This window comes from Peromyscus eremicus, chromosome 13, assembly GCF_949786415.1.
Source record: "Peromyscus eremicus chromosome 13, PerEre_H2_v1, whole genome shotgun sequence".
NCBI classification, from domain to species: Eukaryota; Metazoa; Chordata; class Mammalia; order Rodentia; family Cricetidae; genus Peromyscus; species Peromyscus eremicus.
The window spans coordinates 9,333,350-9,614,875 of record NC_081429.1 but is presented as its reverse complement, the minus strand read 5'-3'; the positions used below and the strand labels follow the sequence as shown (position 1 = coordinate 9,614,875).

The following is a 281,526-nucleotide window of genomic DNA, read 5'->3' as shown; positions in this document are numbered from 1 at the left end:
CTCTCCAGCCCTAGATAAACAAATCTTAAAAAAAAAAAAAAAAAAAAAAAAAAGGCCGGAACAGGCTACCAAGCACCCTAAACCTGTCCCTTGGGCCCAAACTAATGACTTTGGGTCATTGAGGGTGTGTGTGTGTATGTGTTCATATGGGCTTGTGCACATGTGTGTGCAGGTACATATGCTTGTGCCTGTGGAAACTAGAGGATGCTGTATATCGTCCATGATCATTCTCCACCTTAGGGTTTGTAAAAATTTATTTTTATTTTATGTGTAAGAGTGTTTGCTTGCATGCATATGAGTGTACCACATGCATGCTTGGTGCCTGCAAAGGCCAGAAAAGAGCTTTGATTGGATCCCCTGGAACTGGAGTTACGGAATGTTGTGAACCACCCTGTGGGTACTGTGAATCGTACATTCCTGGGTTCTCTGCAAAAGAAGCAAGCGCTTTCAGCTCCTGAGCCATTTTCCCAGCTCCTCCACATTTTTTGAGACAGGGCATCTTACTGAACCTAGAGCTCATTTATTCCACTAAGCTGGTCGGTCAATGAGCTCCAGGAATCCGCTTGCCCTCTCTTCGAGGCTGAGGTTACAGGCACACTGCTGTCTACGTTGTGCTGGTTCTCCTATCTGATCATGCTGGCCACCACGGTTTTAATATTCTCCTTCAAAATTTTGTTAGCATATCTCAAATATTATCTACCCTGTAAATAGACAAAACCAAACCCAAAGCGCCCAGCCAACATGCAACCATCAAGCCCACACAGAAATAAAGACCCACATGAAATTGATCTAAGCAAGCCATCCTCTGTGCCAGAGCCCAACCCTCCAGGGAGCATGTGCGCAAGGGACACACAGCAACAAGAAGTGACAAAAGAAGCCAGGGACACCGGGAGAAAGGGTGAGAATTTATACTCCAAACTTCAGGAAGACTGGGATGTAGCTCAGTGTGTAGAGTATGTGCCTAGCATACATGACGTCCTGTGTCTGATCCCTTAGCACCACATAAACCAGGTATGATGGTGTCTGCCTGTAAATGAAGTGCTTGGGAGGTGGAGGCAGGAAAATTAGAAGTTCAAAGTCATCCTTAGTTATGTACCAAGTTCAAGGCTAGCCTGGGCTACACGACTCTGAGAAAACAAAACCAACCAACCAAACAAACGAATGAAAGCCACTGCAAGGACACACACCAAATCACAGCTAGGGAAAACGGAAAGAGAGCTCAAACACCAAGAGATCACTTTAAAGAAGTAGGAAACTGCAGCAAAAACAATCAGATATGGTATTATTAGTGATAAGAGCTGGAATGAGTAATTGAGATGGAAACGGGAGAAGAGATGAAAGTTGGTTATTTGAAAAGACAGACTTGGGGTAAGGCAGATTAGGAATAACAGAGTAACAACGACAGCAAACCCTGCAATGGTCAGGGACTATGGGGCATACGATTCCAGACACACCTCCACCCAGTAAACCATTGTGCACATACATTCATGTACCACATTTGCATACATGTGTAAGTCAACTGAGGCCCAGGTTGATATACATACAGGTTCTTGGCATGCCTAACTCCCAAATGACATACTGATCCGAGAAATGGCAGAGACAAAGACTGGCCAGGACCGGAGGGGATAGCGTGCATGACAGGAGCTGTAGGGTGGCATAGTTAGCCTTTCTTGAAAAGCTAATTCCCGTGCAGTTTCTATCACTCCAGTGATAGACAAGGATAGGAAGCTCAACACTTCTTTTTATAGCAGGACATATTCTTAGCACAGATAAATCCAAACACATGTGACATCACTGAGGAATTACAGCTGCAAACATTGACAGCAGCTGGGCCCGCATGCCCGCGATGTGAGCCCCAGCAAACGTGCGCCCCCAAGGCAGACCAGGTGCGCCCAGACTTGGAACCCAGAGCTTGGTCCTAAGGCTTCTTTATGCCAGCAGGAGAGCGAGCGAGCGAGCGAGCAGTGGGCTGTGTAAAGCCAGTGGAGATGTTCAGGGTGTGTTTGCCACAGGGGAGGCCTGGGCAGGAGTCCAAGGACTCTTCAGGCGCTGCTAGGACTCTGGGGCTGTGACCTGGTGCCAGTCCCACAGAGAATGTTAGTGGCCTCTCCACTGGGGCATGAGGAATGTGTGCACAGGGGGCAGTTCTTGGTTCCTCTGCTTGAAAGCCCATCCAAATGCATGTGCCCTGGTGCTGGTGGGTGTATGTCCTCATGCTGCGGACATGGCTGTACATGCAGCTGGGTCCCCGGGGTAGTCCTGTGTCCTGTCCTTCTGCTGGGTCCCTAGGACAGTCCTCTGTGTCTATCATTCTGCTGGGCTCCCTGAATAACCTTTGTGTCCCATTTTTCTGTTGGGTCCCAGGATAGCCATGTGTGTCTTGTTGTTCTTCTAGGTTCTCAGGGCAGCCCTGTGTGCCCTGTTGTTCTGCTGGGCCCAGGAGTAGCCCTGGCAACGGGAAGGAGTTGCTCTCAAACAAGACTTGTACTGTTTGCATAGCACAGCCTACCATTTAATTAGAAAAATATGTTTTTAATTAACTTTTTCTTGACAAACACATTGGCTTATGTGAACGGGGGTGGGGGGGGGTGGGGAGTGGGGGGGGGGGAGGAATCAGTCCATGAAAGTGAAAGAAGTTGTGTAAAATGCAGGGCTTGCTTTGGAATATGCCCTAGGTTTGGCAGAACCAGGAGGGCACTAGGCCAGCCTTGTGGGGGCTGGCAACAACCCAGCTGTGGCAAGGGGGCACTGGGAAGCCATAAGAGTAGCCATGTCCCCAGGCCTCCAGCTGGCCGAGAACAAAAGGCACTTTTCTAGGATTATGAGAAAAAGATGGCATAATGTTGATAGGTTTTAGGAGACTTCTATAAAAAAAAAAAGTGAATCTTCATTGAACTGAGAAGTGGCTATGGACAGAGGAGAGCAGAGAGACAAGGGGAGATATCCAAATCCCAGGGAAACTGACTCATATGGATGAGGTGGCCCCCCAAGCCCCCCAGGACCCCACACTGGCAAGCTTGGAGCAGAGGGCACCTCAACAGCAGCGTCACTAGGAAAGCAAGCCTTTGTCTCTTTGTTCCCAGGCAGAGGGTCTTTGGAAGGGGGAGACACTGCTCTGATGCAGGCCGACATGGTTCCCCACACCTTTCTGCCTTTTCCCTCAGCCTGAGATGTCAGGATGGAGTCTCCAAGTTCCCACGGACTCTTCTCCCACTCTAACTTCCAACAATAGCAGAGTTCTCCTCCTTTCAAAGACAGGCAAAGTAAAAAAAACCATGGAAGAGTGCCATCCAGAGGGGTTAGGTTTGCGGTCTGCTAACCAAACTGAGTATTGTTTTTAAGGTGAGATAGGGCAGGGGCCAGAGGTCCAATGATCAGAAAAATGACAGTCACAGCCCACGATGCAGGGAAGACTGATGACCCAACTTCTGGATTTGGAGGAACAGTGACAGGAAGAAGAAGTGGGAGGCAGGGCCAGGAGTCCAGCTTAGGACCCAGTGTCAAGAGTCTTGAGTTAGACAAAGCACTAAGAAGAGACTGGTGAAGAAAGCGGGGTTGTTTGTTTGTTTGTTTGGTCTATTTTTACACTGGAGATTGGGCCTAAGGCCTTGCATATGCTGATGAGAGCTCTACTCTTGAGTCATATCTTCGGCCATTTTCCTATTTGGTTTCTTTTGAGTCGGGGTTTCATGGCTACCCAGGCTGTCCTTGAACTCCATCAACGTTTTAGGTAGTCCTTGAACTTCCTCAGCCTTCCCGCGTCAGCATCTGGAGTGGCTGAGGTTACAGCCCTGGCTGAGATGCTTCTGAAGTGGCAAGGACTGAGAGCAGAAGGCAGGTGCCTGGACCCTGCTGGTGCAGAAGCTCACAGCAGACAGGAAAAGGTGGTAAGAGGGACTGTGGCAAGCCAACATTTTGGTAATTCACATGGCCCTGGCTAACTTGGAGCTCTCTTGTTATACAAAGCAGGCTGCCTTGGAACTTGTGGCAATCCTCCTGCCGCTGTCTCTTGAGTGCTAGACTCACCATCACACCCAGACTTGGCAACATTTTTTGAATTTTAAAGACAAGCGAGCCTTCTGGCTTCCACCTTAGAGAGAGCTCTAAGAGAAACCTGCAGAACTGTCGCATCTTGGTAATGCATCTGAGACGGTGCTCAGAGGGCAACAAAGGACCTGAAGTCTGAGAGAAATCAGGTCCCTCCCAGGGGAGCAGGGCCACACAGTGCTTCCTCACCAGAGCTATGATGTCATCTGGAATGCCCCGTACAGTCGAAACCATACCAGTCAGGTTCTGAGGGACCCTTGCATCTCCCTGCTGTGCTAAGATCATGTGAGGTCACAGAGCAAGGCACGATGTAGGGGGTGTGAAGGCTACAACTCTGTTGGTGGGTTAGCCACACAGGAGGCCTGCTGCTCAGCTCCATCTAGTCACACAAGAGCTTTAAGCTGGGATCAGAAGAGGAGCAGGAACTGTCTTGAGTTGTCTAGCTCATATTGTCCTTCTGTGAGTCAATCCAAGAGGGCCCATGGTTGGGAGCCTGAGTCCTAGAAGCTAAATGGTACTTGGCCCAGGCCCAAAAACCTCAGCCTTAGAATGGCAAAAAGCTGGACTTGCCCTAGCAAGCCTGGAGGGCCTTCTACGAGGCCTTTGGTGGGGATTCTGCCAGCTCTCCCCAGAAGAGGCCCTCTGTGCCAGTGCTGTCTCTGATCATGGGCTTCCTGCATGAGGGAATTTAGATCATCGGCTCATGGTCGGTCACACGCTGCAAAGTCACGGGAAGCTTTTGGCCAAGTGTAAGCTGTAGCGGGTAGAGAGCCCAGGTCTGTGGCAGAAAAGGACATGGAAGCTCAGGGCGCAAGCGTGGGATGTGGTGGCAGGCAGCCTCCCAGAGGTCCATCTAGAGGAGATTCAGGAACAGACAGATCCTCGGCACCAAGACACAGGCAGAAGCAGTAGGGAAGAGAGACAAAGACCCCTGCTCCGGACATGGAAAGTGGACCTAGCCCAGCGGTGGGAGGACCCCTGAGCACAGCCAGCAGTGACCACCTTTCAGATGACCCTGGAGGAAGATCTGAGAACTGAGGCTGGAGGAAGACAGGAAAACCAAGAATGAACTTTCTGTTCACGGATGAGAAAGCACAAGTCTAAGAAAGCTCAGAGAAGCAAGCGTGGACGCAATCCGAGGAGAAACCGTTTTCTCATCACGTGGCCCTTGTCAATAGGGTAAATGCCTGAAAAGGCGAAGGTGTATAGAAACAGCTGTGAATGAACATAAAGGGCAAATGAATGCAGCGGGGGCCACCGTCAGCCTTGAGTCAGGTAGGACTCAGGACAAAGCACTCAAGTGGACCCAAGGCCATTCTCCCCTGTGCACTGGGGTGGGAACACTCCATTAGGAAGAGCACACCACACACACACACACACACACACACACACACACACACACACACACACACTTCACAGCAGCTGTGTTTAGAGGGGTCTTCCTGAAACCTCCTGGGCAGATGAGGAAGCTGCTCCTGGAGGCAGGACAGCCTCTGTCTTCTGCCCTTTATCTCCCTGCAGGAGGCTCCTGCCCACCCGACTGCTCTGTACAGAAGGTCTCTGAGGGTGGCTAGACTCCCCCCATGATCCCTGCGTGGGGGAAGGGAGTGTAGCCTAGGTAAGGCTGGTGACCAGTTTGGCCTAGTATTTGTCTCTTCAGCTGATGCTTAGATAGAAGCCTGTGGAACCCATGACATCTAAAAGCTAGCATTCACCTGCAGCCCCCTCCATGGAGGGGTACTTGGGGACAAGTGACCTGTAGGTTTTTTTTTGTTTGTTTGTTTGTTTTTTTGTTTTTTTGTTTTTTCGAGACAGGGTTTCTCTGTGTAGCTTTGAGCCTTTCCTGGAACTCACTTGGTAGCCCAGGCTGGCCTCGAACTCACAGAGATCTGCCTGGCTCTGCCTCCTGAGTGCTGGGATTAAAGGCGTGCGCCACCACCGCCCGGCGACCTGTAGTTTTTAACTCCATTCCTGTCCATGGTTGCCAACTTTATCCCCCTGGCAATAGACCTGGGGATCCTGTTTCCCTGATATTTGGGGGAGACCTTCCAGCTGGGCATGCTCTTCCCTACACATCTGGGTCTGCCCAGAACATCTGGGAAGGCCTCAGCTGTTCTCTGGAGTCCTGCCCCTGGGCAGGGGAGGCTTAGCACTTGCTGCGTTACTCCATCTGTGGTCCATGGTAGAGCCCCTTACTGAGAGGGCAGAGGGAGGCCAGAGCTAGGTCCTGACCTATGGCCTGGCTGCTCCCTCTCTAGGGTTTCTAGGCCCCATTGCAACTCCAGCGGCTACCCATGACACAGCACCCGACATGGGAACACGTGCTTGAGTCCCTCGCAAACCCTTTTGTGATGGAGGGACACAGAATGAAGGGCAGGCCAGGAGCAACAGCAAAGAGCCCTGTGAGGATCTCAGAGCTAAGCAGGACCTCCCTGTGCCTGCCCATGGGACCTCAGATAAAGGGGTGGACCTGGAAGGCAGGAATCCATCCCTAGTTCGGCCCCTTGCCAGCTCTGCCCTTACCAGAAGATCTCAGTTTCATGGATTTGTAAAATAAAGTTGAGGACCACTTCCAAGATAACTGTGCTGGGGAATGGGCCCAAGACCCACGTTCTGATGACCACATCTCTGATTTGTCTGTAGCCACCTCCCAGGACTCCTACCTGCATCCTCCGCCTCTCCTGGCTCGCAGCTCGAGTGCTTGCCAGGTGCTCTGCTTCCAGCCTCTGGAGTGCCTCCTTCTGCAGGACCTGAGCTGCCTGGGCACTGTGCAGTGCACTCTCTGCCCTGCGCTGGCCTGGATGGGTTGGGGGGAAACAATGTGGCTTGAGGCTCCCACGCTTGGCAGATCTATGGGGTAACTGCCACTTGGCTGTGCCCCTCCCCAGTTCACAGGCTGCAAGTAGACTGGGTAAACTGAGGCGAGTGACACCTGGGTGCAGGGCTGAGAGAGGCTCCCCATCTCAGGTGGGGTGCGGGGAGTGGTCCTGGGGCTGACCTTCTGAACGTGGGTCACTGCTCCCTGTGTCTGCCCTGCTTTCTCTACCCTTAATCCTTCTCTTCTTCTTTCCTGGGCTTTGGGCCATGCCTCCCACTGCCTTTTTAATGGGGGGCAGTAAGTTTAAAACAGCGGGGGGTGGGGAGAATTAGCAAAGGGCCTCTCTGAGGAGGTGACAAGCAGAGTCATGTGGATTTCTGGAAGGGAGGGTGCCAAGTAGAGGGCACAGCTGCAGCTGGCCCGAGGCAGAACTGCAGGAGGCGGGGACATGGCCAAATTCAGCAGGTCTCAGAGGTCTCTGGAGTCCACCCCTCTAATGGGAAGGCATCAGTGAGGAAGGTGGAACAGAGCCATCCTGGGCATTGGGCACAGTCCCAGGCCTACCCCAGAGCCCTCCTGAGGCCATACACTAAAAGAAGGGACACGGAAGGGGCCCCCCCTCATGGGAAGGAGAGGTTCACCTTCCTCTGCATCGGCTAGGTCCCTCTGTAGCTGCTCTACACGGTTCTGTAGGTGGATGCGCTCACTCTCTGCCTCACTCAACCGGCTGCTCAAACTGGCCACCTGGATGCTAGAGTTATCCTAGGCAGGAAGAAAGAACTCAGCAGGGTGGTCTGGCAGGCAAGAGGGAGGGGGCAAGATATTTACTAGTGAGCTGGGAGGCCAGGCAGGCAGCTTCTGGTCTAGCCCATAACATAGGGGGCAGGGTAGTGGGGTGAGGTAGTGGAACCCTACACTGTAGGGAAGGCCAGCTATAGTGGATGGCCGAGCTCACACACTAGCCTGGGAGGCTGGAGAAAGGGCAGAGCCTGAAGAACCTAGATTTGGAGCATGGACACAGAGTTGGGGAGCTCCCAGGAGCGGCCATAGGAGGCTGGAGCAGTAGGCTAAGGATTAAAGCTGAGAAACCTGCCCCCAGGTCTAGCACTGCGGGAAGGGGGAGCCCAAAGAGAAGAGACAACCCCTGTGGTCTCTGTGATTGTCTGTTTGTCCCAAGGAAATCATAAGGGGACAGCCATTGTGTCCCTGGTGGATTCCTGGGACCAGAGGCATCAGTGAATAGGAGAGGAGGGTGTCCCCCTGTGAGAGACTGTGGGGGAACACTCAGGTGACCTGGCCAGGTGTATAATGCAGTGTCCTCAGACTCTGGAATGGCCCAGCAGGGCGAGCTCCAGGGCATTTGCTGCTGCCTACTCTGAAGGATGGTGTAGCCCTGGGCCATGGGAGGCAGTTGGATTTGAGAGGTGGTGGCATTGCTGCTGTTTATCAGCACAGGGCAGTCTAAAAACCAACCATAGAGTATTTCCCAGGGTCTCAGCAGGCCCAGGAATGGACAGCAGTTTTGAGTGAGTGACTGAGTTCCTCCCTGCCTCCCAGAGTCTCTGGGGGTATATGCCCATGTGGGTGTAGAAGATCTGAATCCCTCTTTACCCGCTCCTGCTGGGCTTCCTGAAGCTTTTGCACCAAGTCCCTCAGGGCATCCCTTACAGAGGCCACATCTATTATCTGGGAGTCAGGGTCTCCAGGTACAGGTGAGGGCCATCGGGATGGAGAGTAGGATCGAATAGTGGGGCTGGCCCTTTGCTGTCCAGGGCGAGTCTGGGAGCTTCCTGCAGGAGGTGAAAGCCGAGGGAATGTGGGTAGGGACAGACACATAGATGTCCTGCGCTCTTCTCTCTGCAGCTCCTGCCCTGTAGGAGCGGGTAGCAAGGCTATAGTAAACACAGACTCCTGAAGTTGTCGGCACTGGTCTGGTCTCATCATGTATGTTGTGAGGCCTCAGGAGAGGTTGGGGAACTCAGGTTGGGGACAGAATAGAGTGGAAATCACTGACCTGTTGTGGGAGAACGGGACCTCTCTGGAGAGGCCAAGTGGCTCTGACTCCGGAGCCCTAGGCCACTGCGGAGTGTGGAGCAGAGCCGACCCAGCTGGGCCTCCGCATTGCGCCTAGCGCCCTCAGCCTGGGCCAGCTCCTGCTCCAGGATGTGCACTCGGCTACAGGCATGGTCCAGGCTGGCCTGAAGGCTGTCGGCCTGGCCGCTGGCCTGTTGTAGCTTCCTGGTGAGCTTGCGCAACTCGGCCCGCAGGGTCTGCTCGGCCTTCTGGCTCTCACAGAGCTGCCCCTCCAGCTGCTTTACCTGGGCCTCCCTGGCTGCCTCGACTCCAACCAACTTCTGCTGTAGCCCTAGAACCTGTAGGAAGGACGCTGGGACTCAGGTGTAGGATTCTGACTGGATCTAGGCTGGCTGGACCAATGGTTCAGCCAGGCCAGTGAGAAACCCTGTTCTGCACTCAGCATCATCCCAAGACAGGCTATAGCTGGAAGGTACCCTAGCTCGGTCTCCTAGTGTATTTAGCAGGTGGCTATACCTAAGTCAGGTGAGATCTGCCCCTCAGCATCGTGGCGTATCTTTCAGCCCCAGAGAGCTCTGCTGGCAGCTGTCTGCAAAATCTCAGCTAGCTAGGGCCATAGACCGGCTGCCCTCTCCTGCTAGGGACCCATCCCAGCCTCTCCTCTTCATCTGCCGCTTCAGAGCCTGGTCGTGACCAAAGTGTGCTTTGTTACGTTTCTCACCATGGAACCATAGCTGTACCCTAGATACGTGTGCATGCATGATCAGGGGATGTACATGCTGTGGGGAAGAGGGAAAGGCAGCCTGCCCCCTTCCCCTGAGCCAGAGCAAGGGGGCCTGGCCCCATCTCCCTTTCTGGGTGGCTGCAGCGTAACAATGGCCTTATTCACGGAATGAGGTGTGGGGCTGAGGTCATTCTGGGTCATATGAGCTTGGGAGCTGAGTCCCCACATTCTAGGCATGACTGGTGTTCAAGATGGCCAGGCATGCCATTTGGGTCTGAAAGCTGGGGACTGCTGGGCTCAGAAAGGCCGCTCTGTCCCTGGAGGCATGCAGTACCGTTAGCACACTGAGCTACAATCTCGGCTGTGGCTAAACAGTGTCTTGGGAGCAGGCGTAGGGGCTATGTGAGTCTGGGGCGCGGGGGGTATGTGTGCATGGGTTAGGCATGTGTGATGTGGACAGGCAAGGGTCTAGGCATTAACTAACTCAGTGTCCTGAGGCCTCCCAACCTGGCTCCTGCCCAGAATTCTGCCCAGCACCTGGGCAAGATTTGGCTCTTTCCTAAGACAGATCTGGGTAAATTAAGAGGCTACAGCGTAACCAAACCCTTGCCCCCCTCAGATCCCTTTCACTTGCCCCCTGCTGCACATGGTCAGGCTATCACGGGGACAGTGGATAGAGAGAGGAAACGGGCATCTGGCCTCTTTCCACCATCCCTACTCACTGCCTCCTGCCTCCCCCATAGGGGTTCCCAAGGACCTTGCTTTGGTCCCCGTTTGTACCAGAGCTCAGTGGTTCCCCCTCAGAGGGACAAACAGCCTTCCTACCTCCTTCTGGGCACCGTCGCGGGCAGCCTGGGACTCAGCTACCTGCCTCTGCAGCTCCAGTGCCTGCTGCAGGTTCTTCTGTCGCTGCTGGGCATCCCTGGAGGCTTGGGCCTGCAGCTCACTCACCTCCCGTCTCTTCCTCTGGTTCTCAGCTTCCAGTGTCCTTACCTAGAACATGGGGGGCAGTGCCGAGGGGTCAGGGGCCCAGCAGCTCCAGTGACCTCTGCCTCCATTTAGGACCTGTTCACGTTCGAGGGACCTCAGTTCTGGGCAGAGGGTTTTGGGATCCAACCTTTCTTACTCTGCAGACATACACCTTGGGCTCCTCTTTGGGTGAACGTGCTGACTGGGGAGTATGGGAGGCTTCTGTGAGTTAGTTATGGCTCTCACTGGGGGGGGGGGCTCTGGCCAGTGTCACTCCACACAAAGAGCGGGGTAGAAACTGGCCCCCAGGGTGCCTATGAAGCAGGAACAGGGGAGGGGGACCCGGGACAACCTGGTTGGGTGGAGTCCCCCTCACCTGTCTGTGGCGCTCCTGGAGCTTCCGGCGGGTATCCCCCTGTGCCCTTTCCAACTCCTGCAGCCTGGCCCTCAGCTCACAGGCGTCCTTCTGAGCTGCTGCGTGGGCCTCCTGAAGCACCAGCAACTTTTGCTCCTGCTCCTCCTTGGACCGCTTGAAACTAGGCAGGGCGCAGGCTGGCTGGACACTGGGCCCAGAGCTCGGCAGACAGACCCTCCCCAGGGAGGTGCTGTTCTCAGAGTGCACCCTCCACACTGTCCTAAGACATAACCTCCGCGGGGCTCCCCTTACCTTTGGCTCAGAGGCTGTCCAAGTCTTAGTAGCCAGAAACATGCCCCTGTCCCCTTTCACCTCTCAGCTCCCCTTTAGCCCACCCTTCCTTACCTCTCTATGACACCCCCAGAGACCCCATGTCCAGCCCACTCACAGGGACTCGGGTTCCTTAGCCTGTTAGGCCTGCTGGATGGGAACTCCTTGAGGACGGGAACAAGTTGGCTTGGTCCCTAGCCTCCCTGGATAGGCTGGCATTTGTAGGCATTTTAATCTGGGCAGCTGAAGGTTGCCTTCACTCTCTTTCTGGCCCAGCTCATTGGCTACCCCTGCCGTGCCCTCTCCCCACGGCCTGGTTGAGCAGCAGGGCTGCAGGCTCCTCCCCTAACTGGTCTATAGGGTACCTGTCCTACCGTCCTACCTGGCTTTCTCTTGCTCAGCCCTGTGGATGGTGGCCCGCAGCTTGGTGTTGGAGTGTTGCAGCACACCCTTCTCTTGAGCCTCATCGTCCAGGGCCCGGCGGGTCTCCAAGGCCTCCCTGCGAAGCCCCTCCTGACTCTCCTCACTGTCCTGAAGCTCTTGGCGCAGTTCAGCCAGCCTTTCATGGGCCATGTTCAGCTGTGCCTGCAGCCCCTCAGCCTAAGGCAGAAATATGCTCTAGTGACCAGCTTGGGGACCATGGGGCTGCTGCTCCCGGAACCAGAGGGAGAAGAGGATTCTGACTCTGCCTGAGCATCCCTGGGTCACCCAGCACTTGCAAGAGAAAGCAGGTCCCTCAGGTACAAGGCCCAGATAGTGTTCACCCTGACCCTTCCTGGGGCTGGCTCTGTCCTGTGTTCACTCTGAAGAACTCTGAAATGTGGATTGGTGGTCACCGGGCTTTCCTGGGGCATGGCTTTGTCCATACATCAGCTTCGACTACAGATAGCCTTTCCTGCTTGCTAACCCAGGGCCCACACCTCCCTTTGGATAACTATGTAGGTAGTGGGTCAGCAGCCTGGTGCTTAACACCAGCCTCAATAGAGTCCTGAGCTCAACCATCCCCTCCAGCCTCCTTCTCCTAATAGTGTGTGGTGGGGGAGATGGAGTGGCAGAGGGAGAGCTCAGGCACCCGTGCCCTTCAAATTCTCCAGTAGACTCAGGGCTTCTCAGGCCAGGCTGCTCTATGAAGCAGGAAGCTATAAGCATCATAGGAGTCTTCAAGGCAGGGCTCAACCCATAGGAGCATGGATACACTCAGACATGAGGGTGACCACTTAGTACCTCCGTGAGCTGACCCAGGGAAGGCAAGGGGCCATGGATGTAAGTTCCCATCTCCTGCTGGCTGGCCCAGGGTCCAGAGGGTGACCCTATCATGCCGGAAGCAAGGGTAGTGCCTGCACACTGCAGGGGTACCAAGTCCTGGTTTCCTGCCTTGGAGCATGGAGCATCTCTGGGCATCCAGGTTCTATATGGAAGGGTCTGGAGGAGGGCAAACCCACTCTCAACTTCCAGGCTATGGGGTAGGGACTTTCTGAGGCCTCTCAACCTACAACTCTGACCAGAAGCATCAGAGGAGGCTCCATCCTGGCTCTCAAGTGTCCCTGGGGAGGAGGTGGAGGAAGCCAGCAGGGACATGTTGAGAGAGGAAGCCACAAGAACTCAGTGATGTTGAGTGGCTGGTTTGCCAAAAGCAAACCCCTCTCTGCTAGCTGTTTTCACGGGACATTGTCCAGGCCCCCGGCCGGCCTGGCTCCAGAGTCCGCCTGCTGTTATTGTTGTTCTGTTTTTGGGAAGGGCCAGGGCCTCCCCACTGCTCCCCACCCCACCCCCCCCACATGTGGGAGCCACAACCGTGCCGAGCATTTTCCGCTGAGCTCAGCAGAATCCACCCAGAAGGTCAAGGACCAGGGAAAGGGCCTGTCCATCATAAAAGGAGCTGTACTCATTTCCCGGAGTAGGGGAGATGAAAATAAGCAAAACAAATGGGGGAAGGGCCCCCCTGCTGCTAGGCCACCCCCTCCCTCGCTGTCCAGCACCCCCACCCGCCGCCTCCTGAGGACAACCATCCCTTTTGCAGGAATTTTACAGCCAAATCGCTTAATGTGATTATAATAATTATTTCTTTACTAGAAGTTGTATAAACAGTCTCTTTTGAAATTTCCTGCAGGGAGGCAACTCCAGAGCTCTGCGGGGAGGAGGGCAGCAAGGCAAGCAGGGGAGAGGTGGCAGTGGGGTAGCCTGTGTGTGCATACATGCATGCATGCATGCATGCATGAATGAAGGTATTCATGTGTGCTTTGGTGCACACCCAAAAGATAGGTGTGCATGCATATAAATGTATGTTTACACATACACGGTAGGTATGCTTCTAAGTGTACATGTGTGTTTGCTGTTCATCTTCATGCACATGCATATGTTTTTCGATGTTCGTATGTGCTTTCATATGGGAGCCCCGCATGTGTGTGCAAATGCATATGTGTGCATATGCATATTACTTAGTGTGCACGTACCACTTAGTGTGTATCTGTGTTCATAGATGTGTGTTGTCTTAAGTTGCACAAGATGTGCACATATGTGCATACAAATGGGAGGCATCAACATGTAGGTTTACCTGTGTGTGTGTGTGTGTTTACATGTGTGTGAACCCCAAGAAAGTCTGTGGGAACATGCTAGTTCCTCCAGTTGAAAGTGGGGATATTATGAACCAACCTGGCACCTGGGACGCTCTTCTGCAATTATTTCTCTTTTCCACCCCATCCTCCCACCTTTTCAGACTCCCATCACCCCTTATCACTTTCTGGGGGGCTTCCTTACTGAAAACTTGACCTTGCTGTGAGGTTCGTATCCTTCCTCTGACCAGAACAAAGGGGCCCCCTCCCCAGATTCTTCTCTTTCTGCCCCTAGTTTTGAAATTACACTTTGCTTCTCCATGTGGCCGCTGACCAGGCCTCGGCTTTGAAATCTGTTGGAAGGAGCCTGTTCTCTTTGGGGCCAATATAAACAGCCCGTCATGTTCAGTCATGCTCTCTTCCTCTCCCGGGCTCTTGGCCGGCCCCTTGGGGTGTGCTTGGGGAGGGAGAGCCTCTCTCCTCACCACACCAGGCCAGCTGCCCTGCCTGCCAGCCTTGGCACACAGCCCAGAAGCTGTGAAGCTGCTTTGTCCCCACAGGCCCCACCTGGGTTCTGGCTGACCCCCGCCCCCATCCTCAATCCACACACCCTCCTGCCCTTGCCTCTCCCAGGCTCCCCCAAGTCCTGTCAGAACTCCTCAGAAACACCTTTCCATCTGCTTGCCTGCTGGGCCCCTGCCTGGCCTCGCCCTGGCCTCTTCTAGCCCCGCCCAAGACTGTCCCCCACCCTGTTGTGGCCATGTGGTTCCTGGAGCCTCTGTGTGAGCATCAGGGCCCATGACTGACCCTGAAAAATCCCACCACCATCCCACTTCTCCTGCCTTTCTGCCTTGGGAACCCTAAACTCAGCTTCACTCCACCCTAGCACCCCATCCAATGTAGAGTCTAGGCCTCTAGTGCAGGCACAGCCTACCTCCCTGGGGGCTCCCCGTGGCTTGTTAGGTGACAGATTTTTAGATAGACTCTTCTCACTGCTGTGTCACAGTGGCCTCTCAGGCCGGCTTTGGGAGGAGGCTATAGCCCCTGTACAATGACAGCTCCCTGTATCTGAGTCCCAGTCTCCGAACTGTGTGGAAGTGTAGGTTAGGCTGGGGTGACCCTGGGGAGCCCCTGGGGGACCCCTGGAGCCTGTGCCATGGTTCTGATCAATTGTCCAGGGCTGGTGTCCCTGGGTAGCCAGCCTCTGACTGTCCCAACAGGACCACAGATGCTCTGTGGTCTTCCTGGGAAGAGGCAGGGCCCGTGGTAGCCATAACTGGGCCTCACAGCTACCCATAGCAAACCATAGCAGCTGTGCTTTCTCTCAGCAGTGGCTTCTTTCTGTCCTCTCAAGCCTCTCACAGCCAAATCTATCACTTTGGGCTAGAAAAAAACCTTCTTCTACGAGGCCATGGTCAGCTTTCCCCAGCTGATGCTAGGAGAGCCAGGTACCATTTCACCCCTCTGAGAGATGCCACTGGTTGCCGAACCAAATGGGTCCGTCCGTTTGACTCTTGCTGGTCTTGCGGTACCCTCCTTTCTCGGCATCCTGACTCTCCCAGTACCCTCTTCACTGTACTCAAGAGGCACATGTCCTCACCTCTCTCCTCACACTGCTCCGCTCGGCTGCTATCTCCCGGAGCTTTTCTCTTAGAGTTTCAGCTTCTCTCTGGTGGGTGGAGATGGCCTCCTCAAACTGGACCTGGAGAGTTCTCAGCTCTGCAGTCATGGTGGTGATGGTGGCCTGGAGATACAAAGACCACTGGAGGCTGGTCTGAGGCCTGACTGCCAGGTCATGAGATGGAGCACTGTGGGATGAATGCTCCCCATGAAAGAGAGCTTGGGCTCTGAAGTTCCATGCCCATGTCTCTTCGCTTTCCTTCTGGGGTTCCTGAGCCATCAGATCATGGCAAGTGAGTGGGCATGGCCTGGTTGGGGAGTTTCAGGTGTCCTTTTTCTGCCTTACATTCCTGTTTAGCCTACTTTATATAGAGAAGGACAGGAACAGCTGCTTAGCAGGTCCGGCCCTCAATGGCACTAGCACGTGGGCTACCTGTCCAAACAATGGATCTGGGGCTAAACATCTACCCCAGTGAAACTTTTTGGTCACTCAGGTCACCCAGGTCTGCTTGGACCTAGGGCATCCTGAGCCCTTGGCTCTGAGACCTGCAGCATCCACTATGGTCAATGTTGAGTCAGTGTTGGTTGAAGAGGCTGAAATCCCAGTGGCGAGATGTGGTGAGGGGCCGGACACTGCTTACCACATACGTCCTGTCCACCCGGCACCCAGTTTCCTGACCTTTCCAATGGGTAGGTGGCAGGTGGGGACACCTACCTTCCTGCCATCTACAAATACACGTGCCCCAGTCACATATGCAGAATGCTGTCGTCCCTGTTTGGCGGTAGGACAGTGCTGTGAACTAGGTGCAGCCCAGGTCTGCTGTCCTGTTACACCACAGCCTGTTCCTGTCTTTCCAGGGGTCTGTTAACTGCTGAGCACCCAAAGGAGGTCCTCTAGGCACCAGCTCCCGGGTTCAGTCTGAAGCACTTCCTCGTCCACAGACAAGATGTTACTCTCCGCACCACGATGAGGCCCAGCGCGGTCTCTGGTTAGGACTCTTCCCCACTCACTCTGGGCCCCATCCCAGGCCTCATGTGGTTCTTTCCCACGACTGTAAGGTCCTCAACATTTGGAAGAACACACTCTTCTCTCATGATAGGCTACTGTGTCTGAGATGCTGGGGACCATCTAGGCCAACAGTTGGGCCCTGGGTGGTGTCAGGGTCCCTCTAGAGACTGCATTGCTACAGAGGGGCCAGTGCAATGCGGAGACCCCACTCCCACACCTGCATTCTGCAGGCCTCCATCTGGGGTTACAGCTGGATCGAGGCTTCCATCAGCCCCACCTCTTGCTCTGACCCTTGGCTGCTGCTCTCCTTCTCAAGGGGCACGAGTCACCCAGGATGGCTAGGTCATGGCTTTGTGCCCACAGGGTTCAGAATTGCTTGCTCAGGGAGGCTGCGGTTTTCTGTGAATCTTGGGGACCAGCTCCCGGAGGCAGTGGTGACTCAGGCCAGCAGGCCCCTCCACCCATCGGTGGCTCTGTGCCATGTCACCCCACAGCTGGGGTTCCTTGGCTGTACTTCCTCTCTCTCAGCGGGTTTTAATTTCCATTTTCTAAGCTGAGGTGGCAAAAGAACCCTTAATGAGCTCCCCGAGGAGCCGTGCTGGCTGGAAGGCCTGGTCCTTAGCCCAGGGGGAGATTTGGCCAGCATGAGAGAAAGCTCCAGAAGCCAGTGCTGGCTCCTGCAGAGGCTGGTCCGTGAGCAGGAGGTGCCAGCTCCCAGGGTCTCAGGATGAGACTGGTAAGGCTGCGTCATGGAGAGAAGGGCATGGCCATAGACTGAGACCCCTCCAGGCCTGTGCCAGGGAAGTGCTGTCCAGCCCTGGTGAGCGGCCGAGGGTGAGAGAAGACAGAGCAGGATGGATAGGAGCAAGGGGGAGCTTCTGGAGCCTGGGTACCACTTAGGTTTCCCTATTATGTGATGTGGAGTCAGAGTATATGTATGGGGGGGGGTCATACCTTATTGCCATACCGCCTCCTACGACACAGCACTGGGGACCAGCCCCTGTCTACTTCTATCTGAGTCACCAGGACGCCCTCCCCCAGGGCCTGCCACCTCTGCACCCCCGCCTCTCACTCCAGCTGGGTGGTCTTCTCTCACTCCCCAGGTGGGCAACAAGAACAGATCTCCAAGAGTCAAAGACCAGCCACAGGGACAGCCTCAGCGCCTCCTCTGGAGGCCATCTCCAACCGTAAGACAGGAGTAGTTGTATGCCTGCTCACAACTGGATTTTACTAGAACTAGCCTGAGCACAGGCAGGCAAGGCTGGTGCTATACGGATCAGAAGGTGGGACACAGGCCTGGGTCTACCCCTGTCCTGGCTGTTGATATTCAGTATATGGTCCAGCCTGGCCCTTCCGTCAGTCTTGATCAACTCGGATTCCCAGGAGCACCAGCCTAGAAGAGTCCCAGTGCCCATAGCCACCACAGGCAGGGGCCGAGGCATAGACAGCCACAATCACTTGGCTATTTGAGATAGTAGCTTCTTCCAGCAGGAAACTTGGAGGCCCCAGGGGGACATCAGACTCAGGAAGACACAGAGGGTACTATACTTCTAGGACCAGACAGAAAGGGGGTATCCTGGGGGCTCTGCCGGGACTTGCTTGGCCATACATGACCAGGCTGGGAACTGTCAGTGGGGCTCACCTCAGCTTGCGCTTGCTGGTTCTGGGCCTCTTGTCGGGTCCGTTCTAGCTCCTTATTAGCCCCAGAGAGCTCCTTGTTCAGCAGGCTCTTCTCTGCTTCCTTCAGAGACATTGCCTGCACATGAGGAGACAGAGTGCTTGTGAGGGAGCTGAGGAGCTGGGGAGCTGAGTGGAAGTGCGGCTCCCTCTCTGAGGCACAGTAGAATGCTCCATGTTAACTTTCCTGCCAGGCTTACCAGCTTTTCTTTGCACACCCAGCCACTGGGCAGGGGTGGGGGTGGTTCTGAGCTCAAGCCTTTCCTGATAACATACTCCTTCACCCTACTCTTCCCCTTCAGGTGTTCAGCAACCCTTCATGCCATTCCCGTCTTTCCCTGGCCCTGGTTCTCACTGGGCAGGCTGGTGTTTCATGATTCCTTATCCTCCTAGGCACTGCTTCCTATGGCGATCAGGAAGAAGCCACTGATGGCACTGTACCCCAAGGATGTCTGTCTCACCAAGGGTGTGAGTGGGACAGAGCAGCCAAACTCGGGGAGACCCAGCTCCCAGAGTGGCGGGGCAGGAAACAGACTTCAACCATATCCCAGTCATACCATAGATCATGCCAGCCAGGGAAGCCCCAAGAGCCTTGGATACCAGCTCAGGGAGAGTCCTGGCTGGTGAACACAGACAGGCCAGGGGTGTGATGGGCCAGTCCCACCGGGAGCTGAAATCAAACTGGTTCTCTGACTTGTCCTGGTTATAGTGTCTGAGGTAAACTATGGCAGCAAGCACAGCGCCTTCCTGGCATTCCAGTCCTTCCGCTGAATCCCTAGTTGAGGGTCATAGCACTTCCTACACTTGTAGCCACTCTGGTCAGAAGGATGGGTGGTTAGCTTCCAGCCAGTACACTTCTAATCTGTGGGGTCTGCACTCATTCCTGGAAGCTAGGATGGGTTGCATTGCTGAGGAATTTAAAAATGACAGTAGTCCCTGAGAAGGAGGGGGCGAGAACCCCATTCTCCATGTTTTGAAGAATTGAAAAACAAACAAAACCAACCAAACAACCCGGTGCTCCTCACATAGCCTCTGCCTGTCAGAACCCAGGCTTGCTTGCTTCTGCCTCATTCTGGTAACCTGCCCACCCCTGGCTGTGAGACCTTGGAGGCCTGGGATCTTGATCTGCCTTCTTGAAGTTCTCACTAAGGGGCAAAGCAAGAGTAGCCAGTGTCCTGTTCCTTTGAGACTCAGTCCACACAGACTCTCTTATTGCCTGAGGCCTCCCGGAGACTGCCTTCTGGTTTAAACTGTCAGCTTCCTCCAGGAGGTATGGCATGCGAGATCTGCCTGCCAGATCTTCCCCATCTGGCACCGTTGACATGATTGGCAGCGGATAGTGCAGGCAGAGGGCCAGGGAAAGTCCACTGGCTGCTGCGGTGACCATTGCCCACATGCCTGGCTTTCTGTATTATAGCCCAGGAGCACAATGTTATTGTGGTCATGTTGTGGGCAGGGAAACCATCTTCTTAGCCTGTTCTGCTCTTACTGACTCTCCTTTCTTGGGACTCTTCGTGAAACCAGGAAGCTGAAGTCAGATGAGAATAGGTGGGTGTGGCCTGGTGGGTGGTCTCAGATGGCAGTGAGGGACTGCACAGGGCCTTACCACTGCCCAGGCCCCAGGTAAGTTGTTTCTATGAGCATCTTCTCATACACCCATAGGGGTGATGTCACTGTGTTCCAAGTGTCTCGGGATCCCCCACAGCTGCACCCTCAGCTTCAAGCTCTCTCTGTTCTCCCTGACTCCAGCCTCATTACCCCAGTCATGTTACTCCTGCTTGGAACAGCCCTGTTTTCCATACTTGAACCTGGTGTGTAGGACCTTCAAGGCTCCTCTGAGGTCCTTGCCATCCGGCTCACACAGATTCTGGTGGCCACGCTGACACATGCATCCCAGATATCCCTGAATGCTCTCTTCCCAGTCTCTTGCTCCCATCTCAACACCCTGCTCCTCTGGCGAGGCCTTAGCTTCCTCCAGGATAGGCCACAGTTAAAATCATGGCTCCCATGCCCAGACTGTACACTGTGTAGCTTTGGACAGGAGACCAACATGTACACTTCTCAATTTCCTACCAGTCAAATAGGCTTATGAGGCTTGTGCCCTAGAATGTTGACAGTCAATTAGAAACAGTCTGGTCACAAACCCTGCCTCTTCCAGCCACACACATCCTCTCCTTGCAATCTGTGATTGGTGCAAAGGACAACAAAAATTTATTGTCCTTACTGACTGTGGTGGCATGCTTGTGTGTGTGTACTTTTCTGCTCAATTCACTAAGCAATAAACTCCTTAGGATGGCCCAGTTCCTTGGAGAAGACTGGGCTCAAGGGTAACCTTTCAGAACTAGTATCTAGACCTGTAGGATGGAAGAATGGCCAGGTTGGATGAGCACTATGTGGCTGGACCTTGCAGATGATAGGGTGATTGGCTGATCAGGTGAGTGAGTTGACAGACACATGGATGAATAGTTGGGTACATGGGTAGGTAGCTGAATGTATGGCTAGCTGGAAGGGCATCTCAGTGGGTAGACAGGTGGATGGCCAGGTAACTTAATGGATGGATGGTCAGCTGTGTGGATGGATAGCTGGGCATATTTCTGGATGGCCATGTAAGTGAATAGAAACTGGGGAGCGTAGAAAGAAGGATGTATAGCCAAGTAAGGAGAAGGAAGATGGCTGAGCGGAAAGACATTCAAGTGCATGGATGGGCAGATGGGTGGAAAGAAATATATAATGTATAGATGTGTGTGTGTGTGTGTGTGTGTGTGTGTGTGTGTGTGTGTGTGTGTGTGAAGGGGTGGTTAGATGGTGTATGAATGTGTGGATGGATGGTTGGTATTTGGGCATGTGGATGAATGGATGGGTGTGTAGATGGATGGATGAGTAGGTGGGTGGATGTCTGCTCAGCAGGATTCCCGTGGCAGCACAAAGCTGTATCAGTCTGGAAAGGATGCACCTGCTTGGGGGAGGCTTCAGCGCAGCCCTTGTGCTGGGACCAAGAAGCGTGAGGTGGGCGAGGCTCCCAGTTCCCATGCCACCATCACCTGCTGCATCTCGTGCTCCAGCTGGAGGAGGCTCTCGTCTCGCTCCTGCTTCAGGCTCTGAATTTCCGCCTCCAGAGCCTCCCTCCTGGCTGTACCTCTTGTCACCAGCTCTTTCTGCCGTTCTATCCACTGGGCAGCCACCTCTTTCTCCTCTGCCAGGGATAAACTGAGGGTCTCCTGGCCAAGGCAAAGGATAGGCTGTGAGGTCAGGGCTGGGGGACTGGTAGGCACTTGAGGCTCTGAGTTAAACCTCTTAGCCCCCGAAGAGCTGGGGGCTGGTGGTCCAGCATCAGCTCTCCCTTTGTCTTCTCTACAAGATCCCCCAGACAGAAGCTGGGAAGGGTCTCTCTGGGTCTCAGCATCTACCATCCCACACTAATCTAGCAGATCTTAAGCTGTTCCTGAATCTCTACCGAGTGCCACTGGTACAGCGGCATGGACATAAGGAGGGATGAGTATATAGATAGGTAGATGATGGATGGATGGATGGATAGACAGGCAGGTTGGATATACATATAGATGGAGGGATGGTTAGATGGATGGATGGATATACATATAGATGGAGGTATGGACAGATGGATGTGTGTTTGGATGATGTATGGATAGACAGATGGGTGTGTGTCTATATGGATGAGTAAATGTGTGGATAGATGCACAGATGGATGGATGAATGGATGGAGGGATAGACGTGTGAGTGGAAGAATGGAATGGAACACACAAGGCCTCCAGGGCCACATGACCCTGGTGGTACAGCTCTGACAGGCACGAGACTCTGTTTGTTCAGCAAGGGTAGTGAATCTTCAGGATTGGTCCCTTCTGTGAGCAAGAGCCTGCCCTGCACATCAGCTGCCCCTCTCCCATACTGCACCAGGCCTTCCCGGACTTCTTAAACTACGGAGAGCGGCCAGGTCCCGCCCCTGCTCCTCCATCTCTGCTTGCTGGGAGGACATGGCAGACCGGTGGCCAAGTGGGCCCTCGGGAGACAGACCTTCTCCCTCTGCAGCCGGGCCAGGTCCTCTCTGTGGGCCAGCGCCTGGCGCTGCAAGGCCAGCTGTGCCTCCTGCTCCCGCTGTGTGGCCTGCTGCCGCAGCTGTCCCAGATCCCACTGCAGCTTCGTCTCTCGGACTTCCCAGTCACTTTTCAGCCGCTCCATTTCCACTGTGAAGGGTCAGGTGTGTCACCATGGTGTCCTCTGTCCTTTGAAATCGCCCACTTAAGAGGCCGCTGCCTGCTCTGCTAGCACACGGCGGGTAGGCCAAGTGGGGGCACCGATACTGGGAATGGGTAGAGGGCAGGAAGCCACTGTACCAACCCTGTGGCTGCACCTCAGGTCTGAGCTCAGAGCTGGCCACAGAGCAGGATGGGCCAGGCATCCCCCTGTACATCACTCACAGTCACACAAGCTCCAGATCCCCGGGTCTTCCCCTACAGGGTCCAGGGAGGGAGAACAACACCTCTAAGGACTGAGTTCACCCCAACAGTGACTTGTGAGTAGGGACAGGGAGAGTCTACCTAGGACAGCACCTTGCAAAGCCCTGCGAGCGAGCTGAGCATCCTGGGCCTCCCCTTCCAGCTGTTCCTGCTGGGTCTGCAGCTGAACTGTCAGCTGTTGGGCCTCCAAGAGGCCGTTCTCCAGAGAGTCCCTCTCAGCCCTGTGGAGAAGCATCGGACAGCAGACATGTCATAACCCACGTGGTCCCGAGCTGTCTCAGGGTTTGAACGCGTAAGAATCAGTTGTACCCTACACAAAAAACACGTTTCAGGCCAAATGAAAAACCAAATCCAGAAACAAAACAAAACAAACAAGTCATAGCAGAATAACTCAGAATTGTAAAATGGAACAAATGCAGAGGATGTTTTAATCTTCTTAAGCTTGACACGAAAGTCAGAATAAAAATAAAATAAAGAGGCCAACAGATCTGGATATACTTAAAGGAGGGAGGGATAGTTTTCCATAGAAGAGATTTCATAAATCAAATTGGAAGGAAAGGGCAGGTAATGAAACCCATCACTTTGTCTGCTAACTTAAGAAACTGATCTTTAAAAATTATAAAAAAATAAGGTGACAAGGGGCAGAATTGGAAGAAAATCTGTGTTTAGTATGTAAACATAGGGGTAAGCATCCATCATATGTAAAGAGTTCCTGCCAATCATTAACAAAATCAGCAAATGAGAAAAATAACAGTTACAAAGAAAACATCAAATAGACAAAAGCACACAAAGTGTACTTTACCTTACCTGGAGAGATCAGGGCCCAGGGAGATTCTAACCACAGCCAGGCTGTATCATTAATCATACACCAGATTAGCAAAGGATTAAAGGCAATCATGTCCAGTGTTAGTGAGAGAGTGGAGGGGGAGACTAAGTGTGCCGACTTTGCCCTGGCAAGACCACACCCAGGTGCCAACTCTAGAGACACCTCACAGCCAGGGACAGGACGCTCACTATGGCTTTATGCAGGGTGTTAGCTGGAATGCCAAAAAACGGGAAAATGTGGCAGACATCATGGTGCATCTAATGTATGCAGCAACATGCAATTGGCAAGGGAGGAGTCACTCACAGAACAACCACCAGAGCTAGAGTGCTGCAGGCAGTGTGACTCCACTGCAGGGAAAAGGAGCCCAGATGCATTTGCATGCAGAGGTCATCATTCAGAAAACACATGGAGCGAGGTATCCCAACCCACAACTTCCGGGGTTCTCGTGGGGGTAACTAAAAACAGCTTGACTTGCTGACCATAAGTGACCTACCAACCCAACCCACCAGCACGATTTGTCACTGAGCTGTGATTACACCACGACACTCCAATTTAATGTCCTCATAATGCAGCATCAAGGTATGTTCTCAGTGGGTGAGGGAAGCCATGGCCCTTCAGTCTGACAGTCTCACCACAGCTCCTGGGTCGTCCTGTAGAGCACCAGAAGCCTGCCAGGACCTCCTGATGTGTGAGGGAAAGGTCCTCTGGGCCCAGACTACAAGCTCTAGAGACCTCACCATCCGCCACACCACACCCCGTCCCTCTTGTTAACTACGCATTTCCCGCTCCGAGGGTGAACATGTCCTCTGCCAGAGTGTTCTTCCCAGTTGTGAATGGAGAACATTCTTCCGTTAGCTGCTTGAAGCCTTCCTCCTAGAAGTGTAACTGGTTTTGTCTAGGGGACATGGCCTCTGACCCTTTGGTGTCTGCTCACAGCCTGGGGACCTGAGAATGTGTCCAATTTCTTCTTCCACAGAGGCATCTCACTGGGTTTGAGCTCGAGAGTAGAAGCCTGGTATCACATAACGGGTCAGCTGCAGCCTGAGGTGTAGGTGGGAGCCTGGCCCATCCTCCTGAGGAGCAGCCAGCACTCCATCAATGGAGAGAGGTATGGTTCAGGCAAGCCGCCGGCAGCCCTGCCACCAAGGCTTTAGCTGGTCGTCATGGTACACTGATGGTTCTTCAGGGCTGCCCTGTGCGATGGCTCTGGGTCCAGAGGTCGAGGCTGGAGCCGGGGAGTGTGGGAGTGGGATCCTACCCATGGAGGGCTCTCACCAGACTCACATTAACCAGGCTCACATTCTGGGCAGCATATGTTTCCAGGGATGAGGACTCTTGTCCACCTGGGAAGCCTCCCCAAAACATGCCATTTGGATGTCTGTACCAGCTTTTATTCAGAAAGTTCAGTTTTGACAAGTTGAAAAGCTGGGTCCCTCTAGTTCCCTATGGCCCTAGTTTCTGGAGTTCTGGGAGGAACTCCTCCAGGAAGCCTTCCATGACTGAGTAGGCTCTGGGAAGAGAAAGCACCAACCAGCCTTGGGTCTCTGCAAAGGCCTTGGGACCAGCCTAAGCTACCACTGTTCACGCCTCTGCATTCCCACTCCAAGTTCTGGATGCTGTCCTGCTGGTTGTGGGGGTTCCCTCACCTCCACTGTCAAGACCATCGTTCCCTGGGTAGACCCTACTCCAGGCTGCACAGCTTTGTGCCTCTGGCTCCTAGGACTGCTAGGGAACAGCCACTGGGCAGAAGTTTCAGATGGGCTCTCTTGCTACCTCTAGGTATCTCTCTGGGAATGAAATCTCAAAGCCACTCAGCAGAAGGAAGCGGGGGGAGGGGGATTTCTGGGGTTGTAGAAGCTTCCAGACACAGCCAACCTGAAGCTCCACCCTGAACTCTTCATTCTTCAGGAAGAAATTGCATATCTTTCTTTGACTGGGCTGAGCTGAGTTTATGGTCTCACAGGGTTGCCCCCCTGTCTTTAGAAAGCTGACCCCAGGGCACCCCATCTATACTGAACCACCTCAAAGGCACAATGTCTCCTCTCTATACAGGCCCATAACACCAATGCTGACAGCAGACATACCCTGCCCTACGCCACTGTGTCAATATCGCGCCCCTGCAGTCATAACCCCACGGGCTGTCTGAAGGCAGGATCATGAGTCAGGGCACACCTCAGATCAGCTGCCTCCTTAGTCACAAGCTCACGATGTCTCTCCAGGGCTTCCTGCTTAGCTAGTAGTTGGGCCCGCTCCTCCGACAGAGTGTTCTTCTCGTGGAGAGCTTCTTGAAGGATGTCCATCTGGGCCTCCTGGTCCTGCAGGCTCTGCGCCAGCTGCTTCTCCAGGGCCTGCTTCTTGCATGTGACCTAGGGGAGGAAGAGGAACCATCGGACAACGGAAAGAGAGTGAGCAAATGGGAAGAGGCTGCCGAGGGTAAGGGAGGCATGGGAAGAAGATGGCGTGGAGGTGACAGGTGACACAGTAGGCTGACATAAGGGGCATCAACACTCATAAACTCATGGATGGACTTTCCAGTAGAGGGGATGGCCACTCTGAAATCTTGGAGGACGTGTGATAGAAATGGGTGTTTCTAGGTAGGAGCCAACTGTCAATCTCACTGGCAACCTTTGCTAGACTTTGAGTGCCCAGGGAGCTGGACACGTGGCACAGGGGTGCCGATGCAGCACAGGGCACAGTCTAGTGTTTCCACCAGTAGCCTCAACAGGGTCTGGACAAGGCCTCTGGGAGCCCTAGAGCTGCAGAAGCGGCAGGGACTGGAGCAGCTGAGCTCCTGGAGCAGGAACAGCTCCTTGGGCCTCTTCTCTCCTCAAGACGTTTGCCGCTTTGTGGTCTGGGCTGGGAAGAGCCTGAGGAATTCACAGCTACCAGGAACACCTTAAGTCTGATTTTGTTCCATTGTCCACAGAGGGCTTGACTTGAGTCATCGCTGTGAGCCAACTACGGGCCGGCCACTCCTGCAGACGGAAGCTTGGGAGAGACACTTAGGAGGCAAGACCTAGCAAGAGGAAAAGGTCACTAGGAACAGGCCCTTAGGGGGATCCTGTCCCTTTCTTGTCATTATCTCCCTGCTCCCTGTCCTCTATGAGGTGAACTGTCACTACCTCCTTCTCCTTTTCCTCTTCCCTATTTTTAAGACACGATGGTATTTTGTCTCAAAACTGGCCCAGAAATATGGAGCCAAATGACCATGGCCTGAACCCCCTTGAAATCATAATCCCAAATGCAAGGTCCTCTTAAATATCTTTGTCACTCTTTTATTGCTATGAAGGGACATCATAACCAAGTCAGCTCTTATAAAAGAAAACATTTAACAGGGGGCTCGCTTAAAGTTTCAGAGGCTCAGTCTATTATCATCATGGCAGGAGCATGTGACCCTCATGGCGCTGAAGTAGCTGAGGGTTACATCCTGATCCACAGGCACGGTGTGTGTGTGTGTGTGTGTGTGTGTGTGTGTGTGTGTGTGTGTGTGCGTGCTGTGGGCTTTTGAAACTTCAAAGCCCACCTCCAATGACACACTTCCTCCAACAAGGCCACACCTCCTAATCCTTCTAATCCTTTCAAACAGTTCCACTCCCTGGCAACTAAACATTCACATATATGAGCTTATGGAGGCCATTCTCCTTCAAACCACCATGATTAATACGTCAGATGTTTTGCCACAGTGACAGGAACGTAACTCACCCAGCAAGGCAACCCAAACATGAGAGTCCCTTTCAAGCAGGGCCTGGGCAAGTGAAGCTTAGCATGAAGGACAGCAAGTGTTAGTTTCCAGGCTGTCCTGCCCACCTGTGCTTCTCACACTCTGATGGGTATCAGAGTCAGCTGGAGGCTAACTGAACTCCATATTTGAAAGTCCTCCTGAGGGAGTGTCTGACTCAGTGGATCAAGAATTTGCATTGTTGCACACTTAGAGATCCATGTGAAATTGATATGAGATGTACTGAAGGCCTCACCCAAGGCCACATGAAAACACAGAAGGCTAACTTTTTGTTCTTGGGCAAACTTCAGGACCTAGGAAATACTTTTCAGAAGATTAAAAAAAAAAAAAAGAAAGCCTGGCCTGGGTGTTCATGCATATAATCCCAGCAGACGGGGAGATTAAGGCAGGAGGGTTGCTACAAATTTGAAGCCAGGGTGGGCCACATAGTGAGAGTTTCAGGATGCTGTCTCAAAATCAAATCAAACCAAACCCAAACAAGTCCACCACAACAAAATAAAGCAATAATTAAAAATGTAAAAGAAATATGTCCAAGTTAAAATTCTATGTTCTGAAAAAAATACTATTAAGAAAATCAAGCTGGGTGGTGGTGGTGCATGCTTTTAATCCCAATATTCAGAAAGCAGAGGCAGGCGGATCTCTGAGTTTGAGGCCAACCTGGTCTACAGAGAGAGTTCCAGGACAGCGAGGGCTACACAGAGAAAGAAAGAAAGAAAGAAAGAAAGAAAGAAAGAAAGAAAGAAAGAAAGAAAGAAAGAAAGAAAGGAAGGAAGGAAGGAAGGAAGGAAGGAAGGAAGGAAGGAAGGAAGGAAGGAAGGAAGAAAGAAAGAAAGAGGCTCCTGGGGCCTTAGGCATTTGAGAAAGAACTGGGTGGGCTATGAGGGAAGCTTCTGGACATATTCTCTGTCTTGACTGGTCATCCACAGGGGCACACCACTGTCAACTCATTGTCCTGCCTGTCACCAACACTGGACACTGATTGTATCTTAACAAAAATGGGGATCATGATGGCAAGAATAGGGGCCTGAGGATGGAGAGAGGTCACGCTGTCCCACACGAAACAAGGATGCCTGGATGTCACCGGAGGTCTGAGACCCACCAGAGACATGGTTTCCACACAAGACACATTGTCAAAGACCAACCAAACGGCTTCAGACTCAGTCCACACTGAGTGATTCTTCTGTAGCTCAGTGGGAAGCACAAGAACCTGAGTTCAACCCCAGAACCCATGTTTAAAAAAAATCTGGGCATGGTGGTGTGCTCTTTTAGTCCCAGCATGGGCACTGGTCACTCATCAGCCAGTCTGGCTTACTCAGTGAGCTCCAGACCATCGAGAGACCCTGTCTCATGAACAAGGTGGATGGGGGCTGGAGAAGCAGCTTAGCTGTTCTTCCAGAAGACCCTGGTTCAATTCCCAGCACCCACATGGTGGCTGACAATTATCTGTAACTCCAGTTCTAGGACGACCTCTTCTGGCCTCCACAGGCACCGTACACAGTTGGTGCACAGACATACATGCCGGCAAAACACCTATACATTTTAAAATAAAACATTAAAAAAAAAAAACCCAAGGTGGTGGGTGAGGCCTGAGGAATTACATCTGAGGTTCACATGGATGTGCACATATAAATGCACACACATGTGCATGTATACCTGTACATAAACATAAAACAAAACAAAAACCCCCAAAGATACCCAACAACCAAAAGACAGGAACTAAACAAACACACAAAGGCTTGAACGACGAGTAGCAGGAGAGTTCAACTGTGCACACACAGACTGGGCACCAGAGGCCAGGAGCAGAACCCCAATCGAAACGTGGAGGACATACCTGACTCAAAGCTCCCTCCTACCCACTCCCCACGCCTGCCCCCTGGAGCTCCAACAGGGGATCCCGTGTGCTGCTGTTGGCTCCTCCGTCCTGTGGATCCTGACAACTTCAACTCAGGTCCTCAGCCTTGTGCAGAAGGCACTTTATCCATGGAGCCATCTCTCTAACCCCCTTCAGAGGTACAATCAGCAACAGCAGGACAGATGTGTGACTGCCCACAGCCTGGCCTCACCTGGCCCACCTGCTCCCGGAGCTGGGCACTCTCCTGGCCAAGCAGGGCCACCTGCCCCTCTAGATGTTCCTGCTTTTGCTCCAGGTGCCCACAAGTCTCCTGGAGACTTCTCCGTTCAGCCCGAATGAGGCCTAGCTGCTGCTCCGCCTGCACCAGCTGCTCCCTGACGCCGGCTTGCTCCTGCTCCAGCATCTTCTGCTGCTCCCGAAGCTGATTCCTCTCCTGCTCCAGCTGCAGAGCAGGTACGAAGACATTTAACCTTTGGACCACACACCCTGAGTGCCCACAAGCCAGCCACCCACGTAGGCCTTCCATGGAGATGCTGTGGTCCCTGCTTCGGGCCTGACCAGGATCAGTGGTCAGCTCCTGCATCCCACCTCCAGCACCTACTCTTGGGATGGTGGCCTCAGTCCAAGCAGGAAAGAGATCTGGGATATGCAGATGACAGGACAAGCCCACAGAGAAAGTTCAGGGGCACCCTGGCGGAAGTGAGGCCTTGGCTCTTGCCTTACCTGAAGCACCAGATGGTTTAGGGTGCCTTTGTCCTGGGAAAGCCCTTCCGTCAGGGCAGCCATCTTGGCCAGTGAGTCCCGCTGCTCTGTCCCCTCCGACGTCAGCCGTGCCACCAGCAATTCCAAATCAGCATTGCTAGATTCAGCCTGTGAGGCGACCAGCAATTCCAAGTCAGCATTGCTAGATTCAGCCTGTGAGGCGTAGTGATCACCCAGAGATGGCTCCCGGGAGAGGCTTCAGATTCTTCCCAGGAGAATTAAGGTTCTGACTAGAGTTAGTGACTGGTGGCCCAGGGAGATTCCCTAGGAGCAGATGTGGCCATCGGGGTTGGGAGGGCAAGGTGTCAGGAGCGAGGCTGGTGTACAATGGCGGTGACTAGGAGCCCTGGTAGTGGTCCAGGCCACGTGGGTAAGGACAGAGGCAAGGACTATGTGTACTGGGGTACATACCCGGGCCAGGGCACCACGCAGGCTCTCCCTTTCAGCCTCCACGATGTCCCTCTGCAGCTGCATTGAGCTGAGTGCCTCCCGGGCCGTGGCCAGCTCCTTCCTGAACCCAGAGACCTTCTCCTCCAGCTGTTCCAGGCGGCCCTGGCTGAGGCCCCGCGGCCAGAAGGCAAAGTCGGGTGGTCTCTTCAGAGATGCCCCCACAAAACTTGTAGGCAGGGAACTTCTAACAAACCCCTTTAAGACCAAGGAGCCCCAAAGCTGCGTGGTGCCTCTGGTTGTATGCCTGGGTGAGGTCTACACAGGGGTGGATTGTGTACACGGGGCCAGGCATTGGGCTGATACAGGTGGGGGAATATGGGTCGTGTGGTACCCTGCTCAGGAGGAGCTGCCCACCCCCTGCCCCTGACGCACTGTTTTGTGTCTCACCCGTGGTGTCATAGTCCAAGGGACCCTGCTGGCCTGCAGGCTCCTCCACAACCCACCTGGCCTCCAGCTCACGCAGACTCCGCTCGCTCTTCTGGGCCAGCTCGGCTTTCTGCTCTGCCCTCAGCAGGAGGCTTCTCCGCAGCTCTGCATTTGTGACCTCCAGCTTCTGGGTCTCCGCATCCCGAATGTCTGCCTTCGCTCTTAGCTCCTTCATGGTTGACTCCAGGGCTACTTTCTCCCTGGGAGCAGGAACAAGGGCAGAAGCAGCCTCAAGCCATGCTTCAGGAGAGAAGCACTTGAGGCCATCAAGACTCACTGGACTGGGAAGGGTGGTCGGGGTGAGTGAGTATGGATCAGTAGGAACAGGGGAGCATGTGTCAGTAGGGGTAGAGTGGGTACAGGTCCTCAGGGGCCTCAAAGGCAGATGGGGTCCAGGGAGGCACAGGAAGAAGAGTTGATACTGTGACCCAAAGCCTCAGGTCTTCGCTAGGTGGCTGAGATGAGGTGGCCACTGCCTGGCTTGACCAGCCTTCGCCTTCCCTTGTAAGAGCTTAAGGCCCAGCTCTCTGCCACAGAAGCCAAGCCTGGGCAGTCGTCACAGACCTCTCTCTGCCACACAGGTAATGTCCACCACATCCTTGCAAACCTCCACCACAGGAGGGACACCTCCCTGGCCACTGTCTACCTGCTCTGTCCCTCAACCCTCAGGTGCACACACTCTGTGGGTCCTGAAGCCCCTGTGCAGCGGCCATGCGGCTCTGGGTGCTTCTCCCCGTGCCCCCTACCCCGTGCACAGCCACGCCTCGTCGTTCAGCTGGGTCTCTGAATGCTAGCCTCTCTCCTCTCAATAGCGGATCCTATTTCCCGAAGGGCTTTTGGATCTGACACTGCATGGGTTCACTGTGTCCTGCTGAAATCCTCCCAGCATTCCCCTGCCGCCTCTGCTCTGCTCCTGCCTCCCACAGACACCCCATCCCATGTGGCCTTGTGTGCCCTCTGTTTTTGGAGATGTGGATAGTCCTTCTGTGACATGGTCCTGCCTGCCCAATAGGCTCACCGAAGACTCCCTATGGACTGCCACACAGCGCTGCCTCCCTCTGGGAAGGCCTCCCTGCCTTCCTTGAGTTTATTACTGCTGCCTTTGGATTTCTGCCCACTCCTGTGCAAGGCTGCCCTGACCTGCCCACCCCTGTGCCCTCCTGCTCTGTGTCTCTCCAGGATAGGACTGATTCATACTCATTTTGTGTGCCGAAGCACCCAGAATGTGTATAGGCTGCTTGGAGGAGCTGTGAAGGATGTGTGGTCTGTCCCCAAACCATGGGGTCAGGGGGACAAGGGGTCAAAGCTGTCTCCGCTCCCTGGGACATTGCACACCTCCTTCAGGAAGATTCCCAGATCCATGGCTGACACCTGGCTCTTACCCAGCCTGCATCCAGTAGATCCCAGAGATTCCCTGTACACTCGGTGGCCCTGATTCTTGCCAGCCCCAGGTCAAAGAGTCACGTGTAGAAAGTATCTAGAACTCAATGGTAGCTGCAAAGGAGCCATGGAACCCACAGGGTATGTGGGAAGTGGGGTTCTTTTGGCCATGGTGAAGGGTCACTGGTAGGGGGAGGTCACCTAGAGGGGAGTCTGGAGCAGGGGTGGTAGGAGAGCAGAGGTGGATGAGGCCAGAGCTTCTGGGGATAGGTATGGGCTGGCCCTGCAGAGAGCTAGGGCATGTGCAAATGGTGCCTTTGCTTTTTAGGAAAGGGAAACCCAGGTCAGGTACAGCATAGGAGCACAGCAAAGGGAGAGGAGCAACTCAATCCAGGCAAAGGGGGTGCAGAGTGACAGGCAGCCTGGCCCCCAGAAGGTCTTATCTGGAGATGGGGCCTTTTCCTGTTCCTGCTGTGAGGTCTCACAGAGGACAGCTGCCCCGAGCTGCCCCGTCCTGCCCCGCCACTTCCGTCACCTTTCCAGGAGATGGATAGATGCCTGGCTGTGCTGTGCCTCCTGCCTTTGGGCCTCCAGCTGGCCCAGGAGATCCTCATGCTCCCGTGCCCTGTCCTGCAGAAGCCTTTGTGAGGCCCGCAGCTCCTGCCGGTACCCAGACAGCTGCTCCTGGAGCCTGGCTACTTCCTCTTGAGAGGACTCCAGCCTGAGACGCAGCTCCTGCCGGGGTCATGGAACCCACAGTGAGCATCAGCAGCTACCCAGAGCACCTCAGTTCTTCCAGAAGGGCCCCCTGGCACATGAAGTTCCTTCCCAGGCTGTGGAGCTCAGGTGTAGGCTCCATGGAGACCCAGCCATCAACACCTCCCCCCCCCCCCCCCCCGGGAAGGCTGTGGAAAGTTCCCACACCCAGCTGGGCAAGGTTTGTGACCCCGGTGGCCCTGTGGGCCATGGTCACACACCTGCTCCCTCTGCTGACGCCTCTCAATGGCTGCCTTCACGGCCTGCAGTGCAGGGTCCAGGCTGGCTGGAGAGCTGGTCCGTGTTGGGGACAAATGCCAGTGGGGTGATAGAGAACGTGGGGGGCTCCTCAGTTGGCCCGGTAGCTCCTTGGCTTCACTACTGCTGCTCCTGGTCAACTCTGGGCACACTACATCTGACTGGGCCACCTTCAAGTCAGAGAGAGAGAGAGAGAGAGAGAGAGAGAGAGAGCGAGAGCGAGCGCAGAGGGAAGAGTGCAGGGCCACGATTAAACAGGACCTTCTTCTCATGAGGACCAACTAGAACCAGTGTCCCCACAGGTCTTCTGCATCCAGGAAGGACATCAGGCAAGACCGTACCTCCTTGATGCTGGCCAGGACATGGTGCAGCACTTCCAGCTCATCCCTCAGTTCGTCAGCAACCAGCTGGCCCCCACTGCGCCGGGATTTCTGCGGACGGAGACTCCTGAGCCGGGCAGACATGCACCCATGGCAAAGCACCCTATTCCCCACCCCACAAACCAGTCTCTGGATGTCCGCCTTGAGTGTCAGGATGGTTCTCTCCCCTTCTTCTTTCTGCTCAGAGAGCTTCTCTACCAGCAGTGTCTGCTCTGAAAGTCTGGAGAGAGAGGAGGGTGACGATGAGGGGCCCTGTGCGTGCTGTGGGTCCATCAGGACTCCTCCCTATGGTACGGCCTCCCTACAGTGCTGAGGCTATACCTCGGTCCATGTCCTGACTGCATACCTTCTCTGCTACAGAACTCGGATGACTCCCACTATCTTGGGAGTAAAACAACAATTCCAAGCTCAGCTGTCATGGCTCATGCTCTCATTCCAACTCAGATCTGCAGCCCCATGTCAGAATGCTGGGTGCGATCACCCGGGAAGCTGGAGCTGCTCTCTTCACCTCACCTCAAGTCCGTGCCTCTGGGGCATCCCTGCACCAGCCACCCAGAGCCCAAGGCCCACCTGGCTTGGAGCGCCACTTTCTCAGCAGCCCAGTGGCCCTGCAGCTGCAGCATTTCCCTGGCCTGCTCCCTCAGCCTCTGCTCCAGGTCACTGGTCTTGCTGCTGGCTGAGAGCTGCAGGTGGGAGTCGAGGTTCAGGCAGGCCACATGCAAGCGTTGGGCCGTCCGGGCCATGTCCGCCTGAACATCAGTGAGAGCCCTGCAATACACGAGTAGTACCTTGGCTGAGCCTCATGACCTTGCTGTGACCTTGGGGCCCAGGATGCTGCAAGCCAGACCTCAGAGGGAGAGGCAAGTCACATGAACATTTTCAGGAGAAGCCCTACTCTATGCTGTGCGGTAGCTTATATGTCGTAGAATGGTGAAGATAAGAGCCAAGGAAGAGTGAGCAGGGATGGGCCTGACCAGAAATGACAACTTTGAGTAAGACACTGGCCTCTGGGCTTTTATCTCCTCCTGTGTAAATGGGGGTGCAAGTACATCGAGGGCCACTGGGCATGCATAGGACAGATGCCCATGAGATGCCCAGAAAGGACTAGATGGGTCTCTGAAACCTGAAGGCCACTGTTCACCGTCCATACAAGTGTCAATGTCCTGCTCTCCTCCTCCTTTTTCTCCACTTCCTCCCTCCTCCCTAGCTGTCCACCTTCCCACAGGGCAGTCAGAGTCAGCATAACTGCAGCCCAGGAGGAACCAGTCTTACCACTTAGGAGCCACGAGGTGGGCACTTCTGCTTACCTCTCAGTGGAAGCCCGAAGCTCAGCCAGGTGTGTCTGCAGAACCTTGGCTTGTCTCCACAGGGGAAGGATATCCCGAGGCTCTCTCAGGCCCAACCTTTGGGTCTGGTAACAGGAGGTTGTGCTTACTTGGGCCATGTACCTTTCCTCTCTCCTACCACCCCACCATGGGCTGGAAGGGGAACCTGTATCACCTCTTAGGTATCCAAGCCTCATATCCATCCCACAGGCTTCCCAACCCCACATGAGAGACACTTCCATGCCCTCCTACCATAGCAGCAGGGAGTATTGTTCCCACAGAGGGCAGGGCGGCTGAGAATCAGGTCTCCCCAGAACAGAAAGGCTTTCCTAGGAGCTGGTGCTGCCCCTCTGTCCCCTCAGTGCCATGGGAGGTCTCACGCTAGGGGGCTCTCCAAGATGTGCAGGACCCCCACAGATAGTGTAGCAGCAGCAGAGGAGTCAGGAGGAAGGAGGCTGGTGACAGTCACGTGACATTGCCAATCATAACATGGGCCCACAGCCTTTGGGAACAGTGGGCCCAGAAGGCTCTTGGGGTCTATTTGATACCTTCCTACCATCACACCCCACTGTGTCCTGTATGCTGGCCTCTGGGACCCACAGGGTTCCCTGTACCAATTGCTTTCCTATCGCTTCTTGCTGGTCCCTGAACAATTTAGCTCTACCCAAGGCTCAAGCATGGCTTTCCAATGGACACACTCTCCTTATGCCTGTCAAAAAGCCACACTTCTTCCTGTATAAGGCCATTCCTGACTCTTAAGCAGACCCTGTGTCTGAGCCCTCTGTGGGCCCTGATCCCAGGACCATGTGTCTGTACACCTTGGGACACAGAAAGGGACACTTGACGTCACATCCCAAGGATGAGACATCTTAGCTCCTGTCTCATGGGAGCATGAAATTCTAAACTTTTTCCTCTTCTTGACAAGGTTGAGTGGACTAGCCCAGGGAGAGCGTGAAGCCAGGACATTTTGCGCAGGTGAGGAACCCCCAGCACCATGCAACTTCTTTCTAAAAAGAGCAACTTGAGCATCAGTTTCTTTACTCTGGAGAGCTGAGCAATGCCCAGAGTGGGGGTCTTCTCAAACATGGAGCAGATCCCAAAGCTGCACTCAACACATTGAAGGTGAGGACTAGAGAATGAACAAGAATTCCTCTGACACACCACAAGCACATGCTTACACTTCCATCCTACTCTCATACACCAACACTCACCTAGAGCTACAGACATGCAGATTCACACGCATACAAATTCAGACCCAAACACTCCACTGCAACACACTATACTCACACACTCACATATCCTTACACACTCAGACTGTCACTCACCACAATGGACTCCTACGTGCACGCATACCACACTCCCACACATGCACACATACACAATACACTTGTATCTTCACATATACACACCACTCACATCTATATAGGCTTGTACACCCACCCACCCCCACACACACATACACACTGTCTTGCAGAGAAACAGCCTGTCTAGAATGTTAGAGCTGAACAAAAGCAACAGCTCTTTCCTGTGCCTGGAACCACAATGAAACATCATGTAGCCTAAATGCACACCACCTAGGTTTTCACAAACACAGAAGCTGAAAGCCTACTGCAGTGTGGTTCAAAGACTAAGGGAGCCTCTAGGTACCCATCAAAAGCAGTTGAAAATCCTTTCTGGAAAACTCCTGCATTCACCCTACTTTCAAGGAATTTTCGAAAAGTTCCAAGGGAAATAACCAGCTCCCTGATACAGAATAAAAGATTACCAATGGCACAAGGAGACGGTGCATGGTGATCAGGAGTCAGCAGAAACATGGGATCAAAGTTTGGAGGAATGCAGGCAGTGGAACATCAGACACAGAGCACAAACTAGCTGCTTAGGATACACCAACCAAGGAGTGGAATACTTAGAAAAGACTCAATCTATTCTCCTGAAGATGAAAAAACCTGCTATTTGTAATTTCAGTCAAGGAGGCAGAGTCCGAGATGATTAGAAGTCAAAAGCAATAGTTATGAACAAGAACACAAGACTAGGCCAGACATTGGTGTCGCACGCCTTTAATCCCAGCACTCAGGAGGCAGAGGCAGGCGGATCTTTGTGAATTTGAGGCCAGCCTGGTCTACAGAGCGAGCTCCAGGAAAGGCGCAAAGCTACACAGAGAAAACCTGTCTCAAAAAACCAAAAAGAACACAAGACTGAAGAAATTAGCCTGGCTCAGGGTAAGAGAGGAGAAGTAACTCAGAATGATTCTGAGCACTGGAGATGGTGTAGGACACCTTGTTGGCATGAGAAGAGGGAGAGGTAGGCATACACAATACTGAAAGGGTTAATGGCCCTTCCCAGTCATGAGGAAGGATGGATGCCAGATAAGCCTTAAGCAGGATAAACAGGAAGAACCCACACTGGGGTGTGTCATAGAACGCTGCAGCCTGCCAAAGCCAAAATGAGGTGGGAGAAGTCCCCAGAGCAAGGAGACCAACAGCCTCGGGTCGAGTTAGGGTCAGGGGAGGCCATAGCCTTGTGGGCTGCAGCAAAGAGCCCAGAGGCAGGGCCCTGCACAGGCCTGAGAGGAAGGACCTGACCCATGATGAGCAAAGCCAAGGTGACTGTGGACACTGTTTGTACAGCATTGTTTGGTGGAAGCCACTCGGGTGGGTGGCATGGGCCACACCAGGTGCGTAATGTAGACAGAGCAATGGCTGACATCTGCCTCAGCAAGCCTGTGCCCAGATCTCCTGGGATGACAGGCCCGGCTCTCTGGTGACACTCTATGAGACAGTGCACCCCCCCCCCACACACCTTAGCTGACACCGATACCCTCTTGTCTCCTGCAGAGGCGGTGACAACAGGTGTGTCCGTTGTAGCTGCCACCAGGAATGACAGGTGTGGGGCAGGGGTCTCTGTGGTTGCCTTTCCTGACCTCTGAGGGGAGGGCAGCGATGGCCTCTCTGAGATGGACTTGTTTGAAGGGACATATGTGGACCTAGGCCCAGGGGTCTCCCTCAGCTCCTGCTTTTATATGGAGAGAGCATATTTTTCAAGTGGCTTCAGAAAGGGAATCTTGCCACTGGTGTGTGCAGGACCTTTGGAGGTGCATTCAGACCCCTTTGGAGCCAGGCTGTCAAGGGGCTATTTTAGCTTCAGTTGTATAGGCCACACCCTTCTCTGGAGGTCCCAAGACCAGACCTAGACATCTCCCAAGGCTTGTAACATTGTTCCCTGATGCTACACTTTGAGTGAGCCAGACTGTGAGTCTCTGGCCAGGAGCTTAAGAAGAGCCGTGAGACCCAGGTCCTTTGAGCAGTCTTTCTGTGCGGCTAACAGTGTCACACATCAGAGCCAAGAATGGCCCAAGAACCATCCAGTCTTATTCTCTTTTCCCCCATGACACAGGCTGCTGTGACCAAGCAAAATGGATGGTGAGGCCTCCCACCAGGAGGGGCTGCATGGAGCCAGCATCCACCTTCCCGATCCTTGCTGCCCCACCTACCACCATTGGCTGCAGCCACCAAGTCAGACATGCAGAAGCAGGGACAGGGTGTGGGGGCACCTCTCTCTTGGGCCAGTGACATACCTCCCGCAGCTCCAGCTTGCCCTGCAGGCGGAGCAAGCTGTGTGTTGTCCTGGCCAGCTCCCTGGCCAATGTGTCATTGGCCTTCTGCATGTGCTCCAGCTGTCCCCGCAGGAGGCTGTTTACTTGGGAGAGGCCCATGCTCCTAGATGGACAAAACCCACAGCTTCATGCACAGTGACGTCCTAAAGAAGCACACAGAGTCCAGGGGGCCTAAACCAAGGGGGTCTAAATGGTGCCCGGAGGTTCCTGAACTCAGCTCAGGTGCACAGCCCCTCCCCCTCCCCCTGCTGTGCTCCCAAGCAGCTCTGACCACCTGCAATGAGCCCCACACAGAGCCAGCATCAGAAGGAACCCCCAGGACCAGCTCCGCATCATCTTTCCTTCCTGAGAATCCTGTTCTCCCAAGCTCTCCCTCACTCCTAGCCACTCCTCTGCCTGTAAGAAATTTGCAGGGTACAAGAGGCTCAAAGGGAGCCTCAGAGGGAGGGGCAGGCTGGCAGGAGCTGGGCACCTCTGGGAGATGCCAGCCATCCTGTCAGCTTTTCAGGCATCAGGCTCCCCAGGGGCTTCTCTTTCCCCTCAGAATGGGTTTTCAAAATGCTTTTCAGCATTTTCTCCGTTCGCCAGATTCCTGGAGGCTAAGCCAACCACAGGATGTTAGTGATGGTGAGCTCGGCTCAAGTGGGGCTCTAGGGCTGTTTCTGGGACCGGGGTGTGGTGCATTCTTGCCAAGTACGAACAAAAGGGCCTGCTGACAACAGAGAGGCTTGAAGCCAAAAGTTCTGGAGCTGTGGTTGGGGTGGTATGGAGAGCTAGGGAAGGGGCATCCAGGATTGTGTGTGCCCACGGCTCGTGGTGGACTGTGGTAACCCACCAGCAGGGATGGCCAGGCAGCACCCTGAGCAGGCATCCTGGCATCGCACTCAGGGGATGGGGTCAGGGAGTCCTTGGCAACAGCTGTGCCTTGGGAGGCTGCCCATAGGCCCAAACCTAATCCTCACGGGGAGGGAGCAGATTCACCCTCAGTTGCTTCGGGCTAGACATGGACGCTCCCACGTCCAGGGTGTGGGGATATATACTGAGGAGTGTGGGCAGAGGACAAGGCCAACTCTGATGCCAGCTCTCACTTGTAGGTGGCCTCTCCTAAGAGACCTGATCCCAACTCTGGGATGTTATGGCTTCAAGTCTCTCTGATGGCTTTGCTTCTTGTACTCAGGGGTAAAGATAATCACTATTGAGGAGACTAGGAGGAGTCTCACTCACCCAGGAGTGATAAGAGAGCTTTCAGCTCTGCACTATCAGTCCCCTGGCAGGGAAACGGAACCTGTTGCCCACTCTTCAGACTACCCTGCCTGTCCCTTCTCAATCTCCCTGGCCCCGAGGTGTGAGAAATTGCATGTGAGGATACGGGAGTAGTCTCCAATGGAAGGTAAGGGAGAACAGCATGGTACCCAGCTCTGCTTGCTACTGGCTCTTCCTTCCCAGGGTCCTTCCCCTGCGCCAATTTTCACAGGCAAAGTTAACTCCGAATAGCTTCGATTGGTTGACCAATAGCTGTGAGGCACAGTGGGGTCTGCCCTCTTTGGGGAGATGACCGCACTCCTGCAACCCTGACAGCGTGTCCATTGGACCTCACCTCTGCTGCGAGGCCTCCAGCCGGCTAAGTGCCTCCTCCAAGTCCATGCTATGCTCCAGCTCTGACTTCCGAAGCCGGGCCTCAGTGGTATCCAGGCGGGCCTGCAGCTAGGAAGGAGTGTAAGCCCACCTGGTCTACCCCTCTCTAGTCAGCCAGGTAGGACATCTTTGACATAAAGCCCACTCTGGGCAGAGTCAGGATACAGGGCTTCCCAGGAGCCTGTTCATACCCTGCTTCTCTGTCTGTCCTGCCCACAGAGGAGGGGGCGGGGAAGCATGCTGGTTGAGCGGCAGATGCTTGGATACTGTTAGGCCTGGGAATGCTATAGGAGTGGTTGGAGGCAGGGCTCTGGAGGTCCCTGGAGACACTTCACTTACAGGTTAGTAAACTGAGGCCCTGGTGCCCCTGGTGTCTGGGGCAGTCCAGCTTTTAGCATAGGGCCAGGTGGACAGCTGAAAAGTAGGCTCTACCATGCCTCCATGGGGCATGAATCTGACTCTTCTGGCCTATTTCCCAAGCTGCGTCTCCCCTCTCAACTCTCATCCTTAGCAGGTGGGAACTAACTCATATGGGTGCCAAGTCCCCTTGCTACCAACACAGAGCATTATCCCAAGGGCTTAGGAAAGGGGGCTGGGAACCATGGGGGAGTCAGGAAGGCACACCCAAGGCCTACTGCCCAGAGCCACTCAGCCATTACAGTGGGGATCTGAACCCACAGCCTAGGAAGTCACAGGGTCAGGAAGTTCTGGGAGGAATGTACAAAGAGCAGGTGGGGAATGGAGATGGGACACAGGAGTGGCCGATGGCCAAGGACCTCTTTCTCAGCCACCAGCAGTGTGACAGTTGGGATCAGAGGACTTCAATTATAAGGGATTGTAGTGTCATCTGGGGAGGACGTGCTGGACACCCCTCACCCGGTTCCACCTGTGTGCTGGGAAGTAGTTTGGGGCAGGGTCTCCTGGCACCCCCATCTAGCTGGCTGCGAGCTGAACTCTGACTCATAGCTTATTAGTTTACTACTCTTTGGAAGGACTTCTGCAGCGTCTATTCCCTGAAGTCCATTCCCAACATCTCCTGCCCCGTGCTAGGAAGATCTCTGTCCCCAGAACGCACCACGGCAGAGGCTTACAGGAAGAGCAGCCTCAGGGAGCTCCAGAGCCAGAGCACGATAAGGGGGTCCTCACAGTCTTTCTTAGAGGGACTCTTGGGGTGGGGGTGGGGCTAAAGGAAACAGCATTTCCCATGTAGGGTAGTTTGGTGGAAAAGGGTATCAGAGAACTGGGACCATTGGCAGGTGGGCACCTTCGGGCTACTGTGGTTGTACCAGGAGGCATAGCCAAGGTATGGCCAAACATGGCCAAACCTCTGGCTTTTCACGGGTTTCTCTACATGCCATAGAAAGAGCAGATTCAGGCCAGGACTGGGCCTGGGCATGGTTGTATGGCCTTAGGACAGTGGTTCTCAACCTTCCTCAGGCTGCCATTCTTTGATTCAGTTCCTCATGTTGTGGTGGCCCTCAACCATACACGGTTTCATTGATATTTCATAACTGTAATTTTGTTGCTGTTATGAATCATAATGTAAATATATGATATGTAATATATCTGATATGCGACCCCCTAAGGGGGTCACAAGAACCGTTGCCTCAGGAGAACACTGGCCAGAGCTGAGCCTGAGTTCCCTCCTCTGTCCTGTACTCAGGCCGGGTCCATAGACGGCCTGGGGGTTGATGCTGGGGACTCGGAGCCCCACACGGCATGCACTGTTCTCCCTTATCTTGTGCCTATCCTGCCCAGGTCTGCTTCTGAAGCTCTCATGACTTGGAGAGAATAATGCATGAAAAGGGCCCTGGCCTGGAAAATGCCTTAATTTTTCTGCCTGGGTTTCTCTATCTTCATAGAAAGATATGATGCCTAGCCCACAGGCATCCTCCCCAAACCTCTGGCTGCAGAGTCACCCCTCACTTCTCCCATCCTGAGGCCTGCCTGGCAGGCAGAAGGTGCACATGAGAAAGGCATGGGCTGGAGCAGAGCTCCAGGCTTTGCCTGGGGTCTGGGGCCAGTCCTCCCTGGCTTTCTCCTCTGTTCAGAAGCTGGCTTTGTGATTATGATTGACAGAGTCCTGAGACCAACGGGTCATCACTGACCAGGCCCCTCCACAGGGCTCCTGGAGCAGATGAGAGACATGCATCTGAAGGGGCCGTCTCTTTCTTCACCTGCTAGCCTGCGTCTATCTGTTGCTAATAGCCTTGCAATTATAATCCCCAGTTCTGGGAAGTGATCTCCAATAGGGGCCAGTCTGTGCGCACTGGCCTGCAGGTACCAGCTACACACTTACCCTCTGGCTGACCATATGACACCTGCTAGCCAGTTCCTCCCTCTCAGCATCTGCCTGAGCCAGCAGGTCCTCCAAGCGGGCCAGCTCCTCTTGCAGGAGCTCACTCTCCTCCTGTGCGTGGGTTGTAGTAGCTGGCAGCTCCCGCAGCCCTGTGGTGAACATAGCATTCGGATCAGGCCAGGGCCCTACCCAAACATCCCACTGCTACGTCTGTACCAACAGGAAAGGGCTTCCATGGGGAAACTCACTTCCTCTCCTGTTCCTGAGCACCCACCTACCCTTATTACCCTTGACAAACATCTTTAACCCCCTTAGACTAATGGCCAGGCCAAGCCCCTGCCAATCAAAGTGTGTGCAGGGGACACTGGGCACAACCCGTCATGTCTAGGTCCTGAGCAGTAGTGGGCTGCTGCTTCGGGGTAGCAGGACCCTGCCCACAGTAAGGTTGCTTTCCAAATATGCAGAGGTTTTTCTCTGTCCTTTCCATGCACCCAGCAGTAGCCCGGGGCCATTAGAAGATTAGACAGACCCTTATGACATAAAGGGGTCATCAAGACCCATGCAGAAGGGACTCATGAGCTCAACTGGGGGTCAGAGAGCCTGACTCCTATTTGGCCTCCATGCAGGGATGGATTCCTTGGAGCCTGTTCCTGTAGTGTGATGATAAGAAAGCTGTGTGCACGGGGCTGGACGAAGGGCAAAGGCAAAGCTCAGGATGTCTGTGCTCAACCTAAACCCAAAGTGTCAACCTTTAGGATTTTCACTCTGGTGGGAAAAAAAAAATGAAGACGGATAAAATCAAGACACAACGGCTTAACAGGGTCACAGCACAGAGGTCAGCTCCATACAGCATTGATAATAGCCTCGTAGCTATCTGCATGACTCCTGGGGACCCAATGAGGAGAGTGTGGTCGGGAAAAATGGGGCCAGGAGAGTCTGGGATGGGCAGTAAGGGTCACAGATAGTCCTAATGATGTGGCTCCCTAAGGCCAGACTCCAGGGTGCTGCTCTGACCGCCCCCCCCCGCTCCCCCCCCCCCCCCGGTACCTGAGTAGCTTTAGCACCCTCACCTGAGAGTGTCTCCTCCACCAGGCTGCCTGACACAATCTCTCGGATGCGGGCTGGTACAGGGGTGGGTAAGGCGCGCTGGCCTTCCCCACGCACAGTCAGTGTCCGGTCTTCCCTGCTGGCCATGGGGCTCAGGATGGTGTCCTCCAACTTCTGAAAAACACCCCAGAGCTCTGGTTCTTGCAGGCCCTGGACAACTTGCAGGCGCCTCACACCAGTTCACTGGTATCAGTGGGAGCCATCACACGGTCACTTCAACGTAGCAAAGAGTCCCGGAGACAGCAAAGTGGGGCCAGGCTGGTCACTCAAGGCACATGCCTTAGTCTCCCCACCTGTGGGGTGGGATGTTGCCAGTTGCAGACTGAGCTTTGGCAGAAATGAGGAAACCAAGAAAATGGCTATTTGAGAGGATTCCTAGCCGAGGTCAGCACAACTCACCTCTAAGCCTTTCCCAACGCTAAGCAGGCTGAGCTAAGTCCTAGGGCGATTCTTCATGTCAGCCTCTCTGGGATGTCAGGAGCAGGTGGCCACAGAAAGACACCCAGCCTCCTGCCCCACCTGAAGCAGTAGTCTCAGGTGCACAGTAGAGATGAGGAGGCTCCCGAACCCCACCCAGAGATCCCAGGCCTGGGGATTACATGTAAAAGGATTGAGAGTCCACCCCCTGTTCTGAGAGGCCCATCCATCATAAGGGGTGTGTTGGGCCCTGTGAGGCAAGACAGGCACAAGGTGACATCAGTGAGGACTCAAGGACTAGCAAGGTCAGCGGGGTCATGCTAGTTTCTAAAATGTCTCCCTCAGGCTACCCTAGAAGGTAGCTAGTGTAGCCTACTTCCCTAGTGGGTTCTGGAGCTGCTGAGCTCTCAGGAGAGAAACCACACAGGCCCAAAGTGAGCATAAACTCCAGGGGTCCCGGTGAGAGAGAGCAGAGGGACCTGGCCCTCTGTGAGGGCATCTGATGAGGAGTAAGCACCTTCAAACGTTATGAATGCTAACGATCACTCTTCCCTTGTGCCTAGCTGCCTTGAGCAGAGAACCGTTAAATTACCAACCCCATTCTTGGCAACCAACTGGACTGTTATCATGGTAGCCTGGCTGCTTTGAACATTCCACGAACATCTCCACGAGGCTACCCCACCCCCCATAGGTGCTGGGAGCATCCCAAGCTGGGATGCTGGGGCTGCAAGCCCTGTTTTAGAGGACTACTCCAGATAACCTACACCAACTCGGGGGAACGTCACTTGGGGCAGGACAGCCTCGGGAACTCCAGAGGACACCGTGTCCTCTGTAGGGGTTATCACTCCAACTCAAGGGTGGGCGCTTTCTCTAGGAACTCAACAGAAAGCGTGAAGCTTGTGCTTGGCTGACCACAAGTGTGGGGTGCCCTGTCCAGCGTCTAAGCAGCTTGCTGGTCACTCTTTTCAGGTTAAAGCCCTCTCCTGTGTTCAGCACTCTGGTGCCGCAAGATCAGAGCCAAGAAAAGGCTCATTCCATATGGGTTCTTGGCCCATGTTGTGGTCTTTATCATGAGTGACTTAGGCTGGACTGGTTGAATGAATTGTAGGCAAGACCCCAAGCTTCCAAGTCTTAGCGAAAGTAGAAGCAGCTACTTTGAAGGGTACCAGGAGCCAAGAGCCCAGACACTGAAGCTATGAGCTATTATATAACACCCGTCTTGACAGCTGACGTATTCGAGAGAGCAACTGAGGGCAGAAACTGAGAAATTAAGAAAGGTGACAAGGAAGCCAAAGGGCAGGGCCTATAGACTATGGGGACTGTAAGCCCCAGAGGAATCTTGGAGGGCTGTTGAGGGTTCTAGAGGTAAGTCTGGGTACCTAGAACCGAGGACACGAACAGGTGCTCTGGGCCCAGAGCAAAAGACCTCTGTCTCCAGCACCTACGGCAATAAGCTTCTGACCATGAAGGCTTGGAGCCAGAAGCCTCTGGTCCCAAGGCTTAGTGCTGTGAGCCTCTACACCTCTAAAACTCAAGGTGATCAACACCACGGGAAAGCTTCTTGTCTACCTATGACTCCTACCTAGGTCTTTGGGCTCCCAGATTTCTCAGCAACATTTTGTTGGGGGAGGGGAGGCACATGTTTGGGGGAAGGAATGGACCTGGGACTGAGACCTTGTCAGGTCCGGTGGACGGACTTGTTCTGTATCAGCTGGAAACTTCCGGATATGGGACAGGCAGACAATATGACGGGGATTAAGAACAGCCCACAGTGGCCCACCTGCTCTGTGCATGAAGGGTGTTTGAGTTAAAGGCAGTGGGCTAATGACTGGTGATTGACGTCGCCCCCACCACCACCACCACCACCAGAGCTTCCCAGGGCAGCAGCCACAGTGGGAGCCCTCAACCTCCTGACTTCCATCTTCCAGCTCTCACTGATGACTCCAGTCTGGAGACCTCCTGGTTCTGACTCTCAGGCCGGCGCTCGTGGGGAGTCCCTGCTTCTCCAAGCACCCCACCTTCCCTACCCATTCCTCCTCTTGACTGTAGCCAGGACTCTTTCCACTCCGAGTCCTGAATATCTCCGTGGAGAAAAACCACGGCCTTCACCTAGTCCTCCTAAATATACTGCCCCCCGCTCCCTTTCCAAGACAGGGTTTCTCTGTGTATGTAGCCCTGGCTATCCTGGAATTCGCTCTGTAGGCCAAGCTGGCCTCGAACACAGAGATCTGCCTGCCTCTGCCTCCTGAGTGCTGGGATTAAAGGCCTATACTACTGCCCAGCTGACTCCTCTCTTAGGCTAGCCAGTTTGGAGTCACCCCAATAGCCAGATTCTGCACAGCCCTGGACAGGGCCTGTTCTGGTCCCTAAGAATCCTGCAAAGGTCAGATGCTGCAAAAGAGTGAGCTCAGGGCCTGGTTAGTCTGCCCCTCGAGGCTGCTGCGCAAAGACTTACTTTCCCAAGGCTTTGCACTTACTCCCCTAGGTGGTCCTGGGAAGGTGTCCTCACTTCACTTCCCTCCAGAGGACCTCCCAGTCTCGCTCTGAGTGGGTGGTAAACAGTCTTCCTTGGGTGCCGCAGCTCCCCTGGTGAGGAGCAGAGCTGCGTTTGCTGCTTCTTCCCAAGACCACCACGGCCTCTCCTGCCTTTCTAAGAGTTCCGCTTGGAAGTGCCTAGCCATGGCTGCCCTGTTTTGCACAGGGGGAACCTAAAGCCTAGCGGGGGTAGCAAACAGCAACCCAGGCCCCCAGATTAAAGACGTGATGCTGGGCTCCATTCAGAGGTTCCCTCCAGGCCGGAAGGACCCTGCCTCCCCTCCCTCCTCTCCCCGGAGCATCAGCGGCGCCACCCGCTAACGGGAAAGCAGCGGCGCAGCACAAACTTGACTCATTCCTAACGTTTACAGAGGGTCACTTATTAGCCGGGACGTCCCGAGAGGCGCTGGGGGCGTAATAGGTTCCAGCTGTGGCCGGGTGCCTGCGATGGGTCGACGCCCAGCCAGAGCAGGAGGGGTGCGGAGGGGGAGCGGGAGGGGCGCGTCCCTGGCAGCCCGCCCTCTCCTCCCGCCTCCGGTCCCCAGCGCGCGGGAGGATTGCAAGCGAGGGCCGCCCCGCCTCCACGCAAATAGCGCGGGGGAGGGGCGCGGGGCTCAGCTACGTCGTGCAAGGAGGTCTGTGCTGACCCGGGCTTGGATCCCTTGGGATCTCATCTGGGACTGCCTCCTTCCGCATCCCCAACTCTGGCCCGTGGTGAGGAGTGGGGCTAGGGAAGTTTCCAGCATCCGCTCCACAGACTCTGTCCATGTTGCCACCAGTGGCCCCCGAGCCTGGGTGGGTCACCATCTCCAGGACCAGAATCTTTCCTAACCAGCCTGGTTCTTCTGGGGGAAGGTTCTAGCGGGGCAGTGGGGGGCCTGGATAGCCTCTTCCGGGGAGCCTCGGACTGTGGGAAGGACACCAAGGCTTGGCAAAAGGGACTTCCAAGGTCACTTTTCTAAAAGACCCCAGACTCAGATGAGCTGGGGCATGTTTGTTCCTTCCTATTGCTCAGTGTGCTCCTCAGCTCAGCCTATGCCAAAGACCCCAGGGAGGCCACTGCCCCTGTCGATAGCCTATGCGGCTAAATCTAGCCCCAGATGGGTCTATTTGAGACTCAGTGGGGACAAAGGTCTGCCTCCCATTGTTCTGTGGTTGTGTGGAGGGAGTCCCATCTAGGGGACTGGCCTCTTTACCTCACTCTCTGGGTCAGAGCAGGACTCCCTTCTAAGACAACTGAGGAAGGGTCCCCACTGTGCCGTCAGTGTAAGGTGAGCATGGATATATCATACCGTGTCTGTGAAGTTGTGGAGTATGAAATGCAGGGTGGTATTACAGGCCATCCTGGGTTCCAGAGCCCCAGGGGCTGTTGCTGAGTGAAGGGTGGGGTTCAGGTCTGGAAAGGAGGGAGAGTGAGCAGGAAGAAGACCTGGCATCAGCTGCCTAATAGGTTTTCTGTACCCTGATAATAGGTCGAACACTGCCCGCCACCCCCTGGCCCCATGGGGATGGGAACTGCTCAGATCTTCCTTGGTAACTGGCCTCCCTATCCTGTGGCCTAGGAACCTCACACTGCACCTTTGCCCTTGCCTGGAGACTGGAATGGGGAGTTCTGGGGGTGGGGGTTGTATCCTCCCCCATTCTGGATCTTGACTCAAACATGTTGTGACTGAGGGCAGGGGCAGGGCTCTAGCCCTTGGTGTGGGGCCATATCCAGGAAAAGAGGCTGTCACAAGGATGGGCTTCAGCTTGGGGCCTGTCCTATCCTCCAGCCCTGCCCCACAGGCATGACCCTTGTATGTGTGTCCTTCCAGATTTGGGATGGTGATCACCCTGAAGGGGAGTCCAGGCAACATCCGAGCACAACCCACCGGTAGGGAAGGGCGAGAGCTCCGGAGCCCAGACTCTGAGGGGCATGGCTTTTCTTAGCCCCCAGGTGCTCTGCCTGGGCTGCTGTCTAGGTTGGGCAGGAGGAAGAGTTAAGTGTGTCCACTGCAGGGGGCTTCTTGAGGAGGGTTTGGGTGGCCTCTCAGGAGAGCATGCTGGTACAGGTACCCCAAGTGGTCCCAGCAGGTAACCCAGCACTCTCCTGCACTCTAGGCTGCAGGTAGAGGAGGAAACCAACAAACAAAAAGACAAAGCAAAACAAAAACAAGCAAACAAAACCTCTTAAACTCTCTCAGATATAATGGAGGCTGTTTTCCATTTTCCCAGCTGAACCACCACCAAGCAGGGGCTGCAAAGGTGAAGGTGTGAAGCTCCCACTACTCGCTAAGTCACCCCTTGGTGGACTCCCTGGGGTCCTCTTACAGTACCAGAAGCACTGGCCCATTCCCTGAAGACCTGCAGGGTCTTCCTGTGTCAGGGATGGTGTGATGCAGAGACAAGGGATGGGGTCAGTAAAAGAAATGACAAATTCATGAGCTAATTCACGGCCTCTTGCTCATCACTATAGCCACAGAAGATGGACCGTCTAGGTGCTGGTCCCAGGGGAGGGCAGAATCGATTTAAAACGGAACTTGGCTGCTTCAGGTATGGAGAAAGGCAGGACTCAACCATGTCTTCCAAATAAAGAAATCAGCAGCAAGCCGGGCGGGACCCCCAAACCCCCGTTTAAACTCTCTGAGGGAGAGGACATTCAACAGACAAGCCCAGTGTATCTCAGGCCCTAACCTAGGCAGCAGGCAGGACAGGGCTGGGTGACAGAGGTGGAGCAGAGATCTGTCTTATATCTCAGTGCAGTGCAGTCTGGATGCTGCTAATGTCTGGATGCTGAGCTCCAACAGTGCCCCCATGTGGCCCCATCCAGTAATGCAGAAGGGCGCAGGGCCTGCCCAACGTCTGGAACCGAGGCTGGGCTCAGGGGCTCCAACATGATGGACAGTAAGAGAACCTGTGATGGACAGGGTGTGAGTTGAGGCAGGTTAGGTGGGTTGAAGTTTCTTAGCACTATCCACTATCTAGGAGCAGATGTTCTAAAATCAGTTGTCTTGACTTGGAAACTGCCCTTCTCCCTCTGTGTGGGCAAGCCGGGGCTAGGCAAGTTTAGGACTGCTGATGGGGTCTGTGTTAGGGCTGAGACTCAACCCTGGGTCCTCAAACACTTATGGGGCTACTTTTCTGGATGGCCAGGTCTCTGGACAATCCTTTGCCTTGTATGCACCTGGTTGGATGACTATGGACACTCCTGCATCCCCTTGGTGAACTAGCCTGGCCAAGGGCAGGCCCGACTGGAGGCTCAGAGCACTTTGTCCTCATGCAGAGGGTTTGGTCGGTACCTCTGGACTTGGTACCTGGTAATGTCTACTCCTGTGCACGACAGGCTGGCTTTATATCTGCTTTGATTGGCAGCCCTCACCCCCCCCCCCCACAACTATACCTGCCAAGCTGGGGCATGGACATTGGCCCTGGAGCAGAAGTTTCCGAAGCCATGAGGGGACTAGATGTTGGAGCAGGGGATGACAGTGAAGGACACAACTTATCCATCCACCCCTAGTACAAATGCTTGACATACAAACAGGCTCAGACAGGTTCTCAACACAAGTAATTGATGTTGGAATGGCCGAAGGTATGAATCACTAACTATAAAATGACTCAGAGCAGGGAATGCTCAGCAGGATGAGGATGCTGTCTGTCTTGTCTGCTCCTATGTCCTGACACCCACACAGGCCTCCTGGGGAAGGCAGCAGGCCTGCAAAGCAGTACAAGCAAAGGCCCAGGATAAAGAACAAGGGGTGAGGAGTAAGGAGAGGGGAAGGTGGGCTAGACAGAGGAGAAAACTTGAGTGCCGTTGTCAAGGCCTAGAATGTTCTGCTGAGGAGAGTGGGGTCTGTCTCTGGACCATGGGTAAGAAAAGTCTGAGAAGAGGATGTGGCCCATCTGGTCAGTGCAGTGGCACTGGTGTCTGGACATGTGGCCGGGAGATAGTCAGTGTGTCCTTCCCTGGCTGGCATGTGATTAGCACTGTGGCCAGGCCACACTTGGGCCACTGTCAGTTCCTGTCCCTGGTGGGCCTGCACTCCTGAGACCTCACACCCTTGATCTTTGGAGTGAGGAATGCCTTTGAGAGGGGAGTGTGAGGGGAGTGGCTGGGTCCCTGGGGAGCTCCAGAATGACAGAGCAGGATGAGAGCTCTGGACCGTTCTGCCCACCCCCAAGACATCTAGTGATCTAGTACTTCAGTCACCACCGGGGCTGTCATCAGTAGTATTTACACAGGAAGCACCCATGAGAAGCCCCATAGGGCTTGGTGTAGATGCAGGGCTGGGACAAGCGTGTACCCCAACAGGGTGCTTCAGCTCCACCTGGCATCACTCTGTGGATTTCCTTGATTGAGTCCTTTAAGTCAGGGATGTGGTGCCTGAATGTTGACCTGTTTTGGCAGATGACTGAGCTTGAGGAAACCTCAGATGTAGCTGGCCAGGCAGAGGGCAGAGGGCAGCCTACGATGGCATCTGAAGTGTTTCAGATGTGAGGCTGGGCCCCAGCATTTCCCCTGGGTAGCTGATGTTAGAACAGGGGGGACCAGAGGGTTGAAGAAGCAGTTGTCGACAGCAGTTGAGTGAGGGAAGATGGTTCCTACAGCTACAGTCTTGCTTTAAATGCACGCATTCACAGAAGAAAGCGGGAATGTGAAACAGTGGTGTCACTGAAAAATAAGGCAGGGCTCGTGTAGAGTTAGAGCTGGGTCCCACAGTTCTTCTAGAACAGACCTGCACGAAAGTGAAACCAGAGTGGATGAGCCTGCATCCTGACGATGCTCACAGCGGTGAAGCGGCTCAGTGGAAATGACTTGGAAAAATGACTTGGTGAGCGATGCACAGTCCATCCATGCTGTGATTTGGGAGGACCTTGAGGACACTGTGCTAAGTGAAATAAGCTGACAGATGTTTCCATCCCTGTGGGGTTCCTAGAACTGTCAGATACACAGAGACAGAGAGCAAGCTGGTGGCTGCCATGGGCTGGGTTGGTGTATAATGGTTTCACTTGAGAAGATGAAACTGTTTGGGGCCCGGATAGTGAGAAAAGACTGACCTGTGGTGTAAGCCTGTGGGGGTGTTGTCTGGATTAATGACTGATGTGGGAGAGCTCGTGCATAGAGGACAGTGCCACCCCTGGCCAGGTGGTCCTGGATTGTGTAAGAAAGCAGGCTGCGGCTGGAGAGATGGCTCAGCAGTTAAGAGCACTGGCTGCTCTTCCAGAGGTCCTGAGTTCAATTCCCAGCAACCACATGGTGGCTCACAACCATCTGTAATGAGATCTGGTGCCCTCTTCTGGCCTGCAAGCACACATGTAGGCAGAACACTGTATACATAATAAATAAATAAATCTTAAAAAAAAAAAAAAAAGAAAGAAAAAGAAAGCAGGCTAAGCAAGCCATTAAGAAGCATTCTCCCGCCGGGCGGTGGTGGCGCACGCCTTTAATCCCAGCACTCGGGAGGCAGAGCCAGGCAGATCTCTGTGAGTTCGAGGCCAGCCTGGGCTACCAAGTGAGTTCCAGGACAGGCGCAAAGCTACACAGAGAAACCCTGTCTCGAAAAACCAAAAAAAAAAAAAAAAAAAAAAAAAGAAGCATTCTCCCATGACCTCTGCATCAGTTCCTGCCTCCAGTTTCCTTCCTTGACTTCCCTGGATGCTGGACTACAAGCTGTAAAAAGAAATAAACCCTTTCCCCCCTGGGTTGCTTTTGACCATGGCGTTTTATCACAGCAATAGCAACCCTAACGAGGACAAGAACCCATTAGTCCAGCACTTTCTTGTACTTAGAGTGTCTTAAGTTCTGGACACTATTTTCAGACCCTTTGGGAGTGAGCGGTGGCTGCCCTCCCTGCTTCAGGTCCTATGGTATTCAAAAGACCCTTGTTCATGTGCTGCTGCTGTGGTGAGGCTGGGCCTTGTGTGGCATGGGGGTCATTTAGCTCATGGAGCTGGAGGAGTGCCTCTGCTGGGCACTGGTGAGGGGCCTGGCTGTATTCCAACATGGCAGATGCCACTGTGATGGATATACGTGTGGAAGAAAAGAGTATATGGTGTATGGAAGGAAGGAGCCAGAGAACGCAGGGGCTGGATTTGCTGCCTTTTTTTTTTTTAATAACAACTCATCCTGGATGGAAGTGGGGGCCAGAAAGAAGTCACCAATCCCTTCTGGGGCCAGTGCCCTATGACCTAAACACTTTCCGCTCTTCATTACCGTCACCCCCTAGACTTCCAGCTCGTGAACCCTTTGGGGGCACATTCAAACCACACCCAAACCATAGCAACAGCTTTTGCCAACAAATATGAAATTTTATAATGGACAAGTTCCCAGAAAACTAGAACTTAACCCAAAAGAAACAGTTTGAAAAGTTGTATGTTATTCAAGCCACCAAGTTGAGGGTGGGAAATCTTCCCACACTACTTCCCATCTGCCTTAGGTATACTATCAGTTCTGGGTCTGAGAGGGCTCAGGAAGCTCCATCTCCTGGTGCACCGTGAGCCTCTCATTTCCTATGTAACTTTAGGGGTCTTTTACCTCACAATGAGCCAATGTGTGTCCCTGCCCCCTACTTGGGACCAAGCCCAGGGCTCCCAAGCCTGGACCTTGTCTCCAGTTCTAGCTCCCTAGAGGCCCTTGGGGCTGGATGCTCTGGGACACCGTGCAGAGGCTGTTGGGGGAGGGTGTGCAGATCAGGCAAGGGAAAGGGAACTCTGGCCAGAGGAAGAGGGATGCCGAGGTGCTCTTCCCGGCACAGGGAGCATGTTAATGTCAAAGGCTATGCTCCTGGTCATGTAGGAGGCTTCCCCGACTCAAGCTTTGCCCTTCTCTGGGTGCCACAGTACCCTGTGTGTAGCCAGAGGAGCTGGAGGTCCCTAGAGTCCTGCCACTAGTCTGATACGCCTATCTGGGTATCCCATGGCGCCTTCCTGCTGCATGCTCACCTGATATAATTGCACAGAGATCTCAATCACAGCTGTGCAAATAGCAGGTGTGGCCAGACCGACGGAACAGCCCCACCAGTCTCTGTATGACGTTCAGGTGGCAGCTTCCCAGGGACAGTGGGATTAGGTTCAGGCAGAAGCCCCCAACACCCGTATCCAGAGAGGTTTGCATTGTTCTGGATTTCTCCCTCAGGTCCACTGGTAAACACACAGCCACTCACTTCCTCCCTCAGGCCTCAAAGGAGCTAATCGGGTCCTTGCAGGGTGATGCGATGCACGGATGTGCTAGGCTGCGAGCGTTTTGTGAGCTGAGCTGTGCGGACCACGCTTTCTGAACCCCCACCATCAGCCTTGCCCTCAGAACTCAACCTGATACCCCATCAGGCAGAGCTCGCAGAGTGGCCTCTACAGGTGAGAGTCCCTACCCAGGACAGTCTCTTGTCTTGTTGCATCGACTAACTTACTTTCTAAAGTTACATTTAGTTATTTGTGTGTGGGGTTGGGGTGTGTGTGTGTGTGTGTGTGTGTGTGTGTGTGTGTGTGTGCCATGGTGTATGTGTGGAGGTCAGAGGACAAGGTTTGGGATTTGGATCTCTTCACCATGTGAGTCCCAGAGATCACACTCAGGTCATCAGACTTGATGGCAACTGTCTTCACCCACTGAGCCATTTCCTCCACCCCAATTGGCTTTAATACTCTGTTTGTGTCACGGTCTGTCCTCTGTGGGCAGATGTGTGGGCCTGTGCGTGCAGAGGTGCTACCGTGTCATTTAGACACTTGGCACCAATCTCTGCGGTTACTCCTCTCAGGGGACTCGATGCATTGTTTACCTAGGACCGCGTCAACCCCCTGCAGCATGGCTCCGAGGGTGTGAGAGCTGGGTTAATGGACACTCTGGGTCATCAGGTCCATCTGGGGTACACTGAGATCCCCCAGGGGATGAGGACTGCCTGGCTGGGGTGGCTGGCTGATCACAGTGCTGGGGAAGCAGAATGTGGAGGCTGAGAATGAGGGGCATCAGGGCTGGTAAGGGGGTGAGCTTGGAGGAACGGGATGTGGCGAGGAGGACAGGGATGTGGGGACGGATGATTCCATCAGTACTGTTCTGCAAGCAAGTGCCATGAAGCTAGAAACGAAACTTCTGTAGCTTTCAGAGTGGGCATTGGGGATACCCCCAAATTCAAGTCCTCCTTCCAGCTCAGACCCAACTGTTTCCATACCTGGCTACCAGAGCAGTGGAATCTCTGTTCTTTATACCTTGCAGGCTGCAAGCCCAGGGCTCCACAGCGGCTGGCCTTCTGAGCTGCTTTGCCAGTCTAGAGGTCTGCGCTGGCCTGCTCATATTCACACTGAGCACGTGCAGAGGAAGAGCATGCTCCTGGGCGGTGCAGCAGCTTGCCCTGCAGCGTCCTATCTAAAAGTGCTCTCAAGACCTGCTCTCCAGGGGTCACAGAGGGCAGCCACTTCACTGACCTGGATCACGGTGTCCAGCCCCAGCTGAGACTGCTCGGTGGTGTCTCCATCTTCAGGATTGCTGGAAGTGGAGCTCATCCTGGGCAAGAGCACAGAACCTCAGATCAGCAGTGCCTGGGCTCCTCAGCATGCCTCCTCCTGGAGTCTTAACTGCCCAGTACCTTCCATCTGTGTGCCTCCCCGCCCCTGTGTGCAATACCTGGGGCCGCTATGCTGGTTCTGCCCTGTTGAATTCTCTTGCTCCTGGACACCCAGCTGCCCCACCTTAATTGTGGAGACCACATGCCAAACAAGCCCATGAGTGTTGCTGAGGCAACCAGGACGCTGAGGGCTGGGTTTCCCTGGAAACAGGAGTAGGGCTTGTTGTGAGGACTAAGGAACACTGTTGGCCGAAGCCGTTTCCCTGGAGACCTGGAGTGAAGCTGACCTGGGGGAGGGACCAGCCTCTTGCTAGAGCCCCCATTTACTGTCTAGAGAGACTGTTTGCTTGCTGACCACACCCCAGAGGTGCAGACCACAAGCCCATTCTCCATTCAGGGTCACAAACAGACTTGGTTAATGTGTCAAGGAACTTTACGACCAGTAGTGAGATGTGTGTCATGGATGTCTAAGGATTAGAGAGGGACAGACCTTTCCCAGGAGCCAAGGTGGCTCCATCTTCTACATCCTTCCCCCTTGGAGCCTGGCAGGTTACCTGCTCTGCAGTGTGCTCTGCTGAGGCCGTACAGAATTGCATCTCTCCCCAGTTATCCTCTTGGCACTGGTCTGGTTCATAATCTTATCAGTACAGAGTCTTAACCTACTTCTGAAACCTTTTGAACTCTGCCTCAACCTCGTTCTGTACATCCATTCTGTAGCCTATACATATGCATGCAGATACAGAGATATATTTACTGCGTGCTATGTGGTATCCAAGTTAGTATTAGTAATTAAAATTGGAATCTAAGAATCTGCCCTCACCTTGGGCCTGGCGACCAAGGAAGGTGGAATTATATGAAAAATTTATGCTATTGAAACTGCTAAACCTGTGTCCTTACTGTTATTCAAAATTTGACATGGAAAGCATGAATGTGTTCATCTACTTTTCTGACATGGCATGCTCATGACAAAGAGGCATCTTCAGAGTGTCCTAGGAATCAGAGGGCTGATTCTCAGGTGGGGCCACCCTGTTCCCTACTCAGGCATACCGTATGACCCCCATATTCAGTCTCTGGGTCCAAGGATGCACTCCATCATCTGACGGCCACCTTGGTCTGCCCTCCTCTGGCTTGTCTGAAAGGCCCTTGGCATTGCTCATCAGTTCTCCCCTCCCAGCCATGCACAGGAGCCTAAGACCCTGACTTTGCATCCACCCTGGATACTGGGGTTGGCCTGGGATCTATGGGGTCCATGAACGTAGCTTCTGGTCCACGGCTGTTGGTGACAAGGAGAATCTTCATGGCAAGCCTGGAGCATGATCCAGAGTGAACCTTGTTAGATTGGCCACTGAGGACAGTGGGGCTCAGGAGGGCCTGGGCCAGTCCTGACCCTCCTCCTCACAGACTGGACCGTTGGGCCCAGGACCCTGAGCCTCCTGTCCTGAAGTCTTGGAGCAAGTTCTGCCATAGTTGTCAAGGACATGCTCTGGCCCTACTGTCCATCCTCCCAGCATGTGGCTGATTTTGCCCCGGTCTGTGGCCACCTGTCTGGCAGGCTGTTCAATACTCCTGTCCTCAGAGGGAGATTTCTTTTCGGAGGGGCTTTTGTCGCCATCCCTTCCTCCATACCTGACACCTCACCAGAAACAGCCCCGGGACACAGCAAACCCCGGATTTCCAGTTCCTCCAAGGACAGTTCATAGCTGTTTGGTACTGAACATGAGCACCATCGTGGTTGGCCTCAGGCATGGAGAGGCACAGACACACTGGTGGTAGTGGGAAGTGAGCCTTGGCACAGTGAGCAGGGCTGTGGTGAGTCAAAATAAGTACAGTGCACAGGGTCCACTCCCTGCGAGAGCCTACGGGGGCATGTACTTCAGACAGCAAAGGGGCTGCAGCCCAGGTCAGCCCAGACTCGGTTGCCCTCGAGAGCCACTCCCTATGAGCAATGGCTGCCGCCTCTGGACCTGTGAGCTCAGCACGCGTGCAGTCCACCCTATCCCCGGGGCACAGAGTCACCAAAGGGACAGAGATGGCCACAGAGAGCAAGTCAGAGTCCAGAGCAATTCTGGCCAGACAGGCTATCCTGGGGCTGTGAGGCAAGGACAGGACACGGCATTCCTCTGTGCCCTCCACCCTCTTCACAGCACAGGAGTTGTCCCCCACATGAACTGTGCTCGAGGATATCAGAGTCCAGCAGGGCCAGGCACCAGAGCTACTTCTGAGGCTGAATGGCACCATCCTCATTCCTGGTTGTTGAGTGAGGTAGGGAGGCCAGGGCAGGGTTGGGGTGAGGCTGTGGGCACCTGGCCTTCACACAGAAGGCACATGCAGGACCCTTCATGAAGACTTCTAATGTCCCTTTCCTACTCCAGGAAGGGTTTGGGTCAGGGATGGCAAATTATTAGGACCAGTCAATGATATTTGAGAGGCCAGCTGTGTCTGAGGGATCCAAATAAGGAGGACCTGAGGGTCCCCTGGGCAGAGGAGAACCTCACTCTCTACCTGCTCGGTGCTCACCTGGCCTGTTCACGGGATGGTTGGTGGAGCCCTGGAGAATGACTGCCAGGATGGCTCAGGGTGCCTGCCCTCTGTCACTCAGTCTCAAGGAATGGAGAACACTGAGTACCAAGATACAACCAGGAAAAAAACTGGGAAGGCAGTTCTGCCTTCGGTGACAGGAGAGGGTGTGGTCATTCACAGCTTGGCAAGGACCACAGCATAAGAGCCGAAAGAAATGAGGAAGACCCCACATACCGGATCTGGCTGTGACTTCCTGGATACAGCCAGGCAAGCATGGATGTCAACAATAACAGATAACTTGAACTTCATAAACATTAAAACATTTCATACCTAAGGACAATATTAAGAAAGAGAAAAGACAGTTGGTTGGTGGTGGCACTCAGGAGGCAGAGGCAGGGGGATCTCTGTGAGTTCGATGCCAACCTAGTCTACAGAGGGAGTTCCAGGACAGGCACCAAAGCTACACCGAGAAACCCTATCTTGAGAAAACCAAAAGCACAGAGAGAGAGAGAGAGAGAGAGAGAGAGAGAGAGAGAGAGAGACAGAGACAGAGACAGAGACAGAGACAGAGACAGAGAGAGAGAGAGGACATCACCCAGAATATTAAGTGAGAAAATGCTTGCAAATCTAGAATGAAATCTAGAATATATAAAAATTTCTTAACACTCAGCAATAGAGCACAGTTAAAAAAACAAGTCAAGAATGGGAATAGACATTTCTCTGTTAGACATATATAAAGAGCCAATAAGCCTACAAAAATATTTGACCTTACTAATTAGTAGGGGAAAACTGTCCTGATGAACGTCACACCCATTAGGGTGGCTACTGTTAAGAAAATAGAAAAGTATGCTGATGAACAGGTAGATGAACTGGAGGCCTTGGATGCTGCTGGAATGTGAAATGGTGAAAGCTGATTGAAAACAGCATGGTACTTCCTCAAAAATCAAACACATGCCACGTGATCCAGCAGTTGCACATCTGGGTGTGTACCTAGAAGAACAGAAAACAGAGATGGAGAGATCTGGCTGCCACGTTCATAGCAATCGAGTGTCTGCAGGTGGATGGCTAGATAAGCAACATTTGGCTGTTCATACAGTAGATGATTGCTGAGTACTTAGCAGGAGGGACGTCCTGATACATGCCGTGGCAGGGAGGGACCTGGAGGCCACCAGGTTGAGTGAAGTGAGCCAGTCACAACAAGACAGGACTGTGCAGATCCATCTATGTGAAGTTCCTGGAGCCGTGAGGTCTACAGACAGAAGTAGCCATCCTCCCCATTCGCTGCTGAGTCTGGGGAGGAGTGGGGGGGGGGGGGCGGTAGAGTCTCATGGTGATACATTTTTCTGTTTGAGAAGAGGATAGTCTAGCCCAGCATGGTGGTGCACACCTAGCACTCAGGAGACAGAGGCAGGTGGATTTCTGTGAGTTCAAAGCTAGCCTGGTTTACATAGTGAATTCCAGGCCAGCCAGGGAATCATAGTGAGACCGTGTCTCAAAAAAAAAGAAAAGAAAGATGAAATTCTGAAGGTGGATGGTAGTAGTGATGGATGCCCAGTGTGAACATTTCAATGTCATTTTAATGCATACTTTAATATGGTTAAAATAATAAATTCTATGTTTATTTATTCAATAAAATCCCTATGCAACCCCTAAACTCAAAGCCAACAGCAACGACAATCTTTCTTGTGAGCACGGAGATAAAGGGAGACCTAGCAGAGAGTGCACCCACAGATTCTGAACTCAGAACTGGCCAGCTTCTAGTCTGTCCTGGGCTGACTAGATGGCCTGGGTCAGGCAGAATGGCCTTGTGTACCCCATGTGTTAAGGTGATCTACACTTGTGCTTCCTCGGCCTCAGACTTTCCCCCAGCACTCCCTTTCACACTGATGCCCCTCTCCTTTGCCAGGGCATCCCCTATCTCTTGGTCCCATGCTCCCCTGAACAGGTGGCACGGCCCCCCCTACCCCCACGTGCTCAGCACCGAGGCTGCTTGGAACCCCATCGGGAGACTGTGGGGTGATAGTAAGGACATTCTGAGGGTGAATGATGGGTGCTGATCCCAGTCCTGGGTCAGCAGAGTGTGTGCCCTAGAGCCCTGTAGAAGATGCCCCCCAGTAAATCACCAGACACAGAGGAGTTTCACATATTATATGTCTCCTCTATATGGTGTCAGAGGTGCCTCAGGCCCAGATCATCTCTCTGATGGAGGCCTGAGGCCTGAGGTTGAGTAACAAAGGGGCGGGTGGAGAAGGTGAAGCCTGAGCAGGGAGATGGTACCTCTGTCCCTGAACCACAAGGGTGGGAGGAAGGTGTAAGGAAGAACGCAGTGGAGGACAGATGGGAAGATGGTCTCCTCGTGTGGCCTTGACCCCACCTGGGCAGGTGGAAGGAATAGGCGGGGCCCAGACGCTCTCTCTTACAAAACCTTCCCACCTAATGCAACCTCCCTCTTGCATTATCTTCTCCCAGACCAAGTGAGGCGTGACGGGAAGGGTGAGGACAGCAGGGCTTTTTCTACGGCTTGAACCCTTCGTGGGGCGTGCTCTGGTGTCCTCGCTGTGTAAGAAAAAGAGACAACCGGAAGCTGTTGCGTCAGCTCCTGCGTGGAGCCCATCTGAGGTCTGTTGGTGGAGCTGAGGCTACTGGGAGCTATCATCCTGCCTGCCCTTCAGTCCCCATCTGCCAGCTCTAAGCTTGGATTCCACCGCACCGGTCCCAGCGAACACACAGCGGGGTCAGCTCCAGGCTGTCAGTTAACTGAACTCAGCCTTGAAGACGTCTCATAGACTGGTCTTCCCCGCAGTTCCTTCTTCCTTACCGCCTAGGACAGTGGTTCTCAATCCGTGAGTCATGACCCCTTTTGCAGGAGTCACACATCAGATCTCCTGCATATCAGATACTTACATTATGATTCATAACAGTAGCAAAATTACAGTTATGCAGTAGTGACAACGTACTTTTATGGTTGGGGGGGTCACCACAGCATGAGGAACTGTATTAAAGGGTCATGGCATTAGGAAGGCTGAGAACCACTGTCCTAGCATGACTGTGGACATCTGGCTTCTCTTGAGATCCAGCTTGGTGACGAGCAGATCCTGCTCAGCTCTGCTCCTGGCTGGATTGCCACCCGACAGATACTCTGGTGTGGCTAGGGTTACCCAGGCCTGTCCCTGTGCTGGAGCTCATCCTGTTGGCTCCGTCGTCTATCTCAAGTTATTATCGTCCTCCAGACCGTCCCCAGCTCCTTGTCCCCAGCGTCTGCACTTCCTGAAGATCATTTGCCTTGGTTGCTTGCTTATCCCACCAATGATAAGCCTGGAGTTCTCGTAAGCACCCTTAGGTGGGCTGTGGGGCTGGTGTGTGAGCCAACAATGACCTCAGCTGCTGTGAGCATTAGGTCACTAGGTTGCAGACAGTTGTCTGTCCTGTTTTGAGCCTTCTCAGTGGGCACACACACACTCCACTTCTGAGTAGCTCATGGGGTGGGGGCACACTGAGCAAGTAGAATGCAGGTCTCTCTCACCGTTCCATTACAAGTAATGCTTACGACTTCCCCTGCAAGTTCAGTGTTATTCTCAGAGAAATAGCTGTGTTCTGTGTGCATTATTAGCCATATCCACACTGGGCTTAGACTACGATGCCCCGTAGCAGGCAATGTGGGAGGAGACTAGGGTTTGCTCAGCATGGCGAGCCCTGCTGTTCCATCGGCGATCTTGAACTATCCACCTCATCAGGGCCACTTGCTTCCCCAGCAGAGGCCTTGTATCAAGGACCTCTGGGTGGTCAAGAATCTGCTGGACGCTGTTAGAGTGTGGAGGGAGCTAGGAGCACATGTTGTGTGACCTCCCATTCTTGGTTAAGGACTTTGAGCCCAGAAAGCATAGTGACTCTCCGTGGACACATACAGAGAGGGACTCCGAACACATGTGCTCTGGAACCTGACTTCCTGTGTCCATACCTGAGCTTTAACAGGCAACAGGCACTCTGGGCATAGGAACCCTGTCAGACCACAGAGTTCCGGAGAGAAATAGCACAACCCACACAGAGGAGGGTGCCTCCCGGAGTCTGTCATGAATGTCAGTGGACCTCAGTTGACCTTTCTCAGGGCACCAGGTGGCGTCTGCCTTCTTGTGTGTTTCCTTTTGGTCATTGTTGCAAATCCTGGGGGTTGGCACAGAACTGCCTGGTAGAGAGTTGAGATGCTGGCCCGGGAAGTTGACATGGCCGTGCAGGACTGATGGAAAGGTAGCTGGATCCTGGTGTGGTGGTACGTGACTCCAGGTCACAGGAGGGGAGAGACAGCCAGATGACAAGGAGCTTAGGCAGACCGTGCTCAGGGGTGGCTGGGTCTCCTGAGTGACTTTAGGAGGCTTCTGTGAGGTTGTATGGAGATCAAGACTCAGAAAGCCCAGGCTTTGCCAGGCCACTGGACAGGCTGACAACTGGCCACTTGGAGTGCCAGAGTCTGCATGTGGTCCTCATAAGGAGAACATGAGGACTGGGAACTTTATTTGGTGGCCTTGGATGCCACTTCAATTTTCCTCTCAAGAGAGACCGAAGGCAGAGGAACACGGGGTAGGATCTCCAGAGGATGGGGGCAGAGGCAGTGTGATGCCACTGAGGCAGTGGTAGTTGGATGCAGAAGAAGCCCACAATGCTTCTTGGAGCTTCCTGAGAGAGCTCAGCCACTTTTACCCTGACCCAGGGCTTCCAGTCTCTGTGTCCTGGAAGGCAGGTCTGCTGTGGAGAGCTGGTAGCCAGGGAACCCACAGTGGCTCTGAGCAACATCCTTGCAGAGACTACAGTCATCGGGCCACGTGTGAAATGTTGAGGCGGTGTGGAGCCTGCACCTCATACTTCCTGAGCTCCATTTCATGCAGTCCATTTAGACTGGAATGCCCCTCCCTGGCAGCCTCTGCCAGAGCACTTGGGAATCCCCGAGGTACAGGAGCAGCATGCTTGTCCCTGTGCTGCACTGAGAGGCTAAATCAATACGTTTGTGGTTGGTCAGAGTCACCAAAGCCTTGTGAAACCCGTAGGCTCTGACAGCTACACTGACCACTCTGGTTCCACTCTCCCTCTATTTTCCCTGTTGTACATATTGACACTCAGGGGTCTGCAGGGTGGTAGGTAGGCTTGGGTCCCTCCTGTGGGTCCCTTCAAAGTCAAACCCTGCCACCAGCTCCGTCTTCCTCTCTCTACTGTCCCCTTATGATGTCCTTAGACATCCCAGCAGAGCCCAGGTCAAGCTCTGCCCTGTTCACCTCTCACAGTGCTTGCTGTCCATTCTGTGTGCTGACATCAAGAACAGATGAGGAGCTCACGGAGAAGGAGGAGGATACTGCCCCAGCCCTGGGGAGCTCACGATGGCTTTTACCACCCTCCAGAGGGGCCAAGGAAGGAAGGACAGAGTTCTGGCCTGCTGGGCACTCGGGGTCACAGAGGGGAGGGGCAGCATAGAGGGGGAGAAGCTTAGGCAGCACCTTGCTTGGGGGTGGCTTGGTCTCCTGGGTGACTTGAAGAGACTTCTGTGAGGTTGTGTAGAGATGCTAGAAAAGCCCAGGTTCTGAGCAAGGAAGGAGCTACCTGGCCTGGCTGCTGACCCTGCGTCAGAGCTGGGCTGTCTAGGGCTGCGGGACCCACTGCTCACAGACTACAGTGCCGTGGAGGAGCTGGGTGGGGCATAGCATGAACAGTGTGAAGGCCAGAGGTAGCCCTCTGGAACCTGAGCAGCCTTAGCGAGGATGAGCCGCATGCTGGGCAGCCCTGTAGCCAGAGCTGGACCAGGCTGTTGGGAAGCCTGTCTCTGTCATGGAGGCTGACAGAGGCCTGTTTACAGGTTGCACCCTCTCAGAGGCTCCGAGCAGCCAGTCCGAGAAGGGTGGTTTTCCTACCCTATCATCGGGTAGCTCTGACTTAGTGCAGGCGGCTGAGGCCCGCGGCCATGCGCGGTGTGGCTGCAGAGATAGCATCTCGGAGACACCCGTGGGGCTGTTGCCGTGTAGACTGTTTGCAGACTCGAAGCTAAGCCGCCTCTGTGCTGGGGCTTCTCTGAGGGCCAAGGGTCGCTAGGGGCGGCTCCCTCCTGCCAGTCTGGACTTGCCCAACCCTGAGCAGGGAGGAGGCGGTGGGCAGGGCACTGGCAGGTGGCTTGTAGAGTAAGACTTTCCAGCCATGAGGCAGAAGCAGAGGCCGCTTCTCCTAGAAGGCCGCAGCTCCTGGCCAGGTGCGTGCTAGCTCTTCTCAGAGGGAGACTGGAGGGATGGGACAGGCAGCCTGAGGGGCCGAGCTGGAGGAGGCCTGATTTACACTGGTAACTGGGGGATGCTTAGGAGGCACTGCCCAGGTCTGGCCTGAGGCTTGTTCCTCTCCAGGCTGCCTCAGAGAGGACGGGAGCCACACAGGTTCTGGTAGCCATTGCCTTCCCATCTGAACCATGGGAAAGGAGGCTGGGCAAGGAAGGCCCACTTCGCAGAGGCACTGTGACTAGCTTTGGGGTTGGGGTGGGGTGTGAAACATTAGATATACACGCCCTCCTCCAGGTTAGGCCACTGTGTTCGGGGCCTAAGATTCAGGAAGAAGAAGGGAGGGGGAGAGTGGTAAGCCATTGGGCCTCCACCTCCCTGGACAGCCCCCTGTGATACTCCTAATTGTTAGGTACTGACTCACCCCACTTCAAAGGCCTTGGCCTCCGTTCAGGTATTTAACCTGCTGCACGGAGCCTGTCACTCTGGAATTCTGCTCATGGGGAGCTGAGTCCGACCTACAGATCTGCTCCTCACCTGGACAGGTACCTCTTCCTTCTAACCGGTTCACACCAGCTGAAGAGCAGTCCCCAGGGGCCACCAGGGCCCTGCTGCCCACCGCTGCTCAGGGATGCCAGCCCCCTGTGTCTTTGCTCCAGACATGACTGAGCAGGTGCCCCTGTGGCATCACTACCTGTTGGCCATCCAGTCACGGGAGTCACCCCGTGTCCAGGACTACCAGAGAGCAGAGAACATCCTGCTCACTGTGCTGGAGCGTGTCCATGCCTTGGACCCCCGCTTCGTTGTTGACTATTCTCGAGACCTGGAGGCCTTCCAGTTTGCACTGCGCTCCTCGGAGGACCCGCTGGATGTGGAGGTGCCCCTGGGGGTGGACGCCGAGGCTCTCCTGATTGAGGATTCAGAAGCCACTGAGCCAGGAGATGGGCCTGCGCTCTGTCGCCTGGGTGTCCTCAAGAAAGCGTCTGGCCTGGAGCCATGGATGACTGATGACGTCTTCAGTGTCTCCTCGGAGGGCAGAGACAAGTGCTGTGGCCACATTGTACCCAGTAAAGTCCTGTGTGTCCTTAAAGATCTTCTGGTGGCTGCGATTGTACACTGCAAACACCACAGCCTCATCCCACCAGGTAACGGCATGGGGGTGGGGTACGGAGGTTCTCTGCACATATGCGCAATGTGTGAGTGCATGTGTGTGACCACTGTGTCTGAGTCTCAGGGTATGAACTGGCCCATGGGGGCTGCATACAGGTCCGTGTGTGTGTGTGTGTGTGTGTGTGTGTGTGTGTGTGTGTGTGTGTGTTCCTTGTGCATATGAATGCACTGTGAGTTGTCATTGTGTGTTGGGTGTTTCCCTGTGAGCCAGGAGACTTTACTCTGGCCCTTGAGCCCCCAGCATCTCTGAGAAAGCAGATTGTGAGTCACGTGTGACCTGTTTCTGCACAGTGATTTGGGGAAGACATTTTAACGACTGTCACTTTATACATGTCTGAAAGTTTAGGACAAGCCTGCTGTTTCGTTGGCCAGCTTGCTGCACTGGGTCTCCGGCAGGGTTCTAGGAAATCAGTCTGTTACCTGTTACAGTCTGTTGTGGTGATGCTCAACGTCTGTTACCAGTTCAGCTTCAGTCACAATCTCTCAGATTGTGTGTGAACACGGCGAATTGTCTGAGTCAGGATGTAAACACATGCTAGTGTGCACACATATGAGTGTGTGGGGCTGTGAACAGACACGAGTATGCATGTGAATACATACATGTGAATGCAGGCTTCTACATATACAGGCATGTGTGTGTGCATGCCTGTTCCAATTTATGACCGAGTCGCTAACTTGGTATGTTGAGACCCAGATGGCTCCGAGGCTGTGTATTTTCAAATGTGCCAGGGACCCAGCCTCAGTCTCTTGCTGGACATCTTGTTTATATAATCTGGGGTGTCAGAACTCCAGGTGGGTGGGGCTCCCAGCAATGACCAGAAGCAGCCAGTTTCTTTGCACATAGGTGGCTGGAAGGGTAAGTATAGCCTGTGATGAGCAAGGACCTTGGGGACCTTCAGTGATGATGCTCGGTCTCTTGGGTTCAGGTGTAGGACACCAGGTTGATAAGGCGCTGGAGGCTGAAGCAGAATGGTCTATTTTTCTTGGGAGGAGATGGACACGTGATGGTGGGAGCTGCTCCTTTCTCACATGCTTGTCTTCCCAAGTCAACTTCCTGGTATTTGTACTGTGTCATCAGTGAGTGGAGTAGTTGTCTCTCCTGAGGGCAGTAACATGCCTGGGATGCCTAGTGTGTGGAGTCCTGGTCTGACTGCGTGTTTAGGGACCTGGGAGCCTGGGATAGTGGACTGCTGTTTCTTCTCATGCTTCCTAGGGCTCTGGGAAAGGAAGTCCAGCAGAATCCATGACTGGGCACCTAGGCTGCAGTCTGGACGGCAGGCTTCGGGAAGCCCTGGGCTCTTAGACGTCTAACACTAGGAGGTCAGCTTCTGGGGGCAGTCCCTCCTAGACTGCTAGGCCAGGTGTCCTGGAGCAGAAGACTGACCTTCAGGTGGCCAGAGTCATTAAGTGTCTGGTGCTTTGTGGCTCCTTGGGCATCTTACCTGGTCATCTCTTGAACTCTCTAATTCAGCAGGACCATTTCTGCCTTCCTGCTTGACCTAACACAGCCATTGTCAACTGGCCCTGGCTTCTGCAGGCTACTATTTAACTGAGGCACGGACCCATCTGTTGGGGTAACTAGGAGACTTCCAAGTTCTGGGCCACTAAGGACCATCCAGACCTCTAGGCCCCCACCTTGCATATCCAGGTTGCCTGCTGGCTGAGAAAGGAGACCCCCACAGTCAAGGCCCATTCCTGCTGTTGTGGCTGAGCTGGGCCCATGGGAAGTTCCAGGCATTGCTTCCAACACATTCCTTAAAAGGGAAGCTGTTGCTGGTGACAGGGTTCAGGTGTCCACTCCTTGGAACCGGTGAGACCAGCCAGGCCTGGCTTAGAGGTAACCTAGTGAGAACAGGTGTGGTTGGCTGTCTTCCAGGCTGCCATTTCACAAATAAAAATGTGTGACTAGAGGAATACAAGGAGACATTTAAACGCTGAGCTGGGGAGGTCCCCTCCCCCCTTCACAGGGAAACTGAGGCTCATTTGGGATGGAGAATTCCAGAGGTTGCCTAAGAGCTGTTCTGCAGATGGTGGGGGCTGAGGGGATATGCAAGACGGCTGGAGTCATTCCTTACAATGGAGGCCCTGTTACAAGGCTTGTATTGGGGGTTCTGTTTTGAGCACACACAGCTCCCAGAGGGTTGGCTGTTCTGGCCTCTGACCCAGGCCACTCAATGGACATGGGAGGATAGTGCTGGGATAGGAGGAAAGATGGATACACCCTGAGCCTGTGTGACGGTGTGGGTGTCTTAGTTATCCCCCTCACCATCTCTGGTGCTGACTTGTTTTGAAAGGAAGAGAACACTGAGGTAGAAGGTGCACGAACACACCATCACCCAGCCCTGTCTCTCCTGAAATGTTCTCTCTTAGGTGGCCTAGAGGTTCATGATAGGGACGTGAGCTCTGGTTGGGGTCTCAGTAGGGAGGGGAGAGAGAAATCTCTTGGCCATGGTGTGTCATTCATGAGGTGATGGAGATAGCCAGTTTCTGGAGTGTTAAGTAGATACAGACCTCATCATACAGAATGTTCAGGCTTATCCTGGATTTCTGGGTCATGGCAGCCTGGAAATGGGGTCATCCAAGCCGGTCGGTACCTACTCCTAGGACATCAGGGCCGTTCCCAACTCTGACAGTAGTCTCCCATGAACTGGATCCTAAACTTTTCCTGGCCTTTGTTGCCCAGTCCTACCTGTATGGTATGAGGACCAGCATGCATGCGTGCATAGGGTGACTATGACCTGAGCTGTTTTGGAGGCTCTTAGTGTGGGGGATGCGGTGGGCACAAGCTCCTCACCAGCTCATCAGGAGAGGTCCAGCCTGGGATTGATCCCCACAGCTTTCTTTCTTCTCAGGTGGGCTGGGCTATGTCTGTTTGTTCTCCTTGGCCACACCTGGCTGGAGGAGGGGTGTGAGTCTCCAGACACTGTAGGTGACACCGTAGTTAAAGGCTATCCTTTAGAATTATCAGTGTTCAGAGGGTACAAAGTCCCTGGAATGGGGTGCTGTGCCCAAGAGCACCCCACTGACTTTCACTAAAGACTGAAAAGATTCAGAATGAAGCCAATGGGATGTCTTTATCACAGCCATCCAGCAAAAGAGCTGCAGGCTTTGAACTGCCCAGGGTGGCAGGGGTCAGCCCAGCTCTTCACACTCCAGCTTTAAGCACCAGCCATGTCCAGTGCTTCTCCTTGGGACCTGGTCTCTCTCCTGGCTCCAGCCTGGACACTGAATGGAGCTGAGCATGCGCGGAGGTGGAACAGACAGGGGGCAGATCCCACAGGTCTGGGAGGTGTGGGCAGCAGACTGAGGGAGGAGCCCAGCAGAGGGAAGGATCCCGAGGGAAGCTGTTGTTATGAAGGCTGCTGTGATGTGGCTCAGCTGGCAGTGCTCTGTGAATAGGGTTGTGCAATAGTTCAGTATGGACGGGCAGGTAGAGAAGCAGCAGATACAGGGAAGGGCAGTCATGACGGCAGGTAGGGAGTCCCGGACCAAAGCAGTGTTAGACCCAGAAGAGGGGAGCTGGATTGATGGCAGGTTGTTGCAGGTTCACTGAATGCTGCTAGCCTGAAGGAAGGGCAGCTGCACCTGTCCCTGCTGGTGTCCAGCGGCTGGAGGAAGATCCGCTTCAACGTTGTGCCTGTGGTGAGGAAGAAGCACAGTGTGCCTGCCTTGGAGAGGGCCCAGTTGAAGCCTGGATTCCCTGAGGGCATCTTGAGAAGAATCGCCAGCCATGGGGTGGACCTGGTGCCAGCTACTGCCCAGCACTGGAGGTAGATGTCACTCTGGACCTTTGGGTCCTGAGGGAAGGGGGAAACACCTTAACGTTCCCTGAGCCCCGTGTAGGAGGATCTGAGGGGTTCTTGCCTGCTTCTGACCTGTGGGTATCCGTGTCATGCTAAGGTTACTAGCATCTCTGGGGACATTCTAGTGTTCAACGACTCACAGGGGGCTCTGGGGAGGGCATAGTCATCTTCTGCATGGGACATGACCAGTAGCATAAAGCTGTGTTGAGATATCCAGTGTGGGAGGGGGTCCTTCACCAACAGTCAGGTAAACACTAGCAGAGATGTTGTCTAAGGTCCTCACACAATGAGGATGCCCACATAGAGAGGATGCCCACACAGCAAAGATGCCCACATAGAGAGGATGCTCACACAGTGAGGATGCCCATGTAGAGAGGATGCCCACACAGTAAGGATGCCCACATAGTGAGGATGCCCACACAGCGAAGATGTTCACACCAATGAAAGTAACTGGGGCTTGCAAATACCTTTCACCTGGGGTGGCCTCACCAGATTTACAGAGCCCTTCCCAGAATGTTCCTCTACCTGAGGTATTTAGTTATAGATGTTTCCCCTCGTCTGCCAGCCCTTATCTCCAGCACTGGCATCTTTGAGTTTCTCAAAGCCTGTGAGTTCAGTGAGGGCCACCTGCTACCAAGTCAATGTCTGTGAGAAGGTGAAGGGAACAGAAACGGAGCCAGCCGGATTCAGGGCCTGGAGCCCATCCGAGTCTGGCAACACTGGCATCCACATACAGAGCCACAGCGATTCTGCTGGGGGACTTAACAAAACACGTGCCCAAGGTACTGCCAGTTTAGAACCAAATTGTTCCTTATAAGTGACATTTACAAGTTGCTGTGGCATTCTGAAGCCTTTGCAGAGCTCTGTGGGCCCCATCCCCCACACCCTTGCAGACCCATTCATGCAGAACAGGGCCCGTGCCAAGCATGCTGAGTCACCACCAGCCCACCGAGGCAGGTGAAAGGGGGGGGGGGCCCGAGCAGAACCATCTTACACAAAGAAGAGAACATGGCTTTTCTGTTGCCCCATCTCTGCCCATCCTTTAGGACTGAGACTCATAGGCCGTGGAGGTCCTACCCTCTGATGGTCTGGCAAGCACAGAAGTGAGAGCCTGTGACGTGACGTGCCCTGTGCTGAGGGTCGTAGATGAGGCCTTGCCCTGTGCTAAGAGTCGTAGATAATATCTTCCACATATTATCCACCCTCCATCTTCCATGGAGGGGGCGCAGGCTTTGGTTTCCCTCATAAGCCCAAGAGCGGAGCCCACACCCTCTGCTAGCCTGGGGCCCCACCAACCTCCAATCTAAATAAAGAGTGAGCTGGCTGAGGTCTCCCCTAGTCTCTGCGATCTTTGATAGGGAGTCTGAACCCCAGATGTTCAAGCTAGCAAATGGAATCAGCTGCTGAGAGACAGGGCGTGGAGCCGCAGAATGGCCACAGTAAGAGTGAGCCCCTCACATGGGGCTCCAGAGACTCTAGTACTGGGAAGCAGCAGCAGCCTGGGAAGCAGCAGCAGGCTGGACTTTTTCTCTCTGGGGGTGCACGGGGTACTGGGCACTGCGAACCCCGGACCTGACAGGTGGGTCTGGCTTTCAGGATCTCCACTGGCTACCTGCTCAGCCGCCTGCTTGGTGCATTGGGCTCCTTCCCTGGCCACCGCCTGGACAGCCTCTCCATCCTCGACCGGGTGAACCTAGAGAGCTGGCGAGGCGGCAGCCAGAGCCCTGGCCTAACTTTTGACCACCTGAAGGTATGCGCGGTAGCTCACCACCCGCCTCGCTCTGTTGCTCGCATTTGTGACTAGATGACAGAGGGCAGGGACCCCCTACGTGTGTCCCTCACACCAGCTCCCATGATTAGCAATCACAGGTATTGAGAGGATTCCGGGTTCACCGGAGGAAGAGATCACGGCTCTGAGGTCTCGTAGGCTGTAGAGTGGTGCTGTAGCGCATCAGGCTGGCCTTGGCCATTTCAAGACAGGTGACATGGGAGGCCCTGCAATCCAGAAACATGATTGGGTTGGGCCACACAGGGCTGAACCTCTCCCCAACATGAGTCCTCCCTGTATCTATGAACAATCCTGGCCAGATATAGTTATAGACTGGGGTCAACTGGGTACCCATGGGAGCACTGGCTCCCTTCCCATGCTCCCTGGGGCAGGATGCTCAGTCACCTCACATCTACATCCTGCTATGGCTTTGTAATAGTCCAGTGCTGAGAAGAACAAGAAAGATTCTTATCACCCCGAACCCCCAGGACAGTGAGAAGAAAGTAGGTAGGGCTGTGAAATCTTGGGATCCTCCTGGAGTGTGCGTTCATGATTGAGAGGACCCTCTGCTTGGTCCAGGTGTTAAGAGTCAGGTGAGTTGATGTGTCATTGACACTGGCTCTGGGGAGACTCCCCTGTGTGGACTTCGGTCGTTCACTGCTTTCTCAGACCTCTGCCTGAGTTGGGGATCCAGTTTCCAGTGGTCACTGGGGTCTGATACGCAGAGGATCCTAGACGAACTGAGAGGTGGTGGAGGAGGAAGAGGTTCTGAGGACACAGACATGTGGTTGGGTGATGGGGGCTGGTTATCTAGTAAGGGCCTTGGAGCAGAAAAGAGGAGGAGGATTTCTAATGCCCTGGGGTGGGCCCTTTGGGTTGCTTCTATGGAGGAGCATGAAGAAAGCCTCAGGGATGAAGGAAACCTCAGATAACCCCGAGGGAGTTCTGAAGTCTGGACTGGGGTTCAGCAGAGGGTAGAAGGAGAGGCCCAGAGGAGAGGGAGGCCAGAGAAGGTGATGGGAGCCTCAGGAGCTGCTAGGGTGGCAGATATAGGAGGGGCTCAGCACCCGGAGATGTTGAGGAGGGGTGGTGAACGTAAGCCAGTGCAGGTGGTGGGGAACCGGTCCAGCCGCCCACTGACAGGTCTGACTTTGCATTCTGCAGACGGTGCTGCTATGGGCCTCGGTGCTCTTCCCAGCACCCGAGGACTGGGAGGACCTGCAGGGCGCAGTCTACCGCCTGCTGGTAGTGCTGCTCTGCTGCCTGGCTACCAGGAACCTGCCCCACTTCCTGTACCCGGAGCGCAACTTGCTGCAGGACAGTGGTCTGGACCTCGGCGACATCTACCAACGTGTGGAACACTTCGCCAGCCAGCCTGAAGAGTCCCTACGGATCCACATCACCCACCTGGGCCACAGCCGTCCGCCACGCATTGACAACGGAGTCAAGGCACTCCTGCAGCTGCCTGCCAGTGACCCTACCTACTGGACCACTGCCTACTTTGATTTTCTGCTAGATAAGGTGGGTGCAGCTGTTTCAGGGGGGCGTGGCTGGAGCTCTGGTCCTGAACCCTAACCACTCCCTCCCAGGTCAGGAACTCAAGGATGGCTGGGGTAAAGCCAGACCTCTGGATGGCTGAGGGTCAGATGGGACACAGAATGCCACCTCAAGAGAGGCCCCACGAGTGTAAGAGTGCTCTCTGGAAGCCAGGGCAGAGTGCCTGAGATTGCCCCTGTGTCCCACAGAATTACCCTAAACCACACAGAGCGAATGCCCAGAACCCTTCTCTACCTTGGGCCTTGGCCTTCCCTGGATCTTCTGGGGCCCATTTCCTGTGTCTTTCTGGACTTGGCATTCTGATGGGACCTTGTGTTCGCTGGCCTGCTGTTTAGAGGCGCCTACCAGCTGCTCCTTCTACACCTATAGAACCCATTGCTCCCCTGAAAAGGCAGGGACTCACCCCACCGGGCCCAAATACTGCCTCCAAGGCATGGCTGGCATTTCTTGGTTAGGGACGTGCAGGGAAAGAGCCTTCAACCAGCATTAGTGGGGCCTCCTTGGGGGTCATTCCTGTGTCAGGGATACGTTGTGTGAGGCAGGGCTGCTGTGGGGGAATGCTGGTGTGGTCCACCTGCCGGGATGACAGACAGGTGGATACTCACAGACAGGGTCTGTGGTCAGAGAGGATGTGTGAGACAGGTGTGGCCTCGCTGCCTGTGACCTCTGTCCCTGCCCACTCCAGTTCCAGGTCTTTAACATCCAGGATAAGGACAGAATCTCAGCCATGCAGAACATCTTCCAGAAGACCAAGACCATGGGAAGTGACAGCGGCTGAGCGGGGGTAGAAGGCCAGTCTCGACCAACCTGCAGAGCTCCCTGGAACTTCTGGGAAAGGAATGGGGATCAGGGGTATCTCTTTGAGTGACTGGTGGAGGGACTTAGTCCCCAAGGACTCCTGTTCAAGGGACGCCTGTGAGAGTCCAAGGACCTAGCTCTGTGGTCTTGAGTCAGCTGCCATGTTCCACACTGGGACTGAGGTGGACGGTTACATGCTTCCCAGAGACCCGTTGATCCACCCATTTGACAGTCAGAACAGGTATAGGCGTGAGACAGCATGGGCGTTTGCTCTGCCTATGCTCCACACTTCTCCTGGGGGTTGAAATCCTGTGTGTGCAGTGTTGAGCACATTAATGCCCCAGTGTACCCCGTGGAGAGGGTTCCCCCAGTTTCTGTGTCTCTCGGTGCAAATATAGACTCCTAAGACTGTGAAAGGCGTATGTGCAAAGGATGCTTTCTTTCAATCTTCTCCACTCTCAGGTAGAGAATGTCCCCCAGGACAGATGTCCTGACTCTCCAGTTCAGAAGAAACTGAAACCAGAAGACAAAATTCCACAGCTCCCCTTGCCCCATACCAGTCTGTCCCACTTCTCTGTCACTGGAGGAGTGTCCCCTGTTCCCAGAATCCTGTGATTCATGTCTTCTCATTAGCTTGAAGCAGCTTCCCTGGAGCCCAGGGACCTCTGAGTACCCCAGCTCAGAGACATCTCTCCTCCATTGTCTTTGGAACTTGGTGACATTTACTCCTTGGCTTCAGAACTGCAGGCTGCACTCCAGGCCCTGAGGGGGGAACCCAGGGTCCCATGTGTGTGCAGGTCATCCAGTGTCCCTGTGTCCTCCAAGGACTGACAGCAGATGTCAGAGTAACTATACACTGAGCAAGTGGCCAGGGCCTCTGAAGGCTGTGAGACCAGAGCCATGTTGTCTCAAGAGTAGGACTGAGCTAGACCCAGGCCCACTTGGCCACCTCCTCAGTGATGGCTATAAATCACAATGGCTGCTCTTAACAGAAATGAGAGCTGTGAGTACAGGAAAGACCAAGAGGACATGAAATTGTTTTTTTAGACAGGGTCTTACTATGTAGTCCTGGCTTGCCCAAAACTCTCTATGTAGACCATGCTATCCTCAGACTCTTAGAGAGGTCTGTCTCTGTCTCCTGAATGCAGGAATTAAAGGTGTGCACCACCACATCCAGCTAAAAATTCTCAGAATTATATTGGATATATTTATTTTGCTTGTACCAGTGTGTGTGTGTGTGTGTGTGTGTGTGTGTGTGTGTGTGTGTGTGTGTGCCACTGCTCATGTGTGGAGTGCAGAGAATAACTTGTAGGAGTTGGTTCTTTCCTTATGGTCAGTCCAGGGATTGAACTCGGGACCTTTACCTACTCAGCCATTTCATCAATCCTCAAGGGAGTATTGAAATCATCCCTAGTCCACGGCCCTTTAAATAGTCTACCCAAACACACCACATGAGGGTGCAGGAGCAGAATGTAGCACTCCTTAAAGTTACCACAACACCCCCAGTAAGAACCAGGTGGACTGTGGTGAGTGTTGGGGTTCAGAAACTTTGCCAAATGGTGATTTGTCACCAAGATGCTGTGCTAGACATGTGATCTATGGTAGCATGGGATGACTGTTGTCTCAAGAGTAGGACTGAGCTAGGTCCCAATACAGGAGGCACATCCTCTCTGGTCCCGTGAGAAGGGGGGACTAGACGGGGTGTGTCTATTTGGAAGGGGGCAGTGTAAGTTCTGGATCTGGCCAACGCTAACCCTCCTGCTCTGGGCATGAGACAGGCCTTGGGAGACATGCTACAAAATGGTTCTGTGCTGATGATGCCATGCAGATCAGGGCCAGGAAGGCTCGTTGGCAAGTTCTTCAGTGCCTTCTACATGTGTCCTGTCCAACTTTTGACATTGCAACATGACATTGAGGTCTACAAATGAACTGGGTTGCATTCCTAGCTATTCTGGGACACATGTGGTCAGCGGGCCAGACTAGACATGCCTGCAGGTTTATAAAATGCACTCATTCCATATTTCAAATAACAATTCATAATTCAAACAGGGAGAATCTTTGTATCACCTCAAGGTCTACCACACAGGCAAAGCCCTTGGGCTCAGAGGCTCAGCATAGGCTTTGTCCCATCTGCCTTGGTGCTTGGGGACCTCTCTGGATTTTGAAGACTATGTATGACTCAGCTAGGAATGTCCATCAACTAAGTGACTGGGAAAATTACCACTTCTGAGTGGGATCAGCACACAAGCAGCTTCCACAACAAATCTGTGTTGTAATGACCATAGTGTCAATGACATTATGGGGATCCCTGCAAGCCTCAGCATAGGAGCTGAGGCCCTAAAGCAAGACAGTGTCATGCACAACAGAAGGAGCCCCAAGATACCATGTGACCCTGTTGCCACTGCCACAGGCCCCCGTGTGTGTTGGCACTGGTGGGGGATGACGGTGGCACAGCATGGATCTGGGGGCAATGGGTGCAGTCTATCTGGGCCAGCCAAACAGGGCGAGGGACAGATAAGTTACAAGAACAGCGGCTTGGACCTTCCTGTTATCACACCTGGTGACCGGGCTTTCCCCTCACCTCACACTGACCTGGGTGACTTCTCTGGAGACTTAAGACTCCTGGAAGGCAGCAGGGAGGAATGGTCCTCCCAGAAACAGAGCTTCAAGAAGCAGAATTATTCCTTAATTGCAGAGACAAGAGGCCCATGGGAAACACACAGATGTAAGACGGGAAACGGCAGAGGTGGAGGCGGCGGCAAATGACGTACACAGTGAGTTCCGAGCCCAGAAGTTCTGAGGTTGAACAGTCTCCATAATCCACGAGGACCCACGAGGACACAAGTACACTTGGAGAACACCCCACTCTCAGTACCTGATGGAAAAAAAAATCAACAAGTGCCTACTGTCACCAACCAGCCTGAATGCTGTCTGGAGAAGTCCACTCTGCTTAACAAGATCAGGTTTTAGTGCATTTACACAGAGCTAAAATCCATATGCAATATGCTTTCGGATCTCAACAGACACAGATTAAAAAATAAAAACCAAGAGGATATTTCCAAATATATGGAAATTATATAACACACATAATAATCTATGGTTCCAAGAATAAGTCCCAGGCGAAAAAGTCATAAAATATTTTGACTTGGGTGGTAATGAAACAGGTCCATCAAAGCTTGGAGATGAAGCCGACACCGTGCTCAGAGAGAACACTTTAGTTTGAAACACGTGGCGAAGCTTAGAGAGAAGCTGTGTTTCAAAATCAACTTCTTAGGCTTCCAATGTAGGAAGCAGGGAACCAAGAGCAGCCCACAGAGGTATGGACAAAAATTGCTTGTCAACCAAGAATTGGTCAAAAATTTCAAAGGAGGGCCAGTGGGATGGCTCAGCAGGTAAGAATGTCTGCTGCCGAACATGACAACCCGAGTTCAAGTCCCAGGATCCGCATGGTAGAAGGGGAAGACCAATTCCTGCCAGTTGTCCTCTGGCCTTTACACATTGTGGCATATGTACACACACACACACACACACACACACACACACACACACACACACACAGAGAGAGAGAGAGAGAGAGAGAGAGAGACAGAGACAGAGACAGAGACAGAGACTGAGAGACAGAGACAGACAGAGACAGAACAAATGAGAATGTAAAAGAATTAAAGTGAGTAAGTTAGAACCGAAAGCAGTCAAATGAGGAGGATAACAGAGTAGAAATTAGTAGAGGACAGACCACAGAGAAAAGCAACTCAAGCGAACAATGGTGTTTCGGGAGACCGACAAAAGCAATATTTTCAGCTGGGCGGTGGTGGCGCACGCCTTTAATCCCAGCACTCGGGAGGCAGAGGCAGGCGGATCTCTGTGAGTTCGAGGCCAGTCTGGTCTACAAAGCGAGTTCCAAAGCTTCTACAAAGCTACACAGAGAAACCCTGTCTCAAAAAACAAAACAAAACAAAACAAAAAACAAAAAAAAAAAACCTTAAAAATCAATATTTTCTAGCAAGGTTAATGAACAGAAAAAAGGGAGAAAATATAAGTCACCAATCTAGAGGATGATGAAAGAAAAGTCACTACAAGTTCCACAGACACAATGAGTCTGTAAAGGGACACTGTGAGTTTCCTCAACTAGAACATTGAATAGCCGAGCTGAAAAGCAAGCATGCCATGAATAGCACCATTATCAAAACTGGTGCAAGAAGAAGATAACATCTAAGGAGCCCCACATCTAGTCAGCTCTCAGGAAGCCCAGGCAAGAAGACTGTGAATCTGAGGTCAACTTGAGCTCCATAAGGAGACCCTGTCTCAAATGGAAAGAAAAAGAAGGAAAGAAGGGAGGGAGGGAGGGATGGACAGACAGACGAACGGACAGAAGGACTCATACGTGCAGAATTTTTTTTTAAATTTTTCCATAAAGAAAGTTTCCATCCCTAAGTCCTGGGTTGTTGAATTCTACCAAACACATAAGGGAAAGAAAGTATGTCTAGTTGCAGAAAAGCTTTATCAGAAAATAAAGGAGGAGAAAATGATGTTTAAATCATAACCTTAGTGCCTTAGAAGGACTGCAGAGCAGCAAAGGATGGAGATGCTGTGAGCGCCATGCTGACAGCACACTCCCCAAACTGAGGTAGACAGCAACTACAGGAAACCCACCACTGACGCCATTCACAACCTGAACACACACGAGCGCACGTGTGCACACGCGCACGTGCACACACACACACCAAACAGGTAAATAGTTTAAGATTCAAATATTAAACACTTTCTCTAAGACTGAAGTTCTAACCATTTTTTTTTTTTACATTGGGTTTATGGTCCTCAGCAAGGTGAGAAAGAGAGCCAACGAAAAGTATACATATTTGGAAAGATGTATAACTGTCATCATTCATAGGCAACTTGATTATCTACTTAGAAAACCCAAAGAAATCTACAAAGACGTTATTAGAAGTGTGAGCCTAGCAAGGTCCATAAATGCAAGACTAATATTAAAAAACCATATTAAGAAGAAACAATTGGAAGTGTGAAAAAAATAAATAGCATTTATAATATCAGCAAAACAGCAACCCCTTAGGATAAATCTAATGAAAGACATGCAAGAACTCTACAGTGAAAATTTGAAACATTGCTTAGTGAAATTTAAAGTCATCTAAATTAATGCTTGTGAATTCAAGTTTATCGTATTTCTAGGATTCCTACTGTCCTTAGCTTGATAGTTGGCAAATTCCAGTCAAAATCCCAGGAAGCTATTCTATATAAACAAACAAAATAAGCCCAAGATTCATGTGAAATTCAAAGGTTTTAGAATAAGAAAAGTTGTGTGTGTATGTGTGTGTTTGTGTGTGTGTGTGTGTGTGTGTGTGTATGAGAGAGAGAGAGAGAGAGAGAGAGAGAGAGAGAGAGAGAGAGAGAGAGAGAGGAGAGAGAGAGAGAGAGGGGAGAGAGAGAGAGAGAGAGAGAGAGAGAGAGAGAGAGAGAGAGAGAGAGAGAGAGAGCGCTTCATATTTAGACTTACTGGTGACTGCACATTCGGAGATAAGGAGATCGACCTAGGACCAAAAAGGCAGCCAGAGTAGAACAGACGCCAGAAACCAAGCCACAAATACGTAGTCCGTGATCCTTGCCAACTTGGCAGGTCAACTGAACGGAGAAAGCAAGGTTTGTTTAACAAGCGTACCGTACCGTTGGGACAACTGTGTACTGCTATGGATAGATTGCACTTTGCCCCATGTCCACACCACAAAACAAATGATAAACCTACATTATAACTCCAAAAGAAAATACAGCAATATCCACAACAGCCCCAAAGTAGGAAAGATTTCTGGGGCAAGGTGCAAATAGCCCAGACCACATAGAGAAAACCCATATGACTTTGCCAAAATTAAACACTCCTGCTCTTTGGAGCTATCAGCAGGAAAATGAATAGGTGAGCCACAGAACAAGGAAACCCTTGGGACACAAACATCTGGTTGGGTTGAGAACTCATTTTCTAAATCTATGATGGTGCTGGTGAGGTGGCTGAGTGGGTAGAGCGCTCACCAAGCAAGCACGGGGACCTAAGTTTGGAGCCCCAGCACCCTCATAAAAGCTGGGTACAGCTGTGTACACCAGTAACCCTAACAGTAGGTAATGGGAAGGGGCAGAAACGGGTTCGCTGGACAGCCAACCTGGGCAAAATGTGAGTTCTAGGTCCAGGGTGATTAAAGGTGTCCCCAAAATTAAGGTGGAAAAACTCTGGTGGGAGACATTCCAAGTTTACCTCTGGCCTTTATATGCTCCTGCATAGGCAAGTGCACCCCATCACACACACACACACACACACACACACACACACACACACACACACACACACACAGAGGAACTCAAGGACTATTACAAACCCCAAAGAAAAAAATCCATATTTGAACTGACATGTCTCTAAAGGTTTGCAAGCGTCCAGTGTCACATGAAAACATACGGACATTGTCAGTCACCAGGGGAGGGTACATTCTAACGGTTAGTTTGACAGCTACTAGAGCAAAAGGACACCAGCCACCCGGGCAAGGATGTGGAATGCCCACAGCTCCTAGGCACAGTATCTCCTCGACAAGGCAGCCTGTGACTGAAATCCTTGTCATTTAATCAAAAGAAGTGAAAGCATACAGTCACACGAAGCCTTGAATCAGGAGGCTGTTACAGCTGTATTTATCAAAGCCCCAAACTAGAAATGATCAGGTGTCTGTCCATCACCAGCAGGTAAAGGAACAGAATTTCTACAGTGCGGTCGTGCACATAAGGACAGTCAGGCACACACTTGCAGGAAGGTCCAAGATGCTGGGCAGGTTTTCATCAGAGAATGTGTGTGATCCATAGTGACACAGCTGGACCAGAGCCAGGAGATCTTCCACTGGGTGATTCCTGGGTCCATTCTCAGCCAAACCACGTGTATACCTCAGTGTCTACCTCTTGGGAGAGCAAATCAAGATAGGGCTGCTCTCTGGACAAAGGCCAGGGTCCAGGTGATTACATGGCCCTGGGCCCTGGACTTCCAGAACCCTCTCCAAGGACCCTCTCCTTGCTCTGCTCCAGGTCCCTGTGTGGCACTGATCACAGCTCTTAAGACTGTCCCTTCTGGTCACTAGGAGCCACAGGGCAGCAGCCTCTTTTGGCTGGGGAACTTAGTCCAAAACACAACTGTGACCAGTTGTACCAGGGATGTGGACATAGTCAGGTCAACCATTCTCTCCCAGGATTCCTACTGGTAACCTGGTAAGAGGGGGGGCTCTCCAGCTTTCCTTTTTGGGGGCTCTGAGTATAGCTGTCCAGTGTGTTCCAGCTCTGAGCCTGCTGGACAAGTGGGCCAGAAGTGAGGTTTGGGAGACAAGCTGAGCAGGGAACTGGGTCTCAGGGGGCCTCTTAGGTGAATATGAAACATCAGAGTGGAGGGCCAAGGATGTGGGCCCTCATTGCCATGAGCTCAGGTTCTGGTCATGTGTCTGTGGGTGCCTTGTCTTTATGAGAGGGGTTTCTTGTAGATTCACTTGAAGACAGCATTATGAGAGTGTGTTTGGGGGGGGTGGTGAGTGACATCTGGAAACTGAAGACAGTATCCCCACCCTGGGAAAGGCTCTAGAACAAGTGACTTCCCTCAGAAGGCCACTCTGGGGCTGTACAGGCAGCCGAGGGGTCCCATTCCCTCTTCCACACCGAGTCGGACACAGCCAGAGGAGAGGTTTGACCAGCGCTTTATTGACTATTCCCAAAGGCCGGTGGCCTGTAGACTGCAGTGTTGTCGGAAGGTGATTACCGTCCTGTGTCCACAGGGTCCCATCTGTGGGGAGAGGGGCAGCTTTTCCCTGTTCCTTCCCGCCTCACCAGGCTGTATCAGCAGCTTTGCCGTCCCCAGGCCTGGTGGCCTTGCGCTATCTTTTGGTTCCTGCTACACTCCCGAGCCCCTCAGGAGGGCGTAGTCTGGTGAGAGGATGCTCACAGCTTGTTCTTAGGACAACGTTGCAGGGCCTCCCTCAGGGCCTGGGCCAGGCGGTCCACGTTCTCCATGGTGGCATTGTAGCCCAGCAGGCCAATCCGCAGCACCTGGTAGGCACGGAACAGACAGATCTCAGCCTCTGCTTGCATCCCTCTTCCTTATAGCAGCTGGTCAGGGTGGGGTACATTTACCACATGAGATCACCATCCATCCGGTATGCAGGAGGGAGGTGGCCTCATGCATGCCACACAGGGGCCAGAGCCAGCCTCCCCTTCTGTACCCGAAACAGAGAGAGAGAGTCCAGGGATAGCCAGGGAGGGTCACTCAGCACTCAGAGTGGACCTGGTAAAGCTGGTGATGTGTGACCTTCCTGGTATGGTGGAGTGGGCTGAGGACATTCTACCTGAGGTGATGGTGCTGCTCTGGGCCCTGCAGTGACCCAACACAGGGGGTGTGTGTGCAGCAGGACTCAACACCAGGTGCCTCGTGCCTCTGGCCACAAAGCCCTGGCACTCCAGGAGCCTCCTCACCTTCTCCTCAGAGGGACCAAGGCCACCAGAGATTTCAATGTGGAAGTGGTCCAGCACGTAGCTGACGATGTCCCTCCAGTTGTAACCAGCAGGCACAGTCACGGTGGTGATGGTGGGTAGCCGGATTGCCTGCAAGGAGTGCCAGCCTCAGCCATATAGGCTAGGACCCTTTGTACCCTCCAGGGCCATTCGTACCCTCTAGGATGATGCTCAGGTCTTTTGGCCTGTGCTGGCTCTTAGAGTCCAGAGAAAGGGCCAGAAACTGGTGGCTGACGCAGGGCTCCCTTGGCACGGAACAGAAACTGTCTGGAGATTGCCAAGATGCCCCCAGCCTCAGGAGGCTCAAGTCCCACCGAAACATGGCATTTGTTTTCACCAATTGGGTATAGCCTCACCCTCCCCATTGGACTAGTGCCTGGGTCAGTCAGCTGACACCCCCTTCCTTTGGGCTCCTCACCGGGTCCTTCACAAAGAGCTGCAGGCCCAGCTCCTGCAGGCGTTTGTGCAGATATGCTGTAGCCTCCCTGTGCCGCTGCCAGGAATTCTCCAGGCCCTGTGGGGGAAAAGGTGACCGTGACCAGCAGACAGGGTGGGAGCCCCTCCTTGAGACGGCAGGGCCCACAAGGCTCTGTGGCCTAGGTGTACTGGAACCCCAGGCCCTGAGGAGACAAGAGGGTCTATGCTGAGCCAACTTGAGGAAAGAGGATATTTTCTAGGTCTGGGAGGGAGAGAGGTGGGTACCAGCCTCCAATGGGTACCCAGTGGGCCCTGGGGAGACAGGCAGGACACATTTCAAAGTGTAGATTGCCACTCCGGGAGGCTGGGGTTGCTGGCCACATGGGTGTGGCATGATCAGTCAGGTCCTATTCATTCTGACCCTGGACCTCAAGGAAATGTGATACATGACCTCTAGTAACTAGTTCTCTCCACTCTAGCCCCATAATTACTTTCAGGTCATATCTTGCCAACCAGCGACTGTTCATCTTCTTAGCACACCAATCCACAGGCAAACGCTGCCAGAGTCCACTGAGCTTACCTCTTTCCCAATACTCTTCCTACTTCTGTTTTAAGGTCTCAGGATGTGGCCCAGGCTAGCCACAAACTCTTGATCCTGCATCAACACCTGGGGTTCTGAGATCACAGGTAGGGGCCGCCACACTTGGCTCCCCATGACTCCTTTCTTTTCCTTATCCAGCTCAGCCCTAGCTGCTGCTCCACAGGCATGTACCCCCAGTTCAGAGCCCTAGCCAGGGTGTAGGTGACCGTCTAGATCATGGGTCACCACATTTCTAACCCATTCCTCATGGAGCGATTTTTATGAGCGGTCCTAAGAATACATACATAATAACCACAGCTCAGGGGCTCTTTCTGGCCTCTGTGGCTGGCAGTGGTCTATAAGGACCCAGAGAAGGACCCAGAGGAAAGCGGCCAGGCTTTGGTTCTTTCTTCTGTCCTGTGACCTACACAACCAACTGGGCCTGTAGCCACACTTCACCTCCATTTCCTGAGAGTGGACTCTGCACCGGACACAGGCACTGACCTAGTCACACCCAGCAGGCCTGGAACCTGCACATGCCTGCAGAGTGCCAGCCCCTTCTCGACTCTGGTAAGTGCCGCAGAGGCCAGGTGTGTCCCCAAGGCTCGTGTGGAAACTATCTTGGCTAGCAGTACAGGAACCATAGTGGTGTTGGCTTCTGTCTGATGGTGAAGTTTGAAACCCAAAGTAGCCGGGCATGGGGGCACATGCATGCAACCCCAGAACTTGGGAGGTAGATGCAGGAGCAATGGGAATTCAAGGCTAGCCTGGAACTCAGATACATAACAAATTTGTGGCTAACCTGGGCTACAAGAGACTTCAACTTTAAAAAAAAATAAAGTCAGAGTAACCTTTCTTGTTCCATCTGGCTCTCTGGCCAATGTTGATGCTTCAGATATGTTATGATGGAGTTAAGTGTAGGCCCTGGCATTGAACTTAGATTTTCCAGCTACCAAAAACTATCATCCAAATAAATTTAACTATAAAGTACCCTGCCTGTGTCATTCTGTTGGAATGACAGAAACTAAGATAGCCATTGCTTTACCAACCAGGGGCTGCATAAACCCCATCCCTGAGACCTCTCCCACCCTGCCTACCTCTCTCAGAGGCCCCCACTCTGTGTTGGGGAGCCTCCCTCTTACAGCCTCCCCTGTGCTCAGTGGCTGAAGGGTCAGATAAGAGTGCCTCTGTCTGTCCTGGGCTCTGTCCTCAAGTCTGCCCACAGTTAGTGCTCCACCCTCCTTGTTAAAGAAGCCGTTCCTTCCTTGGTCCTCCATGGGAAGAGCTCCATCTTCCCAGTTACACCACAGCTTATCCTACCCGGAAGCATGGGCCTGTCGGCAAACAGCGTCACTGCTGTCTCAGGAACCCTCTTGTCCCCTTTCTCCAGAGCAATCTGAGGGAGTCATGAGAAAGGAAGAATCCCACTGGTACCCAGTCTGAGGTGCACTCAGGTCTGAGGGGCTTCCTTCTCTTCCCTTTCTCCTCCTCCTCCTCCCCATCTCCCTGGCCGAAGTCCCTCCTATTACCTGCTCGGAAATGAGCGCCAGGCTCTCCCTCAGGCAGTATAAGCTGGTGACTGGCGTGGTATGGTGAATTCTGGGGAACAAAAGAAGAGCCTGGTCCAGTGTCATGGTAAGGACAGGGACAGGAGCTGATTGTCCCACCCCAGCAGCTCAGGCTCTAGGGCAGGAGCCAACCATTTCCCAGGGACACTTTCCTGCTTCAGAGTCACAGAGTCAAGGATGCCGAGGAGGGAAAGCCCCCCAGGGCCTGGCAACATGGAGGGGAAGGGAAAGGGAAGAAATACAGAGTTGATCGCCTTCCTACCAAGACTCCATCCTCCTGTGAAGCCCGCCCTGGACCCCTTGCACCCACTAGTCTCCAGCACCATTCTGGTTCCCTGGCTTGTGTTTAGCACAAGACCACTCAGGATTATGACCACGGTGGACTACAGAATCTCTGGCTAACCTTCCAAGAGGGTTTAAGTAAACTGAGGCCTGAAATGGAAGGCTATAGCAGAGCTGGGTGCAGAAAGCTGATGGAGGACAAGGATTATGGAAATGGTTGTGGGGGCTGTTTATTGGACCTGAGTCTCCGGGTTAGGTGACAAGTGAGGCCTGAATGTAATGGTTAGCACAGGAGTCTCCAATTAGAGCACAGAGGCTCAAAGGCACAGAGGCATGGGATGCAGAACTTGGCATGCACAGCTGATAAGAGGTTGGATGCAGGGGGCAGCCACCCTCCCACCCTCATGCCTGCCCGACACTCACACTCTGGTCTTGCCCTCACAGCCCCACAGCTTGGCCAAGTATGTGATGTCTGTGTAGAAGGAGACAGGCTTTGTCCGCCGAGTGTAGACCTTGTGTCTGGGCAAGAGAAACCGGCCTGAGTACCCGCCCCTGGCCTTGGGGCTGTCCTGTGTCAATATGGGAGTTCAGGGGCAGAAAGCCTACGGCAGAGCTGTGCTCACGGGAGCTTGTGAGCATGTGCAGGCTGCCCAACCCTCTGAGATCCGAATGGATGTGACTGTCACGTGGGCCCCTAAGCCCACGGCCCCACCACGCTTAGTCTCTTCGTTTCTTCAACTTCTGCCCACAGGTTTGTCCTGCCTCATTTCTGAGGGAAACTGAGGCTCAGGCTTGGGTTGCACACGCTTTCCAAGGCGGGACTCCCCAACCCTCCACTCCGCTCCTGGTGAGTTTCCTCCCTTCCTACACAGCTCTCAGCTCCCACTTTCCCTAAGGCACCGCTGGTGCCTGATATGACAGCCAGGAAGAATTCCTGACCATACCAAAATCGCCTCATTTGGGCTGGCACCCAAGGGCTGTTGGCAGCTGATGGTCATTGCCTGCTGATGTCTCTCTCTCTCTCTCTCTCTCTCTCTCTCTCTCTCTCTCTCTCTCTCTCTCTCTCTCTCGACCCTGTCTGTCCCTCCAACCCCCACCAGCCTGGCTCGGGATCTAGACACCAGGAGCCTTAGATGATGATGGAATTGCAGAGTGAGGGGCCGTTTGTGCCTGTCTCTGGCAGGCCCTGGAAGCTGGGCTGGGCTCTGAGCATCCAGACACATTGGATCGATCACCTCTTAGCATGACACTGGGAGTCTCCAGACTGCCAGCCTTTGATCCTACCCACAGCCAGGGCCCTGGCATGTGTTTGCCTCCCCACCTCCACCCCCCAGCACTACCACTACCCTGTAAGCCAGCTTTGGAGCACATCTTGGCTTTTAGGACATCCCAGCAGGGTGAGCAGGAAGAGGTTTCAACATGGAAACTTTCCCTCCCTCCCTCCAAGGGCCAGCAGCACCCCAATCTGCACCCACACCCCAAGGTGAAGTGTGGACTACTCACTTGGCCTTGTCACTGAAGGAGATGAGGGAGATCCCTGGTGGGGCGTTCAGGACCTTCTGGGAGCCAGAGTACAAGACGTCAATGCCTAGGGTGGGGATGGAGAAGGGGATGGCTGAGATCCCACAGAGGAATTTACCAAATAGGTGTGTCTGTCCATGCCAGACCGTGTTCTGTGACTGGCGGACCAAGATTTCACTGAGATGTGGAAACCAGGAGGCATACGGAAGAGCCCGAGTTTCAGATCTTGGCATTGTTTCATCATACTTATAACCCTGTGAACAGCCAGGCCTGGGCAGCACAATGTGGTGTCTGAGGGATGGCCCTGATACCTGCAGTGCTGGAGTTGCTGCATCTGATACACAGGGCCCAGCCTTTCCTCCTCCTGTCTCTTCCTATTGCAGCTGGAAAGCCTCCCAAATACTCACAGGGTAGCATCTGCTTCCTGAAGCCCCCCCACACCCTATCTGATGGCCTGGCAGAAACTCGGGCTGTGATATATATATATATATATATATATATATATATATATATATATATATATATATATATATATATATATATAGTGTGCCCCTCAAGGGCTTACGTGTTGGAAAGTTGGTCCTCAGTGTGGTGTGGGAGGGTTGGGGCCTCTGAGAGGCCAGGCCTATCGGGAAGTGATTGGGTCACGGGCTGTCCTCAGGAATTGGCCCTGCCTAGTTCTCAGGAAAGGGTTGTTAGGAAAGAGCAGGTCTTTCCCTTCCTGGTCTCTGGCTTCTCATTCCACCCTGTGATTGCTTCCCTTGTTTACCGTGTTGCTATCTTCTATGAGGTGATGCAGCCAGGACCTACGCCAGAGACCCTGCCATGCTGTTTGGGCCTTCTGCCTAGCAGACATCAAGCTACATGACCTCTTTTGCCAGGGCCTCTGGAGACAGGGCCATAAACCCAGTTACCCAGGTCCAGTGATGGACCTACAGGAACTGTCATACTGAGCATTCTGTAGCCTCACGGTTTGCCAGTGTGTGTGACCCGGAATATGCGGGAGAGGGTATCGGGCATGCTCTTACCTTGCTGGTCCATGTAGATGGGTACTCCGCCCAGTGACGCCACAGAGTCCACCAGGAATAGGCACTGGTACCTGAGGAGTCATGGGCATTGAGACAACACAGGGCAGCAGGAGGGAATCCTGGGAGTTCAGATTTCAGCCTGGACTGGGTGTCTGGCAGGGGTGGGGGTGGGGCTTGAAAGTCTTTGGAAGGGCAGCAAGGAAGCAGAGAGGGCTCTCTCTCACTTCCTACATGGGGTCCCTTCCCTGAGGTAGCTCCTTGAAGCTAGAAGAGCTGTGGGGTTGGGTTGGGCCGGTGTCTATACCGGGGCCTGAGTGGGTGGGTCATGACCCAGATGGCTGTGCCGCAGGACCTCTCAGAGAGAGATGAGGGTCGAACTAAGCAAGCAGAGTTCTGGGTGCCAAGAGCCAGCGTGGGCCCCAGAAACCTGGCAGCACAAAGGTCTGGGTCTCCCTCTACCAATAGCTACACACTTGGCCACCTGCCACAAACACATGGCCTTTAGAGGCCAGAGTCCAGCTCGAGTAACAGCGAGTATGTTCATCCTCTTCTACCTAGGTTTCCCCACAGAACCTGTAGGCACAGCCATGGGTCAGTCTTGAACCCCACAGTCTAATCATGCATAGGCAGGACTCAGTGTGAGGGACTCTTTCGGTGGGGGCCCTGCCCATATGGGCTCCATGTCCCTGAGGACCATGGTAACCCTGCCATGGTAACCCTGCCATGGTAACCCTCTATGGCTGTGGAGAGGTCCTCTTCTGCCCTGTGGTCAACTCTACAGACAGCAAGGTTGGCTTCCAGAGGGGCTACCACGTCCTGGAGCAGTTCTCCTGAAAACCCCTGTGTGGGAGTGGGGAAGAAGGGCAGGCAAGGGGCAGCTTTGGTGCCTGGAGACTCTGAGTGAGGTGAGAGCAGGCTTTGAGATGCACACGGTGGGCAGCACCAGCCCTTGCTAGCCATGGGACCTCCAAGGTCAGTACCACTGTAGTGGCGTCTGGCTAAAGGGTACTTGGTCCTACTCCAGGCCCTGCATCCTCACCCAATAAAAGCTGACCACGCATATTCAGCCTGGAGCAAACCCTCCCACGTCATCGTGGGACAGCGGCAGGTGAACTGGGGACAGTTGGGATACCTCGCCACTGTCAGCCCTGCAGCTCCCTGCAGGCATCATCCAGCCAGGTTGCATGCTTCGCTTTGCCCTGATACTGCCACCCTAGGTCAGACTCACCTGTGGCAGAGCTCCCCAAAGCCATCTAGGGGTTGCACTACACCAGTGGATGACTCCCCGTGGGTCAGGAACAGCAGTACTGGTGTGTGCCGGGCCAGGCCCTGAGGGACAGAGGTGACAGCCGTGAGCAGAACTGCTGGGGACCTCTGCCTGGACCAGCCAGCCCCTTACAGAGGGACATTGGCATGTGAGGGCAGGGTTGGGATCTTCCACATATACCCAGCTCCCTCCAAAATGGAGCAGGCCGACTAGAAAGCAAGACCGTGACGTGCCTCAACTTTCTGTCAGTGAGTGCTGATGGGGGAACTGGGTGGAAGTCTTTGCCAAGACAAAAGGGTGGCCAGCATCCTGCCTGGTGTGTGGGTTGGGACTGGCCTGACCCCACAGGGAGGGGCTGGCACCCTGGAGTTCAGGAACGAGTTGTGCCTCCCTGCCCCCACATAGCCTGCAGCCACACCGGCCCTGCCCACGGGGCTGCATCCCAGACTCCATTTCATTTTCAGACAGAGGTAGGCTTCCCACCTGTTCCTAAGTACTGGATCCCCTTCTATGGCCAGTCATAGACACTAAAGACAGACGTTGAGCAAGCCACAGGCCTCAGCCTCCCAGCCACCCACTCCTGGGATAACTCAGTTCTCAGTACCTCCTCCACCTCCTGCAATGTGTAGTGTTCTCCAGGGTCCTTGATCATCTGGTGCACACGGGCTCCTGAGGACAGGGGCAGAATGGGGAATAAACAAGAACTGGCGTGGGGGACCCCATTCATGCTGGCTCCCAGGTGGCCGTACCATAGAGGGAGAGGAGCATGCTCAGTGAGGGCTGATTTTCGCTTAGATGCAGCACTGTCCTGGCCTCCAGGGCTTTGAGTCTAGAGCTTTGAGAAGTCCCTCCTCAGGCTACGGTACCTGAGGCTCTTGGTGGCCTTATCATATAGATAGTGTCTATAGAGGTCACTTTGATCACCGCAGGTGGGATGGGATCCCACCTAACCCAAGTGTAGTTCACAGAGATCCCACACCATTTGATGAAAGACGGAAGGAATGAAGGGTGAGAGGATGAAGCAGGCCTTGATCCTGAGAGTCTGGTGACTCCAGGAACCGAGCATATGTCCTGATGGTCACACACTCCTACTCACAACCAGTGTCCTAGCAGGAAAGGAGCATGAACCACCCACGTCTCAGTGAAGGATAAAGAGGAGCCTGAATGACTGATGTGCCCTTGGGTCCCTAGCCCTATCCTACCTTGGCTACTTTTGAAAAAGGTGGCCTAGGGGCTGGAAAGATAGTTCAGTGGTTAAGAGCACTGGCTCCTCTTTCAGAGGACCTGGGTTCAATTCCCAGCACCCATGTGGCATCCCACCACTGTCTGTAACTCCAGTTCCAGGGGATCCGATACCCTCACACAGACGTACGTGCAGGCAAAACACTGATGCACATTAAAAAGAAAGGAAGGAACGAAGGAACGAAGGAAGGAAGGAAGGAAGGAAGGAAGGAAGGAAGGAAGGAAGGAAGAATGGTGGCCTAACAGGAAGTGACTGAGAGCTTCACACCCTCCTGGGCTCTCTGGCTGTCCATCAACACTGCAACTATGCACTTGGAAACCGTGCAGGCCATTTGCAGAGGCTGGGGTCTACCAGGAAGTCTGGGGGCAGGCATGCCCTCTTCCATCCTCAGACTGTGGAGGGAGAACTGTTCCTAGGTCCACATTTTACAGATGAACAAGGCTCTGAGATTTGGGGAGGGAGTAAGCCTCTGAAATTCCAGTCTTCCTGAGGCCCCCAGAGAGTGAGCTGCTGGGGCTCAGACAGGGGGTGTCCCTGCAGAACTTCTTCCATGCATTCCAGAAACAATCATGCTCTAACTCTGGAAGGCCAGGCTGCTGTCATCTGCTAGGGTAGGGAGAAGACCCTGGTGCCTGCCTGGAGGAAGCAGCAGCTGGGGGAGGTGGAGGCATGAGGTCCACAGGAAGGAGTGCCCGGCAGGATGGCACAGGTCTGACCTGTTGGAGATAGCTTCAGAATTTCCCCAGGAGGTCTTTGGAGGGATAACATTGGGGTGGGGGGGATAACACGGTGTCATAGGCCACTCTCTCCCTTACCAATGCGCTCAGCAATCTCGGCAGCCCGCATCCCCCAGATGCCGTTGGCTCCAACTAGAAAGGAGTCCCCAGGCTCTAGGAGGTTGAACAGGGCAGTCTCCATGGCACAGTGTCCAGAGCCGCTGACAACCAGCGTGAGGGGGTTCCTGGTCTGGAACACGTACTGGATGCCTTGCTTGATCTCATCCATGATCTAGACAGTGGGCACACAGGTGAGACCCTTTCCTTTGCCCGCCACCTGGCGATCACCACCCCTAAACAGAGACTGTTGCCACCAAGGCCTACCTGAAACATCTCTTTTTGCATGTGGCCAATCATCCTCAGCCCTCCGGCCGCCAGCACTCTTGGAGTCAGGTTGGACGGCCCTGGGCCCAACAGGAGCCGCTTAGGAACTGACAGGGGCTTGCTCAGGGCCTCTGGTGGTGGCACCAGCAGCTGGTGGGAGCCCATGGTCCGTACCCAACCTGCTGCTCTGGTGCCCAGCGTCACACTGGTCTTGGTCAACATCCAGAACATTTCCCAACTAGCTCTGCGCTGGACTCAGAGGTGAGGCCTGGTTGGTGAGTCCCTGTTGCTCCTGCCCTTTTATTGTCAATTTAACCCTGATCGATGTTTGTCCTTCTGTCAGGATGGACAGGATAGTGGAGATGTTGGACTTTCTGCAGGGGGTGGGGAACCTCTGGTGTCCTGTCGAAGAACAGCAGTATGACAAGCATCCCACCCGCTCCCTGGGTCCCCACGCAGCCCAGCCAGGGGTCTGGAAGTTTCTTCAAGAGTCAGAGAGCAAGTGCCTGAGGCCTGTAAGACCAAAATATTGCAACCACCTGACTAAGCAGTGGGTCCCATAGCAGTCAGGATGGATGTGGCTGCATTCCAATACAGCCTCATTCATTGGTGCTGCCTGTGTGTGAATGGTGTAGGACTACCCTCTGCATCATGGGTTAGCCTCTCAGGGGCGTGAAGAAAACGGACTGTCTCTCCCTCCATTATCAACCACCAATAACTCTTCAGCTGGGGTGGGATTTGTGAGCTCCTGCCCCATTCACGCTGGAAGTTTGGCTGGCTTGAAAAAAAAAAAAAAGAGCACGTGAAGTTGGTTAAGGGGTGGATTTGGTCAAAACACATTACACACATGTAGAAAATTCTCAAGTAATAAAAAAGAGTCACTCCTTAGGTCAGAAAAATCAATCAATAAATCTTTCTAAAAGATTTCAAAGACAAAACACCATATGGTTTTGTTTTTTATATGCTGATAACTAAAAATGGTTTGTTGCAGACATATATTTATATTGGTGGGTAAATCTGTCCATTGACTCTCAGAGGTTAGAGAGGAAGAGAAAATAAAACTACTATTTACAGAATCTTACCATGTCCTAACTACAATGCTTTGTTCATATTCTGCCTTCCAGTAAAGGAATATCTTTGTCAAGAATATGTGTGCGTGCGTGCGTGCATGTGTGTGTGTGTGTGTGTGTGTGTGTGTGTGTGTGTGTGTGTGTGTATTTTATTCACATTCCCAAAGCAGGGTATGGGGCCCAGAGACTGTAGCTTGCTGACCCTGGCTTGGCAGATGTGCAGGTGCATTTCAGCAAATGTATATGTGTGTGTGGGGGGGGGCGGATTTCACCACATCCTCCCTCACTGAGAGCCTGCATGGAGACACGGAGACTTCCACCTCACTTCATGCACTCACCGAGACACTGAATGGAGACTGGCGCCCCTCAAGATCCCCTTCATGCAGTTACCCACACGACTATACCCTCACACAGGTCATACTCATATTCACACATTAACTCTCACACTCATGATCACACACAGACTCACACAAGTCACACTCACAGAACTCACATTCACACACACACACACACACACACACCTCTCACACTGACATACTGACTCATATATGTTCCACACACTCATATACAAATTCTCACACTCTTGCACATGTGCCAACTCACGTACACTGACTCTCACACTCAGGCACTTGCACAACCACACACCTCTCTCATACATGAGCACGTTAACTTCTATATTCACACCAGCTCTTACACACACATCAATTCAAACTCTTTCTTACACTCACATACCCGCCAGCTCACCTGCTGTGAACATGCTGAGTTCTGATCTTTTGAACATAGGGTTTTCCCACGTCCCCCCTGTCAGAAGTCTCTTGAGTCAAGTTCACACTCATAACCAACCAGCTCTCACAGAGCTCTCTCTCTGCTTGCCAGGTCAACATTGAGGAAGAATGAATGAAAACTCAGGGTTTAGTGATGGCACACGCCTTTAATCCCAGCACTTGGAAAGCAGAGCCAGGTGGATCTCTGTGAGTTTGAGGCCAGCCTGGTCTCCAGAGTGAGTTCCAGGATAGGCTCCAAAGCTACACAGAGAAACCCTGTCTCAATAACAACAACAACAACAACAACAAAACAACAATAACAAAAGAAAAAGAAAAAGAAAACTCAGGTTCCTAAAGAGGAGGAGCCAGCCTAAACTTAGGGTCCTGGGAAGTATGGAGGCTTCATAATCCCCCCTCCCTGCTTTGGTAAGGCCCCGCCCCTCTAACCCAGCATGAGAGGAGGCGGGGTGTGGACGCTGTCCTCTGAAGACTAGGTTTGCTGACAGCAATGGTTATTTCTTCATGGTGCTCAGGGGCCAGGCTGTAGCCTCATAGGACCTGAGGCCCCTCTGATGGGGCAACCCTGGGCTTTGACAGTTGAGGTCACATGAACCCAAACACAACAGGAGCCAGCACAGTGTCTGGGAAATAGTGGTGACCCAGGGACCTGCTCTGAGCTGGACAGAGCACAGGGTACAGGGCTGACTAGTCAGGCATCAGGTTCATTCTGTGGTCAGCCTGCCCAAACCTTAGAGGACCAAGCTTCCAAGCCCCAGGTCATCCCCTTCCTTCATTCCAAGTGTCCTCAAGGTGTCATCACCAAGCCCCTGGACTCGGGGATATAGCTGAGGACGTGCTGTCTTTGGAGCAGCCCCTGCTTCCTCAGGGACAGCCCTCCCGCTCCGCTCAACCTTCCTGTAGCCTCCTTGCCTCTTCATTCCTCCAGGGTCCCTCCCCGGTCCATCAAGCCCTAATCCCAGAGATTTTCTGGACCATTGTCTTTTGCTAGCTCTTTGAGTCATGGGTGGCTTTTTCTCTTTCATTTCCTCACATTCTCGTCTGCCCATCTAGCAGATACATCTGAGCTCCTAACACCATGGTCTTTCTGCCTGGGATGTTTGCCCCCTTCTTGGCTCTGCTCCCTCTTAGAATTCTGGGAACTGTCCTTTACTGGAACTTCTGCACGCTTTTGGGTGACCTTCCTCAGGGCCAAGGGCACCTCCTTCAGGCCACGTGCGTAAGTGTGACATTGTGCATTTACCACCTGTGGGGCACTCTGTAGTTCTGTGTGCCCAGTATGGCTCACGGGAGGTACAGAGCGTGAAGGGCCACTCTGAGGGGTGTGGGTGCAGCCCACCTTGAGTCAGGAAGGTCTGCACTTTGCTCCGGCCAAAGCAGGCTCACCTGTGCCGACAGAGCTAGGAACCAGAGGAGCTGTTGCAACCCGGGAGGGCGTTGTCACAGGCCTCACACTGATTGGGAGCTGGGGCCCTGACAACACAAACATCAGGCCAGGTAACGACCTCGGTTTCCCTGGAGACAAAGGCCACTTGGGCCTGGTGGCTCCAGCTTCCACGTCAAGCTGGAAGAAGCATCCTGGAGTTGGTGTGTCAGATGGGAGCCAGAAGTGTGTCCAAGGGTGGGCGTGTCAGATCCCCAGAGCTAGGAACCTGGGTAGCTGAGGTCCCAACAGGCTCCTAGCTCTCCACAGAGTCCCCGGTGGGTCCAGCCCCTGTCACGCTGCACCACAATCTGAAACAGAGAAGACAGCTGCTCTGGTCTGCGGGTCCAGAACTTGTGTGCCAAAGGAGTGCGCTCCATGCCACACAAGCTATAATGTCGCCTGCTCCTGAGGTGGGGTCCCTTACTTCTCTTCCAGGCTGCTCGCTCCTGTCAACAGCTCTAAGAGGCATTGTTCTGTGGCATCCAGGCTGGAGTGACCATTGAGAGCAAAGAGTGCATCTCCCTGACAGCCAGTATAAATGTACGTTCTGCAATCAACAATATTTAGTTATCAACACATAAAAAACAAAGAACATACAACATTTTATCTTCAGAATCTTTTAAAGATTTATTGATTTTTCTGATCTAAAGGAGTGACTTTTATTATTTGAGGATTTTATACATGAATGTAATGTGCTTTGATCAAACCCATCCTTTCTCTCCTCCCCCAATTTCTCCCTTATCCCCCCTCCAGCAGAACTAACTGTGTCTATTAGTCAGCTGACGGCTGAGCGTCTCTGCAGAGGGGGAGGGTCAAGCTGCCCTCTGTAGGTCAGGGGGATCTGTGTGGCAGACATTGGTCTTTGTCAGGTGTATGTCTCCAGAACCAATCCCACCAAGCAGCCTGTAATCAGACCGCCGGACCTGGGTGTCTGTTTTGGTGGGTGGTGATAAGTACCACAGGCCAATGTCCTGACCACCTGTGGAGTATGACACAGTTTCTTCACCTGTCCTTGGGCTCAGGACACAAGGCACTCAGACATGAAATGTGGACACACATGCCAGACTCAGCATGGGAGAGAGGACAGCGGAAGACCTGAAATCCAGTTAGAAAAAGGAAACACCAATCTGGACTTCTTTTCTGAACAGCGGTATCACATCCTGACTTAGGGTCCCAGGGTAGATGTCAGGGGCCCAAGGGGATGAGTTGGAGGGAGGAGGTGGGTAATGTAAATACAGTATTTATATGTAAAATTCTAAAAAAAAATAAGTAAAAATTGCTAAAAGACAACTTAAACCTTTAAAAGAGACTTGTGGTCTATCGTAACCTGTCTCCCTCCAGGCCCTGTAGCTGGACCGTTTGTTTATTCAGGGCCCTGTTCCCATCCATGTTCTCTTACCCCACTATCCTGCCTTATACAAGTCTTGCACATCTGGGTTCCAGACAACATCTGTATCAATGCTCTGTCTTCAAAGGGATGTCTTGGGTCACAAGGCAAACACAGGTTCAAAGTAGGAACCAGGTCTCCCTCCTGGATCCTATCAGCCCGAAACAGTGCTCATTCCTCATGCCACCCTTGACAGCTTGATAGACCTGGGCAAGGAGCAGGGGTCCTGCTTAGGAATTTGGTACAACCCCTAAACCCGAAAGCTCAGGAGCTGGGCTATTAGGGGTTTCCAGGAGGCCACCAGTGCTCCTCTCCTGGTCTTACTGGTCTAGGCATGTTTTCATGGGTGTGGCACTAACTGGGTAGAGTTGGGGTTCCTAGAACAGGGAATCCTCAAGCCCATCTTCAAGACCCTCCCAAATCTCCCACCTCAGGGACTGTGAAAGGCTCACTGTGGGCTTGGAGAGCATAGGGCTGGCCTCCTGGACATGGTAGTGTAGGGATGGCCTTGAAGGGTCACTTCAGCCCTCCAGTCTGAGATCTGGACAGAGTGGCCTTGGCTCTAAAGCAGGAGGAGACACTCAAGTCCCAAAGGCTTCGGTGGCCAAGGAGATTACAGATGATGGTTTTTGCTGGATCTCCTGCTGTGGTCTCAGAGGCTTGGACCCCACAAGTCTAGGAGGTCTCCACCCCAACCCCACAGGACAGCCTATCACTCATTTCTGGCCAGTGACACAGACATAAACCGGAAGGTGGAATTTCCCAAGGTACCTTCCAGGCAGGTGGGCTTGCTGCCTCAGCCAGTCACATCTAGAGTCTGCCCGCACAAGCATGGTAGCCAGCATCCCAGTACTGTCCAGGAAGTGGGCAGAGTCCACATCAGTCCTGGTGGTTATGGTTGTTATGACCTCCTAATATGTGTTCTAGTCCTGACCCCTGATGCTTCCGATGGTGACCTTGTATTTAGGTCTTTACAGACGTGGTAAGATGGGTCATTCTGCATTAGGGCGGGCCTAATCCCATGACTGCTAACCATATAAGAAAAGGGAATTTACACACACACACACACACACACACACACACACACACACACACAGAGAGAGAGAGAGAGAGAGAGAGAGAGAGAGAGAGAGAGAGAGAGAGATGCACAGAGACTGAGAGATGCACTGAGAGACAGAGAGAGATACAAAGACAGAGACAGAGAGACAGAGACAGAGAGAGGCAGAGACACATACTGAATCATGCAGTGACAACACAGAAACCACAGCCTGGGACAGTTACAGTCACAGGAAGCGGAGGAAGCAGGTAGGACACTAGCCTGGAGGCCCCAGAGACGGGCCTGCAGACACCTGGATCTTGGACAGCTTGGCATTTGTCATCACAGCCACGGGGGACATTGGCCAGCGCTGAAGTCTGGCCTACCTAGGGTTTTGTTATCAGTACCTGTAGGCACCGACCGAGCTCAGTGTTGCCGCTCACCTCCTAAGTGTCCATCCCAGCTTCCACCCTGCCTGGGTCCTCAAGCCTCGGGGCTGCTGTCTCCAGGCTCCCCTGCTTCACTTTGACTCCTCGGCTCACGTTTAGCTGCTCCTCTGAGGCCGTCACTGTTGCTTTCTCAGTCCCTCACTGTTCTTTTCCTGGATAAACCCCCAGAGAGTTGTGAAATTCTGAGGCAGGGAGCACACAAGAGTGGGAGCAACTCCTCATTCCAGCTCTCACAACTCTCACAACCTACCGAGTACTATGTCAAGATCAAACCGCAGCAAGAATGTACAATGCCTTGTGGCTGCCTGCCAGGGAAGTGCAGGCTGAGTAACCAGGCAGGTGCCTGCCACGCCCAACCTTGCCTCTGGAGCAACTCCCCTCCTCCCCCGGTTTCCGTGGAAAGGTCTCAAAACTTTTTGTGTGGCTGTGAAGGCTTCTAATCCTGAGAACTACTATCCTGGCCCTTCAGTCCTTCTGTGCCCGGCCATTAGAAGCATGGAGGGACACTGTCCAAGAGTTAGAAAATCAGATCCATTGTCTTTACCTGCGTGGGATCTACATGGTATATGTGGGTGGGTGGGGGGAGTGGGGGAGCGGTGCCTCTGGAGCTGGGTGCTGTCTACCAGCATCTGAGGGATTTTGAAAGATTGACAGATACAACTTGAGGGAAGATGCTGGTGACCCATTGCCATCAGAGCTCCCTAGCCTCTCCTGGGATCCCCTAACTCTCTTTTGGGTCCTCTGGCCTTCCCTGAACTCTCCTGACTTTCCCTGGACCCCATAAACCTCCCTAGGTTCCTCTGGTCTCCTATGGAATTTCTCGGACTCTCCTTATTCTCCCTGGCCTTCCTGGGGGTCCATTTGGGCTCCTGGTCCCTTTTTAGGCTCCCCTGGTCTCCCTGGAGTTCCTCTGATCCTTCCTTACCTTCTGCTCCCCTCTGGCCTTCCTTGGATCCCTGACCCTCCCTAGGTTCCCTGAGATTCTCTTGACACTTCCTGATGCTCCCTGGGATCCTCTGACCTTCCCTGGGATCCCCTGACTGCCCTCAGGCTCTCTGGGGCTTCCCTTGGGATCCCCTGACCCTCTTTGGGTTCCCCTAACCTTCCTAGGCTCCCCAGGTCCTAGTGCCGCCTTTCCACTTTGGCTTGAACTTTGGACCCTTTCCTTGTAGTAGGTCACAGCTGTGAGTGAACTGTTCTCTCCAATTAAAAGATGTGTGCATCCTGTCCTCACAGCCAGGTAAGTCCCTGAGAAATACAATGATTCTATGCCAGGGGACTATGGCCTCAACATAGCAGGCACCGGTCCGGCACCCACATCTGCAGGGGTCCTGGGATGGCCAGAGTGCCCAACGCATCAGCCCAAGACAGGAGGGCTCAAAGGGTCGCTCGGGAAATCATGAGACTCAGAAACCTGTACTTGAACTCACCCTACCTAAGGAGCTCTCAGCCAAGAACTGTAGGAGATAGACAATGTGTGCTCCCCTCGGAAACAGTGACACCCAGTGGCCACACTGTAGCAACCGTGTGTCACACACCGGCTTCCTCACAGGCTAACAACTTCCTTTTTTTTTTTTTTTTTTTTTTTTAAGGCAAGAAGAGTTGCAGGCAAAGGCATGAGGTGTAGAGTATTTTGCACAGGCTTTTTAAAAATCACCGTGACAAATATGGAAAGAAACAGTTTGAAGAGTTTGTTTATTTCCTTGTTTCAGAGGTTTCAGCCCACAATCAGCTGGTTTGGGCATTTCTAGGCCTGTGTGGAGCTGAACATCCTAATCGCCAGGATGGAACAGAAGAACCTGCTCACACTGCATGGTAGCTGAAGAAGCTGAGAGACGACAGAGAGGGAGCCAGAGAAAGATAAAGTCCCCTAGGAACATGGCCCTGTTGACCTCCATCATACCTCCATGTTTCCATCATCCATCAATGGATTAATCTATTGATTATGTCAGAGCTCATGATTCAAATTCCCTCTCAATGACTGGGTCTGCTCGTGAAGGCAAGCCTTCAACCTGTGGGCACTTGTGAGGTGGGGGCACTTCCAAACCATAACATGGAGGGACCCAGAAAGGTCCAAAGAGGACCTGAACCTATGCCAGCGCTGCACACAGTGCCTTGGACATGGCATGTGGTTGCAGATTCTGCAATCGACTTGTGAGAGGGCAACCTGGGAAGCTGGACACCGACCTTCTGCGTAAGGAACTCTGAGCCCAATGGCAGTGGCCTCTGGCAGACACAGTCTGTGAGCAGACAGATGTGTGAGGCAGTGACAGGTGACGTGCTCCTGCAAGGGCAGAGCAGGGAGCCTCACCTCACTCTGACCCAGCTGGACCAGAGTTTGGCAAACAGAAACATCCAGGGCAGCGTAAGTGGGACAGAGAGGCAGTCACGTGGCCTTCAGTCCTGGGGGGTGGAACAGCCTCTAGAGAGGAGCCAAGTTGGCTGGGACATGAGCAGCAGGCCAAGCTCTAAGCCAGGAGTACACCTTGATGAGTAGGACTGTCAGGGATAACGGGCAGGAGGGAAAGAGCCTACACAGGCTTGTGCCCCCGGCAGAGTCACTCAGAGTCCAGGTGGCTTTGGTGGGTTCAAAGCCCTGGGGGAGGTGCTGGTGGACATGGCTGTGGGTTAAGATGCTTCCTGCCCTCACTGACAGGGCTATGCCGCAGGTCTCTCAGAGCCTCTGATTCAATGCTCCACCTGTCACCCTCACAGAAGCTAGAAGGGGCTTTCTAAAGTGGGAGTTGTCCCCAGATCCACCTGGCCAGTGGCCTAGTGCCCACACAGCATACAGATTCTATGGGTGCTGCCCAGATGGTTTCAGATGTACCCTTCTGGCTGGCCCTGTAGCATCACTGAAGCCCAGCTCTTCATTGGCAATCTAGCCAGACCCTGGGCACCACACAAGTGTGGCTGTATCTGTCATCTTGGCATCCCCTGTCCCTAACTGGGACGCTAACCCTTTCTCTTGGTAATCCATGTCCCTTGACCAGTCTCAGCTTATTTTCCTGTAGGATAAGAATAGAGCACGTGAACCCTGCTTGGGGGTCCCCTTATTCCCTAGTTGGGAAAGGGAGGGCTCTCTCCCCTGTATCGGGACTTGGCTTGGCAGAGTCTGAGAAGAGAGGCATTAGCGGGGACCTTCCTTGGACAAGTCCGCCTGGCTGAGTGCAGCACACACCCTTCAGTGTGGCCTGTGTGACCTTTGTCAACCTCTGACCTGAGACTCCAACCATTCACTGTTGCCAACACCACAGAACGGGAGTACCCCCCATTTCCCCACCCCCCACCCCTCCGCCAGCAGCCCCGCAAACCCTCACTCTCTTCCCGCCATTGTTTCTCTCCCCCTGACACCTTCTCTGGGTTTTATTTCACTTCGCCGGCGAGTTTTATAACAAACCCTAGACACTATTTCAGAGTACGTTAAAAAACAAGGAGCATTCTTACAGATCCTCGATGAAGTCATCATCAGCTTCACCAACCTGAAAGCAGCTACTTCCCTTCCCTAAGTGTCTATCCACAGGCACATTTTCCCAACTGTCTACAAAGTATCTCTTGAGAGACGCCTGGGCTGATAGAACCAGGATTCAAATGAGGGTAGGCTGTCTCTTCTGGACTTGGTCTCTTCTTCTGGGTAACACTGGGAAGCTTCTCTGATTTTAAGGGGGATTCAGGTCAGCAAATGGAGCAGAGGCCCTGGCTCCGGAACTCAGGGTGGGACTGGCCTCTCACTTACAGATGTCCTAGGGTGTCAGAGCCCAGGGCTCACATTGGAATGAATCCCTGTCTTCCCTTCGTTTTTTTCCTATTGCTGTTAGAAATACTCGGATAAGAGCCATGTAAGGTGGAAAGGGTTTAGTTCAGTTCTTAACTGAAGTAAAGTCTATTGTGGGAAAACCACAGCAGTGGGAGCTTGAGGTGCCTGGTCAGATCCCATCCACAGTCAGGAAGCAGAGAACAGTGGATGGACTCCTGTTGCTGCTCAGATCCTCTCTTCACCTACACCGCCTAGGTTCATTCAGGAAATGGTGCTATATACAGTGGGCTTGTCTCCCTACTCTAACCAATGTAGTCAAGATATATCTGTTGGGGGTTATCTTGATTAGCTTGACTTGGGAAGTTAATCGGCTGCACGTGGCCCACCGTGGGAGGCACCATTCCCTGAGCTGGGATTCTAGACTGTAAATAAAGGAGAGAGAGCTGAACTCCAGAATTCTTCTCTCTTGACTTCTTGACTGTGAATGTGATGTGACCAGCTACCTCAAGCTCCCGACTCCATGCCTTTCCTTCCATGATGGACTGTACCCTAGAACTGTCAGTTAAATGAAACGTCTCTAAAATTGCTTTGTCAGGGTGGGGTGTTTTGAATGTAACTGGCCCCCATAGGCTCCTAAGGAGTGGCACTATTAGGGGGTGTGGCCTTGTTAGAGTGGGCGTGGCATTGCTGCAGGAAGCATGTGTGTTTCCTGTTCACTTCCTGCTGGCTGAGGATCAAGATGTAGAGCTCTCAGCTCCTTCTCCAGGACCATGTCTGTGTGCATGCCACTATGTTCCCCACCAGGAGGGAACTAATGGACTAAACGTCTGATCTGCTAGACAGCCCCAGTTATATGGTTCCTTTGTAACAGTTGCTGTGGTCATGGTGTCTCTTCCCAGCAATAGAAACCCTAAGACACAGGGGATTTCATCAACAACAGGAAAGTAACTAAGATACCTGGTCTCCACATCACAGACCTCTTGAGGAAACTGGATCCAAGGGCCTAGCACTGGCCCACAATTTGGTCTCAGCATTCACAGTGGTCTCCCCACAATAGTCCTGTGCTCACCAAACTTGATTGATGTCTACTGGCTCCCTTTAGCTCAAATACTTGTTTCGGTTTTATCCATTTCCCACACAACCTGTCTGAGGAAGGCTGAGTCTTTCTGCCGTATGTTATCTGCCCCATTGGAGACAAGTGGGTAGGGATTCCTGTCATCTCTACTTTGCAGTCACAACCAGCTCTTGTGCAGGGTGGATACGATTTCCTGAGGGTGGGGAGCCCTAAGACAAGTTGGCAAACGGGCCCAAAAGTGATGTCCCCTCTGAGATAGGGGGCAAGTATGCCAGTGTAAAGAGGAGGCAAGAGCCAAGCCTGAGCCCGTGGGTTTCATAATCCGTCTCTTTCTGCTTCAGTCTCCCCACTAGGGAGAGACATCGAGACACGAGGTGACTACTTGAGTCAAAGCCTGAGATCTATTAAGCCCAGAGGAGGAAATCAGCCCCACTAGGAAGAAATTTACCACAATGCCTGGTCAAGAGCCAGCTCCAGGAAGGGGGCAGGTGTGTGGGTGAGGCTGGGATAATGTTCCTTGTCCTCCATCCTGCTGCCCTTGGCCCTGGCCTCCAGAGCCAGTCTCCTCTCTCACAGGCCCTCTCACACAGGAGCCTAGACCTCCTGTCTCAGAGCTAGGAGACCAGAGAGACTCATTGCCATCCAGAGGTTGAGCCTCAATCCTATAAACCACAATCTGAGGTCACAGGACCCAGCTAACCTTTATCTGGGAAGGTGTCCCCTGCGCAGCTGCTGGAACCTCAGACAAGGCATGTTGGCTGCCACAAAGCATAAGCACAGCCCCAGGACCCCCGAGAGAGACCTTGGCTTGGTCCATTTAGAAAGGAATGACCACAAAACTCCTACAGGAAGCAGAGTATCAGCATATTCTAGACCAATCTCTGAGTGCCCTGTTTCCAAGTTCTGCAGGTCCTGCTCAGCCACACCTCACAGCTCCCAGAAGACCTTCTATCCTTCCTACAGGTGAAGACACAGAGGTCCAGGGCAGGGGGGTGATCTTCCCAAGAGCATCCCGAGAATGGGATAGAGGTCAGATAGGGGAACCTGAATAGTGCTGGAATGCAGACTGGGCCTCTCCACTTGAGATTTGGGGTCCTGTGTATGCTCTGACATGGCTTTGACAATGAATTATGGCTTCCTATCCTCGGGAGGCCAGTTTCCAGTCACTGCACTGAGATACCCACTTCCCCAGGAGGACATTTGGACAGTGGGTGGGGGCAGGTATTACCCCAATGGGATGTATTCCCTGTGGGTCTGGCTCTCTTTCCTGACATGTCTCCATATATTAGAGTTCACTTCTTTTACCCAGGTGTGACACCGGATAGGCTACTTGGCTCCTTCCTATTTGGTGGGCTCAGATGGCATCATCACTGGATCCCGGCTGGAGAGTCTTTTCCGTCATTCTTATCCCAGGCTGTGCCTTAGTTTCCAATATTCCCAACGAGTCCCTGACTCTGACCCTTCTTGCCTCCCTTGCCTTTCTTGCCTTCACACTTTCTGATTGTACCTGGGAAGGAAGAGGGGGACAGAATTGACCCTGGAAAGCAGTGATCAGTGACACCTGGAGAATGCTTTGTGAACCACAGCGTCATCTGCAGTGAGGGAGCCTCCTGGGAAACAAAACAAACAGGAATCGATCCCTAAACTCCTTCCTCCAAGGTCAGCCTCTCTTCTGCCAAGATCTAAGAAAAGACTTGACTCCAGCAGCTTCTGCTGGTGGCTTGGTTCTGCAGTGTCATCGGCTGACCTGGGAGGTTGGATGGAATGAATTCTTGTGCGCTGTGTGGAGGTGGGAGTGGCGTCCAGTCCCTGTGATGGAGCCCCAGAGGCTTTCTGGTTTACACGTGGAGAGATCAAGGCTGGAGAGACAGAGCTCTTCCCAAAGCCAGGAAATACATGGAAGGGGGCGGGGCTCAGGTATCCCCTTCCTGGGGGTTTTTCAGGGTGGGCTCTGAGGAAAATCATTTCCTGGTTCCACAGAAGACGCTTAGAGGAAGTGGGGCCAGGTAGCTCAGTGCACATGGACCCCAAATTGCCAACACAACCTTGCACAGGGCAGGTGCTGGAGGCCATTCTGACAAGTTGACCAGGCACAATGAATCAATCCCATGGTAACTGGGCCTCCGAGGAAGTCTGATGGAGTCTGATTCCTATCTACAGATGAGGAGGCCAAGCCTGTGGTGTGAGGAGGGGATGCACCCAGTGTGCCGCACCGCCCCCCCCCCGCCCCCACAGCAGCTTCCTCTTTCTGCCATAAGTTGAAGCAACGTGTGTGTGTGTGTGTGTGTGTGTGTGTGTGTGTGTGTGTGTGTGGTTTATTTGTTGTCCCGTGACTTAGAGAATGCCATTGCTATGGTGTATAATCTGCCTTCCACATGTTCATGTGTCAAAACGTTTGGAAGGTTTCAAAACCACGTATCCATCACCAATTTAGTAAATGTTAAGGATTTCCTCACTTTTTGCATCAGACCTCCCCTCACTACTTTTTTTTTTTTTTTTTTTTTAAGGAAATGGTGTCAGTCACCAGCCAATGTGGCACTGGCAAGAGGAAAGACAAACGGATCGATGGAGCAAAGTTTCACAAACAGACGCAGCACACTGAGCAGGGCAGGCCCTAAGAGAGAAGTGACGCTGTGAGAGGGAGAGAGATGTCTTCAGTGAGGGGGTCGAGCTTCGTCATGCTGCGTCCGTGGTTCCCACACTGAGGCTGACAGATGGGCGGCCAGAAGATGACACTGAAGGTCGTCTTTGTAGCCTCAGAGACCAACAGTTTTTTTCAGCTATACACACACACACACACACACACACACACACACACACACACACAGCACTGGTACTAACTGTAAAAAGAGAAAGTGGAGCTTCAGTAAATTAAAAACTTGTTCACCAAAAGCATCATCAACAGAATAGAAAAGCCACATACTGGACTGGCAAGATGCTTGGCAGGCAAAGGCACCTGTCACCAAGCTTGATGGCCTGCAAGACTCACATGGTGGACAGAGAGCTCTGACCATTACATTACATGTGTGCTTACACACACACACACACACACACACACACACACACACACACACACACAGAGTCATACAAAATAAATGTAAAAAATGTAATAAAAATCATCTAGAAACCACAAATTGGTAGAAATATTGATAGCCCAAGTAACTGGTGAATGCATTATCTCTAAAATTTGAGTCTTGCAATTCAGACATAAAAAGACAAATATCCAGGTGAGGTGGCGTATGTCTTTAGTCCTAGTGCTCAGGAGGCAGAATCTGGCAAATTTCTGTGAGTTCCAGGCTGACCATGGTTACATGGTGAGACCCTGGACACCCCCCCCCCCAAAAAAAAAGGAAGAAAAAGAAGAAGAAAAGACAGGTGTTCAACCTTTCTTCTGTTTGTAATGGGCAAAATCTTGAGCAAGCCTTTCACAAAAAGAATATCCATGCACAAATGAAAAGATGTATATGAAAAGGTTCTCAGTATTGTTGGTCACAAAAAAGTCTCAGCCTTATTAGGAAACATACCTTCTAGAATGGCAAAAGTCATGCATATGGACAAAACCAGTGAGAATGTGGAGCAACTGGAACCTTTGGGCAAGGGTGGAAATGCTACAAACACTTTGATAACCCACTACAGCTCCTTCAAGTCAACCTGGACTGCTACGCCAGTGTCTACTGCCCAGCAATATTCATAGCCATAAAAGATCGGAAGTAGCCTACAAAGCCAACAGAAGAACAGATCAAAACATGGTGGGAAACTGAGAAGTGATTATACACAGGAAGAGGAAGATGCAAAGTTCAGGAGCAGCAGCAGCCTGGGCGAGCCTTAGATGCATGTAGAGAGAATCCATCCGGGAACGCACAGGAGTGCCAGATTCCAGAGTGGGAGCCAAACCAGAGGAGGTTACCTCCCAGCTGGGAGCACATTGACTGGGGGCAGAAAAGAGTCCTCCTCCTGCTGTGCATTTCAGAGTGCATTAAATTCTACGTACCTGAGCTATCTATGTACACAACTTGTATCTCAGGAAAAAAAAAAAAAAAAAAGACCAAGCCCTTCACCTTTCTCCTTTTTTTTTCTTTTTTCTTTTTGGTTTTCCGAGACAGGGTTTCTCTGTGTAGCTTTGTGGCTTTCCTAGAACTCACTTGGTAGCCCAGGCTGGCCTCGAACTCACAGAGATCCGCCTGGCTCTGCCTCCCGAGTGCTGGGATTAAAGGCGTGTGCCACCACCGCCCAGCCCTTCACCTTTCTCTAGGGATGATGCTGAAGACCATCTGAGCTTGAATCTTTGAGGCTTTATATTGTTGTAGATATATAAGCAACAGACTGCACTGTCCGTAGGAAACAGGTCAAGTTAGTGGCTGGTTGTTTGACTCACCATCCAGCTTTGTGTGGGGAATTTATCGATGTAGTGCGTCCGTCTTGTGTGCTAAGTACATGAGCATCCACACTTCCTTTGCCCTGTCTTCTGCTAAGAGACTCTTCAGTGCTGTTTTATTTGGAGATGTTCACTAACACAGCAATGAGCATCCTTGAGCACATCTCTGCTCTCCTACTGAAGCAGGAACACTGGGTCTTTGGGAAGCACGTCCTCACTCCTTGGTCCTTAGGTGTGTGGGACTCAGCCTTGGCCAGCAGCTTGCCACCTGGACAGATACATAGGCTATGAGGCTATATTTTGCTTAAAATTCTTACGTTTATTATTGTATGTGTGTCAATGTGGGGTGTGTGTGTGTGTGTGTGTGTGTGTGTGTGTGTGTGTGTGTGTGTATATGGCACATGCCACACACTGTGTGGAGGTCAGAGGACAACTTGAAGGAGTCGGTTCTCTCCTTCTGTTGTGTGAGTTCTGGACATCAAACTCAGGTCATCAGGCTTGGTGACAAGCATGTTTACCAGCTGAGCCATCCTGCCTGCCCTTAATTTTGATTTTGGTTAAGCATCTTTCCGTGTGTTTTCCTGTGTTTACTGGCCGTTCACTTTCCTACCTGTCGTTCTCATCCTGGCCATTGCGTTTTCAGGCAGCTGCTGAAACTTTTCTGCTTGATCTAGTATCTGGTCACTTTACTAATGTGTTTATTCTCTTGCACTTTCTAAGTAGCAACAATATTTCACTTGGAAATGGTCATCAGTTTCCTTCCTCTTGATAGTTAAAGCCGGCACCTTCTTGTCTGCACACAGAGAACAAGCACTGTGGAAATACTGAGTGTGGATAGTGAGAGTGGCCAGAGCAACAGCTTAGTTTTAATTGATTGGAAATCCGCCTCAGTCACTTCAGTTCCATCCACCCATCACTGCCATGTATTTACTGCCTCATGCTCTTAGAAGGTACTTCTTTTTTAGAAATTGGCATGTAGTATTTGCATATATTTATGAGATACAGTATAATAATCTGATGTAGTCAAGGTGTAACAATTAGTATTTTCTCTCCTTAAATATTTATTCATTAAATATATGTACATATATACACATATGTATATATAATATATGCAATATGTAATTATATATGTAAATATATTGTAATATATATATAAAACAGTGCTGGCAGTTGAACCCAGGGTCTCAGGCATGAAAGGTCAGCATTCTACCACTGAGCTGTGTCCTAAACCCCACTGAACAGCATTTCCAGCCCAACATTTATAGTTCCTCTGTGTTGGGAACACTGGGACTCTTGTCTTCTAGTTCTTTATAAACTATACAATAAATCATTGTAACCTATAGTCCCACATTGTGCTGTAGAGCTGAACAGTGGTCCTTATCCTTCCCGTCTGTGTTTCGACTGTCACCCCGCCTCTCTCCCCAGCTTCTCCGTGTCTTCCCAGCTTCCAGCGCCCGCTGCTCCGCCATTTCCACCAAATCAACTTAAGCATCACTTACATTGGTGAACATGCGGCACTCGCCTTCCAGTGTCTGACTTGCTCCATTTAACAAATACCATTTCACTCTCTTTTTTTAGACTATACTTAGCCAAGGGTGACCTTGAACCCCTGTCCACCACGCCTGCTTTATGCTGTGCTGGGGTTTGAGCTCAGGGCCTGGTGTGTGCCAGGCAGACACTCTGCCAATGAGGTTCACGAGTTCACCTTCTTTCCTTCCTTCTCTAGACTCTGCATCAAGCTTGGTTGTGATTACTCTCTAGATCTAAATGAGTCACAATTCTCACCCTCCCTAACTTGTCCGAGGGCTTGTGGTGTGCCTTCCCTTGCTGTAGGTGCTGTGTTCCTCTAGAATGTGAAGGAGAACCCCCCTTTCACTCATTTCTGAATGATTTTCTTTGTTCCTTACACTCAGTAAGTTTTTCAACTTCTAAGATGTTGGACTTTTTCTCAGCTGTTCTCTTACTACTATGAGCGCAGAGACCAGTGACCTGCGTCGTTTCTCTGTTGACACTTTTTGGGGGGCAGCATGACTAGTTAAGTGACGTCAGTGCTCTTGGGTTCTAGAGACAGCCTGTGCCTGTCAGGGAACTGCAGCGGAAACCCCTGGGGACACTGCAGATGTCAGCAGGGCGGGGACTCAGGGGAGCCCAGTTACGAGCACCAGCCTGGAGGGCGAGGGACAGAGCCATTGCTGCAGTGGAGGAAGTGACGAAGGATCCAAGGCCCCCAGCAAGAGCCTGCAGCCACCTGAGAGGACTAGGCAGAGGGGGGTTATGAGGCCTAGTGGAGCTGGGCTACCACACTCCACCACCTCTACAGCACACCCAGCACAGCCCGGCCCCTCCACAGAGCACCCAGCACAGCCCGGCCCCTCCACAGAGTACCCAGCACCCCAGCTCCTCCACAGAGTACCCAGCACAGCCCGGCCCCTCACAGAGTACCCAGCACCCCAGCTCCTCCACAGAGTACCCAGCACACCCCAGCCCCTCACAGAGTACCCAGCACAGCCCAGCCCCTCACAGAGTACTCAGCACACCCCAGCCCCTCACAGAGTACCCAGCACAGCCCGGCCCCTCACAGAGTACCCAGCACAGCCCGGCCCCTCACAGAGTACCCAGCACAGCCCGGCCCCTCACAGAGTACTCAGCACAGCCCGGCCCCTCACAGAGCACCCAGCACAGCCCGGCCCCTCACAGAGTACCCAGCACAGCCCGGCCCCTCACAGAGTACCCAGCACAGCCCGGCCCCTCACAGAGTACTCAGCACAGCCCGGCCCCTCACAGAGCACCCAGCACAGCCCGGCCCTTCACAGAGTACTCAGCTCACCTCAGCCCCTCCACAGAGTACTCAGCACACCCCATTCCCTCACAGAGTACTCAGCACACCCCATCCCCTCACAGAGTACTCAGCATACCCCATCCCCTCACAGAGTACCCAGCACACCCCAGCCCTTCACAGAGTACTCAACACACCCCAGGCCCTCACAGAGTACTCAGCACACCCCATTCCCTCACAGAGTACTCAGCACACCTCAGCTCCTCCACAGAGTACTCAGCACACCCCATCCCCTCACAGAGTACTCAGCACACCCCATCCCCTCCACAGAGTACTCAACACACCCCATCCCCTCACAGAGTACTCAGCACAACCCATCCCCTCACAGAGTACTCAGCACACCCCAGCCCCTCACAGAGTACTCAGCACACCCTATCCCCTCACAGAGTACTCAGCACACCCCGGCCCCTCACAGAGTACTCAGCACACCCCAGCCCCTCACAGAGTACTCAGCACACCCCAGCCCCTCACAGAGTACTCAGCACACCCCAGCCCCTCACAGAGTACCCAGCACACCCCAGCCCCTCACAGAGTACTCAGCACACCCCAGCCCCTCACAGAGTACCCAGCACACCCCATTCCCTCACAGAGTACTCAGCACACCCCATCCCCTCACAGAGTACTCAGCACACCCCAGCCCCTCACAGAGTACTCAGTACACCCCATTCCCTCACAGAGTACTTAGCACACCCCAGCCCCTCCACAGAGTACTCAGCACACCCCAGCCCCTCACAGAGTACTCAGCACACCCCATCCTCTCACAGAGTACTCAGCACACCCCATTCCCTCCACAGAGTACTCAGCACACCCTATCCCCTCACAGAGTACTCAGCACACCCCAGCCCCTCCACAGAGTACTCAGCACACCTCAGCCCCTCACAGAGTACTCAGCACACCCCATCCCCTCCAGAGTACTCAGCACACCCCATTCCCTCACAGAGTACTCAGCACACCCCAGCCCCTCACAGAGTGCTCAGCACACCCCATCCCCTCACAGGGTACCTAACACATCACACACCCTGACACCTCATAGTAGCACCTCCCGCGCTTCAGTTTCTGTGTCTGTCTTCTGCAAGACTGGAGAGTTCCGGAGGCAGGTGCCAACCTCCAGCAGTGCATTCCAGTCCTCACAGATACTTGTTAGTGTCCATTCCCTCCTCTCTACAGGCCAACAACAGAATCTGTGCTGTGTCGTTGGGTGCTTCCAACATACCTCCCACCCTCGGCCAGCTCAGCGTAGATGGAGGGACTCACGTCTAACAAACTTCACGTACGTCATACACAGAGGGACAGACTTCCTGTCCTCAAACCTTAGCCCAGAGCAAGCTTAGGCATATGTGAATAGAGGAGGAAGCATCATGGGCCAGGGCTCATGAAAGGAGAAGGTTGTGGCAACTTTGATCTGTAAGCAGTCACTCCTCCAGGCTGGGTCACTAAGGGATAGTGGAAAGTCGCTGCTTTGCAGACCCAGGTGAGTTCCCACAATGAGTTCTGGACCAGTGCACATCGCCGTACCCTACACCAGCTGCTTCTGGCCAGGTGCTGAGTCAACAATGGGTGATTCAGTGCGTAGCAGCAGAGCCCAACCAGTCTACGCATCACAGGTCTCCAACCTCCCCAGCCTGGAACAAGGTCATTCTTTGGAACCTTACACAATCCACCATCAGCCGACCCCCGTTCCAGCTTCCCTGAAACTCCTGTGGCTGAGCTGGGTGAGCAGTGAGGTGCGGATGGGGCAGTAGTGAGCCAGGATTCCTGAGAAGGTGGGAACCCCAAGGTGGGGCCCACTAGCTCTTTCCTTTCACTATCAGACCCCCAACACCCACTCTAAGCCGGGGTGGGGGGTCTCACAGGCCTGTCACTCAGCAGCTCTTTCACCTGTGCACATTGATGTACGCACACATGTGCTATCTAACTGTGGGTCAGCGTTCATGGCAAGAGGCTGTGACCATACAGGCTGATGATGGACTAGCATGGCAATGATCTGGAGAGGCTGAGATATTGCAAGTCCAGAGGCAGATTATGTTAGGCTACCTTCAGCCCCCTCATCAGCCATACATTACCCACCTGTGCTGGCTAGTTCTATGTCACCTTGAAACAATCTAGAGTCATTTGGGAAGAGGGAACCTCCGGAGCTGCCTACAAGAAGAAAAGGCACCCCAGTGTTAGTGGTGACCAAATGCCGGGTGGATGGCTGTAATGGTGTCACGTCAGTGATGTTTGACTCGAGATAAGACAGGCCAGTGATGGGGCTGGGATACAGGAAGGGAATCATATCATAGATTTGCCCTTGGGCAGAAGATGATGCCCAATACAGGAATCTGTACCCTTTTTTCTTCTCTCTTCATCTGCTTCTTTGCTTTTATGTTTTCAAAAGGTCCTCAATAAATAACATTAAATTTTTTTTTTTAGTTAAATCATAATTCCATCTGTACTGGCTAGTTTTGTGTCAACTTGACACAAGCTAGAGTCATCAGAGAGGAGGGAGCCTCCGCTGAGAAAATGGCCTCCATCAGCTAGGGCTGTTAACAAGCCTAGGGGCATTTTCTTAATTAGTGATTGATGGGGAGGGCCCAGCCCATTGTAGATGGTGTCATCCCTGGGATGGTGGTCCTGGGTTCTATAAGAAAGCAGGCTGAGCAAGCCATGAGGAGTAAGCCAGTAAGCAGTATCCCTCTGTGTCCTCTGCATCAACTCCTGCCTCCAGGTTCCAGCCCTGCTTGAGTTCCTGTCCTGACTTCTTTCAATGATGGACTATGACCTGGAAATATAAGCCAAATAAACCCTTTCCTCCCCAACTTGCTTTTTTGGTCGTGGTGTTTCATCACAGCAATAGTAACTAACTCAACTAAGACACCATCATTTACCCCCTTTCCTTCCTCCAACTCTTCCTGTGCCTCCCCCTTTAATCTCAAACTCACCGCCTCTTTTCTATGATTATTGTTGTTACATATATGCATAACTATATAAACACCACCTGATGAGACTGTTTAGTGTTGCTTGTATGTACATGATGTCAGGGCTGACCATTTGGTATTGGGTGACCAATTAGGGGGCTCATCCCTGGGGAAACTAATCCTCCCTCTTTATAAAGTTCTTAGTTACATATAGTTCTTTGTCTGGAGGTGGGGCCCTGTGAGATTTTCCCCTTCCACATTAGCATGTCTACAGGGGTGGGTGGCATTGTTTGAGTCTTGCTTAGTCGTTTTGTTGAAATACAGGTGTAGCTTCCATGTCATTTCTAGGAGACACAATCTCACAGCAGACTTCAGTTTCCTCTGCTCTTTCAATCTTTCTGCCTCATCTCCTGTGGTGTTCCCTGAACCTTAGGTGCAGGAGTTGTGTGTGGATATATCCCCTGGGGCTGGAAACCCCAGGATTAGTTCTTCTCTATATTTTGACTGGTTCTGGGTTTCTGTGATGGTCTCAGTCTGCTGCAACAACAAGCTTCTTGGATGTGGTACGAGAGCCACACTCACGTGTGGATATAGTAATAGGTGTTTAGAATACAGTGGGAACTGTATTAATTCAGGAACGTGACAGTAGGAAGTTCTCCTGTAGAGTCTATGACCTCACCAGCCACGGGCAGAACAATCAGAGATGAGAAAGTAAATGATGAGATACAAATAGGAAAACAAGAAGTTAGACCATCCCAATCTGCAGATGATAATTGTATTATACGTAAGAGAGCCCAAAAGTTCTGCCAGGAAGCTTCTAGAGATCATCAACATTTTCAGCAAAGTGACCAGATACAAAGTCAACTCACCGCCTCTTTTACACCAATAACAACCACTCTGAGAAACAGGCCGTGGAAACGTGAATGAGAATTCAGTCGCCCCAGAAAATTACCTAGAGATAAATCTAACCAAGGAGGTGAGAGACTTCCACAACGAAAACTTTAAACCTCTGAAGAAAGGAATCGAGAGGCAAACACTGGAAGATAGGAAGACTTCCCAGTGCTTGTGGATTGTTGAACTCAACATTGCAAAAATGAGCATCCTACCTAAAGCAATTTATAGACTCAGTGTGACCTCACCAAAATCCTCACAACATTCTTCACAAAAGTAAACAATCCTCAAGTCCACAAGGAAGCCCAGGAGACCCCAAGAGCCAAAGCAATCCTGAACAAGAGGGACAATGACCGAGTTCTTTCACTGGGTGTGTTCCTAAATGATAAAATAATGCTAATCTTGATTTTGATAAAGTCATAGATGAAGATTTTGTACTGGCTGGTTTTGTGTGTCAACTTGACACAAACTGGAGTCATCAGAGAGGAAGGAGCCTCAGCTGAGGAAATGCCGCCATGAGATCCAGCTGTAAGGCATTTTCTCAATGAGTAATTGATGGGGGAAGGTTTAGCCCATGGTGGGTGGTGCCATCCCTGGGCTGGTGGTCCTGGGTTCTATAAGAAAGCAGGCTGAGCAAGCCAGGGGAAGCAAGCCAGTAAGCAGCTCCTCTCCATGGCTTCTGTATTGGTGAAATTATTAAGGCCATTCCACATAGTTAAAAGGGAGGTTTATTTTGTGGGGTAACTTACAAATGAAGGAATAGTTTACAGGGTCTGGAAAAGGTGTGGCGCAATCCTACGGCTCAGTCCAGCAGTGTTCTCTGGAGAACTCTGCTCAGTCTACCTCCAGCATCCAGGGTCCAGGAACCAAGAGAGCCCATCTGGATCTCAGGTCTTTAGGGTCCTCCCTTGGCCCCGCTTTGTAGGTGTGACAGTTACCGAAGCCTCAATGGGGGTTGGAACTTCCTGATCAAAGCTGGAATAGCTACCCACTATACCTCTGCATCAGCTCCTGCCTCCAGGTTCCAGCCCTGCTTGAGTTCCTGTCCTGACTTCCCCAATGATGGACTATGATCTAGAAGTGTAAGCCAAATAAACCCTTTCCTCCTCAACTTGCTTCTTGGTCATGGTGTTTTGTTGCAGCAATAGAAACCCTAACTAAGACAGATACTAAGTCCTTTCATTAATCAAGGTTTTGTTAGGAGTATTTGTTCACCTAGAACAGGAAAACTAGACTTGAGTGCAGTTTTCATGTTTAAAAAGAGTCCAGTTTTTTTTCCCCCACTGTCTTACAAGAGAATTTCCTTATTATTCAGTATAATTTGGACAAAAGAGATCTACTCTTTAAAATAACCAAAACTTACTTTAAAATTTCCAAAGGAAACTCTATTTGGGGGTTGCTTATACTTTAAATCCAAACTCTTACACAAACTTTTTCCAAAAGGGAAAGCTATACCTGGACTCTTCCTTTCTTTTTTATTTTTTGGTTTTCCGAGACAGGGTTTCTCTGTGTAGCCCTGGCTGTCCTAGAACTCACTCTGTAGCCCAGGCTGGCCTCAAACTCACAAAGATCTGCCTGCCTCTGTCGCTCCGCCCCACCCCCGAATTAAAGGCGTGTGCTATCCCTGCCCAGCTAGGGCTAGCCACTTTTTATGAGGTCATAGCTATAAGGTCAAACTGGTCAAACAAACAAAAAAACAAACCACCCCCCCCCGCAAAAAAAAAAAAAGATTAGTTTAAATATGCCAAATACAAAATAGCTCAAAGAGCACAGAACAAAAACAAACGAACAAAACCCTGTAAAAAACACAGGGAACGCTGCTTGGGAAAAAAGCTGAAGACAAAGTATGGTCAGTCGTAGGGCTGGCCTGCCATAATGGCCCAGCAGTGGGGCAGCCGCCTGGAGCAGAGCAAGCAAGCTGAGACCAGGAGGTCTCCGTTTTCCTATCTGTACCATGCCTTTGAATCCCTACAGGCTTCCATTGTTCAGTCTGCGAGGCTGCACCCCAACCCCACCGTGAGCAAATGCAAATCCTCAGAGCTCCACAGGCTCACTGGCACTGCAGAAACCTGCTGAATACAGCAGGAAGCCCTCCAGCAGCCAGGAGCCCAGCGCAGGCAGGACCAGGCACTGGCTGCAGTTTACAGAGAGAGCCCTGGGGATCTCAAGCCCGCCTGCCTCACAGTCGCTAAGAGCCACACTGTAGTAAAGGGCGGGGCAGGGAGTCTAGCAACTACCAAAGAGATTACCACGGCAACCGGGCCTCCTGTGGGAGTGACTTGAGGGGCGTGGCTGGAAGCGGAGCCGGGCGGTGGTACCTGCTGGAGTCGCCAGCATCCTCTGAAGCTCAGATGGACTTGGGGCTCACAATCGGCTTCTGTCCAGATGACCTGTCTTCACTCTTCTTGTTTACTCCTTGATCTCTAGGTTTGTTTTTTTGTTTGTTTGTTTGTTTTTGTTTTTTCTAAGCCAAGACAACTTCAAATACTGCTTCAGTACCTATACTCTTAAGCTCCAGGGATCTTTCTTAGCCCTTCCCTTCTCTGCAGGGCCCGGGCCTGCCTCCTGACCCGCCTTGCATGGATGCCCAACAGGTCTTCCTCCGCAAGGCTAATCTGGGTAAGACCTCCCATTCCCATGTCCACCTAATCCCCGAATGCTTCCCCTTATCCCCCAGATCTGCAAATCTGCACAGTAGCTGTCTGAATGCCTCATTCTCCCCATCCCTGGGTCAGCAGCCTCTGGAGGGTTGTTCCTTTCAGATGGTGAACTTAGGCTCCTCTGATGACTTGTAATTCTGACATTTATGTGGTTGAACCTTTAAATTTTTCTTTCTTTCTCTTATTTTTGATATTATAATACAATTACATTATTTTTCCTTCCATTTCTTCCCTCGAAACCCTCCATATACCCTACCTTACTCGCTTTCAAATTTATGGCCTCTATTTTTCATTAATTGTTGTTACATGTATACATGTATATATACACATAAATTCCTAAATACATAATTACAGCCTGTTTAGTCTGTGTGTTACACGTGTGTATGTTTACAGATATGATTGTTGGATAAACAATTGCTGTATTCTTTCCTGGGGAAGATTATTTCTCCCTCTCCTTGCATTCTTAGTTGTCTGTCATTCTTTGTGTAGGGTAGTGGCCTCCAGGATACACCCCGCCCCGTCCATGTTAGCATGTCCACTGTGTCACCCTTGTTCAGCTCATGTTTAGAAAGTCATAAAACCAGCTCAATGCGAGGGAAATCATGCCTGGTACCAGAACACCGAGCCAAATAGCCAGGGCTAGTGAAGTCATGGATCCTGGAGAAGACACAACCACCACTTTACTAAAAAAGCCTAATCCCCAACTGCATTCTAAATATTTATCCTTATACCCACCTCTCATTAAGGAAACTTCTCTTTGCAACATGTGGAGAGCATCCCAGAAACCCACAACCAATCAAAATGCAGAGTTGTGGAGTTCGATCTCAGTGGACACATCTACAACACCAAGGCTCAGGGATGATTTCGGAAGAGGGGTCAGAAAGATCCTACGAGCCAGAGGCCTGGGAGTGTGCTCTGAGATTGAGTCTCCTATGGACATCAGATGCTGCAGCCACAGCCTCACCAACATGACTGCCCACGTGAGCTAAGCAAGAATAACAACAGAGATATTAAGTGGGTGGAGGAGAGCCCTCGTGCCTCACCCTACACTAAGAACTACAGGTGACTAAGGAACACTGAGAGTGGCTGGCCCTTTTTGGATATGGTCATAGCCCCAGACACCAGGAATTTCATAGGATTCAACCGACCCATTGTTCATCATGGTTTGATTTTATCTAGATGTCTGAATCTCTAGTAAGATGTTTAAAACTTTTTCTTGTTTTATTGGAAGGTCTTTTTTTTAGCAGTTTAAACTCAGAACATTATTAAAAAATTAAATAGAGTGAAAATTTGCCTTTATCAGTACTCAAGTCTACTGGTGAGAAAGCGTTATATCTGAGCAAAACCTAAAAATTCAAACTACAGACAGAGGGAGAGTATTTATTTAAAAAGTGAAACAGAGAATGCCACCCCTCCTTCCATCAGGTTCTGTAGTCTTGCCAACCCTGAAAAACCAGAAGCAGGGTTACCTATTCATACCTGTCTCTAAATAATTCATCAAAACACCCCAGTGTGCTAGCCAGCATTCATCAACGTAATACAAACTGCAGTCACCTGGGAAGAGGAACTTCCATTGAGAAAATGTCAGGCTGGCTGGCGGGCACATCTGAGAGGCATGTGATTAATGATTGACGTGGGAGGGTTCAGCCCACTGTTGGCAGTGCCACCCCTGGGCAGGTGGTTCCAGGCCGTATGAGAAAACAAGCTGAGCAAGCCATGAGGAGCAAGCCATTAAGCAATGTTCCTCCATTGCCTCTACTTCAGTTCCTACATCCAGGCTCCCGCCTTGAATTCCTGCCCTGACTTCCCTTCACGATGGACTACAATTGTAAACTGAAATAAACCCCTTTTCTCTCCTTATTACTTTTGGTCATGATGTCTGTCACAGCGATAGAGAGAAAACTAGAATATTTGGCCATCTTTCTCCATCATCATACACTGTACACACACACACACACACTCTTTTCAGCAACTTTGGGGGGATCACCCCAATTCATCATGCCAGTTCCCACACACACACACTCTTTTCAGCAACTTTGGGGGGATCACCCCAATTCATCATGCCAGTTCCCCCCCCCCACACACACACACTCTTTTCAGCAACTTTGGGGGGATCACCCCAATTCATCATACCAGTTCCCACACACACACACTCTTTTCAGCAACTTTGGGGGGATCACCCCAATTCATCATGCCAGTTCCCAAAAATGAACACCCCATCAGCTCCAGTTTTTGCTTCCATTGTGGTTAATATTCTTGTCTGTTTGAGCGATATTCCTGTCTACTTGGTTTATATCCTTGTCTACTTGAGCGATATTCCTGTCTACTTGGTTTATATCCTTGTCTACTTGGGCAAATCTCTGTGTGCATAGAAAAGAGGCGCAGAGCAGGGATCAAGTGTAAGCTCAGTTTAAATGCGGATGTATCGGGACAAACTTCCTCTAGGGGAGTGGCACTGCTTTTCCTGGAGTGACAGTGACAGACAGCTGGCTTTGCTGAATGTCACCAGACATGCTCATCTCCAGAGGCCATATAGCTCAACACAGATCTCTCTGTTTTGATCTGAATTTCTCTGTGATGGTCTTTTTGTTTGTTTGTTTGTTATTCATGTGTTTTCTTTATGTAAGTGCTCCATCTCAGTCTTTGTCCATTTGGCTGGGGATTACATGTATTTCTGTTTTGCTTGCTGTTGACCTGAACAATCTTTTCTTACAATTAGGGAATTCTCGTTACCTTCACGTGTGTTGAAACGGTCTTTCTGGTGTGGGGTCGCCTTTTGGATTCTGTTCTTGGCTGGGTTAAATAGATGTTCAGGCATTTTTTTTTCCTCTTCAGCCCATCTATCTTCTTTAGAGAGTTCAGGTTACAGGCTATATCCTGCACTCTCCACTCCATCCAGCTCCCTAAATGTTCTCATTAGGGATTGATCTCACCGTCAAGTATCAGGTGGAATCCAGCTTTATAGCTTCATACAGGTCCCACCCACTTCTCCCAAACGATGCCTTCCTCATGCGAATTTGATGTCCTTCATTCTGGCATCTTTGTAACTACCAGAGTTAGGTGTTTTGAGACAGTCTGTCACTTTGTAGCCCTAGCTGTCCTAGAGCTTGTTGTGTAAACCAGGCTGGACTTGAACTTGCAGCAATCCTCCTGCCTGTTTCCCTAATGCCAGGATGACAACGTGTCCTCACGCCTGGTCTGCGATTTGATATATGAGTGGCAAATCCTCCTAGACTTCCTTATTGTTTTTCCCATGTAAACTTCGGCTGCTGTTTTAATTGTATATTGAACATGGATTTTGGACTTGGGGGAGTCCTCCCTTTTTACTAAGCTTTAGTGGATTCTGAGTCTTTTCTATATTCAAAAATAACTGCATCACACTTACTGTGTCTCCAAGCTCTCTACTTGTCATTCAAGTTTTCTAGATAGATCATCACATCATCTGAAAATAATAATTTTGTTTCTTCCTTCCTGGTATTTTTATCTTGTGTTTAAATAGGAAAAAAGCACACCTGTGTTTTTCTTCAGAGTCAATATCTCTGGCACTGAGTTTGAAGTGAGATCACCCCCACATCACAGAGTTCGTTAGCTCTCCTGCAAACCAGCCAAGTGTCCCACAGCTCAACTCTGTCATGGATTACCTAAGCCAGAGTGAGTCCCCACAGGGCAGAGCTAAGTTCCTTGAGATGGAGTCCTGCTTCAGTGCCAACTACAGGTAGTGAGTTATAGGTCACCTAAACTCTGACCTTGTGGTAAACCAGGGACTCCTGACTCCTCTCCAGAGCTTTGGTAATTTTCTCTGACAGCTCACAGAATTCAGAGCAACATAGAGGTTCACCCATGTGTTAATAGGACATGGTAAAAAGCCGGGTAAAGAGGTCACAGATGAGTCTAAAACAGTCCTGGGTTCAGCAGCTTCTACCCCCATGAGGCCATCCTTCTGGCTCGGGGATGTGTTTACCAACTTTCGAACTTCCCAGTCCTGTATCTCAGATATTTTTGTGGAGGCTTCCTGTCTTGGTCTGTCTGGGGTGCCATAACAGTATACCTTAAGCAAGGTAATTTAGAAACAGCACATTTTTTTCTTCTCAGTTTTAGAGACTGGAAGTCTGAGAAAGGAATGCCAAAAGAGTCATTGCGCCAGATGAGGACCTGACCCTCATGCATGGAGACTTCCTCACATGGTGGAAGGCACTCCCTCGATCCTTTTCACATGGGCACTGTATTGGTTACATGTCTCATCTCTGTGGCCAAATAGCCAACTAAAGCAATTTAAAGAAAGGAAGGAAGGAAGGAAGGAAGGAAGGAAGGAAGAAAAGAAGGAAGGAAAGAAGAAAAATGAAGAAAGAAAGAAAGAAAGAAAGAAAGAAAAGAAGGAAGGAAAGAAGAAAGAAATGAAGAAAGAAAGAAAGAAAGAAAGAAAGAAAGAAAGAAAGAAAGAAAGAAAGAAAGAAAGAAAGAAAAGAAGGAAGGAATGAAGGAAGGAAGGAAGGAATGAAGGAAGGAAGGGATAAGGGCTACCAAGCTGACATCTGTCATCTCATTGTTCGCGATGCTTACTTAATTCAGCTGATCCAGCCGCTTATGTGGCCTCCCTCACTACTCTGCGTGTCCCTCTTGAAGTGTTGTGCTCAGCAGAGTAGGATGGCCTTCCCTGATAAGGAGAACGCCTCTTCAGTCCAGAACGTGTTATAGGCTATGATCTCTCGGCAGCACCGACAAGCTCTGAAGAGTGGAAGTGTCAGTTTGGCGCACTGTTTGAGTGAATGCATGTCAGGAAAGGCATGCCAATGGGTGACTTCTTGGTGACTGGAGTCAGATGTAGCCAGGTCTCGGTGGAATAAAGAACCTAGAGGCAGACCAGAAACAAGGCAGGTTACAAAGCTCAAAGCACACCCCAGTGGCCCAGTTCCCTAGGCCCCTCTTTCCTAAGGTTCCACAACCTCCAAAACTAGCTCAGAAACCAAATTTCAAACATACAAGCTTGTGGGGACATTTCATGCTAATGGTACCAAGCAAGAATCTCATTTGTGAGGGCTCTGCTTTTCTGACCTAATTTCCTGAGACTCCATCTCTCTCTCTCTCTCTCTCTCTCTCTCTCTCTCTCTCTCTCTCTCTGTTTTTTTTTTTTCAAGATAGGGTTTCTCTTTGCAGTTTGGCTATCTTGAAATTCACTTTGTAGACCAAGCTGGCCTCGAACTCACAGAGATCCTCCTGCCACTGCCTCCCTAGTGCTGGGATTAAAGGCATGCACCACCACCATCCAGCAAGACTCCACCTCTTAATCCTAGCTCATTAAGGGTTAAGTCTACCTGGATGGCATAACAGAATACCTGAAACAGGTATAAACTGTGGTGAGGGGCAATATTCAGTCCATTGTCTTCATCCAGTAGGTGTGATCCACGATGAACTTACCTCTCTATCCCCAAGGATAAGGGGATGAGATTGAAAGTTCCCAGCTCCCAGTATGGCTTAAGCTTTCTATGACAAGCCTTGGGCCCAAAACTGTCCAGGAGCCCAACAAATTTTGCTCATTAGAGCGAAAGGCATTCCATTGTCCTGTAAGGGCCAAGATGAGAAGTCAGGTCTTAGAACCAAAGATCTGGTCTAGGAGAAAAATATGGAACAAAAGATGGTCCTGTACTCAATAAATAATAAGAATTTTAGAAACTTTGGTGGGCAGAGGTGGATATGAATATTTATCTTCTTATGTCACATTTTCTTCTCTTTATGTATAGGATGATATTTGAGTTGAAGCAAGAGTGTGCATCCTTATGATAATGGGAATTACTTTGCTTTCTCACTATTTGTCTTGTGTATGTGGGTTTTGCTGTGTGCCCAGACCCAGGCTCAGCATTCATATCTGCTAATTCATTGCTAACTCAGCTGCCTGAGGGTGCTCTTCTCCCACCAGGGAAGGACTAGCCCAGGGCTGAGTACCTGCGGAGGTCACACACTTGATGGAGGATTGGGTTGACCTCTGCCCCTGGCTGCCCCAAGGCTGAAATTGCCCAGTGAGATGCTGCAAAGCTTCTCTTTTCTCCAGTAGAAGAGGAGGTCAGCCTTCCCCAAAGGAGATGCTTATTTATTGTTTTTGTGCTGAGCAACAAAGCCGGGGCTCTTTATCCAAGGTGGACACACCTTTGACTGCTTAGCTACCCTAGTCTTGACCACTTCAATCCAAAGGCTTAGCCATGGTGTAGCACGGAATGTAGTACTGGATCCTGCCCGGTCATGGTGTTACTACAGTGTTAGCATCACCAGGAAACCCGTGGAGGTCACTAAGGCCTCCCCAGCAGGCATCGTTGTTGTCCTGACTTTGAAAAAGGGTTTCATGAGCATCTTCCATTTTGCAGCTGTAAATCACTTTAGCCAACACCAGACGACTCTCAACTATTTTTATGTTTGAAAGAATGTGAACTTCTCCTGGCCAAGTCTGTGCGGTGCTTCTCTGTGAAAGTGTCCATTTCCTCCATGATGCCCGTCTATTTGAGTTTCAGTTGATTTATTCACAAAACCATCCACTTCATGCATATTTTTCAAGTTATTTGTGTGGAGCGTTTCACTAACTCTAAATCTGTTTTCTCTTTTGTTCTAATTTTGTGTTTCTGTGTTCTTCCATAATTTCTTTGAGCACGCCAGTCAGCACGGCTTCTACCCCGCCTCTTCCTTTGTAAAGTGTGTGTGTGTGTGTGTGTGTGTGTGTGTGTGTGTGTGTGTACATGGCAAAGTCTCACTGTGTCGGCCACATTAGCTTGGGACTCACTGCATAGCCTAGGCTGGCCTGGAAATATTGCAATCCTCCTGCCTCTGAGACATCAGAATAATTTCCAGCCAGGATCCATGTTAGAAGACTTTACATGTCACGAATAATGTAGATATAAAAGAAGCTTCAAGAAGTATGGAGCTAGACAAGGTGATACTCACCAAGAAGATCAGAGGCTCAAGGTCATTCTCAGCTATGTAGCAGATTTTAGTCAAGCCAGGGCTAAGCGAGACCCGGTCTCAAAGCAAACATGGAAAATGAGGCAATAAGAGGGTCAAGTATTTCAGAATGTGCATCCACTGGTTTAAAGCAAGGAGCCAGGGGAAGAAGACTGTGTTTCTGCCATAGCTATAAGTCTAGACAGACTCAACAGTGCCTGTGATAGGGAAGAAGGGACCAAGGTGATGCCCAGAGAGTGAACATTGAGACTATGCGTCCTCTATAGGTGTGTGAGTCCTGTGCTCTGCACAGTGAGTGTTCCACACAAAGTCCTGACCCCAGGTGGCACTGTGGGGAGAGGGCACAGATTTTTAGAAGGTGGAGCCTAGTGGGAAGCCCTTAAGGCATTGGAGATAAACACTTGGTTCCAGCACACTCCGGTCATGATCTGCAGCCCTCACCAGAGGGTCAAGGCAGAGGAGTCGCCCCTCCCCTGTTGTGCCCGGAACCTCCAGAGTCATCTGCTAACACTGAGCCTTTTCTTTCTGTAATTTCATTGTTTTAAATATTTTATTTTTGGTTTTTGGTTTTTCGAGACAGGGTTTCTCTGTGTAACTTTGGAACTTGTCCTGGAACTCATTCTGTAGACCAGGCTGGCCTCAAATTCATAGAGATCCTCCTGCCTCTGCCTCCCAATGCTGGGATTAAAGATGTGCACCACCTCTGCCTGGCAAATATTTTATTATGGTAATAAACAGACAAACAAAAAAGCAGACTTGTTGGGACTGGAGAGATGGCTAAGCAGTTAACACTTGTTGCTCTTCCAAAGGACGTGAGTTCAGTTCCCAGCAGCCACAGTGGGTGGCTCTCAATGGCTTGTCACTCCATCTCCAGGGAATCTGATGCCCTCCCTTGGCCTTGCACACATGTGTACACACACTCAAACACACATATAATTTTTAAAGAAAAATTTAAACTGGGATACAGGATAAATCAAAATGAGTCTTAAGTTCAAAGCAATTGTCATAGAATAAAAGTAAGAATAATTTAGCAGAAGAAAACTCAGATTATTCAATGAGAAATAAGGAGAACACCATTGAATTAATGGACATATAAAATATGGTGTTAAAACTGGGTCTTGATATAGCTGATTATTATAGTGGATTAAGTTAGAAAATTAAAGGTTGAAACAAAGTAGACTTAAAAGTTCCAAGAATTGTGTGTGGTGGCACATGTCTTTAATTCCAGCACCTGGGAGGCAGAGGCAGGCAGATCTCTGTGAGTTCAAGGTTAGTCTGGTCTACAGAGTGAATTCCAGGGCAGCCAGGGCTTTACAGAGAAACCCTGTCTCAAACAAGCAAAACAAAAAGCAAGCAAACAAACAACAACAAAATGATCAGGATCTGTAGTGGCTCAGCTGTTAAGAGCACTGGCTGTATACAGAGGACCAGGCTCCAGTTCCCAGCACCCACAAGGAGGCTTACAGCCCACTGTAACTTCAGTCCTAGGTGATCCAATGCCCCCTTATTGTCTCTTCAGCCTCCTGAATTCACACAGTGCACGTACATACATATACTTCTGGCCAGGACCTTGACTGAACGTACTTTGTAATGTAAGGAGGTTTAATTGGAAAGTGGTAACAAAAGATTACAAACACACACTACAGGGAAGTAAAATTATTCAAGAGAGGTCATTAGGCACACAAGCATTTAGATCAGAATGACCATGAAAACACAGGAGCCAACTGGTTAGATCAGTCTGAGGCAGGACTGGAGAAGGAGTTCTGCAGCTCTAAATAGATACTGAAATTTTAGAATATGGAAAAGCTTAAAGAGAGACACAAACAGAATCCAAAGACTTGTGAAGAAAATAACAGACGGGGACAGAAATAAGTAAAATAAAGGGGAAACCGAGAAGATTCAGAAAACTAAAGTTGGATTTTTGACAATATTCAAAACCACATCAAAAAGAAGAAATGGGGCTGGGGAAACGGCTCAATGGGTAAGTGTTTGCTTTGAAGGTGTGAGGGACTAGAGTTCCGTTCCTCAGGATCTGTGTAAATGCTGGGTAGGTGTGGTGGCCCACCTGATCCCATTGCTTGGAAGACTGAGACAGGAATCTCTGGATAGAGCTGGATAGATAGACTCGCCCAATCAGTAAGCTCTGGGATCACTTGAGAGACCTTACCTCAGCACACAAGGTGGGTGGCCAAGGAAAATACTCTGTGTCAGCCTCTGGCTGCTACATACAAGTGCACACATGCAATGCACTTGCACACACATGTGGCTTCACTCATAAATGCATATAACACACACACACACACACACACACACACACACACACACACACACACACCACAAAGTGGAAGGAACATATATAACAAAAAAGTACAGAAACAATGGCATCTTTTTTCATTGTCAACCTGGCTGGATTTAATATCACCAGGAGACACATTATGGACTTTGTCTATGAGGTCTTTCCAGAAAAACTTAACTCAGGGGAGAAAAACCCTAAATGTGGGTAGTACCATCTCAAGGGCTGTAGTCCTGAATTGAATAAAGCAGAAAAAGTAATCCGGTTCAACATTCATCTCTCTCTGCTTCCCGACTGTGAACACGGTGTGACCGGCTGCCTCAGGCTCCTGCTAACATGTCCTCCCGGGAACACAGCTTCCCACTGCCCTGACAGTATACCTTCTTAACAAAAACCATTCCCTTCTGTTAGCTGGCTTTTGTCACAGCGGCAGCCAACGGTAAGGAACATACTTCCATATGATGGCAATTCAAAAACTCAAACGACATGAATGCTTATTAGCAAAAGCTCAGCTGCCTGGAGAGCCATTGGCTTTGTCTGGATTAACAAGCAAAAATGGAGTCATAAACATTATGACATTTTCTTCTTACCATCCTTGAAGATTAGCTGCCTATCAGCTCTATTGTCTATAGCTGTCCAGTAGCTTATTCGGGTGATACTGGGAAACAAAAAGGGGGGAGCTTTTCCCCAGCTTTGGAGGGGTAGGGTGGGAGCGGGGGTAGTATCTGCCGGAAGATGGAGGGTCTGGGCCCACGCTGCTTACAGGGAATCTTACTGCACAGTGGCATGGCGAGCTGAGGTGGAGCACCGCCTCCCTCAGGCTGCTGTGGATTAAGTGGCTAACAATTTAAAGTGCCCAGCAAACTGCCCGGAGCAGGAGATGCTGCGGGCAGGGGCTCTGTGGAGAGGAAGTCTGGAGCCCTGGTTTCATGGTCACATGACGTCATCACACCCACCACCGCAGTGCGGGGAGTCCTGGTGGGTGAGCGACATAGGCCCTGTCCGAGTTACTCAGTCCTGGGCCGTGGTTGGCCCCATAGTGCAACGGCTACCAGCTAAGCCCTACTGAAAAAGGAAAACGGAGGAGAGTCCGTGAAGGCTGGGTTGGCCATTGAGGATCTAGAGACGCGTGTGGGTTAAGGGCCAGGGAATCTAGACCCGAGTAATAGTATGTGATGTCAGCCATGGAATAGGAGGACAAGGATGGAGGTCTCCACCTGCAGGAAGGAGGTTCAAGTCAGCTCGCCGGCTGTGGCGTCATCCTGGTTAGCAGCACTCCCTGCAATGTTCTGGCTTTCTTCTGATGATCTGGGCCAGACACCAGAAGCGATGTTAAGACCCACCTGTTAACTCCCTGGAGTCCAGATCCCTAGCCCGACCCTACATACCTTCTTCAGTGAAAGAAGCGCCCTAACCCCACACCTAGCTGTATTTTTTTTTTTTTTGTTGTTGTTCCCTATGACGCGCCTGTGTTGATGTCCCGGGGCCCAGCAGGTGGATGGTTCACAGTTTTTATGATTTCTGTTGAAAGCAGTAAGGGCTTGGTTCCCAGTCTGCAGGCAGGTTCAGCTGGGCGCCACCGAGTCCCTCTCTGGGAGTGAAAGGCAGTGCTGAGCGAGGGGATGCTGCCTCCGATTCCGGGCGTCTGTCCCCCACCCCTCACTGGTGATGTCACAGCCCAGCCCCAGCCCCCTCCCGCTCCAACCCCATCTCTTCTGCCCGTCCCTCTCCGCGCGCGACAAACCAGCTGGCGGCTGAGCCTCGGACGCAGCGCGCAGCCAACCAGCGCATCGGGAGGGGCTCGGGGAGGGCCGGGCCGGGGGCACGGAGCTCGTCACGCGGCGCCACCGTCACAGCACCAGCAGCAGCCAGCGAGCAGCATCAGTTCCAGGCTCGGGGACCCTCTCCGGTGCCAGTGCCCATGCGGGGCCGCCGCCAGTGACGCCTGAGAGGTAAGGCTACCGCCCGCCCTGCCTGTCGCCATCCGCGTTCATCATCCCGCACCTGTCCGTGGCATCCGGCACCCGCACTACCAGCATCGGGTGGGGGATTCCGGGCCATCGCCAATGTCCTTGTCGCAGCCCAAAGCGCGGGCTTGGAGCTGCGGCTTCCCTTCCCCCGACCTTCCTCCGCCTCTTCGAAGAACAAAGGGGCGAATTCAGGGGTGTCGGTGCTCCTTGCGAAGCTTTTCAGGGCCCTCAGAAAAGACTCCTTTGCTGCTGAGCGACCCTTGGCCCGTGTGGGCGGAGGTCGCCAGCGAGAGGGACCGGCCGATTTGGTCACAGTCTCCTTTCCCCCTGTATCCCTCCACTGCAGAGGAGCTACCCAGAGGGATGCGACGGATCCGCGGGGGAGGGGAGGCAGAGACGCCGAGTAGGGACCAGGACAAGGCTGCGGGGCGTCGGGACGGGGCGCGGCTGCTGATCCAGGCCCTAGGGAAGGGTGCGCGGGGCAGCGGCTCTGGTCCCCGGTGGGTGGGGGAGGGCCGATGCTGGAGCCGACAGCAAAACAGGCGGGCGGGGCGGGGGATGCGGCGCCACGGCCAGGCCACTGGCTTAATGCGCACTTCACCGGTGACTGCCCGTCACTCCTATTGCTATATATATGCCCCTCCCTCCAGAGACCCCATTTCCCTTCCAGAAAGACACAGCGCGGGAGGAACCACCCGCAGACACGCCTGGCAGTCACTAAGCCAGCGCCCCAGTAACAGGTGTGGCCCCCGGGTGGAGGGAGGGGGCTGAGGGACGCGTCGTCTGGGCTAGCAGAGGTCCCCGGGCGTCTGGCAATGGGTTGACTCTAGGAACATTGCCTGCGAAGACCCTCGCACTCCCTCATTAAGCCACTCCTCGCCCCAACTGCTTCCTAGGGGAAGGCCACCGCCCTCTGCTCCCCAAGGGGCAGGGACCGCATTCGGGCTGAGAGGGAGAGGGAGGGTCTGCGGTGCGGTGAGGTGCAGGCTGCTGGGGGCCACAGGCGAGGGGCGGGGGAGGGGAGAGAGGGATTGCCAAGTCATGGGGCCTGCTGGGCGCCGGCGCAACGTCGCCCGGGCGCGGACCCGATGCGCGCCCACGTCCCCAGGAATGGGGACTTCACCCCCGCCCCCCATCCCCGAAGGCCAGAGGACCGGTCCCCCAGCGGCTAGCCTACCTAAGAGGGGACCGCATTGCTGGGATTAAAGGCCTGCTAGGGCAAGCGGATTGGATCACGAGGCGGAGGGAGGAGGAGGTGCGGAGAGTTCCTGCTGCGCTCAGGGCTGGTGCGAGTCCAATCCCGGGGACCCACAGACTCAGCGCAGGCTCCTGCGGAAGACACGGTCACACCAAGCCGGCCGAAGGCGGCTGCCAGGGCAACGTGCCCAGCGCCTCTGTCTAAGGAGGCAGCGCAGGCTGTAGGGAAGCTGTTGGGGTTCGGGGGGCTGGGGCCGCACCTGCGGCGGCCATTTTGCAGGTGTGGCTGGTCACCTGCCCTAGTCAGGCTCTGGGGAGGGGGTGGGCAGGGCAGGTGTGGAGCAGCAGGGTGAGGGGTGCTGCAGGGTCCAAGGCAGACCTCTGCACAAGCGTGGTCCTCTGCAGGTTCCTTGCTTTTGGTGGGTGGAGTCAGCATTCAAGCCTTCTCAGGCGGAGGGCTGCGGGGGAGCTATGTGTCCTCGGGGTGTGAAGCCTGGGGAGGGCCCTGTTCCCAAGGCAGAGACCCCCTACTAGCGGCTTCCTCCTGCAGTGAGGATGGATCTGAAGGACAGGTTGTCCTTCTTGGTTTGTGGGCCACTGGTCAGAGAAGCCCTGTGTGGGAGCTTGCAATGTGACCACGGGGGGTGGTGGTGGTGGTCCCCCACTGAGACCTGTCAGGCTGGATGCCTCTCTTGCCGTGCCCCCTGTCCTAATGCCCTACCCAGATGGAGCATGGAACCTGTAGACTGCACTAGCCTCAGACAGGTGGAGGTCTGAGCTCTGCACAAAGCCAGAGCTGATGAGTGGCTGAGTAGAATTCAAGATCAGGCCAGGAGGCAGCGGGCAGGGGGTGTCTCAGGATTCAGGATTCAACCTGTACTGTGCCTATTTTTCTGTCTCTTATGATGATTGTGTGCTCTGCAAGGCAATTCTTCTGTGGGCTTTGTATGGGGTTTTGGGGGGGGGGCAGCAAAGACAGGGTAGCAGGTGAGTCTGACCAGCAAAAGCCCAGAAGGACAAGATTGTTCAAGGAGGGTCATCCGGCACAAAAACTGTACCTTGGCCAAGCCTTTGTGCAGAGCTCATCTCTCCAAGAACTGGGGGGGGGGGGGGGGGGGGGCGGGGACGGGGACGACTCAGTGGTCACCTGTGGAGAGTGATGGGCCTCGGCCACTGAGCTAACAGATGAACACATAATATGCAGTGTGCAGAGGTCCACATGTTCCCTAGAGCATGGGCAAACACCTTAGGCCCAAAGGACACAGAGCTTCCCACAGCCCGCCCCAGAGGTAGTAGTCCTGCTTTACCCCTGAGCCCAACCAGGGTCCTGGATCCACACTTGGCCTGACTGACCGCACCTCCCCCAGGGTCTTGGTGACTCAGACTGGCTAAGCCAGGCCTGCCATGATGTAGGAGGGGACACTGTGGGGATGGAAGATGCAGTCAAGGTCAGCAGCAAAGGCCCTCCTGACTCCTCTGAGCACCTACCCAGTCCCTCCGGCTGGCACTTAGTTCCTGAGTTGCCCTCAGCAAAGCCTTTATACCCTATGTTTAACCTAATCCTGGGTGCAGTGTGGGCAGGCCGAGACATTCAGATGGTCTGGAGGTCCCCCTGTGCACCCTCTCCTACTCAGATTTCAGGACTCACATCCACCTACCTTACTCCCGCCCAGGGACCTGCAGCAGTGGCAGCCCTGGTCCTAGAAGCAGGTGGGGAGTTGGGACCAGGGACACTAAGTAGCTGAGTCTCCCCTTGCTTGGGTTGGCAGTGTCCTTCCATGCTGGCTCCCACGGACCTCTCACTTCTCCTCATCCTGGTTTGAGCTGGAGATAGGTGGGGAAGGCAGCCATGGCCCATCTGAGGGTGGCTGGCAGGTGTAGACAGAAGCACGAGTTCTGGCATCGATCTAGGACTTCCCGGGTACCACTAACCTTATGCTGGGACAGACCAGAGGTCAGCTCAAGGGTAGGGGACTGCAGGAGCAGTCAGGGCCATTGAGACCCTAAGGGTTTCATCTCCCCCCCCCCATTCACCTGTGGGGCTGCAGCCACACACACCAGATACAAACACATCATGGAACAGTCACATGTACACACATCTGCACAGGTCACACTCATGCACACAGACGCACATGTGTAGACACACATGCATTCAGCATGCCTGGGTCCCTGCTTTTCCCTACCGTTTGGCTCTTCTCTGGGTCGCTGTCTTTCCAGGCCTAGATCTTCCTGAAAGGCCTCTTGGGTGCTGCCTCCTTCAGAAGGCTTGCTGAAAGTCACTAGCACACAGGATGCAGACCCCTCCCCCTCCCTTCCTCCCCATTTCTCCTCTCCCCCATAGGCTTGGGGCTGAGAAGAAAGCAGGGGACATTTATATGACATAAACTGCACTGTGCTGTTGTGTGCATTCCATTATCCGATGCTCTCAGATGACAGTGAGGAAGTGATAACACGCCCATTACTCAGATGCAGACACTGAGGCTCCTGAAAAGTCATGCTTGACTTTTCCAGGCACCAAACAGTTGCTGCTCTTTTAGTGCCTTCTGTCCGCCTCCCACCCCTCCCATCTGTCTTTCCCTTTTCTCTTATATCCCCATTCCTTACCCCTTCTGGGGGGCAGCATAGTGTCACCTATCCTCCAGTAAGACTCAGTGAGTACCATCTTTGATCTCCAAAGCTCAGGATAAGCAGCTGCTACACTATCAACTGGGGGCAGTCTTAGGTCTGTGAATTTTTTAGGCTGGCTAGGCAGGACATCCTTCCCTTTGGTGGAGCTTTAGGGGTCACAACAGCTTCTGATTGTCCCTGTGGCCCCCTCCCCTTGAGTTGACCTCTGGGGATGATGGTGCCCAGAAGTGTGCTAGAGGGGTGCCAGGACTCCCCACATCCATTCACCTTCAAGTGGGCCTCAGTTGCCTATCCCATCGGTCACCCGTTCGAAGTAAGACAGTAAGATACAGGGCCAGTGGGCACCATTCTGAGGCTGCTGCCCTGGGGTAGGGGTTGGAGGGACTCAGCGGCTCTGTGTGATTGGCTCTCACTTTCTGCCCCCTTCTCGGTCTAGGGTCACTGTGGCTGCAGGTCCCCTCCCCAGCATGGGGCAGAGCTGTAGTAACTGCAGCAGGCAACTGCAGGGCATGGAGGAGCACGGAGAGGCACTGGCCTGAAGTTTAGATGCTTATTCATTACTTCTGTGCTTTAGCAGGATTTTCTTTTAAATTTAATTTAAAAAAAATTTTTATGTGTGTTTTGTTTGCATGTATGTCTGTGCGTGCTTGGTACCTCAGGAAGCCAGAAGAGAGTGTCCTTGAAACGGGAGTTACAGGTGATGGCGAGCCACCACGTGGGTGCTGAGAATTGAACCCAAGTCTTCTGGAAAAGCAGCCAGCACTCCTAACCACTGAGCATCTCTCCAGCCCTGGCAAGACTTTCTCGGTTAGGGTTTTCTTTTCTTAGACCTCAGATATCTTTGCTTTTTAATGGAATGGATTTCTTTTGTCTCTAGGGTCCTGCAGCTCTGCTAAGTCCCTCTTTCCTGCCACCCCATCTCTGTCTGTCTGTCTGGTTGCTGTCAGCCTGGTGCTCATCCCCTTTGTCAGTTCGTTACCGCTCCCATCAACCGAGTCTCTGATTCTTGGCCCACCTGGCTGTCTGTTTATGGTTTTCTATCTTGCTTCGCTGGGGTGTATCCTTGTGAGCCGTATTGAAAATGACGCACGAATCTCTGAGTGTGTGAGGGGGCTCTGCTCCATCCTCACCCGATGCTGAGTCATTTCCTCAGAACTTGGGAGGCTATGGCTTCACAGGCCTGGGCATCCCTGGCTCATGAGTACCTTCTCCTGTGATTCTCTTCCCTCTGGACTCTCCATTTTTCCATGAGAGTCTACCATGCTCTTGGAGAGGTCTCAGTGGGTTTTGTTTGTAATGATGCTTGTGGGCCGTTCGGAAGGAAGGTTGGGTCTCTTATTTGTAGGTTTACGGGTCTTCCTACCTTTTTCCCCCTTTCCTCCTCAAATTTCCTCAAATGCTGCTTTTCTCTCTCATATTTGTCTCCTTGTCTTTTCTGTTTCGTGGACACCTCCTAGTTTTCATTTTCCAGTTCTTGGTCTGAAATTCTGTATGCCGCCTTTTCCACGGCTTGCCTCCAGCACGTTGCCTTCTTTAACTGCTTCTATCTCAGAGCGTCCTGCTCCTATTGCTGAAGGTGACTCTTTCTAGAGCACCCCAGTCTGTAAGCGGAGGTTTTGTTTGCTTGCTTTGTGTGTGGCTCCCCTTTCCCAGGGGGACCCGTTTCCTGCTGCTTTACTCAAGCTCCCCACTTTGCGCATTTGCAGTACTCATAGACGCTGTAGTCCTCGTCGGTACATGTAGGACTTGGAGGGGGGCCCAGCATCAGAGAGTGCTTGTGATGCGTCTTCTTCCTCCGAGTGGGGCTCTAACTGGGGCACGGACCCTTTGCAGGCTCAGGCCCAGCACCACCCAGCACCACCCAGCACCAGAGTTTTGGTCTCAGCCTCTGCCCTGAAGGCTGTGCTCTTTAATATTTGTCAGGGTGGGGGGTGGGGGGTGGGGGAGCATTCTGCTGCCTGCTGATGGTCCCAGTAATGCTATCTATTACGAGGTGGGTGGTCGCAGAGGGGCCGTTTCCTTTTTAGCCCTATGCCTAGCACCTGCCTTCCTCCAGATTCTTTTGGTGCCCAAACATAGCCCTGGGAAGAGTACCCCGCAAGCACCTTCCTCGCTTCCCTGCACCCCTGCAGGCCATCCAAGCCCTTTATTCTCACCACTGGGGTGACTTTACTGTGCTCCTTCTCTCGTTCTATGAGGTCTCAGTGTGACTGGCAGGCATGATGGTTAGTTCGTTGAGGGCCAGGCTCCTCTCTCTTTGGGGGTCTTGGGTGTGAACTGGCTTTGATTCTGTGCATCCATTGTGATAAGAAGGGAACCCATTTCAGATGTTTTCCCTCTCGTACTTAGGAAGAAGAACCTGTTGATGCCATGTTCTTCAATGTCCTTGGCATGTTTGTGTGTCCACAGATCAGCCCATTGACCTATCTTAAAGGTAGATAGATTCCAAAGTAAAGGTTGCTGCTAGGTTGCCAGGGAGGCCCTCATGTGTTCTCTGTAGAGGCTCACCCTTCCCTAGTGGCTAAGAACACCTGCTGCTCATGCCCACCCCACATACTTGTCTACCTTCTGTATGTATCTTGATCCAAGTTCTGTAGCTATCATGAAATACCTGGGACCATGTAACTCACAAAACATAGGGCCTTATTTGGCCCATAGTCAAAGAGCATGGTGCCTGCCTTTGCTTAGCTATGGTGAAAGACTTATTATACTGCATCTAACAGACAAAACTATTCCCTTCAAGACAGAACAAGTGTGCCAGAGAGCTTGATTTTGTATTAAAGTTGATCCTGTGATGAGCCGTTAAACCATGAATGCATGAATGGTCCATTTCTTCATCCTGAAGCTGTTGTTAACATGTGGCTCTGGGGATTCGGTTAGATCCACGGCTGTGTTCTCAGCCATTGCATCATGGTTGTCTCCTACCCACTGTCCACAGGGATCTGGCATTTCCTTGCTCTCCCTGTGCACAGTCCTGTCCCATGTTGACAGAGAAGCCTGAAATGTACAGATGCACCCTGGTCCATGCCACTCTCAGACACTGGTAGCAATGCTTCTGATGCCCCAGTATGGGCCCTGTTCCCTGGCTTAGGACCCCCCAAGACAGCTCAGTTTCCTTTTGACTTTGCTGTGACAATGCTCCCCATTAGTCTCCCCTTCCATTGTGCACAATGACCTATTCTCTTTGCCTCTGAGAGAATTCACCCTCCCCCCACCCTCTGGAGAATGGTGTGATGACGATGTTACCCTAACTATCTTTTTTTAAAAATTAAACATTTAAAAAAAATTTTGTATATATGTATGTGTACGTGCACATATGTGCAGGTGTTTGTGACCATGTTTGCACATGCAGAGAGGATGCAGAGACCAGGGGAGAACTTTGAGTGTTCTGTTCTGCTATTCTCCATCTTACTCTTTTTGAGACAAGAGTTTCTCACAGACTCTAGCTCACCATTTGTTCAGCTAGGCTGGTTGGCCAGCAAGCCCCAGGGATGCTTTTGTCTCTGTAACCTGCCTCCTCAACCCTTGTTTGGGTTACAGGTGTGCCTGGCTGCTTCCATAGATGTTGTAAAGGTGGACTCAAGTTCTTACGCTTGGTTAGCAAGTTCTGTTACCTACTGAGACATCTCCCTGGCTGTGGCTACATACCACATGTACCACTGTACTTCATAGGTCTGTTTCTGATCCTTTCTGTTTACATGGTGGGTTTCTATCCCTCTCTATACCACATGTCTGTCTGTCTGTCTCCATCTGTCTGTCTGTCTATCTATCTATCTATCTATCTATCTATCTATCTATCTATCTATCTATCTATCTAAGATTACACATAGATCAGACTGGTCTTGAACTTGCTATGAGTAGAAGATAAACTCCTGATCCTCCTGTCTCTACCTCTCAAATGCTGGCATTACAGAGGTGGGCCCACCACAGCCAGCTTTCTACTCAGTCCCAGCACTGCATTGTACCTCCTGATCTGCAGGGGACACATTCCAAGACTCCATGTGTATGCCTGAAACTATGGTAGGATATGGCTCCATACAAACTGTTTTTTCCTACACATGTGTATCTGATAAAGTTTTGTTTATGCAGTGGGCACAGTAACAGGTTAACAGTGGTTCATAATAAAATGGAGCTGTTATAATAATAAACCTTAACAAAATTTGCAACTTAGAAACTGCTTAGTTTTGCAAATTTCCATTTAATATTTTTAGGCCATGGTTAACACCAGGTAACTGAATCCAAATACATTAGCTGTTCTTACAACAAATGCCCTAGAGTATCAACTGATAAAGGGGTAGGTTTAGTAAAGCTCAGAGTTTGGGTCCAAGGTTGCATGGCTTCATTGCTTCGGGTCTGGGTTGAGACATCACTGCAGGAGTTCACTGCGAATGAAGCTATTTATGTTTAGGAGAGAGGAAGAGAGGGGTTGGGATACTTTTATTCCTGTCAAACATTTCCCCAGTGACTGGGAGACCCCCCCCTCCCCAATTAGGTCCTTTCCTAAAGGTTCTGTCACCTCCCAGTAGAGTAAGCTCAGATCACATGGGCTGAGTGTGGGAAGTTCAGATCTAAATTGTAGCCCAGGGGACCGTGAATCCATGGTCTGTTTCCCTTCAGACTTGGTATTGGCATTCCTAGTATCTTATTCTCCCACACACATTTTTAGAAGCAAGTTGCCAAGTTTAATAAAAGAGATTAAGATATACTTGAAATTACACTGGCGCTTTAGATAGATTTACATAAAAGTCAACATTTTTGAGATGGTTGTTTTTCACAAAAGGTCATAGCTCAGGCCGGGGAGGTAGCTTAGCTGGTAAAGCTGGTGCCAGGCAAACATGAAGACTTGAATTCAAATTCGACCCCCAGCACTATGGGGGGATGGGCAGTTGTTGCTTGTAATTTGAGTGCTGGGGAGGTAGGGACAGGAAGGCTCCTGGGGCATGCTGGCCAGCTGGTCTAGCTGAATGGGTGAGCTCCACGTACAGTGAGAATGCCTATCTCAAAAGATAAGGTGGAAGAAAACACCTAATGTAGACTTCTGTACCTGCAGGCACCATGCACACAAACATGGACACAGTAAATGTGCATGGAAATAGACAGGAAAAGGTTAGAGTTCTTTGTCTAGATCTTGGTAAAGTTTAACATTTTTCTTCCTGGAAATTTCATGGGATCTTTAGTCATGAGCTTTAGGTACTTCATAGTTTGGTTATTGTTTTAAATGGTAAAATGTTAAATGTCAAATGTTCCTAATTCTCTGACCTGGTGTGCATCAACATGTAGATTTCCAACAATCTTGCTGAAGCTTTGCACTTACCCATGACTTGTGGGAAATATTGATGTCTATGCAAATGAGCAAATGGGCTGAGTGGTGACTGTCCCCTCCCCTCATCTTTGTTTATTGTTTTTCCTGTCTTAGTGTGTGGCTGGAACCCCTGTGACAGTTAAGCAGAAATGGTAGCAGTCTTCCTGGGCTGGCCCCAAACTTTTTAGAGATGGAATATTTTTTCCCAAGTCACTGACAAATGTAACGTTTGGGTGGGTTTCAGTGGATGGCTTCTGGGATTTAAAAGTCTTTTTTTTTTTTCTCAAAATATTTCCCCAAATATTGCTGGGAGAGTTCTCATATGTGGGTCTGGAAGACTACTGACTTGTTGTTGTTTTGTTTTTATTTTTAGTATCTATTGAGGATGTCATACATTCCCCATTTCCCGGGTGTGTAATGACTTACAATGACAGCTGTCCCCATTGTGCTTTATGCCAATATTTCAGGAGTTCCAGGTTGTTTTGTTTTGTTTTGTTTTGCTAATTAAATGTTTTAAATTACATTTATTTTCTTTTTATTGCGTGTGTTTGCAAACTTGAGAGCCGTAACCACACCTGTGGCGACCAGAGGACCCCCTGTGTCAGCAGGTTCTCTCATCCCACCACGTAGGGCTTGTGACTGATGTCAGACACCAGGCTTGGTGGCCAGTGCCTCCACCCCTTGACTCATCTTGTCAGCTCTGTGCAGTCTTCTGGGCTCCTGAATCTATTGTCATTGGTGAAATCAACCTATAACATACATTTTTCTAATTTTCCCCAATTAATCTGTCACCAAAGTCTTGCTAGTTTCAGTGAACAAATCAGAAATATATACTTTCTCTCTGCATCCCTCTCTCTTGCCCACTTCCTTTCAAGGTCTATATAAAATTTGAATTATTGTTTTTAAAATGTATGGTGGACCTCACTTATAAAGTACTTCCAGTTTTTTGTCTAGTTTGTTGGCAATATTTTTATATTATTTAATTTAATTCTTTTCCTGAGGTAGAGTCTTGCTCTCTTGCCCAGGTTGGTATCAAACTCCTGGGCTCAAATGACTCCCACCTCAGTCTCTTTAGTGCTGGGAAATCACACACACCCCAGGGTGCCTGGCCTGTGGGTAAAATTTAAAACCACTGACTCAATTTTATCTAATAATGTAGAAAAATGTGTGTTTCTGCTGGCTGGCTGGCTTTTCTCTAGTTACAGGTTTTCCTGCTTCTTGGCACATCTAGTGATAATTTATTGGATACTAGGTGTGGTTTTTACACTGTGGTCTGAGTTACAGGTTTTACCTCTAGAGCACACTGGATGTTGCTCTGGCAGCTCCCTGGAGGGATGGCTTTGTCAGTTAAAGCCCATTAAACTTTTCTGGGGTAGGTCTAGAGTAGATTTCCTGCAGGGAGGTGTAGAGTCACCCAACAAAGACACGATTCTTTGCTGTTTCCACGGAGTTCCTGGGATGGAGAAGACCCTGTACCCTGGCTGATTGGATCACAAATACCTCTTTACCCAGTGCAAGCTTTGGGGACTGTTTAGCCTTCAACTGCTCTGTCCTTTGGTCTCTGGATCACATGGCCATAGACAGAGACTCTGCAAGGCTCAGGGGCATCACTGACAAATACCTGGAGTTGTGAGCAGTTTCTTCCGTCCAGAACTATCCAAATTTCCCACCTACCCAAACCCTGAGAGTTAAGTCTTGGCCCTGTGGCTCCATCCTGGTTGGAAGTGGAAAGTCCATATGGTTGCCAGTAGTACTGTTGTTATTGTTCGCCAAGCATTTCTGTAGCTCCATTGTGACTTTGGTGTATCCATTATTAAAAAGTTTATTTTTAAAATTTCTAAATATGTGGGCTAGGGTTTTGTTGTTGTTGTTAATATTTTGTTTTCAAGTGAAGTGATCCATTTGATAGAATATGGAAGTTATAGAATGTGGCCTGCTAAGTTTTAGATTTTTAAAAGTTCATATTTTACCCTATTGTTTTTAATTACTGCTTTTTTTCAGTAAACATTAAGACAACTAACTCTATTTGGGCATTTAAAAAAACAAAACTTAAGCCTGGACTGGAGAGATGACTCAGAGGTTAAGAGCACTGGCTGCTCTTCCAGAGGTCCTGAGTTCAATTCCCAGCAACCACATGGTGGTTCATCAGCCATCTATAATGAGATCTGGTGCCCTCTTCTGGCATACAGGAGGAACACTGTATACATAATAAATAAATCTTAAAAAACAAAAAAAACAAAAGAAAAACAAACAAACAAAAAACCTGAAGCCGGGCGGTGGAGGCAGAGCCAGGCGGATCTCTGTGAGTTTGAGGCCAGCCTGGGCTACCAAGTGAGTTCCAGGAAAGGCGCAAAGCTACACAGAGAAACCCTGTCTCGAAGGAAAAAAAAAAACCTGAAGCCTTTCAGGGTATGAGTCCCTGCCTACTTCCTCTCTCCCTGTCTTGACTCCAGTGGAATGAATTGCTTTTCCATTTGCTTGGCAATCTATGACTTTGAGCTTACATGATCATCTGCCCTGGGGAGACTGGAGCTGGGAAGTGTGGATGGTGATAATTTGCTGGAAGGCTTATGGCTGTTCTCACTGAGGATTCAGATCTGATGCTGAGACCAGCTTGGGTGCCATGGGTCGCCCAGATATTCTCAACTTGAAACTGAAACTCCATGAGGACAGGCCATGACCTTTGACTCTTAGCAACTCTTGCCTTGCCATTCCTGTGTCTGAATGTCATTGAGTCAATCCCCTGTGACCCTTTGCTGGTGTACCCTCTCCCCAGCCTTGCACACTGAGAGTGTAGCTTTGAGGATCTGCTGTCTTGAGGTGATGCTTGTAGTCATGAATGGTCTACCTCCTGCCACATGGTCCCAGTGCTCGGATGCCCTTGCATCAGCAAAGGCCCTTGCCTTCTTGCTGACATGGCACCCTTATTTTAGTAATGCTGTGTACGCACTCTCCATTCATTTTTGTTTCCTGAGTCGTTTTCTCGCTTGTTTCTGATGTGTGTTATTTGTCCTGGATTTCCAGGTGCTCTGTCACGTAGGCCAGAAGTGGCCATCTCCCCTCCTCTTCTTCTCCCTCCTGAGAAATGTCCATTTTAATGAGAAAACTTTCTCTTGTCTTCACACACAGACACACAATATTTGCTGATTAAAATGAGTCCTTTTTTTCTTGATTGTTTTAAGACATATAGCCCAGGCTGGCACAGCCTCCTAAGTGCTGGGATTACAGGTGTGTGTGTGTGTGTGTGTGTGTGTGTGTGTGTGTGTGTGTGTGTGAGAGAGAGAGAGAGAGAGAGAGAGAGAGAGAGCACCAGCTGAGCTCTTATTTATCTGAACTACCTATAACATTAAAATAATTCTTTTTAAGTAAATATGCGCACAGAAGAATCAAGAGATGTACCTAATTTAGTTGGAAAAACCACTAGTTTTTCCTTCCATCTTAATTCATTTCACCCATGTAAATTTTTTTTAAAGATTTATTTATTTATTATGTATACAGTGTTCTGCCTGCATGATGTCTACAGGCCAGAAGAAGGCACCAAATCTCATAGATGGTTGTGAGCTACCATGTGGTGGCTGGGAATTGAACTCGGGACCTCTGGAAAAGCAGCTAGTGCTCTTAACCTCTGAGCCATCTCTCCAGCCCCACCCATGTAAATTTTTTAAAGCTTTCTTTCTATAGCAAAATAACAGGCTCACTCAGTGGGTTCTCACTATTTTAAGCATTGTACAAAGACGCAATGAAGGCATTTTAGCTTTTGTATTTTGTTTGTTTCAAGGTCTCATTTTCGAGATTCATTCATTCATTCATTCATTCATGCTCTCTACCCTGAAATTCCACTGGAAAAGACAGCAAACTAGAACCAAAGAAAAGAGCCGGGCTTTCCATGAGGATGCCGAACAGGCAAGAACACAGAACAGCAGAACAACCAAATCAGTACACATCCGAAAGAAAACTACCACTAAGAAAAAAAATATCCTTAAAAATTAAAAAAAAAAAAAGAAAAAGAAAAGATTCTTGATGGACAGAGAAGAAAAAGTCTTCAACAAAATACCTATGGAGCCAAACCCCATAGCACTGGAAAGAGTGTCAGTCGAACAAAGCAGAAGGGATTATATCATCTGAATTCAAATGGCTATGTGTCTGTTGTAATCCAAACAGCACGACAGTGACGTAAATGCAGATACACAGACAAATGGAACAGAACAGGGAGCTAGAAGTGAGGCCCGCATCTGCAGCCAACTGCTGTTGACAATAGAACACGCAGTGGACTGAGAAAGGGGGGATGGGGGAGCATGCCTCTAATCCCAGCACTCGAGAGGCAGAGGCAGGCGGATCTCTGAGTTTGAGTACAGGTCTATGGAATGAGTTCCAGGACATCCAGGGCTATGTAGAGAGACCCTGTCTCAATCAACAAACAAAACAAACAAACAAACAAATAAAACCAAACAACAAAAAGAACACGTGCTGGGAAAAGGACAGTCTTTCATAGTGGTGCTCAGACAATCAGTTATCCATGTGCAGAAGAATAAAGTTAGACCCTGTCTCTCACTCAGTATAACTAACACCAAACAGGTTAAGTACTTACATGGAAGATCTGAGTTGTGAAAGTACCAGATGACATCGGAGGAATGCTTCCGGACACTGTCATCAGCAATGAGTTTTCAGAGAAGACCCCAGAGTCCAGGAAGCGAAAGCAATGATAGGCACATGGGGATTGTTTAGCTGCTGTATAGCAAGAGCCTCAGGAACCCCCAGCCGACAGAGCAGGCGGCAGTAAGTAACCCTTAGGTAGCAGCTCCCGAGGCTCATGGCCATGCTAAATGTTGCTCTTCTGCTGTCTCTGGACTGCTTTGAAACAGTAGTGATTCATTTCTTGCAGTTTTGGAGACTGGAAGGCTGCACTGAGGTGTGCTCAGTGTCTGACACAGGCCTACTCTGGCACCTTCTTGCTGTGTCCTCACAGGGACGATGGAGCCTGGGCTCTCCCTCAGGCCTCCTTCATAAGTGAGCTAGGCCAACACGGAGGTCTCCCCCTCTTGACTCAACTGCTTGGCAGGTGTTCCAACGCTTTGGAGGTTAGGACCTCAGCGTAAGAATCTGAGAGGGACTTTCAGACTATGCCTCCCATTCCACCGACCCCCATATTGCTACTTGTCCTGCCCCTTCACAGTTCTATCCAGTGTCTTCAGCTCTTCATTTCAGTCAGTGTATTTTTTTTTTCAGTTTGAGAATTTTCTTTTGATTCATTATAGTTTCCAATCCTGGGGCTGGGGAGATGGATCTGAAGTTAGAGCATTTGTCACTCTTATGAAGGATCCAGGTGCCATTCACAGCATCCACACAGTTGCTCACAACTATCTACATATCTGATGCCCACTTCTGGCACCCTGGGCACCAGGCAAAACACTCATGCACATAAGATAAATATTTTTTTGAACTTTAAACTAAAACTGAATCTTCTGGTAAAATTCTCCTCTTCACTGACGTCTTCTCCCCTTTACCCTGGGATTTGAATGTGCAGGTCATGGTGCTCCTAAGTCCATGTTGGTAATTCCTAGGTCTGTATAGTGTGTAGTTCCCCCCCCCCGCCCCCATTTTAAAGTTTTGGTGGATCTCTGTGAGTTCAAGGCCATACTGGGAACAGTCAGGTAGTGATGGAACACATCTTTAATCTCAGCACTTGAGATCTCACGCCTTTGCTTGGAAAGCACACACGCCTTTTATCCCAGGAAGTGACATGGCTGGGTGGAGAACAGTATACAAGGTGTGAGGAGACAGGAACTGAGCAGCAGTTCAACTGAGACCCTCAGGAGTGAGGACTCAGAGGATTTCAGTCTGAGGATTTGTGGAAACAGGATCGGCTGAGGAGTTGGTAAGGTGAGGTTGGCTGTGGCTTGTTCGGTTTCTCTGACCTTTCACCCCAATATCTGGCTCTGGGTTTTTTGTTTGTTTGTTTGTTTTTGTATTAATAAGATGGTTTAGCAATTCATGTTACATCGTCCCTCTATGTCCTTCTTGTTTTAATGACATTTCCCAGACTATTTAAAAATATTTATCTTTATTTTATATATATAAGTGTTTTGTCTGCACATCTGTATGTGTGTGCACCATATGCATTCCTGGAGCCATTGGAGGACACCAGAAAAAGGCACTGAATCCTCTGGAACTGGAATTACAGATGGTTGTGAGCTGCCACATGGGTGCTGGGGACTGAATCCAGGTCCTCTGTGAGAGCAGCAAGTGTTTCTAACAGCTGAGCCATTTCTCCAGCCCCGAGCCTTGTAATTTTTGATATAAGGGCTCACATTGCTGACTGAGATGCCATCCAGACCCTGACATTGCTGTACCTCATTGCAGAAGGCTCATCTCTCCCAGGAGCTTCAGTCACAAGCAGCTGAGGCCAGGCTGCGGCAGGTCTCATCCGTGGGACCTCGTCTACTGGGCTCTGCGGTACATCCCTGGATTTCCGAGACTGGCCTCCATGACCCCTGTAGTCTGTAGTGCTGGCCTACCACTGCGGAAATTTCCTTTGGCTTTCAGAGGCTCTTGGCTTGGGCTCTTAAATTCTATACCTTGGATTCAGAACTTGCCAAATGTCTTCGGGGGAGAGCTGCCGGTGTGTCCACCTTGACATTCCACTTCCTTATCTTGGCCTCCTGTTTGTTTCTACACCACAGCTCTGCAGGTTTTCCTGTCACTCGGCAACAGCTCTCTGCCTGGAAAGACTCCAGCCTTTCAGCCTCTCGCCTCGTGTCCAGAATGTAAATGGGCTGGGAGCCAGTGCCGCTCAGTGTTCTCTGTCCCTGCACCCTCTAGCCCCCTGCCGCAGAACCTTGGCCTGTTACCCCCACGGCTTCAGTAGCTCTGATCTTCACCAGCTGCCCACCTGCACGCAGGAGTGTTTTGCTGGCTTCCTGACGTGGCATTTTTTTTTTGCTTCGGAGTGGTACTAGCCCTGTGTGTTTGTGCTTCCAGAAAGGAAGTTCCAGTCTGTGGTTCAAAGGGGCCATTTGTCCAATACTGACCTTAATTTATTTTTCACTGTCCGTGTGTGAGTGTTTTGCCTGCATGCATGTCTGTGTACCACATGTGTGCAGTGCCTTTGAAGGCCCAAAGAGGACATTGGAACAGCAAACGATTGTGAGCTGCTGTGTGCGTTCTGAGAATCGAACCTGGGTTCTCTGGAAGAGTAGTCAGTATTCTCAACTGCTGAGCCATCTCTTCAGTCACCCAATACTGAGCTTATAAAACATTACTATTTCGAGAGAGAGAATGAGAGAGAGAGAGAGAGAGAGAGAGAGAGAGAGAGAGAGAGAGAGAGAGAGCCGGGGGTGGGGGGTGACACATGCCTTTAATCCCAGCACTTGGGAGGCAGAGCCAGGCAGATCTCTTGTGAGTTCGAGGCCAGCCTGGTCTACAGAGCGAGATCCAGGGCAGGCACCAAAGCTACACGGAGAAACCCTGTCTCAAAAAACCAAAGAGAGAGAGAGAGAGAGAGAGAGAGAGAGAGAGAGAGAGAGAGTATGGACGTGCTCTATCTGCTCCACAGAGCCTCCCTATGTGGGTACTGTTCTAGTCAGCTTTAATTGTCAACTTGACACAGCCTTGAGTCGTCTGAGAGGAAAACCTAGATTGGGGAATTGCCTAAATCAGATTGGCCCGTGGGCCCGTCTGTAGGGGACTGCCTTGATTATTAAGTGATGTACGAGGGCCCAGCCCACTGTGAGTGGCACCATCCCTAGGCAGGTGGCCATGGGCTAGATATGAACCTGCCAATGAGACAAGAAGCAGCATTCCTCCATGGCTTCTGCTTCAGGTTCCTGCCCCGACTTCCCTCAATGATGGGCTGTGACCTGGAAGTCTTAGCCAAGTAATCTTCTCCTCCCCATGCTGCTTTCGGTCTGTATGATCACAGCAGCAGAAGTAACTAGAGCAGAGCCGCTGTTAGCCCTTAAATGAGCACGGCTTTGCGGTGGAGGTGAGGCCGGGAGGGGTGTGTGGCCCTCCTTTGTCCTCGTTTTCCAAAAATCTCATCTTGCCAGATTTCACTGAACATCCTGCTGGAGTATCTGGGTTACAGGAATTGAGCATCTGTGCAGCTGAATTTGAGGAGAACAAGAAGCTTACCACGTCGTGTATCTCATAAACATTTTCTTCCTCGCTGATGATTTCCTGTTTCTATCACAGATACCACTTAAAGGGTGCAGTGTGTGCTGCAGCATACACGCTGCCCAGGACTCTTGTCCTAGGGCTTCACGGGCTTGCCCGGGCCACACCCTCATCCCTGGCCAGGATGTCAACACGAGGAACCATGGTTCACCTGCCCTTCCTGGGTGGTCACTCATAGACTTGGGGAACGGGGCACATGCTCTCAAAGAGTGACTGACACTCTGCCTTGCGGCTGCAGGGATCACCATGAAGGTGGGAGTCCAGCCCCCACCAGTTTCGGTTCCAGTGTGGATTTGTCCACCCTCAGTGGTAGGGAGGTCTGTGCCTCTCCTGCAACCTCTGAAAGAGCTATTAATGAGGGGCCATCAAGCCCCAGTTTCACCTGTGAGTGGGGTCATCGGCCTCAACCCTGCCCTTTCAGCACACCCATAAACCAATGCCCAGAGGTGAATCACACAGCCAGAGAGAGGCAGGAGCAGACTGACACCAGTCCATCTTTAACCCTTGCCCAAAGAACCCTGTAGGTGTGATGGTCCCCACTTTGTTCTTTTTTAATTCAGCTAAAAGATTTCTTTCTTTTTTTTTTTTTTCTTTTTCTCTGTGTAGCTTGGAGCCTGTCTTAGAACTCACTCTATAGCCCAGGCTGGCCTCTAACTCAGAGATCCACCTGGCTCTGCCTCACAAGTGCTGTGATTAAAGGCCTGCGCCACCACCACCTGGCTCAAAAGACTTTTTCATACTTGGGTCATAATCTTTCTCCTTCCGCAGCTCCTCCCAGCTCCCTCCTCATCCCGACCTACCCACCTCCACAGTCTTTCTCTTAAAAATGAAAACAAGAATAAGCATACTGCCCCCACCCCACCCAGGACACACACAAGTAAACAAAAACAAGAAAACAATAACACAGAGTCTGTTTCGTGTTGACCAACTATTCCTGAGCACGCAGGCTGCCCTGGGCTGTGTGTGGTTGATACACCCATTGGTAACTCATGCTCAAATTCCGCACAAGTTCAATCCGGACAAAATCCCAGTACTGGGAGAAGGAAGTGGGCACAAAGTCCATCCCTAACCAAGAAGTCATTCGCAAATTATGGCTGCCGGGAGAGGGGGACGGTTTTCTTCACTGGAGGGACAGTTTGTTCCGGCGTTGTCAGGATCCTCACCCTCAGCTTAGCTTTGTGCTATTCACACCAGTGCCTTTTCTTACCTGTAGTTACCTGCTCCCACTTCCGTGTCCTGTTGGCTGCTCACCACACTGTGTCACTGGGGAGGCTGAAGGGAGGGGAGAAGTCCTGTGGGTATAGCCAGGCACCCTTGTACTGCCTCTTTGAATACTGCTCCTAATTTTTGTGTCCCCCATCCCCCCAGGTGACTCTGCCCTCTCTGGGGCAAGTGCAGCGGCTGAATTACCAACCCACGCCACAGAAATGGCCGGGGCTTCTGTGAAGGTGGCGGTCCGCGTCCGCCCCTTCAATTCCCGGGAAATGAGCCGTGACTCCAAGTGCATCATCCAGATGTCAGGAAGCACCACCAGTGAGTACTGGCCGTAACGGCTACCATCAACTGCTGGTCACATGCGACCATGGGACCATGCCTACTAGCCAGACTCAAGAGCCAACCTAGCCTACGTCCAAGAGCCCTGAGCCTTCCTCACCCACATGATGTGTGTGGGGATCCCAGGGCTCCCAGATAACACATGACCACAGATGACGGCTTGTGGAAACAGAAATTTGTTCGCAGGTTCCGGAAGCCAGACATTCAACATCAAGGCACGGGCAGATGCTTCCCCTCCATTCAGGGGACCATCCTTTCTGCCTCTCCAAGCGTCTGGTGGTTGTTGTCTGGCTGGGCCTGTGGCCACACTGCTCTCCCTTCTGCCTACATTGGCCCTTGATCTCCGTGCTCTCCGTGCCCCTGCGTTCTGGTTGTTCGTTTGAGATAAAGTCTCAGATTGTTTCTTAAGGTGGATTAATATTCACAATGTAGCCCAGGCTCTCCTTGAACTCTTGCCTCAATCTCACGTATTGTAATTCCAGGTTGGCCTGAGACACGGGCATGCGCCACCCTACCTGGATGTATCTCTGTCCTCAGTGGGCCTTCTTTTTTTTTAAACAAGGACTTAAGGCATAACGTAATTCAGTATGGCTCCACGTTAAAGGCTAATCATATCTTTACCATCTTGTTTTCAAGCCTGTAACCTCAGCTACTCAGGAGGCTGAGGTGGGGGTACCACCTGAGATTAGGAGGGCCCAGTTTAGGCACCATAGTGAGGTCCTATTAAAGGAAAACAAAACACAACAACAAAAAGACCTGTTTCCAGCTAAGACCACACGCTAAAGTTCCAGGAGTATGAATTTGGGGGTAGAAGCCAACACTGTTTAACTCAGGGTATGGTTACAGCCCTGGGTTTCCAGCTCCCCACTTGGTCTGTTCTTTGCTGTGTTTCTCATTTTGGTCGTGTCAGACCCCAACAAGTGGGAGGTATGGTCGGTCTAGCCTTGGGGAGGTGGGGGACAGTCCTTCCATGAGGCCAGAGACATAGACCTGCCCCAAAGGGCCCATCCACAGCGGGCTTTGACTGCTAGGGTGGGAGGCAGGCCCAGGCTGTGAGGCTCTTGTCTGCTCATTATTTTATCGGGAAGATTTCTTAATGAGATGTTATAGAACGGCAGAGAGGTAGGCAGAGGCAGATCACCGTGGGAGGCTCGCTGGATTTTTCAAAGCTCTGACAACCACACCCAGACCTGGAACAGTACTCTGGGGGGTGGGGTGGGGAGTCAGCTGCTGCTGCAGTCCCCCCATCCCACCACTAGGGGAGCTGTCAGCCTAGCTTCTGACTCACTAGGCTGGGTGGGCTCACTTTGGGGTCCTCTATGAATGGCCAGTGTCTGAGGGGACTATGTTGATGACAGTCCACCCTAAAAAGCTGAAATCTTAGGATGAGAATTGGCCATCACCTCTGTTCAGGGTTGGTGGACCCGTGAGCCTGGGTCTCATGTGGCTTCTGTCCACTGTCTTCCACAAGCTCCTGCTTGTCCAAACTGTACCCAGTGCTTGGCACCAACAGTGACCTGGTGCTTCCTCAGGGTGTCAGATGATGACAGGGAGTCACCACACAGTGTTCAGCCACCTGGCCGGTCACTTCCTGGCTCACAGGTGGCTGCTGGAGTCAAGGGTCCCAGAGGTGTCCATTGCTGCCTCCTTGGGTGGTCACTAGGCCTACTGAGGGAGGGAGGAGGACCTTGGAATCACTGTGGGTGCTCCAGGCACCTTGAGGTCCCGTTAGTCTGTAATAGTCATCGGGGTAAATAATGTTTTGTATGCTTTATTCATGGTCTATATCCTCAGTACACCCCAAAACCTCTTGGGTTTTGGTCTCCCTAAGTCATGTTCTGTTCTCACAGAACAAAGAGAGGTGGGCTCTGGTTCAGCCATGTCCCTGGGCAGGCCTTAGGGTAGGCTGACGACAGGCCCCCTCACACAGAAGAGTCAGCCCAGGACGAGCCTCTGAAGTGAATTCCTGGAGAGCCAGGGACAAAGAGCCTGAGAGGGAGAGACTCTGCTGTGCTCTTGGCTTACTTGGGACCGACCTTGGTGGATCATCTCTCTAGTGATGCTGGGTCCTTCTCACAGTCCCAATTCCAGGTCACTTCTGAACCCTCTAGCCACACAGAAAAACCGCTGGGGTCAGGAAGCAACGCCCCCCCCCCCCCCCCCGCCTCCGCTCACTCTGCCCCTCCACCCCCACCCCGCCTCCGCTCACTCTGCCCCTCCACCCCCACCCCGCCTCCGCTCACTCTGCCCCCCACCCCCCATCCCCCGCCTCCGCTCACTCTGCCCCCCCACCCCCCACCCCGCCTCCGCTCACTCTGCCCCCCCACCCCCATCCCCCGCCTCCGCTCACTCTGCCCCCCCACCCCCCATCCCCCGCCTCTGCTCACTCGCCCCTTACTCCGCCGCCGTGTTACTGGTTGCAGGAGCCGTTCTGATCCTGAGAAGACTGCTCAATAAATTTCTTTCCCTCTGCCACTGTGCACATTGCCCCCACCCCCACTTTTGTCCTTCCCACTGGGTGGCCGCCTCTGTGCAGTCCCCACAGGCCTTGCATTGTGCATTCCTTGTCTTGGAAGAGCCTGGCTTCCGGGGGGGGGGGGGCCCAGCCAGAGTAAAGGGTAGAAGGGATGGAGCCTTTAATGAGCTGGTCCAGTGGACTGGCTTCCAAGCCTAAATGGCCTCTTTTCACTCTGCTCCTGCTTCCACAGGACAGCCAGTTGCTTTCTGGCCTAATGGGCTCTGCTTTTATGAGAAAGGGACTGTTGGGGGAGGGGCTGTTGGCCCCAAACAGGGCCTCTCTGCTGGTTGGGCTGGGAGCTGTGGTTGGACTGGAAGGCCTGATGCACTCTGGGATCTTGGCCTTCTGTGTTATGTGAACTGTGGGGAATCTCCCCACTCTCTGGAGCTCGGGCCCCGTGTATAATGAGTGAAGGCATTTCCAGTAACATACTGCAGCATCCAGGAGACAGGTTATGGGGGACAAGCCCAGGGTTCTATGCCAGGGGGGAGCCCACAATAGATTCTCCCCATGGATCACTTACAGCTTGAAATGAAGACCTGTCCTCCCCATTCATTGTCTGCTGCCCCATCCCCACTGAGCTTGTGCACTTCCTATGCCCTGGGAGGCCCCCATCCTAGGGAGCTTAGGGTCCATATGGGGTCCAATGATGCCACTAATACCAGGACCCCATCAGAGTCAGAGAGGATGGGGAGGTTGGGGCATGGAGTCTGGAGCTCAGACCTGTCCAGAAGAGAGAATGGGGCAGGGACAGGGAATCTGGAACTATGTGAAGGTCCTGACCCACAGTACAAGGGGCAATGGAGCAGAGCCAGTGGAAATGGGGCATTAGTGGCGTAAACAGAGGGGTCCTGGCCTCCTCGTCGGGGTTTCGGAGGCCTGGTTACGCTGCACTGAAGAAGTACCACAGCAGTTTCCACAGCGCCAGCCTGATCTGTGCTTGGGTTCTGGCTGCATTGAGGCCACCATTCCTGGGTCAGAAGGACTCGAAACTAGGTCAGCTTGTGCCTCTGCCTCCTTGAGGCAGCTGTGGTGGGACATACATGGTCAGTCAGTGTGTTCTCCCACTGGCCTCCCAAAGGCTGGACTCGGGAAAACTCCAGTCTAGGGGCCTAGGTAGGCTCTGAGGAGAGAGGGCTCCCGGTGATGCTTGGGCCAGATGTTTGACCAGAGGGGTGCCACTGAGCATGTTACAGCGGTAGAGGACTTCGTGGCCATAGGGTGTTTGGCTTCCCAGAGCTGCCATGACAGGTCACGGAAGGGTGGTTTAACTTCAGGAATGGACTACACAGCCACTCTGCAGATTTACAGTCTGGGTTGAGGCCTCCTGGGGCTGGAAGGGTGGATCCTCTCCAGCCCCTGCATAGCTCCTGAAGTGCTGATGGATTTGGTGTTGTGGAGTTCTCACCCTGCTTTTCAACTTTATCTTAAGGGATGCAGTGTCCTCCCTGTATGTGTGTGTCTCCCAATTTTTCTGTCTCGTAAGGCTATCTAGGTCATACTAGACGAAAGTCCACTCTGACGACATCATTTGCAGTGACCGCCGTCTCCAAACAGTCATCTTGGCATACCAGGGGGTTCATTCTGAAGTAGATGCAGGTTTTGGAAAAAAGTTCAGTCGTGGCTGAGAAGAGGCGTCTTCTCCCTCCCCATACCGTAGCAGGAAGTCATCTTAGATGCAGGCTGGTGGATGTACCAGGGATTCTAAGGGCGGCTATGTTGTGACTCTCACTAAGGAAGACTAGTCCCAAGGTGACAGAGTCCTGGGGGTGGGGAGCTTTGCTTTCCAGAATTGATGATGACTAAGATTGGCCCATGTCCTTTATGGATGTGAGAACCCCGGGCAGGGTATGCATCTAACCTGGGGGCCTCAGGTCTACATCATACACAGGTATTTTGTCTTTGATAGTCTGGGGAACACAGCCTTAGGGTGTAGGAACCAAGTCCCCTCTCTACGGCTACTGAGCACAGGTGCTGTGGGTCAGGCTTGTGGGGGATGGAAGTTGCAGGCTATTGTGTGGCCTTGCAGGCCTCCTGGACTACTGGGGCCTCTCTTGGGAAACTTCAGGCCCTAGCTGTGGGTGACACATCAGTGCTCACTCAAAATTCATCCCTGGCTATAGGGCTAAGATGATGCCTCAGCCATCTAGGTCTCTGGGGTTGGGATGGGGCCTCTGTGAGGATGGGAGGAGGAGGCAGACACTGTAATACCTCAAGAGGAACAAGTCAGGGGAGAAGCCCATGAGCTTGGGTCATAACAACAGGCTAGAAGGCATTCACTGACAACAGAAGAGGAGGGGATTGTGATATGCCTGGCAATGAGTACCTCCCCTGGAGGACAGTGAGCATGCCCACCCCCCCACCCTGCGCACACACACACACAAACACCCAGATGGGCTGTGCAGGTATGAGAGTGCCTGCAAGAGGTACGACTGGGAGGGTGACAGGGTACCCTAGACATCAGCTACTTTGGAGGCACACATGTGCCTGGCAAGGCAGGTAGACCAGTAGGCTGTAGAACCTTAGAACAGGGGAGCTGGAGCATGCAGTGTGACTATCTTCAGGAGGGATTCACCAGATGACAGGCCTGGTCTGGTGATGCTCTCTGGCATCCGTGAGTCCACCCCAGAGAGAAGGGCAGAGACTCCTGTGTGTCTGCAAGTGAGTCTCTTGTCCCATCTAGTTTGGGGGTCGGTCTGACTTGCCTGGGACTCCGAGGATTAGGTGTCTACTTTAGTCAGGATGGTTGGGAGTCCATAGCATAGAACTAACCAACCTCATTATCTTTGTCCATTGCAGCTATTGTTAACCCCAAACAGCCCAAGGAGACACCCAAGAGCTTCAGCTTTGACTACTCCTACTGGTCACATACCTCGGTGAGCTGCGTCTGGGGAGAGGCAGGCTAGGCTGGGGGTGTGAAAACTGGTCCAGCCCTGACTATAGTGTGACCCTCGGGAGTCCTGAGATCTCCCTAAGCTGCATGTTCTCCTATAAAATGGAATGAAGACTCTACCCTATTCTCGTGGAGGGTCACTCTGAGTTGACCACCAACCTCTAAGGACCAGATCCTTCTGCTCACAGTATCACAGCTATGACCATCCACTTACGTCTTCTCCCCTCTCCCAAATATTCCAAACTCAGAAATCCCAAAGCTGAGCCCTACCTGTGAGCTCTAGTATCCTGAAAGCTGAGAGATAGAAGGACTCTAGACTCCTCCCTCCCCAGCCCCCACACCCAGTCCACACCAAGCCCTGCCCATGTTCCACCTCTTCCTGGCTCCTTCTAGAAGCATGCCGTCCATTCCCTCAAGCTCCTTGGCCTCTGGATCTCTGAATGTAGTCCCAGAGTTCTTCAGTGCTGTCTCACCATCTAGTCCTCCTTCATGGTTGTGCCCTTTGGCTTGGCCATGTCCTCCCTCTGCCTGAGGAACCCTCTGCCCTCAGGATAATGTCCAGCCTAAACAGTCCCTGAGCCCCTGAGCCCCTGAGCCCCTGAGCCCCTGAGCCCCTGAGCTCTGCCTTCTTTCAGCTTTTGCTATTGCTAAACCCAACCCTGTCACAGGAACCCGCTGGGTTGAGCTCTTTTCTCTTATCTCTGGGTCTTCGCACATGCTACACTCTGCTGTGATTTCTTTACCCCCCTCTGCTGCCCAGCCACCCTCTGACTCTCGTTTGTGACTCAGAGGACCCCTCAGAAAGCCATTCCCAGTCAAGATTAGGATGTACTATAGCATAGCCCTTCATCCGGAGGCCCTGGCCCTACTTGGGCTCCGAGGATTCAGGGACACTCTCAGGGCCCATAGCCTTCTACAGCCACACCTCTTCTCACTGCAGCCCGAGGACATCAACTATGCCTCTCAGAAGCAGGTGTACAGGGACATCGGAGAAGAGATGCTGCAGCATGCCTTTGAGGGCTACAATGTGTGCATCTTTGCCTATGGGCAGACAGGGGCGGGCAAGTCCTACACCATGATGGGGAAGCAAGAGAAGGACCAACAAGGCATCATCCCACAGGTATGCGTGGGGCCTAGAAAGGGTCATGGGAGGTGGCCTGGGAGGAGGAAGGGGTAGGGCCTGGGATGCGCTACAGGAGGGGGTCAGCCTTTGACAAGATAAGGCACTGGCTGGGGAGGTGTTCTCTGTGGGGGATGTGAGGATTGGGGGCAGATGTCAGGTGGCCTGGACAAGGGGCGATGACATGTTTGAGATATTGACGGCTCCTCAGAAGCCACTAAAAGTCTGACCTCTCCCAGCCCTTCCTCTCCTCCCAGCAGGAGGTCTCTGGATCCAAGCTGGGCCAGCACTTGTCCTGGTCAGAGAAGGAGGAATGCTAGGTCCGCTGAGGAGCCATGGCCCCAGCCTGTATGCAGATGAGGACAGGGTGACAAATAGATAATCTCGGAAAGGGTCAGATACTAACCAGGAGGACACTAGAGTCAGAAGATGGGGTGCTTGGATTCAGGCCTTTACAAGAATGCGTATCTTGGAGGGACCAGAGGGGTCTGACCGAGCAGCACCCCGTCTGGGTACAAGCTGCCCACAGCACCATGAGGGACAGGGATCCAGGCCACCAGCCCTCATCAGCTAACATGTTTTCCTCCATCCTTGAAGCTCTGTGAAGACCTCTTCTCTCGCATCAATGACACGACCAATGACAACATGTCCTACTCCGTGGAGGTAGGACCGCCTGCATGCTGCCTGCTTCTGAGTGTAGATCTGGGGAGTTCTAGGCATGGTCGGTGATGCTTCTGTGACCTAAAATGATTATCTATTCCTGTCACTTATCCGCACAATGACTGTGTCAGCATGCCCACATGGGACTTGGAAACTCTCAGAGCTCAGGGGTGATGGGAAGTTGACCCCTGGCAGGTGTTTATTACATAGCTACTCATTCTGCCCAGTGTAGGGGAAGACACCATGAAGCCTGGGCTGTACTGTGGCTTCATCCTTGAAGCTGAGGTCGCTCCAGGGTGACCACAGCAGTTTGTGCTATGTGGCTAGTCTCAAGATGGCTCTGAGTGGGAGAGGGCTGGGTAGGTGGAAGCAGGCTGAGCCTGGCTGAGGACCTCTGTGTGTCCTGCTCAGTAGGCAGGCAGCCACTGTCCTGCTTTGGAGTCCCTGATGATGTAGCTTGGTCCTGTCAGTTACATGGAGGAAGGGCTGGACAGTTAGAGGTGGGATGACATCCACACTCATGCAGAGGCCACAGGCTGATGCCCTGTGTGCCCTTTCCAAGGATCAACTCTCTGCCATGCCACAGGGTTCTGATGATGCAGCTCAGTCTAACTTGGGGTCCTGATGGTGCAGTTCAGCCTCACTTGGGGTCCTGATGATGCAGTTCAGACTCACTTAGGGTCCAGATGCTGCAGTTCAGCTTCACTTGGGGTCCTGACAGTGTAGTTCATCCTCATTTGGGGTCCTGATTGTGTAGCCTAGCTTCACTTGGAGTCCTAATGGTGCAGTTCAGACTCACATGGGGTCCCGATTGTGTAGCCTAGCTTCACTTGGGGTCCTGATGGTGCAGCCTAGCCTTACTTGGGGTCCCGATGGTGTTGATCTTCAGGTCAGCTACATGGAGATTTACTGTGAGCGGGTCCGTGACCTCCTGAACCCCAAGAACAAAGGCAACCTACGTGTGAGGGAGCACCCTCTGCTGGGGCCCTATGTGGAAGACCTCTCCAAACTGGCTGTAACTTCCTACAATGACATCCAGGACCTCATGGACTCAGGGAACAAGGCTAGGTAGGTGGGATGACTTGTTCTCTTTAGCCACACTCTCACCTCTGGCCTGGTTCTTGGGGACACTATTGATTTCACCTTCTGATAGGTCTGTGTGGTGGCTCCCAAGGAGGCATGGGCCTCATGTGCCAGACCACGGAGGGCATGTGTCAGCCTGAGAGAGGCATTGGCTTCCAGCTGCGTGAGGGTTGCTCATAGGCTGAGCAAATGGGCTGTGTGGCACTGTCACCTCCAGCAACAAGGCTCTGATAGCAATACCAATAGCTCCGAGCCAGTCTTTGAGCCCAAGGGCAGTTATTCTGTTAGGCCTAGGTCTAGACACTGTGAGGGTTCATCATGGTGGCCATAAGCAATCCACTCCCTTTGGCCTGGGACACTGATTGTCCTGATGGTCCTTCTGACACACATTGACTGCCCCAGATTGCTCAGGTGATTGCCTTCAGCTCCTGGGGTAGTGTGTGTGTGTGTGTGTGTGTGTGTGTGCCCTGAGCTACCCCAACAGTCCTTCAGTGTTGTTCATAAAGCCCCTCAGCGCATGTAAGGGACAGTGTGACCTTTGCAGGTTCTGAGCTGCTGCAGTGAACTCCATCTTGGGAGATTCTATGAAGTGTTTGGCAGATTGGGGCAGTTAGGGACCAACCCCCACCTGTCTCAAGCAGCTTTGGGCTCTTTCCCTGATGGGCCACATAGTTGGCCCATGTTACCTTCTGTGGGGTATGGCTACTGAGGACATGGCACTCTCCTAAGAGTGGCTGGAGTGGCATGAGATGGGTGATGGGTATTTTTCCCTTCCAAGGGGCTTTCCCGCATCAAAGCCTGTGAGGACTTCTGTCCAGTTGGGTGACATTGAACCTTAGTAGCAGGAAGCAATGGAGACACCGTACCCCTGCCCCCATATATATGACATTATTGAGGGTTGAGCACGTCCGTGATGGACCAGCAGGTGGGAACTGGGCTTGAGTTTTGTCAGGTAGTGTGGTCATAGCAGGGCTGAAGAATTTGAGTTCCAGCGACCTAAGGGAGCACACTGCTGCCACTAGTGACCCTCATGCCTGACCACCGGGTAAGGGGCAGAAAACCTCAAGCAGCTTCTTGCCCCCAGGACTGTGGCGGCCACAAACATGAATGAGACCAGCAGCCGTTCCCACGCTGTCTTCAACATCATCTTCACCCAGAAGCGCCATGATGCAGAGACCAACATTACCACAGAGAAAGTAAGCATGTGGAGTGGTCTGGGTGGGCAGATTCCACCTAGGGTGGTAGCTGTCACTGGGCTGGGGGTGGAAGGTTACAGTGGTGTTTGTGGACTCTTGATAAAGGCTGGTAGGGCAGGGTCTCCTGCTGTCCCTGGAGAGACGGGGTCCCAACTGGGAATAGGACACGTGGTGGGCAGTGTTTTCTTAGATAGAGTGCCTATGCTGAGGGAGCACAGCCCTGGCAGTCCATGCTCCAGATGCCCTTCCTACAAGGCACACCTTGGCATTCTCAATGGATTGGGACATTGTCTGGGTGTTGTTTCTGGGGGTCTTCTACCTTAATGATCCAATCTGTGAGCTTCTGGGAGGGTAGCGGGGTCATTCTGAGCCTGTTGGTCTGTGTCTCTTTGCCTGGAGGTCTTTCTGTGCAAACAGTCTCTCAAACTCCTGGGGAAAGAGCTCTGAAGAGGAGCTAAGTGTCCTCTAAGGTCCATGTCAGTCTCTGACAGTGGTGGGGTCACCTGGGCCTGGTGCCATGCTCCCAACTGTGTCCCCATGAAATAGTCAGGGGCTCAGGAAGGTAGAAGAGGGCTGGGGCCACTGGAGAGGACAAGGTTTCACTGCCAGGGATTCTCAAGAAGATTCCTCTTACATCCACTTACATTCCTCTTACATCCAGATGGTCAGGAGAGGCTGTGCCTTCCTGGAGTCATGTAATTGACTACATCTCTGTAGGGAACCTGGCCAGCGCCCTATGAGGCAGCCAAGGCCTTTCATGGATCTGAGTTCAAATTCCATGATTAGAGACATCTGTGAAAATGGGTGACTGTACCTAACTGACTCTACCTCCTGTGCTGCTGTATAGCATGCCCAGCCCAAGGAGGCAGGGCCGTGGGAGATGTGCATAGTTTCTGAAGAGGTGGTGTGGTACCTTGCTGGGATAGAACATTGAAAAAGCTGTGAATGGGGATGAAGAAGGAAACTGGGGGGATCAAAGATGGGAAGACCCCAGGGAAGGGGTGTGGCCATAGCTCCTCAAGTGGTTCATGAGACTCTCCTCAGAGGGACAAGATGCCCCTGAAGGGGCTTGCAGCAGGAGATTGCATTTGATGCATCTGCCATTTCAGGTGAGCAAAATCAGCCTTGTGGACCTGGCTGGCAGTGAACGAGCAGACTCCACCGGAGCCAAGGGCACACGACTCAAGGTAGGGCCAGGCTATCACACCCAGAAAGGGCAGTGAGTCCGCTCAGAGGCCCAGTGTCCAAACATTTGCTGCTCCAGGGTGGGCCGGACAGAAATTCTGTCAAATTCTGTCAAAGGCAAGCCTGTACAGGAATGGTGGGGTACACAGGCTGGAGCTTTTGGTCTTCAGCACACAGAATACCAGTCTCGGCACCCCAGCTCTAGTATACAAGGACAGATACCAGCCAGAGAGTAAACTCATAGTGCCCTTCACTGTACTTCATATCAAGTACGTTTTATTTCCCACCCTAGAGGAGACAGGCTGTGGGGCAGCAGTAGACTGAGCTGACTAGCCTGTGTCCTGAGGGCACACCCTTTCTGAAAACAATCTTGCATGTCAGGAAGGAGCATTTTTATTTTTCTGAGTGTCTCCTACTTTTGACTCATCATGCCTATGGTCTGTTGATTGGGAAGGGCCCCCTGTAAGTTGAACTGTGTGGGGACATCTAAGAGATTATCTAGGATGCTGATGGGAGCTGAGCAAGAACTCTGGACCTCTGAGCAGCTAGCTGCCTGCCCCAGCATCCTCTGTGCCTAGTGACCTCAGAGATCAGCTTCAGATCCTCAGCCCCATGCCACACGGACCAGACCCCTGGGGATCATACTAGATCAAGAGGCTGCGGGTACCACCTGCCCCCCTGATCACCTTCTCTACACACAGGAGGGAGCCAACATCAACAAGTCTTTGACCACCCTGGGAAAGGTCATCTCTGCCCTGGCTGAAATGGTGAGCGTGCTCCGGGCTTCTGGAGCTCAATTGGTGGGAATGGGCTACAGAGGTGTGACCCTCACCTGCCCCCAAGGAAAGGCTGGGTGTCTTCACGCATGTCCCTAGGTTCTATTTTTAGAGAGAGAGCTGGGACTCAAGGGTAAGTCTAGAGATGGAAATGAAATAATGATCCTTGTTACTCTCTAGAACCCCGATTTCCTTACCTGTAACAAAGGGATGATGTGCCTCCTTCATCACATCTTTCTAAGGATTACCACATGTCAGCTGTGAACGTGTTGGCTGGCGTCCTTGTGGACGGGTAGTACAGCGCTTAGCTCTGACCAGTGCTGATCTGACAAAGACCATCCCCTAGAGGGAGCCCACAGTCCTTGGAGGCGAGGAGCTAGGTGTGACAGACACTGCAGGACAGACAGCAGCGTCTACCCACCAAAACATCCAGGGAAGGATTCTAGAGACTGTATCCTATTCTGAAATTATCAAGAGTATGTGAAGACTGCTGTGTGACAGCAGCCTGAGAAGTCACACTCTTACTTGATTTCTGTGTCATGACCAGCTCAGGGTGGCCAGCTGGGTCTGGGCAGTGAATGACAGATACCTGGCTTCTGCCTACAATCGGTCCCTCTGGAGCCAGCCTGTCCTCCCTGCCCACGGTACCCCTGGCCCCCTAGAACCTCTGGGTTCTTAGACTCTCTGTTCTTTGTTTTTCAGGACTCTGGACCCAACAAGGTAAGCTGAGTTCTTTAACTTCAAGGGAGAGGGGTTGGAAACAGAGTGCCCTTGGCCCCAGCTCCCTACTGTGTACACCTCAGCAGCAGAGTCTACACCCCGTTCATTCACTTCATGAAAAAACACAGAGTGCACTTCTGAGCTGGGGACCTGTGCTAGCAGCCGGGTCTCAGGATGAACAGCACATATGGCTCCATGTTGGGGAGGGGCACAGTAAACAGAAACATGAAAATGTAATTACAAATTGGGATGAATTCTACACAGGGTGGGGAAGGTCTTCAGTGGTGGCCCCAAAGTGAAATTCTTTCATCTGAACGGATAGAAAGCTTTCTAGAGAAACATGGCCTCAGGCAGAAGACCGGAGAACTGGTGGGGAGCCAGGAGGGCTGATGGAAGATGCTGAGGTGGTAGAAGTTTGGTATGTGTAGGGAACTGTGGGAGCTACTAAGAGGCACTATGAGAGAAAGCAGGTGAAAAGCGCATGGAATTATATGAGGAAGTGTGTGAAAAGGTGCAGGAATTGTGTGAGGGCAACACAAGGAACTGTGTGGGCAACTGTGAAATACCACATGATAGACTGTAAGGAAGGGTGTGAGGAAGTGAGAGTGAATGCCTTACACTGGGTGGGGATGTGCAGAAAGCTGTGAGGAACTGTCCCGGGTTTCTTTGAGGAACCATGAGAAACCTTGGGGGAAATGCCTGAGGAACTTGATGATGGCTTCTGACGGGGACTGACAAACTATGTGAATTTTGAGAAACTGTGGGGTATGTGAGGTATTATGGGAATACGAGATGAAATTGTGAAACTGTGGGGAGCTCCGTGGAAATTTCAGGAGGAATCATCAGAAACATGAATTTTGTGGGACTGCGAGGAGTATGTGAACAGTTTCGAAATGACAGAAGCATTTTAAAGAAACTGAAATGAAGCGTGTGCATGTTGATTCTTTTCTCACTGCTGTGACAAAATCCCCAACAGCAACCTGAAAAGGGAAGGGTACTGGCAAGGTGGCCCAGTGCGCAGAGGTGCTTGCCACCAAGCGTGACTGACTGAGTCTGAGCCCTCGGACCTGTGTGGTGAAAGAAAAGCCAACTCCCACAGGTTGTCCTCTGACCGCCACATGTATGCTGTGGCACTCCTGTGTAAACGGAAGTTTCTGTCCTGCCAGCAGCTCCCAAATACCTGGCAGCTGCTTCTCAAATTATTGACTCAGAGGCTTAATATTACTTATAAATGTTTAGCCATTAGCTCAGGCTTGTTACTAGCTAACTCTTACACTTAACCCATAATTCTTATCTATGTTTAGCCATGTGGCTCATGGCTTGTTACCTCATTTTCTACACGTCTTGCTTGCTCAGCGGCTGGCTGGCATATGGCCCGACCCTGTCCTTCTTCATCTCCATCTTCAGTTTGAATGTACTGCCTAACCTTATTCTGCCTTGCCATTGGTCAAACAGCTTTATCATCAACCAATGAGAGCAACACGTAGTCACAACATATGGAAGGACATCCCACAGCACTCCTGTGTGTAAATAAATGAATGAGAAAGGAAGGGTTTATTTGGCTCAGTTTGAAGATATAGCCCACCGTGGTGGGGAAGGCAGGGCAGGGACTTAGGAAGCAGACAGTAAAGAATACTACAGCTCAGCTCCCTCCTTTTTATTCAGTCCAGGACCGTGTCAACCCTGTGAGGGGAATGGTGTCACTCACATTTATGTTGGTTCGTCACACTTCAATTAACTAGAAACTCTGTCACAGCTGTGCCCAGAGATTTGTCTCCTAGGTGATTGTAGATTTCCTTTTTTCAAGTTGACAGTATTTACAATCATGCTGTGGTTTGTGAGCACCCAAGAGACATGAGCGTTGTGAGGAGCTGTGAGAAACTAGGAAACTGCATGAGGAAGCATGTCCAGGACTTTTGAGGATTTGTATGAAGAATTTCGGGGAGTTTAATTATGTGGGCAACTGAATGAGGAATAGGAGCAGCATGGACATACGTGAAGGAACTTTGAGGTTCTGTGTGGGAGCCTGTGTGAGGAACTTTAAAGAACTGTTTGAGGAACTGTGGAGAATTTTGAGAGAAAATGAACTGTGGAGAGAATGTTACTGAATTGCATAATTGCTGTGTCTAGGATTGGGGAATTATGTGGGAAACTGTGAGGGGATGTATGTGGGTTTAGGAGAAATCGTGTGGGGAACTGGGTGAGGAGTGGTGTCTAAAGTACCTGTGTGGCCATGCTTGAAGACTTGTGAGGAGCTGTGTGGACAGTTGGTGCCGGAACTATAGAGAAGCTGATGACTCAGAGTAGTTGTGTAGAATGATGTGAATACTGTGTGGAAGAACAGTGTGAGGTGTGTGTGTGTGGTGTGCATGCACGTGTGTAACTTATGAACACTGTGAAGACTTACGGGGAAACTGAAAAAGGGGTGATGATGTAAGGGATTCTGTGAGAGGTTTGAGGGATAGTAAGAAACTTTTTTAGGGAAAAAGTTGCATGATGACCCTTCAGCAGCTGTGAGGCTGAGAACTGCGTGAGGAACCCTGAGCGGAATGGTGTGGAACTCTGAGGATCTGTGTACACTGCTGTGAGGAACAGCTTGAGGAATGGTGTGTTTAACTGTGAGGGACTGAGGGAGGAGAGTGAGGCAGTGGGAGACCTTGTGAGAACAGTGTAACGAGCTGCGTGAAGGACCTTGATTAGAAACTTCTAGGAACAGAGTGAGTTCTGAAGTTGCTGGTTGAGGAACAGAACCTGGAGAGGAGGCAGCTGTAGATGAGGAAAGACAAAGGGTCTGAGGACGAATGTGAGGTCTTTGGTCTGCAGTTTAGAGTTTGGCTGATTGTGATTTAATAGGAAGCAGTGGGTGGATTTTCAGCAGGGCTGAATCAGATTTAATCTGGGCCGTGCTCAGACATGAACACAGACTGGGAGTGAGATGGTCTGGCATGGTAGTCGGCAGAACAGAAAGTCAGTGTGGCAGTGATCTAGGCTTGAGATGGCAGAGAGAGAGAGAGAGAGAGAGAGAGAGAGAGAGAGAGAGAGAGAGAGAGAGAGAGCAAGTGGTTCTGGGAAGTGGCAGAGATGACTGGACAGGGCTCCCAGGGGCTGAAATGAGAATCATAGACTCATGGGTACTGCTGGGCTCCTTGGCTGAAGCGACCAACATATGCTGCGGGAACAAGAAATACAACATATGACAGAGAAGTCAACCTCAGGAAATAGACATTAGAAAACCAAACCAGAAATTTTTTTTTCTTGTACTGAGTTTTCAGAGGCAAAGCAGAAAGCGCCTGGTGTGGTCAAGCCTTGGGGGGGGGGGCACTCTTACGAGCCACTCAGAGAAATTAGTGCCGCGGTTCTGAAACCCACTTTGATGGTATGGCTTCAGGACATCCAAAATTTACACCCTTGTGAGGTAGTGGAGCTCGTCCTAGGGATGATGATGGACTGTGTCTGCATCCAGGGAAATGGGACAACCCTTGAGATGGTACCTGTGTGCTTCCCTTAGAATGGAGGCTCCAGGGGACAGGGGCTGTGTCTGCTGGCCACAACTGGTGCTCAGGGGAGGCACAGAGAGAGTGAGTTATTAAAGGAGGGGCTCAGAGTTGACTTCTGAGGGACAGGAGGGAGTTTTGTGGGGAACAGAGATTGGGTGGACATCGGAAATGTCTCATTAGTGGAGAAGACGTTTCACCCTGCTGGAAGGGGTTGCTGTCCCAGCAGAGTAGGGGAAGACACAGTGGCCAGTGATGTCAACATCCCTGGTCTCGAGTCCATTTGAGTGGCCCAGACACATCGGAATGGGTGAGGGAGGAGCTGGAAGGATGTGCTAGCATGGCCTTGATTCCAACTCAGATTTGAGTTACCTGGAGGTGGCACCCCAGGATTCAGGTGAAGTGTAGGGAGGCACTGAGAACATGGTACTTGCCTCCCTTCCCCCTCCCCCTTTCCCTTCGCCCTTCCTTTCCCTTCCAGTAGACTCAGGCTTGACCTTGAATGTCCCCACAGAACAAGAAAAAAAAGAAGACAGACTTCATCCCTTACCGAGACTCCGTACTGACCTGGCTTCTCCGGGAAAACCTGGGTGAGTATGTGCCAGTTCCCTGGTCACCGGTGGGTGAGCTGCACCAATTCCCTGGTCACTGGGCTTCTGACTTCCCCTCTGCGCTACACCAATCACCTTGCGAGAAAAGAAACATTTCATTGCTCAGCCACAACGCAGCCTCTTGTTCTTCCTGGACAAGTCCAAGTAACCCTGGAAGGGCCAGTTGGTTCATAGTACAGCCCTTCTGGAAGGCCTAGGGCAAAGGCGGGTGAACCAAAGCAAGTTTGGGGGGCACAATGGCCCTTGGGACCCACAGAATACATGCTCTGGCGTCTACCTTCGTGAGAGAACTTGTTTAAAGCACCTGAACAAATTCCCACCCTTCTTTGGACCTTTAGTTTTGTGTCTATAACACGGACCTAGTTCTTGGTTCTGGGAGTCCTGCTGACCTGCTAGGATTTGAGGGACTGACATTAACCTCCTCCTTGCTGCCTGAATTCTGAGTGGGGAGAGATGATGGAGAGATGAAGGCTGAGAGATGAAGGCTGACCTTCATCTTTTCCATGACCTCAGGGTCCCCTCTGAATACCCTTATAGCTGGAGAAGCTGACACCCGAGGTGATAAAATAGATCTTGGTTGGGACCCCCTGACTTCCTCGGCTACATGACTCTGCATCCCACAGCTGGCTACGCTGATGTGGATCTCAGGCCAGCATCGTGTGTCATGGCAGCCTCACGTGTATGAAAGCATGTTGGGTCCTAGTGAGAGGACAGGAGTGTTGCCACAGTCACCTGTTCCTTCGCCTGAGATGAGACCTAAGTAAGAAGCAGGCCTCTCTCATGGGGCCACAACCAGTTTCAGCACTAGAGGAGGTCCTCGGGGAGAATCCTCTCCTATAGCCAATCTTGGGGTGTGTGCCCAAGCCCTTCTCTCCTCCTCACAGTCTCTATTGGAGACTCACTGGAGAGCCACACATCAGGGATGTGGCCCCAGGACACAGTTCTCTGAGGTAAAGCAGGCAAGCCTGGGCATACTTGGAGCATGGATAAGTGTCAGTCCTGAAAACTGAAGGAGGCTCAGCATGTAACTTTGTCAGAACCGCTGAGACAGCTGAGCCTAACAGGGTTCACTCTCCAACACTCAGACAATGAGGAATCCAAGAACCGCTGTTTCTTTAGTTATTACCCACTCTAAGCCAAGAACCCGATGGCAAATATTCAGGCGAGTAGTTCAAATGGAAAGATAAAAATGAGTAGGAAAAAAAATGGTCACAAATACTGAAATAAATACCAAAACAAACAAGCAAATAAATGACAAAATCAAAACCCAAACACACAAAACACAAAACAAAAAACAAACTCCCCTCAACTTATCTCTGCTGTAGGGAAAAGGAGGCCCATGGTTGGAAAATGGCTAATGGGAGCTGAGAGGCAGCCAAGGAAGGCCCGACCCGCCACTGTCTACATAACACAGGACTGTGACTCAGTTTCCTCTCCGGGCTTCATCATCTCTTAGACCTGTAGCTTTGGGAAGAGGACCTTGTGTACACACTTATTGTCTTCCCACAGGTGGTAACTCAAGGACAGCCATGGTGGCAGCCCTGAGCCCTGCAGACATCAACTATGATGAGACCCTCAGCACACTGAGGTATGTTCTGCAGGGGACCCTGGGGTAAGAACATGTCTTTCCATGTTTCAGCCAAAAACACCAGAAAAAGGGTGTCCCTTTGGAAAGCATTCTGCAGGAACTCAGAGGCCAGCAGTAACGGTGCTGGAGCTCCAGGGTGTTTGTGGGCCCTGTTCTGTCCCTAGTATCCTTTGGGGCACATATCAGGGCTGCAGGTGGCCGAGACCTCTGTGGCACCACGCTGGAAAAGACATACTTCTGGCTGTGGGAGTGGAGGACTTTAAATTCACAAAGAAGGGCCAATGAGCTCTCCCAAAATCTCCCACTAAGAGGTGGGCATTTGGGCATGGGAAGCCTGATGCAGAAGGCAGCTTGATTGACTGGGTTGGGAGTGTTTGGCCTCTAGAGAGTGTACACTTTCTGTGGAAAATAGAACTTGTGTCACGGCAAATTCACATGTGCTTCTGGGATGACAAATAGCATGCTGAGTTGTGATATGTGTGAGTGGCCATTCTCACATACACATGCATCTTGCACCCCTGTTCTAGAATAGCCCTCTCTACCCTGGACTGTCAGATTCAGGTCCAAGGGTGTCAGTATGGAGTAGGACACTGCCCTGTGCCTTCTGCCTCGGAACCTCAATTTCCTAAGTAGACAAGACAGGCTGGATTATCCTACCTGTAGCTTGTTCCTGGTCAGCGGTCCCAGAGCCTATCCTTTAGGGCAGTGGGGCGATTTCTCATTCTGCCAGCCTAGGTCAAAGATTTTCTCCCCAGCTGAACTCACCAGGCAGAGTTCTGAGCACCCCTAGGCACGCTATATGGACCTATCCCCCAACTCCTACATCTCTTTGCTGCCCAGATATGCAGACCGGGCCAAACAGATCCGCTGTAACGCCATTATCAATGAAGACCCTAATAATAAGCTGATTCGAGAGCTGAAGGATGAAGTGACCAGGCTGCGAGACCTGCTGTACGCCCAAGGTCTTGGCGATATCACTGACAGTGAGTGTCTGTGCCAGCCTGCCCTGGGTAGGGCAGGGGCCTCAGACTTAGGGAGCTCTTGGGCCTCACGCCCTCTCTCCTGGGGCTGCCTCCTACTCATGTGCTGTTGAATGCAGCCACAGTTGTCGGGAAGTGTTTAAGCTGTCCACAGCCTCATCCCTCCTCCAGCTCCTGGGCAGAATGCCTCGGGGTGGGAGGCCTGGGCGGGCAAGGACAGGGCCAGGTTTTCTGGCCTTGGCCTGGAAGGATTGCATGGTTTGGGTTTGGAGCTGGCCCAAGCAGGCCAGGGAATGTTTCCTGGAAGCCCACAGGCCAGCCAGCTGCAGCTGCTGGCATTTCGGTGGGTACCATGTCCCTACACTGAAGACCCACTTTACCCTAAGCTGTTCACTCTGTGAGATGGGTACATGAACCCTTGGGAGACAAACCGCTCTGTTTCTCTGTCTCTTCCTCCTCTGCCTGCCCTCCCCATAGCCAACACTGTGCCTGGAGGACCCAAATGTGTGTATTCCCTACTGCCGCTCCGCACCCCTGCTTTCTTCCCGGCCATGGGGCCACAGGGCAGCACGGGTGGGGAGGGAGACCCCACTACCTCTCCTGCCTCCCCTACCTCAGGGCTGTAAAGCGATGGGGGATTGCATCTGCCTCCAAGCCACGTTTCTGGTTCATCCCTGCCTGTGTGGGAAATGAAGGCCATAAATAGGCAGAGTGCAGCCAAAAGTGGCTGGGGCCAGACTCCTGAGAGCCCGTGGGCCTAGAAAGGTCAGATGTTAGAGCCTGAGGACTTGGAGGACCAGAAGGCCATGCTCTCCTGGCTCCTGGCCCAGACAGACCTACCTCTGCCTGCTCCTGCTCCAGCTACCCCCACGTCTGGGTCCCTGAAAGTTTCTTGAGGCTGAAATAAAGCAATGGTTGCTGCCAAGTCCTGCCCCCACAGTGTCTCCTCCATCCTGAGACCTGGATCCTTGGGGTTCACCTCCCCAGTGTCCCGTGCTGTCCTGTGCTGGCTGCTGCTTTGCTGTGTGTCTGCTTCTGCTGGGAAGGGCCTGGTACTTCTCCTCCAGGCGTCATAGTCCAATTCCCCATCTTTAAGGGCTGACGGGATTCTGGGATGGTGGAAGAGTAGGGGCCTCCCTCAGGAGTGTCCTCCATGCTCCCTTCTCCAGGTAGTCTTTGGGCCCATTCTGGGTTCAGTGGGATGCTGAGCACAGCTCGGCTTGCAGCAGAGGTGCAGCCCATCCGCAGAAGATGGACATGAACATTGGGGTGTAGGGAGGACAGGTGCCTGAGTGAGCTTAGGTGAGCTCCTGGCCTCAGGTGCAGGGGTGCTGTGAGGCGGCTAACAGTCGTGGGCCTTGGATGCAGGTACAGGGGCTGCAAAAAGGCCCTAGTCAAAGGGAGAGTGGAGTGGAATATGGTACAGAGGGGCTGTGGGTGCTGCTGAGGGGAGAGAGAGCCTGGGGGTCAGGCAGGGGAGCGGCAGGGCCGAGGGTAGCAGAAGACCTTGCATGCGCTTGTCCTGGGCGGCTGGGCCAGGCTGCTGGGCCTTGCCTGTTTCCCAATTCTTGCCTTCCCTTCCCCTGCCTCTTGCTTCCCCCAACTGCTTCTTTTTCTTCTCTCTCCCTTTCTATCTTGCCTTCCATTCTTGCCTTAGACATGTCCGACCTTGAGAACAGGAACCATAACTCTGGTGGGGCCGAGCTAAGCCAAGCCCCTAACAATCTCTCCACAGTGACCAATGCCCTGGTGGGCATGAGTCCCTCATCTTCGCTCTCAGCCCTGTCCAGCCGTGCGGCCTCTGTGTCCAGTCTCCATGAGCGCATCTTGTTTGCTCCAGGCAGTGAGGAGGCTATTGAAAGGCTGAAGGTGAGGGCCGCCTGGTCCAGGGCACTTCGGGGTGGGAGTGATGGGCATCAGCCTGTGGGACAAGGCTGGCTTAGAGAAAGAGAGAGGACTCTTGCCTGTGACCTCTGAGATACCCCTTATGTACAGCCTCACCTCTCAGGATCAGAGTGATATAATAATGGAAGTCTTTGGGATGTGGCCACCCTGGTGCACTGTGGCCAGCCCACCCACAGCAGCCAGAACAGCTTGTGCCTTCAGGCATCAGACTCACGAGGTTCAGATAGTGAACTTCTGGGCAGTAAGTGCCTTCAAAAGTTCTCGAACCTCTCTGGATGGCCTTGACCCTGAGTGCCAAGGGAGGGAAGCCCAAGTGAGGAATGTCAGGCACAGGGTTCACACTGAGTCTTGAACTGGGTGAGCTGGTGCTGGCACAGGAAACAGTGGGATGTGCAGTGGCTGGGGTGGGGGCGTCGGGTTCCAGCAGCACCTCTACGGTGCCGTTGTGGGTCTTGGCAGCTCTACCTGGTGTCCTGATGAGCTGCCTTCGCCAAGATGGTGTTCAGGCTCTTAGCTACTTCCAGGCTGTCTGTTTTCCCCCTCAGATGTGTTCCCTGCTCCCCAGCACTGTGCTTGGCTAGCTCCAGCCTCACACTCCTTCCGAATGCAGTGTGGCCCGGTCCTAGGGGCTGAGGGCCAGGGAGACAAGGGACAGAGGAGTAATATAGGGAGACCAAGAAGCAGGGAGCATAAAGCTTCAAGGTGTGGGATAGATGGCCCATTTGGGACTTGGGGGCCCAACTGAAGTGTTGGGGAGGAGGAGCTAGAGCATAAGCGGGAAAGGGAACAAGGGACAGTGCCATGGATGAGGCGCGTGGCCAAGTCCTGAGAAGGGAGCTGCGTCCAGTGTTTTCCAGGGGCACTTGCTTCCTCTACCCTCCTGATACATTTTGCTGTCCTTGTTCTATGGGGTGTGTTCACAGCAGAGTCCGCTGTACCTCCCCTCGACCCCTCAGAATCTCGCGTTCCAGGAGGTGCCTGGGAGTCAGCCCAAGTTCTCTGCAGCCCCTCCCCTGTCTCCCCTGCATCCTCTGACACCCCCCCCTTCACACACACACACACACGCACGCACGCACGCACGCACACGCACACGCACACGCACACGCACACGCACACACTCCCTAGGATCTCACTGTGCTTGGTCTCGCTCCCCAGGAAACAGAGAAGATCATCGCCGAACTCAATGAGACCTGGGAGGAGAAGCTGCGGCGGACAGAAGCCATCCGGATGGAGAGGTGAGCAGTGTGGGGGAACAGGCCTGGGGGTGGGGGCAGGGCCGGAGAGTCCTGGCCTCCAACCCTGGAAACCCAAACCCTGGGGGAGGTTGCGTGCCAGCCGTGGGACAAATCTGTGCTGTCCGACCCAGGCAGCTAATGCGTGGCACTGGCCACTGGCCATCGAGGCCTTGAGGAACAGATCTGCGGGTGAGCACAGTCCCACCGGTGGGCACTGTCCAGGCATAGCTGATAGTTCCTGGTTGGTGGGTGGGTCGGGCAGGGTGAGGCTAGTCCTGGAAGCCTCTGAGCCTGTGCTGACCGCAGCTCTGTCTTCCAGGGAAGCCTTGCTGGCTGAGATGGGTGTGGCCATGAGGGAAGACGGTGGCACCTTGGGTGTGTTTTCTCCCAAAAAGGTAGGAGCTGGGCCACGTGCCAATGTGGCAAAGTGGCACTACCACGGATGGATGTCAAAGAGGGGGGCTGTCCTGGGGGAAGGTGTAGCAGGATGGAATTCTGGCCCAGGCATGAGTCAGCCTTACTTAGACTTTCCATTGCGTGGTGACATCCTGGTGGCTGAGTAACATCACGTGGGTCTCTGAACTGCTTGAGGTTTAGACTGGATCCCTCAAGAGTGGAACAAGACTTGGGAGTGATGCCCAGGCTGGAGAGCTGAGTGTTGTGGACCTACCTCCACTCCTGGTCCGCTGCTTCTGGAAGTTTCCTCCCCAGAGCAGTTCCGCTGGCTACAAGGCAGAGTGGCAAAAGTCCAGGAAGATGGTCCCCAGCCACAGCCAGCTTCCGGGCCCTGCTTTGTGTCAAAGAAAACGCTGCCCTGGGGGAAGTGGAGTTAGTGACTTGGGCATCTGAGAGATAGGGCCAAACACCTGTGGTGGGGGGTCAGCCCCCCCTAGATTCTGCTGTCCTGTCTTGGTCTGGGACTGCTTAGAAACAATGCATCAAATGATAGCTTGAGGTGGGGGGCATGAGAAAGGCCCAGGTGTAGGTGTCCCCGTGGGCTCTAGCCAGGCCATTCAAGACACTGTAGCCGATTCAGTGTGCGCACACACAGAGGGGCTCACTTCAACTTGCTCAACTGTGAAATACGTTGTCAGAGAGCCTTTTTTGGCATTATATATACATATCTCTGGCTTTCAAGACTAGTGTACTACCCAGAGGAGGATACAGAACTGCAGAGTCCCCACCATGTATCCCCGCCAGTGTCCAAGTGAGGGGCGATGTTGCCAGGACATGACATTAGGGGGCTGATCACGTGGACAGTCACCTCTGCGACCAAAGCTTGGGGAGGGCTGGGAAAGGCCACGATCGAGCTTGGGACTCTGTGAGGACCTCGGAGCTCCCGAGACTCGGGGAAAGAAGTGGTCCTGCTGAGTCATGATGGTACCACCTCCGCTCTGCTCTTCCCATCCTGGCACCACTTCCTTGTTACAGGACCCTTGCTTGGGACACAGGTAGAAGATGGCTCCTTAGAAGCTTGCAGGAGGGGTCTGAGGCAAGAATGACCTGGGACAGGGGGCAGAAGGCAGCTGTCAATGGGTGTGGGGTACAAGAGGCAGACACCTTGACCCAGACGCTAACATGCAGGTCCTGGGTAGGCCAGTGGTGACTCCATCGGCTGGTTCTTCCCAGGCTTCCGGAGAGACTCTTCTTGGCCAGGGCACTCATCCCTTTTTACTGTCCCCCTGGAATGAGATTTCTGGAGCCTCCTTGTATGGTGCAGGGTCAGGTGCTTAGGACTCTTGGGATGGGGTGCAGGACCATCCCTGGAACCCAGAGTGTACCCTACACATCCAGGACCCCCACACGCAGATTCCATCTAAGCCTTAGATGGGGCCTTCCAAGAACTGATCCCCTTGCAGCCCAGCTCCCCACAAAATCTTCAGGCCCTTGAGCCTGCTGCTGTCAAGATGGGCTGAGCCTGGACCCAGGGCTTTCTTTGTCCTTCAGTTCCCTGCCAATCTGGTGAGGCCAGCTTGAGCTTGGGGCTCTGGGGTTCTGGATGCCCTACTAAAGATTCCATGTCCTCCATGTCTCTTTTCTTCTCTGCCAGGCTGGGGAGGGCACTATGTCCCCAACAAGGCCAGGTCTGAGAACGGTGGTGGTCTGGTGCCCGAGCAGAGGGCAGGCGGGATGGCCACTGTGAGGATTCTGCTCCTCCCCAGGAGAGTGACCCTTCTGTTTCTCCCCAGACACCTCATCTTGTCAACCTGAACGAGGATCCATTGATGTCTGAGTGCCTCCTTTACTACATCAAAGATGGAGTCACCAGGTAGGGACTAGATGGGTCATCAGGTGGAGGGAAGGGTATCCAGCTGAGGGAATCACAAGGTGAGGGTGCTATAGCATCTCCAGCCAGTCTGGGTCTACGGGTTGGGGAGTGTGGGTCCCCGGTTCCCACTATCCTGCACTGTCCCATAAGAGCTGAGTTGGGTATCAGCCCTTTGTGGCCCACACTGCTTTTCCAAAGTGCTTCTGGGGGCCATCTGGATTTCCGTATAGCTGGGCTGCACTGGAGGTCTGTTGCCCACTCTCGCTTCCCCATAACCCCATAGTACACATACCCTGGTATTTAAAAACAAAACCAGAAATGAAACAAACAACGAAAACCAGCTGGGCATCCCTGGGAGGCTGCATGTAGGAGTGAGCCAGGCAGAGTGGGTGTGCTGGGGCCCTGCTGCTAGGCTGCCCCTGATTCCTCAACAGAGTGGGCAGAGAAGATGCAGAGAGGCGGCAAGACATCGTCCTGAGTGGGCACTTCATCAAGGAGGAGCACTGCATCTTCCGGAGTGACTCCCGGGGAGGTGGAGAAGGTAGTGTTGTCCTGCCTCCCCCCACACACACCCATCCTGCCCACCCCCATCTTGCTGACCAGGCATCAGTGAGACCTAGTGGGTCCGCCCTCGGAGGGCACTAGCCATCCACCCAGCTTCCTGGCTCTAAGTGGAACCTGAATCATACTTCTGGACAGGAACTGTATGAGCCTTGGGGATAGCTGAGTGACACCCTCTATTAGAAAGGTATTTGGGAAAGGCCTGGTTGGTTCCTGTGGCCAAGAGGGGGTTGCTCTGGGGAGCCAGCTGCCTTGAAGGGTGGAGCCCAGAGGTATGGTGGGATTCTGGGACAAGGAGGGTGCTAAGTATGTTAAGTAAGCAGGTAGGTGTAAGCAATGCTTACAGTAGGGGTGTGTGTGGGCAGAGGGACAGCAGGCCACCTGGATGGAGCCCACTCTAGGGTTGAAGGGGTTTTGAGAGCATCCTCTCCTGTTGGCTGGGGAGCAGCTGTCTGTTTTTTTGGCCTGCCCACCACTGCCCTGCAGAGGATGGTGCTGCCTCGGAGCTGGTGTGCAGACACTGTGTCCATGCCTCCGAGTGCAGGGCTGGTGTCCAAGCCAGGAGACATCTGACCATCCTCAGGCCTGCGAATCCATTACTGAATCCGTGTCTAACTTTGCTACCTTGGGATGGTGGCCTGAAATGGTGCGCGGGACAATTGTCACTCCTAGATTTTCCCGTCCACAAATCCCCATTTCTGTCCTGTGCAGATGAGTCAAAGGGATCTAGGGCCTCCTGGGGACATGTTAGCCACTATTTCTTATTCTTGTCCACTTAGAGATCTGAATAAGAACATGAGAAGTGAAGCTCAATATTGCCTCTCCAGCCTTGGCTTGGGCCCAGGAGTCTCCCTCTTGACATTTTTCTCCTTTACTAAGTGATGAGACCCTCAGTTTCATCCAAGGGGTCTTACTCAGGGTCAGGTTCTATGGCCAGCCTGGAATGAGGAACCTGAGAGGTGCCCACCAGGGGCCAGGAGAGCCGAGCCCCTGAAGTAACGACCTCTTACAGTACCCCTCTCATGTGTCTTGTAGCCGTGGTGACCCTGGAGCCCTGTGAAGGAGCCGACACGTATGTCAATGGCAAGAAAGTCACTGAGCCCAGCATCCTGCGGTCAGGTATGGCTGGGAGCACCAGGGCACTGCAGGGTAGATGAGGCAAAGCCTTAGGGCTCGTCTCTCGGGACAGTTTACTCCCGACAAAAGGCAGCTTTGCTAGGGGGACATGAGCATCCCTGAGATCCTCTAGTTCCCAAACTGGGCACTTGAGGACTAGAGTGCCTGGACCTGAGACTATAAATGCAGAGGAGGTCCGAATGGTCACTTTGTTGGACTAGGCTCAGGAGAAAGGGCAGGAGACGACACACGGTTGGCCAAACTGTGGTGTTACAGAGCAGTCAATGTGGGACAGGTCACCACCCTCTCAACACCAGGTTCCTGGGATTCAGTACTGTGATCCCCAGCCTGCTGCTATAAAAACCATGCATGGAAGCGTTAGTCTCTTTCGGGAAAGTCATTTAGGATATATAAGGTGGGTCCCCAGATGATGTAGCTCTTACCTGCATGATGGGAGGCATGAATGTACATGTGGCTGAAGACAGAGCTGGGCAGAGGAGTCTGAGGCATACACACATGAACAAGGAGACTCTCAAGGAACTGACTTACAGGAGAGTCAGTCACCATCTGTTGCTATGACAAAGTATCCGAGGAAACAATTTAGAGGAAGAAGGGTTGCTTTGGGCTCACAGTTTCCAAGTCTGTAGTCCATCTCCATTGCCTTGGGCCTGTGGTAGTCAGAGCATCATTGTGGGAGTTTGTGGTGGAACAGAGCTGCTTACCTCTCGGTAGCCAGGAAGCAGAGGAAAGAATAAGAAGGTTCTAGGAACAAGATATACCCTTCAAAGGCATACCCTCTACTTCCTCCAACAAGCCCCGCCCCCTCGCCACTCACTCATCCACCGGTGAACTAATGCATAGATTAATCTACCAATGAAGTTAGTACTCTCATGATCTGATCACCTCTCAATAGTGCCACTGGCTGGACCCCCAACCTTCAACATATGAACCTTTGAGGGAGACACCATATTGAACCCATAACATTCTACTCATGGTCTCCCAGCCTGTGTCCATCTCACAATGCAAAGTGCATTCCGTCTTGTCTTCAAGAGTCTCCATGCACTTAAAGTTCCGTCATGGCTTAGGAGCCCGAGTTTCAAGTGCCCTCTTAGACTCAGAGCAAACTTCAGGACGAGCCTTTGTAAAATCAAAATGACACACTTCCGGTGTATGATGAGATGGGATGTACACTCCCACACTGCAGGGGAAGAATAGAAAATTAGCAAGGAGGAACGGGGCTGAAGCCAGACAAAAACTCAGCAGGGCGAACGTTCCATCCTATCGCTCCATGTTCAGAAGCTGAGGCATGCGGTGGTGTGATGTGAACTTCAAAGGCCTTGGTAGCCCTCATCCCTCTGGCCTCTCCAGCTGTAGCCCACAAGGCTTAGTTCCTGAGAAGTCTTGGCTTGTGGCTCATGGCTTTCCTCAGAAGACATTCTGTGTTCTTGGCATCTCTAGCATCCTGGGGTCTTCTTAACAACACAGTATTTACTCTCATGGCTTTATATACTGTCCTCTCGAGGTCTGCCTGGGAGGGATTTAACCCTACTCTGTACGTATTACCTGACCTCTCAGGACTTCCTTTGAAATCTATTTGGAAGCCTCTATGACTACACAACCCTAATGGTTCATATATCTGCAAAATCAGCATCCCTGGACAATGCTAAAACCAGCTTGAGAGGTAACGGGGCCTGCTTGGATCATGGCTGCAGTGGCCACTGAGTTCCTGGATGGTTGGACACAGGGAAGTACTTACTGAGACAGCCTGTGTACACACCTTCCTTGGCTCTACTAGAACTTCCAAGTTTTCAAATCTTTCTGCTCCCCGTTCTTACTGAAAACCTGGCTAACAGCAGTTATTAAAGCCCATGCTACGGCTGCCTGGATGCTACGCTGCCTTGACATGTCTTCCGCTAAATTAATTAGTCCAACACTGAAATCCAGCCTCTCACACAGTCTTAGCACATGGACAAAGTGGAGCCAGGTTCTGGCCAGAACATAGTGTGAATAGCCTCTAGCCCAGGTCCTAATGGAATCCTTGTTCTCATCTGAAACCTCACGAGCAGTCTTTACATCTGCTTTCCAATGGGTGTTCGAATCCTTTTAACTTCTGCCAGAATTAAGCTTCCCTTACAGCATCCTGGGGCTTGTATAGCCTGTGTCTCTAAACTTTACCAAATCCCTCCTACAAAAACCTAAACTACATAATCAAGGGGCTAGATTTGGGAGACAAGAAAGGGACCCATTCCAAGGAGAAAGATCGGGCTGGAGAGGTGGTTCAGAGGCCAAGAGCACTGGCTGCTCCTCCAGAGGTCCCAGCAACCATATGGTGGCACAACCATCTTTAATGAGATCTGGTGCCCTCTTTTAAATCTTTAAGAGGGAGAGGGAGAGAAGGAGAGAGAGAGAGAGAGAGAGAGAGAGAGAGAGAGAGAGAGAGAGAGAGAGAGAGAGAGAAAATCTAAGGAGAAAGGTGATTTGGAGCCAGGGTTTTGGAGGTTAGATGCTCTTCACAAGGTGGGTGATGCTGGGATACCCAGGCAGATGAAATGCCTGCACCCCTTTCTCCCTTCTCCTTCTCCCACCCCTTGAGGGCACCTGGAACCCACAGGCACCTCAAGGCTGGTTTTGCCTCCATCTCCCAGGAAACCGCATCATCATGGGTAAGAGCCACGTGTTCCGGTTTAACCATCCTGAGCAGGCCCGCCAAGAGCGGGAGCGAACGCCCTGTGCAGAGACACCTGCTGAGCCAGTGGACTGGGCCTTCGCCCAGCGTGAGCTGCTGGAGAAACAGGGCATCGACATGAAGCAGGAGATGGAGCAGAGGTGAGGCCTAGGGTCAGCCGCCCGCCTGCCCAGTCCGATGGCCCAGTCTGATGGCCTTGTGTTCACCGGACGTGCTCTTGCAGGCTCCAGGAGCTGGAAGACCAGTACCGGCGGGAACGGGAGGAGGCCACATACCTGCTGGAGCAGCAGAGGCTGGTGAGGATGCCCACCCAGCTTCACAGGCCCCTGTGTGCTCTAGCACACCGGGAAAGTGGATCTCTGCTCCCTCTGGCCACCCTCCCTGCTGGCCTGGCCCCTCTCTTGCGCTCCAGTGGGCTGGGGTGAGGCTGTCTCCGTCTCTCTGGTGGTGCCATAGGCCCTGCCTATCTCTTCAGGACTATGAGAGTAAGCTGGAGGCCCTCCAGAAGCAGATGGATTCCAGGTACTACCCAGAGGTGAATGAGGAGGAGGAAGAACCAGAGGATGAAGGTAAGGACTCTTGAGATGGCATGTCTCCCACCAACAGGGCCTGAAAGAGCAGGTCCCAGGTGGCTCACTGGAAGTCAGCCGATCTGAACTTTGTCCCTGGGAGATAGACCTCCTTAATTCTGGGTACTATCGTACAGACAGGATTGGGGAGGCCGTACCGAAGCAAGTGACCACACATCTCACACACTCAGGCACATGTTTGCTAATGGGAGTGGGCCAGAACAGAACCATGGGTGCTGGTGAGGGCTCGCCTTGCTCACTGTGTGGTAGATGGAGACCTTGACCAAAGTCCTGGTTCACTCTGCACCTCATCTGAGGATTCCCTTTCTCTGGAGGGCTCCATGAACAAAGGGCATGTCAACCTCCACTCTGGCCTTCCCCACTACCAGCCCCACAAGACAGATGTGGCTGTCACTGGTGATATAGCCCCTGAGCTGCTTTGATTTTTAACCTATTAGGGAAGCTCATTTGCGGGGAGTCTACTTTATCTTTGGGTGAGCTGGGGCGTTTCCACACTACTTGTTTGGCTGGTCTTTCTGCTGGGCTCTTCTTCCTCCACACTAAAGGGACTTAGGATGAAATTAGGAATTCGAGTGTGGGGGCCCCGGCCCAGCATGGAAGGGGCTGATCAGAGCCTTTATCTGGGGAGAGAGGGCCGGAACCCAGCAAGTCTTCCAGTGACTATGGAAGGGCTACTTTATTTAACAGACCAGCTATAGTGTGAACTGGGTACAGGGTCCACCCAGCTAGTCCTCTGGCGTTGCCAAGCCGTCTTGATCTTTCAAGACTCGGGTTGTAGTAGGCTCTATTGTGGCTTTCTTTGCTGACCCACATGGCTTTTCTCACAGTCCAGTGGACAGAGCGGGAGTGTGAGCTGGCATTGTGGGCCTTCCGGAAATGGAAGTGGTACCAGTTCACTTCTCTACGGGACCTGCTGTGGGGCAATGCCATCTTCCTGAAGGAGGCCAATGCCATCAGTGTGGAGCTGAAGAAGAAGGTGGGACCCATCAGAGGGGGTTCCTCACGAGTGATGGTCTAGTTGCTTATGGTCACAACACAGGACCAGCACTCAGCCAGCCCTAGAGTTGACTGGGGGCCCTTGCCTGAACTAGGCACCAGTGTGGGTAGATGAAGGAAGCACCGGCTGAAATAGATATCTTACTGGCTTTGCTTGAGAGTCGACAAGCAGTGGTGGACGGGGGTGGGGATGGGGTCAGCCATTCTCAGTGGTTAGTTGAAAAGATTGGTGAACTATGGAGTATAGAGCTGAGATCTCAGGGGCGGGGGGAGAAGCCCCCTGGAAACCTGGCTTCCGCTCAGGAAGGGGTGGATGCATGGCCATCTTCTGCCCCTCTTACAGGTCCAGTTCCAGTTCGTCCTCCTCACAGACACCCTCTACTCCCCGCTGCCGCCAGACCTACTGCCTCCAGAAGCTGCCAAAGACCGAGAGACACGGCCCTTCCCTCGAACCATCGTGGCAGTGGAGGTCCAGGACCAGAAGAATGGGGCCACCCACTACTGGACGCTGGAGAAACTCAGGTGCTACTGGTGGGCAGTGAGGTGGAGGATCGGGGTCTTCCCAGGGGAGAGGACGGACTGGGCTCTGCTTCACAATAACGCCAGTGGGTCTCCCGGTGTCCTGTTTTTGTTCTGAGCAAACACGTAGACAGCAGAGGGGACTGGAAGGTGGCTCAGTGTCTCCAGCCAGGTCTGTGCCAAGGGCCTCAGAGACAGGGGGCCCTGGCTTCTCCACTCTGCGTGTCTGAGGAAAACCATCCTCCTCGGCCCCCAGAAGGCTGAGGACCTGGGAAGGTGGAAGGGCATCTGGAGGGCTCCGCCATCACTGAATTTTTCCACTGTGTGTGTGTTGTAAGAACGCTCTGTCTCCTTGGACTCTTCCTCTAACGTATGCCAAGTCTCCATGTGTGAAGGTGACCGGGTAATGACAGAGACATCTGCCATGAGAAGAGTAGAATGTACTCACAGGCCTGGAAATAGGAGGCACAAAGCCTGCAGGGCCGTGACTGGGCACCAGAGCAGGCCAGGAAAGCCAGAGGGTTTCCTGGACTTCTGAGGGAAAAAATGGAGCAGCTGGTCTCTAGGGACTCCCTGGAATGAGGCTAGACTTGGGCAAGGGGCTTTCCTAGTTTCTCGATGTCCTGGGTGATTTAAGGTGGAGAGAACGCTGGCCAGGTGCATGAGACTCTAGAAAGAGGGGAGGTGGTGTGGACTTGGAGTCTGTTGGTTTGTGTGTAGAAGGCAGGCTCACTAACGAGTTGTTAGCTATCTCTGGGATTAGCTAGATCAGAGGTTCCCAACCTGTGCATCGTGACCCCGTGGGGATGGATGACCCTTTCATAGGAGTCACCTAAGACCATTGGAAAACACAAATATTCATATTACAGTTCCTAACAGTAGCAAGATTACAGTTACGAAGTGGCAATGAAAATACTTTCACAGTTGGGGTCCCCACATCTGACTATATTAAAGGTTCTCAGCATTCGGAAGGTTCAGAATCACTGAGCTAGATAGAGGAACCTTCCCGGTCAGCCAGGCCTCCTGGAGATAGCGGATATGGACGGTAAAACATGATTAGTAGGCATGCCCTTTTCTTGTTCCATTTGTGTGTGCTTACAGGCCCTCCATCCCTCCTGTGTTCTTCTGCGAAGTTAGGTTGACCGTAACACCATCAGAGAGGATGCGTATCCCTCTAGAAGTCAAACTCCGTGTCCCCTAGAGAGCACAATTTCATTTTCTCCTCCCTACGTTTTGTCCTCCCTGGGGGGTGAGATCTAAAAGTACTTTGTCTTCTCCGCTCCCTTCCCTGCTTCACTTGAGCTCACTATAGGAGCTTTCAGGGCTGCATTACCAGTCCTACTTCTGAGTTGCCATAGGGTGCCTCCCTGCTCCTCTGTCAGCTTCCCAGCTGGGCTCTGCCTCGTCATGCCTGTTCAGTTCACCTTGCTGTCACCAAGGAAGACTTGGGAGGCATTTGTGGATGCCGAATTCAGGGCCACAGAGGGGTTTCTGGCTGGCAGACCTCTGAGCCTGTGACCCTGACAGGCTGATGGTGATGGAGCCAGGCCCAGTCTGGTGCCCTAGGAGGAATGGGGTGCTGGGCTACACCTGGGCACTGGTCTGAGCCTACATGATCCTTGAACCCCGACAGGCAACGCCTGGACCTGATGCGGGAGATGTATGACAGGGCCGCCGAGGTGCCCTCCAGCGTCGTTGAGGACTGTGACAACGTGGTGACTGGCGGGGACCCCTTCTACGACCGCTTCCCCTGGTTCCGGCTGGTGGGCAGGTGGGCACCTCCTCCCTATCCTTGCAGAAAAAGTGAGGGACAGAGGTGGCATGGGGTCAGAACCCAGACCCTGGACTGCCCTGGCCTGAAGTCAAGAAAGAGCCAGATTCCATTTTTGTTCCCTACCCCCCCACCCCAGTCATTCCTCATCATGTACCTATAGGGCCAGCTTTTTTAGGAGACCTGGGGTGTCATCTTGTCACTGCTGCTACACCTGCTGTGATTCATGTCTGTGAGTGTGAGTGAGTATGTGTGTGTGTGTGTGTGTGTGAGTGAGTATGTGTGTGTGTGTGTGTGTGTGTGTGTGTGTGTGTGTGTGTGTGTGTTGCCTAAGCACCCAGGGGCCTAGAACAGGCATTGCAGGTCACTGGTGTTTTGGGGGTGGGGACACAGAGGCAAGATTAGAGACTACCAGCCCCTTCCTTGTTTTCCAATCTGGTGTCTGTACCTAGTCTCCGCCCCCGGCGTCATCCAAGGAGAGGTCCTCAAAGAGCTTTGGCTAGGGCCAACCTGGACCCTTGTGCTCACTCATATCTGTTGGTGGTGCTTTCCAGAGTCTTCTACTGACCATGGATTCTGTTGTCGTTGTTAGTTTGGGGTGTTTCGTTTTGTTTTCTCTCCCCAGCCCTGGAGACTGGGTGCATTTTTTGTTGTTTTTTGTTTTGTTTTGTTTTGTTTTGTTTTTTGTTCCTTGTCTTTTAAAGCAGCGTCTCTTGATGGTTGGTGCTTGGTTTTAAACAGAAGTCCTCCTTGTCCCACCTTCCCCGGAGTAGCTGGTGTTAACTTCTTTCTGTCTTGTCGCACTAACCTCAGTTCAGTCATCTCTGGCTGCAACAGCTACCCTCTTCTCAACACATGCATGAGCGAGCGCATGGCTGCTCTCACCCCCTCCCCCACCTTCTCAAGCCCCGACTCCGACACCACCGAGCCTGCCGAGGAGCAGAGCGTGGGGGAGGAGGAGGAGGAGGAGGAGGAGGAGGAGGAGGAGGAGGAGGACCTGGAGGACGACGTCTTTCCGGAGCACACGCTGTGCGACGGCCGGGACCCGTTTTACGACCGGCCCCCCCTGTTCAGTTTAGTAGGAAGGTTGGTGAGGTTGAGGCGCATGCTGGGGAGGAACCAGCTCTTTTGCGTAGAAGCACTGCTGTGGCACTATCGATCGGGGGGATCAGGGCAGACACCGGACCCTCTGGGCCGGGCAGGCTAGGGCTAGTCTCCGAGGAAGCTGAGAGAGCCAGGCTCACTTTGTGTCTTCACGGTGGGACATGTGCACATCTACGAGATGGATGCTCTGGCTCGGCGGGGAAGAGTCTGAGGCCCGGGGCAGGAGAGGCTGGGGCTTGGAACACACAGCTACAGCCAAGAGCTCCTGGTGCCCACTCCGGATGGCTGGGATAGTTCCTGTAGGATAGGCCGTAGGAAATGACCAAGACTCCGTGACTCCTTGTGCAGGGCTCAAGGGGCATTTGAGAAGGGAAGAAAGACGTCCCCAGGCAGGGTGCCCCAAACCCTTGTCTTGGGAAGCAGCTTGGTTCAGCTGAGGTGGCTTCTGTTTATTCCACTGTAGTCCAAAGAGAAGGTACCCTATGTATTCAATGCCGCTCTGTTCTGGGAAAAAGAGCAGGTCTGTGAGCCACCCAATGTAGGGGAGGAAGGGCTTCTACCTATCTGCCTTAATTTTGTAGAGCCTAGCAGGTGACAGTAGCTCCAAGCCCCTGACCTACCGGGCCAGCTTGATGAGATGGGCATGCACCCTTTGCAGAGAACCCCCCGGGCACTGAGTTTCTGGAACAGGTGAGAGAGGCTGAGGATGGGGCCACAGGGAGGCAGGTCTAGCTTCTGGCTGCAGCAGTAAGGCAAAGGTAACTTAGAAATGCTAGGGTTTGTATTCTACCTGCTTGAAACAGCAACAGCAGCATCCTCTCCTGGAGTTTGAGATTGCTTCTAGGACAATGGGAGTCTCAGAACTCTTGATCTTGGAGCACAAGTATTGAAAGCTAAAGGCTGAGCATGGTCCTTTACAGACTATGGACTTTCTATGAAGTTCCTTCCTTCCTTTCTTCCTTGAATGGAGGTGATGGTGTAAGCACCCCTCTCCCTGGGAGGTAGCAGGTCCCAGATCACTGCCTAGGATCTTCTCTGATTAGTTTTCCTAACTGTCATTGGCTGGCATTAGCTATGATGAGCTAGCCAGGTGGACACAAGTGGGTAGCCTCTCCCTCCGAGATAGCCTGGGTCTGGACTTCCACCCTGCTGGGCCTGAGCAAGAGGTACAGATTCCAGGCCAGCTCTGTACGGGCTTCTCCCAACAAGCCTTGGGCTATAGCACCAGACCTCCCATGCCTGCTGGGCCCTGGGAGTGGTTCCGGGTGTCAGGTAGGCAAGGGGTCAGGAGATACAGGGGACAGTGACGTGAGGAGAAATGGGGTATGGGCTCTGCAGTCTCACGAAAAGAGCTGGGTCCTTCCAACGTTGTTTCCCCTCTTGTGGACCTGAGATTTCACAAAATGACCAAGCTTAGCAAAAGTCATCCATGAGAGGCCCGGCCCCCTGTATCGTGGGGTGCTCTGTGCAAGGCTTCATTTCGGCAACATCCTGACCTTTTCGGTTTGGCAAGAATTGGCTTCTCTGCACAGCAGCTATGCAGGCCCAGTCCTGAGGAGGGCTCCACCTTGGTTTTCCTTTTATCCTCTGGTAGCTGCTGGCTCTCTCTCCAAAGCTTAAGCGAAATTGGGGTGCCCACTCTCGTCCCCTGTGGAAAGGCTTCCCTGGGTCCCAGCATGCGTTTCTGCACCTCACCAATCTGTGGTTAGCGCTGCCTCCTCCCTCCCGCCTCGCCACACGTGCCGCTCTGCCCGTTCTTCCCTCCCCTCCTCTTTCGGGTATCTGAGCCTGCTTCAAGGTGCTCTGGATCCGGGGCAGTGGTCTCATGGCCATAACCAGGGCCCCTCCTCACATCCAGGGTCTCTGATGGTTAGGCGTCCGGTGGCCTGGGGATGTGGGTGAGTCAGCTGATGCAGTGGGCCCAGAGGCTCCCATTTCCTAGTTAACATACATCCAGAGGATGGGGGCAGGGGGCAGGGACTGCAGACAGGACAAGCTCCTCTGGGGGAGGAGCTGGGGAGGGCACCAGATGGGTAAATGTTGACCCAGCAAGAGCCTGCACTGATAGCTCCATGCAGCCCGGAGCCTCTTAGCTCCATGCTGGGCCTCCTTACCTGGACCTCCTGTCTTTGTCGGTGTGGCTGTGGACAGTGTTCTTCGACCTTGAGAGCAGCTGGGTGTTTGGCTGGTGTGGCATGCCAAGGTTGGCAAGGGCTGTGTTCTCTGACCCTGCAGTGGCTTACACTGTCTTCTAGTTGTTTCTGGGGCCCAGAGAACAGGTAAGATGAAGGCTAGAGTCTATTGTCCCCCTGAGCAGTGTCTGCCTGGGTGCCCTCATCCCAGGGGTGCTGGCTGAGTGAGTTCTACTCAGACTGGGGCACAGAAGTCTTCCAGATTCAGCTTGTGGCCTCTTCAAAAACCAGTGCTGCCCTTGGGAGGCATTGCAGGCCCAGAGGTCTCTTCTAGCCGACTGACTCCACCACAGTGCCAAGTGAACTGGGTTGGTCATGTAGATCATATAGAGAAGCGGGGGGGGGGGGGCATTGCATCCTTTTTGTCTTCTACAACATCTGGCCCCACAGCTGCAGCTAGACCCTCAGTTCCCATGAGCTGTGCAGGGATCGTGAGGTCAGGGAGGCTCCAGGGGCTTTGGTCACAAATGGGTCTCTTTCAGTACATAACCCCAGCCTCCAGCGGGAGATTAGGGTTAGGGTTAGATGTGGGCCACTTAGTTCCTACAGTTTGGATATGGGCCATGGCAGCCTATTAGAGACAAGATTTACACATAAACAGAGTTGAGAGCTACCTAGAGGGCAACTTGTAGGTCCCATCCTAGCTCTGGCCTTGCTGCCACCCCTGGCTACTGCTTGATATGCATCAGTTTCTTCTCTTGTGAAATGAGCCTGAGTGCCATATTCTACCAGCTCTAATGGGCCATGCTAGACTCCAGACTCTTTACATCCATAAAAGAGGAGAGCACAGATAGCTAAATTGAGGGGCATCACTGTTAAGACATACTTGATAAACTACCTTCCAGGCATCAGGGAGCAGGAGCTGTCCCAGGATGTGTATTTTTTCTTTGGGTCCTGCGGTCTCTGGGGTCAACCTCATTTTACAATAGGCCCCATAGGGAGCCTAATGTGGGGATTTAACAAGGCAACTCCACATAGTTAAAAAAAGGTTTATTTTGGGGTTAACTTACAGCCAGTAAAGGGGTTGGGTACAGGATCTGGGAGAGGTGAGGTGCAGTCCAGTGGGGTTCTCTGGAGAACTCTGACTCGGTCTTCCAACCAGCATCCAGGATCACAAGCAACCAAGAGGCCCGGCACATCCTGATCTCCGGTCTTAAGGGCTCCCGTCTCAGTCCCATCCCAGGGGCAGGTCATAGGTAGGCATGGCAGTTACCAGAAGCCTCACTAGGTCAAAGCTGGAATAGCAACCCACTACAGGAGCCTTACCATATGACTTGGGCATGGCCTTGCCCTGCCTCAGTTTACCTATCTGAGTACTTCTCCAGAACCGCTAGTTCTGGACAGTGGGGGAGGGTTAAGCAGTGAGTGTGTAAGATCTATGAGCCTCCCTATGGGTGCTCACAGAACTGGGGGTATCTCTGTAGTGCTTAGCAGGGCACATCTGGAGAGCCCAGAACCTGTGCTCTGTTGATTCCAAGCAAGCTCTGTGGCACTGCCTCCTGGGCCCTCTAGGATGTCTGGGCCTTGGCAGAGGTAGGTTTCAGTCTGGCTCAGGGGACCTCAGCAGCCAGCACAGTCCACATCCTTTCCACAGCACTTCCCCAACTGATACCTTGAACAGAGGGGGTTGGGCTAGTACTCTTCCTGAGAGGGCACCGTGCTAGGGAAAGTTGGGGGAACCACTAAGGCCCCTGGAAGAGGGCTGCCTCCCACCATCTGAGGCCTGACTTTGAGGATTTTGCTAGAACAACTTGCTGAAGCTCGGTCATATATCAAAAGCACAGAAAACCAGAAAGTCTACAGACAGATTCTTAAAGTCGGAAGATGTCGCTGAGAGGAGAGTGCAAATGGGCTCTTGTCAGGAGAGTAGACAGATAACAGGGACCCATCGGCCCCTGTGGCCAGATGGAGGCTGAACGTAGGGGCAGTAAGATGGAGCTGGCCGTCTCGAACCTCTTAGGGCTTAGATGGTTCTGTAAGAAGTTCAGGCATCACAGAGGCCCTTCCCATCACTGGGAACTTCTATGTGACAGGTTCCCTACAACCCTCTAGGGACAGTGAGAGAGGCCGGGTGATGGAGAGGCCAGCTGAGGGAGCTCCAGCAAGACTCTTGAGAGAGGTGGTATCTATAGATAGTGAGGATCAGGGCAGGGCACAGGCTTCTGAGTGATGGGCACACGCTCTGAGTTGTACCTGCCCTGAGAAGGGTGATGCTTAGCACTGGCTTGTGTCTGACCTCCAGGTCAGCTGAGAGGGCACAGGTGTTTGTAAAAGGCGCTCCGTGGAGGAGTTGCTTGATGGCGCCCAGTGGGAAGGAGGGCATCCGTCCTCGACGTGTTGAGGCTTGTTAGCGTGGCCCTGTTCAGCTCAGGTCCTCCAGCCCTTGAAGCAGGCTGAAACCCTCTCTTCAGCTGCCCTCAGACAGCCATGTCCAGGCCGAGCTGGGCTGCGCCCTCCACCCGCCGAGGCCCCCTTCCTTCCTCTCTGTACCTCCACCTCGTGTCTCCTCTGAGCACCGACAGCCCTCCTCCCTCCCCCCCTTGCCTGTCCCCAGCCCCACCTCGCTGCGTTCCGCCCTGGCTGTCCCGCCGCTTTGCTCCGCTTTGCAGCTTCGTGTTGTGTGTGAGCTGGCCTTGGTGTCACTGCTGTAGCTCAGAGTCACACACCCTGAGGGTCGCCCGTGACTATGGCTCTGCTCCTGCAGGGCCTTCGTGTACCTGAGCAACCTGCTGTACCCCGTGCCCCTGGTGCACCGCGTGGCCATCGTCAGCGAGAAGGGAGAGGTGAAAGGCTTCCTCCGTGTGGCGGTACAGGCTATATCAGGTGTGTGTGGGTCTAGGTGGTGTGTGCCTGAGTCCCCTGGGGGGGGCTTTGCCTTCGTGGGCCGTGGCGGGAGGAAGAACACTGCGCAGGATCCAGTGTGAAGCTGGCCTTACCCGGGACTCCCAGCCTCCCTGTGGCCAACACGAAACCTTTTCCCCTTTCACGCACAGGTGGGCAGGTGGGGATAGAAGCAAAAGTCTCCTGTGCTGAGCCCTTGGCTCTGGCCTCCTAGACTCTCCTAGACTAGATAGAGACATCTCAGTCATGCAGGCTTAGCCCAGGATGCCTCGAGCCTGATCTGGCTTGGAGTCCTCGCCTATCCCACAGATCAGGTGGACCCAGAGATGGCCTTGTTAGCAACCTACCCACTATCCGCTTTTCCCCATATTCAAGGGAGCCTGCAGACTCCGAGTCCCTGGCCAGAGTGGCTCTCAACAGCTGCCTCAGTTTCTCTTCTATGTTCCTCCCTTAGGTCCTGGTCTCAGGCACAGGCCTAAGCTGGAGGCTGCAGACTCTCCCTCCCCCTTTGTGGCCTAAAAATAGAGGCTCTCACGCTGTAAAAGAGAGACACTTTTTCACTACCCCATCCCTCTGGAATGACCAGGAAGGACCAGGGTTAGCCAGCTGCAGAAGCCCTTGTGCCTCAGTTTGCTCGCCTGTGGGCCTATAATGCACTTCCTACATGGTGAGAACATTTGTAGGGCCACCGAGAACAGTATGAGGGTCGCGACTCAAAAGGCATCCGCAGGTCAGTGGTAACGTCTACTGTAATGGCAGCTCGGAGACTCCTTCCTCTGCCTGAGACCATGGTCTCTCTTCCTGGAGTACTCACTGTCTTTGTTCCACGGCTTCCTGGCACCTGGGGAGAGAGGGAGACAAAGGAACAGGGGGGACTAAGTGGGACGCTGCAGGTTGGCCATGGTTAGTCTGGGGCTGGCTCAGGGTGGGCACATGGAGGATCTGGAGAAGGCCAACCCCCCCAGTGTGTTAGACACACCCAGGTTCTCATATGCTCCAATTGTCTGCTCCCCAGGCTCTCCTACCTGCAGGTTATCATGTCCTCACTGCCCCCTCACTCTCATACTCTCAGATCCACAATACCCCAAGTTCTCCTACCGCTACCGCATAGCTTATCACACCCAAATACCACCAATGTACCCCCAGGTTTTTATGTGCCACAGGTTTTCAGACTACCCTCCCCGAGGTTCTCACACCCCAGGTTCTCACACCCCAGGTTCTCACACTCCAGGTTCTCACACCCCAGGTTCTCACACTCCAGGTTCTCACACCCCAGGTTCTCACACTCCAGGTTCTCACACCCCGGGTTCTCACACCCTGAGTTCTCACCCTCCAGGTTCTCATACCCCAAGTTCTCATACCCCAGGTTCTCACCCTCTGGGTTCTCACAACCCCAGGTTCTCACACTCCGGGTTCTCACATCCCAGGTTCTCACTCTCCGGGTTCTCACACCCCAGGTTCTCACACTCCAGATTCTCACACCCCAGGTTCTCACACTCCGGATTCTCACACCCCAGGTTCTTACATTCCAGGTTCTCAAATCCCAGGTTCTTACACTCCATGTTCTCACACCCCGGGTTCTCGCACTCCGGATTCTCACACTCCAGGTTTTCACACCCCGGGTTCTCACACCCCGGGTTCTCGCACCCCGGGTTCTCACACTCCATGCTCCCATGCTCCTGAATTCTCATACCTCTGACCTTCAAATGCCTCTTCCTCCTCTCCTCTGAAATGTCTAATCACTTCTTCCCTGGCATTCTGGCCGCATTAGGTGACTTCAGTTCTACTAATTAAGCTAATAATTGGCTGTATTTTCAAACTCTCCTCAGCCTGTGATTTCTAAATGTTCTCCCCCACTCCCACCTATTACCAGCCATGACATACCCATGATTGCTTAGATGAGCATAGTCTAGTCACTGTTTTCCTCAGTGATGGCCCAGAGGTCCCATCTAGCAGGGAAAGCCAGGAGTGGATGGATTATGAGCTGCTAGAAGAACCCAGACTTCAACACCACCCTGGCCACACTGCTGGGAAGTGAACGTTACTAAGATGTCCTCACTTAGGGGTGCCTCCTTCCTGGGGTCCTTCCTCCTCCATCTTGCAAGGCCCTCCTTCTCCTGTCTGGCCTAGCAGCTCCCAACCACACTGGGTAGATGTCTCCATTTTGTCCATGTATTCCTAGAGGCCAAGGGGCTCACCTATGGCCCTTGTAGAGGACAGTGGCTATCTTGCTCTGTTCTTGGTGAGAAGGGCCCTCTAGAGGGTCATTAGGAGAGCTGGTGAATGACCCTATCTCCAAATTTAAGCTCAGGTTTACCTCCAGGGTCCACCACTCTAAACCCAGTGGAACTCAGTGGGTCCTCTGTATATCAGATAGTTATACCAGATAGTGTATCAGATAGGGATGATCGTTAGGAAGATGTATGAAGCTCAGAGCCCAGGCCTGTGAGGAGCCACAGCCCTGCTGTCCTCCAAGTCACATTCAGGAAAAGAGGATATGATGAAGTCTGAACTGTGTGGGTCCCCAAATCTTATAAGAAGATAACTAGGCTTCAGTGTATTTGGGGTCACAACTAATATTTCCCCATCTGTGGCCATGGAAGAAAGGAATTTAGGAAACACACAATCTTGTCACCCCTGCCATGCCCTGTGGCCAGGGGTTGGGGTCAGCTCATCCACTGAGCCCCGTTGGGGCTGGCCCTGGCTATCAGACACTGTTGGCTGACTGGGTGGAGCAGAGGAGTAGCCACAAGGCTGGAGGTGGCATGGTAGGGCCCATGGGCTCTGAAGAGGGTGGTGGAGGGATATCAAGAGCCTCCCGTGCTCCCTGAGCACCTGGGACAGGCAGGTCAGGGTCAGAGACTGTAGGCTCGTGGCTCAGGATGAGTAGGTCTTGACAAGGACATGTCTCTGGGTCCCTGAGGCAACATAGGCTGGTGGTCAGCGTGTCCTGGTGACTCCTGAGCCACTCCAGGTGAGGCTGGCTGCCCAGTGCAGTTAAGAATCTGGTCACCTGGTTCCTATACCCTCTCCAGGGTCCTGGGCCATGTGGCCCGGCTCTGTCCACTACGGAAAGCAGGTTGGCCAACCACCTACTTATTCCTCTCACAGCTGACGAGGAGGCACCAGATTACGGCTCAGGTGTCCGTCAGTCAGGAACTGCTAAAATCTCCTTTGATGACCAGCATTTTGAAAAGGTACTGTGAAGGCTTGCCTTGTGTACTGCGAGGAACCCCTTCCACTGAACCCTAGGCTCTAAGGGCCAGCCCTGGCAGGGTCCCATGGCCTTGGAGTCTTTTCTCTCTCCCTGAGCGCTGTGCCTGCCCCATCCCTGGCTGTCTAAAACACACAATGTCCCTCCCCCAGTTTGTCAGGACCCACTTGGTCCAACCATCTTCCTGAGTCTCACACAGCAAGGCGTAGAGCTGGTAAGTAGAGCCAGCTTTTAGAATAGGCACCCCCCATTCTCCCTTCTCTTGGGTTAGCTGTTCTTGGGGTCCCCAAAGCATACTATAATTTCTACCATCCTTCTTCCTGCCTTCCCCAAAACCTGTGAGAATGAGGACAACCCCATTGAGGCCACCCTCTGACCTCCACAGGAAAGGCTCTCTGAGGAGCCGGTAGAGGGATTGATCCCATGCAGTGCCCCTCCCCGGGTGGGTGGCTTATTTAGCTGTCTGGCTTCAGATCTCAGTCTGAGGATGTTCAAGATGGAAGAGCTGCCTGTGACCTGCTGCAGGAAGTGCCCTGGTTGGTAGAACTGAAGGCCAGGAATGGTTCCTGGTTTCCCTTCACTATGCCTCTTGCGTTGAGGCAGGCAGAGTGTTCTTCTCAGGCAGTTCACACCTCAGCTCATCTAAACCAGAGAGTCGGAAGTAGAGTGGTCTAGAGAGGTGGGTGCTTCATCTAGAGGTCAGTGGCAAGGCTGGCGCCGGGCCCTAGAGACCCAGGCCCCGGGGCACAGATCTCTATAGCCTGTGACAGGGAGGCTTTAGCTTAGCCATCTAGCTCCCGGGCTTTCTCAACCCTGTGTCTTCACAGTTTCAGTCTGAGTCCTGCCCTGTGGTGGGGATGTCCCGCTCAGGGACCTCCCAGGAGGAGCTGCGCATTGTAGAAGGCCAGGGTCAGGGTGCTGACTCCGGGCCTTCAGCTGACGAGGTCAACAACAACACCTGCTCAGGTAGGCGCAGCCCCACTGTGTGGAAACACGGATGTGTGGGACCAGGGCTCGAAGAGCATGGAATCTAAAGGCCCCGCGCTCTGCTCTGGCTCCCAACAGCTGTGCCTCCTGAAGGTCTCCTAGATAGCCCTGAGAAGTCTGCCCTGGATGGGCCCCTGGACACGGCCCTGGACCACCTCCGTCTAGGCAGCACCTTCACCTTCCGCGTGACAGTCCTGCAGGCATCCAGCATCTCTGCTGAATATGCTGACATCTTCTGCCAGTTCAAGTGAGCCTGATGTCCATACCCTGGGATCCTGGGAAATAGGATGCTCTCCTGAGGGGCATGCAGCCCACATAGGCTGTGCTGGGGGCCATGCAATGCCCAGTGAGGCCACAGGTCCTTGGTGCAAGTCCTTGCTCCACGTTCTTCTTCTTGATCTGCAGCTTTATCCACCGCCACGATGAGGCCTTCTCCACTGAGCCCCTGAAGAACACTGGCAGGGGACCCCCTCTTGGCTTCTACCATGTCCAAAATGTAAGTCTTGGCCCTTATCCCCCAACACCCAAGGGCCTTCCCATCTATTCTTTCTCCTCTGAACGGACTGTCCTGGGGGCTGTCTGGCACCAGGTTATAGAACCTCCATGCCATGCTGGGATACTGACATTGTGGTTAGGTAGCAGGGGGATCTGTAGTGTTTAAAATTGGAGCCTAGGGTCAGAATAGAGCGCCTGAAAGCTGCTTACAATGAGCCTTGGGCAGACACAGACGCAGAGCATCCAGGGATGTCATGGCTGGAATTGGTGCTGAGGGTTGGCTGGGGCTGGAGTGCTGTGTTTTCATGGACACTGAACATGTTCAGATATGATCCATTCTTTCCCTTTTTCCCTCTAGATTGCGGTAGAGGTGACCAAGTCCTTCATCGAGTACATCAAGAGCCAGCCCATTGTGTTTGAGGTCTTCGGCCACTACCAGCAGCACCCATTCCCACCTCTTTGCAAGGATGTGCTCAGGTCATCTGCCTAGGTCACCCAAGTGTCCTGGTCTCCAGGCTACAGAGCCCATGTACCTGATCCCCTCTCCTTAGCTTTCTGGGATGGTCAGAGCACGGGCCGGCCTGCCTCTCTCCTTTGGAACTAGGTTCTTTAAAGACCATCGCTGTCAGAGCCTTGACATCAGCCGAGCATGGGAAGCATCCAGGGCATAACCGGGTGTTGCTGCCCACTGCCCACTTCCAGGAAGGGAACATCTGTCTGACTCCCTCATTCTTTGCGGGGGAGGGAAGGGAGGGAAGTCTCAAGAGGCTAGGGTATAAGGGTAAGGTACCCGTAAGTCATCTCACCCTGTATCCAGGAGGTGGGATGGGAATGCCAGCCACCCTGGGGCCTAGAGACATGTTGAGAGGCCTTCCTTCCTCTCCAACTCTGTCTCTCTTCAGCTGAGTAGACTTCACAGCTGAGGGATAACCGGGATATGATAATGGAAGAGGGAGGCAACAGAGATTATTTGAGGCACTGCATCCCTGGAGCCTCTGGGATGGTGTCTAGGGCCCCAAGGGTTCCTCCTTTCACGTCTAAGCATATACGGAGACCTGGGTTCTTCCTGGGTCTGATGAACAGGGGAATAAAGGATCCACGAATGGGCTTCTGATCAGCCTGCCCTGCCCTGGGCTGCCCCAGGACTCACAGACACCAGCCTAGGTCTGCTCACTCTGGCTTTCCTCCACAGCCCCCTGAGGCCCTCACGTCGCCACTTCCCCCGGGTCATGCCACTGTCGAAGCCAGGTAGGGGAGACTCTCCCGAGTCCAGTGGGGCAGTGACGGCCCACACTATGGGTGCGAGTGTGGTTGGACCTGCTGTGAATGTAATGATTCTTCAGGCTGCAGATGACACAGCAGATGTCTTCTGGCCTGTGGAGTGTACAGCTTTCAGCTTTGTGCTCTGCTGTTCAGCCCTGTCCACAATTTAGACCCAGTGACAGGTGACATGATGAGCAATCGAAGGGGACTTCGAGGAAGGGCCCAGAGCAGGGGCTGTGGACAGACATGGTTGGGCCCAGGAATCTGGGGGTGGGGCGGGGTGGGCAGAAGCGGTCAGGAGGTAGACATATTGGAGAGCCAGCAGAGGTGAGTGTAGGGCGTCCTGGGTGAGGTGTGGGTGTTGGCAAGACACACTTGGACTGATACATTCTGCTGTGGTAAAGTGTAGCTCAGGTAACAGGCCAGGCAGCGGGGTCCTGTGATAGGACCTCTGAGCAAATGTCTCTGCTGCCCTGGTGGTGCTCAGCGTCTTAAGCCACCACCCTCATACCCAGCTGTGTAAGGCCACGTGCTCCTGCTTGGGTGTAGAAAGCGTAAGTGGCCACTCATGTGAGATCTGTGCCAGATCTCTCATGCCTGACTGTGCAGAGCTAGGGGGACCTGGCCGTGGGTATGCCAGTTGGGCACCTCTGTTTGGGCGATGTGTTGCCGGTGCAGCCTGTACTGCGCTCTCCCTGAGTACCCCCACGACAACACTGCTTTCTTGTCTTCCTAGTACCTGCCACTAAGCTCAGCACCATGACACGGCCTTCCCCAGGTCCCTGCCATTGCAAGTACGACCTGCTGGTCTACTTCGAGATCTGCGAGCTGGAAGCCAATGGCGAGTGAGTTGGTACCCAGAGTGCCCATGTCGGGCACCAGCTTGGGGTCCAAAAGTCTGTGATGACGAAGAAGGGCACTGGGAACGGTGTTCTGAGGGCAGCTGAGAATCCACAGTGGCTAACATGGGAAGGGAAGGTTGGTGGGCTCTGAGCTGATGGCTGGGGAGGCCTGGGACCAGGTTCTCCTTGAGTGCCCCGATCTTAAGGCATGGAGCACAGAAGCCCTTACACACAGTACCTAGGTCATTGGGTGTAGATTTCTGACTTGCAGGGTGTGAGAGAGAATATGAGAGCTGCTGCAGAGAGCCAACCCAGAAGGACCTGCTCTCCTCAAGGGGTGGTCAATGATCCCGTTTTCAGCTCTGCCGACTCTGGGACCAGGTCCTAGGCTGTGGGTGGGACAGAGAGGGGTTTTGCACCTCACCGTCACTGTCTTTTCCAGTTACATCCCTGCTGTGGTAGACCACCGTGGAGGGATGCCATGCATGGGGACCTTCCTTCTCCACCAGGTGGGAAGGCCTTACCTGCCTGCCTCAAACCTTGCCCTATTCCAAAGTCCCCCATGTCCCCAGTGCCACCTGACGGTTCCCTCTCCTGGCATGTGACAGGGCATCCAGAGACGGATAACTGTGACGCTGTTGCATGAGACAGGAAGCCACATCCGCTGGAAGGAAGTGCGAGAGCTGGTTGTGGGTGAGTGGTGCGGCCGGGGGTTACCTCAGGAGGGGACTATTTTGGACAAAACCCTGGGTTCTAACCACAGTTCTGTCCCGTGCTGTGTGGCTCTGGCTAGGTCACCAAGCCTTTCTGTGCTTCAGCCCATCGCCTGTAAGGGAGAGCCCTGGATCTGTGCTATAGTCCCAAGTTTCTACCTAAGCTGTGTTGCCCTTCCAGGGTAGTCGAAACAGTACAACCAAATGGCTTAAAACAATGGAAAACTGCCAGGTGTCACCGTTCTGGAAATCAGGGTGCCAGCAGCAAAGCATGCTGTCTGGGGTGCTGCAGGGTTCTTCTCTGCTTTGCCTGGTCTTGGGAAATGGCTGTAGTCCTGAGTGTCCTTAGCTTGTGGAAGACTACTCCAACCCTCAGCTTTACAGGGCGGGCTCCATGCGCTTTGATGGTACCAGACATGTGGCGGTACCAGACATAGGGCTGCCACACTCACTCCAGGACAACTTTTAGCTTGGCTAATGGCACCGCTGTGCTATGGGGTTGGGACTCTAGCACATCTTGTAGGGAGGAAAAGAACACTGTCTTTCTCTGTGACCTCCCCTTTTGAACTCTGCTTTACCAAGCTGTCCTCTAGACTCTCATTTGGGGACATGGATAGACATCCATCCCAGTACGTAGCTCCTCTACCCTGGAGCCAAGGCATATCTATCTAGAAGCTCCTCCCAATCCTGGGTAGGCAGGATCTCAGGACCAATGTCCTTAGACTGACCTGTCATTCTGTGTCCCAACATACAGGGCTGTGGAGAGTTGATCTGGGTACCAGGATGGACACTTGTGTTTTACAAACTTTGTGTCAGGGATCAGAAAAAGCTGAAATCAGTGACCAAAGTGTCCTATGGGGAGAGTCCAAACTGAATCAGTTCCAAGACTAAGGTCAGGCCTAGCACCTGGCTTCTGAACCAAGCTATCTCTGGAGTGGGGGCAGCTCTGCCTATGCTGTCATCCAGTGGTGTCCCACCCCACCATGTCCTCCCCTTTAGATGGACAGCCCAGACTGCCTTAAATCTCACCTTCTTCTCCTCTTCTAAAAATGCAGACACCAAAAGCTGCCAATTTGGGGTTGCAATGGGGACTTAATGGAAGTAGGGGAGATACTGCTGTGAACACTCAGTCCCATTCAGGTTATAGCCAAGCCTGGCATGGCTCCCAGGAAGGCATGGGTCTTTTAGGCCCCGTGAAGTGGACATTATGGAGATGGGCCAGCAAAATAAGGAAAGATAAGAGACCCTGGGGCCATGAGCTCCATATAGGTGGCCTTTTGAGGAATACAGATGACCCTAGTCAAGTCCCCACATCCCTCTTGTGTCCTGCCAAGTATGTCCATCAGATCCTCAGGCAGAGAGCTCTATGAAGGCCAGTTCCCAGGGTTGAGTATCTGCTCTGGGCAGGCTTTCCTTGCTCTAAACTTCTCCTTGCCATGGGTATCCCAAGCAATGGAGAGTCTGGCATCAGGACAGGACTGGCTGAAGGACCCCAAATTGCCTCCTCCCAGAATCCTCATGCTGTAGAGCTACAGGGAACTGGGCAGGATTGCCCAGGATGTGCAGCAGAGGAGAAGGAAGCTGGTCACTCTGTTGCTGGAGCAGAGGACTTGGGAGTCATCTGTGTGCTCCTTTCAATGGGCAGAAAGTTGCTTCCAGGGTGAGGAATTATGAGATGAAGTGTCTCTCTCACAGACAGACAGATGGACTCCAAAAGCAGGCATCTCCTAGGCCCTGGAAGAGTGGTTAGTGTTCAAAGGGCGTATACATGGACAATGCTGCCTTCTCCATTCATTATTGTTATGTTAAGCATAAAATGGGGTAGGTTCATCCCCTCATGGCTTAGATCTCCTCGTCCCACAGGTAGCTTGCTAAGCTAGGTAGCTGAGATCCACCAGAAAGTGTAACTAGAGTTGAAAAATAGAATGCAGCCCTCTCCTGGAAGGAGACAGAGAAGGGAGACATTGACTCTGTCACAGGAGCCACCTGGTCCCCATCAGCCTCCTGGTCCACCCTAGTGCCTTTTACTCACGCCCAACAGTCATGTAGGGAATCCGCTTGCCACCCTGGCTTCTGTCCAGAGGCCTCAGCATCCCTTGATCACTAGCCTTCCTGGCAATGACACCCAGCCACTGCCCTTCCCACAGGTCGCATCCGAAACACTCCAGAAACTGACGAATCTCTGATTGACCCCAACATCTTGTCCCTCAACATCCTCTCCTCGGGATATGTCCACCCGGCCCAGGATGACCGGTGAGTCTCAAGAAGGGTGGGGAGAACCACAACTCCTGCTGACCAGCTCCCACCCAGGTCAACCGCCAGCCTGCCATGGTCTCCACTGACCCAGCCACTCACGCCCCGGCCAGCTCCAGGCCTACACACCCTCTTTCTAACACCTAAAGGGACAGGCAGTGAGCGATGGCCTGTGGCCTCCAAGTCTCTCTGCTCCCTTGATTGCATGTCCCCCATCCCTGGTTTTATACTCTTCATGTCATCCTGTCTGTCGCCTGGTGAGTGCCAGCATGGGTTCAGAGTCCTGTCCCTGGGAGTTTGTGGGTGTATGGTTGGTGGCATGGGGTGGGAGACTTAACATGCAGGCCGTGTTTCTGAGGACCACACTGGTATGAACAGGTCTGAAGTATCTAGCAGGGGTCCCAGGGGTGTGGGGATCACGAAGGCAGTCCAGAGCCCACAGAACCGGCAGTTGAACAGCTTGAACAGAGGGGTGACTGTGGGTCACCACTGAACACATGCTTTTCATCGCTTTCCAAGCTCCAGAGAGTCCCAGCTCCCACCTTCATTTGAACAGTAGAGGGGTAGTGGACCCCTGAGATGTTCGTGGCAGCCCTGAAGGGTTTGCCAAGGTGCATGGGTATGACAAGAGTCACCCTGCCAAGGCGGGTGCCCAGCTGGACAAAATTGCCTGGGACACAGTCTTCCAAGGATTTGTGGAGTGTTTGTCCGGGGCTGAGCCCCAGCCTGGTTCTTCCTCAGCCTGGCCCAACACCAAGGAGCCAAGAGCTGACCCAGGACCTATAGCTGAGGCTGTTTGTGGCAAAACATTTTTTGAGGGTGTGACAGACACCCTTGGAGAGGCGCAGGAGGGGTTGTACGGACCCAGAGCCCTGGGGTGTGGCCTGTTCTTCCAGCTTCTGGGTCCAGAGCTCTACTTCTTCACAGACACCTGGGGAGACACCAGAACAGGTCCTCCCCAAAGCACCATAGGCAGCCTCAACCGGGAGCCCGGGCTGGGCGGCAGTGGGGACAGTGAACAGGACAGGACAGAGACTAGGGTGTACACATGTGGCTCTGCTCCTCACCCTGTGCTCCTGGAGGTGTTCTCTTGGGAAGATGGCACTATGAGGGGTAGGCTGGAGTTCACGTCGAGGAATAGCGGGAGAGCCAGACCACGACATGAGCTGGGACCTAGAGCGTCCTCTGGTCTTCCGTTGCCTCTTGCTCTGCAAACGGACCCTGCTGAGGCAGGGAGACCTATGACCCTCCTAATATGGGTGCTGCCCCTGAGTGTAGGCCACGGTACCTGGGCATGGGAGTTCAGGGCCACGGAGGCAACGGTGGGCACTGGGAGGCCCCGTCTGACACTGAGTGCTAAGAGGTGCTTTGGGGTCTGGGAGTGACTTAACCCCCTTGACCTCTGACTACCCACTGCAAGACATTCTGGGAGCAGAGGAGGAGGAGTGGGACCAGGAGGCCAGTGGGTAGGTGGGAGCCTTCCGGGCCTTCCTTCTAGGTGTCTCCTTGTATTGAAGACCTTGTGGCCAGTGTCTTCTTGTCATCCGCTCCCTACCAGCTCAGCTGTTGAGGTGCCCTTGACCCTGCAGAGGGCAACTAGGAGGCCAAGACTCATTGTCCCTCAGCTGACAGAACTTTGGTTAACCAGGCTCGGCCCTGGCCCTGGACTGCCTAGCTTCTGTCCTATTCCGTGTCCAACCCCACACCTAGGCTGGAGCCCCGGGGTGCCAGGAGGAGGGAAGACAGATGTGGCCGCTGGCTTGGCTCCTGCCCTTGCTGTTCCTGCTGGTGCAACCCCAGCCTTCCCAGAAAAGTCTCAGGCACGCTCCTTAGTTCATGGCCTCCTCCCCAGGGCCCACTGGGGCCAGCTTCCTGTTCCCTGGACATGGCTGACATCTTAGGAGCCTTTGAGGGCCAGGCTGCTCAGAGACCAGCCACTATGTAGAGGCTGAGGCTTGGGCCTGGCCTAGCTCTGCCCAGGGCCTCAGGCTACCATGCGCTTTACCACACCTGGGCCTCTTCCTGCTCCATGGTCCCTGCTTTGCAGCCCCCCCGGCCCTGAGTGGGTCTGCCAGCCACAGGCAGCTGCCCGCCACTGCCGCTTGCTGCTGCTACCCCGCTGTCCTGCTGCCCACCCGCAGCCCTTCACTAACGTGTGGTTGTTTGTGTTTTGCAGGCAGTTTCTTGATTCGGACATACCTAGGTACCATTTCTGTCCCTCGGTTTGATTTCAGCCTCTTCCCTTCCCCTTCCCCTTCCCCGGTCACCGACACAACCCTGGAATTTTTAATTTCTAGCTTTTTCAACTCATAACTTGCTCACCTTTCCTTCCTGTTTCTCCCTCCTTTTAATTTCGTTTCCTTGGTATCATAGCTTTCTGGTTTTATTTGTATTCTCCTCCCCCAGCCCCACCTTCCTGGCTGAGTCTCTCCCGCCTCCTCTAGCCTTCACTCCCGATTTCGGCTGCTTTTGTAGCTCCCTGCCTCTGTAGACACTGGCCGGCTCCTGCTCCTCCCATCCCAGCCTTGCCTTCTATGCCAGCCTCTAGCCTGGCCACAGTGGGTGCAGGCATCTCCCGCATGCAGGCTGGACAACCCGGCTGCTGGGCTGCACCAGCTCCCAAGGGCCAGCCACTTCCTGCAAGGGGCCATAGCAGGCAGAGCCGGACGCATGGGGAAGGGGCAGACAGGACCCACTGCCAGGAGACTCGAGCTCCCATGTGCTCCACAGCTGCCAGGGAGCCCTTTCCAGGCCAAGTCAGGAAGAGGGACATCACTCTAGCCTCACTTTACCCCAGCCATGGCCTCGGCCTCGCTCCATGGCAGGCACTAACTCCACGAGGAGACTAGCAGGCCTTTGAACGTGGCTTGTGCCCATTTCAGACTCACTTATCAGCGCTGAGTCCTGGTAGGGGAGATTGCTGCGGCTTCCTTTCGCACTGGCCTGTGCTGGGACTCAGTAATCACTGGGAAAGGACAGCCTCCAAGTCCCGAGTCCATACTGAGTCCAGGGAGAACTTGGGGCTGTTCTGAATGGAAGGCCAAGTAAGGTGTCACCTTCTGGGCGCTGGCAGGACGGTGGCCAGAGCTTCATGGTGGTTATCTGTCTCACGGGTCAGCTTTCTTAAAGTCATGAGCGCTTAAACCTGTAAGCTGCTCCACCTACACAGAGCTCTAGGGTGGAGTGGGCATAGCCAGGACTTCAGGTGTGTCCTTGTGGTCATGGCTGTAATGGTCTGAGCAGAAAGTATTCATTTGCTGTCTTGCCTGGGTACCTGGGAGTGTGGGCCCCAGAAGGAGACTCTACGGGGTTATAGAACAGAGGTTCTTTGGAGCATGTTCCTTGGGCCATAATAGATGTGGGGCACATTTAAGTTATTGACCAGATCTTTTTCACATGATACTGTGGGCCAAGAGCCGAGTGGACACTCCCTGGGGACCTGGGGCTAAAGGATGCAGAAATCTCATTTCTCCCTACCAAGATCAGCTGGGTGGGCTCACTGGAGGAGGTGGCATGTGGGCTGGCTCTGGAGGCAAGTGATCTATGCTCAGACCAAAACAGAACTGGGCATCCATCTGCTGGGGCCTCTGTATGTTAGAGAGGTCTTCTTAACTGGACCAGGTAGCTCCAGCAACAGACATCTAGTGCCTCAAGGGTTGTTAGTAACCGGCCTGGGGCTTGACCTCGTGAGAGGGAAGGAAGGAAGGAAGGAAAGAAGGAAGGAAGGAAGGAAGGAAGGAAGGAAGGAAGGAAGGAAAGAAGGAAGGAAGGAGAGAGGGAGGGAGGGAGGAAGGGAGGGACGGAGAGAGGGACAGAGGGAGGAAGGAAGAAGGGAAGGAAAGAAGGAAGGAAGGAAGGGAGGGAGGGAGGAAGGAAGGAAGGAAGGAAAGAAGGAAGAAGGGAAGGAGGGAAGAAAAGAAGGAAGAAGGGAAGGAGGGAGGGAAGAAAGGAAGGAAGGAAAGAAAGAAGAAAGGAAGGAAGAAGGGAGGGAGGGAGGGAAGGAAGGAAGGAAGGAAGGAAGGAAGGAAGGAAGGAAGGAAGGAAGGAAGGAAGTCTTTCTGTCCTTAGACTGGAACTCAAGCTTCCTCCCAAAACCAGTTCTACAGGACAGGGATCCATTGTGATGGCCAGTAATGCATCATGGTTATGAAAAGGGAGAAGCCTTATCCCATGTTATCCTGGGACCACACAGCTGTGCCAGAGGCAGCCTGATTGAGTCACTTGCTAACTAAAGAGGGACATGAAAGTGCCAGAACTTTCTGGAGGTTAGTCCTGCCCTGGGCATGGGAGGTAGTGATAGCTGCAGGCTGTGATGAATTAGCTGATTCATGCAAAGCTCTCAGTTCAGAACCATTATTGTCACTGACAGTGGCCTTTGGTTTAAAAATGCAGAGCTCCTGAGCGAATTTGTGGTTTTTATCCTGATCACTGAGGGACCACACCAAGACACTGTGGGTCACACACAGGGACTCCATGAGAGTTGTGGAGTGTTAGCATGGGTGTTTATGACTTCTTATCCACATTTTAAAAGACACTCAGTCTGACCTTCTGCCCATCCTGTGCTCCTTCAATGGCTTCATATCCTGCCTATGCTGAATTATGGTGTTCTCCTGGATGGGTATAAGGGGCATCAGGTCCTTTAAAGCCGGGTCCTTCTGAAGCATCCACAGGAAGTAGAGGAGTAGCTGTATCTTGGCTCTTTTCATCTACCGAGCTTCAGAACTCATGTTCCTAAAGCTCTGAGAGTTCTCTAGCCTCCTGGGGAGGGCCGGATGTGGGGTCTCATGGAAACCTATTTCCCTGTCTATCTCCTCTGGTGTGTTTGTGAGCTCATAGCATTCGTTCTTTGAGGCATCCCTCCAATCTTCTCAGCTGCATCTGGAACTGTGGGGTCCAGAGACACTAAAGCCCATTGGACACTCCTTCACCCCATCCCCACTGCCGTGGCAGACTGAGCAAGCTCTGTCCTTGCCTTGAGGCCCTGGAGTGGGGGTGGGGGATAGTAAACAGCTTTGCATCAGGATCCAGCTCCTGAACTTCCTTGATGAGGGCGGGGCCCTACGGAGACATGCACCAGGAAGGAGGAGTTCAACCAGGCTGGGAGTGGAAAGGGGTCCCATGAATACAAGAGGAGAGTCGGGAGCAGCTAACCAGGATTTCCCTAAAGGTGGGTCTGGCCAAAGTGAGTCCTCCCCCAAGGATAATGACTATCAAGACTGGACGTGTCAATGTGGAGGGGGGGAGGGTCATGGAATGAAGGCCGTCTTCCAGGTACAGAAGTCATTACCAGCTCTGACTGCCTCTGCTGGGCTGTGGTCCCAGCACTTGCCAGGCACATCTTAGATAGAGCCACACTCTGTTTTCCTGGGTTCCTGTACATCTCTATGGTCTGTGTATCAGGAAGAGGCTCTCCACAACTACATGCCCTCTCTCTGGATCGCTCTGCCTCTCCTCAGCCCACATCCTTCCTTGGCAGGTGTCATGGTGAGCAGCACCTCCTGGTCTTGGTGTCCTCCTTACCTGCTTGTCTCCATCTCCCCTTTGCCTGTCTGGATCTGCTGAATATGTCTTCAGGTTAGGGTTCAGGTTCTAGCCTCGTAGTTCCCCCAAAGGATGGGACCCTTGAAGGAACCACAGGTCACCTTGAAGAGTGAGGAAAGCAGGCCAGGATGATCTGATCAGGACCCAGCCAGAGAGGTGGAGAGCCACCATTAACCGGCAGGGAGGGTTCGGAGTACAGCTTGCTAAGGTGGCTGGTCCAGCCTCCCGAGAGCTACTGCTATTTCAGTCCTCGGAGAGGGTCCAGCTGCGTGTGGCCACTGTCTGTCATGGGCCATCAGATCTGGAGCTATGGGTGGGATTTGTGCTTGACCGTGCATTGTGTCCTATCTAGACCTTTTACACAGGGTCTCCAAGGTGATCCCTGGAACGCTTCCCTGTTCTCAGTTTGTTATCAATCATGCCATCAAGCCCCTCCCCCATGGCGGAAGGAGCTCCCTGGCTGTGGCTGGGATACCGTCAAGATCTAAGAGGAGTCAGAGTCATGGTGCAGTTTAAATACACTTCCATAGCTGGCAGCAGCAGCAGGAAGAGCGCGTCGCCAAAAAGTGACAACATTTATTTACAAACGTGTCATCGTAACCCACAAGCTTATTCAGAGAGCATGAGCAAGAGGAAGCTTTTTTTTTTTTTAAGGGTTTTCATTTTTTGGATTGCATCAGTTATTTTGAAACAGTGATCTTTAGTCACAGTGATCAATACCAAGAGACGTCAGCAGCAGGTTGACGAGACATGCTTGCAGCAGCACCCATGCAAGCTCCTGGTTGTGACCATATTGTGACAGTCACTTGCAGGCAGTTGTGATGAGAAGTCTCCCTCCACCGCCTCCTGGGTTTATCTTTTACGTGTCATAGTTGACACAGGGAATCCATTTCAATCCGTCGATGTCCTCTTTCCGTTCACAGTATCGCAGACTGTAGGATCTGCTGCTCTCCAGCACCTATGTGCTCATGCCTGCCCTCTGGAGGCCAGGCAAGGAAGTGCAGCTACCTTCACAAGGATATTTACAAGCATCATCTGGTCAGACTGGGAAAACACATGCTCCTAATTTACAAACACGCAGTGGTGTGGAGTCACTTGCCCAGGTCCCTGCAGCCTGTCTGTGATGATAATGGAGGTAGACAGAGTGGTTGTTCCACCGTACCCACTGTCCTCTTTGTGACCAATCCTTGTATAGTGAAATCTGCAGTACTCTCACATGGCTCATTCCCTGCTTGAACACTACGCCTGCCGTATTACAGGTCTGAATTTGTCTGTCCTGTTTGTAGGCTTGCAAGGGCAGCTGTGTCCCCTTAGGAGAGAAGAGAACCATGCAGTAGGCCTCCTGGTGTCCCTCTGGGTCAAATAAGCCAGTTGGAGGCAGGACACTGCCCAGAAGCCCAAGCTACCTACATCCTTAGGCTCTGGCTTTAGAAGGAGCCTTGCTGGCCAACCTCTCATTTTGAAGACCCTATGTTACCGGCCCCACACGCTGCATGGTGCAGATTAGCCATTTCACGTCCCGTCCATTGGAATGGGGTCCCAGGAATGCCATGTCTACAGGGAGGCCAAGGGAGTATGCACAGTAGACATGGGCTCAGGAGGCACCAGAAGGGTCGCAGCCAAAGCAGTTGGTGATGGGGCTTGGAGGGACTTGGCCTGCCCTAGACCTGTTTCTTCAGCTGTCCTTGGAGGGTCTGCAAGATGATGGAGGGCAGAGCAGATAACAGAGGCCGTTTGGGGTCAGCTGAGGTACTCTGCTCAGTTTCTGACTCAGTGGTCTGGGGTGAGGCTCAAGAATGCACACCCTAGCAAGTTCCTGAGTGGTTCTGGTATAGGGTCTTGGCTGTTTGGACTGCTCTCGTAGTGTATCTGAGAGCTACTGGTCCATTTCCCGACACTCTAGGAAACTATCTGAGGTTGGGTGACTTGGAGAAGAGTGTTTGGGCTCGGAGTTCTGGTCCATTACGGGTTGGGATCAGGGGAGACTGGCATCTGGAGAAGGCTTCTTGCTGCAGTTATAAAGTGACATAAAGGCATCATGTGACAAAAGGCAGGAGACGCACGTGCATGCTCTGTCTCCTCTTAGCCATCAGAGTTCTGTCATGGAGAACCCCTGGCAGCCTATGTAGTTCCACTCGCTCCTGGAGGCCGCATCTCTAGACACTGTCTTCCACCCTGTGGATGCCTCCCAATAGGGAGTACATTTTGGCCCAAAAATGCTGGGGTGCCCATCTCCGAGCCATTGGCTAAATGTCAGCCCATAAGGAGTGAGAGGGTGTGTGGAGGGGGTCCCGGCTTCCCCTGAGGTACCTGATGCCCAGTAATCCAAGGGGATCCTGAACTCCATGTAGAGTGGGGGTCCACTGCACCTCCAAGGGCTTCCCCATTGTCTTTGTCCTGGGCTTTCCTATGTAGGCCACCTCAGCGTCTCTGAATTCTATTTTTCTGCCTTATTATGGATGGTAATAGATCGTGGGTCTCACCTAATGGCCTGAGTATTTGGTGGGTCCCACAAAGGTGACAGTCTCTCTGCTTCCCCTGCACCACCCCCAGCTTGCCCATTCTTGAGCAAGGTGATTTCCCTCAGCAGAGGCTTCAGGAACACTGAGAAGCTCCAGATCCTCCAATCCTTGGGCCACCACAGTCTGTGTCCCATGATCTAAGCCATGGCTGGTAGAGGATAAAGTCTGGTCACAAGGCCCCATGTGTACAGCCCCCAGGGGACAGCAGATGACCTCCAAGGCGAGGGACCGACCACCCTATGGAAGTGACTTGTGTGAAGATTCATGGCTGTGTTGTTGTGGGAGCCTGTTCTGGTTGGCTACCTGGCTACTGGGACAGTGTTTGAAAAGGCCAGTCCTGCTACCGGAAATGGTCCAAATGGAGTCATACCTGCCTCAAATTGGCATCCCCTGGTCAGGCCGTCAGAGATATTCCAGGTTGCTGGGGTTTGCAATGTCCTCCACCAATACACTCAAGGGCAGTAGTTTTGTTTTCTCTCACCTGGGCCCAGGCTAAGGCCACTTTAGACCAGCTGGAAGAGCCCACTCTTATTTCCAGGAGCACCCTAGATAACTCCGAGACCACACTAGCCTGGCCAGACCCGTCCCTTTGGGTGTTTTACTCAGGGCCAAGAGGCAAGGACAGGCCTGGGGCTCAGTCCCTGAGGGAGACCCCAAGCTGGAGAAGCCATACTCTTTCCAAGGGCGTAGAGGGACTCTGACTACACACACATACACACACACACACACACACACACACACACACACACACACACACACACCCTACATTTGGAAACTGCAGGCCACTTCAGAGACTTGGAAGGCAAAGGATAGTAGATACAGGTGCAAGGTCCAAGTAAGATGTGACAGTGATGGTCCTGCCCTGGCATCCTTGTAACGGTGACGCTGGTTCGAGACGGCCCACGCCCACCCTACGCTCTCCTCACTCACACGTTAGCTCCTTGGTTCTGAAGGATAAGGTGGGGGACAGTTACTGCCCTACGTACCGCCAGGAAACAGAGCCAAGATGCAGCTGACCCCTGTGGTCATAGCTGGAGGCAGTTTTGTGAGGATATGGGGCATCTGTGGGGCTGGGCTGGGGCTCCAGGGGACCCCTCAGCAGCTGTGCCGGCCATGGAAGGCCTTTTCTGACGTCTCGCTCTCTTCTGTGTGTGTGCGTGTGTCCTGGCTGCGCCCTTAGCGTTTCCTTCGGAAATGACACTAGGTACAGGCACCATTCTCCCCTGCCCCGCTTGCTCCGTCCCCTCTACTCTGCCCCACCCCCCCTCCTCCTCCAGTGCTGCCTGCTCTTCGCCCTGGTCTGGTTGCCCTGCTGTCTCCACCTGCCTTAGACCTCTCCTTAGTGACATGTGTCTGACGGTGGTCCTGTCCAGCCTGCTTTGTTCCATGTCCCTGACCCGTTGACCCCCATATCCTATTCCCTGGACAGTGTCCTACAGGAAGAAAGGCAGCACCCAGCCAGGCTCTCACATGGCCAGGCACCTCAGGGAGCCTGCTGGCGTCCTTGAACGGCCTGGCCATGAGGTGGTGGGAGAGTGTGCTGCTACCTGGCCTGTGAACTGTGTGTCAGTGAGGATGCTTGGAGGGAGTGGGGCTGTGGGGTGGCCATGCTGTGAGCTGAGGCAAATTCCCCCCGCCCCCGGGGAACCCTGGAGGTTTCTGGTAGGATAAATGAAACAGATCCTGTCACACAACCGTCATCGTCCAGAGCAGGGGTCCCTGGGATAGATGTAAAGTCCTGGGCTCCTGATAGCCACCCTGAGCCATTATCCTGGGAAAAATCTGAGTCCTACTGACACCCCAGCTGGATACAGGGACAGAGGAAAGAGCCCAAGGTGGCTATTCTCATGGAATTGCTCTCAGGAGCCCATGGGAAGCTGCTTAGGGGCCACTGTTTGCACTCCAAGCATCCTCCTCCAGGGCCTTCCCTCGGCAGCGGGAGTCTCCATGGAAGGGTGGGCTGAGGAGGGTTGGGCTCATTTGGGGAGATCCCTGGTGATGTCTCCTTGCTCAGACTGAGGCCAGGGCCAGCTCCCGCCCCTTCCTCGACCCTCTTCCTTACCCGTGGTGTGTCCTCTGAGGGGTCGTCCCTTCCTCCCAGTCCACACTGTGGAGCTGAGGAAGCTGGGGCTGGCAGGAAATGGCCCCAAGGAGGCCCCTGCTTGGTCCTAGGTCTGAGTGAGGAGGGGTCAGCCCTTCTCGGTGCCACCCAAGCTTCCCAACCTGTGACTCTAGTGATCTCCCTGCAGTTCCCCTCTGTCTGTCTGTCTGCATGTTCCCATTCCTGCTGAGAGCAACCCCACACGTCCTCTTTTAAATCCTCTGCTTTCTTCTAGGACCTTCTACCAGTTTGAAGCAGCCTGGGACAGCTCCATGCATAACTCTCTCCTGCTGAATCGTGTCACCCCTTACCGGGAGAAAATCTACATGACCCTCTCTGCCTACATTGAGGCAAGACACCCACATCCACAGTACCCCCTATAGCTTGAGGGACTTGCAAAGTGACATTGAGGTCCGGTGACCCCCACTCTCTTCTCAGAACGCCTCAAGTCCTTGAGTAAACCCACATGCCTTTGGCAATGCTCAAAAGTAGTGCACACCTATGTCTTTAGTGTGTGGGTTTCAGCTTTGAGACTCCAAAATGGCTGCATCATCACCAGACATTACATCAACATTCCAGAAAGTACAAAAATAGAAGCCCTTCGCTGCCACTCCTAGCCCCAGGCCTGCAGCCACCAGGCTATGGCCAGATGTGTGCTGTGGCCCTTTCTGAGGCACAGGTAGAGACCAGAATGTGAGTGCTTCCGCTTGGGCACAGCATCAAAGGAGAAGTTTGGAGACAGTGGGAGCCAGGCCTCCTAAAGGCCAACACTTCTCCATGGAGACAAATCACACCGGATATCAGGTGTGAGCTGCCTCAGGGGCAGTGACGCAGTGAGCCTGGGAAACACCAGCCAGGCCCATACTCAGGGCACATTTGCTGTGATATGCCCATCATGCACAGCTGGAGGGGCAAGCATCAGCAGAAGGGAACTTGCTATGGCCTGTTAGAATCAAGAGTGAGAGTGGCCAAGTTCAGCCTTGATCTGCAAGAAGATTTCAGGCTATGCCCCTGGTTTATGGTTACCCAGCCAGGGAGCAGGTAGAGCTAGTGCCCTGGAGATCCTTGGTAGCCTCTGTCTTCAGCAATGGGGGCGGGGGGCACGCAGAGCCCTGTTTCCCTCCCTTAGGACTCTACCAAGGGTCAGGAGCAGGCATTAGCAGCCTTCAGTGAGTAGCTCTTATGTCCTAAAGGAAGGGAGGGAGGGAGGGACATTGTACCTAGTTGAGCTGGGCCCGGGCACTCTGGACCATCTCTATGCCCGTGACCTCTGTCATCTGTCACAGATGGAGAACTGCACCCAGCCGGCTGTCATCACCAAGGACTTCTGCATGGTTTTCTACTCTCGTGACGCCAAGCTACCCGCCTCACGCTCCATTCGCAACCTGTTCGGCAGTGGGAGCCTGAGGGCCACAGAAGGGTGAGCTCACTAGGGTGGGCAGAGGGGGGAGCTTACGCTTTAAAGACGAGAACCCACCAGCGGGATGGGAGAGGACTGCCTCTTCCCACCCTGGGCATAGCAAAAACTATGTTGGACTCAAAAACAGCCTCACCCCAGCAGACTGACACTCCTGTGTCAAGAAGCCCCTGAGCTCCCCAGCATAGGCTGCTGGAGTGAGGACCAACCGCCCACCCTCCAGCTCCCTGCCTTCAGTTGCTCCTGCCCATCAGTGAAAGCACATGTAGGAAACATGTATCATGTCAAGCAGGCATGAGGGCGTGAGCCCTCTATTCTCCATGGGAAGTAGAGACAGACGCCAGCCTCCCCACGGGCACCCTGCAACTCTACCCCAGGAATTTCTGCAATTATGTCTGCTTGCAGCTCCCAGGAGAAGCTGAATGAGTGTGTGCATGTGGGGGTGAGTTAAGTGGCTTTGCTGGACACTGAAAGGCCCAAGGAAGTTGGGTCTCAGACACTGGACCATCTCCCCCATTCTTGCCGCTTACTATAGCTTCAGTGGGAGGGCCTGAACTAGAACCATGGGGGAAGAGAGGCCTCTACGGCTCAGTGCAGGCCACTAATCTACCACATGGCCCAACTCTGGACACAGACAAAAGGAAGGTGCTTTGGGATCAGGACTCAGTGGCTATCAAAGCCCATCTCCATAAAAGAGCTGTGTTGGTGACCTTGGCATTATAAGAACAGGAGGGCTTCTCTGTGGGGTGTGAGGACTTCAGGGAACTAACGATGCCTGGTGCTGAGTATAGCAAGTCTTTCTCTGTCCCACCAGCCAGCTCCCAAATAACCACATGGAGACATCATTAATTATGAAAGCTCGGCTGGATAGCTTGGGCTTGTTTCTAACTAGCTCCTATAACTTAAATTAACCCATTTCTATTCACTTCCATGCTGCCACGTGGCTCATCACTTGTTACCTCATCTCTTACCTGTCATGCTTCCTCCATGTTTCCCCACGACTCCTTCTTCCCAGCATTCTCTCTGCCTGGAAAACCCTGCCTAGCTATTGGCCATTTAGCTTCTTATTAAACCAATCACAGTGTAATCACAGATCTTCACATAGTGTAAAGGAATAGTCCACAATACCTGAGGATCTGGGGTGAGGGTGCAAATGTGTTCATGTCTCTGTGTACCTCAACTCCCCAATCGGCTCCAGCTTCCAGAAGGGCCATTTAGTTCACAAAGCTGAGGTCCCATGGGGTCTCGATCTAGAGCTGAAGACCAGCATGGGGACTGCAGCTCAGGATGTGACATACCACAACCTGAGACAGGCTACCTGCCTTAGGCTTGTGATGAGATCTGTGCCCAAAATGCCTCAGTGGTGGTGATCTGTCCCCATGTGCTTACTAATGATGTGGCCTCTCCCTCTGCTCCCTCAGCAACCGTGTGACGGGTGTGTATGAGCTCAGCCTTTGCCATGTGGCCGACGCAGGTAGCCCAGGTAGGAGACTGTCTTGACTACTCTCTGCTGGGGCAAGGGTCAGGGTCCCGGGATGCCTGGCTTGCTTAGCCTCCGCCACTCTCCTTGGCTTGACCTCTGCTAAGTTGGGAGCCTCACCTGCAAAGTACAAGTGTTTTCTCTCCAGCCTCCAGAATGTTCTCCGATGGGAGGGCAGAGAGGAGGAGTCAAGTTTGCTAGCTGCTGTGGCCACCTACGGCATAGTCACCTGGGAGAGGGACTGTTAGACAGCCTCTTGTGGGTGAGGCCCAGGGGAGCCAGTCTTGAACCCAGAAAGGAAAGAACTTTGCCGCCAGCATGGGAGAAGCCTGACATCTGTCAGAATGCTAGAGTGTCGATCCCCGTGCAGGGATGCAGCGCCGGCGCCGGCGGGTGCTGGACACATCAGTGGCCTATGTCCGGGGTGAGGAGAACCTGGCTGGCTGGAGGCCTCGGAGTGACAGCCTGATCCTGGACCATCAGTGGGAGCTGGAGAAACTGAGCCTCCTACAGGAGGTGAGTGTGGGAGCCACTGGGGACTGAAAAGCGAGTGCAGCTAGCCAGCTGTGACCCAGAATGAAGCCCAAGTGAAGCCAGGGAACCCGCCCTCGGGAGTTGGCACTGTTAGTCTATCCACAGGGTGCACATGGGAAGCGGGATACAGAGGAGGCATAGTCCCCTCCTGCTCACGGCAGGGCCCGTGAGCATCGTGGGGATGGCTAGCTATGAAGGAGACCACCAGGTTTGTCTGGAACTTCTGAATCCTGCCAGCAGTGTGCCCCTCAGGTTACCAGCCATAACCCAGGCAGGGAAAACTTCCCCACGCTTTACCAGAGGACCTTGCTGCTGTGCGGGGTGGCTGGCCACCTACTCTGGCTGGTGCCATCTCTCACCGTGGTTCGCCTTACAGGTGGAGAAGACACGGCACTACCTGCTCCTACGGGAGAAGCTGGAGACCACCCAGCGGCCTGGCCCTGAGGCGCTGTCCCCAGCCTCCAGCGAGGACTCTGAGTCCCGCAGCTCCTCGGGTGCCTCTTCCCCACTGTCCGCTGAGGGTCAGCCATCGCCTCTGGAGGCCCCCAATGAGAGGCAGAGGGAGCTGGCCGTCAAGGTAGGTTGGGCTGGTTGGGTGTTGTGGCCATGGCCGTGGCCCAGCCTGGTTTGTGGCCAGCTCCAGTCTGAGTTGCCAGGAGCCAGGGGGTGGGGGGTAGGGGCCAGCTAGTCCCTTGCCTGCTACCTCGCCTCACTTTACTGTCCTTCAGAACCCTCAGCTGGAGGCCTTTTATAGGTTCCTCCCCGGTAGTGACTTGCCATCTCTTGAATCCTTGAACTGCTGGGGAGCTAACTCCCTGCCTCCATGCAGAGCCAGGCCGCTAGGGAGGCCGTGTGTCTTTAGGTGATGCTCAGTCATAGCCTTCCTGGAAGCAGAGTGTGGGAGTGCTGCCCCCTCCGCCCGTTATTCTTCAACAACCCCCGTCTGACAATGTCTGGGACAGGGCGGATGGAGGCCCCACGCTGCCCCGGGTGCGGGTCTAACCGTGTGCTCTCTGTCTACAGTGCTTACGACTCCTCATGCACACATTCAACAGAGAGTACACCCACAGCCACGTCTGTGTCAGTGCCAGCGAGAGCAAGGTGGGTACAGGCCCCAGGTGCCTATCATCAGGGGCGGTCCTGGTCTTGCCAGGCAAAAGCCAGGAAGGTCTTCTTGGGAACTTAACTCTCAGGGCCCAGTGAGACGCCTCACAGCTGAATAGCTGATTTCCTGGGCCTGAGATCTGAGCAGGCTGGCGTGTGAGGGAGGACCTGACCCGGCCCGGCCCAGAGCACGTGGTGTCTACCCAGGCCCTGTCTTCTGCTCTCTTCCTAACCCCTTGACATTTTTACCCCCATGGGACCCTCATCCTGCAGGCTCCTACCAACTCCAGAAGCTCATGCCCCACCCCACCCCTCATAGCCTCTGAAGGGGGAACCCACCTGGGTCAGGGCAGTCTGAAGCCCTGGGAGAAATAGTTGGGACTGTGTAGGAGTTAGAAGAAGACCAGGGGTACAAAGATAAGGAGCACCTTGAGCTGGAAAAAGCGGGAGTGAGGGCACACTAAACAGAAAATAAAACACAGGCCAGCCCCATCCTCCTTGAGGCCCAGAGGTCCACCTGAGAAAGATTTTTCTGTCTCCTGCAGCTCTCTGAGATGTCTGTCACCCTGATGCGGGACCCATCCATGTCCCCTCTGGGTGCAGCTACGCTCACCCCCTCCTCCACTTGCCCCTCTCTGATTGAAGGACGCTATGGTGCCACCGACGTGAGGTGAGTGAGCTCTGTACTAGTGGGTAAGGGCTGAGGCTACAGGGCAGGGCGGGAAGGAAACACCGCCTCCCATGATGTTGTAACATCACTATCTGGCTGCGAAGATTTCTGGCTGTTTTCGTTCTTTTCTTTAAAGAGTGTTTTGGGCTTTCCGATTAAAAAACAAAACCAGGAGGGATGGGGCCTTCATTTGTCCTCAGCCACCTTGCCCCGTCTCGGTCGTCTCCTGCTATGTACCAAGAATGCAGAGCCACCATTGAGCAACAGTGGCCATTTTAGACAGGAAGGGGAAGCTGTATGGGCTTTAAACAGGGCAGAGGCTGGAGAATGTCCTGAAGGAGGGGTAGTGCCTCCCCAGCATCACAGAGCCTACCCTGGCTGAGCGGCTGTGGAGCCTTCTCACCCAGTCCAGCAGCCCTGGAGCCAGATGGACTCTGAAACCCAGGAACTCCTCTTGAGGACTCGGCCAGACAGTCCCTGAACTTTTCCCTAGCAGCTCTGAGGAGGACATTCCCAGGGAACACCAGGCCCTTGAAGGACCCTGGCAGAAGGCAATGTTACCTTCCATTTCTAGGACCCCCCAGCCCTGCTCCCGGCCCGCCAGCCCAGAGCCCGAGCTCCTGCCAGAACTTGACTCCAAGAAGACTCCCTCCCCTACTGGAGCAACAGAGGCAGACAAGGAGCCCCAGCGTCTGCTGGTCCCCGACATCCAAGAGATCCGAGTCAGGTATGCAAGGTCTTTGCCTCGATCAGAAGCTTTCTAGCAACAGGCACCCAGCCCTGACGTGTGTGCAGGGCAGAGCTTGGTGTTGGGGACCTCTCACCTATGTACAAGGCAGACAGGCCCCTCTGGCCCTTGGGAACAGAGCAGGTAACCATCAGAGTAGAAGTCAGGTGAATGGGGCAGAGATGGGGACCTAGTAGACACTGGGCACTGGGCAACTGCTCTGGGACTTTAGCTTTTTTTTCTCCCAAATCTCCCCACTGAAAATTGGGGAACTATCCCAGATATGAGTTGGTGGTTCCGTTCTTGGATATCCCAAGGCAATCTGTCAGCTACCCTTTCATACCTTGTCTCCTTCCTTCCCGAGGACCTAGTGCAGGGTAATAGAGTGCGAGCCCCCTTGTGGGCTCCCCTATCCCGACTGCCCAAGGTTCCTGAGCCAACAGATGTGTCTCTACCTCGTAGCCCAATCGTCTCCAAGAAGGGGTACTTGCACTTCCTGGAACCGCACACGGCTGGCTGGGCCAAGCGCTTCGTGGTGGTGCGGCGCCCCTACGCCTACATGTACAACAGCGACAAGGACACCGTAGAGAGATTTGTGCTCAACCTCTCCACTGCTCAGGTGGAGTACAGCGAGGACCAGCAGGCCATGCTCAAGGTGCGGCCAGGGCCCAGCTCACGTGTACTGGGTCCGCCGGGGGAGGGGCCCACTGTTCCCTCTTAGGCTGTTAAAGTCCCTGACCTGTCCTGTCTGAGCCTCAGCAAGGCTCCTGGTAACCGCTCTTGGTGATTGATAGCAAGTATGGCCATTCACCCACGCAATGGTCAACAGCTAGGTCCTGTCCGGGGGTCCCCGAGAACCCTGGCAGGTGAGGCAGAACCTCACAGCCCCAACAAGCTCTCTTGCCCGAGGCATTGACCCAAGGCCCTCAATAGTGGCCTAGAAGAGTGGGAGCCAGCTCCTTGCCTCTGGTTAGAGGGAAGGCGCTCCAAGACTGTGGAAGGAGGCTCCAGGGCCACTGGATATTTTATTCCCTGTGGTGAGAATTATGTGAACCTAATTACTCCACACAACCAGCCCAGAGGGTGCAGATGAATGGGGCACTTCAGCCAGGGTCCCGGGCTCATGAAGGTTGGAGTCATGCCCTGGGGGATACAGAGCAGCATGAACATAGAACTGGAACAAGTTTCCAGACCTCAGAAGCTTCCAGAATGGAGCTGCATGCCTGTGTGATCAGGACAAAGTGTGTGTTTTACGGAGAAACTAGCCGCCCCCACCCCCAGGGGCTGCTGTGCTGTGGAAGGCTGGCCTTCTCTCCCACCTATCCACTCTTAAAACTTTCCAAACTGGCTCTTTGTGTGGGACGGGAGTGACAGTGTCACCATGGAGCCTTCTCACCGGCAGCTTCCCTTTACAGACACCCAACACGTTTGCTGTGTGCACTGAGCACCGAGGCATCCTGCTGCAGGCCAACAGTGACAAGGACATGCACGATTGGCTGTATGCCTTCAACCCGCTCCTGGCTGGGACCATCCGGTACGGGCAAGGTGGAGAGATGGAAGAAAAAGGAAACATCACATGGAGAGCTAGCCTATGTCCAACCCTCCATGTGTTTGGGGCTGGGGCAATCTTGATCATGCTGGTACCTAAAGTGGCAATTCCACGGAGTCTGTCTGGTAGTCAAAAGGACTTATTCTGGGTTAACGCACAATCTGTATAAGGGAGTTGGTCACAGGATCCAGGAGGGGTGGGGCATAGTCCAACGCGGTTCTCTGGAGAACTCTGCCTTGGTCTGCAGTACCAGCATCCAGCATCCAAGACCACGAGGTAGCCAAGAGAGCGAGTGTGTACACATTCCAGGTCTAAAGGGGTATCCTCCTTGGCCATGCCCCAGTGGGTGGGCAGGTACCTAGCAGTTACCTGCTGCCTACTAGGGGTGGTGCTTCAAGGTAAAGCACAGACAACCACCCCTACATGTGTCCTCACTGCTAATGCAAAAAGTCGGCTGGAAGACTTTCTGAATGGACGGATCTAATGGACGGATCCAGGCCCTTCTGGGGGGGGGGGGGATCCCACCTCTCCCATATCACAGACTTGATGAAGGACCGTGGGGAGGGCTGAGGTGCCCTCCCAAAGCACTGCTGTATCAGATACCAAGTCTCCACGAGTCTAAGGGGCTGAAGAAGATGCGTGACTATGGTGTGGTGTGGGGTCTGCTGAGCTGCCCATGGCTGCTGGAGGGCCCCGGGGGTCAACGCCTGGCTCTGACTGCAGGTTCTTTACCCTCACCCTTGCAGGTCCAAGCTCTCCCGGAGGAGATCTGCGCAGATGCGGGTCTGAGCCGAAGCCTTCCGGACATCCAGTGGCCCAGACCACTCCCCTGTCCTTCTCATCTGTCCTGTCATCTGCCACTCAGCCCTTCCCCCACCAGGGGACACCTGTGCTGGGCCCAGCAACCCCACCTCTGGCGGGAGGCCTATGCCACATGACGAATTGTGCCCCCAGAGGCTGTGTGTGTTGTTGTTTCTTCCAAAATTGCTCTGGTGGGAAGTTCGGAATGCCAGGAAGGTCAGAGGGCACAAGACCCAGGGTATTGCCGCTGTTCTAATATTTTTTTAAGCATAGACAGACTTATAATTAATATACATTAGTTAGTGGCGTTGAAACAGTCCTCTGAGACATTAACTATAAGACTGTGTTCTGTTTATAAGTATTTATTTCTAATGCCTCCAGGTAGGACTGTAAGGTTCATGTGGAGCTCTCCCCAACACCCTGCCTCCCCCCACACCCCAGCCTGGGCCCTGTTGGTTCCCACGTACGTCTCCAGCCTGCTAGGAGCATTGAGGGAGGAGTGTGAACAGCCACGGCTCCTAAGAGCTGGCCCAGGGATGCTCCGCCCTGGCCAGTTTTGTCTGAGATGCACCCACCAGGGTATGTATGTGAGGGGTCTGCAAGTCCCGACCGAGACTTAGGCAACTCAGAAGGTGCTGTCTGTTGCTTCTGAGGGAACAGTTCCCAAGACGGTGCACGAAGGGGTAGTGCAGGCGGCTTCCGTCCTGGAGTCCCAGGGAGGATCAGATGCAGTGTACGGAAGAAGGTCAGCCCCTCCTGCTAGGCAGTGCAGACTGGCTCCAGCTGGGCTGTGTCCAGGCTGCTGGGTAAGGTGGTCGGGTTTACACAGGGCTGTGGGGGCGGGTTGGAGGCAGAGTCCGCTGGTGTTCGGGATGGGGTCTCTGACTTTAGCCTTGGGTGGCGTCGTCGTCGGTGAGAAGAGGGGTGGATCTGTATCTGTGGGCAGGTTCTGTGATCAGCGATCCCTCACAGTCTCTGCCCAGCGGGTAGAGCTTCTCTGTCAGTCTCGGCAAGAGAACTCAATGAGTGATGTGTGTCCTTGTCAGGCAGATGAGGGTGACCTCGTGGTGGTCTTGGCAAAGGGACTCTCCCCTTTTGCATCTGGGGGAATTTCCATACCACGGGCCCATTTGGAAAACCAGAAACCAAACCTCAAGTCCCCAGCGCCCATCAGGGGCAGTTACACTCAGCTACTTCAGGTCTCTCTTGACACCTTAACCAGCCCCTCCCCCTCTAGATAAACTGCTGGGTCTGAGCTCCCTGTCAGCCCAGGCTGTCTCCACATGACATGACATGGATATTCTTAAGACCGTTCACAGCATCTCTACTGACTGGAGAGCCATAAGGGAAGGCTCTGGTTTTCGAGGTCCCTCAGCATAGTTATCAAGGGCCCTGTCCTTCATCCAGGCGTTAAGTTCAGAGTGGTAGCAAGGTTCCTACTGGCAGCAGTGTGTGCACCTGCCAGCCAGTGTGAGCCCTGCTGAAGCTGAGAATTCACCATCACTGGGGTCAGGTGCCACATGAGCGGCCACCCTCATGCTTGGCCTAACCTCATCCCCAGGACCCGAGGTAACAGTCCTTAGCATCAGGTCTCAGGAAACCCTATCTTTGAAATGTAGGATAAGACTGACTTCTAAGAATCCAGATCAAGATGTCCACCCCAGACCAAAATTAAACCATAACCAGAAACCAGGTGACCTGTGCTGTCCAATGTGGACCTTGGAGGCAGGAGGCTGAGATACAGAGTGGAGAGGGGACATCTGGGTCCTTAACAAGCTCACTCTGGCACTCATGAACTGCTCAAAGAAGGGATTAAGAGTTGCTTAAATTTCTTGGTTCCCAAGAGAGAGCCACACATCCACCCAGCCCCCAGCAGGCAGAGAGGCAGTAAGGCCTGCCATGCTCGCTCAGGTCAGCCAACCTGAAGCTGAGGCCTTGGAAGAGTCCGGCTCCACCCAGCATGTGGGTATCTGAGGCCAGCCAACCTACAGAGCACCTGTGCCTGGGTCGGGTTGTAGAAAGGTTAAGAACTCTTACCCCCGCCCCCCAACACACACACCATTCAGGGGCCATTCCATTTCGGCCCAGTGCTATCTTGGTATTGTTTGGGAACCAAAGTGGGCTTCCTGCTTTTGTGGGAGACCCTGAGTCAGAGCCTCGTAATCAGAACTGATTGAGCAAGAACTCCATCCACAGTGCAGGGAACTTGATTTCTTCATGCCCTTCCTACCCAAAACTATCATGTCAGCTGAAGGTCATTCATCCGACAACTGAGACACAGAGGGCTGACTTGGAGACTGGGGGTGGTCTCATGTCGTCAAGAAGTCTTCCTAGCTGAAGCCTGTTTCCTGCTAAGTGCAGGGAATGAGATGGGTCCAGAAAAACACTACCACAGACAGTTTGGTTCTGATACTTGATGCTTCCCAGGCAGTAACCTCAATTTAGTTTGAGATAATCATCTTTCCTGGAGAAGGTGGGCTGCTTCTGTGTTCTAGGAGAACCCAGGGCTGGGTTCTTGTGATACCCTGCTAACGCCTGGATAACACATCTAAGGCCTCCTGTCCTGCTCCAAGCAATCATGCCAACATATTATTCAACACACACACACACACACACACACACACACACTAAATTGCTCTCCTCATCTATTTCGGCCCCTGGAGACCCCTGGGTATCTTGGGATTACTGAATATGACTGATGTTACAGATGTGAACAAGGCTAAGATGTTGATCCTCTGCTCCACCCAGCATGGGGACCTCACAAGACACATTCCTTTACCCCTGGGTCTGGAGCCATGCAGTCCCCCAGGATGGACAGATGCTGTGGCCGACCTGAGTCTCCCCATGAGCCCGGACCTCCTGTAGTTTGTCTATCCTGAGGGCTCCCCTGCAGCTCAGAGGCTGTGTCCCTGACTTGTACATATGTGATTGCTGTGGGCACCCCCTGGCCCCCGTGTCGTAACCATCTGACGTAATGACTAGTATCCTGCTGTTTACACCTGAGTGTTAGCTGTAGCCTCCTGTACTGTTTGTGTGCACTTAGGGCTCTGTCCAATTAAGAAATAAACGTGGCTCTCATGCAACACACAACCATTTACTTACGTCTTTGTCTACTCGCTGCGGCTGAAAACGCGCATGGGTGCATTTATCCAACCAGAGATGGTACCGGCCCCTGGTGGTGAGGAAGGGAGGAGGTGGCTTCTCGGGGGTCAAAGAGGCAGAGGAGAGAGCTTTGAGGGGTTAGAGGTGCATGAGGGTGCCAGCTCTGAGCCCACCTGCTTCCCTCAGTACCCACTAAACCTATTCCAGACATACCTGTGTACCAGGCTCTAGGCAGCTGCTACTCACTCCTCCCCTCAGCAGCCTTGTGGGTTGTGGTCCCTCAGAACCTTTGACCCACGGGGCCAGGACCTGATGGGAGGCTCTCACTCACAGGGTCCTGCTCTTTCGATCGGCTGAGAGTTTGGGGTCCCCATCGCACTGGTGATTCATGGTGAGTCTTAGGCTTCAAGAGAATGAATGCACAGTCCAAAAGCATACTGACAAGTCAAGAGCCCAGCACCTCACTCTGGCGGGCATCGCTTTTCCTCACACTCTTTGGTGATTGGCTAATACAGAGCCGCACAGTTTCTGGGCAGAAATGAAACTTCAGCATATATTTTGATTCCAAGAAATGCTGATCCTGTAGGAATTTGAATTTCTGCCAAGTGGCTTCTTTACATTTCTCTTTAAGTGGAATTTTGTCTTATTTAACCCTTTGAGAGAAAAGACAGTCCATTTTGCTTCTGTCTGTCATGGGAGGATGGGATCTGTGTGGCTGCAAGTGTTAGCTGGTTACCTCGGAAGGACACCAGCTTGGCTGGGACCCTGGGGAGCAGGGATGTACTCTGGAGTCTCCTGTTGTGCCACCCTCTGGCTGCAGATGGTATTGCATCAGCCTGAGGTGCTACTGTGTCAGTCTGGAACGCTGAGGTGGGAGTGTTGGGTCTCAGGCCTGGTAGGCTCTAGGCTTGTGGTCGGTGGGGACCAAGAAGGCATCAGAGGGCATGGGCTAGACTTGCTTCCACTTCCTGAGCTGGATCACCGTGTTATATTCTAGCCCTGACCTCATTTGGCCTGGCTAGCCTGTGCGTGTCCCAGTGTTATGAGACTAGATCCCTACCAGGTGCGCCAAAGCTGGGCTCCAGATTCCCAGAAATGTAACATGGCCCTGAGACACTCAAGCTCCGGAAAGCTATACTGTGACTGGGTCACTCCAGACTGAGCAGGGCTCGCTTTGAGGCCACCAGGCACCAAGAGTAACAGGTGTTTTCATAGAGTAGGGCCAGCCTGGGTCTGGAGTCAACTCAGGGGCTTAGCACGGGGCCCTACTCCTTAGGATGGGTTTCAGGATCCACTTGGCCCCTAGCTTCAGGGTCCTGACTCCTGTCCACAGAGGATCTGAACAGAATCACACTCTCTCCAGCCCGAGTCAGGCTCTGGGATAGCAGAACAAGGGATGCAGAGAAGGCAGAGGGCCCAGCAGGGGCAGATGGGAATCAGGGGCCCCTGTTGGTTGGCTGGGGTGACCTGAGTAGCTTGGGGCTTGGGAGTTGTGATCCCAGGCTCTTCTGCCCCGAGTGTCCTAAAGCCTATGAAAGCTTTAGTCTAGACTCGTGCAGGACCCAAGGCAGATGACCTTACACCCAGGACTGACAGTGGCCTCCCTCTGATTTAGGATGAGTTGCTACTGCCAGATACTCTGGGAGTAGAATCAAGCGTTGAGCACTCTGCCTGAGAGGACTGGCCACCAGGGGCCTGCATGGAGGAACCAGCATGGGGGGGGGGGGGGACTGTCTAGTCAGGAGGGGCTGTGGCCCAGGAGGAGGAAGAGGTTCCATGGGATACAGGGTCACAGTGCTCAACCGTTGGACACCACCTGGGAGACAAATGGCTCTAAACACCAGAAGACAGCCACACAGAAGGTGGCACCAGCTGCCCAGCCCGGGGTCATCCGGTGGCCTTGTGGCCTGACTCATGGTTCCACTCCTAGGTATTCCAGAGTCTGTTGGCGGTCACTTAGCATTTGTGGGTGTCCAAAATGGAGTCAGAGCTGGGCAAAAATGACACGGTTTATCCTTACAAACGAAACGTACGTTCATTTTTAAATTTTACATTTTCATTTTCATTTATTTATTTATTTATTTTTTTTGCAAAAAGCAAAAAGCTTATTCCAGACTCATGTGGTATATCCAGCCCTAGGCTAAGCCCTCTGAAAATATGAGCTCACCTCCTCCTCATCCCAAGCCACAAGGAATCTGCCAGGCTCAGATTTCTGTCTTGGTTCATGTCCTCTTTTCATCTTGAAAGAATTAAGCAATAATGCAAACTTGTTGTAGGGGCAGTTTTCAGAATGCGAGTCACGGCAGATTCACGGGAAACTGCAAACAACAACAAACTCACCACACACAGTGGAGAGGCTGTGTCTCTCCTCCCAGCCCATCAGATGTTGACAGGTCCGTCTCAGCGACCAGAAGGGAGAGACCCTGCAGAATGCACCCACTGGGACAGAGGACCACACAGGCTGAGCACCTGCCAGCCTGACACAGGCCCTCCCCCTCTCCTGCCAGCCTGACACAGCACACGCCCCTCCCCCTCCCCCCCCCCCCCCGCCAGCCTGACACAGCCCCCCCCCACCAGCCACTCCCCCCCCCGCCAGCCATCCTGACACAGCCCCTGCCCCCCAGCCAGCCTGACACAGCCACTTCCCAAGCTCAGGCACCAATGTCCTGGTTTCACAGTTCTGTAGAAGGCACTGGGGTTGGACTGTCCCCACAGACAGGGGGCGGGGGGTATTTCCTGAGGAGATTGCCCATGGCCACTTGGCTTCCTCCAGCATAGATCCGGCAGGCTGCCTCTCTGCATCCCTCATCCACCTCCTCCTCTCCCATACAGAGGAAATCAGTGTTTCTCTGCCTTTTCCAAGCCAATTTTTAGAAAGAAAGAGGGGAGGCAGGAGGGACAAAGTGAAACTATTCTGATAAACAAGTGGACATTTCTTGCTAGAAGTAATTTGTTTTCCACAAAAATAATGCATTTAATTTTTCGACAAATCGTAATCTATGGGGTTTTAGAGACTTCTCAACGTGTCACGTCATAGACATACCATAGTGAAAATGGTCTGTTTTCAAAAGTATTGTAAACAGTTGGGCAGCAAACATCTATATACCAAAGACTAGGAACATACTCTGGGATAAATTCCTATCAAAAATTGTGTGTGGATATCACCCCTCTGCCCTGTGTATGTGGGTGTGTATGTGTGTACAAGCATGTTCATACAACACACAGCTTCTAGAATAGCTCCTCCGTATACATCACCATATACATCACCCTGTACAGCCAGCCTATACATTAATGTAGTATTTTCTCACTTTAAATGTCCGACCCAAGTTCTGCCACATCGTGTAATAGGACTGTGACCCTGACACTTTAATCACAGCAGGAGGATTCCTGTCCTGGTCATCTGTGCAGGCCATGAGGACTCCAGGCTGCCAGCCTCGCTGGGTTCAGTGTGGCCGTGAGGAGCTGTCTCTGCTCCTGGGATGCTGCCGCCTCTGATGCAGCAACTACCCACCACCCAGCCCCCATCTCTTGCAGGGATGATCCTAGCTGTCCTGCTCCATCAGGACCACCTTCCGACACCGCCCCCAGCCCTGATGCAGGATGCTGGTAGGCTCACAGCCCTTATCATCATCCATGGCAGACACACTGCCCCACATCACCACCTCTGTGGTCCCACCCCCCGAAGTCAAAGGCCACACAGAGCTGGCTCTCCGGCCCCTTCCAGGGGCCATCAGGGAACTGGGATCCTTGTCACCCATTCCCAGGCTGGTCACACCAACAAAGGGAAAGAGACTAGGGTTCCAGGCAGGGACCTCTGCTAGGATGGGTAGGCAGAGGAGCCTTAGAGAAGGTGAAGGGGCAGGCATGGAAGGGCCTGGAAGAATCTTCTTTTGCCTCCATGTGGCCTCACCAGTATCTGGGAAACCGGGACTACCCCCTTGTTTTGTCCTCTAGTCCTACCCCACCACAGAGCAAGTGACCCAGGAACTCACGGGATAAGGGTTGGCCTAGCTTTGGGGGGCAAATAGCCTGTGTCCTAAGGGTAGGAAACTTGATAGATGGCAGCACTAGGTTCCTTGTGCCAGGCCCAGACCCCTGAAACATTCACTGAAATCTCCAGTGTTATCTTTGGGGTCCCCAGAAAGTCTTAGGCCTCTCTTGACGGTGGGTTCCCAGGCATGTACCAGGTAGCCAGGCCCATGTTAGCTCACCCTGGGCTTTCTGCCAGTCTTTGTAGCCTTACTTTTAATTATCACTCTGTAAACATGAATCAGGAAAGAACGTGTAATAGGTAAAAAGGACTCACCCTCACCTGTCCTTCCAGAAGCTTCCGTCAGGCCAGGGAGACAGGCAGGTCTTAGCAACGGTTTATTGGCAAACGATTTCATCGAGGGGAGCTGAGAAGTTTTAGGAGGTGACTGAAGCCTCCGTGAGCAAGACAACTCAGCTGGACTCCAGTGCCTACAGCCCTGGTGTGCAAAGGCCTTTTGCCACTCTACTCCTTTGTGAGCATCTGGGTGTCCACAGAACCTGGGGACAGCTTCCCTCTGGGAGTTCGGTATTTGTTTTTCTGCCGGTAGAACAGATTTCTCTGGAAAAGGCGGGGAAGGTGGCCCTGATGGAGTAAGACAGCCAGGGTCATCCCTGCAAGAGACGGGGTCAGATTATGGAACAGCCGGACATAAGAGCCCAGGCCCTCCCGGCAAGGCTCTTCCTGGCCACATCCTTTCTCTGGGTCCTGCCCCTTGGTGCTGAGAACACGCTGCCTAGACAGCCCATGGAGCACTCATGGGAGGTTAGGATCCTTCTAGATTATGCTCTGGGGACCCAGGACTCAGGATGTCCCACGTAAATGTCCCATGCCATTTTCCGGTGCTATATTTTACAGCCTCTCTTTCAGGCTGCCTCTAAGGGCGGTGTGGTGGGCAGAACTGCTTTCAGTGAGGAGTAGTTTGGGGGAGGGGGCATGCTGGATAGTTTTATGTCAACTTGACACAAACTAAAGTCATCTAGAGGAGGAAACCTCAGTTAAGAAAATGCCTCTGCCTGGCGGTGGTGGCGCACACCTTTAATCCCAGCACTTGGGAGGCAGAGGCAGATGGATCTCTGTGAGTTCAAAGCTAGCCTGTAGAGCAAGTTTCCAGGACAGCCAGGGCTACACAGAGAAACCCTGTCTCAAAACAAAAACAAAAACAAAAACAAAAACATCTCCATAAGAGTGGGCTGTGGGCAAACCTATAGGACATTTTCTTAATAAACGATTAATGGAAGAGGGCCCAGCCCAAATTGTGGATAGTGCCATAAGAGAGCAGGCTGAGCAAGCCAGAGGGAGCAAGCCAGTAAGCAGCACTCCTCCATGGCTTCTACATCAGCTCCTGCCTCTATGTTCTTGCCCTGTTTGAGTTCCTGTCCTGACTTCCTTCAATGATGAGCAGTGATATGGAAGTATAAGCCAAATAAACCCTTTCCTCCCCAAGTTGTTTCGGTCATGGTGTTCCATCACAGCAATGATAACCCTAAGACAAGGAAAGAGCAGGGTTAGACCTGGGTTGGGAAGGACAGCGGGAAGCTGGCTCAATCTCCATGTTTTCACTGATATTTTAAGTCCCACCTCCTCCAGGTCCTTAGAGAGACCAGCTAGCCAGGGAAGGAGGAAAGATCCCAAACAGCAGGTCCCACCCCCCTTCCCCTCCTCCCCCTCCCCACATCCACTCCTCTGTTCAGAAAAGGGCAGGTCTCCCATGGATGTCAACAAAACATGGTATATCAAGTTGCAGTAGGACTAAACTCCAAGATGGACAAGGCCACTCAGGGTGAGGAATAGGCTCTCGCTGTTAGGAGTCCCACAAGTGGACTGAACTACACAACTGTAACATATATGCAGAGTGTCTAGGTCAGTTCCATGCAGGATCCCTGGTTGTCAGTTCAGACTCTGTGAGCCCCTATGAGCCTAGGTTAGTTGATTCCGTGGGGTTTTTTGTGATGTCCTTGACCCCTCTGGCTCCTACAATCCTTCATCCCTCTCTTCCATAGGATTCCCTGAGCTCTACCTAATGTTTAACTGCCTTGGTCTTTTTGGTGGGGGCAGTGTTTTGTTTTGTTTTTTCAAGACAGGGTTTCTCTGTGTAACCTCTGGCTGTCCTGGAACTCACTCTGTAGACCAGGCTGGCCTGGAACTCACAGAGATCCTCCTGCCTCTGCCTCCTGAGTGCTGGATTAAAGGCGTGCGCTACCACTGTCCAGCTCCTCAATGTTGAATTCTAACTAAACTTTGTAAACTTTTGTTTTTGTGTTGGCGACTTCTAGATGAAGATGGTGGCCTGAGCCAGGCATGGTGACATGCCCGTCATTCTGTCACACCAGGCAGGAGGATCACAAGTCTGAGGCCAAGCTGACCAGGCCAGAAGTGACGCCCACATAATGAGGGATGAGCATGGGGGCAGCCTACCCAAAGTTATGCCAAAAACTGAATTATTAGGGCTGAAGAGATGGCTTGGCCCATAAAGTGCTTGTCTTGTAAGTACGAGGGCCTGCGTTTGGTCTCTAGAACCTATGTATAAAAAGCCAGACAAGCCACATACAGTGGTGCAAGCCTTTGATCCCAGCACTCAGGAGACAGAGGCAGGTGGACCTCTATGAGTTTGAGGCCAGCCTGCTCTACGTAAAGAGTTCCAGGACAGCCAGGGTTACATGGAGAGACCCTGTCTCCAAGCTCACCCCAAAAAAGCAAGATACAGTGGTACGCACTTGTAATGCCAGCACTGGGGAGGAAGTGTCAAGATCCCCGGTGCTCGCTGGCCAGCCAGTCTACTCAGAGAGCTCTCTCAAAACACAAAACACAAAGGAATGACATCCAAGGTTGGCCTCTGGCTTCCGTGTGCACCTGCATGTGTGTGTACTCACATACATGAACACATGTACACACATGCACATAACACCTACACACAAGTTAACTAAAGCTGAAAAATCATAGAGGAGCCCTGCAGTGTGTATGTGGAGACAAGGGGATGAACTGGATGCAGTCTACAGAAGAGTGGTCCATGGGGATAGGGCCCATGGGGCAGAGAGAGGGGTCTTATCTTTTCTATCACATTACAAGAACCCAGGTTACTGGTGGTGAGACCATCTCCCAGGCATCACGCCAAGCTTGTGTTTGTGGGGAGAGCTGGGACTTCTGTCTCCATCCCCCCCCCCCCCCCCCCCCCCGTTGAGGCTCTGCCCTGAGTCCTGCCGAGTGTGGACCTGAAAGGAGTGGAGAGTTTCCAAGGTTCTGGTGGACATCAGTCATCTGGCAAAGCCATGAATGGTGTGGGAACACCTAGTGGCTGGGCCCAGTGCCAGAGAGGAATTTGCCAGAACCAGTATTTCCCAGGTCCTGGAGCTAGGGACGTCTGGTGGCCTATCTGGATTACTCTAGCCCAGGGCCTTTCACTGCTATTCCTCATTCAGACCTTGATGACCGGAGGGGGTCCCCTTTGTGCTTCAGGGGGTCACAGGGCAGACCTACCAGGAGCTACAGGCCCTGACCACTCAGGGCTGCAGCCCCAAAGGGCATGGGATCATCCAAGCATGTCCCAGAGGCCCCGTGGTGGCAGCACCCAGAAAGACAGCTTTAACTGGGTATGTAAAGATGCCGTGAGGAGAAGGGAACCCAGACACAAGTGAAGCCATGCAGCCTGTCCCTGCTGCCCATACAGAGCCCTCAGAGTATCAAATTCTCCATACCCCACTCTCCACCTAACACCATCCCCTTCCTCTGTGACCATCCAAACTAAGACATACCCATCCTAGTCACTTCCTCCAACTGTCCACACTGCAGAGACCAGGAGAACAGATCTGAAACCCTTGAGGCCCCAGCCCCCAAGATCCTGGGGAGCCAGGAAGGGTGACAGCATTGTGAATCTGTAGCCAGCCATGCCCTGAGTGTCTGTGTCTGTGTCTGCCCATGGACACTACCCAGGCCGGCCTTGCCCCCACTGCTCACCTGCCACAGGACCCAGGCAATACACATGGGCATACTCCAGCAAGGTGTTCCCAGAGCAGTGGAATGTGACAGAGGCAGCCAGGGCAGGATTGAAGAAGGCAGATGTGTAGGGTCCAGCTGTGGACAGAAGCACAGAATCCTCACGGGCTGGTTCTGACTGAAGCTACCGCCTCTGAGACCACACCGTTAGACACGGGCTTGGGCTCTGGGCACTAGGGGACTGGGGGCAGCTGCCCTCCCTGTGGCATGCTGATGAGCACAGAGGAACAAGGCTGGAGCAGCCAAGGGCAAAGGTCACAGGGGAGGAGCTGGGACCAAGGTTATACCAGGGATGTCTGACGTACTCCCCCATCCCTCACCCCTGTATCATGAGTCCTCTGATCCAAGGCCCCTGCCTTCTGGGAGGTAGCCCAGAGAGGTATGAGGAGAAACATCAAAGGCTATGGAGAGGGAAAGAGAAAGGGGGCCGGGGCAGACACACCAAGAGAGGACCAGAGCCAGAGAGGGTATTGAAAAAAAAAAAACAAACCCACAAAACCGACACCAAAATAAAACAAGGAAAGGAGCCGGGAGTGGGGGTGGGTGGGGTGGGGTGGGGGGTGTAAAGAGTGAGACAGGGAGACTGAGATAAAAACAGCAACAGGGACAGAGATGTCACCTTCAGGCCTTGGGATAACTACAGAGGAGTCACCAGCTGAGAACCCACAGGAGAGAAGCCAGGTGAGGGGAGCAGTTGAGCCACACCAGGAAGCAGTTCAGGCCACACCAGGAAGCAGACAATGGCGTTGGGCGGGCAGAGCAGAGGCTGGGCCTCAGAAAGAGCAAGTGCTGTGTGGACCTGGACCTGGGTGCAGGTCACAGGCAGCTGTGCTGTGGGAGGTGAGAACCCTGGCCCACAGGGTAGGACACAGCTGCTCCTGTGCATTCTGCGGTAGACCACCACCCTCCCGTGTTCTCTTGTACTTCTGGCCTCAGTTTATCCCCTCTGATCAGGGTGTTGGAGGTCTTGCTAGTATAGGTTGCAAAGTCTTGAGCTGGCTTGGCTCAGCATTGGCTTGTGCTGTTTCTGCTTCCTGGGCTCTTGGCCTCCTGGAACAAGCCTTTAGAAACCTCAGCTCTGGGCTGGAGAGATGGCTCAGCGGTTAAGAGCACTGGCTGCTCTTCCAGAGGTCCCGAGTTCAATTCCCAGCAATCACAAGGTGGCTTACAACCGTCTCTAATGAGATCTGATGCCCTCTTCTGGCCTGCATACAGAACACTGCATACAAAATAAATCAGGAAGGAAGGAAGGAAGGAAGGAAGGAAGGAAGGAAGGAAGGAAGGAAGGAAGGAAGAAAAAGAAACCTCTGCATCTGGCATGATGCAACATCCACAGAGTCTGCAACTCTCGGGAGCAGCTGGTCAATAGCCTGCGCTGCTCCCGAGTAGTGCTCCCTGTCCTGGGATCCCATCTAGAGATGCCTCCCTCCAGGTGGATCCCAGGGATGATAAGTGAAATCTGGGAAACAAAATCAGAGTATAGGCTTTGAGTCATCCTGAGCAGCACCTGCAAGAGCACCAGAGACCACAAAAGCCTAGTCAGGATACCAGCATAGCCAGGACAGAGGTTACAGGTATGAGGGGCTGCTGCTGTCTCAGGACTGAGTGAGGAGGGTGGAAAGGAGAAAGAAATCATAAGACTTGTTGCCCTGTGTGGGGTGTTTGAGGGTTCAGGAGCATCCAGAGCACAGCCAAGACCAAACCTTGAACTGCCTAGCTGCTCCCGCTGCCCCAGATGTAATGAACTTTGCAGCTGGGAATTGAGGAGAGATATATGGGACACGGCTCCCCTACACACAACCCACCCCCCAGGTCTAGCCTTCCAGCCCCTACCCACCTGTCAGGGGCCCAAGAAGTGACCCCAAGGACTTGTGGGACCCTTGGCCAGAAGAACCCCTTTTGGGTACCCGTGAAGGTGTTGAGGTCCTGACAGGTCCAGCAGAAAGGGGAGCGGGTCTCACCTGTGTAGGCCAGGACAGTGACCAGCAGAGCCAGGGCAGGCACCCTGTAGACAAGAAGGCTGTGCTGCAGGCGGAGGAGGCTCAGATGGAAGAAGAAGGTGCAGGCGCCCTCCACCAAGGTGCCCTGCAACACGGATGTGCGCAGGGTCGAGCTGCAGTGCACGGCCATGAGGCTCTGCAGCAAGTGCAGGTCACTGAGTTCCCAGGCCCAGCAGCGCTGCGTCAGGGCGGCGGCGGCCTGCGCGCCCAGCACCTGGGCGGCCACTTTCAGCAGAGTGCTGGGCAGCGAGGCCTCCGCCATGAGGAACTCCTGGAAGGCCACAGTGGGGTTGGCGGAGGCCCCATCAAAGGTGACCCCGTGCACCACGAAGAGCAGGAAGACCAGGGTCAGCAACAGGTCGGGCCCGAAGCCCCCAGCCCAGGGGCCAAGTTCCACCAACACTCGCATCTCTAGGCAGCAGGCTGCCAGCTGGGCCGCACCCACGGCCTCCCGGGAAAACTGACTGACATAGGTACCTGTTGGGAGCAGGGCTTTCGAGACCCTCCTGGCCACCTCACAGAGGGCACAGGTGGCAAAAAAGAAAGAAAGGGACACATTCAGACTGGCCATCGCTCTGGGATCTGCAAGGAGCCGCGCTGAGCAAGGACCTGGTGCCTTGTGGGAGGCTGGCTGGCCCCACGGCCCAAGGACAGAGGAGCTGTAAGAGAATGCACGTGGCTACTGGGAACACCACACCTGTGCCCCTTACAAGTAACAGCACTGGTCACAATGCCAAGTGTTGCAAGGAACACCCACAGAGGGCCCGCCTTGCTTAGTGAAGTCCCTGGGCTGAGGCACCCTGCCCCCCCCCCCCCCCCCCCCCCCCCCGCTTCCCTCTCCCACCAGCCTGGAGACAGGCCACCTTCTTCAAAGCCACCATGAGGTCTATGACTCATACCCGGGGGTGGGGGGGCTGACATCAGGATCACAACACCTCTTCCCATTGTCTACATTGTCTCCACTTGGTCCCTCATCATCCTGCAACTGTACGATGTCCCCTCCTGGGAAGGACCCTTAGAGCCGCAATCACACTGGCTCACTAACTCCTGGAATTAGCCAAGAAGTAGCTGCCACACTGGGACCCGCTGTACGGGCCAGTCCCCACACTCGCTCCCCCATGCACACGGAAAACCAGGGCCCTAGTAGGGAGCTCCGGGCTGCAGGACACCACGACTGCAGAAGTGGGCCCTTCACTGTGCTTTTGATTTTTCTGCCTGGCTGTGTACATCAAACAATATATATTTTTAAAAGAAAGACCTAGAAGAAGTGTTTGACAAAATGATTGGCTGAGAAACACTGCTGCTTCCTACAGACCCCAGGATGTGTTGGGCCAGGATGAGGCATGGTGTTACCTGTCAGGGGACACAGCACCCTGCCCCTGCATTGTGGACAGATGAGATGCATGGGCAGGTACCTTCCTGAGGTCATATGTTAGGCTGCGGCTCTCAGGACTAGAGGTATCAGAGGAGTTGGGGACATTATGGGGACTCTGCGCTGGACCCTGGTCAGGCTGCAGAGCATAAAAGGCTAGAGGTCACTGGGGTAGGGGGTTGTCATAAGGACACCACAGAGACACTAACGGGACAGGAGGATGAGTCTGTATTCAGAGGGGATGCTGGAGGGAGCTTCCAGGCACAGGGCGGGCCACGCAAAGTCTTCTATGAGGGGGACTGTGAGCTTCCTTCACACATGCTGGTCCTGAGAGAAGAGTAAGTTAGGTCCAGACAAAGCATGTCCCCAACCACAGAAGGCACATTTCCAGAAGATGCTGCTGTGATTAAAAAAAAAAAAAAAAAAAAATCAGACTGAGGTCTGAACAGTGTTCCCCAAGACACCACTATGGTTCCAGAAAGGGGTGAAGTGTGAAGGGGATAGACAGAGTGAAGGATGGGGGGGGGCACCTGCTTGCCTGGTCCCCCAGCAGTCCCAGAGATGAAAGCTCTCTAGGCCCCACTGAGGTCAGAGCTAGGGAACTCAAATGTAGTTACCAGTGGTAGGCCCAGAAACAGGCCTGGCGTCCGGCTTCTGACTCCCCGGGGAATAAGAGCAGTAGCGGGCTTGCTGCTCCTTGTGGTGTGGACTTCTGTCTAACATGTCAGAGCACATTTTATGTGGAGGGTGGGCACCAGTGCCGCTCTTCCACCAGAGAACATTCTGGAAGCTGCAGAGCCTTGGATCATGAGTGGAAGAAGGAAGATTCACTGCAGGGGATCATGGGAGAAAGGGTCCAGGTGATACCCTCCTATCCTGACCCCAACACTCCAACATCTGCCTCGCGCCTTCTCATTGGTGGCTCTTTTCTCCATCCATAGTGGGGGTCTTTGGCCAGGGAGCCTTCTGGACGCTTTGCTCTGGTCTCTGACCACTTACTCCCCGACGGCACCAATGTGACACAGTGCGCACACACACACACACACACACACACACACACACACACACACACGTGCACATTCTGGAGCCGGGTGATTTAAGGATTCCAGCCCTCGTCCCTCTCACGACGGTTTGCTATCCAGTATCTTTGCATATCACACACACTTCAGCATCAGTGTGTCAATTTCCATTTTAATCTTTATAAAAGATTTTTATTTTCTTTTCATTACATGTCTGCGTGTGGATTTGTACACATGTGTGCAGGCTCCCACAGAGATTAGAGTTGGATCCCTGGGAGCTGGGCTTGTGGGCTTGTGGACTGCCTGGCATGGGCGCTGGGAACCGAACTTTGGTAAGAGAAGTATGTGCTCTTTCAGGCCCCGACTTTAATTTCAAAATCTTATGGAATTACAGCTGGAATTGTGCTGAATCATAGAGCAGGGGGAACTGAGTATTGCTATTGAAGAACAGGAGGATCTTCCATGTGGGATGTGTTAGTTTTTGTCTCTTTGCGTTGCCCCGAAGCACCGCCAGTGCCTGTGATGACGGGAAGTGCAGACAGTGAGTCACCACGTCACTCCAGACCTTTGTTAAGTACTCGCCCTCACCAGCACGTGCCAGGGCTTCTATAGATGCCTTTGGTCAAGTTGACTGAGTTTCCCTCTGTGACTGGTTTATCAAGGATGGATGTCAGAGTTTGTCTGGGAAGCTTTCCACTTCTTTTGAGACATTACAGGCAGCAAAGTAGGTTCCAGGGCACAGCTTCCAGCTTAGTCCTACCTTTGTCTTTTAAAAAAGCCTCATCTGGACAAGCCACTCCCTCCTGCTCATCATCCCTCCCGAACTGGGTCCAAGTTGGCTTGCCTCATCAGCACTACCCGCCTCCCTGTGGACCAGCCTCTTGAACTCACCCCTCAGCCCTCACCGTGAGCAGCCAAGGCTACTCCGCTGAAGAAGTGGCAGCGGTGATGAAGATTTGAAAAAGATGGTGGTGGCAGTGGTGGCCCCTTTTCCTCAGGCTCCTGGGGCAGTGATGGTGGAGGCAGAGGGCAGGAGGCCCAGCTGGCTTTGGCTCTGTCGGCAGCGACCTGCAGCAGAACCGAGTCACCTAGAAAGAACAGCGATCCCTAGGATCTGGGCCAGTCAGTGGCGCAGGTGGACTTGACCTCACAGCTTTCAACTTTCACAGGGTGCCAATGACTGACAGATCATCTTTCTCCTCTGAGGCTGCTACTGTCCCAAAGAAACAGGGTAGCGACAGCACCGGCACCAGCCATGACCGTGAGCCTTCCAAGAACCGCAGTCTCTGGTGGGCCGTTTGCTGTGGCCGCCGCCTCCGACTTACAGAAGTATCCAGTTCAGGCATCACTCCCCAGAGCGATGCCTAATATTCAGTATGAAGTGATCCCACAGTTCCCGTCGCTGACAGGCAGCAGCCAAACCTGTCTCCCTCCAAGGCCTGACTAATAATGTACTCTCAAACAGACTCCATGTGCAACTGATGTACCAGAGCCCCTGAGTGGAAGCGTTGTTTTGCTTCTCTATCAGCAGCGTTTCTACCCTTACCTTGACTCCCAGTTCTCAGGCAGTCACAATCAGCAGCTCCGGATCCCGGGGAGAGCGGCTCACAGCCTGTCACCTCAGGAACCTCCATCAGTTCTGCCGTCTCGCTCGCTGTCTTCACACGCCAGTTCCAGCTGCTTTTGCCCCAGAGCCAATAGGCACTCAAGAACCACTACCACCGGCGACACGGAAGTTATGAAGTTTACTACTAGTAGATGATCAGAGACCAACTCTCAAGGCCAGATGCTCCAGGTCAGTGGGCTACGGGAGCCCGATGTTCTGAACATATGTCAGCACCAGACGCTGGGAAGCTCGCTGCGAGGGAGTCAGCAAAAGAGGCAGAGTGAACCCAGCAGACATGCTAACAACAAATCCTTACTCCTCTTAGCTAGTTCAGGGGGGACAGCTCTTCAGGCCCCCCAAGCAGCACCATCATCAGGGCGGACCTCCACAACTCAAGGTACTTCCCCAGGGAACCCTCCAGAGCCTCCAGTGTAAGGCTGTTCCAGACTCTGGTATCATCATCATTTGAGACTCCAATAGTGAGGGTCAAGGGACGTGTCAGTCAGCAGACACCACTCCTGCAGCTGCAAGATCTCCAAGTTCAGAACCCACAGGCCCAGACAATCACCTTGCCTCAAGTGCAGGGTATTTACTTGGAGCAGAATGGCAGCAGCGATATCACCCTCTGCCTCAGCTGCCTCCATTCCCGCTGCATAGTCAGGTGAAGGCTGCTCAACTCTCCTCCCCACCAAGCCTCCAGGTGATTAACCTCAGTATTGGGTACTTCAGGGAACCAGACCCATCTCCTAGCCTGCCATTGGCTATCAAAAATACCCCATTTGATCACGGAACTCACCTTGACCTCTATGGATCTATTGGTGATAGGATACATAGGCGACATCAGGTGGGGAAGAGAACAGCCCTGATCCCTATGCCTAAGCTGGTCAGAGGGCCCAGTGGAACGTGTGTATCTGACCTTACTGTAAAGACAGCAAAGGGGAGGGGGTGGGGGAACTCTGGAGATCCGGGCACAAAAACAAACCGTACATCTGCCATATTGGGGTGTGGCACAGAATATGGCAAGACCTCCTACCTCCAGTACTGTGGAGCTGGCATGTAGAGAAGAGGCATGCTTGTGTGTTCCTGGTCATGCTGTGGGAGACACTTGGCACATCCAGATGAGCTGCAGAGACATAAAACACACATTCATGGGGGAGATGAGATTTGCCTGCTCTGAGTACCCTAAGAACTTCATGAAGAGTAGTCATCTGTCAGAGCTCTCAAGGCCCATCGGATTAAGAAGGGAGGCCCTGGCATATCCCTGGGTGGAGGAACCTTGCCTCTGGACGATGAGGCAAGTTTGGAAGGCTGCAATAATGCCACCACTTTATCCTTTGTTACCGCCAGTATGGAGGCCATCTGCCCAGAAGATATTACCCATATTGCCAACAGTGGCATCAGTGCCATACAGGTGGAAGATCTGTAGCCCACTAATACCTGTGGCAGTGATTCCTGAGATTAGACAGCTGGGGTTAGGGACATAGGAGCTGATTATCCATCAACCGTGGGGGGCGAGGTAGTATGGATCCAAGAGCCATGCAGAAGAGAGAGCCATGAGGCATGAAGGTGCGCGGTGGTGGGAAGAACCGGAAGACGACAACAGATGTGGCACCTATCTTTGTCACCGGTACCTCCGTGACTGTGGAAAATACTCATGAAAATTTGTTACCCTTTAGGGAGAACACCTTAGTGCACCTTTTTTCTCTCTTCCTTCCTCCCTGTCCCTCTGTGAGGGAACTGGTAGGTAGGAATTGTTAACTGTTTGGATTGCATTTCAGTCTCCTCCATACTCCTCTGTGTGCCGCTCCAATCAGTAGCCCAAAGTTCTCTCTGGAACAGTTGAGGCTCACCACACATGCTGACCTCGTTCACCTGCAGCCAGGCTTGGCCACTGTACCCCTCTCTTCTCATCCCCCCTTTCTTGTCCCCTCCCTGGTGCAGGTCGGATGACTCCAACACTCCTCAGCTCAGATCCTTCCCTGGAGAGCAGAGACCTGCCCGTGCCACATGCTGTCCACACTGCCTGACCACAGAAAGGTGTCATCTCCTTTTCCAGAGAGCCCATCCTTCGGGAAGTCCACTGCTGAATTCTAGAGCCACAGCAAGACAATTCTCTCTACTTAATGATTGCTCATTTTTTTTTCTCTTTTAGTTTTATAGCTGTCAGTCAATCTGACAGATAATTCTAGGACAACATTCTGTGTTTAGGCATGCTGGGCAATGTAGACATGACTCTTAGAAATTGAATGTTATTCTATTTGGAAGGGGGGTAATTGTGTAATGAAGTAGCAGGAAGCCCAAGGAGAACTTCATCTTCTAAAATAGTTTTGATGTTTCTCTGGCTTTTCCCCCCTAGTCTAAGCAGTTACACAGGCTCTCAGTGAAGCCCTGAAAGGCTGAAAGGGATAGCTTAGAGTAGTGTCTGATGAATATGCATTATTACATTAATATGGACTGCTGTGTTCTTTGAGAGTGGATCTCATATGATCCATGCTGGCCTTGAACTCACGACATAGCTGAGGGTGATATTGAACTTCTGATCTTCCTGCTTCTACCACCCAAGTGTTGGGATTGCAGGTACGCACCACTAGGCCTGGCATACATATGGATTCCATCAGCAACTGGTTTCCAGCTTATTTGGTTTCTACATGGTGTGAGTGGTCTGAGAGTCTACTGACCCAGGAGTCCCCATCCTCATGAACCAACCATGTCATTTCCTCTCACTTGGCTTCATGCTGTCATGAGTAACATGGGGGTGGGGATCGTGCACTCTAAAGTGGGATGGAGCCCCAGATCTGAAGACAGCAGCTCCAAATGCAGCTTGTCTGGAGGGGAGTCCTCGGTGAACTATGATCCCTCTTCCCCTCGGGACCAGGCAGGGATACATCAGACACGAGTGCATGGTGCTGCCCCGTGGAGCAAGTGATGGGCTCACTCCCGGGACAGGACTAGTATGCTTGTGGTACTCGGACGGCTGTGGTAAAGGTTGGGGAGCAGTGCATGATAAAGTTGCCAGATACTGGCATGCTGGTGGCTCCAGGAGGTATGGCCCTGGACTTTGCCTCTTCAGTCTTCATCCTTATATCAATCCATCTTGGGGTGAGTCCTTGTGCAGCATCTGGTGTCCCCCACTTGTCTTCCCAACACCTTTCCCTAGCCTCTCTCTTGAGCAATAACTCTCAGGGCCAGGGTTTACTAAGTATACTTCAGAATGCTCCTGTAGGTACGGTGGGGCCACTGGGATGTTCCCAAGTTGGACTCACCCCTTGTCAGCCAGCCCTGAACCCTAGATTTTCCAAGATTTTGGCTGTCCTGTGTCCATTGGCTCCCAAACCTCTGCCCATTCCTGGCTTTAGATGCCCAGCTCCCCCACCCCCTCATTCTAGCCCCTCCACTCTCCCCCTTTAGCTATGCTTGGCCACACCCACTGACAGTTACAACTGCTCACAGTGGACCGTTTAGAATTCTGCTTCCTCCCAGGCAGTGCTAGAGCTGGGGTCCAGTAACAAGAACACAGAGAAACCCTTGTGGCTGGCCCTGCCACCCTGAGTGCTGTCTGCCCTCTCTACACCATTGTCGGGTAAGGCTACCACATATGTATGGTCAGAATTTGACATCAAGAGGGACAAAGTCCACATCAATGGGGAGAACATGTGTATGGTCAGAATTTAGTATTAAGAGGGGTAAAGTCCACATCAGTGGGGAGAACACTTCCTTTGCTCTGAATGATTCTTCAGGGATAGTGGCCTCTGACTGAGGGGATCTGCAGCCTTCTCCTGTAATTCAGGGGAGGTTCCCTTATAGAGAGATGGTAACTCAAACTGTTCATTTGGTCCCCGAGGCTGCCTGACTGGAGCTACCACCAATTTTGCGTGGATATTCTATACTGGGAAGACAGACCTGTCATTTCCTCCTAGTCTCTGTCCACAGGCTTGAGTACTTTGTGGAAGATTCTAGCCCTGTGGAGAAATATTAGAGCCTCCACCCGAACACAGGAACTACTGCACTTTCTCCAAACCTACAGACAGGTCTCTGTTGCCCCATATTGTCTGAGAAAACACACCCTCCTGAAACTGCAGCTCATACTCACCTAGATGGGCCTTACAACACAACATGCCCTTATATCCCAGCTGCCAGAACAAGGGTTTTTGTTGTTGTTTTTGTTTTTCCTGAGCCTGACGTTTGCTACGGTCTCCACTAAGCTCCACGGAGCCAGAGGAGTCAGACCGGGGCTCACCCCCCTCCCTTGGTGTCAGTTTCTGTTTCTATTTTACTTGCAACCCTGACTTCCCAGCTGTCTCTGCCCCACAGGCTAAACACTTGCTCGTGATCGTTCATTCCTCTTTAACGTCGTCGCCGTCGAGAGAATGGTTTCAGTGCATCGTGTTCTGGAGGTGCTGGTGAAGCCCCATTCTTTACAGCCTCAAATCTAGTATGCCGATGCTCCAGGATGGGTGAATCGGGGTTTAAAGGCATCCAGAGCATCATGGACACAAGAAGGACCCACTAGGGAGGCAGGGCTGGCCCTGATGCTACCGGCGGCCTCCCTCTCCCGTCAAGAGCAGCATCTTTTTGATCCCCTCCTCTAACTCTGTCCACACTGTTTTCCTCATTTCTCTATATTCAATGTACAGTACAACTCAGAGCATCAGGGCGAAACTGCCTGTGGCCTCAGCCTCTAGCCTGCAGCCCCGATCTCAACATGAAGTGCCTGGTCAAGCTGCTTGTCATGATCTGAACATGGCTGCTTCCATGTCCTCTACGGTCGCCACCTGCCTCTGCTTATCTGCAGACACTGCCGCCCTGCTGTCTTCTCAGAAAACATAACTGAGGTTATGAGCTCCACATCCCTGCAGCTCCCCATGCCTTTGTACACACTGGAATGCATATCTGGACTCCTAACCTCTTGCGGGTATCTCTAACAAGACTAGAGCTTGCAAGCATCTAGCTGCCCGTCCTGCGGGCCAGGTTATTTGATGAGACCCGAGGAGGCACCTCCTGAAAGATCAATGGGGGTGAGAGAGAAAGGAGACCAGGCGCGTAAAGGAAGACAGAGACATTCTGAGTTGCGTCGAGGTCTCCGTTTATTGACTGGGTGTTGAGGCTTATAAACAGGGCTTCAGGCAGGGAGGGGGAGCAGGGGGAGCAGGGAGATAAGAATGGAAAATTCTTAAGGGAGGGTGAGGTCGCTTTGGTCCCAGGCCCCTGCAGCCGACTAACAGGCTCCAGAAAGTTTATCTAATCGTATATCCTGCAGTTAGACAAAGTTCAGGACACAGCTGTCAGGAGTCGGTCCCCAACATCTAGCCAGCAGTTCTGAGGGCCCATGGCTCACGGAGCACAGCCCCCCCCACCCATGCCCTTCCTGTCTGGTTGGACATTCTCTTCCTTTTGCCCCTGTGCTGTAGGGTGGCTCCCTGCAAGGCATCCCCATGCCCCGGGGCCTTTTCTTTCCTAAGTATCACCACTGTCCTCCCCAAGATGGACAAAGCTTGCTGATCACTATGTGACAGAAGCCACACCCAAGGTGAAGTCTGGTCCCCAGTTCACTGCCGGTGCATCGATTTCCCATCATCTCATATTTTCACACAGCCTCTCTATTGACGACACTTTGAACTTGCCCTCTGTGGGTGAAACATGTGCTGTTGATTCTTGCTATGTCCTAGAGCCAAGCTCAGGATAAGGAGCTGGCTATGGCCATGCTGGGCCAAGGAGAGGAATCTCAGCCCCTACTCACCTGCGTTATTCCCAGTCCAGAGTAGTGAAACTTGTATAGGACTGCTCCTTTTTTAGAAGCCAATTTCTCTGCAAGCTCAGCCCTCCCTCATCCCTGCTGAACTGTTATGGATAAAGGCGGGGCTTGGCCTTGCACTTCTTAGCAAGAAAGGAACTTGGAGGCATCAGCCTGACGTCCCTGGTGGACCTGTGGACCAGGCCCGGAGCTCCTCCTGGCTTCCTTTGCAAGTTGCTGTCTGTGGGATCTCAAGGCATCTGTTGATTTGTGACTAATGATTGTTCTCGCCCAGCAAGTACAAAGCTGACTGGCTGGCTACAAAGGAGACTAAACGTTTACTATCTGGCCCTCTATAGAAAAGGTTGGCCAATGCTAATGGAGACCCCTGGCTTTGTAACTTGCTACCAGAACAAAAGCCACCTGCCTGCAGACCTCTAGGCCAGTGATCCCACATTAACCTGAGAGGATGAGGGGTGGGCGAGCATCTAGTCACGGCCTCAGGGAGAGAGAGCACAGTTCCCACTTCGGGAAGCTGACATGACAGACGGATGTGCCCCATTTGCCTCAGGGGGTGCTTAGTCTTCTCTTGCCAACGGGCACCTTGTACGTGGCCCGACTCCTTTCCTGGGCCTCCCACTGCTGGCTGCCACAGTTTCTTGCCATGTGAGGGAACAAGGCAGAGAAAATGACGCACCTACCAACAGTACCCACTCCGACCCACAGGAAGGACTGCACCATGCCGTTCATCAATGGTACAAACCCTACCTTCATTTCATCTGCTCAACAAGATGCCAGCGTGCCTGTCATACCACAGCTCCACCTGGCACTCAGTCCAGAGCAGAAACCAGCTTCCTCAGACCCTAATCGCCTCCCACAGCTCAAATCCTGTCACAGCTGAATGCAGCTCAGTGACAGAGCCTTTGCCAAATCCTATGTCAGCAGCACCTCGGACTCATCACCACAAGCCTCCAGCTGGCCAGGACCCTTCCACCATGTTCAGACACCTCCACCAGCAAGTACCAAACCAGGTATTGTTGTTGCTAAGACTTCCTGAGTGGTCTTGGCTGGCAGGCATTGGCACTGGCAATAAATAGGGCCACCACGCTACTGGCAGGCACTGGAATCTGATCAGCGCTCACTGGGATTTCCAGGTTCTTGTTTCCTGGTAAAAGAAACGGCTCAGGGACGTGTGAATAGTAGTAGAAGCAGAGACAGTTTATTAAGGAAGAAAGCACCTCCAGGGGAAAACATGGGCCAGAGTTTGAAGAAAGGTCAGAAGCTCAATGGCGCCAGCGCCTAGGGGTCATTGCAGAGTGTAAGCTTTTTGTGGATCTGCTATGCGTTGGCTGCGCAGGGGATGGGGTCAAGTCCCTTCTGCCAGCTGGTTTCTTTCATATGCTAATGCAGACCTACCTCTCTGCCCTGCTCTCCTGACACAATCCCCGCTGTCACTAAGGGTCATGCTGGCTGTTGGTCCTTTTCCAGGTTCCAGGTCACAAGGCCCATGCCAGTAGTTCTGCATGCAGATCAGCAGCAGATTGCTAATAAAGCTTTCTCCCAATTGGAGGCACAGCTGTCCTAGCTTTTTTTTTTCTTTCAGTGATGTGATGATCATTTGGGTCACTTTAGTCCCCTATTTAGACTGACAGTGTCACAAAGACTGAGGGACAGGTTCTGCAGTTCCATGGGCACCAAAGTAGGCAGTGTTTGATGGTATTGCAGAGGAAGCCTCCAGGCTGGGGCCCACCCAACCTGGTCCTTGTGTTGGTTGCTTTAAGAAACCCTGGAGGGGCTGGAGAGATGGCTCAGCAGTTAAGAGCACTGACTGCTCTTCCAGAGGTCCTGAGTTCAATTCCCAGCAACCACATGGCAGCTCACAACCATCTGTAATGAGATCTGGCGCCCTCTTCTGTATACATAATAAATAAATCTTTAAAAAAAAAAAAAAAAAAAAAAGAAACCCTGGAAAGCAAATGACTTTTCTGTCCCCATCTCACAGGCCCGGTGTTATGCTCAGCTGGGAAAATGGTGAGACATGTAATCCTCGGCAGTTCCCTGCAGAGGGGACACACCTCAGACCTGTGTCAGGAGGTGACTGGGCCATGTCCCCTAGCGCTGGCCCTGGCCTGAACACTCTAAGAGGTTCTTTTTTTTTTTTTTTTTTTTTTTTTTTGGTTTTTTCGAGACAGGGTTTCTCTGTGTAGCTTTGCGCCTTTCCTGGAACTCGCTTTGGAGACCAGGCTGGCCTCGAACTCACAGAGATCCGCCTGGCTCTGCCTCCCGAGTGCTGGGATTAAAGGTGTGCGCCACCACCGCCCGGCTCTAAGAGGTTCTTATTCTAGGGTGGCCACAACAGGGAGTTCAGGTAATAAGGTCAAGTGTTAAAATTTTCTTGGCTCTCACCCAAGATACAGGGCAGGAAGCTTCTCTCCTCTCCCTGGATATGAGCAGCTGGACCCAAGGGTGGGGGTGGGGCAGGAGTCTCTTGATCATGCCCAGTGGATCAGCACCCATGGCCCAGGCATGCAGGAGGAGCAAGAAGTAACAACAGCCCAGGCTGGCTGACTTCTGCTCACAGAACTACTGAAAACTAACCAGGATGTCACCAGGGATCAGTGCTCGGGTGGTCATGGTCATTGCTATCATCAGAGGTCACTGGGGAGCTGCCCTCCCTTTGGGTGAACAGCATTTATATAGGCAAACTTGGGCTTCCATACCCCCAGGACTGGGATAGGCTGCAGAGGCATGGCCTCCCAGGCCCCGCCCCAGATGTCCCTGTGCAGCTGAGGCTATAACAGGTACTTAGAGACTTTTGCTACATAGCACTGATTCCTCACTTGGGCCCACAAAGCAACAACGTCCAGGAAGAGAGCTTGGCATCTCTGCCTTGTTTTTATTCTTATCTCACCCACCTTCAAGGCTGAAATCTCAGATAAGTTACTGTCCTAACCCTGAGGTTCACCTTGGATTCTAGGAGCAGCAAAGCCTCCCAGGACAGGCCTTTTCTCCAGAGGAGGGCAATATCTATAAGCATAAGGCTGTACCTGGACAAGGACTGCTTAGTTTATGTAGCTCCATTTGTCCTACACCAATTCTCTGTTGTTGTTGTTTTTTGTTGTTGTTTGTTTGTTTGTTTTGTTTTGGTTTTGGTTTTTCGAGACAGGGTTTCTCTGTGTAGTTTTGGAGCCTGTCCTAGATCTCGCTCTGTAGACCAGGCTGGCCTCGAACTCACAGAGATCCTCCTGGCTCTGCCTCCCAAATGCTGGGACTAAAGGCATGCGCCACCGCCGCCCAGCTCAATTCTCTGTTTTAACCTAAAGCTCACATCAGTATCCCAAAGATGACTGGGGAGGTCATTATATCTGTTCCTCTTTCTACTGTGGCCACAGTGATTAAATTTTCTCCTTTGCATCAGTACTTGTTTTTTTAATTGGCGTACCAGTGACGACAGTGGGTATTGGGGTGTGGTGGGTACATCTAGAGGGGTTCCAGGCTCTTATATCCCCAAACAAGGAATTGGACAGGGACACAGAGTGACAAACAATGCAAGTAAATGTATTAAGAATGTGTCTCCAGCCGGGCGGCGGTGGCACATGCCTTTAAGCCCAGCACTCAGGAGGCAGAGCCAGACCAAATCTCTGTGAGTTCAAGGCCAGCCTGGTCTACAGAGCAAGATCCAGAACACGCATCAAAACTATACAGAGAAACCCTGTCTCGAAAAACCAAAAAAAAAAGGATGTGCCTCCCAGGGAAGAAGTGTGCTGGAGCAGGAAGAAAGGCTAGCAGGCCAGTGCTGGCTCACAAAGATTGGGGCATTTGTGTCACTAGGGTGCGTTTTAGGGGCTCCTCTGCATAGCACCTACTTTGAGGTTCATTTATATAGTACAGGATTTCTCTGCACCCTGTTACTTGTAGCTCATAATGAGTTATGGCTAACTTTCGAGTGTTCTGGAATGCCTCTACACCCGTTCCGGTAACTTCAGCCAGTTCTAGTCAGGCTTGGTGGCAAGTTAGCTGTTCCAGCCATCCTGTTTTCACCAGCAGGTATTTCTCATTCACCATCTTCACATCCTTTTCTGTAAGGCCTTCTCGATCTCACTGTACCCAACTGTCCCACCTGGACTCCTTTCTGAGAGCTGTGGTCCCAGAAATCTTTGCGGGAGAGCTGTATATATTTCATAAGTATTTCCTGCTGTGAAGGGGCACAATCTCTGCCTACGAGGGACCACAAAACTCACTAGTTCTAGTCAGTGACTGGGAAGATTTGGACCCCATGTAGTAGGAATTTGCTGAGATCCCCACCTCACACTGAGTTTACTCTGAAACTTCTGCATGCTAGACTCAATTTTTATAAGGAAGTTAAAAACATAAGATCCACAGTGCCCACTAATGGCTCCTAATGGAGTAAGATCCAGGAAAGTGACGACCACATATTGTCCCAGGGGGGCCATTCTTGTATAGTGTGCTCCTGGGCTGTATCTCTGGGTTGTTTTAAAACAAAATACTGATGGTTATATATTGAGAATGCGGGAAAGAACAAAATAATTCTAAGAAGAAATATAATTGTGAAATAGATTAAAAGGAAAATAGTTGAAGTTGTAATCACCGAGCATGTATTATACAAACAGTGCCAAAAGGAAAAAAATTGCAGTTATATATGCCAGCAGATGCATTAATCAGACATCTTTAGATTTAAAAGATGTATTTTTCTTGATTAAAGAAAAAAAAAGTTTTCAGGTATAAGTGGTCTTCAAGATGATCTTGAAGCTGTAGAGACCCAGAGGAGAGGAACTGTATTCTAGGAATTAACTTTGTCAGTCTAGGTGGAATAGGCATTTACCCACCCTGAGAAGATGCCAGCAAATATCAGACGCCATTTGCCTCCTGGACAAGGCTTGTCTTTCACATTGCTCTGACTGCTATAGTTTATAAGCATCCTAGATACGGAAACGCTTTGGGCCAAGCAATGCCCACTCACTTTTGAGTGATGACGCCCAATGTTAAGGCCTATTATTAGACCAATATAGGACAAGTCCCTAACAGGGACACCCACTGCATTAGACAATTAGCTGTGATGGCAAAGCTGAACCCCCAGGAGCAATAATCTCCTGAGACTCAGTCCATACCTTGAGCAATAGGAGCTTTTGGGGACCACCTTCTGGGGCCATAATGGCAATGATCAAATAACACCTTGACCGATTATGTGTACCTCTGACTCTGTTTTAATTTTTTATTTAAATGTAAAACTTGTGTCTAAATATGGACGTGGGGCCATTAGACCTCTCAGTTTGCTTTTTCCAACATGGCCACATTGATTGAACCTCTTTTTTCTATCCCTTTCATCATTTCATATCAACCGACCATAGCAGTTTGGCCTAACAGTCCATTTACTCTGTGAACTGAAAGGAAAAATTTCAGTTTTTTAATCTATAAATCACATGGGTAGCATGCAAACAATATGCAAACCTAACACATGCAGACAATACAGATCCACACACAGCTCTATGTGTAGAGTTAAACCCTGAAGGTTCTGTGGCTTTGGATTTACCGTTTTGCCAGTTTTTAAGTTGAGCTAATTCTTTTCCCCCAGAGCACTGAGTGAACTTTAATCCAAAACCTGCTCTTTCAAAGGCTTTTAATGGAAACAAAGGAGGGCTTAGACCATAAAGACAGGGACAAGGCTGAAACCAGCCCGATCTATGGGTACAAGCATAAATACTTAGACCGTAAGGACAGGGACAAGGCTGAAACCTGCCCGGTCTGTGGGTACAAGCATAAATACTTAGACCGTAAGGACAGGGACAAGGTTGAAACCAGCCCAGTCTATGGGTACAAGCATAAATACTTAGGAGGCAATTTGACTGCAGGGCCACTTAGCAAAGTAATATTGGCTTCTACCCAGAGCCTATGACTTGCCCAGCCGTAGACTTTTGACCAGGATCTCGGTACCAACCATAAAATTTCCTGGTGTAGAGGAGGCCCCAAATCCAATCAGAAGGTGGTGAGTCACCCCTTTGAACAATTCTGTCACTACTGCACCGTGGGCACATCTTGCAAACAAAATTACAAATAAAACAAAACCAGACATGGCTGGCTGTGGTGTGGGAGAGTAAATCCACACCCTCGGGTGGACTGTCAACAGTAAATGAACAGGAAGGACTCAAAGTGTAACCAGCTCCTTGAGTTGCAGTGTGGGGATGAATTTGGGAAGATAAGACCACAGTGGCTCATTATCTTCTTAGGACATAAACTGAGGCAAGGCACCAGGGCTCTTTAGGAGGTGGGAACTAATCCTTTAAGGCATCACCAGTCACTGGGTCAGGCTCCAGGCAATCAGGATCTGATCTTCAGAGAATGGGGGTCACTTTTTGGTTTTGGCTTTTTTGTCTCTACATCCCCTCCCTGCTCCGCCCCCAACCCCCACCCCTACAGATCAGCAGGGTCAGATCATCAAAGGGTAAAGATCTTCCTTCTGGAACTGCTTCACACCCAAGAAGGGGTGCTGGGGGACCTGGTTGGTGCCTCTCTGTCACAGAGTCCTAGGATCATAAGGCATAAAAGGATTGAGCTGTATATTTGAGAAGAAGGTGGATGGTTATTACAGGAGGTTGAAGGTCACCTGTGACATCATTTAGAGGTCAAGAGGTCCTCAACAGTGGGGCACAGTGTCAGTGTAGATAGTAATGATTGACATCCCTGAGACAATCCTAGCTAGAGCTTAATGGCCTGTAATCCGAAGGTTCCAAACATACCAGAAGGTTAAGCCAGCAGAAGCCCATGTCACAGTAACTTTCCTGTCGCTATGATAAAATACCTTTATGACATCAGCTTAGGAAGGGGAGTTTATTTTAGCCAACGGCCCAGGGTCACATCCATCACTGTGGGGAGTCACAGCAGCAGGCACTTGCTAGACATATATGACAGCCGCAGCCAAGACACAGGGGGTTATGACGGCAAGGTGACCTGCTGACGTCCCACGCAGCCTACGTCAGAAGCTCATTTTTTAGTAAAAGGGGGACCTGTAGGGCCCTGACCCCCATTTTGGGTAACTGTTGCCTTGCTTGCTGACCTTGACCTTGATATCCTCCCTATGCTAATCCCCTGCCGGGTTCCACCCTCCTGAATGCTTAAGGGAAGTTCCTTGTCTGTGTATCCTGCATAATGGGCGTTAACAGCTTAGATGCAAGATTGTAAGACATCGGTAGTGAACTTCTGCCCTCCAGGGTTCTCCCATTGTGCTGTAAGCCTGTATTTAAGACCTCCTCCCTCTTTCAATAAACAGCATTCGGCATTTAAAAAAAAAAAAGGGAAACACTGTTAAAATGGAGGGAGTTAGGTCTCTGTATGATAATACGATGGATGGTTTGAAAATGGAGCAATTAAATGAGAGGATAATTAATTTAAAAAAAGAAACTATCAGGAAAATCATATTTAATCAAAAGTCAGAAAAATGTATACTTGTTTTCTTCTAGAGTTTTGTTATTTTAACTCTAATATTTGATACATCTTGAATTAAGTTCATTTGTGGTGTGAGGTAAGGGCTTAGTGTCATTCTTTTGTATGGTGGCTAGGTCTTTATATTTTAACTATAATTCGTTAGGGTTTTTGTTCTTGTTTGTTTTTAGTGTTGCTCAAACATTTACAATGCATGCTGTAACTTAATAGAAGTTGCTGTAAATTTCTCATAACTGTAGTGATACCTATAAAATTTCCCTGCTTTGTAACTCCATCTATTTATCTGTTATTATATGTGTTATGTCTGTGTTAGAATATAACAAATAATTGTTTAAAAAAAAAAAGAAGAAGAAGAAGAAGAAGCAGGGAGTCACCACCATGTGGCAGTCTTCTCCAGACTGAAACACCAGGAAGTGAACAAACTTCACACATCCGGGAAAGCTGAAACAAAGGTCACTAGGGCCCCTCCCTAAGGTCACAGAAGCAGGGAAGAGCTACTGAGGTGGCTGACCAGCCATGCTGCCAAGAGTCTCAGCCCTGTCTGAAGGCCGTGCAGAGTTCTAGGAACGCAGCCTTCCTGAGCCCTGTGTTGGGGGAGCTTTTCCATGACGCAGGTGCCTTTGCATGGGTTTGTCTGGTCTGCAGATTAGTAAGTCATTACGTACTGAAGGAGGCTACTTCTGGGAGGACATTGAAGGGAAGGCAGGTCCTGGGAGAAGGCCCATCCAGAAAGGTGGGGTATAACCCAAAGCCCCAAAGTGGGACAGATCAGATAACCTGTTGAATGTTCTGGGTGGAGGGGTCCTGCCATTTGAAAGCAAATAGGAACTGAGAGTCTGGATGGATGAGAACATGAAAGGCTCCCTAACATCTAACACTGTGAATGAGGAGGCATCAGAGGATGTCCTAGTTTACTTTTTCTTGCGCTGATGAACTCCATGACCAAAAGCAACTTAGAAAGGAAGGGGGCTTATTCAGCTTAAGGTTACAGTCCATCACACAGTCAGGAACTCAGGGCCTGGAGGAAGAAACGGAAGCAGAAGACATGCAGGAACACTCTTTTACTGACGTGCTCCCCATGGTTTGCTCAGCTGCCCAGGGGTGTCACTGTCCACCCTCCCACATCAACTATCAAGGCTAAAAGAGCCCCCCACAGACATAATCACGGGTCAGTCCGATGGAGGCAATCCCTCAATTAGATTACCTCCTCACAGGTGACTGTAGTCTGCATCAAACAGAAGGTGCCTGCCCCAGAGCATTAAAGAACGGCAAACTGTAAGGTGGGTTAGAACCACACAGCCTCATTTATTGTTGTCGGGTCCTGGACCGTTCTAGAAGATCCATCTGATTTCTTTACCACCTAAATAGGGGTGCTACATATAGAGGGTTACATGGGTGTCCTAGCCCAGCAGCCAGAAGTCATTGAAATGACTAAGCCTTCCTTTAAGGTGTATTGGGGTTTTTTGAGGAAAACCGTTAGAGCCCTTAAGAGTAATTGTTGGCCAGGCAGTGGCGGTGCACACCTTTAATCCCAGCCCTTGGGAGGCAGAGGCAGGTGGATCTCTGAGTTTGAGGCCAGCCTGGTCTATAGAATGAGTTCCAGGACAGCCCAGGCTACATGGAGAAACCCTGGTCATCCCCCCCCCCCAAGTAATCATGACAGGGGTGGCTGTTACCTAATCTCCAGGGATAAAGGCCCCATACTTCAGGTGACACTTGTCAGGTGAGGCAGGAATCTACAGTAGGGACGATAGGAAAGACATCTGAGGCTCCAGGTGGCTCTTGGCCACTATGGACAGGGGACTTGGTGTTAGGAATGCCACAAGAGCCTATGGAGTTTTTAAAATGGACCTGAAATTTAGACATAATATCTCTACCTGGGAAGGGATGGGACAACAAGGCAGGACCAGAAAGGGATGAGTGAAAAGATACTTGTCTGTCATGTAAGTTACAAGGGGGTTCAACTGGGCTAGTTCTGGCTTTCCATGAAACAGTGAGGAGAATGGGGAGTGAAGGGTTGAACTGGAGCCACCAGAGTGGAAAAAAATAGTTCCATGGTATCTAAAATGAAAGTAATGTTCCTATCACATTTTGGCTTATCCAAGGCCATCCACAGAGGTGGAGAATACAGGAACCCTATCTTGGCAGTAAAGAAGTCAGACAGATTGTCCAGAACACGTCAGGACCTGAGTTTAGTAAAGAACAGATGGAGAGAAGGATTGGGGGCGGGGGGGTTCTGGGAGGGAAAGAGGGATCAGAATTAAGTGGAAATGGGGCTGGATGAATTGTGAAGCTTGTTCTCTGGGAAAGGAGCTGGTGTAAGAGAATCTGGTGAGACATAATGTTCCTCCCACATGTGAAGGTCCTGTAACAAGGCTGTGAAGGTTTGGACACAGGAATCTCAGAGTCTTTTGAAATTATGATAAAAAGAGATCTAATTGCAAGATACAAGCATAACTTAATGAGACTTTAGGCTAGCAGCGTTCTTGGTCTAAGAATAGATATAAAGAATAAATTTTGTTACAAGGGAAGATGACTTCTTGAGGGTCTGAGGATCAAACAGCAGCTTTTCGGATACATTGCAGAGATGCATGCAGAGACGATGGTGACTTTGAGACCAACGTGGGTCTTACCAGAGACTGAGCACACACCCCGAATGTATGTATCCCTTACAGTGGTGGGTCAATCTGTGTGCGCTGATTCCGAGGCAGGCCTTCTTCCTGGGCATCCCCAAGGGAAAAAGAACCATGCCCTGTAGCTGGAGAGCCTGCAGAGCATGAGGGCTTGAATTCCGGAGTGTTAGCACCTGGGCTTTGGACTGCCTTTTGTGACCGTTGGCTTTGTGGAGCTCTACCTTTTGTTTGAAGTGTTTGAATCTTATCTGAGTTCTTCCGGAAAGGTTCAAGGCCTCTGCCAAACTTGGCTGTGAGAGAACTTGGAGAACCAAGAGGCCTTTTGACTGAGAATTGCTTTGGTGTTTGTTTCCTTCGGGAGGTTCAGATAAGAGGTTTTGGTATGCGGAAACTGACTGGCTAAGGTGTAATTTGTACAACAATAAAAAAGGCCTTTGGCGAAGCAATGGCAGTAGTCAGTTCACCAGAAAGTGGCGTCCTTACTGCTGCTAAGGCAAAGATCATCCCGGAGTGACCCAGTTTCTTCCAGGGACCCTCACAAAAGCGAACACTGACAATCCCCTATGGAGGTAAAATCCAGTTTCGCTCCAGAGCTAAACCTTCTAGTTGATCAGGCTGGACCAACCTCAAAGGAACAAGCCGTCCACGCAGCCGTTGTGACCACGCAGCCGTTGTGAGGGGAGGGACTCTGACCATCCCCAAAGTCAGCGAGTTTGGCTGGGAAGGAGACTACGCGCTCAGACACCTCCACTATTCTGCTCCCTTCTCCTCTGAGGAGTGAGGCTGGTGCTGGGGTGGGGAGAGGAGTGAGAGGAGAGGAAAAGGAAGGAGTCCTCAGGACATGCGGGGTTACTCTAGACCAGAGCTTCTCAACCTGTGGGTCGCGATCCCTTTGGGGAATTGAACGCCCCTCACGGGGGTCTCCTAAGACCATCAGAAAACACAGATATTTACATTACGATTCATAACAGTAGCAAAATTACAGTTGTGAAGTAGCAACTGTAATTTTATGGTTGGGGGTCACCACAACACATTGCATTAAAGGGTCACAGCATTAGGAAGGTTGAGAACCACTGCTCTAGCTGGATGCCACTCTCCCTGTACCACACATTTAGGGTGAGGGGGTTTTCAGAAGGAGGAAAAGTAGTCCTTGCCCTTACAGACTATAGTGGCTTCACCTCCTTCAGGTTCTACCAAAGCACTCAGGATCTGTCAATTGCAAAGAAGAAGAAAGACTTTCCACAAGGGGCCCAAAGTAACCTTCTAGCTAATAATACCTTGCTGGGAGATGCCAGTCCAGAGTCCCAGTGCAGAGGTTTCCAGACCTCTGGAGATGTGACCCAGACACAAATCTCCAGTTGCATGTGAACAGCTTAGCTGGCCACCACAAACGTCATAGTTTAAAGGATCAAGGCAAGGGGTGAGTTCCCCTAGGAGGCTGCCAAAATATGCTGGGAATGAGGAGCCCAAGGAACAGAGGTACTTACTAAGCCAGAACTGACTGACACACAAATTGTAGTAAAGGCTAGGCACTGTGGAGTCCATCACAGTGAGCAAATTATCAAGAGAGAATTACACCTAACCCCGGGAGGAATTAAGGCCTTTTATAGCAGTTAAGAGAAGTGACTTGGCCTTGCCTCTTGGGCACTGCATAGGGATCATATTGGAATTGCTCAGCGGACATTGGCAACTCATTACCTTCTTGGGAGGTACATTTGTGATGCTTGCCCCTCCTGAGACTAGGCACTTAGTGGGAGGTGTCAGCGGTCCTTAGGAGGTAGGCTGTAGTTGCTTGTATAAGGCATGGTAAGTGGCTGGTTTAGGCTCCAAGCAGTCAAGGTCTTATTGTTAGAGAGCGGGGGTTCACACCCACCTCTGTTCTTATCTCCTCAAGCAGGGGAGAGAGAGAATGGCAGCATTTTAGGCTCCTTTCAAGTGATTTCTCTTAGCAGGAAGCTGCTGTGGTTTTAGGGTCTTGATGCAGGAGCATTCTCTTGCATCTGGTGAAGGCTAACGTCTACAACCTCCGCTCAAAACTACATTAGCCTGTTGTGGGAGTCTTCAAGTGTAGCATGTAATTCCCTGACCCATCCCTACAGCTGGAGTGATTCCTCTCAGATACCCTAGAATAAATAAAACGTTTAAGAGGTTAGACACTTAAGACTTGCAAAACGATGTTAGTGAGTTCAAAGGGCATTTCAGGTATCCCAAACAAGGAACTGGGCAGACAATAGCAAGCAAAGCCAGAGAATTTATTAAGAAATGATTCACTTCACAGAGAAAGTTTAGCAGCTCAAACAGTGATGGCACCCTAAGGATTGGGGACCTTGTTACATAGGGGCTTTTGAAGTCATTTGCATAGTGTCTTAGTTGGGGTTCCTATTACTGTGATAAACACCACAACCAAATGCCATCTGGGGAGAAAAGGTCATTTCATCTTATAACCCTCAGGTCATACTCTGTTGCTGAGGAAAGCCAGTGCAGGAACTGGTCTGCTCTCCATGGCTCGGTCAGCTTGCTTTCTTCTACACCCCATGACCACTTGCCCAGGGGTCATGTGTGTGGCACTACATATAACGGGCCCCGCTCTGCACATCAACCACTCATTAAGAAAACAGGCTTGCCCATAGGCCATTTTTTCCCCTTCTATTGAAAATATTTTTTTTTCCTCACATGATGTATCCTGATTGTGGCTTCCCCTCCCTTTACTCCCCCCAATTCCTCCTCACCTCCCTCCCATCCAAATCTATCTACCTCCTTTCTCTCTCATTAGAAAACAAACAGGCTTCTAAGGGATAATAATAAAATATACCAAAATAAGATCAAACAAAAACTATCATATCAGAGTTGGACAAGACAAACCAACAGAAGGAAAAGAACCCAAGAGAAGGCACAAGAATCAGAGACCCACTCATTTGCACACTCAGGAATCCCATAAAAACACTAAACTAAAAGCCACAATATAGCCGGGCAGTGGTGGCACACGCCTTTAATCCCAGCACTCGGGAGGTAGAGCCAGGCGGATCGCTGTGAGCTTGAGGCCAGCCTGATCTACAAAGCGAGTTCCAGGAAAGGCGCAAAGCTACACAGAGAAACCCTGTCTCGAAAAAACCAAAAAAACAAACAAACAAACAAAAAAACCCAAAGCCACAATATATACAGAGAGGACCTGGTGCAGACCTGTGCAGACCTATGCATGCTGCCTCAGTCTCTGTGAGTTCATATTAGTTTGCTCATGTTGATTTAGAGGACCTTGTTTCCTTGATGTCCTCCTCCTTCCCCTCTGGCTTTTACACTCTTTCTACCTCCTCTTTCTCAGGGTTCCCTGAGTCCTAAGAGGAGGGATTTGATAGAGACATTCCATTTAGGGCTTAGTGTTGCAAGGTCTCTCACTCTCCGCATAATGTCTGGCTGTGGGTCTCTGCATCTGCTCCCATCTGCTGCAGGAGGAAGCTTTTCTGATGATGACTGAGCAAAGCACTGATCTATGAGTACAGCAGGATGTCATTAGGAGTCATTTTGCTGCTGTCTTGATGTTGTTTTGTTAGAACTTCTGGTAGTGTTTGGTTTTAACCTAGATCCCTGGGCTATCTAGTCTCTGGTTCTTGGTCACCCAAGCAGTACAAGGTATGGGCTCCATCTCAAGGAGCGGGCCCTATGTCAAATCAGACATTGGTTGGGGACTCCCACGAGGTTTGTACCACCATTGCCCCAGCATATCTTTCAGGCAGGACCCACTCTAGATCAAAGGGTTTGTTGGCTGGCTTGGTGTTTATGTTTCTCTTTGCTAGTATGCAGAGTACCTTCTTATACCAAAGATGCTAGAATGTAGGGGTGAAGGCTCTAGGTAGGCACCAGCTCGACTTCTCCGTGTTCAATGAGTTGTGTAGGTGTTGAGGCCTTGCTGTCAGTTAGTGGAAAGCCACAGCCTGGGTTGTTTGGGGAGTCCCATGGGACTCCTTTGGCCAACAACCCAATTAGGTGTAACCCAATCCCTATACTGGAAACTTCATTTGGTGACAAGAGATGGCCTTTTGGGACTCTGTCATCCCCATTACTTGGTGATTTCATTTAACTCACCTTCACATATGTATATATTTTAGGAAGCTTTTACTGTATTAGGTTTCAACACTGATCTCAAATTGCCCTTAATTTTAGCTGTCTCTCCCTACATTCCTTCCCTCATCCCTCCTCTCCTCTCCCTCCCCCACTTGATTCTCCTATTCCAGCATCCTCATCCATCCATAACTATCTTTCTATCTCCCTTTCCTAATGAATCTGTCTGTCTGTCACCCCCTACTTCCTTACTCTATACCTACTCTGTAGTTCTACAGGGTGTAGGTTGGTTATCATTGACTTACTAGCTAATATCCACATATAAGCAAGTGCATACCAGATTTGTCTTTCTGGGTCTGGGATACCTCACTTGGGATGATTTTTCTCTAGTTCCATCCATTTATCTGTGGATTTCATGATGTCTTTTTTTTTTTAATGGATGAGTAATACTCCATTGTGTAAAAGTTCTACATTTTCTTTATCCACTCTTCTGTTTAGGGACATCTAGGTTGTTTCCAATTTCTGGCTATTATGAATAAAGCCCACATCATTTAATCATCAAGAAAACAGGATTGCCTACAGGCCAGTCTGAGGCGTTTTCTCAATCGTAGTTCCCTCTTTTCAGATGAGCTGTGTCAAGTTGACAAAAACCAACATGAAACAAAACCAGCCCGTACACACAGAATGGGCTTTGGGGAAGTTATTTGTATAGCATGAGCTTTCTCACGAATGCTCTGTCACATCAGTTTTTAACAAGTCAGAGGTCACCTTCAGGTGTTCTGGAGGGTCCCAGCATGTACTCCAGTGGCTCTGACCAATTCTAGTTGACCTTGGCCAGTAGTGGTATGGGGTTCAGTCTTCCTCTTTGCCAACAGGGTTTTCTACTATGTTATTTTTTTTACATTTATTTATTTATTTATTTGGGGTATGTGTGGGGCCAGGGCACAGCTTGTGGGATATGGTTCTCTCTTACCACCATGTTGGTTCCAGGGATTGAACTCAGGTTGTCGGGCTTGGTCGCAAGCACCCTTGCCAGATGAGCCTTTTCACTGTCTTCATAGTTTTGAGTATGCTAACTTTGCAGCTTTTGTGCGAAGACTCTGTCCTTCACTTCCCACCCATTTCTTCTGCATCATCAGGCCAGATGGCCAAGCCTAGCCTAGGGGAGCATGGGATGTCCCCCTAAAACTGTGGTTACAAAGAGGATGAGCAGGGTAGAGTGCTCTCTTCATCAGGGCAAGCACTCTGCTGGTGCGGTGGGTAGAACCTACTGCCACACACGAGGAAGTGCTGCGGGGCCCCAAGGGATCCATTTCTTCCCCTCCTGAGGTTTGTTTCTTCTACCAAGGTCAGGCCGCTTAGAATAAGTGTCTGTTCTTATAGTCTAGAAGCATGGTACTCAGAAAAGAACCATAGGCACGCACATGTATATTATATATTTTATAGATTATATTGATTCATCATCCCTTCTAAGGTGAAGGTTCAGAGAATATTGCAGAGGGTGGAAAGAACATGAGAGCTGAAGGAAGAGTAGTAGAGTGTGGTCAGAAAGCCATTTCCTCTGGCTTAGCACGATCACCAACCATGAGCAAGAAGATTGCTGCTTCCATCCACTGAACACCTTGGCTCACAGTCATGACAATGAAATGAGAAAATACTACTGTTCTAAACAGATTGGTGTTGGGCATGAAGCTGTCAGCATTCCCTCTTAGAGGGACATGAGGGCCAGTGGACCTGAGGTTCCAGCCACCGCTCCCTCAGACCCCCATCTGTATCTTGTCTGGAGTGGGTGTCCAGGTATATATGAGGTGGAAGTTTCCTAGGGACTGTTAATCTACTGGTGCAGTTTTTGTGAGCTGTCACCCACGCTGAGTGGGACTTTTCAGTAATAGAGCCACCATGGAGTGGTGGAGCCACCATGGGAGTGATAGAGCCACCATGGAGTGGTGGAGCCATCATGGAGTGGTGGAAACACCATGGAGTGGTGGAGTCACCATGGAGTGATGGAGCCACCATGGAGTGGTGGAGTCACCATGGAGTGATGGAGCCACCATAGTGGTGGAGGCACCATGGAGTGATGGAGGCACCATGGAGTGATGGAGCCACCATGGAGTGATGGAGCCACCATAGTGGTGGGGGCACCATGGAGTAGTGGAGCCACCATGGAGTCTCCATGCTTTTGTAAGTAACTCCAGTAAACTGCTTCACCAGTCTGTACTTGGATGGAATCCTTTCTTTGGTATCTGGAGGGTGAGCAGACTTTTGGTTTCTGCAGAAAAGGTCATAACAAATAGGAGACAGTTAGGCAGTAAGAGCTGGATGAAGTAGAAGTCGGGAGTGTGGTGGGCAACCCCTAGGTGAGGGCTATGGCTCCAGGTATGGCTGAGCCAAGACAAAAAAAATAAAGCATACAGAGAGAAGGCCCAGAGCTATCACACTCCAAAAGTGATCTGGCTTGGTAGCTAATCCTGGTCTGTGGAGCCCCTTTGCAGCCTGAGGCCACACCCCCAGAGAATGCAGGGACCAGGCCAAATGTCAATCTTCTTCACAACAGACTCCAGCAGACCACTACTCTACTCCAGCCACTGGCCTTGTGATCAACAGGCCCACTACCAAAAGGAAATGCCACCAAGAGGCTCAGGGCTTCAGCAGCAGTGTGTTACTGTTGAACATAGCTTTATGACCATTGGGTCTCCTGAGCTGGAACCCCCTCTGAATACAGAGCAACATCGACAGCCATGTGCCGTAGAAGACAGCCTTCCAGACCACAGCTACTGCCCTCTCCCTAACCATATAGGAGGTGTGAAGTCTGGCGGTCCCTCAAGGAAGCAGCCATTGGAGAGTCTTCTCAGATGTCTCCTGGCTCTCCAAGCTCTACGTTCCTTCTTAGCCTCTCACCACTTGCATCTGGGTGACACCGAGGGCCCTTCCAGGACCATCTCCAGGACAGATCTCTATTCTAAACCCAGTGGCTGGCCACCAAGGCCCCATTCTGGTGCCTCAGGGGTTCTAGATCTGGAGTGGCAAGTATGTGGTCTTGTTCCAGGGTCCTTCGAGTTGGTCTTTAAGAGTCTCAGTCCTCTGGTCCCTTCCAGGGAGCAGATACAGCCTCTCCAGGCCACCTGAGCTTCCTAGAGTGTTCAAAATCCACATCATGTTCAGGCAGATTTGCGGGCTCCTTGCTAATATCACAGGTTCCTCTGGTTCGTGTCACATGCTCACTTCTAGGTGAGAGTCAAGCTCTGAGAATCTTGGCTCTTGTGGGGTGTATTGGAGGACATGGCTGACATGGATGCATCTTGGAACTCCTTGGCCATGTAGTAGTAACAGATGGCGTCCAGGCAGCAGTTGGCATCTGAGAGTCTGCTTGTGATGGACAGGGCGCGTCTGAAGGTATAACGGGCAGCACAGGTGTTCGGGCCCATGGAGAACTGCACGGTCAGGACCACGTGCAGCGGTAGGAAGCAGAAGAGAAACACAACCAAATTGGCCCAGACCATGTGGGTGGCCTTGCGGGTGGCCTCTGCCTGCACTACATCAGTGGTTGGCCTCTGCGCCAGGGCAGTCACAACCTGCAAAGAGCAGAAGACCACTATGGCCAGTGGCAGGTAGAAGCCCAACAGCGAGAAAGCAATGGTGCCGGAGTTTTGCCGGCTGTGGTTCCTGAAGCAGAAACCACCCTCCTGCAGCCCCAGGCGCCAGCGCACTACCAAGGAGATGACCACTACCACCCAGAGGGTCACACATACTGCGGCAGCCTGTCGTGGGGACCGCAGCTCACGGGCACGTATCGGATGCCGCACTGCCACATAGCGGTCCACAGCAATGGCCGTGATCAAGCTTATGCTCATGTACCTATTGACCAGGTAGATACCCTGTGAGAGCTGACAGATTGGTGTGTCCGAAGTGTCTTTCAGGGAGTACAGCATGAATGGCAAGGAACAGAGCAGGCAGAGGTCAGCCACAGCCAGGTTGGTCATATAGACGCGGGTCTCTGTCCACTGGTGCATGCGAGAGCAGAATACCCAGAGTGCCAGGCCGTTGAGCAGCAGGCCCAGCACCAGCAGCAAGGCTGAGTAGGTGGTGAAGATGTAGGTGATCGAATCAGGCCACGTGCTGCTGCTGTTGCAAGTTGCATTCATGGTCCTGGGGCTGCAGGAGGGTCAGAAAGTCAGTGAGGGTAGGTAGAAGGAGGAGCCCTGGGGTAAGGCCCTATCCCTGTCCCAAGGCCTACCCACCTCGGTACAGGAATTCTGGAGCAAGCGTGCACCACACTGTGAAACTCCCCTTTCCAAAGAAACCAGAGAAACTGTAAAAATCTCAAAGTCACCCTCGAGGCCTAACCTTTTCTCACTGGACAGGTAGGGAAACCAAAGACTCCAGAGATGTAGGAAGACCTAATATTGCAGTGAGCAGCCCAAAGCTAGAGACAGATGACTCCTCCATCTCTCCCTAGCCTTTCTCTCCTCGGACCAGCCTGTTGCAGGGGAGAGGGAAGGTGGGAGGAGTGTCTATAGATCCAGTCCAGGAAGCCTCCAACTCTCCAGAGTTCAAGTCCTGGGTGGAGACTGATGCCTGCCAGCGTCGTTCAGCATGCAGCTCTCAGCAGGGAGGCCTCAGAGGCAGCCCCACCTATGGGCCCAAGGATCCCAAGGCTGGGCCTTGCAGCTTTCTTCCCCCAACCTGACTGCAAGAAGACACCTACATTTGATTCACAGATATGGGCCAGCACCCACTCTGCCCGGTCTGTCCCTGAAGCACAGGACCACAGTGGGTTTATATAACTTGAGATCACCTCTGGAAAGCTGTGGAAACTTCTGAGGTGCCACCACCAGGCATGCATCAGCCCAGGGACTAATCCCAAGCTCATGTCTGAGATCAGGGTGTCCACCTTGAGCTCAGAGGTACACAGTTCCCAGTGGTCATAGCCCTGTCCCTCTAGGACCTGGATATACTCAGAGGCCCACGCCACTCCACTGTCACAAATGCCCCCAAGGCCACCCTCCACTGTCTACACTGGCCCTTTACTCCTCTGTCTGTTCTCTACAATGAGGCCCAGGAGGGTTACTGAGTTAATCAAGCCCCCCCCTCCCCCCGCTGCCCCCGTAGGCTTGGGCAGTGGCCTGGCATCTAGGGTATGGCAGTTGGTATGACAATCAGACTCCCCATCTCATCCTACTGTTGGGCCAGCCTCGGCTACCCCACCACAGGGGTGCTGGTGTGACTCCACAACACTGGGTGGGAGCTAACTCAAGAAACTGCCAGCAAGCGCTGAGCCCAGGCACACTGGACACCTGGCTCACCCCCTTGTTCCTTGCTGGGTACCAGGATTAGGAAGGGCTGCAGGGTTGGGAGAGTCATGGGTCTAGGTTTTATACAGCGGCTTCCTGCTGGGGAAGATGACAGAGGAGAGGAAGAGCTGTTCACCAGGGAGAGTCAGGCCTTGGAAAAGTGGAAGGCATGTTTCCTTCCCCACACCGGAAATGGACAAGCACCCAGCCCAGTGATGGCAGACAGGGAGGTTAATGCATGCTAGATTGGGCCACGGCTCATTTCCTCTTTGGTCCCCAGGGAACCTGCAAGGCCACAATCCATTAGAGAAGCCAGGCACAGACTCCAGCTGAGCTGAGTATTTTGCTATCACATTTTTGTGTCTAGATTCCATATCTGCCAGATTAGAATGGGCTGATTGCCAGCAATCACAGTTTCATGAGCCCTGCTCTGCAGTTCGTGTTTGTTTTGTCATACAACTCAGGGTTCTGAGGCCCCTGGAGGGCCCTGAGCCAGGCTGCGTTCTGAGGACGTCCTCGAAAGCCCTGGTACTGACTACTAAGATGGCCCTTCCTGTCTGCCCTTCACTCCCAGATACACTCACCCAGAGGCAACCTGTGGGGCCTCCAGCGGAACATGTCCCTGGAATTCGTTCACTATCCAGGAGCAGGACAGAACGGGTCCTGGGCTGCCTATGGGGCAGGGCTCCATGGTGCCAGCAGCCGGGCTCCCACCTGAGGCCCCTTCACCTGAAAACATAGCCCCGCCCCCACACACTCTTACTCTCTGCCTCTGGGCTTCGGAGGGGCAGCCTGGCTTCTCAGCTGCCTGAAATCTGCAGCTGTGAGATATGGGGCCATGCTTGGCCCCTCCCTAGTGCCCGCCGTCCCACGTGGCTATATGGAGGCCTCTTGTTACATACCCAAGCTTGGAATTTTCAGGTTAGTCTCAACATGACCCAGCATTTTGTAGGGTCAGATCAAAACCTCTGTCCATGCCGGGCGGTGGTGACGCACGCCTTTAATCCCAGCACTTGGGAGGCAGAGGCGGGCGGACCTCTGTGAGTTCGAGGCCAGCCTGGACTACAGGAAAGGCGCAAAGCTACACAGAGAAACCCTGTCTCAAAAAACAAAAAAACAAACAAACAAACCTCTGTCCATTTTAAAGATAACACAAGACCCTAAGGAAGAAGGAGTCAAACGCTCCAAGAGGTTAAGGTGCACACACGGCTGAGAAGAAGCACCCTGCTCAGGGAAGCCTAGTCTTTCAGGACGCCTCCTTGCAAAGTTCAGAATATCAAGTCCCAGGGCCCAGTGACAGCCAGCGCATGTCCTGGCCTTGCCTCAGTATAGCACAGGGGACTGTAGCCAGACAATCCCAATTGCCTCAGAGTTGCAGGCGGGTTGCCCTCAACCAGCACTCGGCCTCTGCCACACAGCCAGTGCTAGGATGCTCACAGCTTGGTCTGGAGAAGCTGCCATTGGCTGCCGGGTTGGGGAAATGGTGCTCTCAGGCGAGGTACTTCCTACCTGGGGTGAAATATAGAGCTGATATGAGAAGGGGAGCCAGCTGTGCACCGCGGCGGCCCTTTCCTTCACCTCCCTGGGCAAGAGCAAGCCCCCTTATGGAGAAGCAGAAGGCTGCCCTGTGGGTTCAGGCCCGATCATCCAGGAAAGAAGTCTGTGGGGGCAGACGGAAAGCCTGAGCCCACCTGAGTCTGTCCCTCACCCATCCCGATGTCTGGATGGGGACCCACAGACCCCTGAGTGCTTGTCTGTTCATAATCAGGCCTGGGGGCCCCACCCACTACCTGAGATCTGGGGACAGGAATAAGGGACTATCAGTTAGATACTGCAGAGGTTCTAAAGCCACAGGTGCTGGAGCCTGGACCCCTATGGAAATGCCCCAGGTCCCACAGAAGGCATGCGGCTGGAAACTCACTGCTCCTCTCAAAGACAAAAACAGTTACTTTCTTTTCTAGTTTTCAAGTGCAAGACACCACCTGCAAAACAGACTTTGGAGTCCCCGATGAGGGAGGCACCAAAGCCCAGAAACATGCGGAGTTCCTACATCACCTCAACCCCTACGGAGAATAGTGCACTGGTCCTGGGTGTAAGTACTTCTGCCAGGTCCCTCAAGAAGCCTACCCTGAGAATCCAAGTCCCCAGCCCAGTCCTAACTGTGCTCAAGCATACCTATCTGACAGACCCCAGCCAAACCCCACCACCGCCTCATCTGACAAAGCTCTGCCGCCCCGCCTTACCCATCTGACAGATCCCAGTCCATCCTCATTCATCTGATAGACTCCAGCCCGGCATCATCAAATGTGAGAAGTCCCATGCATCTCTGCCCCATGTGGAAGCCCCAGCCAGCTACCTCATGTCACACACCTGGTCTCGCCGGGGCTGAGGATGGCCAGCCTCACAGCTGTCTGTCTCAAGCCTCACGGCTGTCTGTCTCAAGCCTGTCTCAAGCCTGCCGTAAGTTGAGCAGGCTGTGGGCTTATTGATGACAGCAGCAGCAGGGAGGTGGCCGCTCCCCGCCCCTCGCTGTCTGCACTGCTTACGCCAGTCCTGAGGTTGAGCTGAAAAGCGGGGATTTCTGGAAGGGAAGCTGGTACCTGTCACCTCTGAGGACACCTACAGAAAAAGAGCAAAGAACGCATTTGCTCTAGAAACAACTTGAAACGGTTAGCCGGGCAGCTCGGCCCCACCCTGGGATGCTTCCTCTTCCTTAGTTCACTTCATTCTTTTTTTATCATGACTGGGCAGGCCCCCACAGTATCTGTGGTCGCGAAACGGCACCCTATCCCCTGCTCCCTGGCCAGAGGCAGCAATGTTCTCTCTCCTCCATGCTCATGAAGATGTGTTTGCCAGTCGTCACGTATCCCTACCTGACAGACGGCAGAAGCAGGCCTGGCTCAGTCGGCCCACAGACAAATGCAGACCGGCCACTCCTGACCTTCTGCCTCTTCAGAAACCTCAACCTCTGGCCACAGGATCTGGAGAAGGTGCTGCTGAGTCCTCTACTGTCCTGTGGACTGGCTCACAGGGCAGGGCACCACTCTAGGAGTTTCTTACCTCTGGACAGATAGGTGGGACAGCAATATCAAGACCTCTCTCCCCTCCCCACTGAGCTTCCCCCCACCCCCCCATCCCGCAGTAGCTTGGTGATCTAAAGGCCAACGTATCCCAGGAAGATGCTGAACATGTGGAGGTTACAGTGGGCTCTAAGCCACCATCTTCTCCTGCACAGGCTACAAGTTGCCCTCAACCCTGTCTCTACACCCCACCAAGCCACTTGTACTCTAAACTGGGTTCTGCAGGCGACTCAGGACACCACTACCCAAGCTGCCCTATGGGGGTGCCCAGCCCTTTTCTCAGGGGCTTTAGATCCCCAGGTCTCAGAGACCTGGCCATTGCTGGTCAGGTTTCAGGGTCCTGGCCAAGTCTACACTGTCCCTGCTGGGCAGCCTCAGGACCATATCTGCAGACTGACTGGCCTGGGCTGTACTCCCTCCCTGAGGCCTGCCTGCCCCAGCCAGGGCCCTGCCTCGGCAGCCAGCCTTCACCTTCTTCACATGTGCTGAACCTGCTAAGCCCGCACCAGGCCCAGTCAGTCTCTCTCTCCTCTCTCTTCTCCTCCCTCTCTCTGGATCCATATAGCTGGATCCAGCATACTGCTCCAGCGCTATGCTCCCCGCCATGATGATAATGGACTGACTCTCTGAAACTGTAAGCCAGCCCCCAATTAAATGATTCCTTTTATAAGAGCTGCCATGGTCTCTTCACAGCAAAGAACACTAACTAAGACAGTGCTCAGGCCTGCAGACAGTTGGAGAGCAATGCCCTCCTCTTGAGGATTCAGAGTACTGGGGCCACCTCCAGAACCTGAGTTAGAAGCTGGATGGAGCCTCACCTTCCACCCACCTCCCCAGGCCCACCTAGTGCCGAAGGCAAACGGAACCCTAGGGGTGAGTCTGTCTTTGTCTAAGCTGCTGACTGTTGTTGGTTGTTTTTGCTCTTTGGGGGGCCCACCACCCAGCTCCCAAATAAAATAACACACAGAGACATTTTCTTTCTTATAAATGCCCGCCCGGCCTTAGCTTGGCTTGTTTCTTGCCAGCTTTTCTTAACTTTATAGTATCCTATCTCCCTTTTGCCTCTGGGCTTTTACCTTTCTCTATTTCTGTATATCTTTCTTTCTTACTCCAGTGCTGGCTGTGTGGCTCTCTCCATCTATTTATCCTCTCTGCCTGCCAGCCCCACCTACTTCTCTCTCCTGCCTCACTGTTGGCCGTCCAGCTGTTTATTAGACATCAGGTGTTTTAGACAGGCACAGTAACACAGCTTCACAGAGTTAAACAATTGCAACATAAACAAAGTAATACACTTAAAACAATATTCTACAACACCTGACAATGATCTACACAGATATTTTTGCATTTGTCTTACAAAGACAATGCCTTGAGCATTGACTTTTCTTGGAGTCTATTTTAGGGTTCTCTTATGTGCTACACCCCATCTAGTGACCATTTAGCTGCACACAAAGGGCCCAGCCCCAGGAGCCGGGATCAGAAGGCGGGATCTTCTGTGTCCTTGACCCTGGCTGTGCAAGGTAGGGCTAGCAGAGAGGATGTGAACTATTTCCCACTTGTATGTTGGCACTTTTGGTTCCCTCTTCACCAGAACAAGGTCTGGAAGTAACCTCTCCCCTCCCCCACTGGCTGGCCCAAAGCCAGCAAAGACATGATCTTGCTTCTAATGTTACCCTGTTGATGGGATTACGGACTGGAATCCACAAGAGGCGGGTGCAGAGTGGAAATACGACACCCAGGGTTGTGAGCCCCACTCAGCCATTGGCCCCAGACGGTCCAGCCTTTCTTACTTCCCATTCTGCTCTCATGCCAGGTCCTCCAACACCAGCGCTCAGCCTGCCGAGGCCACCTCCCTTTATTCCACAAGTCCTATCCCCACTTGACAGGACAACAGGGGGACAGAAATGGTAACACCCTCAAGCTCCACTTGAACGGAAGCCCCTCACCATCTCAGGACCCCAGACTTTCCACCTCCTCAGTAAACCACTGCCCAGAAGCCTTCCCTGCTGTCTGAAAGCCCCCAGCATCCAACCTCATATCGATCCAGGAGTTACCAGTGAAACACCCTGGGCACACTCTCGCCCCATCCACTCCCTCCACCGTGGACCCAGTAACCCCTCTGCAGGGCCTAGCCTCAGTGACGCCTTTCGCCAGCTGTCTACTCCAGCTCTCCCCAGCTCTCCACTGAGACCGTTGGGCATTTCCCACGGCACACTGTTCTTCTGGATGGTTCTGGCCCTGCTGCTGTCCTCCTCTTGGGCTTTGTGCCTTTGTCTCCTCTGCAGGGTGGTCCTGACAAGACACAGTTAAGCACCAGGCTGTGGCTCTCACCTCCAGCCACAGAACCTGGTTTTCCATCTTGGTCCTTGCCTCTGTAGGCCTTGCCAGGCAGCCTATGGCACGGCCCAGACATTTGTCTGGAGACTAACACTCCCAAAACTCTCGTCTGCTAGCAATACACACTCAAGTATCCCATGTAGTGGCGGGATCTGCGATTCTCCTGAAAGTCCCTGGCAGAGTAAGGCTAGGGGGAGTGGAATCTTCATTAAGCAGATGTGACAGAGGTGGTCCTGTGGGGATGGGCAGCTGAGACGCTGTTATCTCTGCCTTACCCCCTGCTTTTCTGTGCATTTGAAAATTTCCACAGGTTTACAAGAATAAAGAAATGAGTGTACAGCTGTGAGGTGGTCTATGAATGGCAAAGTCCATCAGTTATTTAGGCAAAGTGGCCACATAGTTGAAGGACATGATGCCACAAGGCCAGTGGCTTTGTTGTGAGGTCCCTTCAATCTGAGGCTTGCCCTATGTAGCCCCTTGATGGCGGCACCCCAGCCTCTCCTGGCCTTCCTGAACAAAGAAGTCACCTCAGGCTCCTCCAGCTTCCTGCTACGCCATCAAGAACCTAGACCATGGAAAGAGATTTGGTTTGTGGCAGGGGTGAGGTGACTCGAGGGGGCTGAGTTAGCAGCGGCCACTTCCTCTATCTGTTCCTAAACCAAAGTGCCATACGGCCTCTGAGAGCTGTGCCACCCACTCCCACAATCATTTGTCCACGCATGCCTTCCACAAGGCTATGGCTTAAGACGAGGCTGGCAGTAGGGAGCTGAGAGCGAGGGCTGACTGGGCCTGGATTCACACACTCTCTTAGGTGCTGGTGTCACACCACACGAATATGCTTGTATTTCCCACTCAGGCTAATTCAAAATGATAACGTCAACAAAAACATGGCAAAGGCAAAGAGAACCCATCTTAGGTCCAAGAAGGGTACTGGGGTCATGCTCTAGCAGTCATATCTGAGACCCCAGGGCCCCACAGTCCTTGGGTAAAGTGGCCTTGCCCACATCAGCCTCTCAATCTTCTCGGCCTCTCGTCCATCTTAACCAGCACCTGGAGCTGATGCACAGACCCCATTCCTTCAGTGGGCAGCTCTGGCCTCCAGCCATGCTAGTTCCATGGTCCTTACAGGTGGGATTTCCATAGACCATGGGTTAATTAGGAAGACTCTAACATAGGATGGTCAAGGGACATGGTGAGGACCCAAAGAATCCTCCAAGAGTCTTGAATGAGGCCTTAGCTAAAGGAGTTTTGAGGGGGCTTTAAGAGAGTTATGAGGGGATGGATATGAAAGGGTCCAGGGGACATCCTGAGAGAGTCCTGAAGAGATTCTGAGGCACTCTGATGAGATCCTGAAGTAATCCTGAGAGTTCTAGGGGGTCCTGAGGCGGTCCTGAGGAGACACCAATGACGTCTGAGAGGATCCTGAGGTAGTCTTAAGAGGGTTTTGTGGACATCCTGAGAGAGTCCCTGAGGGGAGCTTTCAAGAGTTCTAAGTAAGTCCTGAGGGGCTCCTGAGTTGTGAGGGGGTTCTGACGGGTTGTGGTAGCATTCACTGTCCTTCCTCCCCACTCATCCCTTTACTGTAGGAGCCCAGCACCCACCTCCAGCAGTGAATCTATGCCAGAGAGACACGGGTGTTATCCTTTCTTCTAGGAACCTCCTGCCCCTTTGTCCCTTGGTGTCCACAGAGGGTTTAGGTCAAAACCCATGGGCTGAGGGCAGGTGCCGGCTCAGATGCTGACCTCCAGTCCTTTTACCCTGGTGACTCACTCACTCACCTCAGGCAGTGCTCCTCTGCTCCGGGGCCTTCCCAAAGTGCTGCTCAGTTTCAGTGCTGTCACACACCCTTCTGGGACTCCCTCCGGGACAGTGGGATGGGACCTCGGGTGTCAGCCAGGCCACAGGTTCCCGCCCCTTCAGAGCCTCACCATGTCTTTGCTGCCCTTGAATTGCTGGCTCACACTCTCTGCCCTCCTTCCTCTTTTTCTGACTGTAAGGCTGGCTCCTGACCTCACGCTAGCCCCACTGCTGGGGACGCTGTCTTCCCCAACAACCCCCTAGCCACCCATCTTGTTTCCTCAGTCTCAGGGAGTTTCATGAACACTCTGTACCTTTCTAGCCGAGTCCTCCCCGCTCAGCCCACCTCTAGTCTGAGGGCTCCTCTAGCTGCTCCCTTAACCCAGAATCCTGACAGGCTTCTGGCAAAAAGCTCACAGGTCCTGAACTGTGGCACAGACCTCAGACTAAAGAAATCTGGTGGGACAAAAATGACAGCTCAGGCCAGGCGGTGGTGGAACACACGCCTTTAATCCCAGCACTCAGGAGGCAGAGGCAGGTGGATCTCTATGACTTCAGAGACCAGCCTGGTCTACAGAGAGAGTTCTAGGTCAGCCAGGACTACACAGAGAAATCCTGTCTCAAAAAACTAAAACAAGCCAGCTCATTAGAGTTGTGTAGAGTGAACATCTCACTCTGCTCCAAGTGGAATGGGCGCCACCCAGAAGCTGACACTGGGCAAGAGGGGCCAGTCTCTCTGTGAGGGACTTTTCTATCTCTCTCATCAGGACATCAGCCTGCTGCTTGGGTAGACTAAGGTAATATATCTTGGGGGGGGGGCAGGAATTGGCTTCATCAGCACACCAGACACACTGAGGCAGCCCTCTTGAGAAACACAGAGCTGAGAGTTCTCACGCCACCCTTTCCTCTACCCCAGGGCCACCAGCTCTCTGAGACACTTCCTCTGAGGCTGAGCAAGATGTGACTGACGGTAGAAATGGAAGCAGAAGCAGATACGAGAAAGGTATCCAGCATAATCAAGAAAGACTGATAACAGATTACCAGCTCTCTGCAGCGCCATGACCGTTCCCTCAAAAGGGCAAGTCCAAGTGTCTGACAGCAATCTCAGAGTGACTTCCTCTGCTCTGACTCATTGATTTCTAAGATATTACAAACCTCTGGGGGTGGTGGGGGAACTTGAGCATGTTGAGCAAAATGAGAGCTGCCATTATTATTTGACCCCCAAACCCCTTATCCAGGAATCTACCACAGACAGTGAGAAGGTGATGAGCATATGGTAGTGACCACTAAGCCTCAAACGTCAATCTGTAGGGCTCTGGTTGAAGGAAGGATTCTGGTGCCATGGAGCATTGCACAGCTGTAAGAAGCAAGAGGAAATTCTGTGTCTAAGATCTATTCCTGCCGGGTGGTGGTGGTGGTGCACGCCTTTAATCCCAGCACTCGGGAGGCAGAGGCAGGCAGATCTCTGTGAGTTCAAGGCCAGCCTGGACTATGGAGTGAGTTCTAGGAAAGGTTCCAAAGCTACACAGAGAACCCCTGTCTCGAACCAAAAACCAAAAGAGAAAAAAAAAATCTATTCCAAAGCTGGGTGGTGGTGATGCACACCTTTAATTCCAACACTAGGGAGGCAGAAGCAGGTGGATCTCTGAGTGCAAGGCTAGCCTGGTCTACAGAGCAAGTTCCAGGACAGCCAGGGCTACACAGAGGAACTCTACCTAGAAAAGCAAAAACAAATCTATTTCTAAGCATGTGTATGTATGTATGTATGTATGTATGTATGTGTGTGTGTGTGTATGTATGTATGTATGTATGTATGTGTGTGTGTATATGGGTTTGATGGAATGTACTGGAATTTCATGTATGCTCAATGAGTGTTCTACCCCTGATCAAGTCCTCCTTTTACCTTTTATTTTTATACAGAATCTTACTGTGTTTCCCAGGCAGGCCTTGAAGTTGTGATTTCCCAGTATTAACCTTGAGATTAGCCTGGGAAAACACGCCTGTGCCACCAGACCCAGACAATTTATATTCTTTTTAATTTTTGTACTTTTTCTTAATCTAATTTTGTAAAGACAAGATGTCACTGTATAACCTAGGCTAGCCTAAAACTCATGCTCCTTTGCCTCAGTGTGATGAGATCACAGCTGTGTGACAACTCACCCAGCTAACTTATATCTTCTTTATAGGGAGCCAGGAGCTTGGGAAGTTTGTTTGTTTATCTTTGTTTCTTTTTGAGACTGGGTTTCATTTAGCTGAGGCTGGCCTTGAACACCTGAGCCTCCTGCTTCTGTCTCCTGAGTGCTAAATACAGGTATGTGCTACCATGCCCAGTAATCTTGTGTTTTTATACATGAAATATCTTATTTATATTTCATATATAAATTATATATAATAAAAATGATATAGATTGGCTTTGATGATGTTATTAGCCAGAGGGTAAATGGGGTGAAGAGACAGGGACAGAAGCCAGACATTATTAGTGCACATACCTTAGAGACGTATGCATGTCAGTGCAATTGCCAAATTAAACTACTTTTAAAAGATTTGTTATTTCTATTTATATATGTAAAGAGACCACAGACCCCAGAGTGTCTTTTCCTTCTGCTGTGCCTTTACATGTCTGCTGCTGCCATCTTTCTCTGGTATCTGGTGTGGTGTGAATGGGTGTGGGGAGATCCACACTGCCTGTAATATAGTGTGATTATCTCATGGAAACATCCCGTTCTACTGGGCATTTTTACCTGTGGGTTATTATGAAGATGATTTCTTCCTAAGTTGTACTGTCTAATTGATAATAATAATATTAGTTTAAATAGAGTTTTGATGATTGAAAATAAATAAAAGGAAGTGTCACACAGCTAGGGCCTATGAGTTTTACCTATGGAGCTGCATAGATCGCAGTTCAGGTTAATGATTAAGGAAAACAAATGAATCCCAGGAGCCAGGCTGGCTTAAATTCTTTTAATCCTGATGTTGAAAGATGCGCTCACAGATTTGGGTGTTCATCACAGTGGAAACAAAGCCTTAAAGTAACTTCAGGTTAGATTAGATGTTTTGATAATAGCTTTGAGGTTGGGGATCAAAAAACAAAGCAGCCCCATTATTACTAGCTGATGTACTTTCCTTTTGAGGATTGGTTGGTGATGAAAGATGATGATTAATTCCTTGTACCCATTTCTGCCCTCAATCTCCTGATATAAAAAACTATTGGAGAGTGGGTATGCACCCTAAAGATTCAAAGTAAAGCTGTTTTTCATGTATAAAAGTTTAGGTTTGTAATTCCTTATAAGATTACCTTTCAAGATAAGTAATAAAATGATTGGTTCTTTCTTTGTAACCTCAAAATGCAGCCTGCCAGTAAAAAACCTGGCTGAGAAGAATACCTTGCTTGCTTACACTCTGTTAATCTATAACAAGTTGCTTGGGTATGAATGTACGTGGGTTCTTGGGACAACTTGTTTTTCACCTGTAATACGTTAAATGTCAATCACATAATGGAAATGAAAAACATGTTTCTTACTTGTATTCAATTGTAATAATTCACTTGAAATACAGAATGTAACCACATTGTAATTTTTAGATTGCTTGAAAGATTTTGCTGGGGCATATGATCTGTAAGGGAAAAAATGAAGAGAGTTAGAAGGAAAACATCAAGAGAGACAGAAGGAACACTTCTGGACAGAGATAAGAAAAGAGAATAGAGAACACAGAATAAAGAATACAGAAGAAGGAAGCCATCAAGAGTGTGTGAGCGTCTTTCCCCTTACTCCTCAGATAAAAAAGTTGTAGTACACTGACTCCATGGATTCCCTTCGAGTCCTGAGGCTGGTCCTCATGGAAGCAAACAAACATTGTGAGCCACTCAACATTGGTGCTCGGTTCCAAATTTCAGTCCTCTGGAAGAGCAAGTGCTTTTAACCTCTGAGCCATCTCTCCAGCTCTGTGGTTTCATTGTTGCTGCTGTTTTGTTTTGTTTTGTTTTGTTTGAAACAGGGTCTCACTATGTAGCTCTGGCTGGCCTGGAACTCTGTACAAACCTAGGCCATCTGGAACTCAGAGATCCATTTGCCTCTACCTGACTGCTAGGGTTAAAGGTGTGTATCACCAGGCCTTACAAAACTAAATTTTAAGAATTCTTAGCAGTAAAAGCAAACCGAAACTAGCTGACTTGTAGTATCAGTAGATAACATAACCCTCCCACTCTTACAAGGGATCATAAAACCCAGTCATTTCAGCCTGCCTGCAAGAAGAATGACCGAAAAATGCTCTTTTCAATAACCATTTCCAAATATTTAAAATGCTGTTTTGCCTACCTATCAATACAATCTAAAAAAACTGTATAAATATTACACAAATCTGCACTATTTTCAGCAACCACAGTTGACACTTGGTCCTGTTACCTAGCGCTGTGTGTCTGGGGATGAAAGAATCAAATGACTGAGTACTGCTGAGATTGGGGTGGAGTAATCATGTATGAGGTTGAGTAGACATTGTATGGATATGAATTTGAACGAAAAGTGCCTGTTTATACTTATCTTAAAATTAATCAAACTATTTCTTAGTTCTGTCTACTAACAAAGCCTAGACACAAAGGCTTAACCAAATAGTGACAAGTTCCCCTTAAGTCCACACCTCGGTCTCAGTGGAGCGAGAGAAACTCTTCTAAAAGGCAGCCTGGAATGGAAAGAGTGTAAAATGAACCCAGAAGGTCTTTTCATGCTAGAGAACCAAGGCCACAAACATGGCAAAGGTAATGCTCATGGGGACTGACTAGGACATCGACCCAGATCGGCTGCACTGTATGAAGAAAGGATAGTTTGGCTATCAACAGGGTGTATTTAATAAAGTGGAGCTGAACACGTTTAAATCCATAAGTCTGTGATCACCCTTTGAAAACCCATTACCCACTTTATAAGATGCTAAGAAACAGTTTGTTTTGAAAGTCAGTCTATGAAAACGAAGACCCACATCTTTATCCTGCCCTTCCCATACAAACTGCATCAGTGTTACCCAGGGTCTCCAGAGGCTTCTGTACACACACTGCAGCTAGCAAACGAAGGAGAAAAGAATCGAGAGAACGGTTTGCAGACTGTGACTAATGGATGAAGCAGGCATCAGCACTGGTGTTTTTCACGGCAGTCATGTTGCTACACTCACACACGAAAATCACCCCTAAGCAAGCAGTTGAATACAACAAAGATTATCCACCAGTTTCTATGGATCAGGAGTCAGGGCTCAGGCAGTCCAGGGCCTCTGGGTCTCATCTGAAGGCTCAGCAGGGAGGGAACCCACTGCACTTTCTATGGAACTGTCTGCTGGGTCACTTTTTTTGGAGGCTGCTGGACTTTCCCTAAGGCAGAGAAATAATAAATGAACCCATTATCTTTGCTGCAGAAGCAGCCAGCTGTTGAAAACAGTGTGATGTGGCATGTCCCTTTGTCTTTCCAGGGAGAGTAGTCTACACCCTCCTGTTCTCTGGAGGAAACACAGCTTCTATATCTTTGCCAACCACTGCAGAATGGACTGTTCCTAGGAAATAGACCTAGTAACTTTCTTATTAACAACTTTTCTTTAGATTTAAAGAATCCCCACCAGCCAGCATGTCAGATCTGACCATCTGACATCTCTAACTGTATTGCCCATCTATCTGATAAACTCCCATGACTCTTAGTAATGCAGTGCCTGCAGCCCTGGGACAAGATGTTGATAATCTGTATCTAGAGTTTGCTGGCTTTCCAAATAAACCCTTTGTCTTGCTCCATCATGCCCTTAAGCCACTGGCATTTTGAGTGGCAAATAACAACAGGTTTATGGTTACAGAATGAAGCCTCAAGCTCCCCTTGCCCATAGAGAGAGACCTCCTGGGCATCTGAACATCGGAGTCTCTCACAGCAGTTGCACACTGTGGGACTGTACAATGTGGCAATTGGTTCCCCTCAGAGACAGCAAGCAGAGAGGGGAGGCATCCTGGGCAGAGGCCACAGTGTCTTCACCTAAGCTCAGAAATGACAATGTACTGTGTTATCTGCTGTGAGACATAAGGAAGGCCCACCCCTTAATGGCAGGGGTACTGGGAGGCAGGGAGGCTGCTGGCCACGTGATGGTCATCAGCAGCTGCATCACAGGAAGATCCGACCACTCTTCCTACTGCATGGTCTTTCCAGGAATCGGGTAACACCGGAGTCTGCTTGGGCCTCTAGAGCCGCCCGGAAGTTGTTAGGAGAGTGGTGGGCATCAGACACTAAGTGAGGGATGTGAGCACGGGGGCAGGACCAGCTGGGGGTGGCGGCAGTTTCCAGGGCGAGAGACAAACAAAACAGAGTCATGAGCTAAGGGCCAGACTGGGTGGGGCAAGGAAGACGCCCTCAACGGAGAGACTTGTAGAAAGCCCATCAGCAGTAAACCGAGTGGATTCTCTAGTCTCCATGGAGTTGCTGCATCAAGATGGGTGACCAGGACACCAGTCACAACTAAGCCTGTGTCACATCTCACAAGAGGCAGATGAGAAGGAAGAAACCGCCCGCTCCTCATCGCCGTTGGCCCTGATGACCCAAAGCAAGAACCAGTTAGCATACAGATGGGGCAGGTCTCCCTGCTAAGGGACCGTCAAGAGGCCCTGGCCTTTGGATGGACTTGGAAGGGGAAGAGAAAGGCTGAGGATGGCAGCAGACGTGGGGAGAGGCCACAGAAGAGTGTTTAAGCTCGGAGAGGGCTGACATGAAGTGAGCATAACCTGCCCCAAGAGACGGCCCTGTACTGGCTCACCCGGAGACAGCGGTGAGCTGGCCGAAGCCCATTCTGGGGTACATGCATGGAGGAGGCATCTTTCCTCAGAGGGCCTGCTGGGCCAGCCTCACAGCTGCTATGGATCAAGCTTGAAAGATCACATAGATATAAGATTCTGGCCTGCAGCCAAGCCCTCTGGTCCTGGTTCAAATGTGGAAATTATGGGATTTGATCCCTGCCTCTTTTGACCCTGCCACAAACAGAGGTGATCCTCTCCCGGCCAGGGTAGTGGTGGTTGTGAGAGTCATGTATTTTTAGAATTCCTTCTCTTTTCTCATTCTGGGCTTTTTGTTGGTGAAATGACTGAAATAATCTGAGCTGGTAGATGGAAGGCAGAGAAGTAATATTGGTCATGGTTTGATCACCACCAATATGGGTATAGCGGACTTGTGGGTTTCCTATGTGTAACAACTAATATTGGCTCTGCTGGATGGTGGTGATGTACACCTTTAATCCCAGCACTTGGGAGGCAGAGGCAGGTGGATCTCTGAGTTCAAGGCCAGCCTGGTCCTCCACAGAGTGAGTTCCAGTACAATCAGGGCTACACAGAGAAACCCTGTCTCAAAAATCAAAACCAAACCCCAAACCAAACAAATTAAAAAAAGGCCCACCCACCCCCATATTGGCTATCAACCTGACATGGTCTAGAATCATCTAGTGAACAGAAGCCTCCTCAGGACTCAGGGCTGGGTGGCTCATTTGGGTGCCCGATTCTATACCTGTAGCTCCAAATCTACACTGTACAGTGGGGGAGACTCATGGCCCAGGAGAGCCAGACGCTGGCTCAGTCCCCAAGGGAGTCCACAGAGGGCAGAAATGGATGACCAGCTCAGGCTTCCTGGCCGACAAAAGCCAGGGGAAACAAGAGGCTGTGTGAGCCCTGGAGAAGCACGGGTAGCTGTGGGCTGATGGGGAGTGGGGGAGGGCACCAAGTGGGGTCCAGAGGCAAATCCGAGACAAGACTCCTCCTGAGGTGTTCAGCTAAGGGGTGGGCAACGTGCTACTGAGAATGGCTTTTTGTTTTGTTTTGCTTTGGATGTTTGGAGACAAGGTCTCGAGGTAAGATAGAAAGGCAGGGAAACCTACAGTCTGGTTGAAGCCTCTCCTCACCTGAAAATCAAGGATTCTAACATAGTAAGCATCCACTGAAGACCTTCCTCCCTCCCCTGTGACTTTCCAGGAACCCCCCAGGAGCCCCATTTACAGTGAAAGGACATGTCCTACTGCCCCTATGTGACCCTAGTGGCTCCCACTTTTATCTCCCCATCTTGTAATCCCATCCAAGGCACCTTTGAATCAACCACACAATCCCATTTATCAAAAGCTAGGGAGAAAGAAAAGTAACTGCTTAGCAGCCCTTTGGGATGTCATTTGAAAGTCACCAAGACACTATATACGGCTGCTCCTCAGACATTTAACTGTGACTTTCTCTGCCTAGAGTTGACCAGGGAGTCAGCTCCTTGGCGACAGGCTGGCCTGTCATGAGGGTAGCACAGCTGCTGTGAGCCCTTGGTGGACACTCTGAGGAAACGTCAGCTACAAACACACTGTAATTATGGTTGCTGCTGCAGCCACGTCTTCCACTTCGGGGGCCTTGCTCCAATCACGGCTCTTCCCACAGCCTGTAATTGCTCAGGGTGTCTATATTTGGGCCATGAAAAGCCTTGATTGATGTCTCAGTGACTCTGCTCACCTTTTCACTGGAGGGGCTCAGGGAGAACTTCGTTTGCTCCTGATTGGTGCACACTCCAGGCTTATGGCTGATACACAGGGTGGTGATGGTGGGTTTGAAAGCTCTACACGAACACAACACTCCCCTTCTCTGGCTCTACTATGCAGCACCGTTTCTACTCTCTGGGGTCGGTCCTGGAGACATCTCTTCCATTTACCACTATGGAGCCCCAATAAAGAAGGTTCGTCCACACGGACTCTTCACTGTTGTGGTAGAGCAGGCTGAGCTGGTTGCACAAGGCAGACAAAAACCCATCGTCATTCTCAAGGGCCATTTCCTCAACCCCTCAGCACTGAAACGTGGGCTGGATCATGCAGTCACCCAAACATCAGTCCTTAAGGTCCCTGTGGACTCCCAGGTCACCAGACCTCAGTATGCACCTGGTGGACACTATCTTGCTTCTCCTGCAAGCAGCATCAGGCAAAGTTAATATGGCCTCACTCTGGAGATTTTTTGATTAATTATTTTAGTGAAATTCTGGATAATATAAATGAACCCCCATTTACCCACTGGAAAGATTAGGGACAGAACTTAAAATGATCTTGCAGGGTCTCTTGCACATTGCCCTGAAAACCTCTAATTTCCCTGAAACCTTCACATTGGCCTGAAACCCACACCACAAAGCCACTTCCTCTTGTGGTAGCCAGGACACACATGCCACCCTGCCCTCTCTTACTCTGACCTTTCCTCTCACACTCCCACTGTCTCCTCGTGAGCTCATCTTGACCCTGGGCCTTGTCATAGCACATGTGACCCACAAGCAGATTCTCCCGCTCTTACTGATTCCACCATTCCCTGTGCTCATGGCCCCACACTGCCAGCCTGGACCCTGGCTAACGGGTGTTTTCTCTCGGATGCCTCCAAAGTCCTTTCAAATCAGTTTGTGCCCAGAGGACATCATCACTCATCCTTTCATCACCCTTAACACTAATTCTCCCTAAAATTTGCCAACTCAGAGAGTGATCTCTCTGGTTTTTCAATCTTCCTTCCTTACCTCTCCCTATGTCCAATTAATCAATAAGTTAAATATGCATGTGATAAAACCTATAATAATCACTGAAAAAAAACCAAAAAGGTAAGATCGCGATAACTGGAATAGAAAACAAGGTGCCAACAATCCAAAATAGGGAGGCACAGGTGGGAGAGGGCATGGGGTAGCTGAGATGAACAGAAACAAAGACGGTCACTTCAAATCAAATGAAATCAACAATTGCTTAAGCGTAGCCTGGCATAAACAATCCAGTCAAAAAGCAAAGCTAAACAGGAATGCTCAGCAAGTAAGAGCACTTGCCACGAAAGCTGGATGACCTGGGTCCTACCCTGAACCCAGGTGAAAAGCCAAATGCAGTGGCACACAGCTGCAACCCCAGGACTGTTTGGGGTGATGGAAGATGGTGCAGACAGCAGAGACGCCCAGAAGCTGGTGGGTCAGCCAGCCTGGAGCACGCAGTGCAGAAATGAGAGAGAGCTGCTGCCCCAGAAAAGGGAAAGAAGAGAACTGATGCCTCAGATGTGCCCTCTGACCTCTGCATGTGTGCATGGCATATGTTCACCTGCACACATACAAACGCCCCCTAAAAATAAAATAAAAACAAAGATTATCACGGTGGACTTAAAAACCAGGAAGTAACCATATACTGGCTTACTGTGTGATATGCACTTCAAATACAAAGTCAAGTTAAGAGTAAAAGAAAAACAATGCAGGGGCTGGAGAGATGGCTCAGAGGTTAAGAGCACCGACTGCTCTTCCAGAGGTCCTGAGTTCAATTCCCAACACTACATGGTGGCTCACAACCATCTGTAATGAGATCTGGCGCCCTCTTCTGTATACATAATAAATAAATAAATCAAAAAAAAGAAAAAAAGAAAAAAAAGAAAAACAATGCGGCCGGACAGTGGTGGCACACGCCTTTAATCCCAGCACTCGGGAGGCAGAGGCAGGCAGATCTCTGTGAGTTCGAGGCCAGCCTGGTCTACAGAGCGAGTTCCAGGACAGGCACCAAAACTACACAGAGAAACCCTGTCTTGAAAAACAAAAAAATAAATAAAAATAAAAAAAAGAAAAAGAAAAAGAAAAGAAAAACAATGTAAAACAATGGAAAAGTTAAGAGATGAATTTTAAGAAAGCTGGGATGGTGTACTAATGCCAAAGAGACCAGCACTGAGATTTAATGTCATTCACAGGAACTCAGAACAAGCAACCCAAAAATCAGTCAGGACATGCTACATTGCGGTACCAGCTGACATGTCCTAAATGGAGTTTATAGGACACCACACCTAGCCACAGCACGACAAGCAGGACAAGGATTATCTTCAAATGTATATAGAACATTCTCCAAAACAGGCCACATGTCAGGCTGTAAGGCAAATCTCTGTAAAATTAGAAGGCTCTAAGTCGGGTTTTGTGGCATATGCCTATAATCCCCAGGGCTCTTGGAAGCTAAGCCAAAAGGATCACAAGTTCAAGACCAGCCTGGGCAACATACAAGCGCTTGACTCAAAAAACTAAACCAAAACCATTGAAAAGGCTTTAAGTGGAGCTGGAGAGATGGTTTGGCAGATACTGTTCTTTCGGGAGACCCGAATTACTTCAGCTCCCATGTTGGGTGGCTCATAACTGCCTGTGTCTCCAGCACCAGGGGAATCTGATGTTCTGGCCTCCATGGGAACCCAAACCCATGCATTCATACACATACATATACACATGTATGCATGCATATACACACATGTGCACACACACAGTCTTTTTAAAAAGGCTTTTAAGTTATACAGTATATGTTCCTTGAATATAATAAAACTTAACAATAAATCAGTAACAAAGAGTTTCTAAAGAAAGCCTCAAAAAGCTGGGTGTGATGGTACATGTTTGCTATCCCAGTACATGTGAGGCTGAGACAGGGGGATGGCTATAATTCCAAGACTAGCCTGGGCTACATAGTGAGACCCTGTCTCAGAAAAACCAAAACATTAATATTTTTAAAATTTTAACTTGAAATGCTCCCCAAACAACACATTTAGAAACATCCAAAGCACAGTGATAACCGAAAGAGCATTGAAAATACTTTGAGGGCTGGAGAGATGGCTCAGAAGTTAAGAGCACCGAACTGTCCCGAGTTCAATTCCCAGTAACCACATGGTGGCTCACAACCATCTGTAACGAGATCTAGTGCCCTCTTCTGGACTGCAGGCAGAACAGAGTATACAAAGTAAACAAATCTTTAAAAAAGACCCCGGGAAAGGAACAAATAACCCAAACAAGTAGAAGAAAGGAATGGGAATTTAATGTGTTAGAACAAAAACAGGACAAAAAATTTGTTGAGACAGTTTCTTGGTGTAGCTCTGGCTATCTGCTCTATAGACCAGGCTGGCCTCAAATGCATAGAAATCCACCTTCCTCTGCCTCTCAAATTCTGGCATTAAATGTGTGTGCCACCATCACTCAGCTTAGAATATATATATATATTATATATATATATTAAAGTCAGTACATCTGCCAATGGAATTCATCACTGGAAAAATATGAATAGGAAAAAATGAAATGTATTTAATCTTCTCAATAAACGCAGAAAATATATCTGACAAAATTCCCTACTCCCGATAGATAGAACCCTTAGCACTCTAGGACTGGAAGAACCAACAGGAAACCTCACACGAGACAAGGGGGGACTAAAATTTTCCTCTGTACTCAGAAACAGAGCAGCGCTGGCCCCTGCTGTCAGATTGGCACTGGGGGCTCCAGCCAGAGAGCACACGGGCGGGAGGGAGGCTGGAAAGAATAACCATATTGTCACCAGGGTTGAAATGTGCATGCGGAAGCTGTAAGTACTTACCGGGGGAAAAAAGCAGAGACTGAAAACTAATACGTGAATTAGAAAATTACAGTGCTCTCTATTAACAGGTCAAAACAATGTTTCTCTATATAGTAATAAACAATTAGAAGCTAAAACTACAATACTACTTGTGGACACTGAAACATTAAGGGATAAGTGTGAAGCCTGTGTTCTCAAAGCTATAAAATATTGCTGAGAGAAATTAAGACAACCCTAGATAGACACGAGAGGAAGATACTGCTTCTCCTTAGGGTGACCTAGGGATGGATGGTCCTAGTGCTGGGGCAGACAACACATCACACTGGTTTCCTGACCGCACTGGATCATGGCCTCTTTTGACTCTATGGCTCCCACTCAACCCAGGCACCACCCACATGGCTACACAGCCTTCTAGAGGTCCACAAGACTTCAGCCAGAGAGAACTCACACAGCCCTGTGGGCAACTCCCTATTGCCCATGTGGTTAAGATTCGTCCTTAAGTCCCATAAGGCCTTTGTCTGACTCTCCAGCCTGATCTGAGTGCTGTTCTCCCATATCCTCTCTCCACATTCAGGCCCATCCCTGAGGGTGTCTAGCCCACGCTCTGCCCCCAACGAATCCACTGCCACACTGTATGTTCATCTGTCATCTCATTTTCTAGATGCCAAGGATACCTGTGTGTAGATAGTCCTCCCTAAAGGATCATGGGCTCCAAGGTGGGGGTGCTGGACATCTCAGCCACATCTAAGACACTGGGATGGGCAGTGTGCTTGTCATCCAACATATACATTCTGGTGTCTTCAGGATGAAGTGAGGTTGGGAGACAAAGATGTGGTGTGAAGTGAGTGGCCCTCTTGCTCAGCATCCTTGCTGGGCCTGGAGGATGAGGGACAAGCACAGATCAATTAGGATGCAGTTATAGGTTCAAATACCACAGTGTCCTAACATGACACCTACCCAGGCCCTGGGCACCCACAGAGCACAAACACTGGTCCCTGGCCCAGCAGCCCCCAAAGCTAGGCACACTTTCCTGGTAGGTGGACTTCTGTCCAGCTGCAAAGGAGCAAGTATCCTAGGAGCCTAGCCTGAGCCCTGGTCTGGGTGGCAGGGGGGACTGCACACACCCTTGACTGAACCTCACACCCGTGTCCCGAGATGCAGGGCCAACAGGCCATGTGTCCCCAGCCCAGACCTGAGACATCACTGTCTATGTGGGTGCTCTCAGAGGACAAAGGAAAGGCCAGGGGAGTTCAGCACCAAGTTGGTGACTCAAAGCTGCAGGTGTGGTTTAAGCACCATGGGGTATATGTAGAAAGTGATCTCTGCCAGCAAGGCCAGTCAGCTTGCCCTACCAAAGCAGGGAAAAAAACCCTCTGCCAGAGCAGCTCCACCCAGAGCTTTGCGGTGGGTCCAGAGGCTGCAGTGTGTTTCCAAGAACAAAATGATTCTTCCATTCATTTCATAGGGAGGCAAATCTGCCTTAAATCTGGCTAATATCAGGATAAAAAAAGACAGGAAAAACCAAGAGAGGCATACACTTTGTAGATTAGTAAGGCATGTTTATGAATGGGAAGGGGTGAGGGGGAAGAAAAGAAGAGAAGCTAGGGAAAGGAAGGAAGGGAGAAAGGAGAGGGGACTCACCAGAGTACAGTGACAGAGCATGGCATCTGCTGCCTGGCCTATAATGATGTCCAAGGCTCTGACCAGTCCACCCCAACCCACTGAGCCTCCTAATCCATGCTGCCCCTCCATGATCACCTGCCCTCAGGACCAGGACTCCATACTCACCCTAGAGGCTCTGGGCCCTCAAGGTTGACTGAGCCCGGGAGAAAGGAGGGGTGAGAAAGGACGGAGAGGGACCGCCAGGACTGAGCAGCACACAACCTCAGGAGGCGTTTCCCCACTGCTCTGGAGCAGGAAGTACCAGGAAGGAGCTGGGCTGGTAGAATGGCCAAAGTCTCCTAAGGAGACTTGTCATACAAACACACCCAAACCGCCCTTCTGGATCTGCCAGGTCCACCCTCATCCCTTCCTGCCACCGAAGGTATAGTCTGCATGGCAGGCACCGTGTGGCCCTGGACACCATGGAAGACAAGCTCTGCTGAGATGCCTCAGCTCTCCCCGGAAACCTGTTGCTCCCACCAGGGTTGCTTGACATACCAAATGGCTTATAAACAACAGAAATGTATCTAACACTCCTGGAGGTTGCCAGTCCAAAAGTAAGGTCTTGGAGACCCAGTGGTTGGTTCATGGCTGGTCATCTTGCTGCAGCCTCATATGGTGGAGAGGTAAGGAGGTTCTCTAAGGTCCCTTTTATAATGAGGACGCTGCATCAGATACTTTTCTTATTGCTGTATAAAATACCCGATTTAGAACAACCAAAGGAAGGGTGGGTTTATTTTGGTTCACGGTGGGAAGGAATGACAATGGGAGTGTATGGCAATGCAGCAGCGAGCTGGTCACACTGCATCTGTAGTCGGAAGCAGATTCTGATAGTCCGCTTTTTTTCATGGGCCCCCAGCTGACGGGATGATGCTCCTATATTCACGCCGGGTCTGCTCACATCAGTTAATCTTCTGAAAACAGACAAGCTCATGGTGTTCCTGGGGGAGTCTAAATCCTGCCAGATTGACAACCAAGACCGTGCCAAGCCCTCAGGCCTGCTCCCACCCTGGTTAAGGTAGTCCTGCAGGCCAGGCAACTGTGGGAACTACCACTACAGAGCTTGGCATACTCAGGGTGATGGGATCCTGACCTAACCATCACAAACACTACAACCCCTCACGCAGTCTCTACCTGTGTCCAAATCACCTTCCCAAGGTGCCAACTAAGGGAGGACAGACTTTCAGATCCCGTTGGTGCCCCCACAGCCTTGGAGTGCCACTCCCCACCTGGCCTTTGCCCCCTCCTGAGTCCACAGTGGCCTATGTTCACCCTTCTAAACCAGGGCTGTCCTGAGAAGTAACAGCCTAGTGGCTGTTCCTCTAGTCCCTGCCTGAGCTAGACACCTGGAACTCCTCAGAACATGGCAGGCAGGCAGTAATCTAGCTGAAATGACCCCATGATCCTGAAGAGTGGGCCACAGCTTAAGTGCGCCTCCTGGAGGTCATTAGGGTTAAACTCACTGAGGAGCATCAGCCATCAGCCTGGTACTACGGCAGTCCCAAAAGGCCTCCAAGAGCCATGGCAAACCGGCTGGTTGTGACACTGGTGAGAGGCACAGTAACCATGGACTCTGGGCAAAGGGGTGGGGATCCAGATGCCTCCAACCCCTAGGCAGGTATCTGACATCTCTAGCAGCTGGGAAAAGCCCACTGGGTAGAGGCTTGGCTATGCTACTTGGGGCAGCTTGAGGGGACAGGCACTCCAGGGGCCTTTCCTGTCAGCTGTCAGGTAGACGGCTATCCCTCAAGCGTCCTTCTAAGATGTCCCTGAGGTTAATTCCAAAATTGACCCGGGGGGGGGGTAGACAGCAAATAATAAACGTGCTGGCTCAGGGAGCAGTTGGGGGAAACCCCTGGGAAGGGCTGCTGTGTGCAGCAGATCTTTAGGGTCCACCTTACCTTGGAGGCAGCCTTGCCCAGGTGACAGAACTGCCCAGGCATTTCAGCCCCACAGGGAACATGCAGTCAGGCCTCCATCCTTCTAAAGACCCTATTCCAGGCAGGGGCTGCCCAAGTGTCCTAGGGAGAGTACTGTTTCTAACCAAACAAGTTTCCCCAAATCCTGTTCTGCTGTGTACTTCTAGAAAAAGGGTTCCAGTCTGAAAAAGCTGACAATCCAGGCTGTGGAACTAGAGTACCCGCTACCCTCGGAGAACAAGGACTTGTCCCAGGTAATGGGAGACAGCAGGCCCTGACCAGAGTGACTGTCCTGTCTGATCCAATTGCTGTTTGCTGCTGCTGAATAAGGTGTACATGGGAAGGGGGTGTGATGGTTGACTCAGCACACTGTCTAGGTCCCTGGGAAGACAGGCAGGCGGCTGCTGCCCAGCTTTATTAAAGCCCTCAAGCGTTCTTTTCTTTCTTTTTAAGATTACTTATTTATTTAGAAGAGGGCACCAGATCTCATTACAGATGGTTGTGAACCACCACGTGGTTGCTGGTAATTGAACTCAGGACCTCTGGAAGAACAGCCAGTGCTCTTAACCTCTGAGCCATCTCTCCAGCCCCATCAAGTGTTATTTTCAAAGGAAAGACCAGGTCACATCCTGCCAAGCCCTCAGGCCTACTCCCCCCCTAGTTAAGCTAGTCCTGCAGGCCAGGTGACAGTGGAAACTACCATTATAGGGCTTGGTGAAAACCAAGGGTGGTGGGATCCAATTCCAGAGAAGACAAGTCAGATGATAGCCCTTGTCAGTAAGAGTGGTCAAAAAATAGCTGTCCAAGGAAGCTGTGGTTTATCAACAGGGTGGTGTAGAGGGCCACCAGCCAGACATTTGACCAAGCCAACCAATGAAGTGTCACAGCTCTGGAGAGAAAGGTATCCTGACTTGTTGGGAAGTCAGGCTCTACCTGCAGCCATGAAGGGAGGTATCCTGGATACCTACAGCTGTGAAGAGAAAGGCATCTTGACTTCAGGCTATACCTGAAGCTGGGGTCCAGAAGGGGATGGTCTCCTCAAACAAATGGCAATCCTACTCCTCTCTGAGAGAGCACTGCAACAGCTGAGTTCTGCTCAGCTCCCAAGAAGTTTCCCAGCAGAGGTATCGGTTTCTTCTCGCTCTGGCCCAAGTTATTTCTTCTGCTTCACTCTGCTAAGGAGAAACTCCTGCAGAAATGTAGCAATCTGCTCTGGCTCCAGCAAAAAGTTGTTACTTCTGTTCTGCTCCCGTCACCCAAAACTTTCAGATTTGGGAAGGAGGAATCCAGGAGAGTGGCTGCCTCTGCCAGGGTGGAGGACAGCCGTCAACTGAACAGGCACAGGGCTTATATAGGGGCTCTTGGGGCGGAGTTTTTCCAGGGAGATGTTCAGGGAGGGAACTGGTCAGATTTCGATCCCCTTGAGTTTGGACAAGCTCAGATCGGCTAGATTTTGTGCTCAGGGATTGGTTGGTTTCGTGCTCACTTGGCACATCACTGGGACTGAATATCATACTCCAGGCGGGGATCGCAGCTCAGGAAGGCCAAAGTAAGATGCTGAACTATGCCAAAATCTCCTGTTTTCCATTCCTTACCTCCTCGCCCATGCTGCCCACCCCCTCAGCACCCTCCCACATGTGCGGCTGACTACTAGGATGCTAATCTGGCCTTGGGCTTTGTGGAACAAGACCAATTCATAAATTACTCAGATTTATTTACAAAGTCATATCCTAAAAATATTTCAAGTAATAAATAGTTTTCAACATTTGTCACAATCTGCCTGCCTGGTGTAAGGCTCCCAAAGTCAAGAAGGGTATGAGGATTCTGCAGAGCCTTCCACAATAGGCCTGGCTTCCAGGTCTCCTGGTCTTCACTGAGGAATGAAGATGTCATCTGGGAGTCTAGCCCTACCCTGCAGCACCCATTGGACCCCAAGATGTCCAGGACAAAGCACCCTACTTTCACCTGAGGATCCACAGCCAGCCCTCAGAGCTGCTGAGAAGCCCAGGCTCACGACCGGCTGGAGATGTGCCCAGATGCTGAGCGCAGGGAGCGTGGCTGCTCCTGGCCACAGAAAGCTCCACAGCTGCTCAGTCAGGCTTTCATCACGGCCATGAAGGAGACCTGCGGGGAGAGAAGGAGGGCTTTGGGTCTGCCCTCTGCTCCCCACTGTCCTTCCAAACACCTGAGAATGACACTCAGCCCCAGCTCCCAAACCCGCCACCCCACCCCACCCCCAGGCTCTGTCTTGTGACTCTTTTATGAGGGGTCACAGAACTTTATATCTCAGACAGAGGCCACTTGCAGCAAGGCTCTTGGCAGGAGGGGGATGGAATTAAGACCTCAGACCACCAAGGAGATGTAGGTAGGTGAGCCAAGCTAGGCAAGGGCACCACATACAAACCTCTTGGAGTAGCTGGCCCAGCATCTCCTGGCTGTGAATGGACTGCCTGTGGAAAGAATGTCAGGTCATTCCCTAAACCTCCTTACATACCTCCCACCAGACCCAGGCCCTACTCCGAGGCTTAGCCCAGAGCAAGGAGTCCCAAAGCCCACAGGCCCACCTCCAGAAAGGCAGGAGCTTGGGCATGTGGGCCAAGCAGGAGATGACCCTGACCCCTCCTGGCCTCCAAGGCCTGGAGCCCTACCTGTCTATTCTGGTTGCTATGGTCACCGTGAAAGTACCCTCTGTATCTGGCAGGTAGGTGGAGGGCACAACCCTGTAGGTCCCCACTGACAGGAGGCAGAGGCGGCTCACTTCCTGAGCATAGCGATGTGGTACGCAGCTTAGCAGTGGCTCCTGGAGCAGCAGAGAACATGCATTCTGGTTCTCACCATCTGCAGGAACCTGGGGCAACAGTGGAATCAGCATGGGGAGGCCTACTCAGGATGGCATGGTTTGCTCTCCCTCTGAACAGCACCAGCTAAGGGCATAATGCCCAGGGCCAGCTGGGGTATCTGATGCTCTCAGTCCTTGAGCTATCAAACCCCTTTGCCAAGGACAAAAGCCTTGGAGCCATGCCACTCTTGCCAAAGGCTCTGTCAGAGCTCCAGGTGGCATGACTCAAGACCCCAAGAGTCCAGCTTTTTGGGATGTACTGACACCCCTCAACAGAATCTTCTTAATGAGAAATTCCTGTTCTCTCCTCCCCATGTCACCTGCATTCTAGGTATACATGTTTCTACCCACCACAATGAATCCTGATGCAGCCCAACACACACTCAGCCAATGTGAGGCCCCAAAATAAACAAAGCCTGATGAGATGGGAAGCATCATTATGTCATTATGGAATCTGTAGCCTATGACCCTTGACCCAGAGCACAGTTTTTTCCTCTTCTCCCATTTCTTCAACTAAAATTTTGCTCAGTGTGTTCCCTGGCCTGTTGTTGGCTAAGAGGTAGAACAGTGAATAAAGAAGCAACCCTGGGGAAGTTTGAGGCTCACTGAGCCTTCCCCAGCCTCAACAGCTGGTAGAGACACTGGTTTTGTAAGCAGAGCTCCTGGGCTTACAGAGTCCCCATGTTGAGGCCCTTTGGTGTGGCCTCTCGTCCATTACCTATGGCTACCCTGGGCTGACTGTCTCAAGTTCCTGAAGCATGTGTCCAGAAGTCCTGAGGCACCTCAACCATGCTGGAACCTATCCGTAACCATCTGGGCTTGGTGACTGGCTGTAGCACCTGACCACCAGGCTACAGGTAGCAGCCAAGTACAGGTCTCTCTCCCTTGTTGTTCTTCTGGACTCTGAGCTTTCTGGCAGAAGCCCAGACTTCTGTCCTGACCTACCTGACCCTGCTATATAGAAGAGCTCTTGCCAGTCCCACCTGGAACACTGAGTGACACAGGGAAGGACAGGCCATGGGACCCGGTACTGCCATGGCTGTGTGATCACTGTCTGTGGTATGAGTGAGTGAGGCCTCGCTACAGTAACTGCCTTGGACCACATCCACTCAAGGTGAGGCTGGGCTCTGCCTCAGAACTCCTGAAGAAGCCCCAGAGCCCAGGGTCAGAGACAGGAGGCATGCACTGGATAGAATGACTGAGACGCTGGTGTTCAGAGCCGTGAGCTGCCCCATGTAACCCCAGAGAACAGAGACTTGGCGAAATGTGCAAGTGAGTCTTTGAGGCCAGCCAGCTGGACCAACAGGCCCAAATGACAGACTCCAGCCTCCGTGTCACAGCAGCTGACCTCTCCTCGAACCCAGCTCACCTGAAAGATATGGAAACCAATGGGGTGGAGCTGGCTGTCACCCAGTCGGCAGTGTTGGTGCAGGGTGATGCGGATGTAGCGGGGACCAGC

The 281,526-nt window shown here is 52.1% G+C and overlaps 7 protein-coding genes, 3 long non-coding RNA genes and 1 pseudogene across 10 annotated transcripts in view; 4 read left to right on the top strand and 7 right to left on the bottom strand.

Annotated features, from left to right (window-relative positions):
* Crocc2 (ciliary rootlet coiled-coil, rootletin family member 2) overlaps positions 1–54,836 on the bottom strand; it is a 60,615-nt gene extending 5,779 nt beyond the window's left edge. Inside the window, exons 1-28 of the mRNA XM_059278627.1 lie at positions 54,759–54,836; positions 43,379–43,529; positions 42,309–42,457; positions 39,972–40,078; positions 38,336–38,477; positions 34,744–34,847; positions 34,007–34,204; positions 33,560–33,656; positions 33,398–33,487; positions 33,020–33,226; positions 32,578–32,777; positions 30,680–30,862; positions 30,198–30,342; positions 29,748–29,894; positions 29,236–29,466; positions 25,606–25,799; positions 22,701–22,828; positions 22,165–22,334; positions 21,177–21,353; positions 18,101–18,214; positions 15,430–15,573; positions 11,660–11,877; positions 10,969–11,128; positions 10,449–10,616; positions 8,880–9,237; positions 8,477–8,655; positions 7,507–7,627; positions 6,711–6,844 (exon numbers count right to left, since the gene is read on the bottom strand). Coding sequence (XP_059134610.1) covers positions 6,711–6,844; positions 7,507–7,627; positions 8,477–8,655; positions 8,880–9,237; positions 10,449–10,616; positions 10,969–11,128; positions 11,660–11,877; positions 15,430–15,573; positions 18,101–18,214; positions 21,177–21,353; positions 22,165–22,334; positions 22,701–22,828; positions 25,606–25,799; positions 29,236–29,466; positions 29,748–29,894; positions 30,198–30,342; positions 30,680–30,862; positions 32,578–32,777; positions 33,020–33,226; positions 33,398–33,487; positions 33,560–33,656; positions 34,007–34,204; positions 34,744–34,847; positions 38,336–38,477; positions 39,972–40,078; positions 42,309–42,457; positions 43,379–43,529; positions 54,759–54,836 — 4,494 coding nt within the window. The remainder of the gene's footprint in view (positions 1–6,710; positions 6,845–7,506; positions 7,628–8,476; positions 8,656–8,879; positions 9,238–10,448; positions 10,617–10,968; positions 11,129–11,659; positions 11,878–15,429; positions 15,574–18,100; positions 18,215–21,176; positions 21,354–22,164; positions 22,335–22,700; positions 22,829–25,605; positions 25,800–29,235; positions 29,467–29,747; positions 29,895–30,197; positions 30,343–30,679; positions 30,863–32,577; positions 32,778–33,019; positions 33,227–33,397; positions 33,488–33,559; positions 33,657–34,006; positions 34,205–34,743; positions 34,848–38,335; positions 38,478–39,971; positions 40,079–42,308; positions 42,458–43,378; positions 43,530–54,758) is intronic.
* A 9,458-nt stretch (positions 54,837–64,294) lies between these two features.
* Positions 64,295–72,800, top strand: Mab21l4 (mab-21 like 4). The gene is made up of 5 exons (XM_059278844.1): positions 64,295–64,808; positions 68,378–68,603; positions 70,233–70,386; positions 71,569–71,925; positions 72,647–72,800. Exons 1-5 carry the CDS (start codon positions 64,295–64,297, stop codon positions 72,737–72,739), a joined length of 1,344 nt encoding a protein of 447 aa, XP_059134827.1. The 3' UTR covers positions 72,740–72,800.
* A 7,918-nt stretch (positions 72,801–80,718) lies between these two features.
* Positions 80,719–90,621, bottom strand: Agxt (alanine--glyoxylate aminotransferase). Its single transcript, XM_059278548.1, has 11 exons — positions 90,295–90,621; positions 90,010–90,202; positions 88,556–88,620; positions 87,913–88,013; positions 86,685–86,755; positions 85,639–85,723; positions 84,559–84,654; positions 83,815–83,884; positions 81,707–81,802; positions 81,250–81,378; positions 80,719–80,826 (listed from the first exon to the last, which is right to left on the bottom strand). The coding sequence occupies exons 1-11, from the start codon at positions 90,523–90,525 to the stop codon at positions 80,719–80,721; spliced, it is 1,245 nt and encodes a 414-aa protein (XP_059134531.1). The 5' UTR covers positions 90,526–90,621.
* A 35,417-nt stretch (positions 90,622–126,038) lies between these two features.
* On the top strand, positions 126,039–211,970 carry Kif1a (kinesin family member 1A). Its single transcript, XM_059278653.1, has 49 exons — positions 126,039–126,125; positions 144,811–144,975; positions 150,314–150,390; positions 151,348–151,527; positions 152,125–152,190; positions 153,077–153,255; positions 154,355–154,466; positions 155,576–155,653; positions 156,353–156,418; positions 157,130–157,147; positions 161,156–161,231; positions 162,762–162,840; positions 163,681–163,823; positions 164,298–164,324; positions 165,478–165,689; positions 166,881–166,960; positions 167,280–167,355; positions 169,150–169,229; positions 169,664–169,770; positions 170,826–170,909; positions 173,552–173,732; positions 173,816–173,888; positions 174,068–174,161; positions 175,010–175,158; positions 175,522–175,700; positions 177,331–177,468; positions 183,469–183,587; positions 186,717–186,802; positions 187,647–187,785; positions 187,885–188,053; positions 188,212–188,302; positions 188,660–188,778; positions 189,494–189,549; positions 190,301–190,409; positions 190,849–190,915; positions 191,015–191,099; positions 193,267–193,372; positions 195,549–195,575; positions 203,772–203,886; positions 204,823–204,956; positions 206,375–206,436; positions 206,804–206,949; positions 207,344–207,544; positions 207,991–208,068; positions 208,617–208,741; positions 209,316–209,468; positions 209,931–210,123; positions 210,884–211,002; positions 211,764–211,970. The coding sequence occupies exons 2-49, from the start codon at positions 144,870–144,872 to the stop codon at positions 211,804–211,806; spliced, it is 5,202 nt and encodes a 1,733-aa protein (XP_059134636.1). The 5' UTR covers positions 126,039–126,125; positions 144,811–144,869; the 3' UTR covers positions 211,807–211,970.
* LOC131923548 (uncharacterized) lies at positions 171,437–172,105 on the bottom strand. Its single transcript, XR_009382641.1, has 2 exons — positions 171,810–172,105; positions 171,437–171,668 (listed from the first exon to the last, which is right to left on the bottom strand). It is a non-coding gene; the product is annotated as an uncharacterized LOC131923548 (long non-coding RNA).
* Positions 211,971–219,414: 7,444 nt separating the features above from the next.
* LOC131923385 (aquaporin-12) lies at positions 219,415–225,744 on the bottom strand. The gene is made up of 3 exons (XM_059278398.1): positions 224,905–225,744; positions 222,905–223,021; positions 219,415–219,564 (listed from the first exon to the last, which is right to left on the bottom strand). The coding sequence occupies exons 1-3, from the start codon at positions 225,512–225,514 to the stop codon at positions 219,416–219,418; spliced, it is 876 nt and encodes a 291-aa protein (XP_059134381.1). The 5' UTR covers positions 225,515–225,744; the 3' UTR covers position 219,415.
* A 781-nt stretch (positions 225,745–226,525) lies between these two features.
* Positions 226,526–227,281, bottom strand: LOC131923384 (uncharacterized). The gene is made up of 2 exons (XR_009382593.1): positions 226,933–227,281; positions 226,526–226,715 (listed from the first exon to the last, which is right to left on the bottom strand). It is a non-coding gene; the product is annotated as an uncharacterized LOC131923384 (long non-coding RNA).
* Positions 227,282–227,856: 575 nt separating this feature from the next.
* On the top strand, positions 227,857–229,819 carry LOC131923615 (transcription factor Sp1-like; annotated as a pseudogene).
* A 2,600-nt stretch (positions 229,820–232,419) lies between these two features.
* LOC131923272 (uncharacterized) lies at positions 232,420–236,240 on the top strand. The gene is made up of 2 exons (XR_009382560.1): positions 232,420–232,520; positions 233,252–236,240. It is a non-coding gene; the product is annotated as an uncharacterized LOC131923272 (long non-coding RNA).
* Positions 236,241–251,469: 15,229 nt separating this feature from the next.
* Gpr35 (G protein-coupled receptor 35) lies at positions 251,470–253,268 on the bottom strand. The gene has a single exon (XM_059278433.1). It carries the CDS (start codon positions 252,958–252,960, stop codon positions 252,043–252,045), a length of 918 nt encoding a protein of 305 aa, XP_059134416.1. The 5' UTR covers positions 252,961–253,268; the 3' UTR covers positions 251,470–252,042.
* A 25,653-nt stretch (positions 253,269–278,921) lies between these two features.
* Capn10 (calpain 10) overlaps positions 278,922–281,526 on the bottom strand; it is a 14,119-nt gene continuing 11,514 nt past the window's right edge. Inside the window, exons 9-12 of the mRNA XM_059278294.1 lie at positions 281,437–281,526; positions 279,877–280,076; positions 279,633–279,678; positions 278,922–279,352 (exon numbers count right to left, since the gene is read on the bottom strand). The exon at positions 281,437–281,526 is cut by the window's right edge and continues 175 nt beyond it. Coding sequence (XP_059134277.1) covers positions 279,323–279,352; positions 279,633–279,678; positions 279,877–280,076; positions 281,437–281,526 — 366 coding nt within the window. The 3' untranslated portion in view covers positions 278,922–279,322. The remainder of the gene's footprint in view (positions 279,353–279,632; positions 279,679–279,876; positions 280,077–281,436) is intronic.

Excerpts from the sequence above, each read along its gene's own strand:
- Gpr35 (XM_059278433.1), bottom strand. The coding sequence starts at position 252,960 with ATGAATGCAACTTGCAACAGCAGCAGCACGTGGCCTGATTCGATCACC.
- Agxt (XM_059278548.1), bottom strand. The coding sequence starts at position 90,525 with ATGTTCTGGATGTTGACCAAGACCAGTGTGACGCTGGGCACCAGAGCA. Across the intron at positions 84,655-85,638 it reads TCCTTCAGTGACAAGGCCAA|ACACAAGGTCTACACTCGGC; the intron begins GTGAGTAGTCCA and ends TCTCTTGCCCAG. Across the intron at positions 80,827-81,249 it reads TTGGTCCCTCTGAGGAGAAG|GTGCTGCGGATTGGCCTGCT; the intron begins GTGAGGAGGCTC and ends CGTGCCTACCAG.
- Mab21l4 (XM_059278844.1), top strand. The coding sequence starts at position 64,295 with ATGCCAGCCCCCTGTGTCTTTGCTCCAGACATGACTGAGCAGGTGCCC. Across the intron at positions 70,387-71,568 it reads TAACTTTTGACCACCTGAAG|ACGGTGCTGCTATGGGCCTC; the intron begins GTATGCGCGGTA and ends TGCATTCTGCAG. Across the intron at positions 71,926-72,646 it reads TTGATTTTCTGCTAGATAAG|TTCCAGGTCTTTAACATCCA; the intron begins GTGGGTGCAGCT and ends TGCCCACTCCAG.
- LOC131923385 (XM_059278398.1), bottom strand. The coding sequence starts at position 225,514 with ATGGCCAGTCTGAATGTGTCCCTTTCTTTCTTTTTTGCCACCTGTGCC. Across the intron at positions 223,022-224,904 it reads CACTGTCCTGGCCTACACAG|CTGGACCCTACACATCTGCC; the intron begins GTGAGACCCGCT and ends TTCTGTCCACAG. Across the intron at positions 219,565-222,904 it reads TTGCCTGGGTCCTGTGGCAG|GGATGACCCTGGCTGTCTTA; the intron begins GTGAGCAGTGGG and ends CGTCTCTTGCAG.
- Kif1a (XM_059278653.1), top strand. The coding sequence starts at position 144,870 with ATGGCCGGGGCTTCTGTGAAGGTGGCGGTCCGCGTCCGCCCCTTCAAT. Across the intron at positions 175,159-175,521 it reads GTGTGGAGCTGAAGAAGAAG|GTCCAGTTCCAGTTCGTCCT; the intron begins GTGGGACCCATC and ends CCCCTCTTACAG. Across the intron at positions 211,003-211,763 it reads CTCCTGGCTGGGACCATCCG|GTCCAAGCTCTCCCGGAGGA; the intron begins GTACGGGCAAGG and ends TCACCCTTGCAG.